Source organism: Carcharodon carcharias, chromosome 12, assembly GCF_017639515.1.
Source record: "Carcharodon carcharias isolate sCarCar2 chromosome 12, sCarCar2.pri, whole genome shotgun sequence".
In the NCBI taxonomy this organism is placed as follows: domain Eukaryota; kingdom Metazoa; phylum Chordata; class Chondrichthyes; order Lamniformes; family Lamnidae; genus Carcharodon; species Carcharodon carcharias.
Window position 1 is genome coordinate 10,120,092 of NC_054478.1, and position 288,358 is coordinate 10,408,449.

The window sequence follows — 288,358 nt, forward strand, 5'->3', positions numbered from 1 at the left end:
CACACTGCACTACTACACAATGACAAAACAACACACTGATGCAACTACATACTGAGGCAAATACACACTGACACAAGAACACACTTTTGTAACTACACGTTCACGCAACTACACACTGATGCAACTAATCACTGATGTAACTGCACACTGACACAACAACACACTGATGTAACTACACACTGATTCAACTACACATTGACACAACTGCACACTGACGCAACAACACACTGACGTAACTACACACTGACACAATGACACACTGACGTAAATAAACAGTGACACAAATCGACACTGTCGCAACATTATAGTGATGCAACAACAGAGTGTTGCAACCACACAGAGTCGCAACTACACATTGATGCAACTACACACTGACAGCACTACACACTGACGCAAATAATCACTGACGGAACTACACACTGATGCAACAACACACTGACGCAACAACACACAGTCGCAACTACGCACTGACACAACTACACAAGAATGTAACTAAACAATGACACAACTACAAACTGGCACATCTACACACTGATGCAACTACACACTGATGCAACTACACACTGATGTAACTAAGCATTGATGCAACTACACTCTGACGCAACAACACTCTGACACAAGTACACACAGACGCAGCTGTACAGTGACACAACTACACACTGATGCAAATACACACTGATACAACTACAGACTGACGTAATTAAACATTGACACAACTAAACACTGACACACCTACACACTGGTTTAATTAGCGACTGATGTAACTAAACACTGACACAACTAAACACTACTTAACTACAGACTAATGTAACTGCACACGGACGAAATAACACACTGACACAACTACACACTGATACAACTACACTCTGATGCAACAACACATTGATGTAACTAAACACTGGCACAATATACACTGACATAACTACAGACTAATGTAACTACACACTGTGCAACTACACAATGGCACAACTACACACTGATGCAACAACAAAGTGATGCAACTACACACTGATGCAACAACACACAGACGCAACAACGCACTGACGCAACCACACACTGCTGCAACTACACACTGATACAACTACAGACTGATGTAATTAAACATTGACACAACTAAACACTGACACAACTACACACCGACGTACCTAAACACTGACACAACTACACACTGGCATAATTAGAGACTGACGTAACTAAACACTGACACTTCTACACACTACGTAACTACAGACTAATGTAACTACACACGGACAAAACAACACACTGACACAACTACACACTGACACAACCACACACTGACGCAACTACACACTGACGTAAATAAACACTGGCACAACTACACACTGACATAACAACAGACTAATGTAACTACACACTGCTCAACTACACACTCACACAACTACACACTAATGCAACTACACACTGATGCAACAACACACTGACGCCACTACAAACTGATGCAACTAAACACTGATGTAACTACACACTGTCGCAACAACACACTGATGCAACTACATACTGACACAACTACACACTGACACAGGAACACACTGATGCAACTACACAGTTACGCAACTACACACTGATGCAACTACTCACTGATGTAACTACACACTGACACACCTACACACTGATGCAACAACACACGACGCAACTACACACTGAAGCAACAACACACTGACACAACTACACACTTTCGTAACTACACACTGATGCAACTACACACTGACGCGACAACACACTGACGCCACTACACACAGTCTCAACTACACACTGACACAACTATTCACCGATGTAACTAAACACTGACACAACTACACACTTACAGAACTACACGCTGAAGAAACTACACACATATGCAACTACACACTGATGTAACTAAGCACTGACGCAACTACACACTGACGCAACAACACACTGACGCAATTACACACAGACGCAACTATACAGTGACACAACAACACACTGATGCAACTACACACTGATGCAAAAACACACTGACGCAACAACACACTGTCGCAATTACACACTGAAACAACTACACACTGACGTAACTAAACACTGAAACAACTACACACTAACACAAATACATACTGATGCAACAAGACACTGATGCAACTACACACTGATACAACTACAGACTGACGTAACTAAACATTGACACAACTAAACACTGGCGCAACCACACACTGTTGTACCTAAACACTGACACAACTACACACTGTTATAATTAGAGGCTGACAGAACTACACACTGACACAACCACACACTGACGCAACAACACACTGACGTAACTAAACACTGGCACAACTACACACTGACATAACTACAGACTAATGTAACTACACACTGCGCATCTAGACACTGACACAACTAGACAGTGACCCAACTACACACTGATGCAACAACACACTGACGCCACTACACACAGTCTCAACTACACACTGACACAACTATGCACCAATGTAACTAAACACTGACACAACTACACACTTACACAACTACACAATGAAGAAACTACACACGACCCAACTACACACTGAAGCAACAACGCACTGACACAACTACACACTTTCGTAACTACACACTGATGAAACTACACACTGACGCGACAACACACTGACGCCACTACACACAGTCTCAACTACACACTGACACAATTATTCACCGATGTAACTAAACACTGACACAACTACACACTTACAGAACTACACGCTGAAGAAACTAAACACAGATGCAACGACACACTGATGCAACTAAGCACTGACACAACTACACACTGGTTTAATTAGCGACTGATGTAACTAAACATTGACACAACTAAACACTACTTAACTACAGACTAATGTAACTGCACACGGACGAAATAACACACTGACACAACTACACACTGATACAACTACACTCTGATGCAACAACACATTGATGTAACTAAACTCTGGCACAAATACACACTGACATAACTACAGACTAATGTAACTACACACTGTGCAACTACACACTGGCACAACTACACACTGATGCAACAACAAAGTGATGCAACTACACACTGATGCAACAACACACAGATGCAACAACGCACTGACGCAACCACACACTGCTGCAACTACACACTGATGCAACTACAGACTGACGTAATTAAACATTGACACAACTAAACACTGACACAACTACACACCAACGTACCTAAACACTGACACAACTACACACTGGTATAATTAGAGACTGACGTAACTAAACACTGACACTTCTACACACTACGTAACTACAGACTAATGTAACTACACACAGACAAAACAACACACTGACACAACTACAAACTGACACAACCACACACTGATGCAACTACACACTGACGTAACTAAACACTGGCACAACTACACACTGACATAACAACAGACTAATGTAACTACACACTGCGCAACTACACACTCACACAACTACACACTAATGCAACTACACACTGATGCAACAACACACTGACGCCACTACAAACTGATGCAACTAAACACTGATGTAACAACACACTGTCGCAACAACACACTGATGCAACTACATACTGACACAACTACACACTGACACAGGAACACACTGATGCAACTACACAGTTACGCAACTACACACTGATGCAACTACTCACTGATGTAACTACACACTGACACACCTACACACTGATGCAACAACACACGACGCAACTACACACTGAAGCAACAACACACTGACACAACTACACACTTTCGTAACTACACACTGATGCAACTACACACTGACGCGACAACACACTGACGCCACTACACACAGTCTCAACTACACACTGACACAACTATTCACCGATGTAACTAAACACTGACACAACTACACACTTACACAACTACACGCTGAAGAAACTACACACATATGCAACTACACACTGATGTAACTAAACACTGACGCAACTACACACTGACGCAACAACACACTGACGCAATTACACACAGACGCAACTATACAGTGACACAACAACACACTGATGCAACTACACACTGATGCAAAAACACACTGATGCAACAACACACTGTCGCAATTACACACTGACACAACTACACACTGACGTAACTGAACACTGAAACAACTACACACTAACACAAATACATACTGATGCAACAAGACACTGATGCAACTACACACAGATACAACTACAGACTGACGTAACTAAACATTGACACAACTAAACACTGGCGCAACCACACACTGTTATAATTAGAGGCTGACAGAACTACACACTGACACAACCACACACTGACGCAACAACACACTGACGTAACTAAACACTGGCACAACTACACACTGACATAACTACAGACTAATGTAACTACACACTGCGCAACTAGACACTGACACAACTAGACAGTGACGCAACTACACACTGATGCAACAACACACTGACGCCACTACACACAGTCTCAACTACACACTGACACAACTATGCACCAATGTAACTAAACACTGACACAACTAAACAATTACACAACTACACACTGAAGAAACTACACACGACACAATTACACACTGAAGCAACAACGCACTGACACAACTACACACTTTCGTAACTACACACTGATGAAACTACACACTGACGCGACAACACACTGACGCCACTACACACAGTCTCAACTACACACTGACACAATTATTCACCGATGTAACTAAACACTGACACAACTACACACTTACAGAACTACATGCTGAAGAAACTGCACACAGATGCAACGACACACTGATGTAACTAAGCACTGACACAACTACACACTGGTTTAATTAGCGACTGATGTAACTAAACACTGACACAACTAAACACTACTTAACTACAGACTAATGTAACTGCACACGGACGAAATAATACACTGACCCAACTACACACTGATACAAATACACTCTGATGCAACAACACATTGATGTAACTAAACACTGGCACAACTACACACTGACATAACTACAGACTAATGTAACTAGACACTGTGCAACTACACACTGGCACAACTACACACTGATGCAACAACAAAGTGATGCAACTACACACTGATGCAACAACACTCAGACGCAACAATGCACTGACGCAACCACACACTGCTGCAACTACACACTGATACAACTACAGACTGACGTAACTAAACATTGACACAACTAAACACTGACGCAACTACACACCGACGTACCTAAACACTGACACAACTACACACTGGTATAATTAGAGACTGACGTAACTAAACACTGATACTTCTACACACTACGTAACTACAGACTAATGTAACTATACACGGACAAAACAACATACTGACACAACTACACATTGACACAACCACACACTGACGCAACTACACACTGACGTAACTAAACACTGGCACAACTACACACTGACATAACAACAGACTAATGTAACTACAAACTGCGCAACTACACACTCACACAACTACACACTAATGCAACTACACACTGATGTAACAACACACTGATGCCACTAAAAACTGATGCAACTAAACACTGATGTAACTACACACTGTCGCAACAACACACTGATGCAACTACATACTGACACAACTACACACTGACACAGGAACACACTGATGCAACTACACGGTTACGCAACTACACACTGATGCAACTACTCACTGATGTAACTACACACTGACACAACTACACACTGATGTTACTACACACTGATTCAGCTACATACTGACACACCTGCACACTGATGCAACAACACACGACGCAACTACACACTGAAAAAACAACACACTGACACAACTACACACTTTCGTAATTACACACTGATGCAAGTACACACTGACGCGACAACACACTGACGCCACTACACACAGTCTCAACTACACACTGACACAACTATTCACCGATGTAACTAAACACTGACACAACTACACACTTACAGAACTACACGCTGAAGAAACTACACACAGATGCAACTACACACTGATGTAACTAAGCACTGACGCAACTACACACTGACGCAACAACACACTGACGCAATTACACACAGACGCAACTATACAGTGACACAACAACACACTGATGCAACTGCACACTGATGCAAAAACAGACTGACGCAACAAAACACTGTCACAATTACACACTGACACAACTACACACTGACGTAACTAAACACTGAAACAACTACACACTGACGCAAATACATACTGATGCAACAAGACACTGATGCAACTACACACTGATACAACTACAGACTGACGTAACTAAACATTGACACAACTAAACACTGACGCAACCACACACTGTTGTACCTAAACACTGACACAACTACACACTGTTATAATTAGAGACTGACACAACTACACACTGACACAACTACACACTGACACAACCACAAACTGACGCAACAACACACTGACGTAACTAAACACTGGCACAACTACACACTGACATAACTACAGACTAATGTAACTACGCACTGCGCAACTAGACACTGACACAACAAGACAGTGACACAACTACACACTGATGCAACAACACACTGACACCACTACACACAGTCTCAACTACACACTGACACAACTATGCACCGATGTAACTAAACACTGACACAACTACACACTTACACAACTACACGCTGAAGAAACTACACACGACGCAACTACACACTGAAGAAACAACGCACTGACACAACTACACACTTTCGTAACTACACACTGATGCAAATACACACTGACGCGACAACACACTGACGCCACTACACACAGTCTCAACTACAAACTGACACAACTATTCACCGATGTAACTAAACACTGACACAACTACACACTTACAGAACTACACGCTGAAGAAACTACACACAGATGCAACTACACACTGATGCAACTATACACTGAAGCAACAAAACACTGATGCAACTACACACTGACTCAACTACACACCGACACAACTACACACTGATGCAACAACACTTTGGCACCAAAACACATTGACACAACTACACACTGATGAAACAACAAACTGACGTAACTAAACACTGACACAACTAAACACTGACACAACTACACACTACGTAACTACAGACTAATGTAACTACACACGGACAAAACAACATACTGACACAACTACACATGAAACACCTACACACTGACGCAGCAACACAATGATGTAACTAAACACTGACACAACTACACACTGACATCACTACAGACTAATGTAACTACACACTGCACTATTACACAATGACACAACAACACACTGATGCAACTAAACTCTGATGCAACAACACACTGACGCCACTACACACTGATCCAAATAAACACTGATGTAACTACACACTGATGCAATTACATACTGAGGCAATACACACTGACACAAGAACACATTTTTGTAACTACACGTTCACGCAACTACACACTGATGCAACTACTCACTGATGTAACTACGCACTGACACAACAACACACCGACACAACTACACACTAATGCAACAACACTTTGGCTCAAAAACACATTGACACAACTACACACTGATGAAACAACAAACTGACGTAACTAAACACTGACACAACTAAACACTGACGCAACTACACACTGGCATAATTACAGACTGACGTAACTAATCACTGACACAACTACGCACTACGTAACTACAGACTAATGTAACTGCACACGGACGAAACAACATACTGACACAACTACACATGAAACACCTACACACTGATGAGGCAACACAATGATGTAACTAAACACTGACACAACTACACACTGACATCACTACAGACTAATGTAACTACACACTGCACTACTACACAATGACACAACAACACACTGATGCAACTACATACTGAGGCAAATACACACTGACACAAGAACACACTTTTGTAACTACACGTTCACGCAACTACACACTGATGCAACTAATCACTGATGTAACTACACACTGACACAACAACACACTGATGTAACTACACACTGATTCAACTACACATTGACACAACTGCACACTGATGCAACAACACACTGATGTAACTACACACTGACACATTGACACACTGACGTAAATAAACAGTGACACAAATCGACACTGACGCAACATTATAGTGATACAACAACACAGTGTTGCAACCACACAGAGTCGCAACTACACATTGATGCAACTACACACTGACAGCACTACACACTGACGCAAATAATCACTGACGGAACTACACACTGATGCAACAACACACTGACGCAAATACACACAGTCGCAACTACACACTGACACAACTACACAAGAATGTAACTAAACAATGACACAACTACAAACTGGCACATCTACACACTGATGCAACTACACACTGATGCAACTACACACTGATGTAACTAAGCATTGATGCAACTACACTCTGACGCAACAACACTCTGACACAAGTACACACAGACGCAGCTATACAGTGACACAACAACACACTGATGCAACTACACACTGACGCAACAACACACTGATGCAACAACGCACTGACGCAACTACACACTGACGCAAATACACACTGATACAACTACAGACTGACGTAATTAAACATTGACACAACTAAACACTGACACAACTACACACTGACATAACTAAACACTGACACACCTACACACTGGTTTAATTAGCGACTGATGTAACTAAACACTGACACAACTAAACACTACTTAACTACAGACTAATGTAACTGCACACGGACGAAATAACACACTGACGCAACAACACACTGATGCAAGCACACACAGACGCAACTATACAGTGACACAACAACACACGGATGCAACTACACAATGATGCAAAAACAGACTGACGCAAAAACACTCTGTCGCAATTACACACTGACACAACTACACACTGACGTAACTAAACACTGAAACAACTACACACTAACACAAATACATACTGATGCAACAAGACACTGATGCAACTACACACTGATACAACTACAGACTGACGTAACTAAACATTGACACAACTAAACACTGACGCAACCACACACTGTTGTACCTAAACACTGACACAACTACACACTGTTATAATTAGAGACTGACACAACTACACACTGACACAACCACACACTGACGCAACAACACACTGACGTAACTAAACACTGGCACAACTACACACTGACATAACTACAGACTAATGTAACTACACACTGCGCAACTAGACACTGACACAACTAGACAGTGACGCAACTACACACTGATGCAACAACACACTGACGCCACTACACAGTCTCAACTACACACTGACACAACTATGCACCGATATAACTAAACACTGACACAACTACACACTTACACAACTACACGCTGAACAAACTACACACGACGCAACTACACACTGAAGCAACAACGCACTGACACAACTACACACTGACATAACTGAACACTGAAACAACTACACACTAACACAAATACATACTGATGCAACAAGACACTGATGCAACTACACACAGATACAACTACAGACTGACGTAACTAAACATTGACACAACTAAACACTGGCGCAACCACACACTGTTATAATTAGAGGCTGACAGAACTACACACTGACACAACCACACACTGACGCAACAACACACTGACGTAACTAAACACTGGCACAACTACACACTGACATAACTACAGACTAATGTAACTACACACTGCGCAACTAGACACTGACACAACTAGACAGTGACGCAACTACACACTGATGCAACAACACACTGACGCCACTACACACAGTCTCAACTACACACTGACACAACTATGCACCAATGTAACTAAACACTGACACAACTAAACAATTACACAACTACACACTGAAGAAACTACACACGACACAACTACACACTGAAGCAACAACGCACTGACACAACTACACACTTTCGTAACTACACACTGATGAAACTACACACTGACGCGACAACACACTGACGCCACTACACACAGTCTCAACTACACACTGACACAATTATTCACCGATGTAACTAAACACTGACACAACTACACACTTACAGAACTACATGCTGAAGAAACTGCACACAGATGCAACGACACACTGATGTAACTAAGCACTGACACAACTACACACTGGTTTAATTAGCGACTGATGTAACTAAACACTGACACAACTAAACACTACTTAACTACAGACTAATGTAACTGCACACGGACGAAATAATACACTGACCCAACTACACACTGATACAACTACACTCTGATGCAACAACACATTGATGTAACTAAACACTGGCACAACTACACACTGACATAACTACAGACTAATGTAACTAGACACTGTGCAACTACACACTGGCACAACTACACACTGATGCAACAACAAAGTGATGCAACTACACACTGATGCAACAACACTCAGACGCAACAATGCACTGACGCAACCACACACTGCTGCAACTACACACTGATACAACTACAGACTGACGTAACTAAACATTGACACAACTAAACACTGACGCAACTACACACCGACGTACCTAAACACTGACACAACTACACACTGGTATAATTAGAGACTGACGTAACTAAACACTGATACTTCTACACACTACGTAACTACAGACTAATGTAACTACACACGGACAAAACAACATACTGACACAACTACACATTGACAAAACCACACACTGACGCAACTACACACTGACGTAACTAAACACTGGCACAACTACACACTGACATAACAACAGACTAATGTAACTACAAACTGCGCAACTACACACTCACACAATTACACACTAATGCAACTACACACTGATGCAACAACACACTGATGCCACTAAAAACTGATGCAACTAAACACTGATGTAACTACACACTGTCGCAACAACACACTGATGCAACTACATACTGACACAACTACACACTGACACAGGAACACACTGATGCAACTACACGGTTACGCAACTACACACTGATGCAACTACTCACTGATGTAACTACACACTGACACAACTACACACTGATGTTACTACACACTGATTCAGCTACATACTGACACACCTGCACACTGATGCAACAACACACGACGCAACTACACACTGAAGAAACAACACACTGACACATCTACACACTTTCGTAATTACACACTGATGCAAGTACACACTGACGCGACAACACACTGACGCCACTACACACAGTCTCAACTACACACTGACACAACTATTCACCGATGTAACTAAACACTGACACAACTACACACTTACAGAACTACACGCTGAAGAAACTACACACAGATGCAACTACACACTGATGTAACTAAGCACTGACGCAACTACACACTGACTCAACAACACACTGACGCAATTACACACAGACGCAACTATACAGTGACACAACAACACACTGATGCAACTGCACACTGATGCAAAAACAGACTGACGCAACAAAACACTGTCGCAATTACACACTGACACAACTACACACTGACGTAACTAAACACTGAAACAACTACACACTGACGCAAATACATACTGATGCAACAAGACACTGATGCAACTACACACTGATACAACTACAGACTGACGTAACTAAACATTGACACAACTAAACACTGACGCAACCACACACTGTTGTACCTAAACACTGACACAACTACACACTGTTATAATTAGAGACTGACACAACTACACACTGACACAACTACACACTGACACAACCACACACTGACGCAACAACACACTGACGTAACTAAACACTGGCACAACTACACACTGACATAACTACAGACTAATGTAACTACACACTGCGCAACTAGACACTGACACAACTAGACAGTGACGCAACTACACACTGATGCAACAACACACTGACGCCACTACACAGTCTCAACTACACACTGACACAACTATGCACCGATATAACTAAACACTGACACAACTACACACTTACACAACTACACGCTGAACAAACTACACACGACGCAACTACACACTGAAGCAACAACGCACTGACACAACTACACACTTTCGTAACTACACACTGATGCAACTACACACTGACGAGACAACACACTGACGCCACTACACACAGTCTCAACTACACACTGACACAACTATTCACCGATGTAACTAAACACTGACACAACTACACACTTACAGAACTACACGCTGAAGAAACTACACACAGATGCAACTACACACTGATGCAACTATACACTGAAGCAACAAAACACTGATGCAACTACACACTGACTCAACTACACACCGACACAACTACACACTGATGCAACAACACTTTGGCACCAAAACACATTGACACAACTACACACTGATGAAACAACAAACTGACGTAACTAAACACTGACACAACTAAACACTGACACAACTACACACTACGTAACTACAGACTAATGTAACTACACACGGACAAAACAACATACTGACACAACTACACATGAAACACCTACACACTGACGCAGCAACACAATGATGTAACTAAACACTGACACAACTACACACTGACATCACTACAGACTAATGTAACTACACACTGCACTACTACACAATGACACAACAACACACTGATGCAACTAAACTCTGATGCAACAACACACTGACGCCACTACACACTGATCCAAATAAACACTGATGTAACTACACACTGATGCAATTACATACTGAGGCAATACACACTGACACAAGAACACATTTTTGTAACTACACGTTCACGCAACTACACACTGATGCAACTACTCACTGATGTAACTACGCACTGACACAACAACACACCGACACAACTACACACTAATGCAACAACACTTTGGCGCAAAAACACATTGACACAACTACACACTGATGAAACAACAAACTGACGTAACTAAACACTGACACAACTAAACACTGACGCAACTACACACTGGCATAATTACAGACTGACGTAACTAAACACTGACACAACTACGCACTACGTAACTACAGACTAATGTAACTACACACGGACGAAACAACATACTGACACAACTACACATGAAACACCTACACACTGATGCAGCAACACAATGATGTAACTAAACACTGACAAAACTACACACTGACATCACTACAGACTAATGTAACTACACACTGCACTACTACACAATGACAAAACAACACACTGATGCAACTACATACTGAGGCAAATACACACTGACACAAGAACACACTTTTGTAACTACACGTTCACGCAACTACACACTGATGCAACTAATCACTGATGTAACTGCACACTGACACAACAACACACTGATGTAACTACACACTGATTCAACTACACATTGACACAACTGCACACTGACGCAACAACACACTGACGTAACTACACACTGACACAATGACACACTGACGTAAATAAACAGTGACACAAATCGACACTGACGCAACATTATAGTGATGCAACAACAGAGTGTTGCAACCACACAGAGTCGCAACTACACATTGATGCAACTACACACTGACAGCACTACACACTGACGCAAATAATCACTGACGGAACTACACACTGATGCAACAACACACTGACGCAACAACACACAGTCGCAACTACGCACTGACACAACTACACAAGAATGTAACTAAACAATGACACAACTACAAACTGGCACATCTACACACTGATGCAACTACACACTGATGCAACTACACACTGATGTAACTAAGCATTGATGCAACTACACTCTGACGCAACAACACTCTGACACAAGTACACACAGACGCAGCTGTACAGTGACACAACTACACACTGATGCAAATACACACTGATACAACTACAGACTGACGTAATTAAACATTGACACAACTAAACACTGACACAACTACACACTGACATAACTAAACACTGACAAACCTACACACTGGTTTAATTAGCGACTGATGTAACTAAACACTGACACAACTAAACACTACTTAACTACAGACTAATGTAACTGCACACGGACGAAATAACACACTGACACAACTACACACTGATACAACTACACTCTGATGCAACAACACATTGATGTAACTAAACACTGGCACAATATACACTGACATAACTACAGACTAATGTAACTACACACTGTGCAACTACACACTGGCACAACTACACACTGATGCAACAACAAAGTGATGCAACTACACACTGATGCAACAACACACAGACGCAACAACGCACTGACGCAACCACACACTGCTGCAACTACACACTGATACAACTACAGACTGATGTAATTAAACATTGACACAACTAAACACTGACACAACTACACACCGACGTACCTAAACACTGACACAACTACACACTGGTATAATTAGAGACTGACGTAACTAAACACTGACACTTCTACACACTACGTAACTACAGACTAATGTAACTACACACGGACAAAACAACACACTGACACAACTACACACTGACACAACCACACACTGACGCAACTACACACTGACGTAACTAAACACTGGCACAACTACACACTGACATAACAACAGACTAATGTAACTACACACTGCGCAACTACACACTCACACAACTACACACTAATGCAACTACACACTGATGCAACAACACACTGACGCCACTACAAACTGATGCAACTAAACACTGATGTAACTACACACTGTCGCAACAACACACTGATGCAACTACATACTGACACAACTACACACTGACACAGGAACACACTGATGCAACTACACAGTTACGCAACTACACACTGATGCAACTACTCACTGATGTAACTACACACTGACACACCTACACACTGATGCAACAACACACGACGCAACTACACACTGAAGCAACAACACACTGACACAACTACACACTTTCGTAACTACACACTGATGCAACTACACACTGACGCGACAACACACTGACGCCACTACACACAGTCTCAACTACACACTGACACAACTATTCACCGATGTAACTAAACACTGACACAACTACACACTTACAGAACTACACGCTGAAGAAACTACACACATATGCAACTACACACTGATGTAACTAAGCACTGACGCAACTACACACTGACGCAACAACACACTGACGCAATTACACACAGACGCAACTATACAGTGACACAACAACACACTGATGCAACTACACACTGATGCAAAAACACACTGACGCAACAACACACTGTCGCAATTACACACTGACACAAATACACACTGACGTAACTGAACACTGAAACAACTACACACTAACACAAATACATACTGATGCAACAAGACACTGATGCAACTACACACAGATACAACTACAGACTGACGTAACTAAACATTGACACAACTAAACACTGGCGCAACCACACACTGTTATAATTAGAGGCTGACAGAACTACACACTGACACAACCACACACTGACGCAACAACACACTGACGTAACTAAACACTGGCACAACTACACACTGACATAACTACAGACTAATGTAACTACACACTGCGCAACTAGACACTGACACAACTAGACAGTGACGCAACTACACACTGATGCAACAACACACTGACGCCACTACACACAGTCTCAACTACACACTGACACAACTATGCACCAATGTAACTAAACACTGACACAACTAAACAATTACACAACTACACACTGAAGAAACTACACACGACACAACTACACACTGAAGCAACAACGCACTGACACAACTACACACTTTCGTAACTACACACTGATGAAACTACACACTGACGCGACAACACACTGACGCCACTACACACAGTCTCAACTACACACTGACACAATTATTCACCGATGTAACTAAACACTGACACAACTACACACTTACAGAACTACATGCTGAAGAAACTGCACACAGATGCAACGACACACTGATGTAACTAAGCACTGACACAACTACACACTGGTTTAATTAGCGACTGATGTAACTAAACACTGACACAACTAAACACTACTTAACTACAGACTAATGTAACTGCACACGGACGAAATAATACACTGACCCAACTACACACTGATACAACTACACTCTGATGCAACAACACATTGATGTAACTAAACACTGGCACAACTACACACTGAAATAACTACAGACTAATGTAACTAGACACTGTGCAACTACACACCGGCACAACTACACACTGATGCAACAACAAAGTGATGCAACTACACACTGATGCAACAACACTCAGACGCAACAATGCACTGACGCAACCACACACTGCTGCAACTACACACTGATACAACTACAGACTGACGTAACTAAACATTGACACAACTAAACACTGACGCAACTACACACCGACGTACCTAAACACTGACACAACTACACACTGGTATAATTAGAGACTGACGTAACTAAACACTGATACTTCTACACACTACGTAACTACAGACTAATGTAACTACACACGGACAAAACAACATACTGACACAACTACACATTGACACAACCACACACTGACGCAACTACACACTGACGTAACTAAACACTGGCACAACTACACACTGACATAACAACAGACTAATGTAACTACAAACTGCGCAACTACACACTCACACAACTACACACTAATGCAACTACACACTGATGCAACAACACACTGATGCCACTAAAAACTGATGCAACTAAACACTGATGTAACTACACACTGTCGCAACAACACACTGATGCAACTACATACTGACACAACTACACACTGACACAGGAACACACTGATGCAACTACACGGTTACGCAACTACACACTGATGCAACTACTCACTGATGTAACTACACAATGACACAACTACACACTGATGTTACTACACACTGATTCAGCTACATACTGACACACCTGCACACTGATGCAACAACACACGACGCAACTACACACTGAAGAAACAACACACTGACACAACTACACACTTTCGTAATTACACACTGATGCAAGTACACACTGACGCGACAACACACTGACGCCACTACACACAGTCTCAACTACACACTGACACAACTATTCACCGATGTAACTAAACACTGACACAACTACACACTTACAGAACTACACGCTGAAGAAACTACACACAGATGCAACTACACACTGATGTAACTAAGCACTGACGCAACTACACACTGACGCAACAACACACTGACGCAATTACACACAGACGCAACTATACAGTGACACAACAACACACTGATGCAACTGCACACTGATGCAAAAACAGACTGACGCAACAAAACACTGTCGCAATTACACACTGACACAACTACACACTGACGTAACTAAACACTGAAACAACTACACACTGACGCAAATACATACTGATGCAACAAGACACTGATGCAACTACACACTGATACAACTACAGACTGACGTAACTAAACATTGACACAACTAAACACTGACGCAACCACACACTGTTGTACCTAAACACTGACACAACTACACACTGTTATAATTAGAGACTGACACAACTACACACTGACACAACTACACACTGACACAACCACAAACTGACGCAACAACACACTGACGTAACTAAACACTGGCACAACTACACACTGACATAACTACAGACTAATGTAACTACGCACTGCGCAACTAGACACTGACACAACAAGACAGTGACACAACTACACACTGATGCAACAACACACTGACACCACTACACACAGTCTCAACTACACACTGACACAACTATGCACCGATGTAACTAAACACTGACACAACTACACACTTACACAACTACACGCTGAAGAAACTACACACGACGCAACTACACACTGAAGAAACAACGCACTGACACAACTACACACTTTCGTAACTACACACTGATGCAACTACACACTGACGCGACAACACACTGACGCCACTACACACAGTCTCAACTACACACTGACACAACTATTCACCGATGTAACTAAACACTGACACAACTACACACTTACAGAACTACACGCTGAAGAAACTACACACATATGCAACTACACACTGATGTAACTAAGCACTGACGCAACTACACACTGACGCAACAACACACTGACGCAATTACACACAGACGCAACTATACAGTGACACAACAACACACTGATGCAACTACACACTGATGCAAAAAGACACTGACACAACAACACACTGTCGCAATTACACACTGACACAACTACACACTTACAGAACTACACGCTGAAGAAACTACACACAGATGCAACGACACACTGATGTAACTAAGCACTGACACAACTACACACTGGTTTAATTAGCGACTGATGTAACTAAACACTGACACAACTAAACACTACTTAACTACAGACTAATGTAACTGCACACGGACGAAATTACACACTGACACAACTACACACTGATACAACTACACTCTGATGCAACAACACATTGATGTAACTAAACACTGGTACAACTACACAATGACATAACAACAGACTAATGTAACTACACACTGCGCAACTACACACTCACACAACTACACACTAATGCAACTACACACTGATGCAACAACACACTGACGCCACTACAAACTGATGCAACTAAACACTGATGTAACTACACACTGTCGCAGCAACACACTGATGCAGCTACATACTGACGCAACTACACACTGACACAGGAACACACTGATGCAACTACACGGTTACGCAACTACACACTGATGCAACTACTCACTGATGTAAATACACACTGACACAACTACACACTGATGTTACTACACACTGATTCAACTACATACTGACACACCTACACACTGATGCAACAACATACGACGCAACTACACACTGAAGCAACAACACACTGACACAACTACACACTTTCGTAACTACACACTGATGCAACTACACACTGACGCGACAACACACTGACGCCACTACACACAGTCTCAACTACACACTGACACAACTATTCACCGATGTAACTAAACACTGACACAACTACACACTTACAGAACAACACGCTCAAGAAACTGCACACAGATGCAACTACACACTGATGTATTTAAGCACTGACGCAACTACACACTGACGCAACAACACACTGACGCAAGCACACACAGACGCAACTATACAGTGAAACAACTACACACTGATGCAACTACACACTGATGCAAAAACACACTGACGCAACAACACACTGTCGCAATTACACACTGACACAACTACACACTGACCTAACTAAACCTGAAATAACTACACACTAACACAAATACATACTGATGCAACAAGACACTGATGCAACTACACACTGATACAACTACAGACTGACGTAACTAAACATTGACACAGCTAAACACTGATGCAACCACACACTGTTGTACCTAAACACTGACACAACTACACACTGTTATAATTAGAGGCTGACACAACTACACACTGATACATCCACACACTGATGCAACAACACACTGACGTAACTAAACACTGGCACAACTACACACTGACATAACTACAGACTAATGTAACTACACACTGCGCAACTAGACACTGACACAACTAGACAGTGACGCAACTACACACTGATACAACTACAGACTGACGTAATTAAACATTGACACAACTAAACACTGACACAACTACACACCGACGTACCTAAACACTGACACAACTACACACTGGTATAATTAGAGACTGACGTAACTAAACACTGACACTTCTACACACTACGTAACTACAGACTATTGTAACTACACACGGACAAAACAACACACTGACACAACTACACACTGACACAACCACACACTGACGCAACTACACACTGACGTAACTAAACACTGGCACAACTACACACTGACATAACAACAGACTAATGTAACTACACACTGCGCAACTACACACTCACACAACTACACACTAATGCAACTACACACTGATGCAACAACACACTGACGCCACTACAAACTGATGCAACTAAACACTGATGTAACTACACACTGTCGCAACAACACACTGATGCAACTACATACTGACACAACTACACACTGACACAGGAACACACTGATGCAAATACACAGTTACGCAACTACACACTGATGCAACTACTCACTGATGTAACTACACACTGACACACCTACACACTGATGCAACAACACACGACGCAACTACACACTGAAGCAACAACACACTGACACAACTACACACTTTCGTAACTACAAACTGATGCAACTACACACTGACGCGACAACACACTGACGCCACTACACACAGTCTCAACTACACACTGACACAACTATTCACCGATGTAACTAAACACTGACACAACTACACACTTACAGAACTACACGCTGAAGAAACTACACACATATGCAACTACACACTGATGTAACTAAGCACTGACGCAACTACACACTGACGCAACAACACACTGACGCAATTACACACAGACGCAACTATACAGTGACACAACAACACACTGATGCAACTACACACTGATGCAAAAACACACTGACGCAACAACACACTCGCAATTACACACTGAAACAACTACACACTAACACAAATACATACTGATGCAAAAAGACACTGATGCAACTACACACTGATACAACTACAGACTGACGTAACTTAACATTGACACAACTAAACACTGGCACAACCACACACTGTTGTACCTAAACACTGACACAACTACACACTGTTATAATTAGAGACTGACACAACTACACACTGACACAACTACACACTGACACAACCACAAACTGACGCAACAACACACTGACGTAACTAAACACTGGCACAACTACACACTGACATAACTACAGACTAATGTAACTACGCACTGCGCAACTAGACACTGACACAACAAGACAGTGACACAACTACACACTGATGCAACAACACACTGACACCACTACACTCAGTCTCAACTACACACTGACACAACTATGCACCGATGTAACTAAACACTGACACAACTACACACTTACACAACTACACGCTGAAGAAACTACACACGACGCAACTACACACTGAAGAAACAACGCACTGACACAACTACACACTTTCGTAACTACACACTGATGCAACTACACACTGACGCGACAACACACTGACGCCACTACACACAGTCTCAACTACACACTGACACAATTATTCACCGATGTAACTAAACACTGACACAACTACACACTTACAGAACTACATGCTGAAGAAACTGCACACAGATGCAACGACACACTGATGTAACTAAGCACTGACACAACTACACACTGGTTTAATTAGCGACTGATGTAACTAAACACTGACACAACTAAACACTACTTAACTACAGACTAATGTAACTGCACACGGACGAAATAATACACTGACCCAACTACACACTGATACAACTACACTCTGATGCAACAACACATTGATGTAACTAAACACTGGCACAACTACACACTGACATAACTACAGACTAATGTAACTAGACACTGTGCAACTACACACTGGCACAACTACACACTGATGCAACAACAAAGTGATGCAACTACACACTGATGCAACAACACTCAGACGCAACAACGCACTGACGCAACCACACACTGCTGCAACTACACACTGATACAACTACAGACTGACGTAACTAAACATTGACACAACTAAACACTGACGCAACTACACACCGACGTACCTAAACACTGACACAACTACACACTGGTATAATTAGAGACTGACGTAACTAAACACTGATACTTCTACACACTACGTAACTACAGACTAATGTAACTACACACAGACAAAACAACACACTGACACAACTACAAACTGACACAACCACACACTGATGCAACTACACACTGACGTAACTAAACACTGGCACAACTATACACTGACATAACAACAGACTAATGTAACTACACACTGCGCAACTACACACTCACACAACTACACACTAATGCAACTACACACTGATGCAACAACACACTGACGCCACTACAAACTGATGCAACTAAACACTGATGTAACTACACACTGTCGCAACAACACACTGATGCAACTACATACTGACACAACTACACACTGACACAGGAACACACTGATGCAACTACACAGTTACGCAACTACACACTGATGCAACTACTCACTGATGTAACTACACACTGACACACCTACACACTGATGCAACAACACACGACGCAACTACACACTGAAGCAACAACACACTGACAGAACTACACACTTTCGTAACTACACACTGACACAACTATTCACCGATGTAACTAAACACTGACAGAACTACACACTTACAGAACTACACGCTGAAGAAACTACACACATATGCAACTACACACTGATGTAACTAAACACTGACGCAACTACACACTGACGCAACAACACACTGACGCAATTACACACAGACGCAACTATACAGTGACACAACAACACACTGATGCAACTACACACTGATGCAAAAACACACTGACGCAACAACACACTGTCGCAATTACACACTGACACAACTACACACTGACGTAACTGAACACTGAAACAACTACACACTAACACAAATACATACTGATGCAACAAGACACTGATGCAACTACACACAGATACAACTACAGACTGACGTAACTAAACATTGACACAACTAAACACTGGCGCAACCACACACTGTTATAATTAGAGGCTGACAGAACTACACACTGACACAACCACACACTGACGCAACAACACACTGACGTAACTAAACACTGGCACAACTACACACTGACATAACTACAGACTAATGTAACTACACACTGCGCAACTAGACACTGACACAACTAGACAGTGACGCAACTACACACTGATGCAACAACACACTGACGCCACTACACACAGTCTCAACTACACACTGACACAACTATGCACCAATGTAACTAAACACTGACACAACTAAACAATTACACAACTACACACTGAAGAAACTACACACGACACAACTACACACTGAAGCAACAACGCACTGACACAACTACACACTTTCGTAACTACACACTGATGAAACTACACACTGACGCGACAACACACTGACGCCACTACACACAGTCTCAACTACACACTGACACAATTATTGACCGATGTAACTAAACACTGACACAACTACACACTTACAGAACTACATGCTGAAGAAACTGCACACAGATGCAACGACACACTGATGTAACTAAGCACTGACACAACTACACACTGGTTTAATTAGCGACTGATGTAACTAAACACTGACACAACTAAACACTACTTAACTACAGACTAATGTAACTGCACACGGACGAAATAATACACTGACCCAACTACACACTGATACAACTACACTCTGATGCAACAACACATTGATGTAACTAAACACTGGCACAACTACACACTGACATAACTACAGACTAATGTAACTAGACACTGTGCAACTACACACTGGCACAACTACACACTGATGCAACAACAAAGTGATGCAACTACACACTGATGCAACAACACTCAGACGCAACAACGCACTGACGCAACCACACACTGCTGCAACTACACACTGATACAACTACAGACTGACGTAACTAAACATTGACACAACTAAACACTGACGCAACTACACACCGACGTAGCTAAACACTGACACAACTACACACTGGTATAATTAGAGACTGACGTAACTAAACACTGATACTTCTACACACTACGTAACTACAGACTAATGTAACTACACACGGACAAAACAACATACTGACACAACTACACATTGACACAACCACACACTGACGCAACTACACACTGACGTAACTAAACACTGGCACAACTACACACTGACATAACAACAGACTAATGTAACTACAAACTGCGCAACTACACACTCACACAACTACACACTAATGCAACTACACACTGATGCAACAACACACTGATGCCACTAAAAACTGATGCAACTAAACACTGATGTAACTACACACTGTCGCAACAACACACTGATGCAACTACATACTGACACAACTACACACTGACACAGGAACACACTGATGCAACTACACGGTTACGCAACTACACACTGATGCAACTACTCACTGATGTAACTACACACTGACACAACTACACACTGATGTTACTACACACTGATTCAGCTACATACTGACACACCTGCACACTGATGCAACAACACACGACGCAACTACACACTGAAGAAACAACACACTGACACAACTACACACTTTCGTAATTACACACTGATGCAAGTACACACTGACGCGACAACACACTGACGCCACTACACACAGTCTCAACTACACACTGACACAACTATTCACCGATGTAACTAAACACTGACACAACTACACACTTACAGAACTACACGCTGAAGAAACTACACACAGATGCAACTACACACTGATGTAACTAAGCACTGACGCAACTACACACTGACGCAACAACACACTGACGCAATTACACACAGACGCAACTATACAGTGACACAACAACACACTGATGCAACTACACACTGATGCAAAAACACACTGACGCAACAAAACACTGTCGCAATTACACACTGACACAACTACACACTGACGCAACTAAACACTGAAACAACTACACACTGACGCAAATACATTCTGATGCAACAAGACACTGATGCAACTACACACTGATACAACTACAGACTGACGTAACTAAACATTGACACAACTAAACACTGGAGCAACCACACACTGTTGTACCTAAACACTGACACAACTACACACTGTTATAATTAGAACTGACACAACTACACACTGACACAACTACACACTGACACAAACACAAACTGACGCAACAACACACTGACGTAACTAAACACTGGCACAACTACACACTGACATAACTACAGACTAATGTAACTACGCACTGCGCAACTAGACACTGACACAACAAGACAGTGACACAACTACACACTGATGCAACAACACACTGACACCACTACACACAGTCTCAACTACACACTGACACAACTATGCACCGATGTAACTAAACACTGACACAACTACACACTTACACAACTACACGCTGAAGAAACTACACACGACGCAACTACACACTGAAGAAACAACGCACTGACACAACTACACACTTTCGTAACTACACACTGATGCAACTACACACTGACGCGACAACACACTGACGCCACTACACACAGTCTCAACTACACACTGACACAACTATTCACCGATGTAACTAAACACTGACACAACTACACACTTACAGAACTACACGCTGAAGAAACTACACACAGATGCAACGACACACTGATGTAACTAAGCACTGACACTACTACACACTGGTTTAATTAGCGACTGATGTAACTAAACACTGACACAACTAAACACTACTTAACTACAGACTAATGTAACTGCACACGGACAAAATAACACACTGACACAACTACACACTGATACAACTACACTCTGATGCAACAACACATTGATGTAACTAAACACTGGTACAACTACACAATGACATAACAACAGACTAATGTAACTACACACTGCGCAACTACACACTCACACAACTACACACTAATGCAACTACACACTGATGCAACAACACACTGACGCCACTACAAACTGATGCAACTAAACACTGATGTAACTACACACTGTCGCAGCAACACACTGATGCAACTACATACTGACGCAACTACACACTGACACAGGAACACACTGATGCAACTACACGGTTACGCAACTACACACTGATGCAACTACTCACTGATGTAAATACACACTGACACAACTACACACTGATGTTATTACACACTGATTCAACTACATACTGACACACCTACACACTGATGCAACAACATACGACGCAACTACACACTGAAGCAACAACACACTGACACAACTACACACTTTCGTAACTACACACTGATGCAACTACACACTGACGCGACAACACACTGACGCCACTACACACAGTCTCAACTACACACTGACACAACTATTCACCGATGTAACTAAACACTGACACAACTACACACTTACAGAACTACACGCTGAAGAAACTGCACACAGATGCAACTACACACTGATGTATTTAAGCACTGACGCAACTACCCACTGACGCAACAACACACTGACGCAAGCACACACAGACGCAACTATACTGTGACACAACTACACACTGATGCAACTACACACTGATGCAAAAACACACTGATGCAACAACACACTGTCGCAATTACACACTGACACAACTACACACTGACCTAACTAAACCTGAAATAACTACACACTAACACAAATACATACTGATGCAACAAGACACTGATGCAACTACACACTGATACAACTACAGACTGACGTAACTAAACATTGACACAACTAAACACTGATGCAACCACACACTGTTGTACCTAAACACTGACACAACTACACACTGTTATAATTAGAGGCTGACACAACTACACACTGATACATCCACACACTGACGCAACAACACACTGACGTAACTAAACACTGGCACAACTACACACTGACATAACTACAGACTAATGTAACTACACACTGCGCAACTAGACACTGACACAACTAGACAGTGACGCAACTACACACTGATACAACTACAGACTGACGTAATTAAACTTTGACACAACTAGACACTGACACAACTACACACCGACGTACCTAAACACTGACACAACTACACACTGGTATAATTAGAGACTGACGTAACTAAACACTGACACTTCTACACACTACGTAACTACAGACTAATGTAACTACACACGGACAAAACAACACACTGACACAACTACACACTGACACAACCACACACTGACGCAACTACACACTGACGTAACTAAACACTGGCACAACTACACACTGACATAACAACAGACTAATGTAACTACACACTGCGCAACTACACACTCACACAACTACACACTAATGCAACTACACACTGATGCAACAACACACTGACGCCACTACAAACTGATGCAACTAAACACTGATGTAACTACACACTGTCGCAACAACACACTGATGCAACTACATACTGACGTAATTAAACATTGACACAACTAGACACTGACACAACTACACACCGACGTACCTAAACACTGACACAACTACACACTGGTATAATTAGAGACTGACGTAACTAAACACTGACACTTCTACACACTACGTAACTACAGACTAATGTAACTACACACGGACAAAACAACACACTGACACAACTACACACTGACACAACCACACACTGACGCAACTACACACTGACGTAACTAAACACTGGCACAACTACACACTGACATAACAACAGACTAATGTAACTACACACTGCGCAACTACACACTCACACAACTACACACTAATGCAACTACACACTGATGCAACAACACACTGACGCCACTACAAACTGATGCAACTAAACACTGATGTAACTACACACTGTCGCAACAACACACTGATGCAACTACATACTGACACAACTACACACTGACACAGGAACACACTGATGCAACTACACAGTTACGCAACTACACACTGATGCAACTACTCACTGATGTAACTACACACTGACACACCTACACACTGATGCAACAACACACGACGCAACTACACACTGAAGCAACAACACACTGACACAACTACACACTTTCGTAACTACACACTGATGCAACTACACACTGACGCGACAACACACTGACGCCACTACACACAGTCTCAACTACACACTGACACAACTATTCACCGATGTAACTAAACACTGACACAACTACACACTTACAGAACTACACGCTGAAGAAACTACACACATATGCAACTACACACTGATGTAACTAAGCACTGACGCAACTACACACTGACGCAACAACACACTGATGCAATTACACACAGACGCAACTATACAGTGACACAACAACACACTGATGCAACTACACACTGATGCAAAAACACACTGACGCAACAACACACTGTCGCAATTACACACTGAAACAACTACACACTAACACAAATACATACTGATGCATCAAGACACTGATGCAACTACACACTGATACAACTACAGACTGACGTAACTTAACATTGACACAACTAAACACTGGCACAACCACACACTGTTGTGCCTAAACACTGACACAATTAGAGGCTGACAGAACTACACACTGACACAACCACACACTGACGCAACAACACACTGACGTAACTAAACACTGGCACAACTACACACTGACATAACTAGAGACTAATGTAACTACACACTGCGCAACTAGACACTGACACAACTAGACAGTGACGCAACTACACACTGATGCAACAACACACTGACGCCACTACACACAGTCTCAACTACACACTGACACAACTATGCACCAATGTAACTAAACACTGACACAACTACACACTTACAGAACTACACACTGAAGAAACTACACACGACGCAACTACACACTGAAGCAACAACGCACTGACACAACTACACACTTTCTTAACTACACACTGATGAAACTACACACTGACGCGACAACACACTGACGCCACTACACACAGTCTCAACTACACACTGACACAATTATTCACCGATGTAACTAAACACTGACACAACTACACACTTACAGAACTACACGCTGAAGAAACTACACACAGATGCAACGATACACTGATGTAACTAAGCACTGACACAACTACACACTGGTTTAATTAGCGACTGATGTAACTAAACACTGACACAACTAAACACTACTTAACTACAGACTAATGTAACTGCACACGGACGAAATAACACACTGACACAACTACACACTGATACAACTACACTCTGATGCAACAACACATTGATGTAACTAAACACTGGCACAAATACACACTGACATAACTACAGACTAATGTAACTACACACTGTGCAACTACACACTGGCACAACTACACACTGATGCAACAACAAAGTGATGCAACTACACACTGATGCAACAACACACAGACGCAACAATGCACTGACGCAACCACACACTGCTGCAACTACACACTGATACAACTACAGACTGACGTAATTAAACGTTGACACAACTAAACACTGACACAACTACACACCAACGTACCTAAACACTGACACAACTACACACTGGTATAATTAGAGACTGACGTAACTAAACACTGACACTTCTACACACTACGTAACTACAGACTAATGTAACTACACACAGACAAAACAACACACTGACACAACTACACACTGACACAACCACACACTGATGCAACTACACACTGACATAACTAAACACTGGCACAACTACACACTGACATAACAACAGACTAATGTAACTACACACTGCGCAACTACACACTCACACAAATACACACTAATGCAACTACACACTGATGCAACAACACACTGACGCCACTACAAACTGATGCAACTAAACACTGATGTAACTACACACTGTCGCAACAACACACTGATGCAACTACATACTGACACAACTACACACTGACACAGGAACACACTGATGCAACTACACAGTTACGCAACTACACACTGATGCAACTACTCACTGATGTAACTACACACTGACACACCTACACACTGATGCAACAACACACGACGCAACTACACACTGAAGCAACAACACACTGACACAACTACACACTTTCGTAACTACACACTGATGCAACTACACACTGACGCGACAACACACTGACGCCACTACACACAGTCTCAACTACACACTGACACAACTATTCACCGATGTAACTAAACACTGACACAACTACACACTTACAGAACTACACGCTGAAGAAACTACACACATATGCAACTACACACTGATGTAACTAAGCACTGACGCAACTACACACTGACGCAACAACACACTGACGCAATTACACACAGACGCAACTATACAGTGACACAACAACACACTGATGCAACTACACACTGATGCAAAAACACACTGACACAACAACACACTGTCGCAATTACACACTGACACAACTACACACTGACGTAACTAAACACTGAAACAACTACACACTAACACAAATACATACTGATGCAACAAGACACTGATGCAACTACACACAGATACAACTACAGACTGACGTAACTAAACATTGACACAGCTAAACACTGGCGCAACCACACACTGTTATAATTAGATGCTGACAGAACTACACACTGACACAACCACAAACTGACGCAACAACACACTGACGTAACTAAACACTGGCACAACTACACACTGACATAACTACAGACTAATGTAACTACACACTGCGCAACTAGACACTGACACAACTAGACAGTGACGCAACTACACACTGATGCAACAACACACTGACGCCACTACACACAGTCTCAACTACACACTGACACAACTATGCACCAATGTAACAAAACACTGACACAACTACACAATTACACAACTACACACTGAAGAAACTACACACGACGCAACTACACACTGAAGCAACAACGCACTGACACAACTACACACTTTCGTAACTACACACTGATGAAACAACACACTGACGCGACAACACACTGACGCCACTACAAACTGATGCAACTAAACACTGATGTAACTACACACTGTCGCAGCAACACACTGATGCAACTACATACTGACGCAACTACACACTGACACAGGAACACACTGATGCAACTACACGGTTACGCAACTACACACTGATGCAACTACTCACTGATGTAAATACACACTGACACAACTACACACTGATGTTACTACACACTGATTCAACTACATACTGACACACCTACACACTGATGCAACAACATACGACGCAACTACACACTGAAGCAACAACACACTGACACAACTACACACTTTCGTAACTACACACTGATGCAACTACACACTGACGCGACAACACACTGACGCCACTACACACAGTCTCAACTACACACTGACACAACTATTCACCGATGTAACTAAACACTGACACAACTACACACTTACAGAACTACACGCTGAAGAAACTGCACACAGATGCAACTACACACTGATGTATTTAAGCACTGACGCAACTACCCACTGACGCAACAACACACTGACGCAAGCACACACAGACGCAACTATACTGTGACACAACTACACACTGATGCAACTACACACTGATGCAAAAACACACTGATGCAACAACACACTGTCGCAATTACACACTGACACAACTACACACTGACCTAACTAAACCTGAAATAACTACACACTAACACAAATACATACTGATGCAACAAGACACTGATGCAACTACACACTGATACAACTACAGACTGACGTAACTAAACATTGACACAACTAAACACTGATGCAACCACACACTGTTGTACCTAAACACTGACACAACTACACACTGTTATAATTAGAGGCTGACACAACTACACACTGATACATCCACACACTGACGCAACAACACACTGACGTAACTAAACACTGGCACAACTACACACTGACATAACTACAGACTAATGTAACTACACACTGCGCAACTAGACACTGACACAACTAGACAGTGACGCAACTACACACTGATACAACTACAGACTGACGTAATTAAACATTGACACAACTAGACACTGACACAACTACACACCGACGTACCTAAACACTGACACAACTACACACTGGTATAATTAGAGACTGACGTAACTAAACACTGACACTTCTACACACTACGTAACTACAGACTAATGTAACTACACACGGACAAAACAACACACTGACACAACTACACACTGACACAACCACACACTGACGCAACTACACACTGACGTAACTAAACACTGGCACAACTACACACTGACATAACAACAGACTAATGTAACTACACACTGCGCAACTACACACTCACACAACTACACACTAATGCAACTACACACTGATGCAACAACACACTGACGCCACTACAAACTGATGCAACTAAACACTGATGTAACTACACACTGTCGCAACAACACACTGATGCAACTACATACTGACGTAATTAAACATTGACACAACTAGACACTGACACAACTACACACCGACGTACCTAAACACTGACACAACTACACACTGGTATAATTAGAGACTGACGTAACTAAACACTGACACTTCTACACACTACGTAACTACAGACTAATGTAACTACACACGGACAAAACAACACACTGACACAACTACACACTGACACAACCACACACTGACGCAACTACACACTGACGTAACTAAACACTGGCACAACTACACACTGACATAACAACAGACTAATGTAACTACACACTGCGCAACTACACACTCACACAACTACACACTAATGCAACTACACACTGATGCAACAACACACTGACGCCACTACAAACTGATGCAACTAAACACTGATGTAACTACACACTGTCGCAACAACACACTGATGCAACTACATACTGACACAACTACACACTGACACAGGAACACACTGATGCAACTACACGGTTACGCAACTACACACTGATGCAACTACTCACTGATGTAACTACACACTGACACACCTACACACTGATGCAACAACACACGACGCAACTACACACTGAAGCAACAACACACTGACACAACTACACACTTTCGTAACTACACACTGATGCAACTACACACTGACGCGACAACACACTGACGCCACTACACACAGTCTCAACTACACACTGACACAACTATTCACCGATGTAACTAAACACTGACACAACTACACACTTACAGAACTACACGCTGAAGAAACTACACACATATGCAACTACACACTGATGTAACTAAGCACTGACGCAACTACACACTGACGCAACAACACACTGATGCAATTACACACAGACGCAACTATACAGTGACACAACAACACACTGATGCAACTACACACTGATGCAAAAACACACTGACGCAACAACACACTGTCGCAATTACACACTGAAACAACTACACACTAACACAAATACATACTGATGCATCAAGACACTGATGCAACTACACACTGATACAACTACAGACTGACGTAACTTAACATTGACACAACTAAACACTGGCACAACCACACACTGTTGTACCTAAACACTGACACAATTAGAGGCTGACAGAACTACACACTGACACAACCACACACTGACGCAACAACACACTGACGTAACTAAACACTGGCACAACTACACACTGACATAACTAGAGACTAATGTAACTACACACTGCGCAACTAGACACTGACACAACTAGACAGTGACGCAACTACACACTGATGCAACAACACACTGACGCCACTACACACAGTCTCAACTACACACTGACACAACTATGCACCAATGTAACTAAACACTGACACAACTACACACTTACAGAACTACACACTGAAGAAACTACACACGACGCAACTACACACTGAAGCAACAACGCACTGACACAACTACACACTTTCTTAACTACACACTGATGAAACTACACACTGACGCGACAACACACTGACGCCACTACACACAGTCTCAACTACACACTGACACAATTATTCACCGATGTAACTAAACACTGACACAACTACACACTTACAGAACTACACGCTGAAGAAACTACACACAGATGCAACGATACACTGATGTAACTAAGCACTGACACAACTACACACTGGTTTAATTAGCGACTGATGTAACTAAACACTGACACAACTAAACACTACTTAACTACAGACTAATGTAACTGCACACGGACGAAATAACACACTGACACAACTACACACTGATACAACTACACTCTGATGCAACAACACATTGATGTAACTAAACACTGGCACAAATACACACTGACATAACTACAGACTAATGTAACTACACACTGTGCAACTACACACTGGCACAACTACACACTGATGCAACAACAAAGTGATGCAACTACACACTGATGCAACAACACACAGACGCAACAATGCACTGACGCAACCACACACTGCTGCAACTACACACTGATACAACTACAGACTGACGTAATTAAACGTTGACACAACTAAACACTGACACAACTACACACCAACGTACCTAAACACTGACACAACTACACACTGGTATAATTAGAGACTGACGTAACTAAACACTGACACTTCTACACACTACGTAACTACAGACTAATGTAACTACACACAGACAAAACAACACACTGACACAACTACACACTGACACAACCACACACTGATGCAACTACACACTGACATAACTAAACACTGGCACAACTACACACTGACATAACAACAGACTAATGTAACTACACACTGCGCAACTACACACTCACACAAATACACACTAATGCAACTACACACTGATGCAACAACACACTGACGCCACTACAAACTGATGCAACTAAACACTGATGTAACTACACACTGTCGCAACAACACACTGATGCAACTACATACTGACACAACTACACACTGACACAGGAACACACTGATGCAACTACACAGTTACGCAACTACACACTGATGCAACTACTCACTGATGTAACTACACACTGACACACCTACACACTGATGCAACAACACACGACACAACTACACACTGAAGCAACAACACACTGACACAACTACACACTTTCGTAACTACACACTGATGCAACTACACACTGACGCGACAACACACTGACGCCACTACACACAGTCTCAACTACACACTGACACAACTATTCACCGATGTAACTAAACACTGACACAACTACACACTTACAGAACTACACGCTGAAGAAACTACACACATATGCAACTACACACTGATGTAACTAAGCACTGACGCAACTACACACTGACGCAACAACACACTGACGCAATTACACACAGACGCAACTATACAGTGACACAACAACACACTGATGCAACTACACACTGATGCAAAAACACACTGACACAACAACACACTGTCGCAATTACACACTGACACAACTACACACTGACGTAACTAAACACTGAAACAACTACACACTAACACAAATACATACTGATGCAACAAGACACTGATGCAACTACACACAGATACAACTACAGACTGACGTAACTAAACATTGACACAGCTAAACACTGGCGCAACCACACACTGTTATAATTAGATGCTGACAGAACTACACACTGACACAACCACAAACTGACGCAACAACACACTGACGTAACTAAACACTGGCACAACTACACACTGACATAACTACAGACTAATGTAACTACACACTGCGCAACTAGACACTGACACAACTAGACAGTGACGCAACTACACACTGATGCAACAACACACTGACGCCACTACACACAGTCTCAACTACACACTGACACAACTATGCACCAATGTAACAAAACACTGACACAACTACACAATTACACAACTACACACTGAAGAAACTACACACGACGCAACTACACACTGAAGCAACAACGCACTGACACAACTACACACTTTCGTAACTACACACTGATGAAACAACACACTGACGCGACAACACACTGACGCCACTACACACAGTCTCAACTACACACTGACACAATTATTCACCGATGTAACTAAACACTGACACAACTACACACTTACAGAACTACACGCTGAAGAAACTACACACAGATGCAACGACACACTGATGTAACTAAGCACTGACACAACTACACACTGGTTTAATTAGCGACTGATCTAACTAAACACTGACACAACTAAACACTACTTAACTACAGACTAATGTAACTGCACACGGACGAAATAATACACTGACACAACTACACACTGATACAACTACACTCTGATGCAACAACACATTGATGTAACTAAACACTGGCACAAATACACACTGACATAACTACAGACTAATGTAACTAGACACTGTGCAACTACACACTGGCACAACTACACACTGATGCAACAACAAAGTGATTCAACTACACACTGATGCAACAACACTCAGACGCAACAACGCACTGACGCAACCACACACTGCTGCAACTACACACTGATACAACTACAGACTGACGTAACTAAACATTGACACAACTAAACACTGACGCAACTACACACCGACGTACCTAAACACTGACACAACTACACACTGGTATAATTAGAGACTGACGAAACTAAACACTGACACTTCTACACACTACGTAACTACAGACTAATGTAACTACACACGGACAAAACAACATACTGACACAACTACACATTGACACAACCACACACTGACGCAACTACACACTGACGTAACTAAACACTGGGACAACTACACACTGACATAACAACAGACTAATGTAACTACAAACTGCGCAACTACACACTCACACAACTACACACTAATGCAACTACACACTGATGCAACACCACACTGACGCCACTACAAACTGATGCAACTAAACACTGATGTAACTACACACTGTGGCAACAACACACTGATGCAACTACATACTGACATAACTACACACTGACACAGGAACACAATGATGCAACTACACGGTTACGCAACTACACACTGATGCAACTACTCACTGATGTAACTACACACTGACACAACTACACACTGATGTTACTACACACTGATTCAGCTACATACTGACACACCTGCACACTGATGCAACAACACACGACGCAACTACACACTGAAGAAACAACACACTGACACAACTACACACTTTCGTAATTACACACTGATGCAAGTACACACTGACGCGACAACACACTGACGCCACTACACACAGTCTCAACTACACACTGACACAACTATTCACCGATGTAACTAAACACTGACACAACTACACACTTACAGAACTACACGCTGAAGAAACTACACACAGATGCAACTACACACTGATGTAACTAAGCACTGACGCAACTACACACTGACGCAACAACACACTGACACAATTACACACAGACGCAACTATACAGTGACACAACAACACACTGATGCAACTACACACTGATGCAAAAACACACTGACGCAACAACACACTGTCGCAATTACACACTGACACAACTACACACTGACGTAACTAAACACTGAAACAACTACACACTGACGCAAATACATACTGATGCAACAAGACACTGATGCAACTACACACTGATACAACTACAGACTGACGTAACTAAACATTGACACAACTAAACACTGGCACAACCACACACTGTTGTACCTAAACACTGACACAATTAGAGGCTGACAGAACTACACACTGACACAACCACACACTGACGCAACAACACACTGACGTAACTAAACACTGGCACAACTACACACTGACATAACTAGAGACTAATGTAACTACACACTGCGCAACTAGACACTGACACAACTAGACAGTGACGCAACTACACACTGATGCAACAACACACTGACGCCACTACACACAGTCTCAACTACACACTGACACAACTATGCACCAATGTAACTAAACACTGACACAACTACACACTTACAGAACTACACACTGAAGAAACTACACACGACGCAACTACACACTGAAGCAACAACGCACTGACACAACTACACACTTTCTTAACTACACACTGATGAAACTACACACTGACGCGACAACACACTGACGCCACTACACACAGTCTCAACTACACACTGACACAATTATTCACCGATGTAACTAAACACTGACACAACTACACACTTACAGAACTACACGCTGAAGAAACTACACACAGATGCAACGATACACTGATGTAACTAAGCACTGACACAACTACACACTGGTTTAATTAGCGACTGATGTAACTAAACACTGACACAACTAAACACTACTTAACTACAGACTAATGTAACTGCACACGGACGAAATAACACACTGACACAACTACACACTGATACAACTACACTCTGATGCAACAACACATTGATGTAACTAAACACTGGCACAAATACACACTGACATAACTACAGACTAATGTAACTACACACTGTGCAACTACACACTGGCACAACTACACACTGATGCAACAACAAAGTGATGCAACTACACACTGATGCAACAACACACAGACGCAACAATGCACTGACGCAACCACACACTGCTGCAACTACACACTGATACAACTACAGACTGACGTAATTAAACGTTGACACAACTAAACACTGACACAACTACACACCAACGTACCTAAACACTGACACAACTACACACTGGTATAATTAGAGACTGACGTAACTAAACACTGACACTTCTACACACTACGTAACTACAGACTAATGTAACTACACACAGACAAAACAACACACTGACACAACTACACACTGACACAACCACACACTGATGCAACTACACACTGACATAACTAAACACTGGCACAACTACACACTGACATAACAACAGACTAATGTAACTACACACTGCGCAACTACACACTCACACAAATACACACTAATGCAACTACACACTGATGCAACAACACACTGACGCCACTACAAACTGATGCAACTAAACACTGATGTAACTACACACTGTCGCAACAACACACTGATGCAACTACATACTGACACAACTACACACTGACACAGGAACACACTGATGCAACTACACAGTTACGCAACTACACACTGATGCAACTACTCACTGATGTAACTACACACTGACACACCTACACACTGATGCAACAACACACGACGCAACTACACACTGAAGCAACAACACACTGACACAACTACACACTTTCGTAACTACACACTGATGCAACTACACACTGACGCGACAACACACTGACGCCACTACACACAGTCTCAACTACACACTGACACAACTATTCACCGATGTAACTAAACACTGACACAACTACACACTTACAGAACTACACGCTGAAGAAACTACACACATATGCAACTACACACTGATGTAACTAAGCACTGACGCAACTACACACTGACGCAACAACACACTGACGCAATTACACACAGACGCAACTATACAGTGACACAACAACACACTGATGCAACTACACACTGATGCAAAAACACACTGACACAACAACACACTGTCGCAATTACACACTGACACAACTACACACTGACGTAACTAAACACTGAAACAACTACACACTAACACAAATACATACTGATGCAACAAGACACTGATGCAACTACACACAGATACAACTACAGACTGACGTAACTAAACATTGACACAGCTAAACACTGGCGCAACCACACACTGTTATAATTAGATGCTGACAGAACTACACACTGACACAACCACAAACTGACGCAACAACACACTGACGTAACTAAACACTGGCACAACTACACACTGACATAACTACAGACTAATGTAACTACACACTGCGCAACTAGACACTGACACAACTAGACAGTGACGCAACTACACACTGATGCAACAACACACTGACGCCACTACACACAGTCTCAACTACACACTGACACAACTATGCACCAATGTAACAAAACACTGACACAACTACACAATTACACAACTACACACTGAAGAAACTACACACGACGCAACTACACACTGAAGCAACAACGCACTGACACAACTACACACTTTCGTAACTACACACTGATGAAACAACACACTGACGCGACAACACACTGACGCCACTACACACAGTCTCAACTACACACTGACACAATTATTCACCGATGTAACTAAACACTGACACAACTACACACTTACAGAACTACACGCTGAAGAAACTACACACAGATGCAACGACACACTGATGTAACTAAGCACTGACACAACTACACACTGGTTTAATTAGCGACTGATCTAACTAAACACTGACACAACTAAACACTACTTAACTACAGACTAATGTAACTGCACACGGACGAAATAATACACTGACACAACTACACACTGATACAACTACACTCTGATGCAACAACACATTGATGTAACTAAACACTGGCACAAATACACACTGACATAACTACAGACTAATGTAACTAGACACTGTGCAACTACACACTGGCACAACTACACACTGATGCAACAACAAAGTGATTCAACTACACACTGATGCAACAACACTCAGACGCAACAACGCACTGACGCAACCACACACTGCTGCAACTACACACTGATACAACTACAGACTGACGTAACTAAACATTGACACAACTAAACACTGACGCAACTACACACCGACGTACCTAAACACTGACACAACTACACACTGGTATAATTAGAGACTGACGAAACTAAACACTGACACTTCTACACACTACGTAACTACAGACTAATGTAACTACACACGGACAAAACAACATACTGACACAACTACACATTGACACAACCACACACTGACGCAACTACACACTGACGTAACTAAACACTGGGACAACTACACACTGACATAACAACAGACTAATGTAACTACAAACTGCGCAACTACACACTCACACAACTACACACTAATGCAACTACACACTGATGCAACACCACACTGACGCCACTACAAACTGATGCAACTAAACACTGATGTAACTACACACTGTGGCAACAACACACTGATGCAACTACATACTGACATAACTACACACTGACACAGGAACACAATGATGCAACTACACGGTTACGCAACTACACACTGATGCAACTACTCACTGATGTAACTACACACTGACACAACTACACACTGATGTTACTACACACTGATTCAGCTACATACTGACACACCTGCACACTGATGCAACAACACACGACGCAACTACACACTGAAGAAACAACACACTGACACAACTACACACTTTCGTAATTACACACTGATGCAAGTACACACTGACGCGACAACACACTGACGCCACTACACACAGTCTCAACTACACACTGACACAACTATTCACCGATGTAACTAAACACTGACACAACTACACACTTACAGAACTACACGCTGAAGAAACTACACACAGATGCAACTACACACTGATGTAACTAAGCACTGACGCAACTACACACTGACGCAACAACACACTGACACAATTACACACAGACGCAACTATACAGTGACACAACAACACACTGATGCAACTACACACTGATGCAAAAACACACTGACGCAACAACACACTGTCGCAATTACACACTGACACAACTACACACTGACGTAACTAAACACTGAAACAACTACACACTGACGCAAATACATACTGATGCAACAAGACACTGATGCAACTACACACTGATACAACTACAGACTGACGTAACTAAACATTGACACAACTAAACACTGATGCAACCACACACTGTTGTACCTAAACACTGACACAACTACACACTGTTATAATTAGAGGCTGACACAACTACACACTGACACAACCACACACTGACGCAACAACACACTGACGTAACTAAACACTGGCACAACTACACACTGACATAACTACAGACTAATGTAACTACACACTGCGCAACTAGACACTGACACAACTAGACAGTGACGCAACTACACACTGATGCAACAACACACTGACACCACTACACACAGTCTCAACTACACACTGACACAACTATGCACCGATGTAACTAAACACTGACACAACTACACACTTACACAACTACACGCTGAAGAAACTACACACGAGGCAACTACACACTGAAGCAACAACGCAATGACACAACTACACACTTTCATAACTACACACTGATGCAACTACACACTGATGCCACAACACACTGACGCCACTACACACACTCTCAACTACACACTGACACAACTATTCACCGATGTATCTAAACACTGACACAACTACACACTTACAGAACTACACGCTGAAGAAACTACACACAGATGCAACGACACACTGATGTAACTAAGCTCTGACACAACAACACACTGATGTAACTACACACTGACTCAACTACACACCGACACAACTATACACTGATGCAACAACACTTTGGCGCAAAAACACATTGACACAACTACACACTGATGAAACAACAAACTGACGTAACTAAACACTGACACAACTAAACACTGATGCAACTACACACTGGCATAATTACAGACTGACGTAACTAAACACTGACACAACTACACACTACGTAACTACAGACTAATGTGACTACACACGGACGAAACAACATACTGACACAACTACACATGAAACACCTACACACTTACGCAGCAACACAATGATGTAACTAAACACTGACACAACTACACACTGACATCACTACAGACTAATGCAACTACACACTGCACTACTACACAATGACACAACACACTGATGCAACTAAACACTGATGCCACAACACACTGACGCCACTACACACTGATCCAAATAAACACTGATGTAACTACACACTGATGCAATTACATACTGAGGCAATACACACTGACACAAGAACACATTTTTGTAACTAGACATTCACGCAACTACACACTGATGCAACTACTCACTGATGTAACTACGCACTGACACAACAACACACCGACACAACTACACACTAATGCAACAACACTTTGGCGCAAAAACACATTGACACAACTACACACTGATGAAACATCAAACTGGCGTAACTAAACACTGACACAACTAAACACTGACGCAACTACACACTGGCATAATTACAGACTGACGTAACTAAACACTGACACAACTACGCACTACGTAACTACAGACTAATGTAACTACACACGGACGAAACAACATACTGACACAACTACACATGAAACACCTACACACTGATGCAGCAACACAATGATGTAACTAAACACTGACATAACTACACACTGACATCACTACAGACTAATGTAACTACACACTGCACTACTACACAATGACACAACAACACACTGATGCAACTACATACTGAGGCAAATACACACTGACACAAGAACACACTTTTGTAACTACACGTTCACGCAACTACACACTGATGCAACTAATCACTGATGTAACTACACACTGACACAACAACACACTGATGTAACTACACACTGATTCAACTACACATTGACACAACTGCACACTGACGCAACAACACACTGAGGTAACTACACACTGACACAATGACACACTGACGTAAATAAACAGTGACACAAATCGACACTGACGCAACATTATAGTGATGCAACAACACAGTGTTGCAACCACACCGACACAACTACACACTGATGCATCAACACTATGACGCAAAAACACATTGACACAACTACACACTGAATAAACAACAAACTGACGTAACTAAACACTGACACAACTAAACACTGATGCAACTACACACTGGCATAATTACAGACTGACGTAACTAAACACTGACACAATTACACACTGACATAACTACAGACTAATGTAACTACACACTGCACTACTACACACTGACACAACAACACACTGATGCAACTAAACACTGATGCAACAACACACTGACGCCACTACACACTGATCCAACTAAACACTGATGTAACTACACACTGAAGCAACTACATACTGAGGCAAATACACACTGACACAAGAACACACTTTTGTTACTACACGTTCACGCAACTACACACTGATGCAACTACTTACTGATATAACTGCACACTGACACAACTACACACTGATGTAACTACACACTGATTCAAGTACATACTGACACACCTACACACTGATGCAACAACACACAACGCAACTACACACTGACGCAACAACGTACTGACACAACTACACACTTTCGTAACTACACACTGTTGCAGCTACACACTGACGCAACAACACACTGACGCCACTACACACAGTCTCAACTACACACTGACACAACTATGCACCGATGTAACTAAACACTGACACAACTACACACTTACACAACTACACGCTGAAGAAACTACACACAGATGCAACTTCACACTGATGTAACTAAGCACTGACGCAACTACACACTGACGCAACAACACACTGACGCAAGTACACACAGACGCAACTATACAGTGACACAACAACACACTGATGCAACTACACACTGATGCAAAAACACACTGACGCAACAACACACTGTCGCAATTACACACTGACACAACTACACACTGACGTAACTAAACATTGACACAACTAAACACTGACGCAACCACACACTGTTGTACCTAAACACTGACACATCTACACACTGTTATAATTAGAGACTGACACAACTACACACTGGCACAACCACACACTGACGCAACAACATACTGATGTAACTAAACAATGGCACAACTACACACTGACATAACTACAGACTAATGTAACTACACACTGCGCAACTACACACTGACACAACTACACAGTGACGCAACTACACACGGACTCGACAACTCACTGAAACAAAAACACACTAACACAGCTACACACATTAATAACAACACACTGACACAACAACATACTGCAGCAATAACTAACTAATGCAACTACACACTGACGTAAGTAAACACTCACGTAACAACCCACTGACTCAACTACACACGGACACAACAGCACACTGATGTCACTACACACTGACACAAAAAGACACTGACACAACTAAACACCGACACAACTAAACACTCAAACAACTACACACTAACACAACTTCACACTGTCGTAACTACACACTGATGCAACAACACACTGATGCAACTATACACTGATGCAACTACACACTGACACAAGAACACACTGATGTAACTAAACAGTGACATGACTACACACTGATGCAACTACACACCGACGCAACTACACACTGATATAACTACACACTGAGGCAACTACACACTGACACAAATACATACTGATGCAACAAGACACTGACGCAACTACACACTGATACAACTACAGACTGACGTAACTAAACATTGACAAAACTAAACACTGACGCAACCACACACTGTTGTACCTAAACACTGACACAACTACACACTGTTATAATTAGAGACTGACACAACTACACACTGACACAACCACACACTGACACAACAACACACTGATGTAACTAAACACTGGCACAACTACACACTGACATAACTACAGACAAATGTAACTACACACTGCACAACTACACACTGACACAACTACACAGTGACGCAACTACACACTGATGCAACTACACACGACACAACTACACACTGAAGCAACAACACACTGACACAACAACATACTGCAGCAATAACTAACTGATGCAACTACACACTGACGTAAGTAAACACTCACGTAACAACCCACTGACTCAACTACACACGGACACAACAGCACACTGATGTCACTACACACTGACACAAAAAGACACTGACACAACTAAACACCGACGCAACTAAACACTCAAACAACTACACACTAACACAGCTTCACACTGTCGTAACTACACACTGATGCAACAACACACTGATGCAACTATACACTGATGCAACTACACACTGACACAAGAACACACTGATGTAACTAAACAGTGACATGACTACACACTGATGCAACTACACACCGACGCAACTACACACTGATATAACTACACACTGAGGCAACTACACACTGACACAAATACATACTGATGCAACAAGACACTGACGCAACTACACACTGATACAACTACAGACTGACGTAACTAAACATTGACAAAACTAAACACTGACGCAACCACACACTGTTGTACCTAAACACTGACACAACTACACACTGTTATAATTAGAGACTGACACAACTACACACTGACACAACCACACACTGACACAACAACACACTGATGTAACTAAACACTGGCACAACTACACACTGACATAACTACAGACAAATGTAACTACACACTGCGCAACTACACACTGACACAACTACACAGTGACGCAACTACACACTGATGCAACAACACACTGACGCCACTACACACAGTCTTAACTACACACTGACACAACTATGTACCGATTTAACTAAACACTGACACAACTACACGCTCACACGACTACACGCTGAAGAAACTACACACTGATGCAACTACACACTGATGTAACTAAGCACTGACGCAACTACACACTGACATAACAACACACTGACGCAAGTACACACAGACGCAACTATACAGTGACACAACAACACACTGAAGCAACTACACACTGAGGCAAAAACACACTGATGCAACAACACACTGTCGCAATTGCACACTGACACAACTACACACTGACGTAACTAAACACTGAAACAACTACACACTAACACAACTAAACACTGTTGTAACTACACACTGATGCAACAACACACTTCTGCATCTAAACACTGATGCAACTACAAACTTACACAAGAACACACTGATGTAACTACACAGTGACACATCTACACACTGATGCAACTACACACTGACGCAACTACACACTGATGTAACTACACACTGAGGCAACTACACACTGACACAACTACATACTGATGAAACAACACACGACACAACTACGCATTGACACAACTGCACACTGACGCAACAACACACTGATGTAACTACACACTGACACAACGAAACTCTGATGTAAATAAACAGTGATACAAATCAACACTGACGCAACAACACCGTGTTGCAATCACACAGAGTCACAACTACACACTGACGCAACTACACACTGACAGCACTACACAATGACGCAAATAAACACTGACAGAACTACACACTGATGCAACAGCACACTGACGCAACTACACATAGTCGCAACTACACACTGACGCAACTACACACCGATGTAACTAAACAATGACACAACTACACACTGGCACAACTACACACTGATGCAACTACACACTGACGCAACTACACACTGATGTAACTAAGCATTGACGCAACTACACTCTGACGCAACAACACACTGACGCAAGTACGCACAGACGCAACTATGCAGTGACACAGCAACACACTGATGCAACTAAACACTGATGCAACAACACACTGATGCAACAATGCACTGATGCAACTACACACTGATGCAACTATACACTGATAAAACTACAGACTGACGTAATTAAACATTGACACAACTAAACACTGACACAACTACACACTGACGTAACTAAACACTGACAGAACTACACACTGGTTGCATTAGAGACTGATGTAACTAAACACTGACACAACTACACACTGTTATAATTAGAGACTGACACAACTACACACGGACACAACCACACACTGACGCAACAACACACTGATGTAACTAAACACTGCACAAATACACACTGACATAACTACAGATTAATGTAACTACAAACTGCGCAACTAGACACTGACACAACTAGACAGTGACGCAACTACACACTGATGCAACAACACACTGACACCACTACACACAGTCTCAACTACACACTGACACAACTATGCACCGATGTAACTAAACACTGACACAACTACACACTTACACAACTACACGCTGAAGAAACTACACACTGATGCAACTACACACTGATGTAACTAAGCACTGACACAACTACACACTGACACAACAAAACACTGACGCAAGTATACAAAGACGCAACTATACAGTGACAGAAAAACACACTGATGCAACTACACACTGATGCAAAAACACACTGACGCAACACACTGTCGCATTTACACACTGACACAACTACACACTGACGTAACTAAACACTGAAACAACTACACACTAACACAACTAAACACTGTAGTAACTACACGCTGATGCAACAACACACTGATGCAACTACACACTGATGTAACTACACAGTGAGGCAACAACACACTGACACAACTACATACTGATGCAACAACACACGACACAACTACACATTGACACAACTGCACACTGACGCAACAACACACTGACGTAACTCCACACTGACACAATGACACACTGACGTAAATAAACAGTGACACAAATCGACACTGACGCAACATTATAGTGATGCAACAACACAGTGTTGCAACCACACAGAGTCGCAACTACACAATGATGCAACTACACACTGACAGCACTACACACTGACGCAAATAAACACTGACGGAACTACACACTGATGCAACAACACACTGATGTAACTAAACACTGGCACAACTACACACTGACTTAACTACAGACTAATGTAACTACACACTGCGCAACTACACACTGGCACAACTACACACTGATGCAACAACAAAGTGATGCAACTACACACTGATGCAACAACACAGTGCCGCAACAACGCACTGACGCAACCACACACTGATGCAACTACACACTGATACAACTACAGACTGACATAACTAAACATTGACACAACTAAACACTGACACAACTACACACCGACGTACCTAAACACTGACACAAATACACACTGGTATAATTAGAGACTGACGTAACTAAACACTGACACTTCTACACACTATGTAACTACAGACTAATGTAACTACACACGGACAAAACAACACACTGACACAACTACACACTGACACAACCACACACTGATGCAACTACACACTGACGTAACTAAACACTGGCACAACTACACACTGACATAACAACAGACTAATGTAACTACACACTGCGCAACTACACACTCACACAACTACACACTGATGCAACTACACACTGATGCAACAACACACTGATGCCACTACACACTGATGCAACTAGACACTGATGTAATTACACACTGTCGCAACAACACACTGATGCAACTACATACTCACGCAACTACACACTGTCACAGGAACACACTGATGTAACTACACCGTTACGCAACTACACACTGATGCAACTATACACTGAAGCAACAACACGCTGATGCAACTACACACTGACTCAACTACACACCGACACAACTACACACTGATGCATCAACACTATGACGCAAACACACATTGACACAACTACACACTGAATAAACAACAAACTGACGTAACTAAACACTGACACAACTAAACACTGATGCAACTACACACTGGCATAATTACAGACTGACGTAACTAAACACTGACACAACTACACACTATGTAACTACAGACTAATGTAACTACACACGGACGAAACAATATAGTGACACAACTGCACATGATGCACATACACACTGACGCAGCAACACAATGACGTAACTAAACACTGACACAACTACACACTGACATAACTACAGACTAATGTAACTACACACTGCACTACTACACACTGACACAACAACACACTGATGCAACTAAACACTGATGCAACAACACACTGACGCCACTACACACTGATCCAACTAAACACTGATGTAACTACACACTGATGCAACTACATACTGAGGCAAATACACACTGACACAAGAACACACTTTTGTTACTACACGTTCACGCAACTACACACTGATGCAACTACTTACTGATATAACTACACACTGACACAACTACACACTGATGTAACTACACACTGATTCAACTACATACTGACACACCTACACACTGATGCAACAACACACAACGCAACTACACACTGACGCAACAACGTACTGACACAACTACACACTTTCGTAACTACACACTGTTGCAGCTACACACTGACACAACAACACACTGACGCCACTACACACAGTCTCAACTACACACTGACACAACTATGCACCGATGTAACTAAACACTGACACAACTACACACTTACACAACTACACGCTGAAGAAACTACACACAGATGCAACTTCACACTGATGTAACTAAGCACTGACGCAACTACACACTGACGCAACAACACACTGACGCAAGTACACACAGACGCAACTATACAGTGACACAACAACACACTGATGCAACTACACACTGATGCAAAAACACACTGACGCAACAATACACTGTCGCAATTACACACTGACACAACTACACACTGACGTAACTAAACATTGACACAACTAAACACTGACGCAACCACACACTGTTGTACCTAAACACTGACACATCTACACATTGTTATAATTAGAGACTGACACAACTACACACTGGCACAACCACACACTGACGCAACAACATACTGACGTAACTAAACAATGGCACAACTACACACTGACATAACTACAGACTAATGTAACTACACACTGCGCAACTACACACTGACACAACTACACAGTGACGCAACTGCACACTGATGCAACAACACACTGACACAACTACACACTTTCCTAACTACACACTGATGCAAATACACACTGACGCGACAACACACTGACACAAAAACACACTAACACAGCTACACACTGATGTAACAACACACTGACACAACAACATACTGCAGCAATAACTAACTGATGCAACTACACACTGACATAAGTAAACACTCACGTAACAACCCACTGACTCAACTACACACGGACACAACATCACACTGATGTCACTACACACTGACACAAAAAGACACTGACACAACTAAAAGTCTACCTAACTAAACACTCAAACAACTACACACTAACGCAACTTAACACTGTCGTAACTACACACTGATGCAACAACACACTGATGCAACTATACACTGATGCAACTACACATTGACACAAGAACACACTGATGGAACTAAACAGTGACATGACTACACACTGATGCAACTACACACCGACGCAACTACACACTGATGTAACTACACACTGAGGCAACTACACACTGACACAAATACATACTGATGCAACAAGACACTGACGCAACTACACACTGATACAACTACACACTGACGTAACTAAACATTGACAAAACTAAACACTGACGCAACCACACACTGTTGTACCTAAACACTGACACAACTACACACTGTTATAATTAGAGACTGACACAACTACACACTGACACAACCACACACTGACACAACAGCACACTGACGTAACTAAACACTGGCACAACTACACACTGACATAACTACAGACAAATGTAACTACACACTGCGCAACTACACACTGACACAACTACACAGTGACGCAACTACACACTGATGCAACAACACACTGACGCCACTACACACAGTCTTAACTACACACTGACACAACTTTGCACCGATTTAACTAAACACTGACACAACTACACGCTCACACGACTATACGCTGAAGAAACTACACACTGATGCAACGACACACTGATGTAACTAAGCACTGACGCAACTACACACTGACGCAACAACACACTGACGCAAGTACACACAGACGCAACTATACAGTGACACAACAACACACTGAAGCAACTACACACTGATGCAAAAACACACTGATGCAACAACACACTGTCGCAATTACACACTGACACAACTACACACTGAAGTAACTAAACACTGAAACAACTACACACTAACACAACTAAACACTGTCGTAACTACACACTGATGCAACAACACACTGATGCATCTAAACACTGATGCAAGTACAAACTGACACAAGAACACCCTGATGTAACTACACAGTGACACATCTACACACTGATGCAACTACACACTGACGCAACTACACACTGATGTAACTACACACTGAGGCAACTACACACTGACACAATTACATACTGATGCAACAACACACGACACAACTACGCATTGACACAACTGCACACTGACGCAACAACACACTGATGTATCTACACACTGACACAACGAAACTCTGGTGTAAATAAACAGTGACACAAATCAACACTGACGTAACAACACAGTGATGCAACAACACAGTGTTGCAATCACACAGAGTCACAACTACACACTGACGCAACTACACACTGACAGCACTACACAATGACGCAAATAAACACTGACAGAACTACACACTGATGCAACAGCACACTGACGCAACTACACATAGTCGCAACTACACACTGACGCAACTACACACCGATGTAACTAAACAATGACACAACTACACACTGGCACAACTACACACTGATGCAACTACACACTGACGCAACTACACACTGATGTAACTAAGCATTGACGCAACTACACTCTGACGCAACAACACACTGACGCAAGTACACACAGATGCAACTATGCAGTGACACAGCAACACACTGATGCAACTAAACACTGATGCAACAACACACTGATGCAACAATGCACTGATGCAACTACACACTGACGCAACTACACACTGATAGAACTACAGACTGACGTAATTAAACATTGACACAACTAAACACTGACACAACTACACACTGACGTAACTAAACACTGACAGAACTACACACTGGTTTAATTAGAGACTGATGTAACTAAACACTGACACAACTACACACTACTTAACTACAGACTAATGTAACTGCACACGGACGAAACAACACACTGACACAACTACACACTGATACAACTACACTCTGATGCAACAACACACTGATGTAACTAAACACTGGCACAACTACACACTGACATAATTACAGACTAATGTAACTACACACTGCGCAACTACACACTGACACAACTACACACTGATGCATCTACACACTGATGCATATAAACACTGACATAACTACACACTATCGCAACAACACACTGATGTAACTAAACGGTTACGCAACTACACACTGATGCAAGTATACACTGAAGCAACTACACACTGATGTAACTACACACTGACTCAACTGACACCGACACAACTACACACTGATGCAACAACACATGATGCAACTACACATTGACGCAACTACACACTGATGCAGCAACAAACTGACGTAACTACACACAGACACAACTAAACACGGATGTAAATAAACAGTGACACAACTAAACACTGACACAACAACACACTGACGCAACTACACACTGATACAACTTTACACCAACACAACTACGCACTGACGCAACTACACAATGACACAACTACACACTGACGTAACTGCACTCTGACACAACTAGACACCGACACAACTACACACTGACACAACAACACAATGACACAACTACAGACTGACGGAACTAAACACTGACACAACTAAACACTGACACAACTACACACTGACGCAACTACAGACTAATGTAACTACATATTGACACAACTACACACTGATGCAACTACACAATGATGCAACTACATACTAAGGCAACTACACACTGACGTAACTAAACACTGACACAACTACACACTGACGTAACTACAGACTAATGTAACTACACATTGACACAACTACACACTGACACAACTACACACTGATGCAACTACACACTAATGCAACAACACACTGACGTAACTAAACACTGACACAACTGCACACTGACGTAACTACGGACTAATGTAACTACACACTGATGTAACTACACACTGACACAACCAAATAATGGCACATCTACACACTGACTCTACACCCAGAGCCAACTAGACATCATGTGATTGAGTCACATGTGGTGACATTTGTATATCAAAGGAAATGTTAATTGCTGCTTTCAAAATTCTTCAGCTCCCTGAGTCAGCTCTGTGCCCTTTGGGAGCTTTCTGTGCGCATCCCCCACCCCCAGCCCCCTTTCACCCCCACCCCACCCCCTCCCCACCCCTGCCACACACACACAAAGACTTCAGTGCTCGTGCTGCTCCCTCCCCCACCCCGGCAGCACTGAGGTTCTTAGAATGTATTTCATGCTGGCTGGCTGCTGATTGGCTGATCACAGGTTCCGGTTCCAGGACCGCCTGCTATGCCACCCCAGCGAGGGGAAAATCCAGCCCTTGATGTGGTGCAGCGCATCTGGGTCCAGTGCTGCAAGAGGTTGATCAGCCTGCTGCACTCAGGAAGGATGAGTACCGTGTTGGCATGGGTCAGTGTGGTGAGGTGTTAAGGTCTGGCCGTCCCCCTGTGGAGCTCAGGGGTGTTAGAGTCTGAGCACCAACTGTCAATCATGCTGGAGCTGGCCAAGGGGGTGAGCCCTGGCTGCTTGGCCTTAGTGCCTTGTAGCTAGAGGCCCACGACTCGGATGTGCCCTGCGAGGTGTTCCTCAGCTGGGGTTGGCCAGGCTGCAATGGGGCTGCAGGAGAGAGTGGACTCATCAATGCTCCTCTGTCCTTTCAGGAGAAGAGGAGCCATAACCAGGCAGAGGGGCCATGGACAGGTGGAGGCCCCATCCAACCTGCTCCTGCTCTCCTGGTTCGAGCAGGATGTCCTGGAGCTCGGGAGCCGGCACATTCCCCGGGCAACCGGGTGTGGCGAGGCGGGGGGGGCCAGGTGAAGGTAAGAGTACAGGGCACAGAGGTGAGAGTTTCGGATGGTGCAATCATTCTAGTGTAGTCTCCTCATTGATATGAGCCTCGAACCTGGAGCCCCCATTGATCACTGGAAGATGACGGCACCATGATGCAGATCCCCATTGTCTCACCAGGGTGCCTGGCATGCACAGTGACAGGGTGATGACTTTAATGACATGCCCTTGTTCTCCCTTAGAGTCACCACCACGCACCCAATTGCAGGACCTTGAAGACCCATCCTTCACGCCAGAGGACCACCAGGCTTCAGATGCACCTGCGTCACACCCGCTGTCTGAACCAGGCACCAGCGCAGATACCAGCAGCTCAGTGGGCATTAGATCGGTGGCTAGTATCTCGGTGCACATTGGTGAGGGCACCTCATACTCGCTGGAGTCGCAGGCAAGGCAGAGAGTGCCCAGGGCACCGGCAGTTGGAGGGCTGCTGAGACCAGGACGATGCTCAGTCAAAGGCAGAGGATGAGTCTCTGGAGTCATCCATTAGGCAGCAGATGCTGGATGTCCAGGGGGATGTGTGGGAGGATCTGGTGGAGATCCATGAGGGTCTGTGACCCTGGTCTCTGTTGTGGAGGAGTCCATGTGGAGCATGAACAATACAATGACCCTCATGACCATGTGCACTGCCTCCTCCATTGAAAGAATAACGACTCTCATGGAGAGGCAGCTCCAGAGACAGAATCAGAGGTTCCTGGGGTTGTGCTCGGACCTGCAGCTCTCACACAGGTAATGAGCTCAGGTGGTCAGTGTCAGTGTGGGAGATGGATGAGGCACCCAGTATCCCAGCTAGGTGCCCGTCCATCAATGGTGAGCAGGGAGGTCCAGAGTGACCTCACATTGGTGAACGAGCTGCCTGGCGTCTCTGTGGGCTTCTCTCAGGGCGCTCTGGATAAGGGCAGCAGCTCCTCCGCCCCTCTGCCAGTGACCGTGGCATCTGATGAAGCTGCGAGGGCTGGGGAGATGCCAGCCCTGGTGCTGGACACTCCCTCCCAGGCAGGGTCAGCACAGGCTCCACTGGCCAGAGGACGATGCCAAGGTCATCAAGGCCAACAGGACAGCAGAGTGAGTGGGATGTCTCCGACACCGGTGCCAGTGAGGGGGGTGGGGGGGGGGCACTAAGATGTAGCGCTCACAAATGTAAATTAAAGGCACCAGGAGCACAAGAGGGACTGGTCATGGTTGATCTTCTGTTCTGTAATGTTTGGTTTCTATGTTTACTGGTGTGGCCCTGAACACCAGAGCTGTCATGTTAATTTGTTTTGAGTGTGAAAATTATACAAGGTTTGCTCATTTGATATGAGTGTCAACATGTTATAAATTTTGTTTTTGTCATAATGGCCTGAATAGCTTCACTTATTTATTTTGGTGTGGGGTAGGCCAGTGTGTAATGCTGGACATCAGTGTCTCTAAGCTTTATTGCACAGGCACTGATTGGACTGTGGGGTCAAATGAAACGGTCATTTCAGACACCAGGGTTGGGGGTGGCAGTCCTGATATGAGGTGGAAGCAATCTTTGGCAGCCTAGCTGAAGGAGTGTTGGATCAAGGTGTCCCTGGTGTCCCTGACTCCCTGGAGGTTCCTGAGGTCTGTCTCCACACCCTCATTGTTCTCCTCACTGTGCTCCTCTTCTGACTCACTACTGGATTCATCCTCTGTGGCCTGTAGAGCTGCCTCAAGATCCTCTTCCTCCAGTGGGTCACCCCTTGTTAGTGTCAGATAGTGGAGAGCACAGCATGCAACCACTGTCAGTGACACCCACTCTGGTGGGTATTGTAGTGCATCCCCTGAATGGTCCAGGCACTGGAAGTGCATCTTCAGAAGGCCTATGGTTCTCTCTATCAGCACCCTTGTTGAGACATGACTCCTATTATAATGCTGCTCTGCCCCTGTTCCTGGATGATGGAGAGGCATCATGAGGGGTTAGCCCTTGTCACCCAGCAGCCATCCATCCAGCCGAACCGGAGATCTGAAGAGCCTCTGCACCTGAGAGTGTCTCAGGATGTAAATGTCATGGGAGCTGCCTGGGTACCTTGCACAGATTTGCAGAATCTGCATCCTGTGGTCACACACTATCTGCCCATTCATGGAGTGGAATCCCTTCTTGTTGATGAAGGCACTGGGCTCACCCCCTGACGCCTTGATGGCCACAAGTGTACAGTTTATAGCACCCTGGACATGGGGGAAGCCTCTGGCTCGCTCTGCCTGGCTGGCCTTGTCTATATGGAAATGGAAAAATCTGATTACCCCCCTGAACAGAGATGCTATCACCAGCTTGATGCAACTGCAGACAGCTGATTGGGAAACTCCACACAGATCCCCCGCTGACCCCTGCAGAGAGCCGGAGGCATAGAAGTTGACGGCCGCTGTGACCTTCAGCGCCACTGGCCTAGGCTGTTCACCCACACAGTCGGAGCTGATCTCAGGCCCGATCCTCTGACAGATGGAGGTCACTGTATCTCTTGAGAGGTGGGTCCTCCTTCGGTATTGCACCTCAGACATATTGAGGTAGCTGCATCACCGTTTGTTAACCCTGGTGGTGTCTTCTGTGGCCCCTTCCACCTTGGACTACCTGCTGGTCCTGTGCCACTTTTGCCTGCGCCTCTCCTCCCACAGGTCCCTCCTCTGGATGCCAGATAGGGAAACCTGGCCTCCTCTTCCTTCTGGCCCTCTCTTCCTCCTCAGAGGAGATGCCTCTATTGTAGACCACAATACCCATTACCAGGGTAAGGGGAGGCTGTCTGATACCTGGAAGGGTCCACACAGTCTGAATCCTCTGTGTTCCTTGGAACATCAATGAGCCTGAAATGAAGCCTGGAAATGCTAAGAATGAAGTCCCGAACAGAGATGAAGCTGTCAAGGTTAAATAACCAACCAACCAACTATGTCCAAAACTATCTCCAATGAAGAGTGCAGGAGGACATGTCAGGAGTAGCATCAGGTATACTAAAAATGAGGTGTCACTCTAGAGAAGCTATAACAGAGGACTACCTGCATGCCAAGCAGCATAAGCAGTAAGTGATAGACAGAGCTGAGTGATCCCATAACCAACGGATCAGATCTAAGCTCTGCAGTCCTGCCATGTTCAGTCGTGAATGCTGGTGGACAATTAAACAGCTCACTGGAGGAGGAGGCTCCACAAATATCCCCATCCTCAATGATGAAGGAGCCCAGCACATCAGAGCAAAAGATAAGGCTGATGCATTTGCAACAAACTTCATTCAGAAGTGCCGAGTGGATGATCCATCTCAGCCTCCTCCAGAGGTCCCCAGCATCACAGATGCCAGTCTTCAGCCAATTTGATTCACTCCATGTGATATCAAGAAACAGCTGAAGGCACTGGATACTGCAAAGACTATGCACCCTGACAATATTTCAGCAATAGTATTGAAGACTTGAGCTCCAGAACTTGCTGTGTCCCTAGCCAAGCTGTTCCAGTACAGCTACAACACTGGCATCTACCTGGCTATGTGGAAAATTGCCCAGGTATGTCCTGTACACATAAAGCAGGACAAATCCAACCTGACCAATTACTGCCCCATCAGTCTACTCTCCATCATCATTAAAGTAATGGAAGGAGTTATCAACAGTGCTATCAAGCGGCACTTGCTTAGCAATAACCTGCTCACTGATGCCCAGTTGGGTTCCGCCAGGGCCACTCAGCTCCTGATCTCATTGCAACCTTGGTTCAAACATGGACTAAAGAGCTGAACTCCTGAGGTGAGGTGAGAGTGACTGCCCTTGACATCAAGGCAGCATTTGACAGAGTATGGCATCAAGGATGTCCAGCAAAACTGGAGTCAATGGGAATCAGGGTGAAAACTCTCCAGTGGTTGGAGTCATACCTAGCACAAAGGAAGATGGTTGTGGCTGTTGGAGGTCAGTCATCTCAGCTCCAGGACATCACTGCAGGAGTTCCTCAGGGTAGTGTCCTAGACCCAACCATCTTCAGCTGCTTCATCAATGACCTTCCTTCCATCATAAGATCAGAAGTGGGGATGTTTGCTGATGATTGCACAATGTTCAGTACTATTCGTGAATCCTCAGATACTGAAGCATTCCATGTCCAAAAGCAGCAATATCTGGGCTTCAGCAGACAAGTTGCAAGTAACATTCATGCTACACAAGTGCCAAGCAATGAGTATCTCCAAGAGGAGAGAATCCAACCATTGCTCATTGATGTTGAATGGCATTGCCATCACTGAATCCCCCACCATCAACATCCTGGGTGTTACTGTTAACCAAAAGCTGAACTGGATTAGCCATGTAAATACTATAGCTAGAAGAGCAGGTTATAGGCTAGGAATTGTGCGACAAGTAACTCACATTCTGACTCCCCAAAGCCTGTCCACCACCTACAAGGCATAAGTCAGGAGTGTGATAGAATACTCCCCACTTTCCTGGATAAGTGCAGCTCCCACAACACTCAAGAAGCTGGACACCATCTAGGACCAAGCAGCCCCACTTGATTGGCACGACATTCACAAACATTCACTCCCTCCACCACCAGCACACAGTAGCAGCAGTGTGTGTACCATCTATAAAATGCACTGCAGGAACTCACCAAGGATCCTTAGACAGCACCTCCCAAACCCACGATCACTACCACCTAGAAGGACAAGGGCAGCAGATAGATGGGAACACCACCACCTGGAAGTTCCCCTCCAAGTCACTCACGATCCTAACTTGGAAATGTATCGCCGTTCCTTCACTGTCACTGGGTCAAAATCCTGGAACCCCTTTCCTAACAGCACTGTGGGTGGACCTGTTCAAGAAGGCAGCTCATGAGCACCTTCTCAAGGCAGTTAGGGATGGGCAATAAATACTGGTCCAGCCAGCGATGCCCACATCCTGTGAATGAATAAAAAAAGCTCCTCACTACTCACATTGGCAATTCTGCTGTCCCTTTTTATCCCGCCCGTAGATGAGGTGTTTGAGAATTTCAGCTGGTCGCCTGCCCATTTTGCCCGTGTGATTTTGCGCTCAGCACATGGGGAGGAATAAATAATCATTAATTGGGCTGATGAGGGCCTTAGGTGGCCTCTCACTTAAAGATGGGCACTGTTCCGGCACTCACGGGCACCCTGGTGAATCAATTGGCATCTGAATCACGGGGTCCATCTCTTTCAATGATAAATGAGCTCTCTAGGTTCGAGGCTCACATCAGTGAAGAGACTACACACAAAGGGTTGCACAATCTGACACTCTCACCTCTGTGCCCTGTACTCTCACCTTTGTCTGGCACCCCCGCCTCTCCATGCCCAGTTGCACATGGAGCTTGCAGATTCCCAAGCTCCAGGGCATCCTGCTCGTGTCTGGATAGGACCAGGAGGCTAGTGGGGCCTCCATCAGTCTGTGACCTTTCTATATTGTTGTGGACCGACTTGTCCTGAAAGGACAGAGGACCATTGATGAGTCCACTCTCTACCTGCAGCCCTATTTCAGCCTGGCCAACCCCAGCTGAGGAACATCCGAGTCGTGGCCCTCAGATACTCAGTCCCTGCAGCCAACATTCACCCTCTTGGCCAACTCCCGCGTGACTGGCAGTTGTGCTCAGACTCTAACACCCCTGAGCTCCATGGGGGGGGAATAACCAAACCTTAACACTTCACCACACTGACCCACGCCAACACAGTACTCACCCTATTGGAACGCAGCAGGTCAGTGAACCTCTTCTGGCCCTGAACCCATGCGTGCTGTTGAACATCATGGCTGCTCGCCATTGCTGCCACCTCCTCCCATGCCCTCTGGGTGAGGTGCGCTGGCCTCCTCCTCCCATCACTGGGGCAAGGGTGTCCCTCCTGGCAGCCACCTCTTCTAGGAGGACCGCGAGGCATTCATCCGAAAAGCAGGGGGCCAAGTGCCCAGCCAACCTGCCCTCCCACCCGGTGTGTCCAGCTGCACTCGGGCCCATAGTGTTGTCTCAGAAGAGGTCCCTCTGTGGCAGCCTTCCAGGGGCTCCCTGGGCCCAGTTTTAGCCAGGTCTCCTGGTCGCCATTGGACCCAGTGGCCAACAGGCCCCCACTCCCACTCAGCCCTTCTGGCGCGGAGACGCATTTCATGCTGGGCGGGCCTGAATTGGCTCAACAGTGTGAAATTGGAGTCGGGGCCTGATCACGTGGTGGATCATTTCCCAGCCACTCTTGGGCCCAAACACTGTGCCTGCCTGATGGCCTGAAAGTTCTGGCCAGGGAGTTGTCGTAGTTGTGTCAGTGCATAGCTGTTTCAGTGTCTAGTTGTTTCAGCGGGTAGCTGTTTCATTGTGTAGATGTGTCAGTCTGTAGTTGTTTGTGTGTAGATATGTCACTGTGTTGTTGTGTCAGTGTGTAGCTGTGTCAGTGTGTAGTTGTGTATGTGTGTTGTTTTTAGTGTGTAGTTGTGTCAATGTGTAGTTCTTTCAGTGTTTAATGTATTCATTGAGTAGTTGTTTCAGTGAGCTTTTGCTTCAGTGTGTAATAACATCAGTGTGTCATTGTTAAAGTGTGGAGTTTTTTCAGTGTGCAGTTGTTTCAGTGTGCAGTTGATCAGTGTGTAGTTGTGTGAGTGTGCGGTTGTGTTTGTGTGTAGTTGTTTCAGTGTGTACACAACTCAGTGTGCAATTGTATCAATGTGTAAATGCATCAGTGTGTAACTGTTTCTGTGTGTAGTGGTGTAAATGTGTAATTGTTTCTCTGTGTTGCTGTGTCACTGTGTTGTTGTTTCAGTCTGTAATTGCTTGTCTGTCGTTTCCATCTGTAGTTGCTACAATGTGTAGCTGTGTCAGGGTATAGATGCTTCAGTGTGTATTTGTTTCAGTGTCTCATTGATTCATTGCATAGTTGCCTATGTTTGCAGTTGTGTCAGAGAGTAGTTGCAACAGTGTGCATTTTTTTCAGTCTGTCATTGTGTGAATGTGCAGTTATATAAGTGTGTACTTGTTTCAGTGTATAGTTGTTTCTCTGTGTAGATGTTTCAGTATGTAGTTGTGTCAGTCTGTAGTTGTTTCAGTGTTTTGTTGTTTCAGTGTTTAGTTTGTCCTTGTGTAGTTGTTTAGTGTGTAGTTGTATCAATGTGTTGTCTTTTCAGTGTTTACTTGTGTCAGTGTATAGTTGTGTCAGTGTATAGTTGTGTCTGTGTGTAGCTATTTCAGTGTTTAGTTGTCTCAGTGTGTGGTTGCTTAATGTGTAGTTGTTTCAGTGTGTAGTTTTTTCAGCGTGTACTTGCATCACTGTGTCATTTTTTCAGTCTGTACCTGTGTCAGTGTGTAGTTGTTTCAGTGTGTATCATGATTCAATGTGCAGTTGCATCAGTGCATATTTGCATCAGTGTGTAATTGTTTCAGTCTGTATTTGTGTCAGTATGTTGTTGCTTCAGTCTGTAGTTCTATCGGTCTGTAGTTGCTACAATGTTTAGTTGTGTCAGTGTGTAGATTCTTCAGTGTGTATTTGTTTCAGTGTGTAGTTGTGTCAGCCTGTCGTTATTTCAAACTGTAGTTGTTTCAGTCTGTAGTTGTGTCAGTGTGCAGTAGGTTCAGAATGCCATTGAGTCAGTGTGTAATTGTTTCAGTGGCTCATTGATTCATTGTATAGTTGCCTCTGTTTGCAGTTGTGTCAGACAGTAGTTTCATCAGTGTGAATTTGCTTCAGTGTGTCATTGTGTGAGTGTGCAGTTGTTTCCGTGTGTAATTGTTTCAGGGTGTAGTAGTTTTAGTGTGTAGAAATTTCACTGTGTAGATGTTTTAGTGTATTGTTCTGTCATTGCCTAGTTTTTTTCAGTGGTTAGATGTGACAGTCTGTAGTTGTTTCATTGTGTAGTTGTTTCAGTGTTTAGTTGTGTCAGCGTGTAGTTGTGTCAGTGTGTAGTTGCTTAATGTATAGTTGTGTCAGTGTGTAGTTGTTTCAGTGTGTAGATGTTTCAGTGTTTAGTTGTGTCAGTGTGTAGCTGTGTCAGTGTGTAGATGTGTTAGAGTGTAGTTGTGTCAGTGTGTAGTTGTCTCAATGGGTAGTTGTTTCAGTGTTTAGTTGTGTCAGTGGGTAGTTGTTTCAATGTTTAGTTGTGTCAGTGTGTTGTTGCTTAATGCATAGTTGTGTCAGTGTGTAGTTGTTTCAGTGTGTAGTTGTTTCAGTGCATAGTTGTGTCAGTGTGTAGCTGTGTCAGTGTGTAGATGTGTTAGAGTGTAGTTGTGTCAGTGTGTAGTTGTCTCAATGGGTAGTTGTTTCAGTGTTTAGTTGTGTCAGTGGGTAGTTGTTTCAATGTTTAGTTGTGTCAGTGTGTAGTTGCTTAATGCATAGTTGTGTCAGTGTGTAGTTGTTTCAGTGCATAGTTGTTTCAGTGCATAGTTGTGTCCGTGTGTAGCTGTGTCAGTGTGAGGATGTGTCAGTGTGTAGATGTGTCAGTGTGTAGATGTGTCAGTGTGTAGTTGTGTCAGTGTGTAGTTGTATCAGTATGCAGTTGCTTAATGTATAGTTGTGTCAGTGTGTAGTTGTTTCTGTGTGTCGCTTTGTCAGTCTATATTTGTTTCAGTGTGTAGATATTTCAGTGTTTAGTTGTGTCAGTGTGTAGTTGTTCAGTGTGTAGTTGTTTCAGTGTGTAGTTGTTTCTGTGCATAGTTGTGTCAGTGTGCTTCAGTGTGTAATCACATCAGTGTGTCATTGTTTCAGTGTGGAGTTTTTTCAGTGTGTAGTTGTTGCTGTCTGTATTTGTTTAAGTCTGTATTTGTGTCACTGTGTTGTTGATTCAGTCTGTAGTTGCTTCTGTCTGTAGTTGTTTCCATCTGTAGTTGCTGCAATGTGTAGCTATGTCAGTGTGTAGATGCTTCAGTGTTTATTTATTTCAGTGTCTCCTTGATTCATTGTGTAGTTGTGTCAGTATGTAGTTGTGTCAGTGTGTAGTTGTTTCAGTGTGTAGTTGTGTCAGTGCGTAGTGGTGTCAGTGTGTAGTTGTGTTAGTCTGTAGTTGTTTCAGTGTGCAATTATTTCACTGTGTAGTTTTGCCAGTGTGTAGTTGTATCAGTGTATAGTTTTTTTCACTTTATAGTTGTTTCAGTATGTAGTTGTGACAATGGAGTGTTTTGCCAGTGTGGTGTTCTCTTAGTGTTTAGTTCTTACTGAGTGTTTTTTTTTTTCTGTCAGTGTGCAGTTCTTTCACTCTCCAGATGTTTCAGTGTGTACTTGTTCCAGTGTGTAGTTGTTTTAGTGTATAGTTTTTTTCACTGTGTAATTGTTTCAGTGTGTGGTTCTGTCATAGTGTAGCTGTTTCAGTATATAGTTGTCTCACTGTGTAGATGTGTCAGCATGAAGTTGTTTCCGTGTGTAGTTGATTCAGTGTGTAGTTGCATCAGTCTGCAGTTGTTTCCGTGTTTAGCTGTGTCAGTGTGTAATTGTGTCAGCATGTAGTTATTTCGCTGTGTAGTCAGATCAGTGTGTGGTTGTTTCAGTGTGCAGTTGTTTCACTGAGTAATTGTTTCAGTGTGTAGTTGTGTCAGTGTGTAGTTGTTTAGGTGAGTACATGTTTAAGTTTGTAGTTGTTGCAGTGTGAAGTTGTTTCAGTGTGCAGTTGTATCAGTGTGTAGTTGTGTCTGTGTGTAATTAATTCTGTGTGTAGCTGTGTCAGTGTGCTGTTGGTTCTGTCTGTAATTGTTTCAGTCTGCATTTGTGTCAGTGTGTACTTGTTTCAGTCTGTAGTTGCTTCTCTCTGTAGTTGTTTCAGTCTGTAGTTGCTACAATGTCTAGTTGCATCAGTGTGCAGTTGTTTCAGTATGCCACTGTGTCAGTGTGTAATTGTGTCAGCATGTAGTTATTTCGCTGTGTAGTCACATCAGTGTGTAGTTGTTTCAGTGTGCAGTTGTTTCACTGAGTAATTATTTCAGTGTGTAGTGTGTAATTGTTTCAGTGTCTCATTGATTCATCATGTAGTTGCCCCTGTTTGCATTTGTGTCAGAGAGTAGTTGCATCAGTGTGTATTTGTTTCATTGTCTTTGAGTTGGTGTGCAGTTGTATAGGTGTGTAGTTGTTACAGTGTGTAGCTATTTCACTGTGTGGTTGTTCTGGTGTGTAGTTGTGTCATCACCAAGTTGTTTCAGTGTGTAGATGTGTCAGTCGGCAGTTGTTTCAGTGTATAGTTGTTTCAGTGTTTTCTTGTGTCAGTGTGTAGTTGTGCCATTGCCTAGTTGTTTCAGTGTGCAGATGTGTCAGTCTGTTGTTTTTTTAGTGTGTGGTTGTTTCAGTGTTTAGTTGAATCAGTGTGTAGTTGTGTCAATATATAATGGTGTCAGTGTGTCATTGCTTCAGTGTGTAGTTGTTTAGTGTGTAGTTGTTTCACTGTTTAGTTGTGTCAGTGTGTAGTTGTGTCAGTGTGCAGTTGCGTCATTGTATAGTTGTGACAGTGTGTCATTGTTTCAGTGTTTAGTTGTGTCAGTGTGTAGATGATTCAGTGTTTATTTGTGTCAGCGTGTAGTTGTGTCAGTGTGTCGTTGTTTCAGTGTTTACTTGTGTCAGTGTGTAGCTGTTTAGTGTGTAGTTGTTTCAGTGTTTTGATGTTTCAGTTTGTATTTGTTTTACAGTGTATATATGTCAGTGTGTAGTTGTGTCAGTGTGTAACTGTGTCAGTGTGTAGATGTGTTGGTCTTTAGTTGTTTCAGTGTGTATTAGTTTCAGTGTCTTATTGATTCATTGTGTAGTTGCCTGTTTTCAGTTGTTTCAGAGAGTAGTTACATCAGTGTGCATTTGTTTAAGTGTGTCGCTGTGTGAGTGTATAAGTGTGTAGTTGTTTCATTGTGTAGCTATTTCATGGGGTAGTTGCTTTAGTGTATAGTTGCATCATTGCCTGGTTAATTCAGTGTGTATCTGTGCCAGTCTGTCGTTTGTTTCAGTGTACAGTTGTTTCAGAGTGTTCTTGTTTCAGTGTGTAGTTGTTTCAGCGTGTTGTTGTATCATTGCCTATTTAATTCAGTGTGTAGATGTGTCAGTCTGTTGTTGTTTCAGTGCATTGTTGTTTCAGTCTTTCGTTGTGTTGGTGTGTAGTTGTTTAGTGTGCCATTGTTTCAGTTGTGATTGTGCGAGTGCACAGTTGTTTAAGTGTGTAGTTGTTTCAGTGTGCTGCTATTTCACTGTGTAGTTGCTTTAGTGTGTAGTTGTGTCATCACCTAGTTGTTTCAGTGTGTAGATGTGTCAGTGTATAGTTGTGTCAGTGCGTCATTGTTTCAGTGTTTAGTTAGGTAAGTGTGTAGTTGCTGAGTGTGTAGTTGTTTAGTGTGTAGTTGTTTCATTGTGTAGTTGTTTCAGTGTGTAGTTGTTTCAGTGTGTAGTTGTTTCAGTGTTTAGTTATGTCATTGTGTAGTTGTTTAGTGTGTAGTTGTGTCAATGTATTGTTTTTCAGTGTGTGGTTGTTTTCAGTGTTTTGCTGTGTCAGTGTGGAGCTATTTAGTGTGTAGTTGTGTCAGTGTATAGTTGTTTCAGTGTGTAGCTGTATCAGTCTGAAGTTGTTTCAGTGTTTATTTGTGTTGGTGTGTAGTTGTTTACTCTGTAGTTGTTTTACTGTGTAGCTATTTCACTGTGAAGTTGCTTTAGTGTGTAGTTGCATCATTGCCTAGTTGTTTCAGTGCGTATCTGTTCCAGTCTGTAGTTTGTTTCAGTGTATAGTTGTTTAAGAGTGTATTTGTTTCAGTGTGTAGTTGTTTCAGTAAGCAGTTGTTTCGCTGTGTAGTTGAGTCAGTGTGTAGTGGTTTAATGTGCAGTTGTTTCAGTGTGTACTTGTTTCAGTGTTTAGTTGTGTCAGCGTGTAGCTGTTTAGTGTGTAGCTGTGTCAGAGTGTAGTTGTTTCAGAGTGTTGTTGTTTCAGTGTTTAGTTGTTTCAGTGTTTAGTTGTGTCAGTGTATATGTGTCAGTGTGTAGATGCGTCAGTGTGTAGACGTGTCAGTCCTTAGTTGTTTCAGTGTGTATGTATGTCAGTCTGTAGTTGTTTCAGTGTGTAGTTGTGTCAGTGTGTAGTTGTGTCAGTGTGTAACTGTGTCAGTGTGTAGATGTGTCGGTCTTTAGTTGTTTCAGTGTGTAGTTGTTTCAGTGTCTTATTGATTCATTGTGTAGTTGCCTGTTTTCAGTTGTTTCAGAGAGTAGTTGCATCAGTGTGCATTTGTTTCAGTGTGTCGTTGTGTGAGTGTGTAAGTGTGTAGTTGTTTCATTGTGTAGCTATTTCATGGTGTAGTTTCTTTAGTGTATAGTTGCATCATTGCCTGGTTAATTCAGTGTGTATCTGTGCCAGTCTGTAGTTTGTTTCAGTGTATAGTTGTTTCAGAGTGTTCTTGTTTCAGTGTGTGGTTGGTTCAGTGTGTTTTGTATCATTGCCTAGTTCAGTGTGTAGATGTGTCAGTCTGTTGTTGTTTCAGTGCATAGTTGTTTCAGTCTTTCATTGTGTTGGTGTGTAGTTGTTTAGTGTGCCGTTGTTTCAGCTGTGATTGTGTGAGTGTGCAGTTGTTTAAATGTGTAGTTGTTTCAGTGTGTTGCTATTTCACTGTGTAGTTGCTTTAGTGTGCAGTTGTGTCACCACCTAGTTGTTTCAGTGTGTAGTTGTTTCAGTGTGTTGTTGTTTCAGTGTGTAGTTGTTTCAGTGTGTAGTTGTTTCAGTGTTCAGTTATGTCAGCGTTTAGTTATTTATTGTGTATTTGTTTCAGCAATTGTGTCAATGTGAAGTTGTTTCAATGTGTATTTGTTTCAGTCTGTAGTTGTGTCATTGTGTAGTTGTTTCAGTGTGTATTTGTTTCAGTCTGCCATTGTGTCAGCGTGTAATCATTTCAGTGTCTCATTGATTCATTGTGCGGTTGCCTGTTTGCAGTTTTGTCAGAGAGCAGTTGCATCAGTTTGCATTTGTTTCAGTGTGTCATTGTGTGAGTGTGCAGTTGTATAAGTGTATAGTTGTTTCAGTGTGTAGTTATTTCACTGCGTAGTTGATTTAGTGTGTAGTTGTGTCATCGCCTAGTTGTTTCAGAGTTTAGTTGTGTCAGCGTGTAGTTGTTTAGTGTGTAATTGTTTCAGTGTTTACTTGTGTCAGTGTGTAGCTGTTTAGTATGTAGTTGTGTCATATTTAGCTGTTTCAGTTTGGATTTGTTTCAGTGTGTAGATATGTCAGTCTGTAGTTGTTTCAGTGTGCAGTTGTGTCAGTGTGTAGATGTATCAGTATGTAGTTGCGTCAGTGTATAGTTGTCTCAGTGTGTAGATATGTCAGTCTGCAGTTGTTTCAGTGTGCTGTTGTGTCACTGTGTAGATGTGTCAGTATGTAGTTGTGTCAGTGTGTAGACGTGTCAGAATGTAGTTGTGTCAGTGTGTAGATGTGTCAGTATTTGGTTGTGTCAGTGTGTAGATGTGTCATTATGTAGTTGTTTCATTGTGTAGCTTTTTCAGTGTCTCATTGATTCATCGTGTAGTTGCCTCTGTTTGCAGTTGTGTCAGAGAGTAGTTGCATCAGTGTGCATTTATTTCAGTGTGTCATTGTGTGAGTGTGCAGTTGTATAAGTGTGTAGTTGTTTCAGTGTGTAGCTATTTCACTGTGTAGTTCCTTTAGTGCGTACTTGCATCATTGCCTAGTTGTTTCAGTGTGTATCTGTGCCAGTCTGTAGTTTGTATTAATGTATAGTTGTTTCATTGTGTAGTTATTTCAGCGTTTAGTTGTTTCAATGCCTAGTTATTTCAGTATCTTGACGTGTCAGACTGTGGTTGTTTCAGTGTGCAGTTGTTTAAGTGTTTAGTTGAGTCACTGTGATGTTATTTAGTGTGTAGTAGTTTCAGTGTGTAATTGTTTCAGTGCTTACTTGTGTCAGGGTGTAGCTGTTTGGTGTCTAGCTGTGTCAGAGTTTAGTTGTGTCAGTGTGTAATGGTTTCATTGTGTAGTTGTGTCAGTGTGTAGTTCTTACATTCTGCCATTGTATCAGCGTGTAATTGTTTCAGTGTCTTATTTATTCACTGTGCAGTAATCGTTTCAGCGTGTATGTGTTTAAGCCTGTTTTTGGGTCAGCATGTACTTGTTTCAGCGTGCATTTGTTTCAGCGTAGAATTGTTTCAACGTGTAGCTGTTTCAGCATGTAATTGTTTCAGTGTCTATTTGTATCAGCGTGTAATTGTTTCAGCGTGTATTTGAATCAGCGTATAATAGTTTCAGCGTGTAATTGTTTACGCGTGTAATTGTTTCAGCGTGTAATTGTTTCGGCGTGTATTTGTTTCCGCGTGTATTTGTGTCAGTGTTTAATTGTTTCCACCTGTAATTGTTTCAGCGTCTAATTGATTCAGCGTGTATTTGTTTCAGCGTGTATTTGTTTCAGCATGTAGTTGTGTCAGCGTGTATTTGTGTCAGCGTGTAGTGGTTTCAGCGTGTATTTGTTTCAGCGTGTATTTGTTGCAGCGCCTATTTTTTCAGTGTGTAATTGTTTTAGCGTGTATTTGTCTCAGCGTGTAATTGTTTCAGCGTGTCGTTGTTTCAGCCTGTATTTGTGTCAGTGTGTAATTGTTTCAGCGTGTAGTTGTGTCAGCATGTATTTGTCTCTGCGTGTATTTGATCCAGCGTGTATTTGTTTCAGCGTGTAATTGTTTCAGCATGTAGTTGCATCAGTGTGCATTATTTTCAGTTTGTCGTTGTGTGAGTGTGCAGTTGTATAAGTGTGTACTTGTTTCAGTGTGTAGCTATTTCACTGTGTAGTTCCTTTAGTGCGTACTTGCATCATTGCCTAGCTGTTTAGGTGTGTATCTTTGCTAGTCTGTAGTTTGTATTAGTGTATAGTTGTTTCATTGTTTAGTTATTTCAGCGTTTAGTTGTTTCAATGCCTAGTTATTTCAGTGTCTTGACATGTCAGTCTGTGGTTGTTTCAGTGTGTAGTTGTTTCAGTGCTTAGTTGAGTCACTGTAGTAGTTTCAGTGTGTACTTGTTTCATTGCTTACTTGTGTCAGGGTGTAGCTGTTTGGTGTCTAGCTGTATCAGAGTTTATTTGTGTCAGTGTGCATTTGTTTAAGTGTGTAGTTGTTCAGTGTTTAATTGTGTCAAGTGTGTAATGGTTCCAGTGTGTAGTTCTTACAGACTGCCATTGTATCAGCGTGTAATTGTTTCAGTGTCTCATCTATTCACTGTGCAGTAATTGTTTCAGCATGTATTTGTTTGAGTGTTTTTGTGTCATCGTATAATTGTTTCAGCCTGTATTTGTTTCAGCATGGAATTGTTTCAAGTTTTAGCTGTTTCAGCATGTAATTGTTTCAGCGAGTATTTGTAACAGCGTGTAATTGTTGCAGCGTGTAATTGTTTCAGCGTGTATTTGTATCAGCGTATAATTGTTTCAGGGTGTATTTGTATCAGCATGTAATTGTGTCAGTGTGTATTTGTTTCAGCGTGTAAACGTTTCAGCACGTATTTGTTTCCACGTGTATTTGTTTCAGCGTGTAAATGTTTCTACGTGTAATTGTTTCAGCGTGTATTTTTTTAGCGTGCAATTGTTACAGCATGTATTTGTTTCAGCGTGTATATGTTACAGCATGTAATTGTTTCAGTGTGTATTTGTGACAGCGTCAAATTGTTTCAGCATGTATTTGTGTCGGCGTGTAATTCTTTCAGCATGTAATTGAGCGTGTATTTGTATCAGCGTATAATTGTTTCAGCGTATATTTTTTTCAGTGTCTATTTGTTTCTGCATGTATTTGTGTCAGTGTGTAATTGTTTCCGCGTGTAATTGTTTCAGCGTGTAATTGATTCAGCATGTATTTGTTTCAGCGTGTAATTGTTTCAGCGTGTATTTGTTTCAGCGTGTAATTGTTTCAGCGGGTAATTGTTTCAACGTCTATTGTTTCTGCGTGTAATTGTTTCAGCGTGTAATTGTTTCAGCGTGTATTTGTTTCAGCGTGTAATTGTTTCAGCGGGTAATTGTTTCAACGTCTATTGTTTCTGCGTGTAATTGTTTCAGCGTGTAATTGTTTCAGCATTTATTTGTTGCATCAAGTATTTGTTTCAGCATGTAATTGTTTCAGCATTTATTTGTTTCAGCATGAAATTGTTTCATCGCGTATTTGTGTCAGCGTGTATTTCTTTCAGCATGTAATTGTTTCAGCATGTATTTGTTGCAGCGCGTATTTGTTTCAGCATGTAATTGTTTCAGCGTGTATTTGTTTCAGCGTGGAATTGTTTCAGCATGTATTTGTTTCAGCGTGGAATTGTTTCAGCGTGTAACTGTTTCAGCGCGTATTTGTTTCAGCGTATAATTGTTCCAGTGGGTATTTGTTTAAGCGCGTATTTGTGTCAGCGTGTCTTTGTTTCAGCATGTAATTGTCTCCGCGTGTACTTTTTTCAGCATGTAATTGTTTCAGCGTGTAGTTGCATCAGTGTGCATTAATTTCAGTGTGTCATTGTGTGAGTGTGCAGTTGTATAACTGTGTAGTTGTTTCAGTGTTTAGCTATTTCACTATGTAGTTCCTTTAGTGCGTATTTGCATCATTGTTTAGTTGTCTCGTTGTTTATCTGTGCCAGTCTGTAATTTGTATTAGTGTATAGTTGCTTCATTGTGTAGTTATTTCAGCGTTTAGTTGTTTCAATGCCTAGTTATTTCAGTGTCTTGACGTGTCAGTCTGTGGTTGTTTCAGTGTGTAGTAGTTTCAGTGAGTACTTGTTTCAGTGCTTACTTGTGTCAGTGTGTAGCTGTTTGGTGTCTAGCTGTGTCAGAGTTTAGTTGTTTCAGTGTGCATTTGTTTAAGTGTGTAGTTGTTTAAGCGTGTTGTTGTGTCAGTGTGTAATTGTTTCAGCGTGTATTTGTTTCAGCGTGGAATAGTTTCAACGTGTAGCTGTTTCAGCATGTAATTGTTTCAGCGTGTTTTTGTAGCAGTGTGTAATTGTTTCAGCGTGTAATTGTTTCAGCGTGTATTTGTATCAGCGTATAATTGTTTAAGTGGGTATTTGTTTCAGCGTGTATTTGTATCTGCGTGTAATTGTTTCAGCGTGTAATTGTTATAGCGTGTAGTTGTTTCAGCATGTAATTGTGTCAGCGTGTATTTGTTTCTGCATGTAATTGTTTCAGCGTGTATTTGGTTCCGCGTGTATTTGTTTCAGCGTGTAAATGTTTCCATGTGCAGTTGTTTCAGCATGCAATTGTTTGTGTGCAATGGTTTCAGCGTGTATTTGTTTCATTGTGTATTTATGTCAGCATGTAAATGTTTCAGCGGGTAATTGTTTCAGTGCAAAATTGTTTCAGCGAGTATTTGTTTCAGCGTGTAATTGTTTCAGCGTGTATTTGTTACAGCATGTAATTGTTTCAGCGTTTATTAGTGTCAGCGTGTAATTGTTTCAGCTTGTAATTGTTTCAGCATGTATTTATATCAGCATTTAATTGTTTCAGCGTGTATTTGTTTCAGTGTATAATTGTTTCTGCTTGTATTTGTGTCAGCGTGCATTTGTTCCGCGTGTAATTGTTTCCACGTGTTATTGTTCCAGAGTGTAATTGAATCAGTGTGTATTTGTTTCAGCAAGTAATTGTTTCAGCATGTAATTGTTTCAGCGTGTAATTGTTGCAGCGCATTTTTGTTTCAACATGTATTTGTTTCAGCGTTTAATTGTTTCAGCTTATAATTGATTCAGTGCGTAGTTGGGCCAGCATGTATTTGTTTCATCGGTTAATTGTTTCAGCGGGTAATTGTTTCAGCGTGTAATTGTTTCCACGTCTAATTGTTTCAGCGCGTAATTGATTCAGCGAGTATTTGTTTCAGCATTTAATTGTTTCAGCGTGTAATTGTTTCAGTGTGTATTTTTTTTAGCGTGCATTTGTTACAGCATTTAATTGTTTCAGCATGTATTTGTGTCAGCGTGTAACTATTTCAGCGTGTAATTGTTTCAGCGTGTAATTGTTTCAGCATGTATTTGTGTCAGCATGTAATTATTTCAGCGTGTAATTGTTTCCGCGTATAATTGTTTCAGCGTGTATTTGTATCAGCATTTAATTGTTTCAGCGTGTATTTGTTTCAGTGTATAATTGTTTCTGCTTGTATTTGTGTCAGTGTGCAATTGGTTCCGCTTGTAATTGTTTCCGCGTGTATTTGTTCCAGTGTGTAATTGATTCAGTGTGCATTTGTTTCAGCGAGCAGTTGTTTCAGCGTGTATTTGTTTCAGCATGTAATTGTTTCAGCATGTAATTGTTTCAGCGGGTAATTGTTTCAGCATGTAATTGTTTCAGTGTGTATTTGTTTCAGCGTGTAATTGTGTCAGCGTGTATTTGTGTCAGCATGTAATTGTTTCATTGTGTAATTGTTTCAGCGTGTAGTTGTTTCAGCATGTATTTGTTTCAGCGGGTAATTGTTTGAGCATGTATTTGTTTCCGCGTGGATTTGTTTCAGCGTGCAATTGTTTCAGCGTGCAATTGTTTCAGCATATATTTCTTTCATTGTGTATTAGTGTCAGCGTGTAATTTTTTCAGCGTGTATTTGTTTCAGCGTGTAATTGTTTCAGTGTGTAATTGTTTCAGCGTGTATTTGTTTCAGCGTGTAATTCTTTCAGCGTGTAAATATTTCCGCGTGTACTTGTTTCAGCGTGTATTTGTTTCAGCGTGTAATTGTGTCAGCGTGTATTTGTTTCATTGTGTATTTGTGTCAGCGTGTAATTGTTTCATTGTGTAATTGTTTCTGCGTGAAGTTGTTTCAGTGTGTATTTGTTTCAGCGTGTAGTTGTTTCAGCGTATATTTGTTTCAGCGTGTATTTGTTTCCGCGTGGATTTGTTTCAGCATGCAATTGTTTCAGCGTGCAATTGTTTCAGCATGTATTTCTTTCATTGTGTATTTGTGTCAGCGTGCAAATTTTTCAGCGTGTATTTGCTTCAGCGTGTAATAGTTACAGCGTGTACTTGTTTCAGCATGTATTTGTTACAGCATGTAATTGCTTCAGCGTGTATTTGTGTCAGTGTGTAATTGATTCAGCGTGTAATTTTTTCAGCGTGGATTTGTATCAGCGTGTAATTGTTTCAGCATGTATTTGTTTCAGCGTGTATTTGCTTCCGTGTGTATTTGTGTCAGCGTGTAATTGTTTCCGCGTGTATTTGTTTCAGCGTGGAATAGTTTCAGCATGTAGCTGTTTCAGCATGTAATTGTTTCAGTGTGTTTTTGTAGCAACGTGAAATTGTTTCAGCGTGTATTTGTATCAATGTATAATTGTTTAAGTGGGTATTTGATTCAGCGTGTATTTGCATCAGCGTATAATTGGTTAAGTGGGTATTTGTTTCAGCATGTATTTGTGTCAGCGTGTAATTGTTTCCGCGTGTATTTGTTTCAGCGTGGAATAGTTTCAGCATGTAGCTGTTTCAGCGTGTAATTGTTTCAGCGTGTTTTTGTAGCAACGTGAAATTGTTTCAGCGTGTATTTGTATCAATGTATAATTGTTTAAGTGGGTATTTGATTCAGCGTGTATTTGCATCAGCGTATAATTGGTTAATGGGTATTTGTTTCAGCATGTATTTGTATCAGCGTGTAATTGTTTCCGCGTGTAATTGTTTCCACGTGTATTTGTTTCTGCTTGTGATTGTTTCCGAATGTAATTGTTTCAGCGTGTAATTGTTTCAGCGTGTATTTCTTTCAGCGTGTACATGTTTCCACGTGTATTTGTTTCATTGTGCATTTGTGTCAGTGTGTAATTGATACATTGTGTAATTGTTTCCACGTACAATTGTTTCAGCGTGTATTTGTATCAGCATTTAATTGTTTCAGCGTGTATTTGTTTCAGTGTACAATTGTTTCTGCTTGTATTTGTGTCAGTGTGCAATTGGTTCCGGTTGTAATTGTTTCCGCGTGTAATTGTTCCAGTGTGTAATTGATTCAGTGTGCATTTGTTTCAGCGAGTAATTGTTTCTGCGTGTATTTGTTTCAGCGTGTAATTGTTTCAGCAAGTAATTGTTTCAGCGGGTAATTGTTTCAGCGTGTAATTGTTTCAGTGTGTATTTGTTTCAGCGTGTAATTGTGTCAGCGTGTATTTGTGTCAGCGTGTAATTGTTTCATTGTGTAATTGTTTCAGCGTGTAGTTGTTTCAGCATGTATTTGTTTCAGCGGGCAATTGTTTGAGCATGTATTTGTTTCCGCGTGGATTTGTTTCAGCGTGCAATTGTTTCAGCGTGCAATTGTTTCAGCATATATTTCTTTCATTGTGTATTCGTGTCAGCGTGTAAATTTTTCAGCGTGTATTTGTTTCAGTGTGTAATTGTTTCAGCGTGTAATTGTTTCAGCGTGTATTTAGTTTCAGCGTGTATTTGTATCAGCGTGTAATTGTTTCCACATGTAATTGTTTCCACGTGTAATTGCTTCAGCGTCTAGTTGTTTCAGCGTGTATTTGTTTCAGCGTGTATTTTTTCAGTGTGTAAATGTTTCCGCGTGTACTTGTTTCAGCGTGTATTTGTTTCAGCGTGTAATTGTGTCAGCGTGTATTTGTTTCATTGTGTATTTGTGTCAGCGTGTAATTGTTTCATTGTGTAATTGTTTCTGCGTGAAGGTGTTTCAGTGTGTATTTGTTTCAGTGTGTAGTTGTTTCAGCGTATATTTGTTTCAGCGTGTATTTGTTTCCGCGTGGATTTGTTTCAGCATGCAATTGTTTCAGCGTGCAATTGTTTCAGCATGTATTTCTTTCATTGTGTATTTGTGTCCGCGTGCAAATTTTTCAGCGTGTATTTGCTTCAGCGTGTAATAGTTACAGCGTGTACTTGTTTCAGCATGTATTTGTTACAGCATGTAATTGTTTCAGTGTGTATTTGTGTCAGCGTGTATTTGTGTCAGCGTGTAATTGATTCAGCGTGTAATTTTTTCAGCGTGGATTTGTATCAGCGTGTAATTGTTTCAGCATGTATTTGTTTCAGCATGTATTTGCTTCCGTGTGTATTTGTGTCAGCGTGTAATTGTTTCCGCGTGTATTTGTTTCAGCGTGGATTAGTTTCAGCATGTAGATGTTTCAGCATGTAATTGTTTCAGCGTGTTCTTGTAGCAACGTGAAATTGTTTCAGCATGTATTTGTATCAACGTATAATTGTTTAAGTGGGTATTTGATTCAGCGTGTATTTGCATCAGCGTATAATTGTTTAAGTGGGTATTTGTTTCAGCATGTATTTATATCAGCGTGTAATCGTTTCCGCGTGTAATTGTTTCCGCGTGTAATTGTTTCCACGTGTAATTGTTTCCAAGTGTAATTGTTTCAGCGTGTAATTGTTTCAGCATGTATTTCTTTCAGCATGTAAATGTTTCCACGTGTATTTGTTTCATTGTGTATTTGTGTCTGTGTAATTGATACATTGTGTAATTGTTTCTGCGTGAAGTTGTTTCAGTGTGTATTTGTTTAAGCGTGTAATTATTTCAGCGGGTAATTGTTTCAGCGTGTAATTGTTTCAGCGGGTAATTGTTTCAGCGTGTAATTGTTTCAGTGTGTATTTGTTTCAGCGTGTAATTGTTTCCGCGTGTATTTGTTTCAGCGTGGAATAGTTTCAGCATGTAGCTGTTTCAGCGTGTAATTGTTTCAGCGTGTTTTTGTAGCAACGTGAAATTGTTTCAGCGTGTATTTGTATCAATGTATAATTGTTTAAGTGGGTATTTGATTCAGCGTGTATTTGCATCAGCGTATAATTGGTTAAGTGGGTATTTGTTTCAGCATGTATTTGTATCAGCGTGTAATTGTTTCCGCGTGTAATTGTTTCCACGTGTATTTGTTTCTGCTTGTGATTGTTTCCGAATGTAATTGTTTCAGCGTGTAATTGTTTCAGCGTGTATTTCTTTCAGCGTGTACATGTTTCCACGTGTATTTGTTTCATTGTGCATTTGTGTCAGTGTGTAATTGATACATTGTGTAATTGTTTCCACGTACAATTGTTTCAGCGTGTATTTGTATCAGCATTTAATTGTTTCAGCGTGTATTTGTTTCAGTGTACAATTGTTTCTGCTTGTATTTGTGTCAGTGTGCAATTGGTTCCGGTTGTAATTGTTTCCGCGTGTAATTGTTCCAGTGTGTAATTGATTCAGTGTGCATTTGTTTCAGCGAGTAATTGTTTCTGCGTGTATTTGTTTCAGCGTGTAATTGTTTCAGCAAGTAATTGTTTCAGCGGGTAATTGTTTCAGCGTGTAATTGTTTCAGTGTGTATTTGTTTCAGCGTGTAATTGTGTCAGCGTGTATTTGTGTCAGCGTGTAATTGTTTCATTGTGTAATTGTTTCAGCGTGTAGTTGTTTCAGCATGTATTTGTTTCAGCGGGCAATTGTTTGAGCATGTATTTGTTTCCGCGTGGATTTGTTTCAGCATGCAATTGTTTCAGCGTGCAATTGTTTCAGCATATATTTCTTTCATTGTGTATTCGTGTCAGCGTGTAAATTTTTCAGCGTGTATTTGTTTCAGTGTGTAATTGTTTCAGCGTGTAATTGTTTCAGCGTGTATTTAGTTTCAGCGTGTATTTGTATCAGCGTGTAATTGTTTCCACATGTAATTGTTTCCACGTGTAATTGCTTCAGCGTGTAGTTGTTTCAGCGTGTATTTGTTTCAGCGTGTATTTTTTCAGTGTGTAAATGTTTCCGCGTGTACTTGTTTCAGCGTGTATTTGTTTCAGCGTGTAATTGTGTCAGCGTGTATTTGTTTCATTGTGTATTTGTGTCAGCGTGTAATTGTTTCATTGTGTAATTGTTTCTGCGTGAAGGTGTTTCAGTGTGTATTTGTTTCAGTGTGTAGTTGTTTCAGCGTATATTTGTTTCAGCGTGTATTTGTTTCCGCGTGGATTTGTTTCAGCATGCAATTGTTTCAGCGTGCAATTGTTTCAGCATGTATTTCTTTCATTGTGTATTTGTGTCAGCGTGCAAATTTTTCAGCGTGTATTTGCTTCAGCGTGTAATAGTTACAGCGTGTACTTGTTTCAGCATGTATTTGTTACAGCATGTAATTGTTTCAGTGTGTATTTGTGTCAGCGTGTATTTGTGTCAGCGTGTAATTGATTCAGCGTGTAATTTTTTCAGCGTGGATTTGTATCAGCGTGTAATTGTTTCAGCATGTATTTGTTTCAGCATGTATTTGCTTCCGTGTGTATTTGTGTCAGCGTGTAATTGTTTCCGCGTGTATTTGTTTCAGCGTGGATTAGTTTCAGCATGTAGATGTTTCAGCATGTAATTGTTTCAGCGTGTTCTTGTAGCAACGTGAAATTGTTTCAGCATGTATTTGTATCAACGTATAATTGTTTAAGTGGGTATTTGATTCAGCGTGTATTTGCATCAGCGTATAATTGTTTAAGTGGGTATTTGTTTCAGCATGTATTTATATCAGCGTGTAATCGTTTCCGCGTGTAATTGTTTCCGCGTGTAATTGTTTCCACGTGTAATTGTTTCCAAGTGTAATTGTTTCAGCGTGTAATTGTTTCAGCATGTATTTCTTTCAGCATGTAAATGTTTCCACGTGTATTTGTTTCATTGTGTATTTGTGTCTGTGTAATTGATACATTGTGTAATTGTTTCTGCGTGAAGTTGTTTCAGTGTGTATTTGTTTAAGCGTGTAATTATTTCAGCGGGTAATTGTTTCAGCGTGTAATTGTTTCAGCGGGTAATTGTTTCAGCGTGTAATTGTTTCAGTGTGTATTTGTTTCAGCGTGTAATTGTGTCAGCGTTTATTTGTGTCAGCGTTTAATTGTTTCATTGTGTATTTGTTTCAGCGGGTAATTGTTTGAGCATGTATTTGTTTCCACATGGATTTGTTTCAGCGTGCAATTGTTTCAGCATGTATTTCTTTCATTGTGTATTTGTGTCAGCGTATATTTGTTTCAGCGTGTAATTGTTTCAGCGTGTAATTGTTTCAGCGTGTATTTGTTTCAGCGTGTAATTCAATCAGAGTGTATTTGTTTCAGCGTGTAATTGTGTCAGCATTTATTGGTTTCCGTGTGTAATTGTTTCAGCGTGTAATTGTTTTGGCGTGTATTTGTTTCAGCGCGTAATTGTTTCAGCGTGTAATTCTTTCAGCGTGTATTTGTTTCAGCGTGTATTTGTTTCAGCGTGTAATTGTTTCAGCGTGTTATTGTTTCAGCATGTAATTGTTTCAGCGTGTATTTGTTTCAGCGTGTATTTGTTTCAGCGTGTAATTGTGTCAGCGTGTATTGGTTTCAGTGTGTAATTGTTTCAGCGTGTATTTGTTTCAGCATGTATTATTTTCAGAGTGTAATTGTTTCAGCGTGTATTTGTTTCAGTGTGTAATTGTTTCATCATGTATTTGTGTCAGCGTGTAATTGTTTCAGCGTGTAATTGTTTCAGCGTGGATTTGTATCAGCGTGTAATTGTTTCAGAGTGTAATTGTTCCAGCGTGTATTCATTTCCGCATGTATTTGTGTCCGCGTGTAATTGTTTCAGTTTGTAATTGTTTCATCATGTATTTGTGTCAGCGTGTAATTGTTTCAGCGTGTAATTGTTTCAGCGTGTATTTATTTCCGCATGTATTTGTGTCAGCGTGTAATTGTTTCAGCGTGGAATTGTTTCTGAGTGTTGTTGCTTCAGTGTGTCATTGTTTCAGCGTGTATTTATTTCCGCATGTATTTGTGTCAGCGTGTAATTGTTTCAGTGTGTAATTGTTTCATCATGTATTTGTGTCAGCGTGTAATTGTTTCAGCGTGTAATTGTTTTAGCGTGTATTTATTTCCGCATGTATTTGTGTCAGCGTGTAATTGTTTCAGCATGAAATTGTTTCTGAATGTTGTTGTTTCAGCGTGTCATTGTTTCAGCGTGTATTTATTTCCGCATGTATTTGTGTCAGTGTGTAATTGTTTCAGTGTTTAATTGTTTCATCATGTATTTGTGTCAGCGTGTAATTGTTTCAGTGTGTAATTGTTTCAGCGTGTATTTATTTCCGCATGTATTTGTGTCAGCGTGTAATTGTTTCAGCGTGAAATTGTTTCCGCGTGGATTTGCTTCAGTGTGCAATTTTTTCAGCGTGCAATTGTTTCAGCATGTAATTGTGTCAGCGGGTAATTGATTCAGCATGTATTTGTTTCAGCATTTATTTGCTTCCGTGTGTATTTGTGTCAGCGTGTAATTTTTTCCGCGTGTATTTTTGTTAGCGCGTAATTGTTACAGCCTGTATTCGTTTAAGTGTTTATTTGTTACAGCATGTAATTGTTTCAGCGTGTATTTGTGTCAGCGTGTGATTATTTCAGCGTGTATTTGTTACAGCATGTAATTGTTTCAGCGTTTATTAGTGTCAGCGTTTAATTGTTTCAGTGTGTAATTGTTTCAGCGTGTATTTGTATCAGCATGTACTTGTTTCAGTGTGTATTTGTTTCAGTGTATAGTTGTTTCTGCTTGTATTTGTGTCAGTGTGCAATTGTTTCCACGTGTAATTGTTCCAGCATGTAATTGATTCATTGTGTATTTGTTTCAGCGAGTAAATGTTTCAGCGTGTAATTGTTACAGCGTGTATTTGTTGCAGCGCGTTTTTCTTTCAACATATATTTGTTTCCGTGTTTAATTGTTTCAGCGTGTAATTGATTCAGTGCATAGTTGTGCCAGCGTGTATTTGTTTCAGCGGTTAATTGTTTGAGCATGTATTTGTTTCCGTGTGGATTTGTTTCAGCGTGCAATTGTTTCAGCGTGCAATTGTTTCAGCATATATTTCTTTCATTGTGTATTCGTGTCAGCGTGTAAATTTTTCAGCGTGTATTTGTTTCAGTGTGTAATTGTTTCAGCGTGTAATTGTTTCAGCGTGTATTTAGTTTCAGCGTGTATTTGTATCAGCGTGTAATTGTTTCCACATGTAATTGTTTCCACGTGTAATTGCTTCAGCGTCTAGTTGTTTCAGCGTGTATTTGTTTCAGCGTGTATTTTTTCAGTGTGTAAATGTTTCCGCGTGTACTTGTTTCAGCGTGTATTTGTTTCAGCGTGTAATTGTGTCAGCGTGTATTTGTTTCATTGTGTATTTGTGTCAGCGTGTAATTGTTTCATTGTGTAATTGTTTCTGCGTGAAGTTGTTTCAGTGTGTATTTGTTTCAGTGTGTAGTTGTTTCAGCGTATATTTGTTTCAGCGTGTATTTGTTTCCGCGTGGATTTGTTTCAGCATGCAATTGTTTCAGCGTGCAATTGTTTCAGCATGTATTTCTTTCATTGTGTATTTGTGTCAGCGTGCAAATTTTTCAGCGTGTATTTGCTTCAGCGTGTAATAGTTACAGCGTGTACTTGTTTCAGCATGTATTTGTTACAGCATGTAATTGTTTCAGCGTGTATTTGTGTCAGCGTGTATTTGTGTCAGCGTGTAATTGATTCAGCGTGTAATTTTTTCAGCGTGGATTTGTATCAGCGTGTAATTGTTTCAGCATGTATTTGTTTCAGCATGTATTTGCTTCCGTGTGTATTTGTGTCAGCGTGTAATTGTTTCCGCGTGTATTTGTTTCAGCGTGGATTAGTTTCAGCATGTAGATGTTTCAGCATGTAATTGTTTCAGCGTGTTCTTGTAGCAACGTGAAATTGTTTCAGCATGTATTTGTATCAACGTATAATTGTTTAAGTGGGTATTTGATTCAGCGTGTATTTGCATCAGCGTATAATTGTTTAAGTGGGTATTTGTTTCAGCATGTATTTATATCAGCGTGTAATCGTTTCCGCGTGTAATTGTTTCCGCGTGTAATTGTTTCCACGTGTAATTGTTTCCAAGTGTAATTGTTTCAGCGTGTAATTGTTTCAGCATGTATTTCTTTCAGCATGTAAATGTTTCCACGTGTATTTGTTTCATTGTGTATTTGTGTCTGTGTAATTGATACATTGTGTAATTGTTTCTGCGTGAAGTTGTTTCAGTGTGTATTTGTTTAAGCGTGTAATTATTTCAGCGGGTAATTGTTTCAGCGTGTAATTGTTTCAGCGGGTAATTGTTTCAGCGTGTAATTGTTTCAGTGTGTATTTGTTTCAGCGTGTAATTGTGTCAGCGTTTATTTGTGTCAGCGTTTAATTGTTTCATTGTGTATTTGTTTCAGCGGGTAATTGTTTGAGCATGTATTTGTTTCCACATGGATTTGTTTCAGCGTGCAATTGTTTCAGCATGTATTTCTTTCATTGTGTATTTGTGTCAGCGTATATTTGTTTCAGCGTGTAATTGTTTCAGCGTGTAATTGTTTCAGCGTGTATTTGTTTCAGCGTGTAATTCTTTCAGAGTGTATTTGTTTCAGCGTGTAATTGTGTCAGCGTTTATTGGTTTCCGTGTGTAATTGTTTCAGCGTGTAATTGTTTTGGCGTGTATTTGTTTCAGCGCGTAATTGTTTCAGCGTATAATTCTTTCAGCGTGTATTTGTTTCAGCGTGTATTTGTTTCAGCGTGTAATTGTTTCAGCGTGTTATTGTTTCAGCATGTAATTGTTTCAGCGTGTATTTGTTTCAGCGTGTATTTGTTTCAGCGTGTAATTGTGTCAGCGTGTATTGGTTTCAGTGTGTAATTGTTTCAGCGTGTATTTGTTTCAGCATGTATTATTTTCAGAGTGTAATTGTTTCAGCGTGTATTTGTTTCAGTGTGTAATTGTTTCATCATGTATTTGTGTCAGCGTGTAATTGTTTCAGCGTGTAATTGTTTCAGCGTGGATTTGTATCAGCGTGTAATTGTTTCAGAGTGTAATTGTTCCAGCGTGTATTCATTTCCGCATGTATTTGTGTCCGCGTGTAATTGTTTCAGTTTGTAATTGTTTCATCATGTATTTGTGTCAGCGTGTAATTGTTTCAGCGTGTAATTGTTTCAGCGTGTATTTATTTCCGCATGTATTTGTGTCAGCGTGCAATTGTTTCAGCGTGGAATTGTTTCTGAGTGTTGTTGCTTCAGTGTGTCATTGTTTCAGCGTGTATTTATTTCCGCATGTATTTGTGTCAGCGTGTAATTGTTTCAGTGTGTAATTGTTTCATCATGTATTTGTGTCAGCGTGTAATTGTTTCAGCGTGTAATTGTTTCAGCGTGTATTTATTTCCGCATGTATTTGTGTCAGCGTGTAATTGTTTCAGCATGAAATTGTTTCTGAGTGTTGTTGTTTCAGCGTGTCATTGTTTCAGCGTGTATTTATTTCCGCATGTATTTGTGTCAGCGTGTAATTGTTTCAGTGTGTAATTGTTTCATCATGTATTTGTGTCAGCGTGTAATTGTTTCAGCGTGTAATTGTTTTAGCGTGTATTTATTTCCGCATGTATTTGTGTCAGCGTGTAATTGTTTCAGCATGAAATTGTTTCTGAGTGTTGTTGTTTCAGCGTGTCATTGTTTCAGCGTGTATTTATTTCCGCATGTATTTGTGTCAGTGTGTAATTGTTTCAGTGTTTAATTGTTTCATCATGTATTTGTGTCAGCGTGTAATTGTTTCAGCGTGTAATTGTTTCAGCGTGTATTTATTTCCGCATGTATTTGTGTCAGCGTGTAATTGTTTCAGCGTGAAATTGTTTCCGCGTGGATTTGCTTCAGTGTGCAATTTTTTCAGCGTGCAATTGTTTCAGCATGTAATTGTGTCAGCGGGTAATTGATTCAGCATGTATTTGTTTCAGCATTTATTTGCTTCCGTGTGTATTTGTGTCAGCGTGTAATTTTTTCCGCGTGTATTTTTGTTAGCGCGTAATTGTTACAGCCTGTATTCGTTTAAGTGTTTATTTGTTACAGCATGTAATTGTTTCAGCGTGTATTTGTGTCAGCGTGTGATTATTTCAGCGTGTATTTGTTACAGCATGTAATTGTTTCAGCGTTTATTAGTGTCAGCGTTTAATTGTTTCAGTGTGTAATTGTTTCAGCGTGTATTTGTATCAGCATGTACTTGTTTCAGTGTGTATTTGTTTCAGTGTATAGTTGTTTCTGCTTGTATTTGTGTCAGTGTGCAATTGTTTCCACGTGTAATTGTTCCAGCATGTAATTGATTCATTGTGTATTTGTTTCAGCGAGTAAATGTTTCAGCGTGTAATTGTTACAGCGTGTATTTGTTGCAGCGCGTTTTTCTTTCAACATATATTTGTTTCCGTGTTTAATTGTTTCAGCGTGTAATTGATTCAGTGCATAGTTGTGCCAGCGTGTATTTGTTTCAGCGGTTAATTGTTTGAGCATGTATTTGTTTCCGTGTGGATTTGTTTCAGCGTGCAATTGTTTCAGCGTGCAATTGTTTCAGCATATATTTCTTTCATTGTGTATTCGTGTCAGCGTGTAAATTTTTCAGCGTGTATTTGTTTCAGTGTGTAATTGTGTCAGCGTGTAATTGTTTCAGCGTGTATTTAGTTTCAGCGTGTATTTGTATCAGCGTGTAATTGTTTCCACATGTAATTGTTTCCACGTGTAATTGCTTCAGCGTCTAGTTGTTTCAGCGTGTATTTGTTTCAGCGTGTATTTTTTCAGTGTGTAAATGTTTCCGCGTGTACTTGTTTCAGCGTGTATTTGTTTCAGCGTGTAATTGTGTCAGCGTGTATTTGTTTCATTGTGTATTTGTGTCAGCGTGTAATTGTTTCATTGTGTAATTGTTTCTGCGTGAAGTTGTTTCAGTGTGTATTTGTTTCAGTGTGTAGTTGTTTCAGCGTATATTTGTTTCAGCGTGTATTTGTTTCCGCGTGGATTTGTTTCAGCATGCAATTGTTTCAGCGTGCAATTGTTTCAGCATGTATTTCTTTCATTGTGTATTTGTGTCAGCGTGCAAATTTTTCAGCGTGTATTTGCTTCAGCGTGTAATAGTTACAGCGTGTACTTGTTTCAGCATGTATTTGTTACAGCATGTAATTGTTTCAGCGTGTATTTGTGTCAGCGTGTATTTGTGTCAGCGTGTAATTGATTCAGCGTGTAATTTTTTCAGCGTGGATTTGTATCAGCGTGTAATTGTTTCAGCATGTATTTGTTTCAGCATGTATTTGCTTCCGTGTGTATTTGTGTCAGCGTGTAATTGTTTCCGCGTGTATTTGTTTCAGCGTGGATTAGTTTCAGCATGTAGATGTTTCAGCATGTAATTGTTTCAGCGTGTTCTTGTAGCAACGTGAAATTGTTTCAGCATGTATTTGTATCAACGTATAATTGTTTAAGTGGGTATTTGATTCAGCGTGTATTTGCATCAGCGTATAATTGTTTAAGTGGGTATTTGTTTCAGCATGTATTTATATCAGCGTGTAATCGTTTCCGCGTGTAATTGTTTCCGCGTGTAATTGTTTCCACGTGTAATTGTTTCCAAGTGTAATTGTTTCAGCGTGTAATTGTTTCAGCATGTATTTCTTTCAGCATGTAAATGTTTCCACGTGTATTTGTTTCATTGTGTATTTGTGTCTGTGTAATTGATACATTGTGTAATTGTTTCTGCGTGAAGTTGTTTCAGTGTGTATTTGTTTAAGCGTGTAATTATTTCAGCGGGTAATTGTTTCAGCGTGTAATTGTTTCAGCGGGTAATTGTTTCAGCGTGTAATTGTTTCAGTGTGTATTTGTTTCAGCGTGTAATTGTGTCAGCGTTTATTTGTGTCAGCGTTTAATTGTTTCATTGTGTATTTGTTTCAGCGGGTAATTGTTTGAGCATGTATTTGTTTCCACATGGATTTGTTTCAGCGTGCAATTGTTTCAGCATGTATTTCTTTCATTGTGTATTTGTGTCAGCGTATATTTGTTTCAGCGTGTAATTGTTTCAGCGTGTAATTGTTTCAGCGTGTATTTGTTTCAGCGTGTAATTCTTTCAGAGTGTATTTGTTTCAGCGTGTAATTGTGTCAGCGTTTATTGGTTTCCGTGTGTAATTGTTTCAGCGTGTAATTGTTTTGGCGTGTATTTGTTTCAGCGCGTAATTGTTTCAGCGTATAATTCTTTCAGCGTGTATTTGTTTCAGCGTGTATTTGTTTCAGCGTGTAATTGTTTCAGCGTGTTATTGTTTCAGCATGTAATTGTTTCAGCGTGTATTTGTTTCAGCGTGTATTTGTTTCAGCGTGTAATTGTGTCAGCGTGTATTGGTTTCAGTGTGTAATTGTTTCAGCGTGTATTTGTTTCAGCATGTATTATTTTCAGAGTGTAATTGTTTCAGCGTGTATTTGTTTCAGTGTGTAATTGTTTCATCATGTATTTGTGTCAGCGTGTAATTGTTTCAGCGTGTAATTGTTTCAGCGTGGATTTGTATCAGCGTGTAATTGTTTCAGAGTGTAATTGTTCCAGCGTGTATTCATTTCCGCATGTATTTGTGTCCGCGTGTAATTGTTTCAGTTTGTAATTGTTTCATCATGTATTTGTGTCAGCGTGTAATTGTTTCAGCGTGTAATTGTTTCAGCGTGTATTTATTTCCGCATGTATTTGTGTCAGCGTGCAATTGTTTCAGCGTGGAATTGTTTCTGAGTGTTGTTGCTTCAGTGTGTCATTGTTTCAGCGTGTATTTATTTCCGCATGTATTTGTGTCAGCGTGTAATTGTTTCAGTGTGTAATTGTTTCATCATGTATTTGTGTCAGCGTGTAATTGTTTCAGCGTGTAATTGTTTTAGCGTGTATTTATTTCCGCATGTATTTGTGTCAGCGTGTAATTGTTTCAGCATGAAATTGTTTCTGAGTGTTGTTGTTTCAGCGTGTCATTGTTTCAGCGTGTATTTATTTCCGCATGTATTTGTGTCAGCGTGTAATTGTTTCAGTGTGTAATTGTTTCATCATGTATTTGTGTCAGCGTGTAATTGTTTCAGCGTGTAATTGTTTCAGCGTGTAATTGTTTCAGCGTGTATTTATTTCCGCATGTATTTGTGTCAGCGTGTAATTGTTTCAGCGTGAAATTGTTTCCGCGTGGATTTGCTTCAGTGTGCAATTTTTTCAGCGTGCAATTGTTTCAGCATGTAATTGTGTCAGCGGGTAATTGATTCAGCATGTATTTGTTTCAGCATTTATTTGCTTCCGTGTGTATTTGTGTCAGCGTGTAATTTTTTCCGCGTGTATTTTTGTTAGCGCGTAATTGTTACAGCCTGTATTCGTTTAAGTGTTTATTTGTTACAGCATGTAATTGTTTCAGCGTGTATTTGTGTCAGCGTGTGATTATTTCAGCGTGTATTTGTTACAGCATGTAATTGTTTCAGCGTTTATTAGTGTCAGCGTTTAATTGTTTCAGTGTGTAATTGTTTCAGCGTGTATTTGTATCAGCATGTACTTGTTTCAGTGTGTATTTGTTTCAGTGTATAGTTGTTTCTGCTTGTATTTGTGTCAGTGTGCAATTGTTTCCGCGTGTAATTGTTCCAGCATGTAATTGATTCATTGTGTATTTGTTTCAGCGAGTAAATGTTTCAGCGTGTAATTGTTACAGCGTGTATTTGTTGCAGCGCGTTTTTGTTTCAACATATATTTGTTTCCGTGTTTAATTGTTTCAGCGTGTAATTGATTCAGTGCATAGTTGTGCCAGCGTGTATTTGTTTCAGCGGTTAATTGTTGCAGCTGGTAATTGTTTCTGCATGGCATTGTTTCAGCATGTAATTGTTTCAACGTGCATTTGTATCAGCGTGTAATTGTTTCAGCGTGTAATTGTTTAAGTGTTTATTTGTTTCAGCATGTAATTGTTTCAGTGTGTATTTGTGTCAGTGTTTAATTGTTTCTGCGTGTAATTGTTTCAGCGTGTAATTGATTCAGCGTGTTGTAGTTGTTTCAGCGTGGAATTGTTTCAACGTGTATTTGTTTCAGCATGTAATTGTTTCAGCTTGTAATTGTTCCTGTGTATATTTATTGCAGCATGTATTTGTTTCAGAGTGTAATTGTTTCATCGCGTATTTGTGTCAGTGTGTAATTGTTTCAGCGTGTAGTTGTGCCAGCATGTATTTGTATCTGCATCTATTTGTTTCAGCGTGTAGTTGTTTCAGCGTGTATTTGTTTCAGCGTGTATTTGTTTCTGCGTGGATTTGTTTCAGCGTGCAATTGTTTCAGCGTGCAATTGTTTCAGCGTGTATTTGTTTCTTCGTGGATTTGTTTCAGCGTGCAATTGTTTCAGCGTGCAATAGTTTCAGCATGTATTTCTTTGTGTATTTGTGTCAGCGTGTAAATTTTCAGCATGTATTTGTTTCAGCGTGTAATTGTTACAGCATGTATTTGTTTCAGCATGTATTTGTTACAGCATGTAATTGTTTCAGTGTTTTTTTTTGTTAGCATGTAATCGATTCAGCGTGTAATTGTTTCAGCGTGGATTTGTTTCAACATGTATTCGTTTCCGTGTGTATTTGTGTCAGCGTGGAATAGTTTCAGCGTGTAGCTGCTTCAGCATGTAATTGTTTCAGCATGTTTATGTAGCAGCGTGTAATTTTTTCAGCATGTATTTGTTTCAGCGTGTATTTGTATCAGCGTATAATTGTTTAAGTGGGAATTTGTTTCAGCGTGTATTTGTATCAGCATGTAATTGTTTCCGCGTGTAATTGTTTCAGCGTGTAATTGTGTCAGCGTGTATTTGTTTCTGCGTGTAATTGTTTCAGCGTGTATTTGCTTCCGCGTGTATTTGTTCTGGCATGTAAATGTTTCTGTGTGTAGTTTCAGCATGCAATTGTTTCAGCGTGTATTTGTTTCATGGTGTATTTGTGTCAGCATTTAAATGTTTCAGTGGGTAATTGTCTCAGCACAAAATTGTTACAGCGTGTATTTGTTTCAGCGTGTAATTGTTTCAGCGTGTATTTTTGTTAGCATGTAATTGTTACAGCCTGTATTCGTTTAAGTGTTTATTTGTAACAGCATGTAATTGTTTCAGCGAGTATTTGTGTCAGCCTGTAATTATTTCAGCATGTATTTGTTACAGCATGTAATTGTTTCATTGTTTATTAGCATCAGCATGTAATTGTTTCAGTGTGTAATTGTTTCAGCGTGTATTTGTTTCAGTGTATAGTTGTTTCTGCTTGTATTTGTGTCAGTGTGCAATTGTTTCCGTGTGTACTTGTTTCCGCATGTAATTGTTCCAGCGTGTAATTGATTGATTGTGTATTTGTTTCAGCGAGTAAATGTTTCAGCATGTATTTGTTTCAGCGTGTAATTGTTTCAGCATGTAATTGTTACAGCGTGTATTTGTTGCAGTGCGTTTTTGTTTCAACATGTATTTGTTTCAGTGTTTAATTGTTTCAGCACGTAATTGTTTCAGCGTGTATTTATTTCCGCATGTATTTGTGTCAGCGTGTAATTGTTTCAGCGTGAAATTGTTTCCGCGTGGATTTGCTTCAGTGTGCAATTGTTTCAGCGTGCAATTGTTTCAGCGTGTAATTGTGTCAGCGTGTAATTGATTCAGCATGTATTTGTTTCAGCATTTATTTGCTTCCGTGTGCAATTGTGTCAGCGTGTAATTTTTTCCGCGTGTATTTTTGTTAGCGTTTAATTGTTACAGCCTGTATTCGTTTAAGTGTTTATTTGTTACAGCATGTAATTGTTTCAGCGTGTATTTGTGTCAGCGTGTAATTATTTAAGCGTGTATTTGTTACAGCATGTAATTGTTTCAGCGTTTATTAGTGTCAGCGTTTAATTGTTTCAGTGTGTAATTGTTTCAGCGTGTATTTGTATCAGCACGTACTTGTTTCAGCGTGTATTTGTTTCAGTGTATAGTTGTTTCCGCTTGTATTTGTGTCAGTGTGCAATTGTTCCCGCGTCTATTTGTTTCAGCGTGTAATTGTTGAAGCGGGTATTTGTGTCAGCGGGTATTTGTTTCAGCGTGTATTTGTTTCAGCATGTAATTGTTTCAGCGTGGAATTGTTTCAGTGTGTATTTGTTTCAGCGTGTAATAGTTTCAGCATGTATTTGTGTCAGTGTGCAATTGTTTCCGCATGTAATTGTTTCTGCGTGTTATTGTTTCAGCGTGTAATTGATTCAGTGTGTATTTGTTTCAGCGAGTAATTGTTTCAGCGTGTATTTGTTTCAGCGTGTAATTGCTTCAACGTGTATTTGTTTCAGCGTGTAATTTTTCAGCTGGTATTTGTGTCAGCGTGTAATTGTTTCAGCGTGTAATTGATTCAGCGTGTAATTGTTTCATTGCGTATTTGTGTCAGTGTGTAATTGTTTCAGCGTGTAGTTGTGCCAGCATGTATTTGTATCTGCATCTATTTGTTTCAGCGTGTAGTTGTTTCAGCGTGTATTTGTTTCAGCGTGTAATTGTTTCAGCGTGTATTTGTTTCTGCATGGATTTGTTTCAGCGTGCAATTGTTTCAGCGTGCAATTGTTTCAGCGTGTATTTGTTTCTTCGTGGATTTGTTTCAGCGTGCAATTGTTTCAGCGTGCAATAGTTTCAGCATGTATTTCTTTGTGTATTTGTGTCAGCGTGTAAATTTTCAGCATGTATTTGTTTCAGCGTGTAATTGTTACAACGTGTATTTGTTTCAGCATGTATTTGTTACAGCATGTAATTGTTTCAGTGTTTTTTTTTGTTAGCATGTAATCGATTCAGCGTGTAATTGTTTCAGCATGGATTTGTTTCAACGTGTATTCGTTTCCGTGTGTATTTGTGTCAGCGTGGAATAGTTTCAGCGTGCAGCTGCTTCAGCATGTAATTGTTTCAGCGTGTTTATGTAGCAGCGTGTAATTTTTTCAGCGTGTAATTGTTTCAGCGTGTATTTGTATCAGTGTATAATTGTTGAAGTGGGTATTTGTTTCAGCGTGTATTTGTATCAGCGTATAATTGTTGAAGTGGGTATTTGTTTCAGCGTGTATTTGTATCAGCGTATAATTGTTTAAGTGGGAATTTGTTTCAGCGTGTATTTGTATCAGCGTGTAATTGTTTCCGCGTGTAATTGTTTCAGCGTGTAATTGTGTCAGCGTGTATTTGTTTCTGCGTGTAATTGTTTCAGCGTGTATTTGCTTCCGCGTGTATTTGTTCTGGCATGTAAATGTTTCTGTGTGTAGTTGTTTCAGCGTGCAATTGTTTCAGCGTGTATTTGTTTCATCGTGTATTTGTGTCAGCATTTAAATGTTTCAGTGGGTAATTGTCTCAGCACAAAATTGTTACAGCGTGTATTTGTTTCAGCGTGTAATTGTTTCAGCGTGTATTTTTGTTAGCATGTAATTGTTACAGCCTGTATTCGTTTAAGTGTTTATTTGTTACAGCATGTAATTGTTTCAGCGAGTATTTGTGTCAGCCTGTAATTATTTCAGCGTGTATTTGTTACAGCATGTAATTGTTTCATTGTTTATTAGCGTCAGCATGTAATTGTTTCAGTGTGTAATTGTTTCAGCGTGTATTTGTTTCAGTGTATAGTTGTTTCTGCTTGTATTTGTGTCAGTGTGCAATTGTTTCCGTGTGTACTTGTTTCCGCATGTAATTGTTCCAGCGTGTAATTGATTGATTGTGTATTTGTTTCAGCGAGTAAATGTTTCAGCGTGTATTTGTTTCAGCGTGTAATTGTTTCAGCGTGTAATTGTTTCAGTGTGTAATTGTTACAGCGTGTATTTGTTGCAGTGCGTTTTTGTTTCAACATGTATTTGTTTCAGTGTTTAAGTGTTTCAGCGTGTAATTGTTTCAGCGTGTATTTATTTCCGCAAGTATTTGTGTCAGCGTGTAATTGTTTCAGCGTGAAATTGTTTCCGCGTGGATTTGCTTCAGTGTGCAATTGTTTCAGCGTGCAATTGTTTCAGCGTGTAATTGTGTCAGCGTGTAATTGATTCAGCATGTATTTGTTTCAGCATTTATTTGCTTCCGTGTGTATTTGTGTCAGCGTGTAATTTTTTCCGCGTGTATTTTTGTTAGCGTGTAATTGTTACAGCCTGTATTCGTTTAAGTGTTTATTTGTTACAGCATGTAATTGTTTCAGCGTGTATTTGTGTCAGCGTGTAATTATTTAAGCGTGTATTTGTTACAGCATGTAATTGTTTCAGCGTTTATTAGTGTCAGCGTTTAATTGTTTCAGTGTGTAATTGTTTCAGCGTGTATTTGTATCAGCACGTACTTGTTTCAGCGTGTATTTGTTTCAGTGTATAGTTGTTTCCGCTTGTATTTGTGTCAGTGTGCAATTGTTCCCGCGTCTATTTGTTTCAGCGTGTAATTGTTGAAGCGGGTATTTGTGTCAGCGGGTATTTGTTTCAGCGTGTATTTGTTTCAGCATGTAATTGTTTCAGCGTGGAATTGTTTCAGTGTGTATTTGTTTCAGCGTGTAATAGTTTCAGCATGTATTTGTGTCAGTGTGCAATTGTTTCCGCATGTAATTGTTTCTGCGTGTTATTGTTTCAGCGTGTAATTGATTCAGTGTGTATTTGTTTCAGCGAGTAATTGTTTCAGCGTGTATTTGTTTCAGCGTGTAATTGCTTCAACGTGTATTTGTTTCAGCGTGTAATTTTTTCAGCTGGTATTTGTGTCAGCGTGTAATTGTTTCAGCGTGTAATTGATTCAGCATGTAATTGTTTCAGTGTGTATTTGTTGCAGCGCGTATTTGTTTCTGCGTGTAATTGTTTCAGCTGGTATTTGTATCAGCGTGTATTTGTTTCAGCATTTAATTGTTTCAGCATGTAATTGCTTCAGCGTGTATTTGTTTCAGCGTGGAATTGTTTCAGCGTGTATTTGTATCAGCTTGTATTTGTTTCAGCATGTAATTGTTTCAGCGTGTAATTGTTTCAGCGTGGAATTGTTTCAGCGTGGACTTGTTGCAGCGTGGAATTGTTTCCGCGTGTAGTTGTTTCAGCGTGTAATTATTTCAGCATGTAATTGTTTCAGTGCATAATTGTTTCTGTGTGTAATTGTTTCAGCATGTATTTGTTTCATTGTGCATTTGTCTAAGCATGTAATTGTTTCAGCGTATAATTGTTTCGGCGTGTAATTGTTTAAGCGTGTAATTATTTCAGTGTTTATTTGTTTCATTGAGTGTTTGCTTCAGCGACTATTTGTTTCAGCGTGTAATTGCCACAGCGTGTATTTGTCTCAGTGTGTTTTTGTATCAGTGTGTATTGTTTCAGCATGTATTTGTTTGAGCGTGTATTTGTTTCAGCGTGTCATTGTTTCATTGTGTAATTGTTCCAGCGTGTAATTGTTTCAGCTTGTAATTGTTTCAGCGTGTCATTGTTTCATCGTGTAATTGTTTCAGCGTGTAATTCTTTCAGCGTGTAATTGTTTCAGTGTGTATTTGTTTCCGCCTGTATTTGTTTTGGCCTGTATTTGTTTCAGTGTGTATTTGTTTCAGCGTGTAATTGTTTCAGCGTATAATTGTTTCAGCTTCATTGCATCAGCATGTAATTGTTTCAGTGATTAATTGTTTCAGCGTGTATTTGTTTCAGCTTTTCTTTGTTTTAGCGCATTATTGTTTCAGCGTCATTGTTTCAGTGTGTAATTGTTTCAGCGTGTATTTGTTTCAGCGTGTAATTGTTTCAGCGTGTAATTGTTTCAGCGTGCCATTGTTTGATTGTGTATTTATTTCAGCGTGTAGTTGTGTCAGCATGTATTTTTTTCAGCGTGTATTTGTTTCAGCGTGTAATTGTTTCAGCGTGTATTTTTGTTAGCATGTAATTGTTACAGCCTGTATTCGTTTAAGTGTTTATTTGTAACAGCATGTAATTGTTTCAGCGAGTATTTGTGTCAGCCTGTAATTATTTCAGCATGTATTTGTTACAGCATGTAATTGTTTCATTGTTTATTAGCATCAGCATGTAATTGTTTCAGTGTGTAATTGTTTCAGCGTGTATTTGTTTCAGTGTATAGTTGTTTCTGCTTGTATTTGTGTCAGTGTGCAATTGTTTCCGTGTGTACTTGTTTCCGCATGTAATTGTTCCAGCGTGTAATTGATTGATTGTGTATTTGTTTCAGCGAGTAAATGTTTCAGCATGTATTTGTTTCAGCGTGTAATTGTTTCAGCATGTAATTGTTACAGCGTGTATTTGTTGCAGTGCGTTTTTGTTTCAACATGTATTTGTTTCAGTGTTTAATTGTTTCAGCATGTAATTGTTTCAGCGTGTATTTATTTCCACATGTATTTGTGTCAGCGTGTAATTGTTTCAGCGTGAAATTGTTTCCGCGTGGATTTGCTTCAGTGTGCAATTGTTTCAGCGTGCAATTGTTTCAGCGTGTAATTGTGTCAGCGTGTAATTGATTCAGCATGTATTTGTTTCAGCATTTATTTGCTTCCGTGTGCAATTGTGTCAGCGTGTAATTTTTTCCGCGTGTATTTTTGTTAGCGTTTAATTGTTACAGCCTGTATTCGTTTAAGTGTTTATTTGTTACAGCATGTAATTGTTTCAGCGTGTATTTGTGTCAGCGTGTAATTATTTAAGCGTGTATTTGTTACAGCATGTAATTGTTTCAGCGTTTATTAGTGTCAGCGTTTAATTGTTTCAGTGTGTAATTGTTTCAGCGTGTATTTTTATCAGCACGTACTTGTTTCAGCGTGTATTTGTTTCAGTGTATAGTTGTTTCCGCTTGTATTTGTGTCAGTGTGCAATTGTTCCCGCGTCTATTTGTTTCAGCGTGTAATTGTTGAAGCGGGTATTTGTGTCAGCGGGTATTTGTTTCAGCTTGTATTTGTTTCAGCATGTAATTGTTTCAGCGTGGAATTGTTTCAGTGTGTATTTGTTTCAGCGTGTAATAGTTTCAGCATGTATTTGTGTCAGTGTGCAATTGTTTCCGCATGTAATTGTTTCTGCGTGTTATTGTTTCAGCGTGTAATTGATTCAGTGTGTATTTGTTTCAGCGAGTAATTGTTTCAGCGTGTATTTGTTTCAGCGTGTAATTGCTTCAACGTGTATTTGTTTCAGCGTGTAATTTTTCAGCTGGTATTTGTGTCAGCGTGTAATTGTTTCAGCGTGTAATTGATTCAGCGTGTAATTGTTTCATTGCGTATTTGTGTCAGTGTGTAATTGTTTCAGCGTGTAGTTGTGCCAGCATGTATTTGTATCTGCATCTATTTGTTTCAGCGTGTAGTTGTTTCAGCGTGTATTTGTTTCAGCGTGTAATTGTTTCAGCGTGTATTTGTTTCTGCATGGATTTGTTTCAGCGTGCAATTGTTTCAGCGTGCAATTGTTTCAGCGTGTATTTGTTTCTTCGTGGATTTGTTTCAGCGTGCAATTGTTTCAGCGTGCAATAGTTTCAGCATGTATTTCTTTGTGTATTTGTGTCAGCGTGTAAATTTTCAGCATGTATTTGTTTCAGCGTGTAATTGTTACAACGTGTATTTGTTTCAGCATGTATTTGTTACAGCATGTAATTGTTTCAGTGTTTTTTTTTGTTAGCATGTAATCGATTCAGCGTGTAATTGTTTCAGCATGGATTTGTTTCAACGTGTATTCGTTTCCGTGTGTATTTGTGTCAGCGTGGAATAGTTTCAGCGTGTAGCTGCTTCAGCATGTAATTGTTTCAGCGTGTTTATGTAGCAGCGTGTAATTTTTTCAGCGTGTAATTGTTTCAGCGTGTATTTGTATCAGTGTATAATTGTTGAAGTGGGTATTTGTTTCAGCGTGTATTTGTATCAGCGTATAATTGTTGAAGTGGGTATTTGTTTCAGCGTGTATTTGTATCAGCGTATAATTGTTTAAGTGGGAATTTGTTTCAGCGTGTATTTGTATCAGCGTGTAATTGTTTCCGCGTGTAATTGTTTCAGCGTGTAATTGTGTCAGCGTGTATTTGTTTCTGCGTGTAATTGTTTCAGCGTGTATTTGCTTCCGCGTGTATTTGTTCTGGCATGTAAATGTTTCTGTGTGTAGTTGTTTCAGCGTGCAATTGTTTCAGCGTGTATTTGTTTCATCGTGTATTTGTGTCAGCATTTAAATGTTTCAGTGGGTAATTGTCTCAGCACAAAATTGTTACAGCGTGTATTTGTTTCAGCGTGTAATTGTTTCAGCGTGTATTTTTGTTAGCATGTAATTGTTACAGCCTGTATTCGTTTAAGTGTTTATTTGTTACAGCATGTAATTGTTTCAGCGAGTATTTGTGTCAGCCTGTAATTATTTCAGCGTGTATTTGTTACAGCATGTAATTGTTTCATTGTTTATTAGCGTCAGCATGTAATTGTTTCAGTGTGTAATTGTTTCAGCGTGTATTTGTTTCAGTGTATAGTTGTTTCTGCTTGTATTTGTGTCAGTGTGCAATTGTTTCCGTGTGTACTTGTTTCCGCATGTAATTGTTCCAGCGTGTAATTGATTGATTGTGTATTTGTTTCAGCGAGTAAATGTTTCAGCGTGTATTTGTTTCAGCGTGTAATTGTTTCAGCGTGTAATTGTTTCAGCGTGTAATTGTTACAGCGTGTATTTGTTGCAGTGCGTTTTTGTTTCAACATGTATTTGTTTCAGTGTTTAAGTGTTTCAGCGTGTAATTGTTTCAGCGTGTATTTATTTCCGCAAGTATTTGTGTCAGCGTGTAATTGTTTCAGCGTGAAATTGTTTCCGCGTGGATTTGCTTCAGTGTGCAATTGTTTCAGCGTGCAATTGTTTCAGCGTGTAATTGTGTCAGCGTGTAATTGATTCAGCATGTATTTGTTTCAGCATTTATTTGCTTCCGTGTGTATTTGTGTCAGCGTGTAATTTTTTCCGCGTGTATTTTTGTTAGCGTGTAATTGTTACAGCCTGTATTCGTTTAAGTGTTTATTTGTTACAGCATGTAATTGTTTCAGCGTGTATTTGTGTCAGCGTGTAATTATTTAAGCGTGTATTTGTTACAGCATGTAATTGTTTCAGCGTTTATTAGTGTCAGCGTTTAATTGTTTCAGTGTGTAATTGTTTCAGCGTGTATTTGTATCAGCACGTACTTGTTTCAGCGTGTATTTGTTTCAGTGTATAGTTGTTTCCGCTTGTATTTGTGTCAGTGTGCAATTGTTCCCGCGTCTATTTGTTTCAGCGTGTAATTGTTGAAGCGGGTATTTGTGTCAGCGGGTATTTGTTTCAGCGTGTATTTGTTTCAGCATGTAATTGTTTCAGCGTGGAATTGTTTCAGTGTGTATTTGTTTCAGCGTGTAATAGTTTCAGCATGTATTTGTGTCAGTGTGCAATTGTTTCCGCATGTAATTGTTTCTGCGTGTTATTGTTTCAGCGTGTAATTGCTTCAACGTGTATTTGTTTCAGCGTGTAATTTTTTCAGCTGGTATTTGTGTCAGCGTGTAATTGTTTCAGCGTGTAATTGATTCAGCATGTAATTGTTTCAGTGTGTATTTGTTGCAGCGCGTATTTGTTTCTGCGTGTAATTGTTTCAGCTGGTATTTGTATCAGCGTGTATTTGTTTCAGCATTTAATTGTTTCAGCATGTAATTGCTTCAGCGTGTATTTGTTTCAGCGTGGAATTGTTTCAGCGTGTATTTGTATCAGCGTGTATTTGTTTCAGCATGTAATTGTTTCAGCGTGTAATTGTTTCAGCGTGGAATTGTTTCAGCGTGGACTTGTTGCAGCGTGGAATTGTTTCCGCGTGTAGTTGTTTCAGCGTGTAATTATTTCAGCATGTAATTGTTTCAGTGCATAATTGTTTCTGTGTGTAATTGTTTCAGCATGTATTTGTTTCATTGTGCATTTGTCTAAGCATGTAATTGTTTCAGCGTATAATTGTTTCGGCGTGTAATTGTTTAAGCGTGTAATTATTTCAGTGTTTATTTGTTTCATTGAGTGTTTGCTTCAGCGACTATTTGTTTCAGCGTGTAATTGCCACAGCGTGTATTTGTCTCAGTGTGTTTTTGTATCAGTGTGTATTGTTTCAGCATGTATTTGTTTGAGCGTGTATTTGTTTCAGCGTGTCATTGTTTCATTGTGTAATTGTTCCAGCGTGTAATTGTTTCAGCTTGTAATTGTTTCAGCGTGTCATTGTTTCATCGTGTAATTGTTTCAGCGTGTAATTCTTTCAGCGTGTAATTGTTTCAGTGTGTATTTGTTTCCGCCTGTATTTGTTTTGGCCTGTATTTGTTTCAGTGTGTATTTGTTTCAGCGTGTAATTGTTTCAGCGTATAATTGTTTCAGCTTCATTGCATCAGCATGTAATTGTTTCAGTGATTAATTGTTTCAGCGTGTATTTGTTTCATTGTTTAATTGTTTCAGCGTGTCATTGTTTCAGCGTTTAATTGTTTCAGCGTGTCATTGTTTCAGGGTTTAATTGTTTCAGCGTGTAATTGTTTCAACGTTTAATTGTTTCAGCGTGTAATTGTTTCAGCGTGTCATTGTTTCAGCGTTTAATTGTTTCAGCGTGTAATTGTTTCAGCGTTTAATTGTTTCAGCGTGTAATTTGTTTCAGCGTGTCATTGTTTCAGCGTGTCATTGTTTCAGCGTGTCATTGTTTCAGCGTGTAATTGTTTCAGCGTGTCATTGTTTAAGAATGTAATTGTTTCAGCGTCTAATTTTTTCAGCGTTTAATTGTTTCAGCGTGTAATTGTTTCATCGTTTAATTGTTTCAGCGTGTCATTGTTTCAGCGTTTAATTGTTTCAGCGTGTCATTGTTTCAGGGTTTAATTGTTTCAGCGTGTAATTGTTTCAGCGTTTAATTGTTTCAGCGTGTAATTGTTTCAGCGGTTCATTGTTTCAGCGTTTAATTGTTTCAGCATGTCATTGTTTCAGCGTTTAATTGTTTCAGCGTGTAATTGTTTCAGCGTGTCATTGTTTGAGCGTGTAATTGTTTCAGCGTGTATTTGTTTCAGCGTGTCATTGTTTCATCGTGTATTTGTTTCAGTGTGTAGTTGTTTCAACATGTATTTGTTTCAGTGTCTATTTGTTTCAGTGCGTAATTGTTTCAGCGTGTATTTGTTTCAGCGTATCATTGTATCAGCGTTTAATTGTTTCAGAATGTAATTGTTTCAGCGTGTCATTGTTTCAGCATTTAATTGTATCAGCTTGTAATTGGTTCAGCGTGTCATTGTTTCAGCGTTTAATTGTTTCAGCGTGTAATTGTTTCAGCGTGTCATTGTTTCATCGTGTATTTGTTTCAGTGTGTAGTTGTTTCAACATGTATTTGTTTCAACATGTATTTGTTTCAGTGCGTAATTGTTTCAGCGTGTTTTTTTAGTGTTTAATTGTTTTAGCGTGTATTTGTTTCAGCGTGTATTTGTTTCAGTGTGTATTTGTTTCAACTTGTTTTTGTTTCAGCGTGTAATTGTTTCAGCGTGTATTTGTTTCAGCTTTTCATTGTTTCAGCGTATTATTGTTTCAGCGTCATTGTTTCAGCGTGTGTTTCTTTTGGCATGTAATTGTTTCAGTGCATTTTTTTTTCAGTTTGTAATTGTTTCAGCAGGTAATTGTTTCAGCGTGTAATTGTTTCAGTGTGTCATAGTTTCAGCGTGTAATTTTTCAGCGGGTAATTGTTTCAGCGTGTAATTGTTTCAGCGTGTAATTGATTCAGCGTGTCATTGTTTCATCATGTATTTGTTTCAGTGTGTAGTTGTTTCAACATGTATTTGTTTCAACATGTATTTGTTTCAGTGCGTAATTGTTTCAGCGTGTTTTTTTCAGCGTGTAATTGTTTCAGCATGTATTTGTTTCAGCGTGTATTTGTTTCAGTGTGTATTTGTTTCAGATTGTTTTTGTTTCAGCGTGTAATTGTTTCAGCGTGTATTTGTTTCAGCATGTATTTGTTTCAGCTTTTCATTGTTTCAGCGTATTATTGATTCAGCATCATTGTTTCAGCGTGTATTTGTTTCAGCGTGTATTTGTTTCAGCGTGTATTTGTTTCAGCGTGTAATTGTTTCAGCATCATTGCTGCCACATGTAATTGTTTCAGTGTGTAATTGTTTCAGCATGTATTTGTTTCAGCGTGTAATTGTTTCAGTGTATAATTGTTTCGGCATCATTGTTTCAGCGTGTATTTGTTTCAGGGTGCATTTGTTTCAGCGTTTCATTGTTTCAAAGTAAAATATTTTTAGCGTCATTGTTTCAGAGTGCATTTCTTTCAGCATGTAATTGTTTCAGTGGGTTTTTGTTTCAGTTTGTAATTGTTTCAGCGGGTAATTGTTTCTGTTTGTCATTGTTTCAGCGTGTATTTGTTTCAGCGTGTATTTGTTTCAGCGTGTATTTGTTTCATTGTGTATTTGTTTCAGCTTGTTTTTGTTTCAGCGTGTAATTGTTTCAGCGTGTATTTGTTTCAGCTTTTCATTGTTTCAGCGTATTATTGTTGCAGCATCATTGTTTCAGCATGTATTTGTTTCAGCGTGTATTTGTTTCAGCGTGCATTTGTTTCAGCGTTTCATTGTTTCAACGTAAAATTTTTTCAGCGTCATTGTTTCAGAGTGCGTTCCTTTCAGCATGTAATTGTTTCAGTGGGTATTTGTTTCAGTTTGTAATTGTTTCAGTGGGTAATTGTTTCAGTGTGTGATTGTTTCAGCGTGTAATTGTTTCTGCGTGTAAGATTTTCAGCGGGTAATTGTTTCAGCGTGTAATTGTTTCAGCGTGTAATTGCTCCAGCGTCTAATTGTTCCAGTGTGTATTTGTTTCAATGTGTGTTTGTTTCAGCGTGTAATTGTTTCTGCATGTATTTGTTTCAGCATGTAATTGTGTCAGGGTTTAATTTTTCAGTTTGTAATTGTTTCAGCATGAATTTGTTTCAGCGTGTAGCTGTTTCAAAGTGTAATTGTTTCAGCATGTAATTGTTTCAGCGTGTATTTGTTTCAGTGGGTAATTGTTTCAGCGTGTATTTGTTTCAGTGTGTATTTGTTTCAGGGAGAATTTGTTTCAGCATGTATTTGTTTCAGCATGTAATTGTTTCAACGTGTATTTGGTTGAGGTTGTAATTGTTTCAGCGTGTATTTGTTTCAGCGTGTAATTGTTTCAACGTGTATTTGTTTCAGCGTGTATTTGTTTCAGCATGTAATTGTTTTGTCGTGTAATTGTTTCAGCGTGTATTTGTTTCACCGTGTATTGTTTCAGCGTGTAATTGTTTCAGCGTGTATTTGTTTCAGCGTGTCATTGTTTCAGCGTTCAATTGTTCCAGTGTGTAGTTGTTTCAGCATGTAATTGTTTCAGCGTGTCATTGTTTCATCGTGTAATTGTTTCAGCGTGTAATTCTTTCAGCGTGTAATTGTTTCAGCGTGTATTTGTTTCAGCGTGTATTTGTTTTGGCCTTTATTTGTTTCAGTGTGTATTTGTTTCAGTGTATATTGGTTTCAGTGCGTAATTGTTTCAGCGTGTATTTTTTTTAGCGTGTAATTGTTTCAGCATCTATTTGTTTCATTGTGTATTTGTTTCAGCGTGTATTTGTTTCAGCGTTTAATTGATTCAGCGTATAATTGTTTCAGCGTCATTGCATCAGCATGTAATTGTTTCAGTGATTAATTGTTTCAGCATGTATTTGTTTCAGCGTGTAATTGTTTCAGCGTGTATTTATTTCAGCGTATAATTGTTTCAGCGTGTATTTGTTCCAGCTTTTCTTTGTTTCAGCGTATTATTGTTTCAGCGTCATTGTTTCAGTGTGTAATTGTTTCAGCATGTAATTGTTTCAGCTTGTAAATTGTCTCATTGTGTAATTGTTTCATCGTGCCATTGTTTGATCGTGTATTTATTTCAGCGTGTAGTTGTGTCAGCATGTATTTTATTCAGCGCGTATTTGTTTCAGCGTGTCATTGTTTCAGCGTTTAATTGTTTCAGCATGTAATTATTTCAGCGTTTAATTGTTTCACCGTGTAATTGTTTCCGCGTTTAATTGTTTCAGCGTGTAATTGTTTCAGCGTTTAATTGTTTCAGCGTGTCATAGTTTCAGCGTGTAATGGTTTCAGCGTGTAATTGTTTCCGCGTTTAATTGTTTCAGCGTGTAATTGTTTCAGTGGGTAATTGTTTCAGCGTGTAATTGTTTCAGCGTGTAATTGTTTCAGCGTGTCATTGTTTCATCATGTATTTGTTTCAGTGTGTAGTTGTTTCAACATGTATTTGTTTCAACATGTATTTGTTTCAGTGCGTAATTGTTTCAGCGTGTTTTTTTCAGCGTGTAATTGTTTCAGCGTGTATTTGTTTCAGAGTGTATTTGTTTCAGTGTGTATTTGTTTCAGATTGTTTTTGTTTCAGCGTGTAAATGTTTCAGCGTGTATTTGTTTCAGCATGTATTTGTTTCAGCTTTTCATTGTTTCAGCGTATTATTGATTCAGCGTCATTGTTTCAGCGTGTATTTGTTTCAGCGTGTATTCGTTTCAGCGTGTATTTGTTTCAGCGTGTAATTGTTTCAGCATCATTTCTGCCGCATGTTATTGTTTCAGTGTGTAATTGTTTCAGCATGTATTTGTTTCAGTGTGTAATTGTTTCAGTTTATAATTGTTTCGGCATCATTGTTTCAGCGTGTATTTGAATCAGCGTGCATTTGTTTCAGCGTTTCATTGTTTCAACGTAAAATGTTTTCAGCGTCATTGTTTCAGAGTGCGTTTCTTTCAGCATGTAATTGTTTCAGTGGGTTTTTGTTTCAGTTTGTAATTGTTTCAGCGGGTAATTGTTTCAGTGTGTAATTGTTTCAGCGTGTAATTGTTTCAGCGTGTAAGTTTTTCAACGGGTAATTGTTTCAGCGTGTAATTGTTTCAGCGTGTAATTGCTTCAGCGTCTAATTGTTTCAGCGTGTATTTGTTTCAATGTGTGTTTGTTTCAGCGTGTAATTGTTTCTGCATGTATTTGTTTCAGCGTGTAATTGTGTCAGGGTTTAATTTTTCAGTTTGTAATTATTTCAGCATGAATTTGTTTCAGCGTGTAGCTGTTTCAATGTGTGATTGTTTCAGCATGTAATTGTTTCAGCGTGTATTTGTTTCAGCGGGTAATTGTTTCAGCGTTTATTTGTTTCAGTGTGTATTTGTTTCAGGGAGAATTTGTTTCAGCATGTATTTGTTTCAGCATGTAATTGTTTCAACGTGTATTTGGTTCAGGTTGTAATTTTTTCAGCGTGTATTTGTTTCAGCGTGTAATTGTTTCAGCGTGTATTTGTTTCAGCGTGTATTTGTTTCAGCATGTAATTGTTTTGTCGTGTAATTGTTTCAGCGTGTATTTGTTTCAGCGTTCAATTGTTCCACTGTGTAATTGTTTCAGCGTGTAATTGTTTCAGCTTGTAAATTGTTTCAGTGTGTAATTGTTTCAGCGTGCCATTGTTTGATCGTGTATTTATTTCAGCGTGTAGTTGTGTCAGCATGTATTTTTTTCAGCGCGTATTTGTTTCAGCGTGTCATTGTTTCAGCGTTTAATTTTTTCAGCATGTAATTGTTTCCGCGTTTAATTGTTTCAGCTTGTAATTGTTTCAGCGTTTAATTGATTCAGCGTGTCATAGTTTCAGCGTGTAAGTTTTTCAGCGGGTAATTGTTTAAGCGTGTAATTGTTTCAGCGTGTAATTGTTTCAGCGTGTCATTGTTTCATCATGTATTTGTTTCAGTGTGTAGTTGTTTCAACATGTATTTGTTTCAACATGTATTTGTTTCAGTGCGTAATTGTTTCAGCGTGTTTTTTTTAGCGTGTAATTGTTTCAGCGTGTATTTGTTTCAGCGTGTATTTGTTTCAGTGTGTATTTGTTTCAGCTTGTTTTTGTTTCAGCGTGTAATTGTTTCAGCGTGTATTTGTTTCAGCATGTATTTGTTTCAGCTTTTCATTGTTTCAGCGTATTATTGATTCAGCGTCATTGTTTCAGCGTGTATTTGTTTCAGCGTGTATTTGTTTCAGCATGTATTTGTTTCAGCGTGTAATTGTTTCAGCATCATTGCTGCCGCATGTAATTGTTTCAGTGTGTAATTGTTTCAGCATGTATTTGTTTCAGCGTGTAATTGTTTCAGTGTATAATTGTTTCGGCATCATTGTTTCAGCGTATATTTGAATCAGCGTGCATTTGTTTCAGCGTTTCATTGTTTCAACGTAAAATGTTTTCAGCGTCATTGTTTCAGAGTGCGTTTCTTTCAGCATGTAATTGTTTCAGTGGGTTTGTGTTTCAGTTTGTAATTGTTTCAGCGGGTAATTGTTTCAGCATGTAATTGTTTCAGCGTGTAATTGCTTCAGCGTGTAATTGTTTCAGCGTGTATTTGATTCAATGTGTGTTTGTTTCAGCGTGTAATTGTTTCTGCATGTATTTGTTTCAGCGTGTAATTGTGTCAGGGTTTAATTTTTCAGTTTGTAATTGTTTCAGCTGAATTTGTTTCAGCGGGTAATTGTTTCAGCGTGTATTTGTTTCAGTGTGTATTTGTTTCAGTGAGAATTTGTTTCAGCATGTATTTGTTTCAGCATGTAATTGTTTCAACGTGTATTTGGTTCAGCTTGTAATTGTTTCAGCGTGTATTTGTTTCAGCGTGTAATTGTTTCAACGTGTATTTGTTTCAGCGTGTATTTGTTTCAGCATGTAATTGTTTTGTCATGTAATTGTTTCAGCGTGTATTTGTTTCACCGAGTATTGTTTCAGCGTGTAATTGTTTCACGTGTATTTGTTTCAGCGTGTCATTGTTTCAGCGTTCAATTGTTCCAGTGTGTAATTGTTTCAGCGTGTAATTGTTTCAGCGTGTCATTGTTTCATCGTGTAATTGTTTCAGCGTGTAATTCTTTCAGCGTGTAATTGTTTCAGCGTGTATTTGTTTCAGCGTGTATTTGTTTTGGCCTTTATTTGTTTCAGTGTGTATTTGTTTCAGTGTATATTGGTTTCAGCGTGTAATTGTTTCAGCGTGTAATTGTTTCAGCGTGTCATTGTTTCATCATGTATTTGTTTCAGTGTGTAGTTGTTTCAACATGTATTTGTTTCAACATGTATTTGTTTCAGTGCGTAATTGTTTCAGCGTGTTTTTTTCAGCGTGTAATTGTTTCAGCGTGTACTTGTTTCAGCGTGTATTTTTTTCAGTGTGTATTTGTTTCAGCTTGTTTTTGTTTCAGCGTGTAATTGTTTCAGCGTGTATTTGTTTCAGCATGTATTTGTTTCAGCTTTTCATTGTTTCAGCGTATTATTGATTCAGCGTCATTGTTTCAGCGTGTATTTGTTTCAGCGTGTATTTGTTTCAGCATGTATTTGTTTCAGCGTGTAATTGTTTCAGCATCATTGCTGCCGCATGTAATTGTTTCAGTGTGTAATTGTTTCAGCATGTATTTGTTTCAGCGTGTAATTGTTTCAGTGTATAATTGTTTCGGCATCATTGTTTCAGCGTATATTTGAATCAGCGTGCATTTGTTTCAGCGTTTCATTGTTTCAACGTAAAATGTTTTCAGCGTCATTGTTTCAGAGTGCGTTTCTTTCAGCATGTAATTGTTTCAGTGGGTTTGTGTTTCAGTTTGTAATTGTTTCAGCGGGTAATTGTTTCAGCATGTAATTGTTTCAGCGTGTAATTGCTTCAGCGTGTAATTGTTTCAGCGTGTATTTGATTCAATGTGTGTTTGTTTCAGCGTGTAATTGTTTCTGCATGTATTTGTTTCAGCGTGTAATTGTGTCAGGGTTTAATTTTTCAGTTTGTAATTGTTTCAGCTGAATTTGTTTCAGCGGGTAATTGTTTCAGCGTGTATTTGTTTCAGTGTGTATTTGTTTCAGGGAGAATTTGTTTCAGCATGTATTTGTTTCAGCATGTAATTGTTTCAACGTGTATTTGGTTCAGCTTGTAATTGTTTCAGCGTGTATTTGTTTCAGCGTGTAATTGTTTCAACGTGTATTTGTTTCAGCGTGTATTTGTTTCAGCATGTAATTGTTTTGTCATGTAATTGTTTCAGCGTGTATTTGTTTCACCGAGTATTGTTTCAGCGTTCAATTGTTCCAGTGTGTAATTGTTTCAGCGTGTAATTGTTTCAGCGTGTCATTGTTTCATCGTGTAATTGTTTCAGCGTGTAATTCTTTCAGCGTGTAATTGTTTCAGCGTGTATTTGTTTCAGCGTGTATTTGTTTTGGCCTTTATTTGTTTCAGTGTGTATTTGTTTCAGTGTATATTGGTTTCAGCGTGTAATTGTTTCAGCGTGTATTTGTTTCAGCGTGTCATTGTTTCAGCGTTCAATTGTTCCAGTGTGTAATTGTTTCAGCGTGTAATTGTTTCAGCGTGTCATTGTTTCATCGTGTAATTGTTTCAGCGTGTAATTCTTTCAGCGTGTAATTGTTTCAGCGTGTATTTGTTTCAGCGTGTATTTGTTTTGGCCTTTATTTGTTTCAGTGTGTATTTGTTTCAGTGTATATTGGTTTCAGCATGTAATTGTTTCAGCGTGTATTTTTTTTAGCGTGTAATTGTTTCAGCATGTATTTGTTTCATTGTGTATTTGGTTCAGCGTGTATTTGTTTCAGCGTGTAATTGATTCAGCGTATAATTGTTTCAGCGTCATTGCATCAGCATGTAATTGTTTCAGTGATTAATTGTTTCAGCATGTATTTGTTTCAGCGTGTAATTGTTTCAGCGTGTATTTATTTCAGAGTATAATTGTTTCAGCGTGTATTTGTTCCAGCTTTTCTTTGTTTCAGCGTATTATTGTTTCAGCGTCATTGTTTCAGTGTGTAATTGTTTCAGCATGTAATTGTTTCAGCTTGTAAATTGTTTCAGTGTGTAATTGTTTCAGCGTGCCATTGTTTGATCGTCTATTTATTTCAGCGTGTAGTTGTGTCAGCATGTATTTTTTTCAGCGCGTATTTGTTTCAGCGTGTCATTGTTTCAGCGTTTAATTGTTTCAGCGTGTAATTGTTTCCGCATTTAATTGTTTCAGCGTGTAATTGTTTCAGCGTTTAATTGTTTCAGCGTGTCATTGTTTCAGCATTTAATTGTTTCAGCGTTTAATTTTTTCAGCGTGTAATTGTTTCAGCGTTTAATTGTTTCAGCGTGTAATTGTTTCAGCGTGTCATTGTTTCAGCGTTTAATTGTTTCGGCGTGTAATTGTTTCAGCGTTTAATTGTTTCGGCGTGTAATTGTTTCAGTGTGTCATTGTTTCAGTGTTTAATTTTTTCAGCGTGTAATTGTTTCAGCGTTTAATTGTTTCAGCTTGTAATTGTTTCAGCGTGTAATTGCTTCAGCGTGTATTTGTTTCAGCGTGTATTTGTTTCATCGTGTATTTGTTTCAGCGTGTATTTGTTTCAGCGTTTATTGGTTCAGCGTGTAATTGTTTCAGCGTGTATTTGCTCAGCGTGTAATTGTTTCAGCGTGTATTTGTTTGAGCGTGTATTTGTTCCAGCGTGTCATTGTTTCAGTGTGTAATTGTTCCAGCGTGTAATTGTTTCAGCTTGTAATTGTTTCAGCGTGTCATTGTTTCATCGTGTAATTGTTTCAGCGTGTAATACTTTCAGCGTGTAATTGTTACAGCATGTATTTGTTTCAGCCTGTATTTGTTTTGGCCTGTATTTGTTTCAGTGTGTATTTGTTTCAGCGTGTAATTGTTTCAGCGTATAATTGTTTCAGCTTCATTGCATCAGCATGTAATTGTTTCAGTGATTAATTGTTTCAGCCTGTATTTATTTCAGCATATATTTGTTTCAGCGTGTATTTGTTTCAGCTTTTCTTTGTTTTAGCGTATTATTGTTTCAGCGTCATTGTTTCAGTGTGTAATTGTTTCAGCGTGTAATTGTTTCAGCGTGTAATTATTTCAGCGTGTAGTTGTGTCAGCATGTATTTTTTTCAGCGTGTATTTGTTTCAGCGTGTAACTGTTTCAGCGTTTAATTGTTTCAGCGTGTAATTTTTTCAGTGTTTAATTGTTTCAGCGTGTCATTGTTTCATCGTTTAATTGTTTCAGCGTGTCATTGTTTCAGCGTTTAATTGTTTCAGCGTGTCATTTTTTCAGGGTTTAATTGTTTCAGCGTGTAATTGTTTCAGCGTTTAATTGTTTCAGCGTGTAATTGTTTCAGCGTGTCATTGTTTCAGCGTTTAATTGTTTCAGCGTGTAATTGTTTCAGCGTTTAATTGATTCAGAGTGTAATTTGTTTCAGCGTGTCATTGTTTCAGCGTGTCATTGTTTCAGCATTTAATTGTTTCAGCGTGTAATTGTTACAGCGTGTCATTGTTTCAGCGTGTAATTGTTTCAGCGTGTCATTGTTACAGCGTGTCATTGTTTCAGCGTGTCATTTTTTCAGCGTGTCATTTTTTCAGCCTGTATTTATTTCAGCGTATATTTGTTACAGCGTGTAATTGTTTCAGCGTGTATTTGTTTCAGCGTGTCATTGTTTCATCGTGTATTTGTTTCAGTGTGTAGTTGTTTCAACATGTATTTGTTTCATTGTCTATTTGTTTCAGTGCGTAATTGTTTCAGCGTGTATTTGTTTCAGCGTATCATTGTATCAGCGTTTAATTGTTTCAGTATGTAATTGTTTCAGCGTGTCATTGTTTCAGCATTTAATTGTTTCAGCGTGTAATTAGTTCAGCGTGTCATTGTTTCAGCGTTTAATTGTTTCAGCGTGTAATTGTTTCAGCGTGTCATTGTTTCATCGTGTATTTGTTTCAGCGTGTAGTTGTTTCAACATGTATTTGTTTCAACATGTATTTGTTTCAGCGTGTAATTGTTTCAGCATCATTGCTGCCGCATGTAATTGTTTCAGTGTGTAATTGTTTCAGCATGTATTTGTTTCAGCGTGTAATTGTTTCAGTGTATAATTGTTTTGGCATCATTGTTTCAGCGTGTATTTGTTTCAGCGTGCATTTGTTTCAGCGTTTCATTGTTTCAACGTAAATTTTTTTCAGCGTCATTGTTTCAGAGTGCGTTTCTTTCAGCATGTAATTGTTTCAGTGGGTTTTTGTTTCAGTTTGTAATTGTTTCAGCGTGTAATTGTTTCAGCGTTTAATTGTTTCAGCGTGTAATTGTTTCAGTGTGTCATTGTTTCAGTGTTTAATTTTTTCAGCGTGTAATTGTTTCAGCGTTTAATTGTTTCAGCTTGTAATTGTTTCAGTGTGTAATTGTTTCAATGTGTATTTTTTTCAGCGTGTAATTGTTTTGTCGTGTAATTGTTTCAGAGTGTATTTGTTTCAACGTGTTTTGTTTCAGCGTGTCATTGTTTGAGCGCGTAATTGCTTCAGCGTGTATTTGTTTCAGCGTGTATTTGTTTCATCGTGTATTTGTTTCAGCGTGTATTTGTTTCAGCGTTTATTGGTTCAGCGTGTAATTGTTTCAGCGTGTATTTGCTCAGCGTGTAATTGTTTCAGCGTGTATTTGTTTGAGCGTGTATTTGTTCCAGCGTGTCATTGTTTCAGTGTGTAATTGTTCCAGCGTGTAATTGTTTCAGCTTGTAATTGTTTCAGCATGTCATTGTTTCATCGTGTAATTGTTTCAGCGTGTAATACTTTCAGCGTGTAATTGTTACAGCATGTATTTGTTTCAGCCTGTATTTGTTTTGGCCTGTATTTGTTTCAGTGTGTATTTGTTTCAGCGTGTAATTGTTTCAGCGTATAATTGTTTCAGCTTCATTGCATCAGCATGTAATTGTTTCAGTGATTAATTGTTTCAGCGTGTATTTGTTTCAGCGTGTAATTTTTTCAGCGTGTATTTATTTCAGCATATATTTGTTTCAGCGTGTATTTGTTTCAGCTTTTCTTCGTTTTAGCGTATTATTGTTTCAGCGTCATTGTTTCAGTGTGTAATTGTTTCAGCGTGTAATTGTTTCAGCGTGTAATTATTTCAGCGTGCCATTGTTTGATCGTGTATTTATTTCAGCGTGTAGTTGTGTCAGCATGTATTTTTTTCAGCGTGTATTTGTTTCAGCGTGTAACTGTTTCAGCGTTTAATTGTTTCAGCGTGTAATTTTTTCAGTGTTTAATTGTTTCAGCGTGTCATTGTTTCATCGTTTAATTGTTTCAGCGTGTCATTGTTTCAGCGTTTAATTGTTTCAGCGTTTCATTTTTTCAGGGTTTAATTGTTTCAGCGTGTAATTGTTTCAGCGTTTAATTGTTTCAGCGTGTAATTGTTTCAGCTTGTCATTGTTTCAGCGTTTAATTGTTTCAGCGTGTAATTGTTTCAGCGTTTAATTGATTCAGAGTGTAATTTGTTTCAGTGTGTCATTGTTTCAGCGTGTCATTGTTTCAGCGTTTAATTGTTTCAGCGTGTAATTGTTACAGCGTGTCATTGTTTCAGCGTGTAGTTGTTTCAGCGTGTAATTGTTACAGCGTGTCATTGTTTCAGCGTGTCATTTTTTCAGCGTGTCATTTTTTCAGCCTGTATTTATTTCAGCGTATATTTGTTTCAGCGTGTATTTGTTTCAGCATCATTGCTGCCGCATGTAATTGTTTCAGTGTGTAATTGTTACAGCGTGTAATTGTTTCAGCGTGTATTTGTTTCAGCGTGTCATTGTTTCATCGTGTATTTGTTTCAGTGTGTAGTTGTTTCAACATGTATTTGTTTCAGTGTCTATTTGTTTCAGTGCGTAATTGTTTCAGCGTGTATTTGTTTCAGCGTATCATTGTATCAGCGTTTAATTGTTTCAGTATGTAATTGTTTCAGCGTGTCATTGTTTCAGCATTTAATTGTTTCAGCGTGTAATTAGTTCAGCGTGTCATTGTTTCAGCGTTTAATTGTTTCAGCGTGTAATTGTTTCAGCGTGTCATTGTTTCATCGTGTATTTGTATCAGTGTGTAGTTGTTTCAACATGTATTTGTTTCAACATGTATTTGTTTCAGCATGTAATTGTTTCAGCATCATTGCTGCCGCATGTAATTGTTTCAGTGTGTAATTGTTTCAGCATGTATTTGTTTCAGCGTGTAATTGTTTCAGTGTATAATTGTTTCGGCATCATTGTTTCAGCGTGTATTTGTTTCAGCGTGCATTTGTTTCAGCGTTTCATTGTTTCAACGTAAAATTTTTTCAGCGTCATTGTTTCAGAGTGCGTTTCTTTCAGCATGTAATTGTTTCAGTGGGTTTTTGTTTCAGTTTGTAATTGTTTCAGCGGGTAATTGTTTCAGTGTGTAATTGTTTCAGCGTGTAATTGTTTCAGCGTGTAAGTTTTTCAGCGGGTAATTGTTTCAGCGTGTAATTGTTTCAGTGTGTAATTGCTTCAGCGTCTAATTGTTTCAGCGTCTATTTGTTTCAATGTGTGTTTGTTTCAGTGTGTAATTGTTTCTGCATGTATTTGTTTCAGCGTGTAATTGTGTCAGGGTTTAATTTTTCAGTTTGTAATTGTTTCTGCATGAATTTGTTTCAGCGTGTAGCTGTTTCAATGTGTAATTGTTTCAGCATGTAATTGTTTCAGCGTGCAATTGTTTCAGCGTGTAATTGTGTCAGCGTGTAATTGATTCAGCATGTATTTGTTTCAGCATTTATTTGCTTCCGTGTGTATTTGTGTCAGCGTGTAATTTTTTCCGCGTGTATTTTTGTTAGCGTGTAATTGTTACAGCCTGTATTCGTTTAAGTGTTTATTTGTTACAGCATGTAATTGTTTCAGCGTGTATTTGTGTCAGCGTGTAATTATTTAAGCGTGTATTTGTTACAGCATGTAATTGTTTCAGCGTTTATTAGTGTCAGCGTTTAATTGTTTCAGTGTGTAATTGTTTCAGCGTGTATTTGTATCAGCACGTACTTGTTTCAGCGTGTATTTGTTTCAGTGTATAGTTGTTTCCGCTTGTATTTGTGTCAGTGTGCAATTGTTCCCGCGTCTATTTGTTTCAGCGTGTAATTGTTGAAGCGGGTATTTGTGTCAGCGGGTATTTGTTTCAGCGTGTATTTGTTTCAGCATGTAATTGTTTCAGCGTGGAATTGTTTCAGTGTGTATTTGTTTCAGCGTGTAATAGTTTCAGCATGTATTTGTGTCAGTGTGCAATTGTTTCCGCATGTAATTGTTTCTGCGTGTTATTGTTTCAGCGTGTAATTGATTCAGCGTGGAATTGTTTCAGTGTGTATTTGTTTCAGCGTGTAATAGTTTCAGCATGTATTTGTGTCAGTGTGCAATTGTTTCCGCATGTAATTGTTTCTGCGTGTTATTGTTTCAGCGTGTAATTGATTCAGTGTGTATTTGTTTCAGCGAGTAATTGTTTCAGCGTGTATTTGTTTCAGCGTGTAATTTTTTCAGCTGGTATTTGTGTCAGCGTGTAATTGTTTCAGCGTGTAATTGATTCAGCATGTAATTGTTTCAGTGTGTATTTGTTGCAGCGCGTATTTGTTTCTGCGTGTAATTGTTTCAGCTGGTATTTGTATCAGCATGTATTTGTTTCAGCATTTAATTGTTTCAGCATGTAATTGCTTCAGCGTGTATTTGTTTCAGCGTGGAATTGTTTCAGCGTGTATTTGTATCAGCGTGTATTTGTTTCAGCATGTAATTGTTTCAGCGTGGAATTGTTTCCGCGTGTAGTTGTTTCAGCGTGTAATTATTTCAGCATGTAATTGTTTCAGTGCATAATTGTTTCTGTGTGTAATTGTTTCAGCATGTATTTGTTTCATTGTGCATTTGTCTAAGCATGTAATTGTTTCAGCGTATAATTGTTTCGGCGTGTAATTGTTTAAGCGTGTAATTATTTCAGTGTTTATTTGTTTCATTGAGTGTTTGCTTCAGCGACTATTTGTTTCAGCGTGTAATTGCCACAGCGTGTATTTGTCTCAGTGTGTTTTTGTATCAGTGTGTATTGTTTCAGCATGTATTTGTTTGAGCGTGTATTTGTTTCAGCGTGTCATTGTTTCATTGTGTAATTGTTCCAGCGTGTAATTGTTTCAGCTTGTAATTGTTTCAGCGTGTCATTGTTTCATCGTGTAATTGTTTCAGCGTGTAATTCTTTCAGCGTGTAATTGTTTCAGTGTGTATTTGTTTCCGCCTGTATTTGTTTTGGCCTGTATTTGTTTCAGTGTGTATTTGTTTCAGCGTGTAATTGTTTCAGCGTATAATTGTTTCAGCTTCATTGCATCAGCATGTAATTGTTTCAGTGATTAATTGTTTCAGCGTGTATTTGTTTCAGCTTTTCTTTGTTTTAGCGTATTATTGTTTCAGCGTCATTGTTTCAGTGTGTAATTGTTTCAGCGTGTATTTGTTTCAGCGTGTAATTGTTTCAGCGTGTAGTTGTTTCAGCGTGCCATTGTTTGATTGTGTATTTATTTCAGCGTGTAGTTGTGTCAGCATGTATTTTTTTCAGCGTGTATTTGTTTCAGCGTGTAATTGTTTCAGCGTTTAATTGTTTCAGCGTGTAATTTTCTCAGAGTTTAATTGTTTCAGCGTGTAATTGTTTCATTGTTTAATTGTTTCAGCGTGTCATTGTTTCAGCGTTTAATTGATTCAGCGTGTCATTGTTTCAGGGTTTAATTGTTTCAGCGTGTAATTGTTTCAGCATTTAATTGTTTCAGCGTGTAATTGTTTCAGCGTGTCATTGTTTCAGCGTTTAATTGTTTCAGCGTGTAATTGTTTCAGCGTTTAATTGTTTCAGCGTGTAATTTGTTTCAGCGTGTCATTGTTTCAGCGTGTCATTGTTTCAGCGTGTCATTGTTTCAGCGTGTAATTGTTTCAGCGTGTCATTGTTTAAGAATGTAATTGTTTCAGCGTCTAATTTTTTCAGCGTTTAATTGTTTCAGCGTGTAATTGTTTCATCGTTTAATTGTTTCAGCGTGTCATTGTTTCAGCGTTTAATTGTTTCAGCGTGTCATTGTTTCAGGGTTTAATTGTTTCAGCGTGTAATTGTTTCAGCGTTTAATTGTTTCAGCGTGTAATTGTTTCAGCGGTTCATTGTTTCAGCGTTTAATTGTTTCAGCATGTCATTGTTTCAGCGTTTAATTGTTTCAGCGTGTAATTGTTTCAGCGTGTCATTGTTTGAGCGTGTAATTGTTTCAGCGTGTATTTGTTTCAGCGTGTCATTGTTTCATCGTGTATTTGTTTCAGTGTGTAGTTGTTTCAACATGTATTTGTTTCAGTGTCTATTTGTTTCAGTGCGTAATTGTTTCAGCGTGTATTTGTTTCAGCGTATCATTGTATCAGCGTTTAATTGTTTCAGAATGTAATTGTTTCAGCGTGTCATTGTTTCAGCATTTAATTGTATCAGCTTGTAATTGGTTCAGCGTGTCATTGTTTCAGCGTTTAATTGTTTCAGCGTGTAATTGTTTCAGCGTGTCATTGTTTCATCGTGTATTTGTTTCAGTGTGTAGTTGTTTCAACATGTATTTGTTTCAACATGTATTTGTTTCAGTGCGTAATTGTTTCAGCGTGTTTTTTTAGTGTTTAATTGTTTTAGCGTGTATTTGTTTCAGCGTGTATTTGTTTCAGTGTGTATTTGTTTCAACTTGTTTTTGTTTCAGCGTGTAATTGTTTCAGCGTGTATTTGTTTCAGCTTTTCATTGTTTCAGCGTATTATTGTTTCAGCGTCATTGTTTCAGCGTGTGTTTCTTTTGGCATGTAATTGTTTCAGTGCATTTTTTTTTCAGTTTGTAATTGTTTCAGCAGGTAATTGTTTCAGCGTGTAATTGTTTCAGTGTGTCATAGTTTCAGCGTGTAATTTTTCAGCGGGTAATTGTTTCAGCGTGTAATTGTTTCAGCGTGTAATTGTTTCAGCGTGTCATTGTTTCATCATGTATTTGTTTCAGTGTGTAGTTGTTTCAACATGTATTTGTTTCAACATGTATTTGTTTCAGTGCGTAATTGTTTCAGCGTGTTTTTTTCAGCGTGTAATTGTTTCAGCATGTATTTGTTTCAGCGTGTATTTGTTTCAGTGTGTATTTGTTTCAGATTGTTTTTGTTTCAGCGTGTAATTGTTTCAGCGTGTATTTGTTTCAGCATGTATTTGTTTCAGCTTTTCATTGTTTCAGCGTATTATTGATTCAGCATCATTGTTTCAGCGTGTATTTGTTTCAGCGTGTATTTGTTTCAGCGTGTATTTGTTTCAGCGTGTAATTGTTTCAGCATCATTGCTGCCACATGTAATTGTTTCAGTGTGTAATTGTTTCAGCATGTATTTGTTTCAGCGTGTAATTGTTTCAGTGTATAATTGTTTCGGCATCATTGTTTCAGCGTGTATTTGTTTCAGGGTGCATTTGTTTCAGCGTTTCATTGTTTCAAAGTAAAATATTTTTAGCGTCATTGTTTCAGAGTGCATTTCTTTCAGCATGTAATTGTTTCAGTGGGTTTTTGTTTCAGTTTGTAATTGTTTCAGCGGGTAATTGTTTCTGTTTGTCATTGTTTCAGCGTGTATTTGTTTCAGCGTGTATTTGTTTCATTGTGTATTTGTTTCAGCTTGTTTTTGTTTCAGCGTGTAATTGTTTCAGCGTGTATTTGTTTCAGCTTTTCATTGTTTCAGCGTATTATTGTTGCAGCATCATTGTTTCAGCATGTATTTGTTTCAGCGTGTATTTGTTTCAGCGTGCATTTGTTTCAGCGTTTCATTGTTTCAACGTAAAATTTTTTCAGCATCATTGTTTCAGAGTGCGTTCCTTTCAGCATGTAATTGTTTCAGTGGGTTTTTGTTTCAGTTTGTAATTGTTTCAGCGGGTAATTGTTTCAGTGTGTAATTGTTTCAGCGTGTAATTGTTTCAGCGTGTAAGTTTTTCAGCGGGTAATTGTTTCAGCGTGTAATTGTTTCAGCTTGTAATTGCTTCAGCGTCTAATTGTTTCAGCGTCTATTTGTTTCAATGTGTGTTTGTTTCAGTGTGTAATTGTTTCTGCATGTATTTGTTTCAGCGTGTAATTGTGTCAGGGTTTAATTTTTCAGTTTGTAATTGTTTCTGCATGAATTTGTTTCAGCGTGTAGCTGTTTCAATGTGTAATTGTTTCAGCATGTAATTGTTTCAGCGTGCAATTGTTTCAGCGTGTAATTGTGTCAGCGTGTAATTGATTCAGCATGTATTTGTTTCAGCATTTATTTGCTTCCGTGTGTATTTGTGTCAGCGTGTAATTTTTTCCGCGTGTATTTTTGTTAGCGTGTAATTGTTACAGCCTGTATTCGTTTAAGTGTTTATTTGTTACAGCATGTAATTGTTTCAGCGTGTATTTGTGTCAGCGTGTAATTATTTAAGCGTGTATTTGTTACAGCATGTAATTGTTTCAGCGTTTATTAGTGTCAGCGTTTAATTGTTTCAGTGTGTAATTGTTTCAGCGTGTATTTGTATCAGCACGTACTTGTTTCAGCGTGTATTTGTTTCAGTGTATAGTTGTTTCCGCTTGTATTTGTGTCAGTGTGCAATTGTTCCCGCGTCTATTTGTTTCAGCGTGTAATTGTTGAAGCGGGTATTTGTGTCAGCGGGTATTTGTTTCAGCGTGTATTTGTTTCAGCATGTAATTGTTTCAGCGTGGAATTGTTTCAGTGTGTATTTGTTTCAGCGTGTAATAGTTTCAGCATGTATTTGTGTCAGTGTGCAATTGTTTCCGCATGTAATTGTTTCTGCGTGTTATTGTTTCAGCGTGTAATTGATTCAGTGTGTATTTGTTTCAGCGAGTAATTGTTTCAGCGTGTATTTGTTTCAGCGTGTAATTGCTTCAACGTGTATTTGTTTCAGCGTGTAATTTTTTCAGCTGGTATTTGTGTCAGCGTGTAATTGTTTCAGCGTGTAATTGATTCAGCATGTAATTGTTTCAGTGTGTATTTGTTGCAGCGCGTATTTGTTTCTGCGTGTAATTGTTTCAGCTGGTATTTGTATCAGCGTGTATTTGTTTCAGCATTTAATTGTTTCAGCATGTAATTGCTTCAGCGTGTATTTGTTTCAGCGTGGAATTGTTTCAGCGTGTATTTGTATCAGCATGTATTTGTTTCAGCATGTAATTGTTTCAGCGTGTAATTGTTTCAGCGTGGAATTGTTTCAGCGTGGACTTGTTGCAGCGTGGAATTGTTTCCGCGTGTAGTTGTTTCAGCGTGTAATTATTTCAGCATGTAATTGTTTCAGTGCATAATTGTTTCTGTGTGTAATTGTTTCAGCATGTATTTGTTTCATTGTGCATTTGTCTAAGCATGTAATTGTTTCAGCGTATAATTGTTTCGGCGTGTAATTGTTTAAGCGTGTAATTATTTCAGTGTTTATTTGTTTCATTGAGTGTTTGCTTCAGCGACTATTTGTTTCAGCGTGTAATTGCCACAGCGTGTATTTGTCTCAGTGTGTTTTTGTATCAGTGTGTATTGTTTCAGCATGTATTTGTTTGAGCGTGTATTTGTTTCAGCGTGTCATTGTTTCATTGTGTAATTGTTCCAGCGTGTAATTGTTTCAGCTTGTAATTGTTTCAGCGTGTCATTGTTTCATCGTGTAATTGTTTCAGCGTGTAATTCTTTCAGCGTGTAATTGTTTCAGTGTGTATTTGTTTCCGCCTGTATTTGTTTTGGCCTGTATTTGTTTCAGTGTGTATTTGTTTCAGCGTGTAATTGTTTCAGCGTATAATTGTTTCAGCTTCATTGCATCAGCATGTAATTGTTTCAGTGATTAATTGTTTCAGCGTGTATTTGTTTCAGCTTTTCTTTGTTTTAGCGTATTATTGTTTCAGCGTCATTGTTTCAGTGTGTAATTGTTTCAGCGTGTATTTGTTTCAGCGTGTAATTGTTTCAGCGTGTAGTTGTTTCAGCGTGCCATTGTTTGATTGTGTATTTATTTCAGCGTGTAGTTGTGTCAGCATGTATTTTTTTCAGCGTGTATTTGTTTCAGCGTGTAATTGTTTCAGCGTTTAATTGTTTCAGCGTGTAATTTTCTCAGAGTTTAATTGTTTCAGCGTGTAATTGTTTCATTGTTTAATTGTTTCAGCGTGTCATTGTTTCAGCGTTTAATTGTTTCAGCGTGTCATTGTTTCAGGGTTTAATTGTTTCAGCGTGTAATTGTTTCAGCGTTTAATTGTTTCAGCGTGTAATTGTTTCAGCGTGTCATTGTTTCAGCGTTTAATTGTTTCAGCGTGTAATTGTTTCAGCGTTTAATTGTTTCAGCGTGTAATTTGTTTCAGCGTGTCATTGTTTCAGCGTGTCATTGTTTCAGCGTGTCATTGTTTCAGCGTGTAATTGTTTCAGCGTGTCATTGTTTAAGAATGTAATTGTTTCAGCGTCTAATTTTTTCAGCGTTTAATTGTTTCAGCGTGTAATTGTTTCATCGTTTAATTGTTTCAGCGTGTCATTGTTTCAGCGTTTAATTGTTTCAGCGTGTCATTGTTTCAGGGTTTAATTGTTTCAGCGTGTAATTGTTTCAGCGTTTAATTGTTTCAGCGTGTAATTGTTTCAGCGGTTCATTGTTTCAGCGTTTAATTGTTTCAGCATGTCATTGTTTCAGCGTTTAATTGTTTCAGCGTGTAATTGTTTCAGCGTGTCATTGTTTGAGCGTGTAATTGTTTCAGCGTGTATTTGTTTCAGCGTGTCATTGTTTCATCGTGTATTTGTTTCAGTGTGTAGTTGTTTCAACATGTATTTGTTTCAGTGTCTATTTGTTTCAGTGCGTAATTGTTTCAGCGTGTATTTGTTTCAGCGTATCATTGTATCAGCGTTTAATTGTTTCAGAATGTAATTGTTTCAGCGTGTCATTGTTTCAGCATTTAATTGTATCAGCTTGTAATTGGTTCAGCGTGTCATTGTTTCAGCGTTTAATTGTTTCAGCGTGTAATTGTTTCAGCGTGTCATTGTTTCATCGTGTATTTGTTTCAGTGTGTAGTTGTTTCAACATGTATTTGTTTCAACATGTATTTGTTTCAGTGCGTAATTGTTTCAGCGTGTTTTTTTAGTGTTTAATTGTTTTAGCGTGTATTTGTTTCAGCGTGTATTTGTTTCAGTGTGTATTTGTTTCAACTTGTTTTTGTTTCAGCGTGTAATTGTTTCAGCGTGTATTTGTTTCAGCTTTTCATTGTTTCAGCGTATTATTGTTTCAGCGTCATTGTTTCAGCGTGTGTTTCTTTTGGCATGTAATTGTTTCAGTGCATTTTTTTTTCAGTTTGTAATTGTTTCAGCAGGTAATTGTTTCAGCGTGTAATTGTTTCAGTGTGTCATAGTTTCAGCGTGTAATTTTTCAGCGGGTAATTGTTTCAGCGTGTAATTGTTTCAGCGTGTAATTGTTTCAGCGTGTCATTGTTTCATCATGTATTTGTTTCAGTGTGTAGTTGTTTCAACATGTATTTGTTTCAACATGTATTTGTTTCAGTGCGTAATTGTTTCAGCGTGTTTTTTTCAGCGTGTAATTGTTTCAGCATGTATTTGTTTCAGCGTGTATTTGTTTCAGTGTGTATTTGTTTCAGATTGTTTTTGTTTCAGCGTGTAATTGTTTCAGCGTGTATTTGTTTCAGCATGTATTTGTTTCAGCTTTTCATTGTTTCAGCGTATTATTGATTCAGCATCATTGTTTCAGCGTGTATTTGTTTCAGCGTGTATTTGTTTCAGCGTGTATTTGTTTCAGCGTGTAATTGTTTCAGCATCATTGCTGCCACATGTAATTGTTTCAGTGTGTAATTGTTTCAGCATGTATTTGTTTCAGCGTGTAATTGTTTCAGTGTATAATTGTTTCGGCATCATTGTTTCAGCGTGTATTTGTTTCAGGGTGCATTTGTTTCAGCGTTTCATTGTTTCAAAGTAAAATATTTTTAGCGTCATTGTTTCAGAGTGCATTTCTTTCAGCATGTAATTGTTTCAGTGGGTTTTTGTTTCAGTTTGTAATTGTTTCAGCGGGTAATTGTTTCTGTTTGTCATTGTTTCAGCGTGTATTTGTTTCAGCGTGTATTTGTTTCATTGTGTATTTGTTTCAGCTTGTTTTTGTTTCAGCGTGTAATTGTTTCAGCGTGTATTTGTTTCAGCTTTTCATTGTTTCAGCGTATTATTGTTGCAGCATCATTGTTTCAGCATGTATTTGTTTCAGCGTGTATTTGTTTCAGCGTGCATTTGTTTCAGCGTTTCATTGTTTCAACGTAAAATTTTTTCAGCGTCATTGTTTCAGAGTGCGTTCCTTTCAGCATGTAATTGTTTCAGTGGGTTTTTGTTTCAGTTTGTAATTGTTTCAGCGGGTAATTGTTTCAGTGTGTAATTGTTTCAGCGTGTAATTGTTTCAGCGTGTAAGTTTTTCAGCGGGTAATTGTTTCAGCGTGTAATTGTTTCAGCTTGTAATTGCTTCAGCGTCTAATTGTTTCAGCGTCTATTTGTTTCAATGTGTGTTTGTTTCAGTGTGTAATTGTTTCTGCATGTATTTGTTTCAGCGTGTAATTGTGTCAGGGTTTAATTTTTCAGTTTGTAATTGTTTCTGCATGAATTTGTTTCAGCGTGTAGCTGTTTCAATGTGTAATTGTTTCAGCATGTAATTGTTTCAGCGTGCAATTGTTTCAGCGTGTAATTGTGTCAGCGTGTAATTGATTCAGCATGTATTTGTTTCAGCATTTATTTGCTTCCGTGTGTATTTGTGTCAGCGTGTAATTTTTTCCGCGTGTATTTTTGTTAGCGTGTAATTGTTACAGCCTGTATTCGTTTAAGTGTTTATTTGTTACAGCATGTAATTGTTTCAGCGTGTATTTGTGTCAGCGTGTAATTATTTAAGCGTGTATTTGTTACAGCATGTAATTGTTTCAGCGTTTATTAGTGTCAGCGTTTAATTGTTTCAGTGTGTAATTGTTTCAGCGTGTATTTGTATCAGCACGTACTTGTTTCAGCGTGTATTTGTTTCAGTGTATAGTTGTTTCCGCTTGTATTTGTGTCAGTGTGCAATTGTTCCCGCGTCTATTTGTTTCAGCGTGTAATTGTTGAAGCGGGTATTTGTGTCAGCGGGTATTTGTTTCAGCGTGTATTTGTTTCAGCATGTAATTGTTTCAGCGTGGAATTGTTTCAGTGTGTATTTGTTTCAGCATGTAATAGTTTCAGCATGTATTTGTGTCAGTGTGCAATTGTTTCCGCATGTAATTGTTTCTGCGTGTTATTGTTTCAGCGTGTAATTGATTCAGTGTGTATTTGTTTCAGCGAGTAATTGTTTCAGCGTGTATTTGTTTCAGCGTGTAATTGCTTCAACGTGTATTTGTTTCAGCGTGTAATTTTTTCAGCTGGTATTTGTGTCAGCGTGTAATTGTTTCAGCGTGTAATTGATTCAGCATGTAATTGTTTCAGTGTGTATTTGTTGCAGCGCGTATTTGTTTCTGCGTGTAATTGTTTCAGCTGGTATTTGTATCAGCGTGTATTTGTTTCAGCATTTAATTGTTTCAGCATGTAATTGCTTCAGCGTGTATTTGTTTCAGCGTGGAATTGTTTCAGCGTGTATTTGTATCAGCATGTATTTGTTTCAGCATGTAATTGTTTCAGCGTGTAATTGTTTCAGCGTGGAATTGTTTCAGCGTGGACTTGTTGCAGCGTGGAATTGTTTCCGCGTGTAGTTGTTTCAGCGTGTAATTATTTCAGCATGTAATTGTTTCAGTGCATAATTGTTTCTGTGTGTAATTGTTTCAGCATGTATTTGTTTCATTGTGCATTTGTCTAAGCATGTAATTGTTTCAGCGTATAATTGTTTCGGCGTGTAATTGTTTAAGCGTATAATTATTTCAGTGTTTATTTGTTTCATTGAGTGTTTGCTTCAGCGACTATTTGTTTCAGCGTGTAATTGCCACAGCGTGTATTTGTCTCAGTGTGTTTTTGTATCAGTGTGTATTGTTTCAGCATGTATTTGTTTGAGCGTGTATTTGTTTCAGCGTGTCATTGTTTCATTGTGTAATTGTTCCAGCGTGTAATTGTTTCAGCTTGTAATTGTTTCAGCGTGTCATTGTTTCATCGTGTAATTGTTTCAGCGTGTAATTCTTTCAGCGTGTAATTGTTTCAGTGTGTATTTGTTTCCGCCTGTATTTGTTTTGGCCTGTATTTGTTTCAGTGTGTATTTGTTTCAGCGTGTAATTGTTTCAGCGTATAATTGTTTCAGCTTCATTGCATCAGCATGTAATTGTTTCAGTGATTAATTGTTTCAGCGTGTATTTGTTTCAGCTTTTCTTTGTTTTAGCGTATTATTGTTTCAGCGTCATTGTTTCAGTGTGTAATTGTTTCAGCGTGTATTTGTTTCAGCGTGTAATTGTTTCAGCGTGTAGTTGTTTCAGCGTGCCATTGTTTGATTGTGTATTTATTTCAGCGTGTAGTTGTGTCAGCATGTATTTTTTTCAGCGTGTATTTGTTTCAGCGTGTAATTGTTTCAGCGTTTAATTGTTTCAGCGTGTAATTTTCTCAGAGTTTAATTGTTTCAGCGTGTAATTGTTTCATTGTTTAATTGTTTCAGCGTGTCATTGTTTCAGCGTTTAATTGTTTCAGCGTGTCATTGTTTCAGGGTTTAATTGTTTCAGCGTGTAATTGTTTCAGCGTTTAATTGTTTCAGCGTGTAATTGTTTCAGCGTGTCATTGTTTCAGCGTTTAATTGTTTCAGCGTGTAATTGTTTCAGCGTTTAATTGTTTCAGCGTGTAATTTGTTTCAGCGTGTCATTGTTTCAGCGTGTCATTGTTTCAGCGTGTCATTGTTTCAGCGTGTAATTGTTTCAGCGTGTCATTGTTTAAGAATGTAATTGTTTCAGCGTCTAATTTTTTCAGCGTTTAATTGTTTCAGCGTGTAATTGTTTCATCGTTTAATTGTTTCAGCGTGTCATTGTTTCAGCGTTTAATTGTTTCAGCGTGTCATTGTTTCAGGGTTTAATTGTTTCAGCGTGTAATTGTTTCAGCGTTTAATTGTTTCAGCGTGTAATTGTTTCAGCGGTTCATTGTTTCAGCGTTTAATTGTTTCAGCATGTCATTGTTTCAGCGTTTAATTGTTTCAGCGTGTAATTGTTTCAGCGTGTCATTGTTTGAGCGTGTAATTGTTTCAGCGTGTATTTGTTTCAGCGTGTCATTGTTTCATCGTGTATTTGTTTCAGTGTGTAGTTGTTTCAACATGTATTTGTTTCAGTGTCTATTTGTTTCAGTGCGTAATTGTTTCAGCGTGTATTTGTTTCAGCGTATCATTGTATCAGCGTTTAATTGTTTCAGAATGTAATTGTTTCAGCGTGTCATTGTTTCAGCATTTAATTGTATCAGCTTGTAATTGGTTCAGCGTGTCATTGTTTCAGCGTTTAATTGTTTCAGCGTGTAATTGTTTCAGCGTGTCATTGTTTCATCGTGTATTTGTTTCAGTGTGTAGTTGTTTCAACATGTATTTGTTTCAACATGTATTTGTTTCAGTGCGTAATTGTTTCAGCGTGTTTTTTAGTGTTTAATTGTTTTAGCGTGTATTTGTTTCAGCGTGTATTTGTTTCAGTGTGTATTTGTTTCAACTTGTTTTTGTTTCAGCGTGTAATTGTTTCAGCGTGTATTTGTTTCAGCTTTTCATTGTTTCAGCGTATTATTGTTTCAGCGTCATTGTTTCAGCGTGTGTTTCTTTTGGCATGTAATTGTTTCAGTGCATTTTTTTTTCAGTTTGTAATTGTTTCAGCAGGTAATTGTTTCAGCGTGTAATTGTTTCAGTGTGTCATAGTTTCAGCGTGTAATTTTTCAGCGGGTAATTGTTTCAGCGTGTAATTGTTTCAGCGTGTCATTGTTTCAGCGTGTCATTGTTTCATCATGTATTTGTTTCAGTGTGTAGTTGTTTCAACATGTATTTGTTTCAACATGTATTTGTTTCAGTGCGTAATTGTTTCAGCGTGTTTTTTTCAGCGTGTAATTGTTTCAGCATGTATTTGTTTCAGCGTGTATTTGTTTCAGTGTGTATTTGTTTCAGATTGTTTTTGTTTCAGCGTGTAATTGTTTCAGCGTGTATTTGTTTCAGCATGTATTTGTTTCAGCTTTTCATTGTTTCAGCGTATTATTGATTCAGCATCATTGTTTCAGCGTGTATTTGTTTCAGCGTGTATTTGTTTCAGCGTGTATTTGTTTCAGCGTGTAATTGTTTCAGCATCATTGCTGCCACATGTAATTGTTTCAGTGTGTAATTGTTTCAGCATGTATTTGTTTCAGCGTGTAATTGTTTCAGTGTATAATTGTTTCGGCATCATTGTTTCAGCGTGTATTTGTTTCAGGGTGCATTTGTTTCAGCGTTTCATTGTTTCAAAGTAAAATATTTTTAGCGTCATTGTTTCAGAGTGCATTTCTTTCAGCATGTAATTGTTTCAGTGGGTTTTTGTTTCAGTTTGTAATTGTTTCAGCGGGTAATTGTTTCTGTTTGTCATTGTTTCAGCGTGTATTTGTTTCAGCGTGTATTTGTTTCATTATGTATTTGTTTCAGCTTGTTTTTGTTTCAGCGTGTAATTGTTTCAGCGTGTATTTGTTTCAGCTTTTCATTGTTTCAGCGTATTATTGTTGCAGCATCATTGTTTCAGCATGTATTTGTTTCAGCGTGTATTTGTTTCAGCGTGCATTTGTTTCAGCGTTTCATTGTTTCAACGTAAAATTTTTTCAGCGTCATTGTTTCAGAGTGCGTTCCTTTCAGCATGTAATTGTTTCAGTGGGTTTTTTTTTCAGTTTGTAATTGTTTCAGCGGGTAATTGTTTCAGTGTGTGATTGTTTCAGCGTGTAATTGTTTCTGCGTGTAAGATTTTCAGCGGGTAATTGTTTCAGCGTGTAATTGTTTCAGCGTGTAATTGCTCCAGCGTCTAATTGTTCCAGTGTGTATTTGTTTCAATGTGTGTTTGTTTCAGCGTGTAATTGTTTCTGCATGTATTTGTTTCAGCATGTAATTGTGTCAGGGTTTAATTTTTCAGTTTGTAATTGTTTCAGCATGAATTTGTTTCAGCGTGTAGCTGTTTCAAAGTGTAATTGTTTCAGCATGTAATTGTTTCAGCGTGTATTTGTTTCAGTGGGTAATTGTTTCAGCGTGTATTTGTTTCAGTGTGTATTTGTTTCAGGGAGAATTTGTTTCAGCATGTATTTGTTTCAGCATGTAATTGTTTCAACGTGTATTTGGTTGAGGTTGTAATTGTTTCAGCGTGTATTTGTTTCAGCGTGTAATTGTTTCAACGTGTATTTGTTTCAGCGTGTATTTGTTTCAGCATGTAATTGTTTTGTCGTGTAATTGTTTCAGCGTGTATTTGTTTCACCGTGTATTGTTTCAGCGTGTAATTGTTTCAGCGTGTATTTGTTTCAGCGTGTCATTGTTTCAGCGTTCAATTGTTCCAGTGTGTAGTTGTTTCAGCGTGTAATTGTTTCAGCGTGTCATTGTTTCATCGTGTAATTCTTTCAGCGTGTAATTGTTTCAGCGTGTATTTGTTTCAGCGTGTATTTGTTTTGGCCTTTATTTGTTTCAGTGTGTATTTGTTTCAGTGTATATTGGTTTCAGTGCGTAATTGTTTCAGCGTGTATTTTTTTTAGCGTGTAATTGTTTCAGCATCTATTTGTTTCATTGTGTATTTGTTTCAGCGTGTATTTGTTTCAGCGTTTAATTGATTCAGCGTATAATTGTTTCAGCGTCATTGCATCAGCATGTAATTGTTTCAGTGATTAATTGTTTCAGCATGTATTTGTTTCAGCGTGTAATTGTTTCAGCGTGTATTTATTTCAGCGTATAATTGTTTCAGCGTGTATTTGTTCCAGCTTTTCTTTGTTTCAGCGTATTATTGTTTCAGCGTCATTGTTTCAGTGTGTAATTGTTTCAGCATGTAATTGTTTCAGCTTGTAAATTGTCTCATTGTGTAATTGTTTCATCGTGCCATTGTTTGATCGTGTATTTATTTCAGCGTGTAGTTGTGTCAGCATGTATTTTATTCAGCGCGTATTTGTTTCAGCGTGTCATTGTTTCAGCGTTTAATTGTTTCAGCATGTAATTATTTCAGCGTTTAATTGTTTCACCGTGTAATTGTTTCCGCGTTTAATTGTTTCAGCGTGTAATTGTTTCAGCGTTTAATTGTTTCAGCGTGTCATAGTTTCAGCGTGTAATGGTTTCAGCGTGTAATTGTTTCCGCGTTTAATTGTTTCAGCGTGTAATTGTTTCAGTGGGTAATTGTTTCAGCATGTAATTGTTTCAGCGTGTAATTGTTTCAGCGTGTCATTGTTTCATCATGTATTTGTTTCAGTGTGTAGTTGTTTCAACATGTATTTGTTTCAACATGTATTTGTTTCAGTGCGTAATTGTTTCAGCGTGTTTTTTTCAGCGTGTAATTGTTTCAGCGTGTATTTGTTTGAGTGTATTTGTTTCAGTGTGTATTTGTTTCAGATTGTTTTTGTTTCAGCGTGTAAATGTTTCAGCGTGTATTTGTTTCAGCATGTATTTGTTTCAGCTTTTCATTGTTTCAGCGTATTATTGATTCAGCGTCATTGTTTCAGCGTGTATTTGTTTCAGCGTGTATTTGTTTCAGCGTGTATTTGTTTCAGCGTGTAATTGTTTCAGCATCATTTCTGCCGCATGTTATTGTTTCAGTGTGTAATTGTTTCAGCATGTATTTGTTTCAGTGTGTAATTGTTTCAGTTTATAATTGTTTCGGCATCATTGTTTCAGCGTGTATTTGAATCAGCGTGCATTTGTTTCAGCGTTTCATTGTTTCAACGTAAAATGTTTTCAGCGTCATTGTTTCAGAGTGCGTTTCTTTCAGCATGTAATTGTTTCAGTGGGTTTTTGTTTCAGTTTGTAATTGTTTCAGCGGGTAATTGTTTCAGTGTGTAATTGTTTCAGCGTGTAATTGTTTCAGCGTGTAAGTTTTTCAACGGGTAATTGTTTCAGCGTGTAATTGTTTCAGCGTGTAATTGCTTCAGCGTCTAATTGTTTCAGCGTGTATTTGTTTCAATGTGTGTTTGTTTCAGCGTGTAATTGTTTCTGCATGTATTTGTTTCAGCGTGTAATTGTGTCAGGGTTTAATTTTTCAGTTTGTAATTATTTCAGCATGAATTTGTTTCAGCGTGTAGCTGTTTCAATGTGTGATTGTTTCAGCATGTAATTGTTTCAGCGTGTATTTGTTTCAGCGGGTAATTGTTTCAGCGTTTATTTGTTTCAGTGTGTATTTGTTTCAGGGAGAATTTGTTTCAGCATGTATTTGTTTCAGCATGTAATTGTTTCAACGTGTATTTGGTTCAGGTTGTAATTTTTTCAGCGTGTATTTGTTTCAGCGTGTAATTGTTTCAGCGTGTATTTGTTTCAGCGTGTATTTGTTTCAGCATGTAATTGTTTTGTCGTGTAATTGTTTCAGCGTGTATTTGTTTCAGCGTTCAATTGTTCCACTGTGTAATTGTTTCAGCGTGTAATTGTTTCAGCTTGTAAATTGTTTCAGTGTGTAATTGTTTCAGCGTGCCATTGTTTGATCGTGTATTTATTTCAGCGTGTAGTTGTGTCAGCATGTATTTTTTTCAGCGCGTATTTGTTTCAGCGTGTCATTGTTTCAGCGTTTAATTTTTTCAGCATGTAATTGTTTCCGCGTTTAATTGTTTCAGCTTGTAATTGTTTCAGCGTTTAATTGATTCAGCCTGTCATAGTTTCAGCGTGTAATTGTTTCAGTGGGTAATTGTTTAAGCGTGTAATTGTTTCAGCGTGTAATTGTTTCAGCGTGTCATTGTTTCATCATGTATTTGTTTCAGTGTGTAGTTGTTTCAACATGTATTTGTTTCAACATGTATTTGTTTCAGTGCGTAATTGTTTCAGCGTGTTTTTTTCAGCGTGTAATTGTTTCAGCGTGTATTTGTTTCAGCGTGTATTTGTTTCAGTGTGTATTTGTTTCAGCTTGTTTTTGTTTCAGCGTGTAATTGTTTCAGCGTGTATTTGTTTCAGCATGTATTTGTTTCAGCTTTTCATTGTTTCAGCGTATTATTGATTCAGCGTCATTGTTTCAGCGTGTATTTGTTTCAGCGTGTATTTGTTTCAGCATGTATTTGTTTCAGCGTGTAATTGTTTCAGCATCATTGCTGCCGCATGTAATTGTTTCAGTGTGTAATTGTTTCAGCATGTATTTGTTTCAGCGTGTAATTGTTTCAGTGTATAATTGTTTCGGCATCATTGTTTCAGCGTATATTTGAATCAGCGTGCATTTGTTTCAGCGTTTCATTGTTTCAACGTAAAATGTTTTCAGCGTCATTGTTTCAGAGTGCGTTTCTTTCAGCATGTAATTGTTTCAGTGGGTTTGTGTTTCAGTTTGTAATTGTTTCAGCGGGTAATTGTTTCAGCATGTAATTGTTTCAGCGTGTAATTGCTTCAGCGTGTAATTGTTTCAGCGTGTATTTGATTCAATGTGTGTTTGTTTCAGCGTGTAATTGTTTCTGCATGTATTTGTTTCAGCGTGTAATTGTGTCAGGGTTTAATTTTTCAGTTTGTAATTGTTTCAGCTGAATTTGTTTCAGCGGGTAATTGTTTCAGCGTGTATTTGTTTCAGTGTGTATTTGTTTCAGTGAGAATTTGTTTCAGCATGTATTTGTTTCAGCATGTAATTGTTTCAACGTGTATTTGGTTCAGCTTGTAATTGTTTCAGCGTGTATTTGTTTCAGCGTGTAATTGTTTCAACGTGTATTTGTTTCAGCGTGTATTTGTTTCAGCATGTAATTGTTTTGTCATGTAATTGTTTCAGCGTGTATTTGTTTCACCGAGTATTGTTTCAGCGTGTAATTGTTTCAGCGTGTATTTGTTTCAGCGTGTCATTGTTTCAGCGTTCAATTGTTCCAGTGTGTAATTGTTTCAGCGTGTAATTGTTTCAGCGTGTCATTGTTTCATCGTGTAATTGTTTCAGCGTGTAATTCATTCAGCGTGTAATTGTTTCAGCGTGTATTTGTTTCAGCGTGTATTTGTTTTGGCCTTTATTTGTTTCAGTGTGTATTTGTTTCAGTGTATATTGGTTTCAGCGTGTAATTGTTTCAGCGTGTATTTGTTTCAGCGTGTCATTGTTTCAGCGTTCAATTGTTCCAGTGTGTAATTGTTTCAGCGTGTAATTGTTTCAGCGTGTCATTGTTTCATCGTGTAATTGTTTCAGCGTGTAATTCTTTCAGCGTGTAATTGTTTCAGCGTGTATTTGTTTCAGCGTGTATTTGTTTTGGCCTTTATTTGTTTCAGTGTGTATTTGTTTCAGTGTATATTGGTTTCAGCATGTAATTGTTTCAGCGTGTATTTTTTTTAGCGTGTAATTGTTTCAGCATGTATTTGTTTCATTGTGTATTTGGTTCAGCGTGTATTTGTTTCAGCGTGTAATTGATTCAGCGTATAATTGTTTCAGCGTCATTGCATCAGCATGTAATTGTTTCAGTGATTAATTGTTTCAGCATGTATTTGTTTCAGCGTGTAATTGTTTCAGCGTGTATTTATTTCAGCGTATAATTGTTTCAGCGTGTATTTGTTCCAGCTTTTCTTTGTTTCAGCGTATTATTGTTTCAGCGTCATTGTTTCAGTGTGTAATTGTTTCAGCATGTAATTGTTTCAGCTTGTAAATTGTTTCAGTGTGTAATTGTTTCAGCGTGCCATTGTTTGATCGTCTATTTATTTCAGCGTGTAGTTGTGTCAGCATGTATTTTTTTCAGCGCGTATTTGTTTCAGCGTGTCATTGTTTCAGCGTTTAATTGTTTCAGCGTGTAATTGTTTCCGCATTTAATTGTTTCAGCGTGTAATTGTTTCAGCGTTTAATTGTTTCAGCGTGTCATTGTTTCAGCATTTAATTGTTTCAGCGTGTCATTGTTTCAGCGTTTAATTTTTTCAGCGTGTAATTGTTTCAGCGTTTAATTGTTTCAGCGTGTAATTGTTTCAGCGTGTCATTGTTTCAGCGTTTAATTGTTTCGGCGTGTAATTGTTTCAGCGTTTAATTGTTTCGGCGTGTAATTGTTTCAGTGTGTCATTGTTTCAGTGTTTAATTTTTTCAGAGTGTAATTGTTTCAGCGTTTAATTGTTTCAGCTTGTAATTGTTTCAGCGTGTAATTGTTTCAATGTGTATTTGTTTCAGCGTGTAATTGTTTTGTCTTGTAATTGTTTCAGCGTGTATTTGTTTCAACGTGTATTGTTTCAGCGTGTCATTGTTTGAGCGCGTAATTGCTTCAGCGTGTATTTGTTTCAGCGTGTATTTGTTTCATCGTGTATTTGTTTCAGCGTGTATTTGTTTCAGCGTTTATTGGTTCAGCGTGTAATTGTTTCAGCGTGTATTTGCTCAGCGTGTAATTGTTTCAGCGTGTATTTGTTTGAGCGTGTATTTGTTCCAGCGTGTCATTGTTTCAGTGTGTAATTGTTCCAGCGTGTAATTGTTTCAGCTTGTAATTGTTTCAGCGTGTCATTGTTTCATCGTGTAATTGTTTCAGCGTGTAATACTTTCAGCGTGTAATTGTTACAGCATGTATTTGTTTCAGCCTGTATTTGTTTTGGCCTGTATTTGTTTCAGTGTGTATTTGTTTCAGCGTGTAATTGTTTCAGCGTATAATTGTTTCAGCTTCATTGCATCAGCATGTAATTGTTTCAGTGATTAATTGTTTCAGCGTGTATTTATTTCAGCATATATTTGTTTCAGCGTGTATTTGTTTCAGCTTTTCTTTGTTTTAGCGTATTATTGTTTCAGCGTCATTGTTTCAGTGTGTAATTGTTTCAGCGTGTAATTGTTTCAGCGTGTAATTATTTCAGCGTGCCATTGTTTGATCGTGTATTTATTTCAGCGTGTAGTTGTGTCAGCATGTATTTTTTTCAGCGTGTATTTGTTTCAGCGTGTAACTGTTTCAGCGTTTAATTGTTTCAGCGTGTAATTTTTTCAGTGTTTAATTGTTTCAGCGTGTCATTGTTTCATCGTTTAATTGTTTCAGCGTGTCATTGTTTCAGCGTTTAATTGTTTCAGCGTGTCATTTTTTCAGAGTTTAATTGTTTCAGCGTGTAATTGTTTCAGCGTTTAATTGTTTCAGCGTGTAATTGTTTCAGCGTGTCATTGTTTCAGCGTTTAATTGTTTCAGCGTGTAATTGTTTCAGCGTTTAATTGATTCAGAGTGTAATTTGTTTCAGCGTGTCATTGTTTCAGCGTGTCATTGTTTCAGCATTTAATTGTTTCAGCGTGTAATTGTTACAGCGTGTCATTGTTTCAGCGTGTAATTGTTTCAGCGTGTAATTGTTACAGCGTGTCATTGTTTCAGCGTGTCATTTTTTCAGCGTGTCATTTTTTCAGCCTGTATTTATTTCAGCGTATATTTGTTACAGCGTGTAATTGTTTCAGCGTGTATTTGTTTCAGCGTGTCATTGTTTCATCGTGTATTTGTTTCAGTGTGTAGTTGTATCAACATGTATTTGTTTCATTGTCTATTTGTTTCAGTGCGTAATTGTTTCAGCGTGTATTTGTTTCAGCGTATCATTGTATCAGCGTTTAATTGTTTCAGTATGTAATTGTTTCAGCGTGTCATTGTTTCAGCATTTAATTGTTTCAGCGTGTAATTAGTTCAGCGTGTCATTGTTTCAGCGTTTAATTGTTTCAGCGTGTAATTGTTTCAGCGTGTCATTGTTTCATCGTGTATTTGTTTCAGTGTGTAGTTGTTTCAACATGTATTTGTTTCAACATGTATTTGTTTCAGCGTGTAATTGTTTCAGCATCATTGCTGCCGCATGTAATTGTTTCAGTGTGTAATTGTTTCAGCATGTATTTGTTTCATTGTCTATTTGTTTCAGTGCGTAATTGTTTCAGCGTGTATTTGTTTCAGCGTATCATTGTATCAGCGTTTAATTGTTTCAGTATGTAATTGTTTCAGCGTGTCATTGTTTCAGCATTTAATTGTTTCAGCGTGTAATTAGTTCAGCGTGTCATTGTTTCAGCGTTTAATTGTTTCAGCGTGTAATTGTTTCAGCGTGTCATTGTTTCATCGTGTATTTGTTTCAGCGTGTAGTTGTTTCAACATGTATTTGTTTCAACATGTATTTGTTTCAGCGTGTAATTGTTTCAGCATCATTGCTGCCGCATGTAATTGTTTCAGTGTGTAATTGTTTCAGCATGTATTTGTTTCAGCGTGTAATTGTTTCAGTGTATAATTGTTTTGGCATCATTGTTTCAGCGTGTATTTGTTTCAGCGTGCATTTGTTTCAGCGTTTCATTGTTTCAACGTAAATTTTTTTCAGCGTCATTGTTTCAGAGTGCGTTTCTTTCAGCATGTAATTGTTTCAGTGGGTTTTTGTTTCAGTTTGTAATTGTTTCAGCGTGTAATTGTTTCAGCGTTTAATTGTTTTAGCGTGTAATTGTTTCAGTGTGTCATTGTTTCAGTGTTTAATTTTTTCAGCGTGTAATTGTTTCAGCGTTTAATTGTTTCAGCTTGTAATTGTTTCAGTGTGTAATTGTTTCAATGTGTATTTTTTTCAGCGTGTAATTGTTTTGTCGTGTAATTGTTTCAGAGTGTATTTGTTTCAACGTGTTTTGTTTCAGCGTGTCATTGTTTGAGCGCGTAATTGCTTCAGCGTGTATTTGTTTCAGCGTGTATTTGTTTCATCGTGTATTTGTTTCAGCGTGTATTTGTTTCAGCGTTTATTGGTTCAGCGTGTAATTGTTTCAGCGTGTATTTGCTCAGCGTGTAATTGTTTCAGCGTGTATTTGTTTGAGCGTGTATTTGTTCCAGCGTGTCATTGTTTCAGTGTGTAATTGTTCCAGCGTGTAATTGTTTCAGCTTGTAATTGTTTCAGCGTGTCATTGTTTCATCGTGTAATTGTTTCAGCGTGTAATACTTTCAGCGTGTAATTGTTACAGCATGTATTTGTTTCAGCCTGTATTTGTTTTGGCCTGTATTTGTTTCAGTGTGTATTTGTTTCAGCGTGTAATTGTTTCAGCGTATAATTGTTTCAGCTTCATTGCATCAGCATGTAATTGTTTCAGTGATTAATTGTTTCAGCGTGTATTTGTTTCAGCGTGTAATTTTTTCAGCGTGTATTTATTTCAGCATATATTTGTTTCAGCGTGTATTTGTTTCAGCTTTTCTTCGTTTTAGCGTATTATTGTTTCAGCGTCATTGTTTCAGTGTGTAATTGTTTCAGCGTGTAATTGTTTCAGCGTGTAATTATTTCAGCGTGCCATTGTTTGATCGTGTATTTATTTCAGCGTGTAGTTGTGTCAGCATGTATTTTTTTCAGCGTGTATTTGTTTCAGCGTGTAACTGTTTCAGCGTTTAATTGTTTCAGCGTGTAATTTTTTCAGTGTTTAATTGTTTCAGCGTGTCATTGTTTCATCATTTAATTGTTTCAGCGTGTCATTGTTTCAGCGTTTAATTGTTTCAGCGTTTCATTTTTTCAGGGTTTAATTGTTTCAGCGTGTAATTGTTTCAGCGTTTAATTGTTTCAGCGTGTAATTGTTTCAGCTTGTCATTGTTTCAGCGTTTAATTGTTTCAGCGTGTAATTGTTTCAGCGTTTAATTGATTCAGAGTGTAATTTGTTTCAGTGTGTCATTGTTTCAGCGTGTCATTGTTTCAGCGTTTAATTGTTTCAGCGTGTAATTGTTACAGCGTGTCATTGTTTCAGCGTGTAGTTGTTTCAGCGTGTAATTGTTACAGCGTGTCATTGTTTCAGCGTGTCATTTTTTCAGCGTGTCATTTTTTCAGCCTGTATTTATTTCAGCGTATATTTGTTTCAGCGTGTATTTGTTTCAGCATCATTGCTGCCGCATGTAATTGTTTCAGTGTGTAATTGTTACAGCGTGTAATTGTTTCAGCGTGTATTTGTTTCAGCGTGTCATTGTTTCATCGTGTATTTGTTTCAGTGTGTAGTTGTTTCAACATGTATTTGTTTCAGTGTCTATTTGTTTCAGTGCGTAATTGTTTCAGCGTGTATTTGTTTCAGCGTATCATTGTATCAGCGTTTAATTGTTTCAGTATGTAATTGTTTCAGCGTGTCATTGTTTCAGCATTTAATTGTTTCAGCGTGTAATTAGTTCAGCGTGTCATTGTTTCAGCGTTTAATTGTTTCAGCGTGTAATTGTTTCAGCGTGTCATTGTTTCATCGTGTATTTGTTTCAGTGTGTAGTTGTTTCAACATGTATTTGTTTCAACATGTATTTGTTTCAGCATGTAATTGTTTCAGCATCATTGCTGCCGCATGTAATTGTTTCAGTGTGTAATTGTTTCAGCATGTATTTGTTTCAGCGTGTAATTGTTTCAGTGTATAATTGTTTCGGCATCATTGTTTCAGCGTGTATTTGTTTCAGCGTGCATTTGTTTCAGCGTTTCATTGTTTCAACGTAAAATTTTTTCAGCGTCATTGTTTCAGAGTGCGTTTCTTTCAGCATGTAATTGTTTCAGTGGGTTTTTGTTTCAGTTTGTAAGTTTTTCAGCGGGTAATTGTTTCAGCGTGTAATTGTTTCAGTGTGTAATTGCTTCAGCGTCTAATTGTTTCAGCGTCTATTTGTTTCAATGTGTGTTTGTTTCAGTGTGTAATTGTTTCTGCATGTATTTGTTTCAGCGTGTAATTGTGTCAGGGTTTAATTTTTCAGTTTGTAATTGTTTCTGCATGAATTTGTTTCAGCGTGTAGCTGTTTCAGTGTGTAATTGTTTCAGCATGTAATTGTTTCAGCGTGTATTTGTTTCAGCGGGTAATTGTTTCAGCGTGTATTTCTTTCAGTGTGTATATGTTTCAGGGAGAATTTGTTTCAGCATGTATTTGTTTCAGCATGTAATTGTTTCAATGTGTTTTTGGTTGAGGTTGTAATTGTTTCAGCGTGTATTTCTTTCAGCGTGTAATTGTTTCAACGTGTATTTGTTTCAGCGTGTAATTGTTTCAGCATGTAATTGTTTTGTCGTGTAATTGTTTCAGCGTGTATTTGTTTCAACGTGTATTGTTTCAGCGTGTAATTGTTTCAGCATGTATTTGTTTCAGCGTGTCATTGTTTCAGCGTTCAATTGTTCCAGTGTGTAATTGTTTCAGCGTGTCATTGTTTCATCGTGTAATTGTTTCAGCGTGTAATTCTTTCAGCGTGTAACTGTTTCAGCGTGTATTTGTTTTGGCCTTTATTTGTTTCAGTGTGTATTTGTTTCAGTGTATATTGGTTTCAGTGCGTAATTGTTTCAGCGTGTATTTGTTTCATTGTGTATTTGTTTCAGCGTGTATTTGTTTCAGCGTGTAAATGATTCAGCGTATAATTGTTTCAGCGTCATTGCATCAGCATGTAATTGTTTCAGTGATTAATTGTTTCAGCATGTATTTGTTTCAGCGTGTAATTGTTTCAGCGTGTATTTATTTCAGCGTATAATTGTTTCAGCGTGTATTTGTTCCAGCTTTTCTTTGTTTCAGCGTATTATTGTTTCAGCGTCATTGTTTCAGTGTGTAATTGTTTCAGCATGTAATTTTTTCAGCTTGTAAATTGTTTCAGTGTGTAATTGTTTCAGCATGCCATTGTTTGATCGTGTACTTATTTCAGCATGTAGTTGTGTCAGCATGTATTTTTTTCAGCGCGTATTTGTTTCAGCGTGTCATTGTTTCAGCGATTAATTGTTTCAGCATGTAATTGTTTCAGCGTTTAATTGTTTCAGCGTGTAATTGTTTCCGCGTTTAATTGTTTCACCGTGTAATTGTTTCAGCGTTTAATTGTTTCAGTGTGTCATTGTTTCAGCATTTAATTGTTTCAGCGTTTAATGGTTTCGGCGTGTAAATGTTTCAGCGTTTAATTGTTTCAGCGTGTAATTGTTTCAGTGTGTCATTGTTTCAGTGTTTAATTTTTTCAGCGTGTAATTGTTTCAGCGTGTAATTGTTTCAATGTGTATTTGTTTCAGCGTGTAATTGTTTTGTCGTGTAATTGTTTCAGCGTGTATTTGTTTCAACATGTATTGTTTCAGCGTGTTATTGTTTGAGCGTGTAATTGCTTCAGCGTGTATTTGTTTCAGCGTGTATTTGTCTCATCGTGTATTTGTTTCAGCGTGTATTTGTTTCAGCGTTTATTGGTTCAGCGTGTAATTGTTTTAGCGTGTATTTGCTCAGCGTGTAATTGTTTCAGCGTGTATTTGTTTGAGCGTGTAATTGTTCCAGCGTGTAATTGTTTCAGCTTGTAATTGTTTCAGCGTGTCATTGTTTCATCGTGTAATTGTTTCAGCGTGTAATTGTTACAGCGTGTATTTGTTTCAGGCTGTATTTGTTTTGGCCTGTATTTGTTTCAGTGTGTATTTGTTTCAGCGTGTAATTGTTTCAGCGTATAATTGTTTCAGCTTCATTGCATCAGCATGTAATTGTTTCAGTGATTAATTGTTTCAGCATGTATTTGTTTCAGCGTGTAATTGTTTCAGCGTGTATTTATTTCAGCGTATATTTGTTTCAGCGTGTATTTGTTTCAGCGTGTATTTGTTTCAGCTTTTCTTTGTTTTAGCGTATTATTGTTTCAGCGTCATTGTTTCAGTGTGTAATTGTTTCAGCGTGCCATTGTTTGATCGTGTATTTATTCCAGCGTGTAGTTGTGTCAGCATGTATTTTTTCAGAGTGTATTTGTTTTGGCGTGTAATTTTTTCAGCGTTTAATTGTTTCAGCGTGTAATTTTTTCAGCGTTTAATTGTTTCAGCGTGTAATTGTTTCAGCGTTTAATTGTTTCAACGTGTAATTGTTTCAGCGTGTCATTGTTTGAGCGTGTAATTGTTTCAGCGTGTATTTGTTTCAACGTGTCATTGTTTCATTGTGTATTTGTTTCAGTGTGTAGTTGTTTCAACATGTATTTGTTTCAGTGTCTATTTGTTTCAGTGCGTAATTGTTTCAGCGTGTATTTGTTTCAGCGTATCATTGTATCAGCGTTTAATTGTTTCAGTATGTAATTGTTTCAGCGTGTCATTGTTTCAGCATTTAATTGTTTCAGCGTGTAATTGGTTCAGCGTGTCATTGTTTCAGCGTGTAATTGTTTCAGCGTGTCAATGTTTCATCGTGTATTTGTTTCAGTGTGTAGTTGTTTCAACATGTATTTGTTTCAACATGTATTTGTTTCAGTGCGTAATTGTTTCAGCGTGTTTTTTTTAGTGTGTAATTTTTTCAGCGTGTATTTGTTTCAGCGTGTATTTGTTTCAGTGTGTATTTGTTTCAGCTTGTTTTTGTTTCAGCGTGTAATTGTTTCAGCGTGTATTCGTTTCAGCTTTTCATTGTTTCAGCGTATTATTGTTTCATCGTCATTGTTTCAGCGTGTATTTGTTTCAGCGTGTATTTGTTTCAGCGTGTATTTGTTTCAGTGTGTAATTGTTTCAACATCATTGCTGCCGCGTGTAATTGTTTCAGCATTTATTTGTTTCAGCGTTTCATTGTTTCAGCGTAAAATTTTTTCAGCGTCATTGTTTCAGCGTGTGTTTCTTTCGGCATGTAATTGTTTCAGTGCATTTTTGTTTCAGTTTGTAATTCTTTCAGCAGGTAATTGTTTCAGCGTGTCATAGTTTCAGCGTGTAAGTTATTCAGCGTGTAATTGTTTCAGCGTGTAATTGTTTCAGCGTGTAATTGTTTCAGCGTGTCATTGTTTCATCATGTATTTGTTTCAGTGTGTCGTTGTTTCAACATGTATTTGTTTCAACATGTATTTGTTTCAGTGAGTAATTGTTTCAGCGTGTTTTTTTCAGCGTGTAATTGTTTCAGCGTGTATTTGTTTCAGCGTGTATTTGTTTCAGTGTGTATTTGTTTCAGATTGTTTTTGTTTCAGCGTGTAGTTGTTTCAGTGTGTATTTGTTGCAGCATGTATTTGTTTCAGCTTTTCATTGTTTCAGCGTATTATTGATTCAGCGTCATTGTTTCAGCGTGTATTTGTTTCAGCGTGTATTTGTTTCAGCATGTACTTGTTTCAGCATGTAATTCTTTCAGCATCATTGCTGCCGCATGTAATTGTTTCAGTGTGTAATTGTTTCAGCATGTATTTGTTTCAGCGTGTAATTGTTTCAGTGTATAATTGTTTCGGCATCATTGTTTCAGCGTGTATTTGTTTCAGCGTGCATTTGTTTCAGCGTTTCATTGTTTCAACGTAAAATTTTTTCAGCGTCATTGTTTCAGAGTGCGTTTCCTTCAGCATGTAATTGATTCAGTGGGTGTTTGTTTCAGTTTGTAATTGTTTCAGCGTGTAATTGTTTCAGGGTGTATTTTTTTCAGCGTGTGCTTCTTTCAGCATGTAATTGTTTCAGCGCGGTTTTGTTTCAGTTTGTAATTGTTTCAGCGTGTAATTGTTTCAGCCTGTAATTGTTTCAGCGTGTAATTGTTTCAGTGTGTAATTGTTTCAGCATGTAATTGCTTCAGCGTGTAATTGTTTCAGCATGTAATTGTTTCAGCGTATCATTGTTTCAGCATCATTGTTTCAGCGTCATTGTTTCAGCGTGTATTGCTTCAGCGTGTAATTGTTTCAATGTGTAATTGTTTCAGCGTGTAATTGTTTCAGCGTGTAATTGTTTCAGAATGTAATTTTTTTCAGCGGGTAATTGTTTCAGCGTGTAATTGTTTCAGCGTGTAATTGTTTCAGCGTGTAATTGTTTCAGAATGTAATTTTTTTTAGCGGGTAATTGTTTCAGCATGTAATTGTTTCAGCGTGCAATTGTTTCACCGTGTATTTGCTTCAGTGTGTAATTGTTACGGCGTGTATTTGTTTCAGCGTGTATTTGTTTCAGCGTGTATTTGTTTCAGTATTTCATTTTTTCAGCGTAAAATTGTTTCAGCGTCATTGTTTCAGCGTGTAATTGTTTCAGCGTGTTTTTTTTTCAGCGTGTGTTTCTTTCAGCATGTAATTGTTTCAGCGCATTTTTGTTTCAGTTTGGAATTGTTTCAGGGGGTAATTGTTTCAGCTTGTAATTGCTTCAGCGTGTAATTGTTTCAGCGTGTATTTGTTTCAGCTTTTCATTGTTTCAGCGTATAATTGTTTCAGCGTGTAATTGTTTCAACATTTCATTGTTTTTGCGTCATTGCTTCAGCGCTTAATTGTTTCAGCGTGTAGTTGTTTCAGCGTGTATTTGTTTCAGTGTGTAATTGTTTCAATCCGTAATTGTTCAGCGTGTATTTGTTTCAGCATGTAATTGTTTCAGCGTGTATTTGTTTCAGCGTGTTTTTGTTTCTGCGTGTATTTTATTCAGCGTGTAATTGTTTCAGCCTATAATTGTTTCAGCATCATTGCCACAGTGTGTTATTGTTTCAGTGTGTAATTGATTCAGGATGTATTTGTTTCAGCGTGTATTTGTTTCAGTCTGTATTTGTTTCAGCGTGTATTTGTTTCAGCATGTATTTTTTTCAGCGTGTAATTGTTTCAGCCTATAATTGTTTCAGCTTCATTGCCACAGCGTGTAATTGTTTCAGTGTATAATTGATTCAGGATGTATTTGTTTCAGCGTGTATTTGTTTCAGCGTGTATTTGTTTCAGTGTGTATTTGTTTCAGCGTTTCATTGTTTCAGCGTAAAATTGTTTCAGCGTCATTGTTTCAGCATCTAATTGTTTCAGGATGTATTTTTTTCAGCGTGTGTTTCTTTCTGAATGTAATTGTTTCAGCGCGTTTTTGTTTCAGTTTCTAATTGTTTCAGCGGGTAATTGTTTCAGCGTGTAATTGTTTCAGCGTCTAATTGTTTCAGTGTGTAATTGTTTCAGCGTGTAATTGTTTCAGCGTGTAATTGTTTCAGTGTGTAATTGTTTCAACATGTAATTGTTTCAGCGTGTAATTTTTTCAGCTGGTAATTGTTTCAGCGTGCAATTGTTTCAGCCTGTAATTGTTTCAGCGTGTAATTGCTTCAGCATGTAATTGTTTCAGCGTGTATTTGTTTCAGCTTTTCATTGTTTCAGCGTATAATTTTTTCAGCTTCATTGTTTCAGCGTGTAATTGTTTCAGCATTTCATTGTTTCTGCGTCATTGCTTCAGCGCTTAATTGTTTCAGTGTGTAGTTGTTTCAGCGTGTATTTGTTTCAGTGTGTAATTGTTTCAATCCGTATTTGTTCAGCGTGTATTTGTTCCAGCGTGTAATTGTTTCAGCGTGTATTTGTTTCAGCGTGTATTTGTTTCTGCGTGTATTTTTTTCAGCGTGTAATTTTTTCAGCCTATAATTGTTTCAGCATCATTGCCACAGCGTGTAATTGTTTCAGTGTGTAATTGATTCAGGATGTATTTGTTTCAGCGTGTATTTGTTTCAGCGTGTATTTGTTTCAGCGTGTATTTGTTTCAGCGTTTCATTGTTTCAGCGTAAAATTGTTTCAGCGACATTGTTTCAGCGTGTAATTGTTTCAGCGTGTATTTTTTTCAGCGTGTGTTTCTTTCAGCATGTAATTGTTTCAGCGCGGTTTTGTTTCAGTTTGTAATTGTTTCAGCGTGTAATTGTTTCACTGTGTAATTGTTTCAGCATGTAATTGCTTCAGCGTGTAATTGTTTCAGCATGTAATTGTTTCAGAGTATCATTGTTTCAGCATCATTTTTTCAGCGTCATTGTTTCAGCGTGTAATTGCTTCAGCGAGTAATTTTTTCAGCGTGCAATTGTTTCAGCATGTAATTGCTTCAGCATGTAATTGTTTCAGCATCATTGTTTCAGTATGCATTTGGTTCAGCATTTCATTGTTTCAGCATCATTGTTTCAGCGTGTACTTGCTTCAGCGTGTAATTGTTTCGGCGTGTATTTGTTTCAGCGTGTATTTGTTTCAGCTTTTATTTGTTTCAGCATTTCATTTTTTCAGCGTAAAATTGTTTCAGTGTCATTGTTTCAGCATGTAATTGTTTCAGCGTGTATTTTTTTCAGCGTGTGTTTCTTTCAGCATGTAATTGTTTCAGCGCACTTTTGTTTCAGTTTGGAATTGTTTCAGCGGGTAATTGTTTCAGCTTGTAATTGTTTCAGCGTGTAATTGTTTCAGTGTGTAATTGTTTCAACGTCTAATTGTTTCAGCGTGTAATTGTTTCAGCGTGTAATTGTTTCAGCGTGTAATTGTTTCAGTGTGTAATTGTTTCAACGTGTAATTGTTTCAGCGTGTAATTTTTTAAGCTGGTAATTGTTTCAGCGTGTAATTGTTTCAGCCTGTAATTGTTTCAGCGTGTAATTGTTTCAGTGTGTAATTGTTTCAGCATGTAATTGCTTCAGCGTGTAATTGTTTCAGCGTGTATTTGTTTCAGCTTTTCATTGTTTCAGCGTATAATTGTTTCAGCGTCATTGTTTCTGTGTGTAATTGTTTCAACATTTCTTTGTTTCTGCGTCATTGCTTCAGCGCTTAATTGTTTCAGCGTGTAGTTGTTTCAGCGTGTATTTGTTTCAGTGTGTAATTGTTTCAATCCGTAATTGTTCAGCGTGTATTTGTTTCAGCGTGTATTTGTTTCAGTGTGTATTTGTTTCAGCGTGTAATTGTTTCAGCGTCTATTTTTTTCAGCGTGTAATTGTTTCAGCCTATAATTGTTTCAGCATCATTGCCACAGCGTGTAATTGTTTCAGTGTATAATTGATTCAGGATTTATTTGTTTCAGCGTGTATTTGTTTCAGCGTGTATTTGTTTCAGTGTGTATTTGTTTCAGCGTTTCATTGTTTCAGCGTAAAATTGTTTCAGCGTCATTGTTTCAGCATCTAATTGTTTCAGGATGTATTTTTTTCAGCGTGTGTTTCTTTCAGAAAGTAATTGTTTCAGCGCGTTTTTGTTTCAGTGTGTAATTGTTTCAACGTGTAATTGTTTCAGCATGTAATTTTTTCAGCTGGTAATTGTTTCAGCGTGCAATTGTTTCAGCCTGTAATTGTTTCAGCGTGTAATTGCTTCAGCGTGTAATTGTTTCAGCGTGTATTTGTTTCAGCTTTTCATTGTTTCAGCGTATAATTTTTTCAGCTTCATTGTTTCAGCGTGTAATTGATTCAGCGTATTTTTGGTTCAGTGTGTAATTGTTTCAGTCCGTAATTGTTCAGCGTGTATTTGTTTCAGCGTGTAATTGTTTCAGCGTGTATTTGTTTCAGCGTGTATTTGTTTCTGCGTGTATTTTTTTCAGGGTGTAATTGTTTCAGCCTATAATTGTTTCAGCATCATTGCCACAGCGTGTAATTGTTTCAGTGTGTAATTGATTCAGGATGTATTTGTTTCAGCATGTATTTGTTTCAGCGTGTATTTGTTTCAGCGTTTCATTGTTTCAGCGTAAAATTGTTTCAGCGTCATTGTTTCAGCGTGTAATTGTTTCAGCGTGTATTTTGTCAGCGTGTGTTTCTTTCAGCATGTAATTGTTTCAGCGCGGTTTTGTTTCAGTTTGTAATTGTTTCAGCGTGTAATTGTTTCAGCCTGTAATTGTTTCAGCGTGTAATTGGTTCAGTGTGTAATTGTTTCAGCATGTAATTGCTTCAGCATGTAATTGTTTCAGCATGTAATTGTTTCAGCGTATCATTGTTTCAGCATCATTGTTTCAGCGTCATTGTTTCAGCGTGTAATTGCTTCAGCGTGTAATTTTTTCAGCGTGCAATTGTTTCAGCATGTAATTGCTTCAGCATGTAATTGTTTCAGCATCATTGTTTCAGTGTGCATTTGGTTCAGCATTTCATTGTTTCAGCATCATTGTTTCAGCGTGTACTTGCTTCAGCATGTAATTGTTTCGGCGTGTATTTGTTTCAGCGTGTATTTGTTTCAGCTTTTATTTGTTTCAGCATTTCATTTTTTCAGCGTAAAATTGTTTCAGTGTCATTGTTTCAGCATGTAATTGTTTCAGCGTGTATTTTTTTCAGCGTGTGTTTCTTTCAGCATGTAATTGTTTCAGCGCACTTTTGTTTCAGTTTGGAATTGTTTCAGCGGGTAATTGTTTCAGCTTGTAATTGTTTCAGCGTGTAATTGTTTCAGTGTGTAATTGTTTCAACGTCTAATTGTTTCAGCGTGTAATTGTTTCAGCGTGTAATTGTTTCAGCGTGTAATTGTTTCAGCGTGTAATTGTTTCAGTGTGTAATTGTTTCAGCATGTAATTGCTTCAGCCTGTAATTGTTTCAGCGTGTATTTGTTTCAGCTTTTCATTGTTTCAGCGTATAATTGTTTCAGCTTCATTGTTTCAACGTGCAATTGTTTCATCATTTCATGTTTTCTGCTTTATTGCTTCAGCGCTTAATTGTTTCAGCGTGTAGTTGTTTCAGCGTGTAATTGTTTCAGCGTGTATTTGTTTCAGCGTGTATTTGTTTCTGCGTGTAATTGTTTCAGCCTATAATTGTTTCAGCATCATTGCCACAGAGTGTAATTGTTTCAGTGTGTAATTGATTCAGGATGTATTTGTTTCAGCGTGTATTTGTTTCAGCGTGTATTTGTTTCAGCGTGTATTTGTTTCAGCGTTTCATTGTATCAGCGTAAAATTGTTTCAGCGTCATTGTTTCAGCATGTAATTGTTTCAGCGTGTATTTTTTTCAGCGTGTGTTTCTTTCAGCATGTAATTGTTTCAGCGCACTTTTGTTTCAGTTTGTAATTGTTTCAGCGTGTAATTGTTTCAGCTTGTAATTGTTTCAGCGTGTAATTGTTTCAGTGTGTAATTGTTTCAACGTCTAATTGTTTCAGCATGTAATTGCTTCAGCCTGTAATTGTTTCAGCGTGTATTTGTTTCAGCTTTTCATTGTTTCAGCGTATAATTGCTTCAGTGTGTAATTGTTTCAATGTGTAATTGTTTCAGCGTGTAATTGTTTCAGCGTGTAATTGTTTCAGAATGTAATTTTTTTCAGCGGGTAATTGTTTCAGCATGTAATTGTTTCAGCGTGCAATTGTTTCAGCATGTAATTGCTTCAGTGTGTAATTGTTTCAGCGTGTAATTGTTTCAATGTGTAATTGTTTCAGCGTCATTGTTTCAGCGTGTAATTATTTCAGAGTGTATTTTTTTCAGTGTGTAATTGTTTCAGTGTGTAATTGTTTCAGTTTGTAATTGTTTCAGCCTGTAATTGTTTCAGCGTGTAATTGTTTCAGTGTGTAATTGTTTCAGCATGTAATTGTTTCAGCGTGTAATTGTTTCAGCATGTAATTGTTTCAGCGTATCATTGTTTCAGCGTCATTGTTTCAGCGTCATTGTTTCAGCATGTAATTGCTTCAGTGTGTAATTGTTTCAATGTGTAATTGTTTCAGCGTGTAATTGTTTCAGTGTGTAATTGTTTCAGAATGTAATTTTTTTCAGCGGGTAATTGTTTCAGCGTGTAATTGTTTCAGCGTGCAATTGTTTCAGCATGTAATTGCTTCAGCGTGTAATTGTTTCAGCGTGTATTTGTTTCAGCGTGTAATTGTTTCAGCGTGTATTTTTTTCAGCTTTTCATTGTTAGAGCGTATAATTGTTTCAGCATCATTGTTTCAGCGTGTATTTGCTTCAGCGTGTAATTGTTTCGGCGTGTATTTGTTTCAGCGTGTATTTGTTTCAGCTTGTATTTGTTTCAGCTTTTCATTGTTTCAGCGCATAATTGTTTCAGCGTCATTGTTTCAGCAGGTAATTATTTCAGCGTGTATTTGTTTCAGCGTGTATTTGTTTCTGCGTGTAATTGTTTCAGCCTATAATTGTTTCAGCATCATTGCCACAGCGTGTAATTGTTTCAGTGTGTAATTGATTCAGGATGTATTTGTTTCAGCGTGTATTTGTTTCAGCGTGTATTTGTTTCAGCGTGTATTTGTTTCAGCGTGTAATTTTTTCAGCGTGTAATTGTTTCAGCCTATAATTGTTTCAGCATCATTGCCACAGCGTGTAATTGTTTCAGTGTGTAATTGATTCAGGATGTATTTGTTTCAGCGTGTATTTGTTTCAGCGTGTATTTGTTTCAGTGTGTATTTGTTTCAGCGTTTCATTGTTTCAGCGTAAAATCGTTTCAGCGTCATTGTTTCAGCGTGTAATTGTTTCAGGATGTATTTGTTTCAGCGTGTAATTGTTTCAGCCTATAATTGTTTCAGCATCATTTCCACAGCGTGTAATTGTTTCATTGTATAATTGATTCAGGATGTATTTGTTTCAGCGTGTATTTGTTTCAGCGTGTATTTGTTTCAGCGTGTATTTGTTTCAGCGTTTCATTGTTTCAGCGTAAAATTGTCTCAGCGTGTATTTGTTTCAGCTTTTCATTGTTTCAGCGTATAATTGTTTCAACGTCATTGTTTCAGCGTGCATTTGCTTCAGCGTGTAATTGTTTCAGCATTTCATTGTTTCTGCGTCATTGCTTCAGCGCTTAATTGTTTCAGCATGTAGTTGTTTCAGCGTGTATTTGTTTCAGTGTGTAATTGTTTCAGACCGTAATTGTTCAGCGTGTATTTGTTTCAACGTGTAATTTTTTCAGCGTGTATTTATTTCAGCGTGTATTTGTTTCTACGTGTATTTTTTTCAGCGTGTAATTGTTTCAGCGTATAATTGTTTCAGCATAATGGCCACAGAGTGTAATTGTTTCAGTGTGTAATTGATTCAGGATGTATTTGTTTCAGTGTGTATTTGTTTCAGCGTGTATTTGTTTCAGCGTGTATTTGTTTCAGCGCTTCATTGTATCAGCGTAAAATTGTTTCAGCGTCATTGTTTCAGCGTGTAATTATTTCAGCGTGTATTTTTTTCAGCGTGTGTTTCTTTCAGCATGTAATTGTTTCAGCGAGTTTTTGTTTCAGTTTGTAATTGTTTCAGCGTGTAATTGTTTCAGCCTGTAATTGTTTCAGCGTGTAATTGTTTCAGTGTGTATTTGTTTCAGCGTTTCATTGTTTCAGCGTAAAATCGTTTCAGCGTCATTGTTTCAGCGTGTAATTGTTTCAGGATGTATTTTTTTCAGCGTGTAATTGTTTCAGCCTATAATTGTTTCAGTATCATTTCCACAGCGTGTAATTGTTTCAGTGTGTAATTGATTCAGGATGTATTTGTTTCAGCGTGTATTTGTTTCAGCGTGTATTTGTTTCAGCGTGTATTTGTTTTAGCGTTTCATTGTTTCAGCGTAAAATTGTTTCAGCGTGTATTTGTTTCAGCTTTTCATTGTTTCAGCGTATAATTGTTTCAGCGTCATTGTTTCAGTGTGTATTTGTTTCAGCATTTCATTGTTTCTGCGTCATTGTTTCAGCGCTTAATTGTTTCAGCGTTTAGTTGTTTCAGCGTGTATTTGTTTCAGCGTGTATTTGTTTCTGCGTGTAATTGTTTCAGCCTATAATTGTTTCAGCATCATTGCCACAGAGTGTAATTGTTTCAGTGTGTAATTGATTCAGGATGTATTTGTTTCAGCGTGTATTTGTTTCAGCGTGTATTTGTTTCAGCGTGTATTTGTTTCAGCGTTTCATTGTATCAGCGTAAAATTCTTTCAGCGTCATTGTTTCAGCGTGTAATTATTTCAGCGTGTATTTTTTTCAGCGTGTAATTGTTTCAGTTTGTAATTGTTTCAGCGTGTAATTGTTTCAGCCTGTAATTGTTTCAGCGTGTAATTGTTTCAGTGTGTAATTGTTTCAGCATGTAATTGCTTCAGCGTGTAATTGTTTCAGCATGTATTTGTTTCAGCGTATCATTGTTTCAGCGTCATTATTTCAGTGTCATTGTTTCAGCGTGTAATTGCTTCAGCGTGTAATTGTTTCAATGTGTAATTGTTTCAGTGTGTAATTGTTTCAGCGTGTAATTGTTTCAGAATGTAATTTTTTTCAGCGGGTAATTGTTTCAGCGTGTAATTGTTTCAGCGTGCAATTGTGTCAGCATGTAATTGCTTCAGCATGTAATTGTTTCAGCGTGTATTTGTTTCAGCGTGTAATTGTTTCAGCGTGTAATTTTTTCAGCTTTTCATTGTTAGAGCGTATAATTATTTCAGCATCATTGTTTCAGTGTGCATTTGGTTCAGCATTTCATTGTTTCAGCATCATTGTTTCAGCGTGTATTTGCTTCAGCGTGTAATTGTTTCGCCGTGTATTTGTTTCAGCGTGTATTTGTTTCAGTGTGTAATTGTTTCAATCCGTAATTGTTCAGCGTGTATTTGTTTCAACGTGTAATTTTTTCAGCGTGTATTTATTTCAGCGTGTATTTGTTTCTACGTGTATTTTTTTCAGCGTGTAATTGTTTCAGCGTATAATTGTTTCAGCATAATGGCCACAGAGTGTAATTGTTTCAGTGTGTAATTGATTCAGGATGTATTTGTTTCAGTGTGTATTTGTTTCAGCGTGTATTTGTTTCAGCGTGTATTTGTTTCAGCGCTTCATTGTATCAGCGTAAAATTGTTTCAGCGTCATTGTTTCAGCGTGTAATTATTTCAGCGTGTATTTTTTTCAGCGTGTGTTTCTTTCAGCATGTAATTGTTTCAGCGAGTTTTTGTTTCAGTTTGTAATTGTTTCAGCGTGTAATTGTTTCAGCCTGTAATTGTTTCAGCGTGTAATTGTTTCAGTGTGTATTTGTTTCAGCGTTTCATTGTTTCAGCGTAAAATCGTTTCAGCGTCATTGTTTCAGCGTGTAATTGTTTCAGGATGTATTTTTTTCAGCGTGTAATTGTTTCAGCCTATAATTGTTTCAGTATCATTTCCACAGCGTGTAATTGTTTCAGTGTGTAATTGATTCAGGATGTATTTGTTTCAGCGTGTATTTGTTTCAGCGTGTATTTGTTTCAGCGTGTATTTGTTTTAGCGTTTCATTGTTTCAGCGTAAAATTGTTTCAGCGTGTATTTGTTTCAGCTTTTCATTGTTTCAGCGTATAATTGTTTCAGCGTCATTGTTTCAGTGTGTATTTGTTTCAGCATTTCATTGTTTCTGCGTCATTGTTTCAGCGCTTAATTGTTTCAGCGTTTAGTTGTTTCAGCGTGTATTTGTTTCAGCGTGTATTTGTTTCTGCGTGTAATTGTTTCAGCCTATAATTGTTTCAGCATCATTGCCACAGAGTGTAATTGTTTCAGTGTGTAATTGATTCAGGATGTATTTGTTTCAGCGTGTATTTGTTTCAGCGTGTATTTGTTTCAGCGTGTATTTGTTTCAGCGTTTCATTGTATCAGCGTAAAATTCTTTCAGCGTCATTGTTTCAGCGTGTAATTATTTCAGCGTGTATTTTTTTCAGCGTGTAATTGTTTCAGTTTGTAATTGTTTCAGCGTGTAATTGTTTCAGCCTGTAATTGTTTCAGCGTGTAATTGTTTCAGTGTGTAATTGTTTCAGCATGTAATTGCTTCAGCGTGTAATTGTTTCAGCATGTATTTGTTTCAGCGTATCATTGTTTCAGCGTCATTATTTCAGTGTCATTGTTTCAGCGTGTAATTGCTTCAGCGTGTAATTGTTTCAATGTGTAATTGTTTCAGTGTGTAATTGTTTCAGCGTGTAATTGTTTCAGAATGTAATTTTTTTCAGCGGGTAATTGTTTCAGCGTGTAATTGTTTCAGCGTGCAATTGTGTCAGCATGTAATTGCTTCAGCATGTAATTGTTTCAGCGTGTATTTGTTTCAGCGTGTAATTGTTTCAGCGTGTAATTTTTTCAGCTTTTCATTGTTAGAGCGTATAATTATTTCAGCATCATTGTTTCAGTGTGCATTTGGTTCAGCATTTCATTGTTTCAGCATCATTGTTTCAGCGTGTATTTGCTTCAGCGTGTAATTGTTTCGCCGTGTATTTGTTTCAGCGTGTATTTGTTTCAGTGTGTAATTGTTTCAATCCGTAATTGTTCAGCGTGTATTTGTTTCAGCATTTCATTTTTTCAGCGTAAAATTGTTCCAGTGTCATTGTTTCAGCATGTAATTGTTTCAGCGTGTATTTTTTTCAGCGTGTATTTGTTTCTGCGTGTAATTGTTTCAGCATGTAATTGTTTCAGCATCATTGCCACAGCATGTAATTGTTTCAGTGTGTAATTGATTCAGGATGTATTTGTTTCAGCGTGTATTTGTTTCAGCGTGTATTTGTTTCAGCGTGTATTTGTTTCAGCGTGTAATTTTTTCAGCGTGTAATTGTTTCAGCCTATAATTGTTTCAGCATCATTGCCACAGCGGGTAATTGTTTCAGTGTGTAATTGATTCAGGATGTATTTGTTTCAGCGTGTATTTGTTTCAGCGTGTATTTGTTTCAGTGTGTATTTGTTTCAGCGTTTCATTGTTTCAGCGTAAAATCGTTTCAGCGTCATTGTTTCAGCGTGTAATTGTTTCAGGATGTATTTGTTTCAGCGTGTAATTGTTTCAGCCTATAATTGTTTCAGCATCATTTCCACAGCGTGTAATTGTTTCATTGTGTAATTGATTCAGGATGTATTTGTTTCAGCGTGTATTTGTTTCAGCGTGTATTTGTTTCAGCGTGTATTAGTTTCAGCGTTTCATTGTTTCAGCCTAAAATTGTCTCAGCGTGTATTTGTTTCAGCTTTTCATTGTTTCAGCGTATAATTGTTTCAACGTCATTGTTTCAGCGTGCATTTGTTTCAGCGTGTAATTGTTTCAGCATTTCAATGTTTCTGCGTCATTGCTTCAGCGCTTAATTGTTTCAGCATGTAGTTGTTTCAGCGTGTATTTGTTTCAGTGTGTAATTGTTTCAGTCCGTAATTGTTCAGCGTGTATTTGTTTCAGCGTGTAATTGTTTCAGCGTGTATTTATTTCAGCGTGTATTTGTTTCTGCGTGTATTTTTTTCAGCGTGTAATTCTTTCAGCGTATAATTGTTTCAGCATCATTGCCACAGCATGTAATTGTTTGTGCGTAATTGATTCAGGATGTATTTGTTTCAGCGTGTATTTGTTTCAGCGTGTATTTGTTTCAGCGTGTATTTGTTTCAGCGTATCATTGTTTCAGCGTAAAATTGTTTCAGTGTCATTGTTTCAGCGTGTAATTGTTTCAGCGTGTATTTGTTTCAGCGTGTGTTTCTTTCAGCATGTAATTGTTTCAGCGCGTTTTTGTTTCAGTTTGTAATTGTTTCAGCGTGTAATTGTTTCAGCCTGTAATTGTTTCAGCGTGTAATTGTTTCAGTGTGCAATTGTTTCAGCATGTAATTGCTTCAGCGTGTAATTGTTTCAGCGTGTATTTGTTTCAGCCTGTAATTGTTTCAGTGTGTATTTGTTTCAGCTTTTCATTGTTAGAGCGTATAATTGTTTCAGCATCATTGTTTCAGTGTGCATTTGGTTCAGCATTTCATTGTTTCAGCATCATTGTTTCAGCGTGTATTTGCTTCAGCGTGTAATTGTTTCGTAGTGTATTTGTTTCAGCGTGTATTTGTTTCAGCGTGTATTTGTTTCAGCATTTCATTTTTTCAGCGTAAAATTGTTTCAGCGTCATTGTTTCAGCATGTAATTGTTTCAGCGTGTATTTTTTTCAGCGTGTGTTTCTTTCAGCATGTAATTGTTTCAGCGCCTTTTTGTTTCTGTTTGGAATTGTTTCAGCGGGTAATTGTTTCAGCTTGTAATTGTTTCAGTGTGTAATTGTTTCAGTGTGTCATTGTTTCAACGTCTAATTGTTCCAGCGTGTAATTGTTTCGGCGTGTAATTGTTTCAGCGTGTAATTGTTTCAGTGTGTCATTGTTTCAGCTTGTATTTGTTTCAGTGTGTAATTGTTTCAGCCTATAATTGGTTCAGCAACATTGCCACAGAGTGTAATTGTTTCAGTGTGTAATTGATTCAGGATGTATTTGTTTCGGCGTGTATTTGTTTCAGCGTGTATTTGTTTCAGCGTTTCATTGTTTCAGCGCAAAATTGTTTCAGCGTCATTGTTTCAGCGTGTAATTGTTTCAGCGTGTATTTGTTTCAGCATGTGTTTCTTTCAGCATGTAATTGTTTCAGAGCGGTTTTGTTTCAGTTTGTAGTTGTTTCAGCGTGTAATTGTTTCAGCCTGTAATTGTTTCAGCGTGTAATTGTTTCAGTGTGTAATTGTTTCAGCATGTAATTGCTTCAGCGTGTAATTGTTTCAGCCTGTAATTGTTTCAGCGTGTAATTGGTTCAGTGTGTAATTGTTTCAGCATGTAATTGCTTCAGCATGTAATTGTTTCAGCATGTAATTGTTTCAGCGTATCATTGTTTCAGCATCATTGTTTCAGCGTCATTGTTTCAGCGTGTAATTGCTTCAGCGTGTAATTTTTTCAGCGTGCAATTGTTTCAGCATGTAATTGCTTCAGCATGTAATTGTTTCAGCATCATTGTTTCAGTGTGCATTTGGTTCAGCATTTCATTGTTTCAGCATCATTGTTTCAGCGTGTACTTGCTTCAGCATGTAATTGTTTCGGCGTGTATTTGTTTCAGCGTGTATTTGTTTCAGCTTTTATTTGTTTCAGCATTTCATTTTTTCAGCGTAAAATTGTTTCAGTGTCATTGTTTCAGCATGTAATTGTTTCAGCGTGTATTTTTTTCAGCGTGTGTTTCTTTCAGCATGTAATTGTTTCAGCGCACTTTTGTTTCAGTTTGGAATTGTTTCAGCGGGTAATTGTTTCAGCTTGTAATTGTTTCAGCGTGTAATTGTTTCAGTGTGTAATTGTTTCAACGTCTAATTGTTTCAGCGTGTAATTGTTTCAGCGTGTAATTGTTTCAGCGTGTAATTGTTTCAGCGTGTAATTGTTTCAGTGTGTAATTGTTTCAGCATGTAATTGCTTCAGCCTGTAATTGTTTCAGCGTGTATTTGTTTCAGCTTTTCATTGTTTCAGCGTATAATTGTTTCAGCTTCATTGTTTCAACGTGCAATTGTTTCATCATTTCATGTTTTCTGCTTTATTGCTTCAGCGCTTAATTGTTTCAGCGTGTAGTTGTTTCAGCGTGTAATTGTTTCAGCGTGTATTTGTTTCAGCGTGTATTTGTTTCTGCGTGTAATTGTTTCAGCCTATAATTGTTTCAGCATCATTGCCACAGAGTGTAATTGTTTCAGTGTGTAATTGATTCAGGATGTATTTGTTTCAGCGTGTATTTGTTTCAGCGTGTATTTGTTTCAGCGTGTATTTGTTTCAGCGTTTCATTGTATCAGCGTAAAATTGTTTCAGCGTCATTGTTTCAGCATGTAATTGTTTCAGCGTGTATTTTTTTCAGCGTGTGTTTCTTTCAGCATGTAATTGTTTCAGCGCACTTTTGTTTCAGTTTGTAATTGTTTCAGCGTGTAATTGTTTCAGCTTGTAATTGTTTCAGCGTGTAATTGTTTCAGTGTGTAATTGTTTCAACGTCTAATTGTTTCAGCATGTAATTGCTTCAGCCTGTAATTGTTTCAGCGTGTATTTGTTTCAGCTTTTCATTGTTTCAGCGTATAATTGCTTCAGTGTGTAATTGTTTCAATGTGTAATTGTTTCAGCGTGTAATTGTTTCAGCGTGTAATTGTTTCAGAATGTAATTTTTTTCAGCGGGTAATTGTTTCAGCATGTAATTGTTTCAGCGTGCAATTGTTTCAGCATGTAATTGCTTCAGTGTGTAATTGTTTCAGCGTGTAATTGTTTCAATGTGTAATTGTTTCAGCGTCATTGTTTCAGCGTGTAATTATTTCAGAGTGTATTTTTTTCAGTGTGTAATTGTTTCAGTGTGTAATTGTTTCAGTTTGTAATTGTTTCAGCCTGTAATTGTTTCAGCGTGTAATTGTTTCAGTGTGTAATTGTTTCAGCATGTAATTGTTTCAGCGTGTAATTGTTTCAGCATGTAATTGTTTCAGCGTATCATTGTTTCAGCGTCATTGTTTCAGCGTCATTGTTTCAGCATGTAATTGCTTCAGTGTGTAATTGTTTCAATGTGTAATTGTTTCAGCGTGTAATTGTTTCAGTGTGTAATTGTTTCAGAATGTAATTTTTTTCAGCGGGTAATTGTTTCAGCGTGTAATTGTTTCAGCGTGCAATTGTTTCAGCATGTAATTGCTTCAGCGTGTAATTGTTTCAGCGTGTATTTGTTTCAGCGTGTAATTGTTTCAGCGTGTATTTTTTTCAGCTTTTCATTGTTAGAGCGTATAATTGTTTCAGCATCATTGTTTCAGCGTGTATTTGCTTCAGCGTGTAATTGTTTCGGCGTGTATTTGTTTCAGCGTGTATTTGTTTCAGCTTGTATTTGTTTCAGCTTTTCATTGTTTCAGCGCATAATTGTTTCAGCGTCATTGTTTCAGCAGGTAATTATTTCAGCGTGTATTTGTTTCAGCGTGTATTTGTTTCTGCGTGTAATTGTTTCAGCCTATAATTGTTTCAGCATCATTGCCACAGCGTGTAATTGTTTCAGTGTGTAATTGATTCAGGATGTATTTGTTTCAGCGTGTATTTGTTTCAGCGTGTATTTGTTTCAGCGTGTATTTGTTTCAGCGTGTAATTTTTTCAGCGTGTAATTGTTTCAGCCTATAATTGTTTCAGCATCATTGCCACAGCGTGTAATTGTTTCAGTGTGTAATTGATTCAGGATGTATTTGTTTCAGCGTGTATTTGTTTCAGCGTGTATTTGTTTCAGTGTGTATTTGTTTCAGCGTTTCATTGTTTCAGCGTAAAATCGTTTCAGCGTCATTGTTTCAGCGTGTAATTGTTTCAGGATGTATTTGTTTCAGCGTGTAATTGTTTCAGCCTATAATTGTTTCAGCATCATTTCCACAGCGTGTAATTGTTTCATTGTATAATTGATTCAGGATGTATTTGTTTCAGCGTGTATTTGTTTCAGCGTGTATTTGTTTCAGCGTGTATTTGTTTCAGCGTTTCATTGTTTCAGCGTAAAATTGTCTCAGCGTGTATTTGTTTCAGCTTTTCATTGTTTCAGCGTATAATTGTTTCAACGTCATTGTTTCAGCGTGCATTTGCTTCAGCGTGTAATTGTTTCAGCATTTCATTGTTTCTGCGTCATTGCTTCAGCGCTTAATTGTTTCAGCATGTAGTTGTTTCAGCGTGTATTTGTTTCAGTGTGTAATTGTTTCAGACCGTAATTGTTCAGCGTGTATTTGTTTCAACGTGTAATTTTTTCAGCGTGTATTTATTTCAGCGTGTATTTGTTTCTACGTGTATTTTTTTCAGCGTGTAATTGTTTCAGCGTATAATTGTTTCAGCATAATGGCCACAGAGTGTAATTGTTTCAGTGTGTAATTGATTCAGGATGTATTTGTTTCAGTGTGTATTTGTTTCAGCGTGTATTTGTTTCAGCGTGTATTTGTTTCAGCGCTTCATTGTATCAGCGTAAAATTGTTTCAGCGTCATTGTTTCAGCGTGTAATTATTTCAGCGTGTATTTTTTTCAGCGTGTGTTTCTTTCAGCATGTAATTGTTTCAGCGAGTTTTTGTTTCAGTTTGTAATTGTTTCAGCGTGTAATTGTTTCAGCCTGTAATTGTTTCAGCGTGTAATTGTTTCAGTGTGTATTTGTTTCAGCGTTTCATTGTTTCAGCGTAAAATCGTTTCAGCGTCATTGTTTCAGCGTGTAATTGTTTCAGGATGTATTTTTTTCAGCGTGTAATTGTTTCAGCCTATAATTGTTTCAGTATCATTTCCACAGCGTGTAATTGTTTCAGTGTGTAATTGATTCAGGATGTATTTGTTTCAGCGTGTATTTGTTTCAGCGTGTATTTGTTTCAGCGTGTATTTGTTTTAGCGTTTCATTGTTTCAGCGTAAAATTGTTTCAGCGTGTATTTGTTTCAGCTTTTCATTGTTTCAGCGTATAATTGTTTCAGCGTCATTGTTTCAGTGTGTATTTGTTTCAGCATTTCATTGTTTCTGCGTCATTGTTTCAGCGCTTAATTGTTTCAGCGTTTAGTTGTTTCAGCGTGTATTTGTTTCAGCGTGTATTTGTTTCTGCGTGTAATTGTTTCAGCCTATAATTGTTTCAGCATCATTGCCACAGAGTGTAATTGTTTCAGTGTGTAATTGATTCAGGATGTATTTGTTTCAGCGTGTATTTGTTTCAGCGTGTATTTGTTTCAGCGTGTATTTGTTTCAGCGTTTCATTGTATCAGCGTAAAATTCTTTCAGCGTCATTGTTTCAGCGTGTAATTATTTCAGCGTGTATTTTTTTCAGCGTGTAATTGTTTCAGTTTGTAATTGTTTCAGCGTGTAATTGTTTCAGCCTGTAATTGTTTCAGCGTGTAATTGTTTCAGTGTGTAATTGTTTCAGCATGTAATTGCTTCAGCGTGTAATTGTTTCAGCATGTATTTGTTTCAGCGTATCATTGTTTCAGCGTCATTATTTCAGTGTCATTGTTTCAGCGTGTAATTGCTTCAGCGTGTAATTGTTTCAATGTGTAATTGTTTCAGTGTGTAATTGTTTCAGCGTGTAATTGTTTCAGAATGTAATTTTTTTCAGCGGGTAATTGTTTCAGCGTGTAATTGTTTCAGCGTGCAATTGTGTCAGCATGTAATTGCTTCAGCATGTAATTGTTTCAGCGTGTATTTGTTTCAGCGTGTAATTGTTTCAGCGTGTAATTTTTTCAGCTTTTCATTGTTAGAGCGTATAATTATTTCAGCATCATTGTTTCAGTGTGCATTTGGTTCAGCATTTCATTGTTTCAGCATCATTGTTTCAGCGTGTATTTGCTTCAGCGTGTAATTGTTTCGCCGTGTATTTGTTTCAGCGTGTATTTGTTTCAGTGTGTAATTGTTTCAATCCGTAATTGTTCAGCGTGTATTTGTTTCAACGTGTAATTTTTTCAGCGTGTATTTATTTCAGCGTGTATTTGTTTCTACGTGTATTTTTTTCAGCGTGTAATTGTTTCAGCGTATAATTGTTTCAGCATAATGGCCACAGAGTGTAATTGTTTCAGTGTGTAATTGATTCAGGATGTATTTGTTTCAGTGTGTATTTGTTTCAGCGTGTATTTGTTTCAGCGTGTATTTGTTTCAGCGCTTCATTGTATCAGCGTAAAATTGTTTCAGCGTCATTGTTTCAGCGTGTAATTATTTCAGCGTGTATTTTTTTCAGCGTGTGTTTCTTTCAGCATGTAATTGTTTCAGCGAGTTTTTGTTTCAGTTTGTAATTGTTTCAGCGTGTAATTGTTTCAGCCTGTAATTGTTTCAGCGTGTAATTGTTTCAGTGTGTATTTGTTTCAGCGTTTCATTGTTTCAGCGTAAAATCGTTTCAGCGTCATTGTTTCAGCGTGTAATTGTTTCAGGATGTATTTTTTTCAGCGTGTAATTGTTTCAGCCTATAATTGTTTCAGTATCATTTCCACAGCGTGTAATTGTTTCAGTGTGTAATTGATTCAGGATGTATTTGTTTCAGCGTGTATTTGTTTCAGCGTGTATTTGTTTCAGCGTGTATTTGTTTTAGCGTTTCATTGTTTCAGCGTAAAATTGTTTCAGCGTGTATTTGTTTCAGCTTTTCATTGTTTCAGCGTATAATTGTTTCAGCGTCATTGTTTCAGTGTGTATTTGTTTCAGCATTTCATTGTTTCTGCGTCATTGTTTCAGCGCTTAATTGTTTCAGCGTTTAGTTGTTTCAGCGTGTATTTGTTTCAGCGTGTATTTGTTTCTGCGTGTAATTGTTTCAGCCTATAATTGTTTCAGCATCATTGCCACAGAGTGTAATTGTTTCAGTGTGTAATTGATTCAGGATGTATTTGTTTCAGCGTGTATTTGTTTCAGCGTGTATTTGTTTCAGCGTGTATTTGTTTCAGCGTTTCATTGTATCAGCGTAAAATTCTTTCAGCGTCATTGTTTCAGCGTGTAATTATTTCAGCGTGTATTTTTTTCAGCGTGTAATTGTTTCAGTTTGTAATTGTTTCAGCGTGTAATTGTTTCAGCCTGTAATTGTTTCAGCGTGTAATTGTTTCAGTGTGTAATTGTTTCAGCATGTAATTGCTTCAGCGTGTAATTGTTTCAGCATGTATTTGTTTCAGCGTATCATTGTTTCAGCGTCATTATTTCAGTGTCATTGTTTCAGCGTGTAATTGCTTCAGCGTGTAATTGTTTCAATGTGTAATTGTTTCAGTGTGTAATTGTTTCAGCGTGTAATTGTTTCAGAATGTAATTTTTTTCAGCGGGTAATTGTTTCAGCGTGTAATTGTTTCAGCGTGCAATTGTGTCAGCATGTAATTGCTTCAGCATGTAATTGTTTCAGCGTGTATTTGTTTCAGCGTGTAATTGTTTCAGCGTGTAATTTTTTCAGCTTTTCATTGTTAGAGCGTATAATTATTTCAGCATCATTGTTTCAGTGTGCATTTGGTTCAGCATTTCATTGTTTCAGCATCATTGTTTCAGCGTGTATTTGCTTCAGCGTGTAATTGTTTCGCCGTGTATTTGTTTCAGCGTGTATTTGTTTCAGTGTGTAATTGTTTCAATCCGTAATTGTTCAGCGTGTATTTGTTTCAGCATTTCATTTTTTCAGCGTAAAATTGTTCCAGTGTCATTGTTTCAGCATGTAATTGTTTCAGCGTGTATTTTTTTCAGCGTGTATTTGTTTCTGCGTGTAATTGTTTCAGCATGTAATTGTTTCAGCATCATTGCCACAGCATGTAATTGTTTCAGTGTGTAATTGATTCAGGATGTATTTGTTTCAGCGTGTATTTGTTTCAGCGTGTATTTGTTTCAGCGTGTATTTGTTTCAGCGTGTAATTTTTTCAGCGTGTAATTGTTTCAGCCTATAATTGTTTCAGCATCATTGCCACAGCGGGTAATTGTTTCAGTGTGTAATTGATTCAGGATGTATTTGTTTCAGCGTGTATTTGTTTCAGCGTGTATTTGTTTCAGTGTGTATTTGTTTCAGCGTTTCATTGTTTCAGCGTAAAATCGTTTCAGCGTCATTGTTTCAGCGTGTAATTGTTTCAGGATGTATTTGTTTCAGCGTGTAATTGTTTCAGCCTATAATTGTTTCAGCATCATTTCCACAGCGTGTAATTGTTTCATTGTGTAATTGATTCAGGATGTATTTGTTTCAGCGTGTATTTGTTTCAGCGTGTATTTGTTTCAGCGTGTATTAGTTTCAGCGTTTCATTGTTTCAGCCTAAAATTGTCTCAGCGTGTATTTGTTTCAGCTTTTCATTGTTTCAGCGTATAATTGTTTCAACGTCATTGTTTCAGCGTGCATTTGTTTCAGCGTGTAATTGTTTCAGCATTTCAATGTTTCTGCGTCATTGCTTCAGCGCTTAATTGTTTCAGCATGTAGTTGTTTCAGCGTGTATTTGTTTCAGTGTGTAATTGTTTCAGTCCGTAATTGTTCAGCGTGTATTTGTTTCAGCGTGTAATTGTTTCAGCGTGTATTTATTTCAGCGTGTATTTGTTTCTGCGTGTATTTTTTTCAGCGTGTAATTCTTTCAGCGTATAATTGTTTCAGCATCATTGCCACAGCATGTAATTGTTTGTGCGTAATTGATTCAGGATGTATTTGTTTCAGCGTGTATTTGTTTCAGCGTGTATTTGTTTCAGCGTGTATTTGTTTCAGCGTATCATTGTTTCAGCGTAAAATTGTTTCAGTGTCATTGTTTCAGCGTGTAATTGTTTCAGCGTGTATTTGTTTCAGCGTGTGTTTCTTTCAGCATGTAATTGTTTCAGCGCGTTTTTGTTTCAGTTTGTAATTGTTTCAGCGTGTAATTGTTTCAGCCTGTAATTGTTTCAGCGTGTAATTGTTTCAGTGTGCAATTGTTTCAGCATGTAATTGCTTCAGCGTGTAATTGTTTCAGCGTGTATTTGTTTCAGCCTGTAATTGTTTCAGTGTGTATTTGTTTCAGCTTTTCATTGTTAGAGCGTATAATTGTTTCAGCATCATTGTTTCAGTGTGCATTTGGTTCAGCATTTCATTGTTTCAGCATCATTGTTTCAGCGTGTATTTGCTTCAGCGTGTAATTGTTTCGTAGTGTATTTGTTTCAGCGTGTATTTGTTTCAGCGTGTATTTGTTTCAGCATTTCATTTTTTCAGCGTAAAATTGTTTCAGCGTCATTGTTTCAGCATGTAATTGTTTCAGCGTGTATTTTTTTCAGCGTGTGTTTCTTTCAGCATGTAATTGTTTCAGCGCCTTTTTGTTTCTGTTTGGAATTGTTTCAGCGGGTAATTGTTTCAGCTTGTAATTGTTTCAGTGTGTAATTGTTTCAGTGTGTCATTGTTTCAACGTCTAATTGTTCCAGCGTGTAATTGTTTCGGCGTGTAATTGTTTCAGCGTGTAATTGTTTCAGTGTGTCATTGTTTCAGCTTGTATTTGTTTCAGTGTGTAATTGTTTCAGCCTATAATTGGTTCAGCAACATTGCCACAGAGTGTAATTGTTTCAGTGTGTAATTGATTCAGGATGTATTTGTTTCGGCGTGTATTTGTTTCAGCGTGTATTTGTTTCAGCGTTTCATTGTTTCAGCGCAAAATTGTTTCAGCGTCATTGTTTCAGCGTGTAATTGTTTCAGCGTGTATTTGTTTCAGCATGTGTTTCTTTCAGCATGTAATTGTTTCAGAGCGGTTTTGTTTCAGTTTGTAGTTGTTTCAGCGTGTAATTGTTTCAGCCTGTAATTGTTTCAGCGTGTAATTGTTTCAGTGTGTAATTGTTTCAGCATGTAATTGCTTCAGCGTGTAATTGTTTCAGCATGTAATTGTTTCAGCGTATCATTGTTTCAGCGTCATTGTTTCAGCGTCATTGTTTCAGCGTGTAATTGCCTCCGCGTCTAATTGTTTCAATGTGTAATTGTTTCAGCGTGTAATTGTTTCAGCGTGTAATTGTTTCAGAATGTGATTTTTCAGAGGGTAATTGTTTCAGCGTGTAATTGTTTCAGCATGCAATTGTTTCAGCATGTAATTGCTTCAGCGTCTAATTGTTTCAGCGTGTTTTTGTTTCAGCGTGTAATTGTTTCAGCGTGTATTTGTTTCAGCTTTTCATTGTTAGAGCGTATAATTGTTTAAGCATCATTGTTTCAGTGTGCATTTGGTTCAGCATTTCATTGTTTCAGCATCATTGTCTCAGCGTGTATTTGTTTCAGCGTGTATTTGTTTCAGCGTGTATTTGTTTCAGCATGTATTTGTTTCAGCGTTTCATTGTTTCAGCGTGTAATTGTTTCAGCGTGTATTTGTTTCAGTGTGTGTTTCTTTCAGCATGTAATTGTTTCAGCGCGGTTTTGTTTCAGTTTGTAATTGTTTCAGCGTGTAATTGTTTCAGCCTGTAATTGTTTCAGCGTGTAATTGTTTCAGTGTGTAATTGTTTCAGCCTGTAATTGCTTCAGCGTGTAATTGTTTCAGCATGTAATTGTTTCAGCGTATCATTGTTTCAGCGTCATTGTTTCAGCGTCATTGTTTCAGCGTGTAATTGCTTCAGCGTGTAATTGTTTCAATGTGTAATTGTTTCAGTGTGTAATTGTTTCAGCGTGTAATTGTTTCAGAATGTAATTTTTCAGAGGGTAATTGTTTCAGCGTGTAATTGTTTCAGCTTGCAATTGTTTCAGCATGTAATTGCTTCAGCGTGTAATTGTTTCAGCGTGTATTTGTTTCAGCGTATAATTGTTTCAGCGTGTATTTGTTTCAGCTTTTCATTGTTAGAGCGTATAATTGTTTCAGCATCATTGTTTCAGTGTGCATTTGGTTCAGCATTTCATTGTTTCAGCATCATTGTTTCAGCGTGTATTTGCTTCAGCGTGTAATTGTTTCAGCGTGTATTTGTTTCAGCTTTTCATTGTTTCAGCGTATAATTGTTTCAGCGTCATTGTTTCAGCGTGTAATTGTTTCAGCATTTCATTGTTTCTGCGTCATTGCTTCAGCGCTTAATTTTTTCAGCGTGTATTTGTTTCAGTGTGTAATTATTTCAGCATGTAATTGCTTCAGCGTGTAATTGTTTCAGCGTGTATTTGTTTCAGCTTTTCATTGTTTCAGCGTATAATTGTTTCAGCGTCATTGTTTCAGCGTGTAATTGTTTCAGCATTTCATTGTTTCTGCGTCATTGCTTCAGCGCTTAATTGTTTCAGCGTGTAGTTGTTTCAGCGTGTATTTGTTTCAGTGAGTAATTGTTTCAATCTGTAATTGTTCAGCATGTATTTGTTTCAGCGTGTAATTGTTTCAGTGTGTAATTGATTCAGGATGTATTTGTTTCAGCGTGTATTTGTTTCAGCGTGTATTTGTTTCAGTGTGTATTTGTTTCAGCGTTTCATTGTTTCAGCGTAAAATCGTTTCAGCGTCATTGTTTCAGCGTGTAATTGTTTCAGGATGTATTTCTTTCAGCGTGTAATTGTTTCAGCGTTTCATTGTTTCAGCATCATTTCCACAGCGTGTAAATGTTTCATTGTGTAATTGATTCAGGATGTAATTGTTTCAGCTTGTATTTGTTTCAGCGTAAAATTGTTTCAGCGTGTATTTGTTTCAGCTTTTCATTGTTTCAGCGTATAATTGTTTCAGCGTCATTGTTTCAGCGTGCATTTGTTTCAGCGTGTAATTGTTTCAGCATTTCATTGTTTCTGCGTCATTGCTTCAGAGCTTAATTGTTTCAGCGTGTAGTTTTTTCAGCGTGTAATTGTTTCAGCATGTAATTGTTTCAGCCTGTAATTGTTTCAGCGTGTAATTGTTTCAGTGTGTAATTGCTTCAGCGTGTAATTGTTTCAGCATGTAATTGTTTCAGCGTATCATTGTTTCAGCATCATTGTTTCAGCGTCATTGCTTCAGCGTGTAATTGCCTCAGCGTGTAATTGTTTCAATGTGTAATTGTTTCAGCGTGTAATTGTTTCAGCGTGTAATTGTTTCAGAATGTAATTTTTCAGAGGGTAATTGTTTCAGCGTGTAATTGTTTCAGCGTGCAATTGTTTCAGCATGTAATTGCTTCAGCGTGTAATTGTTTCAGCGTGTATTTGTTTCAGCGTGTAATTGTTTCAGCATGTATTTGTTTCAGCTTTTCATTGTTAGAGCGTATAATTGTTTCAGCATCATTGTTTCAGTGTGCATTTGGTTCAGCATTTCATTGTTTCAGCATCATTGTCTCAGCGTGTATTTGTTTCAGCGTGTATTTGTTTCAGCGTGTATTTGTTTCAGCGTGTATTTGTTTCAGCGTTTCATTGTTTCAGCGTAAAATTGTTTCAGCGTCATTGTTTCAGCGTGTGTTTCTTTCAGCATGTAATTGTTTCAGCGCGGTTTTGTTTCAGTTTGTAATTGTTTCAGCGTGTAATTGCTTCAGCGTTTAATTGTTTCAGCATGTAATTGTTTCAGCGTATCATTGTTTCAGCGTCATTGTTTCAGCGTCATTGATTCAGCGTGTAATTGCTTCAGCGTGTAATTGTTTCAATGTGTAATTGTTTCAGCATGTAATTGTTTCAGCGTGTAATTGTATCAGAATGTAATTTTTCAGAGGGCAATTGTTTCAGCGTGTAATTGTTTCAGCTTGCAATTGTTTCAGCATGTAATTGCTTCAGCGTGTAATTGTTTCAGCGTGTATTTGTTTCAGCTTTTCATTGTTAGAGCGTATAATTGTTTCAGCATCATTGTTTCAGTGTGCATTTGGTTCAGCATTTCATTGTTTCAGCATCATTGTTTCAGCGTGTATTTGCTTCAGCGTGTAATTGTTTCAGTGTGTATTTGTTTCAGCGTGCATTTGTTTCAGCGTTTATTTGTTTCAGCATTTCATTTTTTCAGCGTAAAATTGTTTCAGCGTCATTGTTTCAGCATGTAATTGTTTCAGCGTGTATTTTTTTCAGCGTGTGTTTCTTTCAGCATGTAATTGTTTCAGCGCGGTTTTGTTTCAGTTTGTAATTGTTTCAGCGTGTAATTGTTTCAGCCTGTAATTGTTTCAGCGTGTAATTGTTTCAGTGGGTAATTGTTTCAGCGTATCATTGTTTCAGCATCATTGTTTCAGCGTCATTGTTTCAGCGTCTATTGCTTCAGTGTGTAATTGTTTCAGCGTGTAATTGTTTCAGCGTGTAATTGTTTCAGAATGTAATTTTTTTTAGCGGGTAATTGTTTCAGCGTGTAATTGTTTCAGCGTGCAATTGTTTCAGCGTGTACTTGCTTCAGCGTGTACTTGTTTCGGCGTGTATTTGTTTCAGCGTGTATTTGTTTCAGCGTGTATTTGTTTCAGTATTTCATTTTTTCAGCGTAAAATTGTTTCAGCGTCATTGTTTCAGCGTGTAATTGTTTCAACGTGTTTTTTTTCAGCGTGTGTTTCTTTCAGCATGTAATTGTTTCAGCGCATTTTTGTTTCAGTTTGGAATTGTTTCAGCGGGTAATTGTTTCAGCTTGTAATTGATTCAGCGTGTAATTGTTTCAGCATTTCATTGTTTCTGCGTCATTGCTTCAGCGCTTAATTGTTTCAGCGTGTAGTTGTTTCAGCGTGTATTTGTTTCAGTGAGTAATTGTTTCAATCTGTAATTGTTCAGCATGTATTTGTTTCAGCGTGTAATTGTTTCAGTGTGTAATTGATTCAGGATGTATTTGTTTCAGCGTGTATTTGTTTCAGCGTGTATTTGTTTCAGTGTGTATTTGTTTCAGCGTTTCATTGTTTCAGCGTAAAATCATTTCAGCGTCATTATTTCAGCGTGTAATTGTTTCAGGATGTATTTCTTTCAGCGTGTAATTGTTTCAGCGTTTCATTGTTTCAGCATCATTTCCACAGCGTGTAAATGTTTCATTGTGTAATTGATTCAGGATGTAATTGTTTCAGCTTGTATTTGTTTCAGCGTAAAATTGTTTCAGCGTGTATTTGTTTCAGCTTTTCATTGTTTCAGCGTATAATTGTTTCAGCGTCATTGTTTCAGCGTGCATTTGTTTCAGCGTGTAATTGTTTCAGCATTTCATTGTTTCTGCGTCATTGCTTCAGAGCTTAATTGTTTCAGCGTGTAGTTTTTTCAGCGTGTAATTGTTTCAGCATGTAATTGTTTCAGCCTGTAATTGTTTCAGCGTGTAATTGTTTCAGTGTGTAATTGCTTCAGCGTGTAATTGTTTCAGCATGTAATTGTTTCAGCGTATCATTGTTTCAGCATCATTGTTTCAGCGTCATTGCTTCAGCGTGTAATTGCCTCAGCGTGTAATTGTTTCAATGTGTAATTGTTTCAGCGTGTAATTGTTTCAGCGTGTAATTGTTTCAGAATGTAATTTTTCAGAGGGTAATTGTTTCAGCGTGTAATTGTTTCAGCGTGCAATTGTTTCAGCATGTAATTGCTTCAGCGTGTAATTGTTTCAGCGTGTATTTGTTTCAGCGTGTAATTGTTTCAGCATGTATTTGTTTCAGCTTTTCATTGTTAGAGCGTATAATTGTTTCAGCATCATTGTTTCAGTGTGCATTTGGTTCAGCATTTCATTGTTTCAGCATCATTGTCTCAGCGTGTATTTGTTTCAGCGTGTATTTGTTTCAGCGTGTATTTGTTTCAGCGTGTATTTGTTTCAGCATTTCATTGTTTCAGCGTAAAATTGTTTCAGCGTCATTGTTTCAGCGTGTGTTTCTTTCAGCATGTAATTGTTTCAGCGCGGTTTTGTTTCAGTTTGTAATTGTTTCAGCGTGTAATTGCTTCAGCGTTTAATTGTTTCAGCATGTAATTGTTTCAGCGTATCATTGTTTCAGCGTCATTGTTTCAGCGTCATTGATTCAGCGTGTAATTGCTTCAGCGTGTAATTGTTTCAATGTGTAATTGTTTCAGCATGTAATTGTTTCAGCGTGTAATTGTATCAGAATGTAATTTTTCAGAGGGCAATTGTTTCAGCGTGTAATTGTTTCAGCTTGCAATTGTTTCAGCATGTAATTGCTTCAGCGTGTAATTGTTTCAGCGTGTATTTGTTTCAGCTTTTCATTGTTAGAGCGTATAATTGTTTCAGCATCATTGTTTCAGTGTGCATTTGGTTCAGCATTTCATTGTTTCAGCATCATTGTTTCAGCGTGTATTTGCTTCAGCGTGTAATTGTTTCAGTGTGTATTTGTTTCAGCGTGTATTTGTTTCAGCGTTTATTTGTTTCAGCATTTCATTTTTTCAGCGTAAAATTGTTTCAGCGTCATTGTTTCAGCATGTAATTGTTTCAGCGTGTATTTTTTTCAGCGTGTGTTTCTTTCAGCATGTAATTGTTTCAGCGCGGTTTTGTTTCAGTTTGTAATTGTTTCAGCGTGTAATTGTTTCAGCCTGTAATTGTTTCAGCGTGTAATGGTTTCAGTGGGTAATTGTTTCAGCGTATCATTGTTTCAGCATCATTGTTTCAGCGTCATTGTTTCAGCGTCTATTGCTTCAGTGTGTAATTGTTTCAGCGTGTAATTGTTTCAGCGTGTAATTGTTTCAGAATGTAATTTTTTTTAGCGGGTAATTGTTTCAGCGTGTAATTGTTTCAGCGTGCAATTGTTTCAGCGTGTACTTGCTTCAGCGTGTACTTGTTTCGGCGTGTATTTGTTTCAGCGTGTATTTGTTTCAGCGTGTATTTGTTTCAGTATTTCATTTTTTCAGCGTAAAATTGTTTCAGCGTCATTGTTTCAGCGTGTAATTGTTTCAACGTGTTTTTTTTCAGCGTGTGTTTCTTTCAGCATGTAATTGTTTCAGCGCATTTTTGTTTCAGTTTGGAATTGTTTCAGCGGGTAATTGTTTCAGCTTGTAATTGATTCAGCGTGTAATTGTTTCAGTGTGTAATTGTTTCAACGTGTAATTGTTTCAGCGTGTAATTTTTTCAGCTGGTAATTGTTTCAGTGTGTAATTGTTTCAGCCTGTAATTGTTTCAGCGTGTAATTGTTTCAGCGTGTATTTGTTTCAGCTTTTCATTGTTTCAGCGTATAATTGTTTCAGCGTCATTGTTTCAGCGTGTAATTGTTTCAGCATTTCATTGTTTCTGCGTCATTGCTTCAGCGCTTAATTGTTTCAGCGTGTAGTTTTTTCAGTGTGTATTTGTTTCAACGTGTAATTGTTTCAATCCGTAATTGTTCAGCGTGTATTTGTTTCAGCGTGTAATTGTTTCAGCGTGTATTTGTTTCAGAGTGAATTTATTTCTGCGTGTATTTTTTTCAGCGTGTAATTGTTTCAGCCTATAATTGTTTCAGCATCATTGCCACAGTGTGTAATTGTTTCAGTGTGTAATTGATTCAGGATGTATTTGTTTCAGCATGTATTTGTTTCAGCGTGTATTTGTTTCAGCGTGTATTTGTTTCAGCGTGTATTTTTTTCAGCGTGTAATTGTTTCAGCCTATAATTATTTCAGCATCATTGCCACAGCGTGTAATTGTTTCAGTGTGTAATTGATTCAGGATGTATTTGTTTCAGCGTGTATTTGTTTCAGTGTGTATTTGTTTCAGTGTGTATTTGTTTCAGCGTTTCATTGTTTCAGCGTAAAATTGCTTCAGCGTCATTGTTTCAGCGTCATTGTTTCAGCGTGCATTTGTTTCAGCGTGTAATTTTTTCAGCATTTCATTGTTTCTGCGTTTTTGCTTCAGCGCTTAATTGTTTCAGCGTGTAGTTGTTTCAGCGTGTAATTGTTTCAGTGTGTAATTGTTTCAGTCCGTAATTGTTCAGCGTGTATTTGTTACAGCGTAAAATTGTTTCAGCGTGTATTTGTTTCAGCGTGTATTTGTTTCTGCGTGTATTTTTTTCAGCATGTAATTGTTTCAGCCTATAATTGTTTTAGCATCATTGCCACAGCGTGTAATTGTTTCAGTGTGTAATTGATTCAGGATGTATTTGTTTCAGCATGTATTTGTTTCAGTGTGTATTTGTTTCAGTGTGTATTTGTTTCAGCGTTTCATTGTTTCAGCGTAAAATTGCTTCAGCGTCATTGTTTCAGCGTCTAATTGTTTCAGGATGTATTTTTTTCAGCGTGTGTTTCTTTCAGAATGTAATTGTTTCAGAGCGTTTTTGTTTCAGTTTGTAATTGTTTCAGCGGGTAATTGTTTCAGTGTGTAATTGTTTCAGCGTCTAATTGTTTCAGCGTGTAATTGTTTCAGTGTGTAATTGTTTCAGCGTGTAATTGTTTCAGTGTGTAATTGTTTCAATGTGTAATTGTTTCAGCGTGTAATTTTTTGAGCTGGTAATTGTTTCAGCATGTAATTGCTTCAGCGTGTACTTGTTTCAGCGTGTATTTGTTTCAGCTTTTCATTGTTTCAGCGTATAATTGTTTCAGCTTCATTGTTTCAGCGTGTAATTGTTTCAGCATTTCATTGTTTCTGCATCTTTGCTTCAGCGCTTATTTGTTTCAGTGTGTAGTTGTTTCAGCGTGTATTTGTTTCAGTGTGTAATTGTTTCAATCCGTAATTGTTCAGCGTGTATTTGTTTCAGCGTGTAATTGTTTCAGCGTGTATTTGTTTCAGCGTGTATTTGTTTCTGAGTGTATTTTTTTCAGCGTGTAATTGTTTCAGCCTATAATTGTTTCAGCATCATTGCCACAGCGTTTAATTGTTTCAGTGTGTAATTGATTCAGGATGTATTTGTTTCAGCTTGTATGTGTTTCAGCGTGTATTTGTTTCAGCGTGTATTTGTTTCAGCGTTTCATTGTTTCGGCGTATAATTGTTTCAGCGTCATTGTTTCAGCGTCATTGTTTCAGCGTGCATTTGTTTCAGCATTTCATTGTTTCTGCGTAATTGTTTCAGTGTCTAATTGATTCAGGATGTATTTGTTTCAGCATGTAATTTTTTCAGCGCACTTTTGTTTCAGTATGGAATTGTTTCAGCGAGTAATTGTTTCAGCTTGTAATTGTTTCATCGTGTAATTGTTTCAGTGTGTAATTGTTTCAACGTCTAATTGTTTCAGCGTGTAATTGTTTCAGCTGGTAATTGTTTCAGCGTGTAATTGTTTCAGCGTGTAATTGTTTCAGTGTGTAATTGTTTCAGCGTGTAATTGCTTCAGCCTGTAATTGCTTCAGCGTGTATTTGTTTCAGCTTTTCATTGCTTCAGCGTATAATTGCTTCTGCATTTCATTGTTTCTGCTTCATTGCTTCAGCGCTTAATTGTTTCAGCGTGTAGTTGTTTCAGCGTGTATTTGTTTCAGTCTGTAATTGTTTCAATCCGTAATTGTTCAGCGTGTATTTGTTTCAGTGTGTAATTGTTTCAGCGTGTATTTGTTTCAGCGTGTATTTGTTTCTGCGTGTAATTGTTTCAGCCTATAATTGTTTCAGCATCATTGCCACAGCGTGTAATTGTTTCAGTGTGTAATTGATTCAGGATGTATTTGTTTCAGCGTGTATTTGTTTCAGTGTTTATTTGTTTCAGCGTGTATTTGTTTCAGCGTGTATTTTTTTCAGCGTGTAATTGTTTCAGCCTATAATTGTTTCAGCATCATTGCCACAGTGTGTAATTGTTTCAGTGTGTAATTGATTCAAGATGTATTTGTTTCAGCGTGTATTTGTTTCAGGATGTATTTTTTTCTGCGTGTAATTGTTTCAAACTATAATTGTTTCAGTATCATTTCCACAGCGTGTAATTGTTTCAGAGTGTAATTGATTCAGGATGTTTTTGTTTCAGCTTGTATTTGTTTCAGCGTTTCATTGCTTCAGCGTAAAATCGTTTCAGCTTCATTGTTTCAGCGTGTAATTGTTTCAGGATGTATTTTTTTCTGCGTGTAATTGTTTCAGCCTATAATTGTTTCAGTATCATTTCCACAGCGTGTAATTGTTTCAGTGTGTAATTGATTCAGGATGTATTTGTTTCAGCTTGTATTTGTTTCAGCGTGTATTTGTTTCAGCGTGTATTTGTTTCAGCGTAAAATTGTTTCAGCGTAAAATTGTTTCAGCTTGTATTTGTTTCAGCTTTTCATTGTTTCAGCGTATAATTGTTTCAGCGTGCATTTGTTTCAGCGTGTAATTGTTTCAGCATTTCATTGTTTCTGCGTCATTGCTTCAGCGCTTAATTGTTTCAGCGTGTAGTTGTTTCAGCGTGTATTTGTTTCAGTGTGTAATTGTTTCAGTCCGTAATTGTTCAGCGTGTATTTGTTTCAGCGTGTAATTGTTTCAGCGTGTATTTATTTCAGCGTGTATTTGTTTCTGCGTGTATTTTTTTCAGCGTGTAATTGTTTCAACGTATAATTGTTTCAGCATCATTGCCACAGAGTGTAATTGTTTCAGTGTGTAATTGATTCAGGATGTATTTGTTTCAGCGTGTATTTGTTTCAGCGTGTATTTGTTTCAGCGTGTATTTGTTTCAGCGTTTCATTGTATCAGCGTAAAATTGTTTCAGCGTCATTGTTTCAGCGTGTAATTGTTTCAGCGTGTATTTTTTTCAGCGTGTGTTTCTTTCAGCATGTAATTGTTTCAGCGCGGTTTTGTTTCAGTTTGTAATTGTTTCAGCCTGTAATTGTTTCAGCCTGTAATTGTTTCAGCGTGTAATTGTTTCAGTGTGTAATTGTTTCAGCATGTAATTGCTTCAGCGTGTAATTGTTTCAGCATGTAATTGTTTCAGCGTATCATTGTTTCAGCGTCATTGTTTCAGCGTCATTGTTTCAGCGTGTAATTTCTTCAGCGTGTAATTGTTTCAATGTGTAATTGTTTCAGCGTGTAATTGTTTCAGCGTGTAATTGTTTCAGAATGTAATTTTTTTCAGCGGGTAATTGTTTCAGCGTGTAATTGTTTCAGCGTGCAATTGTTTCAGCATGTAATTGCTTCAGCGTGTAATTGTTTCAGCGTGTATTTGTTTCAGCGTGTAATTGTTTCAGCGTGTATTTGTTTCAGCTTTTCATTGTTAGAGCGTATATTTGTTTCAGCATCATTGTTTCAGTGTGCATTTGGTTCAGCATTTCATTGTTTCAGCACCATTGTTTCAGCGTGTATTTGCTTCAGCGTGTAATTGTTTCGGCGTGTATTTGTTTCAGCGTGTATTTGTTTCAGCTTGTATTTGTTTCAGCATTTCATTTTTTCAGCGTAAAATTGTTTCAGTGTCATTGTTTCAGCATGTAATTGTTTCAGCGTGTATTTTTTTCAGCGTGTGTTTCTTTCAGCATGTAATTGTTTCAGCGCACTTTTGTTTCAGTTTGGAATTGTTTCACCGGGTAATTGTTTCAGCTTGTAATTGTTTCAGTGTGTAATTGTTTCAGTGTGTAATTGTTTCAACGTCTAATTGTTTCAGCGTGTAATTGTTTAAGAATCATTGCCACAGCGTGTAATTGTTTCAGTGTGTAATTGATTCAGGATGTATTTGTTTCAGCGTGTATTTGTTTCAGCTTGTATTTGTTTAAGCGTGTATTTTTTTCAGCGTTTCATTGTTTCAGCGTAAAATTGTTTCAGCGTGTATTTGTTTCAGCTTTTCATTGTTAGAGCGTATAATTGTTTCAGCATCATTGTTTCAGTGTGCATTTGGTTCAGCATTTCATTGTTTCAGCATCATTGTTTCAGCGTGTATTTGCTTCAGCGTGTAATTGTTTCGGCGTGTATTTGTTTCAGCGTGTATTTGTTTCAGCATTTCATTTTTTCAGTGTAAAATTGTTTCAGCGCCATTGTTTCAGCATGTAATTGTTTCAGCGTGTATTTTTTTCAGCGTGTATTTCTTTCAGCATGTAATTGTTTCAGCGCACTTTTGTTTCAGTTTGGAATTGTTTCAGCGGGTAATTGTTTCACCTTGTTATTGTTTCAGCGTATATTTTTTTCAGCTGGTAATTGTTTCAGCGTGTCATTGTTTCAGCGTGTAATTTTTTCAGCTGGTAATTGTTTCAGCGTATAATTGTTTCAGCATGTATTTTTTTCAGCGTGTAATTGTTTCAGCGTGTATTTGTTTCAGCATGTATTTGTTTCTGCGTGTATTTTTTTCAGCGTGTAATTGTTTCAGCCTATAATTGTTTCAGCATCATTGCCACAGCGTGTAATTGTTTCAGTGTGTAATTGATTCAGGATGTATTTGTTTCAGCGTGTATTTGTTTCAGCGTGTATTTGTTTCAGCGTTTCATTGTTTCAGCGTAAAATTGTTTCAGCGTGCATTTGTTTCAGCTTTTCATTGTTTCAGCATATAATTGTTTCAGCATGTAATTGTTTCAGCGTGCATTTGTTTCAGCGTGTAATTGTTTCAGCATTTCATTGTTTCTTCTTCAATGCTTCAGTGCTTAATTGTTTCAGCGTGTAGTTGTTTCAGCATGTATTTGTTTCAGTGTGTAATTTTTTCAGTCCGTAATTGTTCAGCGTGTATTTGTTTCAGCGTGTAATTGTTTCAGCGTGTATTTGTTTCAGCGTGTATTTGTTTCTGCGTGTATTTTTTTCAGCGTGTAATTGTTTCAGCCTATAATTGTTTCAGCATCATTGCCACGGCGTGTAAATGTTTCAGGTTGTAATTGATTCAGGATGTATTTGTTTCAGCGTGTATTTGTTTCAGCGATTATTTGTTTCAGCATGTATTTGTTTCAGCGTTTCATTGTTTCAGCGTAAAATTGTTTCAGCGTCATTGTTTCAGCGTGTAATTGTTTCGGCGTGTATTTGTTTCAGCTTTTCATTGTTAGAGCGTATAGTTGTTTCAGCATCATTGTTTCAGTGTGCATTTGGTTCAGCATTTCATTGTTTCAGCATCATTGTTTCAGCGTGTATTTGCTTCAGCGTGTACTTGTTTCGGCGATTATTTCTTTCAGCGTGTATTTGTTTCAACTTGTATTTGTTTCAGAGTTTCATTGTTTCAGCGTAAAATTGTTTCAGCGTCATTGTTTCAACGTGTAATTGTTTCAGCGTGTATTTTTTTCAGCGTTTGTTTCTTTCAGCATGTAATTGTTTCAGCGCACTTTTGTTTCAGTTTGGAATTGGTTCAGCGGGTAATTGTTTCAGCTTGTAATTGTTTCAGCGTGTAATTGTTTCAGCGTGTCATTGTTTCAGCGTGTAATTTTTTCAGCTGGTAATTGTTTCAGCGTATAATTGTTTCAGCATGTAATTGTTTCAGTGTGTAATTGTTTCAGCATGTAATTGCTTCAGCGTGTAATTGTTTCAGCGTGTATTTGTTTCAGCTTTTCATTGTTTCATCGTATAATTGTTTCAGCGTCATTGTTTCAGCCTGTAATTGTTTCAGCATTTCATTGTTTCTGCGTCATTGCTTCAGCGCTTAATTGTTTCATCGTGTAGTTGTTTCAGCGTGTATTTGTTTCTGCGTGTATTTTTTTCAAGGTGTAATTGTTTCAGCCTATAATTGTTTCAGCATCATTGCCACAGCGTGTAATTGTTTCAGTGTGTAATTGATTCAGGATGTATTTGTTTCAGCGTGTATTGTTCCTGCGTCATTGCTTCAGCGCTTAATTGTTTCAGCGTGTGTAATTGTTTCAGTCCGTAATTGTTCAGCGTGTATTTGTTTCAGCGTGTAATTGTTTCAGCGTGTATTTGTTTCAGCGTGTATTTGTTTCTGCATGTATTTTTTTCAGCGTGTAATTGTTTCAGCCTATAATTGTTCCAGCATCATTGCCACAGCGTGTAAATGTTTCAGTGTGTAATTGATTCAGGATGTATTTGTTTCAGCGTGTATTTGTTTCAGCGTGTATTTTTTTCCGCGTGTGTTTCTTTCAGCATGTAATTGTTTCAGCGCGGTTTTGTTTCAGTTTGTAATTGTTTCAGCGTGTAATTGTTTCAGCCTGTAATTGTTTCAGCGTGTAATTGTTTCAGTGTGTAATTGTTTCAGCATGTAATTGCTTCAGCGTGTAATTGATTCAGCACGTAATGTTTTCAGCGTATCATTGTTTCAGCATCATTGTTTCAGCGTCATTGTTTCAGCGTGTAATTGCTTCAGCATGTAATTGTTTCAATGTGTAATTGTTTCAGCGTGTAATTGTTTCAGCGTGTAATTGTTTCAGAATGAAATTTTTTTCAGCGGGTAATTGTTTCAGCGTGTAATTGTTTCAGCGTGCAATTGTTTCAGCATGTAATTGCTTCAGCGTGTAATTGTTTCAGCGTGTATTTGTTTCAGCGTGTAATTTTTTCAGCGTATATTTGTTACAGCTTTTCATTGTTAGAGCGTATAATTGTTTCAGCCTCATTGTTTCTTTGAGCATTTGGTTCAGCATTTCATTGTTTCAGCATCATTGTTTCAGCGTGTATTTGCTTCAGTGTGTAATTGTTTCGGCGTGTATTTGTTTCAGCATGTATTTGTTTCAGCTTGCATTTGTTTCAGCTTTTCATTGTTTCAGCGTATAATTGTTTCAGCGTCATTGTTTCAGTGTGTAATTGTTTCAGCATTTCATTGTTTCTGCGTCATTGATTCAGCGCTTAATTGTTTCCGCGTGTAGTTGTTTCAGCGTGTATTTGTTTCAGTGTGTAATTGTTTCAATCCGTAATTGTTCAGCGTGTATTTGTTTCAGCGTGTAATTGTTTCAGCGTGTATTTGTTTCAGCGTGTATTTGTTTCTGCGTGTATTTTTTTCAGCGTGTAATTGTTTCAGCCTATAATTGTTTCAGCATCATTGCCACAGCGTGTAATTGTTTCAGTGTTTAATTGATTCAAGATGTATTTGTTTCAGCGTGTATTTGTTTCATCGTGTATTTGTTTCAGTGTGTATTTGTTTCAGCATGTAATTGCTTCAGCGTATAATTGTTTCAGCGTCATTGTTTCAGCGCTTAATTGTTTCAGCGTGTAGTTGTTTCAGCGTGTAATTGTTTCAGTGTGTAATTGTTTCAATCCGAAATTGTTTCAGCGTGTATTTGTTTCAGCTTTTCATTGTTTCAGCGTATAATTTTTTCAGCGTCATTGTTTCAGCGTGAATTTGTTTCAGCTTGAAATTGTTTCAGCATTTCATTGTTTCTGCGTCATTGCTTCAGCGCTTAATTGTTTCAGCGTGTAGTTGTTTCAGCATGTATTTGTTTCAGTTTGTAATTGTTTCAGTCCATAATTGTTCAGCGTGTATTTGTTTCAGTGTGTAATTGTTTCAGCGTGTATTTGTTTCAGCGTGTATTTGTTTCTGCGTGTATTTTTTTTTAAGCGTGTAGTTGTTTCAGCCTATAATTGTTTCAGCATCATTGCCACAGCGTGTAATTGTTTCAGTGTGTAATTGATTCAGGATGTATTTGTTTCAGCGTGTATTTGTTTCAGCGTGTATTTGTTTCAGCGTGTATTTGTTTCAGCGTTTCATTGTTTCAGCGTAAAATTGTTTCAGCGTCAGTGTTTCAGCGTGTAATTGTTTCAGCGTGTATTTTCTTCAGCGTGTGTTTCTTTCAGCATGTAATTGTTTCAGCGCGTTTTTGTTTCAGTTTGTAATTGTTTCAGCGTGTAATTGTTTCAGCCTGTAATTGTTTCAGCGTGTAATTGTTTCAGTGTGTAATTGTTTCAGCATGTAATTGCTTCAGCGTGTAATTGTTTCAGCATGTAATTGTTTCAGCGTATCATTGTTTCAGCATTATTGTTTCAGCGTCATTGTTTCAGCCTGTAATTGCTTCAGCATGTAATTGTTTCAATGTGTAATTGTTTCAGCGTGTAATTGTTTCAGCGTGTAAGTGTTTCAGAATGTAATTTTTTTCAGCGGGTAATTGTTTCAGCGTGCAATTGATTCAGCATGTAATTGCTTCAGCGTGTAATTCTTTCAGCGTGTATTTGTCTCAGCGTGTAATTGTGTCAGCGTGTATTTGTTTCAGCTTTTCATTGTTAGAGCGTATAATTGTTTCAGCCTCTTTGTTTCAGTGTGCATTTGGTTCAGCATTTCATTGTTTCAGCATCATTGTTTCAGCGTGTATTTGCTTCAGCGTGTAATTGTTTCGGCGTGTATTTGTTTCAGCGTGTATTTGTATCAGCTTGTATTTGTTTCAGCATTTCATTTTTTCAGCGTAAAATTGTTTCAGCGTCATTGTTTCAGCATTTAATTGTTTCAGCGTGTAATTTTTCAGCGTGTGTTTCTTTCAGCATGTAATTGTTTCAGCGCACTTTTGTTTCAGTTTTGAATTGTTTCAGCGGGTAATTGTTTCAGCTTGTAATTGTATCAGCTTGTAATTGTTTCAGTGTGTAATTGTTTCAACGTCTAATTGTTTCAGCGTGTATTTGCTTCAGCGTGTAATTGTTTCGGCGTGTATTTGTTTCAGCGTGTATTTGTTTCAGCTTGTATTTGTTTCAGCATTTCATTGTTTCAGCGTAAAATTGTTTCAGCGTCATTGTTTCAACGTGTAATTGTTTCAGCGTGTAATTTTTCAGCGTGTGTTTCTTTCAGCATGTAATTGTTTCAGCGCACTTTTGTTTCAGTTTTGAATTGTTTCAGCGGGTAATTGTTTCAGCTTGTAATTGTATCAGCTTGTAATTGTTTCAGTGTGTAATTGTTTCAACGTCTAATTGTTTCAGCGTGTATTTGCTTCAGCGTGTAATTGTTTCGGCGTGTATTTGTTTCAGCGTGTATTTGTTTCAGCTTGTATTTGTTTCAGCATTTCATTTTTTCAGCGTAAAATTGTTTCAGCGTCATTGTTTCAGCATTTAATTGTTTCAGCGTGTAATTTTTCAGCGTGTGTTTCTTTCAGCATGTAATTGTTTCAGCGCACTTTTGTTTCAGTTTTGAATTGTTTCAGCGGGTAATTGTTTCAGCTTGTAATTGTATCAGCTTGTAATTGTTTCAGTGTGTAATTGTTTCAACGTCTAATTGTTTCAGCGTGTAATTGTTTCAGCGTGTAATTGTTTCAGCGTGTAATTGTTTCAGTGTGTATTTGTTTCAGCATGTAATTGCTTCAGCGTATAATTGTTTCAGCGTCATTGTTTCAGCGCTTAATTGTTTCAGCGTGTAGTTTTTTCAGCGTGTAATTGTTTCAGTGTGTAATTGTTTCAATCCGTAATTGTTCAGCGTGTATTTGTTTCAGCGTGTAATTGTTTCAGCGTGTATTTGTTTCAGCGTGTATTTGTTTCTGCGTGTATTTTTTTCAGCGTGTAATTGTTTCAGCCTATAATTGTTTAAGAATCATTGCCACAGCGTGTAATTGTTTCAGTGTGTAATTGATTCAGGATGTATTTGTTTCAGCGTGTATTTGTTTCAGCTTGTATTTGTTTAAGCGTGTATTTTTTTCAGCGTTTCATTGTTTCAGCGTGTAATTGTTTCAGCGTGTATTTGTTTCAGCTTTTCATTGTTAGAGCGTATAATTGTTTCAGCATCATTGTTTCAGTGTGCATTTGGTTCAGCATTTCATTGTTTCAGCATCATTGTTTCAGCGTGTATTTGCTTCAGCGTGTAATTGTTTCGGCGTGTATTTGTTTCAGCGTGTATTTGTTTCAGCATTTCATTTTTTCAGTGTAAAATTGTTTCAGCGCCATTGTTTCAGCATGTAATTGTTTCAGCGTGTATTTTTTTCAGCGTGTATTTCTTTCAGCATGTAATTGTTTCAGCGCACTTTTGTTTCAGTTTGGAATTGTTTCAGCGGGTAATTGTTTCACCTTGTTATTGTTTCAGCGTATATTTTTTTCAGCTGGTAATTGTTTCAGCGTGTCATTGTTTCAGCGTGTAATTTTTTCAGCTGGTAATTGTTTCAGCGTATAATTGTTTCAGCGTGTAATTGTTTCAGTGTGTAATTGTTTCAGCATGTAATTGCTTCAGCGTGTATTTGTTTCAGCGTGTATTTGTTTCAGCGTTTCATTGTTTCAGCGTAAAATTGTTTCAGCGTGTATTTGTTTCAGCTTTTCATTGTTTCAGCGTATAATTGTTTCAGCGCCATTGTTTCAGCGTGCATTTGTTTCAGCGTGTAATTTTTTCAGCATTTCATTGTTTCTGCGTCATTGCTTCAGCGCTTAATTGTTTCAGCGTGTAGTTGTTTCAGCGTGTATTTGTTTCAGTGTGTAATTGTTTCAGTCCGTAATTGTTCAGCGTGTATTTATTTCAGCGTGTAATTGTTTCAGCGTGTATTTTTTTCAGTGTGTATTTGTTTCAGCGTGTATTTGCTTCAGTGTGTAATTGTTTCAGCGTGTAATTGTTTCAGCATTTCATTGTTTCTGCGTCATTGCTTCAGCGCTTAATTGTTTCAGCGTGTAGTTGTTTCAGCGTGTATTTGTTTCAGTGTGTAATTGTTTCAGTCCGTAATTGTTCAGCGTGTATTTGTTTCAGCGTGTAATTGTTTCAGCGTGTATTTGTTTCAGCGTGTATTTGTTTCTGCGTGTATTTTTTTCAGCGTGTAATTGTTTCAGCCTATAATTGTTTAAGAATCATTGCCACAGCGTGTAATTGTTTCAGTGTGTAATTGATTCAGGATGTATTTGTTTCAGCGTGTATTTGTTTCAGCTTGTATTTGTTTAAGCGTGTATTTTTTTCAGCGTTTCATTGTTTCAGCGTAAAATTGTTTCAGCGTGTATTTGTTTCAGCTTTTCATTGTTAGAGCGTATAATTGTTTCAGCATCATTGTTTCAGTGTGCATTTGGTTCAGCATTTCATTGTTTCAGCATCATTGTTTCAGCGTGTACTTGCTTCAGCGTGTAATTGTTTCGGAGTGTATTTGTTTCAGCGTGTATTTGTTTCAGCATTTCATTTTTTCAGTGTAAAATTGTTTCAGCGCCATTGTTTCAGCATGTAATTGTTTCAGCGTGTATTTTTTTCAGCGTGTATTTCTTTCAGCATGTAATTGTTTCAGCGCACTTTTGTTTCAGTTTGGAATTGTTTCAGCGGGTAATTGTTTCACCTTGTTATTGTTTCAGCGTATATTTTTTTCAGCTGGTAATTGTTTCAGCGTGTCATTGTTTCAGCGTGTAATTTTTTCAGCTGGTAATTGTTTCAGCGTATAATTGTTTCAGCGTGTAATTGTTTCAGTGTGTAATTGTTTCAGCATGTAATTGCTTCAGCGTGTATTTGTTTCAGCGTGAATTTGTTTCAGCGTTTCATTGTTTCAGCGTAAAATTGTTTCAGCGTGTATTTGTTTCAGCTTTTCATTGTTTCAGCGTATAATTGTTTCAGCGCCATTGTTTCAGCGTGCATTTGTTTCAGCGTGTAATTTTTTCAGCATTTCATTGTTTCTGCGTCATTGCTTCAGCGCTTAATTGTTTCAGCGTGTAGTTGTTTCAGCGTGTATTTGTTTCAGTGTGTAATTGTTTCAGTCCGTAATTGTTCAGCGTGTATTTATTTCAGCGTGTAATTGTTTCAGCGTGTATTTTTTTCAGTGTGTATTTGTTTCAGCGTGTATTTGCTTCAGTGTGTAATTGTTTCTGCGTGTATTTTTTTCAGCGTGTAATTGTTTCAGCCTATAATTGTTTAAGAATCATTGCCACAGCGTGTAATTGTTTCAGTGTGTAATTGATTCAGGATGTATTTGTTTCAGCGTGTATTTGTTTCAGCTTGTATTTGTTTAAGCGTGTATTTTTTTCAGCGTTTCATTGTTTCAGCGTAAAATTGTTTCAGCGTGTATTTGTTTCAGCTTTTCATTGTTAGAGCGTATAATTGTTTCAGCATCATTGTTTCAGTGTGCATTTGGTTCAGCATTTCATTGTTTCAGCATCATTGTTTCAGCGTGTATTTGCTTCAGCGTGTAATTGTTTCGGCGTGTATTTGTTTCAGCGTGTATTTGTTTCAGCATTTCATTTTTTCAGTGTAAAATTGTTTCAGCGCCATTGTTTCAGCATGTAATTGTTTCAGCGTGTATTTTTTTCAGCGTGTATTTCTTTCAGCATGTAAATGTTTCAGCGCACTTTTGTTTCAGTTTGGAATTGTTTCAGCGGGTAATTGTTTCACCTTGTTATTGTTTCAGCGTATATATTTTTCAGCTGGTAATTGTTTCAGCGTGTCATTGTTTCAGCGTGTAATTTTTTCAGCTGGTAATTGTTTCAGCGTATAATTGTTTCAGCGTGTAATTGTTTCAGTGTGTAATTGCTTCAGCATGTAATTGCTTCAGCGTGTATTTGTTTCAGCGTGTATTTGTTTCAGCGTTTCATTGTTTCAGCGTAAAATTGTTTCAGCGTGTATTTGTTTCAGCTTTTCATTGTTTCAGCGTATAATTGTTTCAGCGCCATTGTTTCAGCGTGCATTTGTTTCAGCGTGTAATTTTTTCAGCATTTCATTGTTTCTGCGTCATTGCTTCAGCGCTTAATTGTTTCAGCGTGTAGTTGTTTCAGCGTGTATTTGTTTCAGTGTGTAATTGTTTCAGTCCGTAATTGTTCAGCGTGTATTTATTTCAGCGTGTAATTGTTTCAGCGTGTATTTTTTTCAGTGTGTATTTGTTTCAGCGTGTATTTGCTTCAGTGTGTAATTGTTTCAGCGTGTAATTGTTTCAGCATTTCATTGTTTCTGCGTCATTGCTTCAGCGCTTAATTGTTTCAGCGTGTAGTTGTTTCAGCGTGTATTTGTTTCAGTGTGTAATTGTTTCAGTCCGTAATTGTTCAGCGTGTATTTGTTTCAGCGTGTAATTGTTTCAGCGTGTATTTGTTTCAGCGTGTATTTGTTTCTGTGTGTATTTTTTTCAGCGTGTAATTGTTTCAGCCTATAATTGTTTCAGCATCATTGCACAGCGTGTAATTGTTTCAGTGTGTAATTGATTCAAGATGTATTTGTTTCAGCGTGTATTTGTTTCAGCGTAAAATTGTTTCAGCGTGTATTTGTTTCAGCTTTTCATTTTTTCAGCGTATAATTGTTTCAACGTCATTGTTTCAGCGTGCATTTGTTTCAGCGTGTAATTGTTTCAGCATTTCATTGTTTCTGCGTCATTGCTTCCGCGCTTAATTGTTTCAGCGTGTAGTTGTTTCAGCATGCATTTGTTTCAGTGTGTAATTGTTTCAGTCTGTAATTGTTCAGCGTTTATTTGTTTCAGCGTGTAATTGTTTCAGCGTGTACTTGTTTCAGCGTGTATTTGTTTCGGCGTGTATTTGTTTCAGCGTGTATTTGTTTCAGCTTGTATTTGTTTCAGCATTTCATTGTTTCAGCGTAAAATTGTTTCAGCGTCATTGTTTCAACGTGTAATTGTTTCAGCGTGTAATTTTTAAGCGTGTGTTTCTTTCAGCATGTAATTGTTTCAGCGCACTTTTGTTTCAGTTTTGAATTGTTTCAGCGGGTAATTGTTTCAGCTTGTAATTGTATCAGCTTGTAATTGTTTCAGTGTGTAATTGTTTCAACGTCTAATTGTTTCAGCGTGTATTTGCTTCAGCGTGTAATTGTTTCGGCGTGTATTTGTTTCAGCGTGTATTTGTTTCAGCTTGTATTTGTTTCAGCATTTCATTTTTTCAGCGTAAAATTGTTTCAGCGTCATTGTTTCAGCATTTAATTGTTTCAGCGTGTAATTTTTCAGCGTGTTTTTCTTTCAGCATGTAATTGTTTCAGCGCACTTTTGTTTCAGTTTTGAATTGTTTCAGCGGGTAATTGTTTCAGCTTGTAATTGTATCAGCTTGTAATTGTTTCAGTGTGTAATTGTTTCAACGTCTAATTGTTTCAGCGTGTAATTGTTTCAGCGTGTAATTGTTTCAGCGTGTAATTGTTTCAGTGTGTATTTGTTTCAGCATGTAATTGCTTCAGCGTATAATTGTTTCAGCGTCATTGTTTCAGCGCTTAATTGTTTCAGCGTGTAGTTTTTTCAGCGTGTAATTGTTTCAGTGTGTAATTGTTTCAATCCGTAATTGTTCAGCGTGTATTTGTTTCAGCGTGTAATTGTTTCAGCGTGTATTTGTTTCAGCGTGTATTTGTTTCTGCGTGTATTTTTTTCAGCGTTTCATTGTTTCAGCGTAAAATTGTTTCAGCGTGTATTTGTTTCAGCTTTTCATTGTTAGAGCGTATAATTGTTTCAGCATCATTGTTTCAGTGTGCATTTGGTTCAGCATTTCATTGTTTCAGCATCATTGTTTCAGCGTGTATTTGCTTCAGCGTGTAATTGTTTCGGCGTGTATTTGTTTCAGCGTGTATTTGTTTCAGCATTTCATTTTTTCAGTGTAAAATTGTTTCAGCGCCATTGTTTCAGCATGTAATTGTTTCAGCGTGTATTTTTTTCAGCGTGTATTTCTTTCAGCATGTAATTGTTTCAGCGCACTTTTGTTTCAGTTTGGAATTGTTTCAGCGGGTAATTGTTTCACCTTGTTATTGTTTCAGCGTATATTTTTTTCAGCTGGTAATTGTTTCAGCGTGTCATTGTTTCAGCGTGTAATTTTTTCAGCTGGTAATTGTTTCAGCGTATAATTGTTTCAGCATGTATTTTTTTCAGCGTGTAATTGTTTCAGCGTGTATTTGTTTCAGCATGTATTTGTTTCTGCGTGTATTTTTTTCAGCGTGTAATTGTTTCAGCCTATAATTGTTTCAGCATCATTGCCACAGCGTGTAATTGTTTCAGTGTGTAATTGATTCAAGATGTATTTGTTTCAGCGTGTATTTGTTTCAGCGTGTATTTGTTTCAGCGTTTCATTGTTTCAGCGTAAAATTGTTTCAGCGTGCATTTGTTTCAGCTTTTCATTGTTTCAGCATATAATTGTTTCAGCGTCATTGTTTCAGCGTGCATTTGTTTCAGCGTGTAATTGTTTCAGCATTTCATTGTTTCTTCTTCAATGCTTCAGTGCTTAATTGTTTCAGCGTGTAGTTGTTTCAGCATGTATTTGTTTCAGTGTGTAATTTTTTCAGTCCGTAATTGTTCAGCGTGTATTTGTTTCAGCGTGTAATTGTTTCAGCGTGTATTTGTTTCAGCGTGTATTTGTTTCTGCGTGTATTTTTTTCAGCGTGTAATTGTTTCAGCCTATAATTGTTTCAGCATCATTGCCACGGCGTGTAAATGTTTCAGGTTGTAATTGATTCAGGATGTATTTGTTTCAGCGTGTATTTGTTTCAGCGATTATTTGTTTCAGCATGTATTTGTTTCAGCGTTTCATTGTTTCAGCGTAAAATTGTTTCAGCGTCATTGTTTCAGCGTGTAATTGTTTCGGCGTGTATTTGTTTCAGCTTTTCATTGTTAGAGCGTATAGTTGTTTCAGCATCATTGTTTCAGTGTGCATTTGGTTCAGCATTTCATTGTTTCAGCATCATTGTTTCAGCGTGTATTTGCTTCAGCGTGTACTTGTTTCGGCGATTATTTCTTTCAGCGTGTATTTGTTTCAACTTGTATTTGTTTCAGAGTTTCATTGTTTCAGCGTAAAATTGTTTCAGCGTCATTGTTTCAACGTGTAATTGTTTCAGCGTGTATTTTTTTCAGCGTTTGTTTCTTTCAGCATGTAATTGTTTCAGCGCACTTTTGTTTCAGTTTGGAATTGGTTCAGCGGGTAATTGTTTCAGCTTGTAATTGTTTCAGCGTGTAATTGTTTCAGCGTGTCATTGTTTCAGCGTGTAATTTTTTCAGCTGGTAATTGTTTCAGCGTATAATTGTTTCAGCATGTAATTGTTTCAGTGTGTAATTGTTTCAGCATGTAATTGCTTCAGCGTGTAATTGTTTCAGCGTGTATTTGTTTCAGCTTTTCATTGTTTCATCGTATAATTGTTTCAGCGTCATTGTTTCAGCCTGTAATTGTTTCAGCATTTCATTGTTTCTGCGTCATTGCTTCAGCGCTTAATTGTTTCATCGTGTAGTTGTTTCAGCGTGTATTTGTTTCTGCGTGTATTTTTTTCAAGGTGTAATTGTTTCAGCCTATAATTGTTTCAGCATCATTGCCACAGCGTGTAATTGTTTCAGTGTGTAATTGATTCAGGATGTATTTGTTTCAGCGTGTATTGTTCCTGCGTCATTGCTTCAGCGCTTAATTGTTTCAGCGTGTGTAATTGTTTCAGTCCGTAATTGTTCAGCGTGTATTTGTTTCAGCGTGTAATTGTTTCAGCGTGTATTTGTTTCAGCGTGTATTTGTTTCTGCATGTATTTTTTTCAGCGTGTAATTGTTTCAGCCTATAATTGTTCCAGCATCATTGCCACAGCGTGTAAATGTTTCAGTGTGTAATTGATTCAGGATGTATTTGTTTCAGCGTGTATTTGTTTCAGCGTGTATTTTTTTCCGCGTGTGTTTCTTTCAGCATGTAATTGTTTCAGCGCGGTTTTGTTTCAGTTTGTAATTGTTTCAGCGTGTAATTGTTTCAGCCTGTAATTGTTTCAGCGTGTAATTGTTTCAGAGTGTAATTGTTTCAGCATGTAATTGCTTCAGCGTGTAATTGATTCAGCACGTAATGTTTTCAGCGTATCATTGTTTCAGCATCATTGTTTCAGCGTCATTGTTTCAGCGTGTAATTGCTTCAGCATGTAATTGTTTCAATGTGTAATTGTTTCAGCGTGTAATTGTTTCAGCGTGTAATTGTTTCAGAATGAAATTTTTTTCAGCGGGTAATTGTTTCAGCGTGTAATTGTTTCAGCGTGCAATTGTTTCAGCATGTAATTGCTTCAGCGTGTAATTGTTTCAGCGTGTATTTGTTTCAGCGTGTAATTTTTTCAGCGTATATTTGTTACAGCTTTTCATTGTTAGAGCGTATAATTGTTTCAGCCTCATTGTTTCTTTGAGCATTTGGTTCAGCATTTCATTGTTTCAGCATCATTGTTTCAGCGTGTATTTGCTTCAGTGTGTAATTGTTTCGGCGTGTATTTGTTTCAGCATGTATTTGTTTCAGCTTGCATTTGTTTCAGCTTTTCATTGTTTCAGCGTCATTGATTCAGCGCTTAATTGTTTCCGCGTGTAGTTGTTTCAGCGTGTATTTGTTTCAGTGTGTAATTGTTTCAATCCGTAATTGTTCAGCGTGTATTTGTTTCAGCGTGTAATTGTTTCAGCGTGTATTTGTTTCAGCGTGTATTTGTTTCTGCGTGTATTTTTTTCAGCGTGTAATTGTTTCAGCCTATAATTGTTTCAGCATCATTGCCACAGCGTGTAATTGTTTCAGTGTTTAATTGATTCAAGATGTATTTGTTTCAGCGTGTATTTGTTTCATCGTGTATTTGTTTCAGTGTGTATTTGTTTCAGCATGTAATTGCTTCAGCGTATAATTGTTTCAGCGTCATTGTTTCAGCGCTTAATTGTTTCAGCGTGTAGTTGTTTCAGCGTGTAATTGTTTCAGTGTGTAATTGTTTCAATCCGAAATTGTTTCAGCGTGTATTTGTTTCAGCTTTTCATTGTTTCAGCGTATATTTTTTTCAGCGTCATTGTTTCAGCGTGAATTTGTTTCAGCTTGAAATTGTTTCAGCATTTCATTGTTTCTGCGTCATTGCTTCAGCGCTTAATTGTTTCAGCGTGTAGTTGTTTCAGCATGTATTTGTTTCAGTTTGTAATTGTTTCAGTCCATAATTGTTCAGCGTGTATTTGTTTCAGTGTGTAATTGTTTCAGCGTGTATTTGTTTCAGCGTGTATTTGTTTCTGCGTGTATTTTTTTTTAAGCGTGTAGTTGTTTCAGCCTATAATTGTTTCAGCATCATTGCCACAGCGTGTAATTGTTTCAGTGTGTAATTGATTCAGGATGTATTTGTTTCAGCGTGTATTTGTTTCAGCGTGTATTTGTTTCAGCGTGTATTTGTTTCAGCGTTTCATTGTTTCAGCGTAAAATTGTTTCAGCGTCAGTGTTTCAGCGTGTAATTGTTTCAGCGTGTATTTTCTTCAGCGTGTGTTTCTTTCAGCATGTAATTGTTTCAGCGCGTTTTTGTTTCAGTTTGTAATTGTTTCAGCGTGTAATTGTTTCAGCCTGTAATTGTTTCAGCGTGTAATTGTTTCAGTGTGTAATTGTTTCAGCATGTAATTGCTTCAGCGTGTAATTGTTTCAGAATGTAATTTTTTTCAGCGGGTAATTGTTTCAGCGTGCAATTGATTCAGCATGTAATTGCTTCAGCGTGTAATTGTTTCAGCGTGTATTTGTTTCAGCGTGTAATTGTGTCAGCGTGTATTTGTTTCAGCTTTTCATTGTTAGAGCGTATAATTGTTTCAGCCTCTTTGTTTCAGTGTGCATTTGGTTCAGCATTTCATTGTTTCAGCATCATTGTTTCAGCGTGTATTTGCTTCAGCGTGTAATTGTTTCGGCGTGTATTTGTTTCAGCGTGTATTTGTATCAGCTTGTATTTGTTTCAGCATTTCATTTTTTCAGCGTAAAATTGTTTCAGCGTCATTGTTTCAGCATTTAATTGTTTCAGCGTGTAATTTTTCAGCGTGTGTTTCTTTCAGCATGTAATTGTTTCAGCGCACTTTTGTTTCAGTTTTGAATTGTTTCAGCGGGTAATTGTTTCAGCTTGTAATTGTATCAGCTTGTAATTGTTTCAGTGTGTAATTGTTTCAACGTCTAATTGTTTCAGCGTGTATTTGCTTCAGCGTGTAATTGTTTCGGCGTGTATTTGTTTCAGCGTGTATTTGTTTCAGCTTGTATTTGTTTCAGCATTTCATTGTTTCAGCGTAAAATTGTTTCAGCGTCATTGTTTCAACGTGTAATTGTTTCAGCGTGTAATTTTTCAGCGTGTGTTTCTTTCAGCATGTAATTGTTTCAGCGCACTTTTGTTTCAGTTTTGAATTGTTTCAGCGGGTAATTGTTTCAGCTTGTAATTGTATCAGCTTGTAATTGTTTCAGTGTGTAATTGTTTCAACGTCTAATTGTTTCAGCGTGTATTTGCTTCAGCGTGTAATTGTTTCGGCGTGTATTTGTTTCAGCGTGTATTTGTTTCAGCTTGTATTTGTTTCAGCATTTCATTTTTTCAGCGTAAAATTGTTTCAGCGTCATTGTTTCAGCATTTAATTGTTTCAGCGTGTAATTTTTCAGCGTGTGTTTCTTTCAGCATGTAATTGTTTCAGCGCACTTTTGTTTCAGTTTTGAATTGTTTCAGCGGGTAATTGTTTCAGCTTGTAATTGTATCAGCTTGTAATTGTTTCAGTGTGTAATTGTTTCAACGTCTAATTGTTTCAGCGTGTAATTGTTTCAGCGTGTAATTGTTTCAGCGTGTAATTGTTTCAGTGTGTATTTGTTTCAGCATGTAATTGCTTCAGCGTATAATTGTTTCAGCGTCATTGTTTCAGCGCTTAATTGTTTCAGCGTGTAGTTTTTTCAGCGTGTAATTGTTTCAGTGTGTAATTGTTTCAATCCGTAATTGTTCAGCGTGTATTTGTTTCAGCGTGTAATTGTTTCAGCGTGTATTTGTTTCAGCGTGTATTTGTTTCTGCGTGTATTTTTTTCAGCGTGTAATTGTTTCAGCCTATAATTGTTTAAGAATCATTGCCACAGCGTGTAATTGTTTCAGTGTGTAATTGATTCAGGATGTATTTGTTTCAGCGTGTATTTGTTTCAGCTTGTATTTGTTTAAGCGTGTATTTTTTTCAGCGTTTCATTGTTTCAGCGTAAAATTGTTTCAGCGTGTATTTGTTTCAGCTTTTCATTGTTAGAGCGTATAATTGTTTCAGCATCATTGTTTCAGTGTGCATTTGGTTCAGCATTTCATTGTTTCAGCATCATTGTTTCAGCGTGTATTTGCTTCAGCGTGTAATTGTTTCGGCGTGTATTTGTTTCAGCGTGTATTTGTTTCAGCATTTCATTTTTTCAGTGTAAAATTGTTTCAGCGCCATTGTTTCAGCATGTAATTGTTTCAGCGTGTATTTTTTTCAGCGTGTATTTCTTTCAGCATGTAATTGTTTCAGCGCACTTTTGTTTCAGTTTGGAATTGTTTCAGCGGGTAATTGTTTCACCTTGTTATTGTTTCAGCGTATATTTTTTTCAGCTGGTAATTGTTTCAGCGTGTCATTGTTTCAGCGTGTAATTTTTTCAGCTGGTAATTGTTTCAGCGTATAATTGTTTCAGCGTGTAATTGTTTCAGTGTGTAATTGTTTCAGCATGTAATTGCTTCAGCGTGTATTTGTTTCAGCGTGTATTTGTTTCAGCGTTTCATTGTTTCAGCGTAAAATTGTTTCAGCGTGTATTTGTTTCAGCTTTTCATTGTTTCAGCGTATAATTGTTTCAGCGCCATTGTTTCAGCGTGCATTTGTTTCAGCGTGTAATTTTTTCAGCATTTCATTGTTTCTGCGTCATTGCTTCAGCGCTTAATTGTTTCAGCGTGTAGTTGTTTCAGCGTGTATTTGTTTCAGTGTGTAATTGTTTCAGTCCGTAATTGTTCAGCGTGTATTTATTTCAGCGTGTAATTGTTTCAGCGTGTATTTTTTTCAGTGTGTATTTGTTTCAGCGTGTATTTGCTTCAGTGTGTAATTGTTTCAGCGTGTAATTGTTTCAGCATTTCATTGTTTCTGCGTCATTGCTTCAGCGCTTAATTGTTTCAGCGTGTAGTTGTTTCAGCGTGTATTTGTTTCAGTGTGTAATTGTTTCAGTCCGTAATTGTTCAGCGTGTATTTGTTTCAGCGTGTAATTGTTTCAGCGTGTATTTGTTTCAGCGTGTATTTGTTTCTGTGTGTATTTTTTTCAGCGTGTAATTGTTTCAGCCTATAATTGTTTCAGCATCATTGCACAGCGTGTAATTGTTTCAGTGTGTAATTGATTCAAGATGTATTTGTTTCAGCGTGTATTTGTTTCAGCGTAAAATTGTTTCAGCGTGTATTTGTTTCAGCTTTTCATTTTTTCAGCGTATAATTGTTTCAACGTCATTGTTTCAGCGTGCATTTGTTTCAGCGTGTAATTGTTTCAGCATTTCATTGTTTCTGCGTCATTGCTTCCGCGCTTAATTGTTTCAGCGTGTAGTTGTTTCAGCATGCATTTGTTTCAGTGTGTAATTGTTTCAGTCTGTAATTGTTCAGCGTTTATTTGTTTCAGCGTGTAATTGTTTCAGCGTGTACTTGTTTCAGCGTGTATTTGTTTCGGCGTGTATTTGTTTCAGCGTGTATTTGTTTCAGCTTGTATTTGTTTCAGCATTTCATTGTTTCAGCGTAAAATTGTTTCAGCGTCATTGTTTCAACGTGTAATTGTTTCAGCGTGTAATTTTTCAGCGTGTGTTTCTTTCAGCATGTAATTGTTTCAGCGCACTTTTGTTTCAGTTTTGAATTGTTTCAGCGGGTAATTGTTTCAGCTTGTAATTGTATCAGCTTGTAATTGTTTCAGTGTGTAATTGTTTCAACGTCTAATTGTTTCAGCGTGTATTTGCTTCAGCGTGTAATTGTTTCGGCGTGTATTTGTTTCAGCGTGTATTTGTTTCAGCTTGTATTTGTTTCAGCATTTCATTTTTTCAGCGTAAAATTGTTTCAGCGTCATTGTTTCAGCATTTAATTGTTTCAGCGTGTAATTTTTCAGCGTGTGTTTCTTTCAGCATGTAATTGTTTCAGCGCACTTTTGTTTCAGTTTTGAATTGTTTCAGCGGGTAATTGTTTCAGCTTGTAATTGTATCAGCTTGTAATTGTTTCAGTGTGTAATTGTTTCAACGTCTAATTGTTTCAGCGTGTAATTGTTTCAGCGTGTAATTGTTTCAGCGTGTAATTGTTTCAGTGTGTATTTGTTTCAGCATGTAATTGCTTCAGCGTATAATTGTTTCAGCGTCATTGTTTCAGCGCTTAATTGTTTCAGCGTGTAGTTTTTTCAGCGTGTAATTGTTTCAGTGTGTAATTGTTTCAATCCGTAATTGTTCAGCGTGTATTTGTTTCAGCGTGTAATTGTTTCAGCGTGTATTTGTTTCAGCGTGTATTTGTTTCTGCGTGTATTTTTTTCAGCGTGTAATTGTTTCAGCCTATAATTGTTTAAGAATCATTGCCACAGCGTGTAATTGTTTCAGTGTGTAATTGATTCAGGATGTATTTGTTTCAGCGTGTATTTGTTTCAGCTTGTATTTGTTTAAGCGTGTATTTTTTTCAGCGTTTCATTGTTTCAGCGTAAAATTGTTTCAGCGTGTATTTGTTTCAGCTTTTCATTGTTAGAGCGTATAATTGTTTCAGCATCATTGTTTCAGTGTGCATTTGGTTCAGCATTTCATTGTTTCAGCATCATTGTTTCAGCGTGTATTTGCTTCAGCGTGTAATTGTTTCGGCGTGTATTTGTTTCAGCGTGTATTTGTTTCAGCATTTCATTTTTTCAGTGTAAAATTGTTTCAGCGCCATTGTTTCAGCATGTAATTGTTTCAGCGTGTATTTTTTTCAGCGTGTATTTCTTTCAGCATGTAATTGTTTCAGCGCACTTTTGTTTCAGTTTGGAATTGTTTCAGCGGGTAATTGTTTCACCTTGTTATTGTTTCAGCGTATATTTTTTTCAGCTGGTAATTGTTTCAGCGTGTCATTGTTTCAGCGTGTAATTTTTTCAGCTGGTAATTGTTTCAGCGTATAATTGTTTCAGCGTGTAATTGTTTCAGTGTGTAATTGCTTCAGCATGTAATTGCTTCAGCGTGTATTTGTTTCAGCGTGTATTTGTTTCAGCGTTTCATTGTTTCAGCGTAAAATTGTTTCAGCGTGTATTTGTTTCAGCTTTTCATTGTTTCAGCGTATAATTGTTTCAGCGCCATTGTTTCAGCGTGCATTTGTTTCAGCGTGTAATTTTTTCAGCATTTCATTGTTTCTGCGTCATTGCTTCAGCGCTTAATTGTTTCAGCGTGTAGTTGTTTCAGCGTGTATTTGTTTCAGTGTGTAATTGTTTCAGTCCGTAATTGTTCAGCGTGTATTTATTTCAGCGTGTAATTGTTTCAGCGTGTATTTTTTTCAGTGTGTATTTGTTTCAGCGTGTATTTGCTTCAGTGTGTAATTGTTTCAGTCCGTAATTGTTCAGCGTGTATTTGTTTCAGCGTGTAATTGTTTCAGCGTGTATTTGTTTCAGCGTGTATTTGTTTCTGTGTGTATTTTTTTCAGCGTGTAATTGTTTCAGCCTATAATTGTTTCAGCATCATTGCACAGCGTGTAATTGTTTCAGTGTGTAATTGATTCAAGATGTATTTGTTTCAGCGTGTATTTGTTTCAGCGTAAAATTGTTTCAGCGTGTATTTGTTTCAGCTTTTCATTTTTTCAGCGTATAATTGTTTCAACGTCATTGTTTCAGCGTGCATTTGTTTCAGCGTGTAATTGTTTCAGCATTTCATTGTTTCTGCGTCATTGCTTCCGCGCTTAATTGTTTCAGCGTGTAGTTGTTTCAGCATGCATTTGTTTCAGTGTGTAATTGTTTCAGTCTGTAATTGTTCAGCGTTTATTTGTTTCAGCGTGTAATTGTTTCAGCATGTACTTGTTTCAGCGTGTATTTGTTTCGGCGTGTATTTGTTTCAGCGTGTATTTGTTTCAGCTTGTATTTGTTTCAGCATTTCATTGTTTCAGCGTAAAATTGTTTCAGCGTCATTGTTTCAACGTGTAATTGTTTCAGCGTGTAATTTTTCAGCGTGTGTTTCTTTCAGCATGTAATTGTTTCAGCGTGTATTTGTTTCAGTGTGTAATTGTTTCAGTCCGTAATTGTTCAGCGTGTATTTTTTTCAGCGTGTAATTGTTTCAGCATGTATTTGTTTCAGCATCTAATTGTTTCAGCGTGTATTTATTTCAGCGTGTAATTGTTTTAGCGTATAATTGTTTCAGCGTGTATTTGAATCTGCGTGTATTTGTTTCAGCTTTTCATTGTTTCAGCATATAATTGTTTCAGCGTCATTGTTTCAGCGTGTAATTGTTTCAGCATTTCATTGTTTCTGCGTCATTGCTTCAGCGCTTTATTGTTTCAGCGTGTAGTTGTTTCAGCGTCTAATTGTTTCAGTGTGTAATTGTTTCACTCCGTAATTGTTCAGCGTGTATTTGTTTCAGCGTGTAATTGTTTCAGCGTGTATTTGTTTCAGCGTGTATTTGTTTCAGCGTGTATTTGTTTCAGCGTGTATTTGTTTCAGCGTGTATTTTTTTCAGTGTGTAATTGTTTCAGCCTATAATTGTTTCAGCATCATTGCCACAGCGTGTAATTGTTTCAGTGTATAATTGATTCAGGATGTATTTGTTTAAGCGTGTATTTTTTTCAGCGTGTATTTGTTTCAGTGTGTATTTGTTTCAGCGTTTCATTGTTTCAGCGTAAAATTGTTTCAGTGTCATTGTTTCAGCGTCTAATTGTTTCAGGATGTATTTTTTTCAGCGTGTGTTTCTTTCAGTATGTAATTGTTTCAGCGCGTTTTTGTTTCAGTTTGTAATTGTTTCAGCGGGTAATTGTTTCAGCGTGTAATTGTTTCAGGATCTAATTGTTTCAGCATGTAATTGTTTCAGCGTGTAATTGTTTCAACGTGTAATTGTTTCAGCGTGTAAATTTTTCAGCTGGTAATTGTTTCAGCGTTTAATTGTTTCAGTGTGTAATTGTTTCAGCGTGTAATTGTTTCAACGTGTAATTGTTTAAGCGTGTAATTTTTTCAGCTGGTAATTGTTTCAGCGTGTAATTGTTTCAGCCTGTAATTGTTTCAGCGTGTAATTGTTTCAGTGTGTAATTGTTTCAGCATGTAATTGCTTCAGCGTGTAATTGATTCAGCACGTAATTGTTTCAGCGTATCATTGTTTCAGCATCATTGTTTCAGCGTCATTGTTTCAGCGTGTAATTGCTTCAGCATGTAATTGTTTCAATGTGTAATTGTTTCAGCGTGTAATTGTTTCAGCGTGTATTTGTTTCAGAATGTAATTTTTTTCAGCGGGTAATTGTTTCAGCGGGTAATTGTTTCAGCGTGCAATTGTTTCAGCATGTAATTGCTTCAGCGTGTAATTGTTTCAGCGTGTATTTGTTTCAACGTGTAATTGTTTCAGCGTATAGTTGTTTCAGCTTTTCATTGTTAGAGCGTATACTTGTTTCAGCATCATTGTTTCAGTGTGCATTTGGTTCAGCATTTCATTGTTTCAGCATCATTGTTTCAGCGTGTATTTGCTTCAGCATGTATTTGTTTCGGCGTGTATTTGTTTCAGCGTGTATTTGTTTCAGCTTGTATTTGTTTCAGCTTTTCATTGTTTCAGCGCATAATTGTTTCAGCGTCATTGTTTCAGCGTGTAATTGTTTCAGCATTTCATTGTTTCTGCGTCATTGCTTCAGCGCTTAATTGTTTCAGCGTGTAGTTGTTTCAGCGTGTATGTGTTTCAGTGTGTAATTGTTTCAGTGTGTAATTGATTCAGGATGTATTTGTTTCAGCGTGTATTTGTTTCAGCGTGTATTTGTTTCAGCGTTTCATTGTTTCAGCGTAAAATTGTTTCAGCGTGTATTTGTTTCAGCTTTTCATTGTTTCAGCGTATAATTGTTTCAGCGCCATTGTTTCAGCGTGCATTTGTTTCAGCGTGTAATTGTTTCAGCATTTCATTGTTTCTGCGTCATTGCTTCAGCGCTTAATTGTTTCAGTGTGTAGTTGTTTCAGCGTGTATTTGTTTCAGTGTGTAATTGTTTCAGTCCGTAATTGTTCAGCGTGTATTCGTTTCAGCGTGTAATTGTTTCAGCGTGTATTTGTTTCAGCGTGTATTTGTTTCTGTGTGTATTTTTTTCAGCGTGTAATTGTTTCAGCCTATAATTGTTTCAGCATCATTGCACAGCGTGTAATTGTTTCAGTGTGTAATTGATTCAAGATGTATTTGTTTCAGCGTGTATTTGTTTCAGCGTAAAATTGTTTCAGCGTGTATTTGTTTCAGCTTTTCATTTTTTCAGCGTATAATTGTTTCAACGTCATTGTTTCAGCGTGCATTTGTTTCAGCGTGTAATTGTTTCAGCATTTCATTGTTTCTGCGTCATTGCTTCCGCGCTTAATTGTTTCAGCGTGTAGTTGTTTCAGCATGCATTTGTTTCAGTGTGTAATTGTTTCAGTCTGTAATTGTTCAGCGTTTATTTGTTTCAGCGTGTAATTGTTTCAGCGTGTACTTGTTTCAGCGTGTATTTGTTTCTGCGTGTATTTTTTTCAGCGTGTAATTGTTTCAGCCTATAATTGTTTCAGCATCATTGCCACAGCGTGTAAATGTTTCAGTGTCTAATTGATTCAGGATTTATTTGTTTCAGCGTGTATTTGTTTCAGTGTGTATTTGTTTCAGCGTGCATTTGTTTCAGCATTTCATTGTTTCAGCGTAAAATTGTTTCAGCGTCATTGTTTCAGCGTCTAATTGTTTCAGCGTGTATTTTCTTCAGCGTGTGTTTCTTTCCGCATGTAATTGTTTCAGCGCGGTTTTGTTTCAGTTTGTAATTGTTTCAGCGTGTAATTGTTTCAGCCTGTAATTGTTTCAGCATGTAATTGTTTCAGCGTGTAATTGTTTCAGCCTGTAATTGTTTCAGCGTGTAATTGTTTCAGTGTGTAATTGTTTCAGCATGTAATTGCTTCAGCGTGTAATTGTTTCAGCATGTAAATGTTTCAGCGTATCATTGTTTCAGCATCATTGTTTCAGCGTCATTGTTTCAGCGTGTAATTGCTTCAGCATGTAATTGTTTCAATGTGTAATTGTTTCAGCGTGTAATTGTTTCAGCGTGTAATTGTTTCAGAATGTAATTTTTTTCAGCGGGTAATTGTTTCAGCGGGTAATTGTTTCAGCGTGCAATTGTTTCAGCATGTAATTGCTTCAGCGTGTAATTGTTTCAGCGTGTATTTGTTTCAGCGTGTAATTGTTTCAGCGTATATTTGTTTCAGCTTTTCATTGTTAGAGTGTATAATTGTTTCAGCATCATTGTTTCAGTGTGCATTTGGTTCAGCATTTCATTGTTTCAGCATCATTGTTTCAGCGTGTATTTGCTTCAGCGTGTCATTGTTTCGGCGTGTATTTGTTTCAGCGTGTATTTGTTTCAGCTTGTATTTGTTTCAGCTTTTCATTGTTTCAGCGTATAATTGTTTCAGCGTCATTGTTTCAGCGTGTAATTGTTTCAGCATTTCATTGTTTCTGCGTCATTGCTTCAGCGCTTAATTGTTTCAGCGTGTAGTTGTTTCAGCGTGTATTTGTTTCAGTGTGTAATTGTTTCAAACCGTAATTGTTCAGCGTGTATTTGTTTCAGCGTGTAATTGTTTCAGCTTGTATTTGTTTCAGCGTGTATTTGTTTCTGCGTGTATTTTTTTCAGCGTGTAATTGTTTCAGCCTATAATTGTTTCAGCATCATTGCCACAGCGTGTAATTGTTTCAGTGTGTAATTGATTCAGGACGTATTTGTTTCAGCGTGTATTTGTTTCAGCGTGTATTTGTTTCAGCGTTTCATTGTTTCAGCGTATAGTTGTTTCAGCGTGCATTTGTTTCAGCGTGTAATTGTTTCAGCATTTCATTGTTTCTGCGTCATTGCTTCAGCGCTTAATTGTTTCAGCGTGTAGTTGTTTCAGCATGTATTTGTTTCAGTTTGTATTTGTTTCAGTCCATAATTTTTCAGCGTGTATTTGTTTCAGTTTGTAATTGTTTCAGCGTGTATTTGTTTCAGCGTGTATTTGTTTCTGCGTGTATTTTTTTCAGCGTGTAATTGTTTCAGTGTGTAATTGATTCAGGATGTATTTGTTTCAGCGTGTATTTGTTTCAGCGTGTATTTGTTTCAGCGTGTATTTGTTTCAGCTTATCATTGTTTCAGCGTATAATTGTTTCAACGTCATTGTTTCAGCGTGCATTTGTTTCAGCGTGTAATTTTTTCAGCATTTCATTGTTTCTGTGTCATTTCTTCATCGTGTAATTGTTTCAGCGTGTATTTTCTTCAGCATGTGTTTCTTTCAGCATGTAATTGTTTCAGCGCAGTTTTGTTTCAGTTTGTAATTGTTTCAGCGTGTAATTGTTTCAGCCTGTAATTGTTTCAGCGTGTAATTGTTTCAGTGTGTAATAGTTTCAGCATGTAATTGCTTCAGCGTGTAATTGTTTCAGCATGTAATTGTTTCAGCGTATCATTGTTTCAGCATCATTGTTTCAGCGTCATTGTTTCAGCGTGTAATTGCTTCAGCATGTAATTGTTTCAATGTGTAATTGTTTCAGCGTGTAATTGTTTCAGCGGGTAATTGTTTCAGAATGTATTTTTTTTCACCGGTAATTGTTTCAGCGTGTAATTGTTTCAGCATGTAATTGCTTCAGCGTGTAATTGTTTCAGCGTGTATTTGTTTCAGTGTGTAATTGTTTCTGCGTGTATTTGTTTCAGCTTTTCATTGTTAGAGCGTATAATTGTTTCAGCTTCATTGTTTCAGTGTGCATTTGGTTCAGCATTTCATTGTTTCAGCATCATTATTTCAGCGTGTATTTGCTTCAGTGTGTAATTGTTTCGGCGTGTATTTGTTTCAGCGTGTATTTGTTTCAGCTTGTACTTGTTTCAGCATTTCATTGTTTCAGCGTAAAATTGTTTCAGCGTCATTGTTTCAGCCTGTAATTGTTTCAGCGTGTAATTGTTTCAGTGTGTAATTGTTTCAGCATGTAATTGCTTCAGCGTGTAATTGTTTCAGCACGTAATTGTTTCAGCGTATCATTGTTTCAGCATCATTGTTTCAGCGTCATTGTTTCAGCGTGTAATTGCTTCAGCATGTAATTGTTTCAATGTGTAATTGTTGCAGGGTGTAATGGTTTCAGCGTGTAATTGTTTCAGAATGTAATTTTTTTCAGCGGGTAATTGTTTCAGCTTGTAATTGTTTCAGCGTGCAATTGTTTCAGCGTGTATTTGTTTCAGCGTGTAATTGTTTCAGCGTACATTTGTTTCAGCTTTTCATTGTTAGAGCGTATAATTGTTTCAGCATCATTGTTTCAGTGTGCATTTGGTTCAGCATTTCATTGTTTCAGCATCATTGTTTCAGCGTGTATTTCCTTCAGGTGTATTTGTTTCGGCGTGTATTTGTTTCAGCGTGTATTTGTTTCAGCTTGTATTTGTTTCAGCTTTTCATTGTTTCAGCGTATAATTGTTTCAGCGTCATTGTTTCAGCGTGTAATTGTTTCAGCATTTCATTGTTTCTGCGTCATTGCTTCAGCGCTTAATTGTTTCAGCGTGTAGTTGTTTCAGCATGTATTTGTTTCAGTGTGTAATTGTTTCAGTCCGTAATTGTTCAGCGTGTATTTTTTTCAGCGTGTAATTGTTTCAGCGTGTATTTGTTTCAGCGTGTATTTGTTTCTGCGTGTATTTTTTTCAGCGTGTAATTGTTTCAGCCTATAATTGTTTCAGCATCATTGCCACAGCGTGTAATTGTTTCAGTGTGTAATTGATTCAGGAGTTGTTTGTTTCAGCGTGTATTTGTTTCAGCGTGTATTTGTTTCAGCGTTTCATTGTTTCAGTGTAAAATTGTTTCAGCGTGTATTTGTTTCAGCTTTTCATTGTTTCAGCGTATAATTGTTTCAGCGTCATTGCTTCAGCGCTTAATTATTTCAGCGTGTAGTTGTTTCAGCGTGTATTTGTTTCAGTGTGTAATTGTTTCAGCATGTAATTGTTTCAGCATATCATTGTTTCAGCATCATTGTTTCAGCGTCATTGTTTCAGCGTGTAATTGCTTCAGCATGTAATTGTTTCAATGTGTAATTGTTTCAGCGTGTAATTGTTTCAGCGTGTAATTGTTTCAGAATGTAATTTTTTTCAGCGGGTAATTGTTTCAGCTTGTAATTGTTTCAGCGTGCAATTGTTTCAGCATGTAATTGCTTCAGCGTGTAATTGTTTCAGCGTGTATTTGTTTCAGCGTGTAATTGTTTCAGCGTATATTTGTTTCAGCTTTTCATTGTTAGAGCGTATAATTGTTTCAGCATCATTGTTTCAGTGTGCATTTGGTTCAGCATTTCATTGTTTCAGCATCATTGTTTCAGCGTGTATTTGCTTCAGCGTGTATTTTTTTCGGCATGTATTTGTTTCAGCGTGTATTTGTTTCAGCTTTTATTTGTTTCAGCTTTTCATTGTTTCAGCGTATAATTGTTTCAGCGTCACTGTTTCAGCGTGTAATTGTTTCAGCATTTCATTGTTTCTGCGTCATTGCTTCAGCGCTTAATTGTTTCAGCGTGTAGTTGTTTCAGCGTGTATTTGTTTCAGTGTGTAATTGTTTCAGTCCGTAATTGTTCAGCGTGTATTTGTTTCAGCGTGTAATTGTTTCAGCGTGTATTTGTTTCAGCGTGTATTTGTTTCTGCGTGTATTTTTTTCAGCGTGTAATTGTTTCAGCCTATAATTGTTTCAGCAGCATTGACACAGCTTGTAATTGTTTCAGTGTGTAATTGATTCAGGATGTATTTGTTTCAGCGTGTATTTGTTTCAGCGTGTATTTGTTTCAGCGTGTATTTGTTTCAGCGTTTCATTGTTTCAGCGTAAAATTGTTTCAGCGTCATTGTTTCAGCGTGTAATTGTTTCAGCGTGTATTTTTTTTAGCGTGTGTTTCTTTCAGCATGTAATTGTTTCAGCGCGGTTTTGTTTCAGTTTGTAATTGTTTCAGCATGTAATTGTTTCAGCCTGTAATTGTTTCAGCGTGTAATTGTTTCAGTGTGTAATTGTTTCAGCATGTAATTTCTTCAGCGTGTAATTGTTTCAGCACGTAATTGTTTCAGCGTATCATTGTTTCAGCATCATTGTTTCAGAGTCATTATTTCAGCGTGTAATTGCTTCAGCATGTAATTGTTTCAATGTGTAATTGTTTCAGCGTGTAATTTTTTCAGAATGTAATTTTATTCAGCGGGTAATTGTTTCAGCGTGTAATTGCTTCAGCGTGTAATTGTTTCAGCGTGTATTTGTTTCAGCGTGTAATTGTTTCAGCGTATATTTGTTTCAGCTTTTCATTGTTAGAGCGTATAATTGTTTCAGCATCATTGTTTCAGTGTGCATTTGGTTCAGCATTTCATTGTTTCAGCATCATTGTTTCAGCGTGTATTTGCTTCAGCGTGTATTTGTTTTGGCGTGTATTTGTTTCAGCGTGTATTTGTTTCAGCTTGTATTTGTTTCAGCTTTTCATTGTTTCAGCGTATAATTGCTTCAGCGTCATTGTTTCAGCGTGTAATTGTTTCAGCATTTCATTGTTTCTGCGTCAATGCTTCAGCGCTTAATTGTTTCAGCGTGTAGTTGTTTCAGCGTGTATTTGTTTCAGTGTGTAATTGTTTCAGTCCGTAATTGTTCAGCGTGTATTTGTTTCAGCGTGTATTTGTTTCAGCGTGCATTTGTTTCAGCGTGCATTTGTTTCAGCGTGTAATTGTTTCAGCATTTCATTGTTTCTGCCTCATTGCTTCCGCGCTTAATTGTTTCAGCGTGTAGTTGTTTCAGCATGTATTTGTTTCAGTGTGTAATTGTTTCAGTCCGTAATTGTTCAGCGTGTATTTTTTTCAGCGTGTAATTGTTTCAGCCTATAATTGTTTCAGCATCATTGCCACAGCGTGTAAATGTTTCAGTGTGTAATTGATTCAGGATGTATTTGTTTCAGCGTGTATTTGTTTCAGCGTGTATTTGTTTCAGCGTGTATTTGTTTCAGCGTTTCATTGTTTCAGCGTAATATTGTTTCAGCGTCATTTTTTCAGCGTGTAATTGTTTCAGCGTGTATTTTCTTCAGCGTGTGTTACTTTCAGCATGTAATTGTTTCAGCGCGGTTTTGTTTCAGTTTGTAATTTTTTCAGCGTGTAATTGTTTCAGCCTGTAATTGTTTCAGCATGTAATTGCTTCAGCGTGTAATTGTTTCAGCATGTAATTGTTTCAGTGTATCATTGTTTCAGCATCATTGTTTCAGCGTCATTGTTTCAGCATGTAATTGCTTCAGTGTATCATTGTTTCAGCATCATTGTTTCAGCGTCATTGTTTCAGCATGTAATTGCTTCAGCATGTAATTGTTTCAATGTGTAATTGTTTCAGCTTGTAATTGTTTCAGCGTGTAATTGTTTCAGCGTGTAGTTGTTTCAGCGTGTAATTGTTTCAGTGTGTAATTGTTTCAATCCGTAATTGTTCAGCGTGTATTTGTTTCAGCGTGTAATTGTTTCAGCGTGTATTTGTTTCAGCGTGTATTTGTTTCTGCGTGTATTTTTTTCAGCGTGTAATTGTTTCAGCCTATAATTGTTTCTGAATCATTGCCACAGCGTGTAATTGTTTCAGTGTGTAATTGATTCAGGATGTATTTGTTTCAGCGTGTATTTGTTTCAGCGTGTATTTGTTTAAGCGTGTATTTTTTTCAGCGTTTCATTGTTTCAGCGTAAAATTGTTTCAGCGTGCATTTGTTTCAGCTTTTCATTGTTAGAGCGTATAATTGTTTCAGCATCATTGTTTCAGTGTGCATTTTGTTCAGCATTTCATTTTTTCAGCATCATTGTTTCAGCGTGTATTTGCTTCAGCGTGTAATTGTTTCGGCGTGTATTTGTTTCAGCGTGTATTTGTTTCAGCTTGTATTTGTTTCAGCATTTCATTTTTTCAGTGTAAAATTGTTTCAGCGCCATTGTTTCAGCATGTAATTGTTTCAGCGTGTATTTTTTTCAGCGTGTGTTTCTTTCAGCATGTACTTGTTTCAGTGCACTTTTGTTTCAGTTTGGAATTGTTTCAGCGGGTAATTGTTTCAGCTTGTAATTGTTTCAGCGTGTAACTGTTTCAGCGTGTCATTGTTTCAGCGTGTAATTTTTTCAGCGTGTAATTGTTTCAGCGTATAATTGTTTCAGTGTGTAATTATTTCAGCATGTAATTGCTTCAGCGTGTAATTGTTTCAGGTGTATTTGTTTCAGCTTTTCAATGTTTCAGCGTATAATTGTTTCAGCGTCATTGTTTCAGCGTGTAATTGTTTCAGCATTTCATTGTTTCTGCGTCATTGCTTCAGCGCATAATTGCTTCAGCGTGTAGTTGTTTCAGCGTGTATTTGTTTCAGTGTGTAATTGTTTCAATCCGTAATTGTTCAGCGTGTATTTGTTTCAGCGTGTAATTGTTTCAGCATGTAGTTGTTTCAGCGTGTATTTGTTTCTGCGTGTATTTTTTTCAGGGTGTAATTGTTTCAGCCTATAATTGTTTCAGCATCATTGCCACAGCGTGTCATTGTTTCAGTGTGTAATTGATTCAGGATGTATTTGTTTCAGCGTGTATTTGTTTCAGCGTGTATTTGTTTCAGCGTTTCATTGTTTCAGCGTAAAATTGTTTCAGCGTGTATTTGTTTCAGCTTTTCATTGTTTCAGAGTATAATTGTTTCAGCGCCATTGTTTCAGCGTGCATTTGTTTCAGCGTGTAATTGTTTCAGCATTTCATTGTTTCTGCGTCATTGCTTTAGCGGTTAATTGTTTCAGCGTGTAGTTGTTTCAGCGTGTATTTATTTCAGTGTGTAATTGTTTCAGTCCGTAATTGTTCAGCGTGTATTTGTTTCAGCGTGTAATTGTTTCAGCGTGTACTTGTTTCAGCGTGTATTTGTTTCTGCGTGTATTTTTTTCAGCGCTTAATTGTTTCAGCCTATAATTGTTTCAGCATCATTGCCACAGCGTGTAATTGTTTCAGTGTGTCATTGATTCAGGATGTACATGTTTCAGCGTGTATTTGTTTCAGCGTGTATTTGTTTCAGCGTGTATTTGTTTCAGCGTTTCATTGTATCAGCGTAAAATTGTTACAGCGTGTATTTGTTTCACCTTTTCATTGTTTCAGCGTATAATTGTTTCAACGTCATTGTTTCAGCGTGCATTTGTTTCAGCGTGTAATTGTTTCAGCATTTCATTTTTTCTGCGTCATTGCTTCCGCGCTTAATTGTTTCAGCGTGTAGTTGTTTCAGCATGTATTTGTTTCAGCGTGTAATTGTTTCAGTGTGTAATTGTTTCGGCGTGTATTTGTTTCAGCGTGTATTTGTTTCAGCTTGTATTTGTTTCAGCTTTTCATTGTTTCAGCGTATAATTGTTTCAGCGTCATTGTTTCAGCGTGTAATTGTTTCAGCATTTCATTGTTTCTGCGTCATTGCTTCAGCGCTTAATTGTTTCAGCGTGTAGTTGTTTCAGCGTGTATTTGTTTCAGTGTGTAATTGTATCAATCCGTAATTGTTCAGCGTGTATTTTTTTCAGCATGTAATTGTTTCAGCGTGTATTTGTTTCAGCGTGTATTTGTTTCTGCGTGTATTTTTTTCAGCGTGCAATTGTTTCAGCCTATAATTGTTTCAGCATCATTGCCACAGCGTGTAATTGTTTCAGTGTGTAATTGATTCAGGAGGTATTTGTTTCAGCGTGTATTTGTTTCAGCGTGTATTTGTTTCAGCGTGTAATTGTTTCAGCATTTCATTGTTTCTGCGTCATTGCTTCAGCGCTTAATTGTTTCAGCATGTAGTTGTTTCAGCGTATATTTGTTTCAGTGTGTAATTGTTTCAGTCCGTAATTGTTCAGCGTGTATTTGTTTCAGCATGTAATTGTTTCAGCGTGTATTTGTTTCAGCGTGTATTTGTTTCTGCGTGTATTTTTTTCAGCGTGTAATTGTTTCAGCCTATAATTGTTTCAGCATCATTGCCACAGCGTGTAATTGTTTCAGTGTGTAATTGATTCAGGATGTATTTGTTTCAGCGTGTATTTGTTTCAGCGTATATTTGGTTCAGCGTGTATTTGTTTCAGCGTTTCATTGTTTCAGCGTAAAATTGTTTCAGCGTGTATTTGTTACAGCTTTTCATTGTTTCAGAGTATAATTGTTTCAACGTCATTTTTTCAGAGTGCATTTGTTTCAGCGTGTAATTGTTTCAGCATTTCATTGTTTCTGCGTCATTGCTTCCGCGCTTAATTGTTTCAGCGTGTAGTTGTTTCAGCATGTATTTGTTTCAGTGTGTAATTGTTTCAGTCCGTAATTGTTCAGCGTGTATTTGTTTCAGCGTGTAATTGTTTCAGCGTGTATTTGTTTCAGCGTGTATTTGTTTCTGCGTGTATTTTTTTCAGCGTGTAATTGTTTCAGCCTATAATTGTTTCAGCATCATTGCCACAGCGTGTAAATGTTTCAATGTGTAATTGATTCAGGATGTATTTGTTTCAGCGTGTATTTGTTTCAGCATGTATTTGTTTCAGCGTTTCATTGTTTCAGCGTAAAATTGTTTCAGCGTCATTGTTTCAGCGTGTAATTGTTTCAGCGTGTATTTTTTTCAGCGCGTGTTTCTTTCAGCATGTGATTGTTTCAGCGCAGTTTTGTTTCAGTTTGTAATTGTTTCAGCGTGTAATTGTTTCAGCGTGTATTTGTTTCAGCATGTAATTGTTTCAGCGTATCATTGTTTCAGCATCATTGTTTCAGCGTCATTGTTTCAGCGTGTAATTGCTTCAGCATGTAATTGTTTCAATGTGTAATTGTTTCAGCGTGTAATTGTTTCAGCGTGTAATTGTTTCAGAATGTATTTTTTTTCAGCGGGTAATTGTTTCAGCGGGTAATTGTTTCAGCGTGCAATTGTTTCAGCATGTAATTGCTTCAGCGTGTAATTGTTTCAGCGTGTATTTGTTTCAGCGTGTAATTGTTTCAGCGTATATTTGTTTCAGCTTTTCATTGTTAGAGCATATAATTGTTTCAGCATCATTGTTTCAGTGTGCATTTGGTTCAGCATTTCATTGTTTCAGCATGATTGTTTCAGCGTGTATTTCCTTCAGCGTGTAATTGTTTCGGCGTGTCTTTGTTTCAGCGTGTATTTGTTTCAGCGTGTATTTGTTTCAGCTTTTCATTGTTTCAGCGTATAATTGTTTCAGCGTCATTGTTTCAGCGTGTAATTGTTTCAGCATTTCATTGTTTCTGCGTCATTGCTTCAGCGCTTAATTGTTTCAGCGTGTAGTTTTTTCAGCGTGTATTTGTTTCAGTGTGTAATTGTTTCAATCCGTAATTGTTCAGCGTGTATTTGTTTCAGCGTGTAATTGTTTCAGCGTGTATTTGTTTCAGCGTGTATTTGTTTCTGCGTGTATTTTTTTCAGCGTGTAATTGTTTCAGCCAATAATTGTTTCAGCATCATTGCCACAGCGTGTAATTGTTTCAGTGTGTAATTGATTCAGGACGTATTTGTTTCAGCGTGTATTTGTTTCAGCGTGTATTTGTTTCAGCGTTTCATTGTTTCAGTGCAAAATTGTTTCCGCGTGTATTTGTTTCAGCTTTTCATTGTTTCAGCGTATAATTGTTTCAGCCTATAATTGTTTCAGCATCATTGCCACAGCGTGTAATTGTTTCAGTGTGTAATTGATTCAGGAGGTATTTGTTTCAGCGTGTATTTGTTTCAGCGTGTATTTGTTTCAGCGTGTAATTGTTTCAGCATTTCATTGTTTCTGCGTCATTGCTTCAGCGCTTAATTGTTTCAGCATGTAGTTGTTTCAGCGTGTATTTGTTTCAGTGTGTAATTGTTTCAGTCCGTAATTGTTCAGCGTGTATTTGTTTCAGCGTGTAATTGTTTCAGCGTGTATTTGTTTCAGCGTGTATTTGTTTCTGCGTGTATTTTTTTCAGCGTGTAATTGTTTCAGCCTATAATTGTTTCAGCATCATTGCCACAGCGTGTAATTGTTTCAGTGTGTAATTGATTCAGGATGTATTTGTTTCAGCGTGTATTTGTTTCAGCGTGTATTTGTTTCATTGTGTATTTGTTTTAGCGTTTCATTGTTTCAGCGTAAAATTGTTTCAGCGTGTATTTATTACAGCTTATCATTGTTTCAGAGTATAATTGTTTCAACGTCATTGTTTCAGCGTGTATTTGTTTCTGCGTGTATTTTTTTCAGCGTGTAATTGTTTCAGCATTTCATTTTTTCTGCGTCATTGCTTCCGCGCTTAATTGTTTCAGCGTGTAGTTGTTTCAGCATGTATTAGTTTCAGTGTGTAATTGTTTCAGACCGTAATTGTTCAGCGTGTATTTGTTTCAGCGTGTAATTGTTTCAGCGTGTATTTGTTTCAGCGTGTATTTGTTTCTGCGTGTATTTTTTTCAGCGTGCAATTGTTTCAGCCTATAATTGTTTCAGCATCATTGCCACAGCGTTTAATTGTTTCAGTGTGTAATTGATTCAGGAGGTATTTGTTTCAGCGTGTATTTGTTTCAGCGTGTATTTGTTTCAGCGTGTAATTGATTCAGCATTTCATTGTTTCTGCGTCATTGCTTCAGCGCTTAATTGTTTCAGCATGTAGTTGTTTCAGCGTGTATTTGTTTCAGTTTGTAATTGTTTCAGTCCGTAATTGTTCAGCATGTATTTGTTTCAGCGTGTAATTGTTTCAGCGTGTATTTGTTTCAGCGTGTATTTGTTTCTGCGTGTATTTTTTTCAGCGTGTAATTGTTTCAGCCTATAATTGTTTCAGCATCATTGCCACAGCGTGTAATTGTTTCAGTGTGTAATTGATTCAGGATGTATTTGTTTCAGCGTGTATTTGTTTCAGCGTGTATTTGGTTCAGCGTGTATTTCTTTCAGCGTTTCATTGTTTCAGCGTAAAATTGTTTCAGCGTGTATTTGTTACAGCTTTTCATTGTTTCAGAGTATAATTGTTTCAACGTCATTGTTTCAGCGTGCATTTGTTTCAGCGTGTAATTTTTTCAGCATTTCATTGTTTCTGCGTCATTGCTTCCACGCTTAATTGTTTCAGCGTGTAGTTGTTTCAGCATGTATTTGTTTCAGTGTGTAATTGTTTCAGTCCGTAATTGTTCAGCGTGTATTTGTTTCAGCGTGTAATTGTTTCAGCGTGTATTTTTTTCAGCGTGTATTTGTTTCTGCGTGTATTTTTTTCAGCGTGTAATTGTTTCAGCCTATAATTGTTTCAGCATCATTGCCACAGCGTGTAAATGTTTCAGTGTGTAATTGATTCAGGATGTATTTGTTTCAGCGTGTATTTGTTTCAGCGTGTATTTGTTTCAGCGTTTCATTGTTTCAGCGTTTCATTGTTTCAGCGTCATTGTTTCAGCGTGTAATTGTTTCAGCGTGTATTTTTTTCAGCGCGTGTTTCTTTCAGCATGTAATTGTTTCAGCGCGGTTTTGTTTCAGTTTGTAATTGTTTCAGCGTGTAATTGTTTCAGCGTGTATTTGTTTCTGCGTGTATTTTTTTCAGCGTGTAATTGTTTCAGCCTATAATTGTTTCAGCATCATTGCCACAGCGTGTAAATGTTTCAGTGTGTAATTGATTCAGGATGTATTTGTTTCAGCGTGTATTTGTTTCAGCGTGTATTTGTTTCAGTGTTTCATTGTTTCAGCGTAAAATTGTTTCAGTGTCATTGTTTCAGCGTGTAATTGTTTCAGCGTGTATTTTTTTCAGCGCGTGTTTCAGCATGTAATTGTTTCAGCGCGGTTTTGTATCAGTTTGTAATTGTTTCAGCGTGTAATTGTTTCAGCCTGTAATTGTTTCAGCGTGTAATTGTTTCAGTGTGTAATTGTTTCAGCGTGTAATTGTTTCAGCATGTAATTGTTTCAGTGTATCATTGTTTCAGCATCATTATTTCAGCGTCATTGTTTCAGCGTGTAATTGCTTCAGCATGTAATTGTTTCAATGTGTAATTGTTTCAGCGTGTAATTGTTTCAGCGTGTAATTGTTTCAGAGTGTAATTTTTTTCAGCGGGTAATTGTTTCAGCGGGTAATTGTTTCAGCGTGCAATTGTTTCAGCATGTAATTGCTTCAGTGTGTAATTGTTTCAGCGTGTATTTGTTTCAGCGTGTAATTGTTTCAGCATATATTTGTTTCAGCTTTTCATTGTTAGAGCGTATAATTGTTTCAGCATCATTGTTTCAGTGTGCATTTGGTTCAGCATTTCATTGTTTCAGCATCATTGTTTCAGCGTGTATTTGCTTCAGCGTGTAATTGTTTCGGCGTGTCTTTGTTTCAGTGTGTATTTGTTTCAGCTTGTATTTGTTTCAGCTTTTCATTGTTTCAGCGTATAATTGTTTCAGCGTCATTGTTTCAGCGTGTAATTGTTTCAGCATTTCATTGTTTCTGCGTCATTGCTTCAGCACTTATTTGTTTCAGCGCGTAGTTGTTTCAGCGTGTATTTGTTTCAGTGTGTAATTGTTTCAATCCGTAATTGTTCAGCGTGTATTTGTTTCAGCGTGTAATTGTTTCAGCGTGTATTTGTTTCAGCGTGTATTTGTTTCTGCGTGTATTTTTTTCAGCGTGTAATTGTTTCAGCCTATAATTGTTTCAGCATCATTGCCACAGCGTGTAATTGTTTCAGTGTGTAATTGATTCAGGACGTATTTTTTTCAGCGTGTATTTGTTTCAGCATGTATTTGTTTCAGCGTTTCATTGTTTCAGTGCAAAATTGTTTCCGCGTGTATTTGTTTCAGCTTTTCATTGTTTCTGCGTCATTGCTTCAGCGCTTAATTGTTTCAGCATGTAGTTGTTTCAGCGTGTATTTGTTTCAGTGTGTAATTGTTTCAGTCCGTAATTGTTCAGCGTGTATTTGTTTCAGCGTGTAATTGTTTCAGTGTGTAATTGTTTCAGCATGTAATTGCTTCAGCGTGTAATTGTTTCAGCATGTAATTGTTTCAGTGTATCATTGTTTCAGCATCATTATTTCAGCGTCATTGTTTCAGCGTGTAATTGCTTCAGCATGTAATTGTTTCAATGTGTAATTGTTTCAGCGTGTAATTGTTTCAGCGTGTAATTGTTTCAGAGTGTAATTTTTTTCAGCGGGTAATTGTTTCAGCGGGTAATTGTTTCAGCGTGCAATTGTTTCAGCATGTAATTGCTTCAGTGTGTAATTGTTTCAGCGTGTATTTGTTTCAGCGTGTAATTGTTTCAGCGTATATTTATTTCAGCTTTTCATTGTTAGAGCGTATAATTGTTTCAGCATCATTGTTTCAGTGTGCATTTGGTTCAGCATTTCATTGTTTCAGCATCATTGTTTCAGCGTGTATTTGCTTCAGCGTGTAATTGTTTCGGCGTGTCTTTGTTTCAGTGTGTATTTGTTTCAGCTTGTATTTGTTTCAGCTTTTCATTGTTTCAGCGTATAATTGTTTCAGCGTCATTGTTTCAGCGTGTAATTGTTTCAGCATTTCATTGTTTCTGCGTCATTGCTTCAGCGCTTATTTGTTTCAGCGCGTAGTTGTTTCAGCGTGTATTTGTTTCAGTGTGTAATTGTTTCAATCCGTAATTGTTCAGCGTGTATTTGTTTCAGCGTGTAATTGTTTCAGCGTGTATTTGTTTCAGCGTGTATTTGTTTCTGCGTGTATTTTTTTCAGCGTGTAATTGTTTCAGCCTATAATTGTTTCAGCATCATTGCCACAGCGTGTAATTGTTTCAGTGTGTAATTGATTCAGGACGTATTTTTTTCAGCGTGTATTTGTTTCAGCATGTATTTGTTTCAGCGTTTCATTGTTTCAGTGCAAAATTGTTTCCGCGTGTATTTGTTTCAGCTTTTCATTGTTTCAGCGTATAATTGTTTCAGCCTATAATTGTTTCAGCATCATTGCCACAGCGTGTAATTGTTTCAGTGTGTAATTGATTCAGGAGGTGTTTGTTTCAGTGTGTATTTGTTTCAGCGTGTATTTGTTTCAGCGTGTAATTGTTTCAGCATTTCATTGTTTCTGCGTCATTGCTTCAGCGCTTAATTGTTTCAGCATGTAGTTGTTTCAGCGTGTATTTGTTTCAGTTTGTAATTGTTTCAGTCCGTAATTGTTCAGCGTGTATTTGTTTCAGCGTGTAATTGTTTCAGCGTGTATTTGTTTCAGCGTGTATTTGTTTCTGCGTGTATTTATTTCAGCGTGTAATTGTTTCAGCCTATAATTGTTTCAGCATCATTGCCACAGCGTGTAATTGTTTCAGTGTGCAATTGATTCAGGATGTATTTTTTTCAGCGTGTATTTGTTTCAGCGTGTATTTGTTTCAGCGTGTATTTGTTTCAGCGTTTCATTGTTTCAGCGTAAAATTGTTTCAGCGTGTATTTATTACAGATTATCATTGTTTCAGAGTATAATGGTTTCAACGTCATTGTTTCAGCGTGCATTTGTTTCAGCGTGTAATTGTTTCAGCATTTCATTGTTTCTGCGTCATTGCTTCCGCGCTTAATTGTTTCAGCGTGTAGTTGTTTCAGCATGTATTTGTTTCAGTGTGTAATTGTTTCAGTCCGTAATTGTTCAGCGTGTATTTGTTTCAGCGTTTCATTGTTTCAGCGTGTATTTGTTTCAGCGTGTATTTGTTTCTGCGTGTATTTTTTTCAGCGTGTAATTGTTTCAGCATTTCATTTTTTCTGCGTCATTGCTTCCGCACTTAATTGTTTCAGCGTGTAGTTGTTTCAGCATGTATTAGTTTCAGTGTGTAATTGTTTCAGTCCGTAATTGTTCAGCGTGTATTTGTTTCAGCGTGTAATTGTTTCAGCGTGTATTTGTTTCAGCGTGTATTTGTTTCTGCGTGTATTTTTTTCAGCGTGTAATTGTTTCAGCCTATAATTGTTTCAGCATCATTGCCAAAGCGTGTAAATGTTTCAGTGTGTAATTGATTCAGGATGTATTTGTTTCAGCGTGTATTTGTTTCAGCGTGTATTTGTTTCAGCGTGTATTTGTTTCAGCGTTTCATTGTTACAGCGTAAAATTGTTTCAGCGTGTATTTGTTTCAGCTTTTCATTGTTTCAGCGTATAATTGTTTCAACGTCATTGTTTCAGCGTGCATTTGTTTCAGCGTGTAATTGTTTCAGCATTTCATTTTTTCTGCGTCATTGCTTCCGCGCTTAATTGTTTCAGCGTGTATTTGTTTCAGCTTTTCATTGTTTCAGCGTATAATTGTTTCAACGTCATTGTTTCAGCGTGCATTTGTTTCAGCGTGTAATTGTTTCAGCATTTCATTTTTTCTGCGTCATTGCTTCCGCGCTTAATTGTTTCAGCGTGTAGTTGTTTCAGCATGTATTTGTTTGAGTGTGTAATTGTTTCCGTCCGTAATTGTTCAGCGTGTATTTGTTTCAGCGTGTAATTGTTTCAGCGTGTATTTGTTTCAGCATATATTTGTTTCTGCGTGTATTTTTTTCAGCGTGTAATTGTTTCAGCCTATAATTGTTTCAGCATCATTGCCAAAGCGTGTAAATGTTTCAGTGTGTAATTGATTCAGGATGTATTTGTTTCAGCGTGTATTAGTTTCAGCGTGTATTTGTTTCAGCGTGTATTTGTTTCAGCGTTTCATTTTTTCAGTGTAAAATTGTTTCAGCGTCATTGTTTCAGAGTGTAATTGTTTCAGCGTGTAGTTTTTTCAGCGTGTGTTTCTTTCAGCATGTAATTGTTTCAGCGCATTTTTGTTTCAGTTTGTAATTGCTTCAGCGTGTAATTGTTTCAGCACGTAATTGTTTCAGCGTATCATTGTTTCAGCATCATTGTTTCAGCGTCATTGTTTCAGCGTGTAATTGCTTCAGCATGTAATTGTTTCAATGTGTAATTGTTTCAGCGTGTAATTGTTTCAGCGTCTAATTGTTTCAGAATGTAAATTTTTTCAGCGGGTAATTGTTTCAGCGGGTAATTGTTTCAGCGTGCAATTGTTTCAGCATGTAATTGCTTCAGCGTGTAATTGTTTCAGCGTGTATTTGTTTCAGCGTGTAATTGTTTCAGTGTATATTTGTTTCAGCTTTTCATTGTTAGAGCGTATAATTGTTTCAGCATCATTGTTTCAGTGTGCATTTGGTTCAGCATTTCATTGTTTCAGCATCATTGTTTCAGCGTGTATTTGCTTCAGCGTGTAATTGTTTCGGCGTGTATTTGTTTCAGCGTGTATTTGTTTCAGCTTGTATTTGTTTCAGCTTTTCATTGTTTCAGCGTATAATTCTTTCAGCGTCATTGTTTCAGCGTGTAATTGCTTCAGCATTTCATTCTTTCTGCGTCATTGCTTCAGCGCTTAATTGTTTCAGCGTGTAGTTGTTTCAGCGTGTATTTTTTTCAGTGTGTAATTGTTTCAATCCGTAATTGTTCAGCGTGTATTTTTTTCAGCGTGTAATTGTTTCAGCGTGTATTTGTTTCAGCGTGTATATGTTTCTGCGTGTATTTTTTTCAGCGTGTAATTGTTTCAGCCTATAATTGTTTCAGCATCATTGCCACAGGGTGTAATTGTTTCAGTGTGTAATTGATTCAGGAGGTATTTGTTTCAGCGTGTATTTGTTTCAGCGTGTATTTGTTTCAGCGTGTAATTGTTTCAGCATTTCATTGTTTCTGCGTCATTGCTTCAGCGCTTAATTGTTTCAGCATGTAGTTGTTTCAGCGTGTATTTGTTTCAGTGTGTAATTGTTTCAGTCCGTAATTGTTCAGCGTGTATTTGTTTCAGCGTGTAATTGTTTCAGCGCGTATTTGTTTCAGCGTGTATTTGTTTCTGCGTGTATTTTTTTCAGCGTGTAATTGTTTCAGCCTATAATTGTTTCAGCATCATTGCCACAGCGTGTAATTGTTTCAGTGTGTAATTGATTCAGGATGTATTTGTTTCAGCGTGTATTTGTTTCAGCGTGTATTTGTTTCAGCGTGTATTTGTTTCAGCGTTTCATTTTTTCAGCGTAAAATTGTTTCAGCGTGTATTTGTTTCAGCTTTTCATTGTTTCAGCGTATAATTGATTCAACGTCATTGTTTCAGCATGCATTTGTTTCAGCGTGTAATTGTTTCAGCATTTCATTGTTTCTGCGTCATTGCTTCATCGTGTAATTGTTTCAGCGTGTATTTTCTTCAGCGTGTGTTTCTTTCAGCATGTAATTGTTTCAGCGCGGTTTTTTTTTCAGTTTGTAATTGTTTCAGTGTGTAATTGTTTCAGCCTGTAATTGTTTAAGCGTGTAATTGTTTCAGTGTGTAATTGTTTCAGCATGTAATTGTTTCAATGTGTAATTGTTTCAGCGTGTAATTGTTTCAGCGTGTAATTGTATCAGAATATAATTTTTTTCAGCGGGAAATTGTTTCAGCGGGTAATTGTTTCAGCGTGCAATTGTTTCAGCGTGTATTTGTTTCAGCTTTTCATTGTTAGAGCGTATAATTGTTTCAGCATCATTGTTTCAGTGTGCATTTGGTTCAGCATTTCATTGTTTCAGCATCATTGTTTCAGCGTGTACTTGCTTCAGCGTGTAATTGTTTCGGAGTGTATTTGTTTCAGCGTGTATTTGTTTCAGCTTGTATTTGTTTCAGCTTTTCATTGTTTCAGCGTATAATTGTTTCAGCGTCATTGTTTCAGCGTGTAATTGTTTCAGCATTTCATTGTTTCTGCGTCATTGCTTCAGCGCTTAATTGTTTCAGCGTGTAGTTGTTTCAGCGTGTATTTGTTTCAGTGTGTAATTGTTTCAATCCGTAATTGTTCAGCGTGTATTTGTTTCAGCGTGTAATTGTTTCAGCGTGTATTTGTTTCAGCGTGTATTTGTTTCTGCGTGTATTTTTTTCAGCGTGTAATTGTTTCATCCTATAATTGTTTCAGCATCATTGCCACAGCGTGTAATTGTTTCAGTGTGTAATTGATTCAGGATGTATTTGTTTCAGCGTGTATTTGTTTCAGCGTGTATTTGTTTCAGCGTGTATTTGTTTCAGCGTTTCATTGTTTCAGCGTAAAATTGTTTCAGCGTTTATTTGTTTCAGCTTTTCATTGTTTCAGCGTATAATTGTTTCAGCGTCATTCATTCAGCGTGCATTTGTTTCAGCGTGTAATTGTTTCAGCATTTCATTGTTTCTGCGTCATTGCTTCAGCGCTTAATTGTTTCAGCGTGTAGTTGTTTCAGCATGTATTTGTTTCAGTGTGTAATTGGTTCAGTCCGTAATTGTTTCAGCGTGTATTTGTTTCAGCGTGTAATTGTTTCAGCGTGTATTTGTTTCAGCGTGTATTTGTTTCTGCGTGTATTTTTTTCAGCGTGTAATTGTTTCAGCCTATAATTGTTTCAGCATCATTGCCACAGCGTGTAATTGTTTCAGTGTGTAATTGATTCAGGATGTATTTGCTTCAGCGTGTATTTGTTTCAGCATGTATTTGTTTCAGCGTTTCATTGTTTCAGCGTAAAATTCTTTCAGCGTCATTGTTTCAGCGTGTAATTGTTTCAGTGTGTATTTTTTTCAGCGTTTGTATCTTTCACCATGTATTTGTTTCAGCGCGGTTTTGTTTCAGTTTGTAATTGTTTCAGCGTGTAATTGTTTCAGCCTGTAATTGTTTCAGCGTGTAATTGTTTCAGTGTGTAATTGTTTCAGCATGTAATTGCTTCAGCGTGTAATTGTTTCAGCATGTAAATGTTTCAGCGTATCATTGTTTCAGCATCAATGTTTCAGCGTCATTGTTTCACCATGTAATTGCTTCAGCATGTAATTGTTTCAATGTGTAATTGTTTCAGCGTTTAATTGTTTCAGCGTGTAATTGTTTCAGAATGTAATTTTTTGCAGCGTGTAGTTGTTTCAGCGTGTAATTGTTTCAGCGTGCAATGGTTTCAGCATGTAATTGCTTCAGCGTGTAATTGTTTCAGCGTGTATTTGTTTCAGCGTGTAATTGTTTCAGCGTGTATTTGTTTCAGCTTTTCATTGTTAGAGCGTATAATTGTTTCAGCGTCATTGTTTCAGTGTGCATTTGGTTCAGCATTTCATTGTTTCAGCATCATTGTTTCAGCGTGTATTTGCTTCAGCATGTAATTGTTTCGGCGTGTATTTGTTTCAGCGTGTATTTGTTTCAGCTTGTATTTGTTTCAGCATTTCATTTTTTCAGCGTAAAATTGTTTCAGCGTCATTGTTTCAGCATGTAATTGTTTCAGCGTGTATATTTTTCAGCGTGTGTTTCTTTCAGCATGTAATTGTTTCAGCGCACTTTTGTTTCAGTTTGGAATTGTTTCAGCGTGTAATTGTTTCAGTGTGTAATTGTTTCAACGTCTAATTGTTTCAGCGTGTAATTGTTTCAGCGTGTAATTGTTTCAGCGTGTAATTGTTTCAGCGTGTAATTTTTTCAGCTGGTAATTGTTTCAGCGTGTAATTGTTTCAGCCTGTAAATGTTTCAGCGTGTAATTGTTTCAGTGTGTAATTGTTTCAGCATGTAATTGCTTCAGTGTGTAATTGTTTCAGCGTATATTTGTTTCAGCTTTTCATTGTTTCAGCATATAATTGTTTCAGCGTCATTGTTTCAGCGTGTAATTGTTTCAGCATTTCATTGTTTCTGCGTCATTGCTTCAGCGCTTTATTGTTTCAGCGTGTAGTTGTTTCAGCGTGTAATTGTTTCAGTGTGTAATTGTTTCAATCCGTAATTGTTCAGCGTGTATTTGTTTCAGCGTGTAATTGTTTCAGCGTGTATTTGTTTCAGCGTGTATTTGTTTCTGCGTGTATTTTTTTCAGCGTGTAATTGTTTCAGCCTATAATTGTTTCAGCATCATTGCCACAGCGTGTAATTGTTTCAGTGTGTAATTGATTCAGGATGTATTTGTTTCATCGTGTATTTGTTTCAGCGTGTATTTGTTTCAGCGTGTATTTGTTTCAGCGTGTATTTTTTTCAGTGTGTAATTGTTTCAGCCTATAATTGTTTCAGCATCATTGCCACAGCGTGTAATTGTTTCAGTGTATAATTGATTCAGGATGTATTTGTTTAAGCGTGTATTTGTTTCAGCGTGTATTTGTTTCAGTGTGTATTTGTTTCAGCGTTTCATTGTTTCAGCGTAAAATTGTTTCAGTGTGTATTTGTTACAGCTTTTCATTGTTTCAGAGTATAATTGTTTCAACGTCATTGTTTCAGCGTGCATTTGTTACAGCTTTTCATTGTTTCAGAGTATAATTGTTTCAACGTCATTGTTTCAGCGTGCATTTGTTTCAGCGTGTAATTGTTTCAGCATTTCATTGTTTCTGCGTCATTGCTTCCACGCTTAATTGTTTCAGCGTGTAGTTGTTTCAGCATGTATTTGTTTCAGTGTGTAATTGTTTCAGTCCGTAATTGTTCAGCGTGTATTTGTTTCAGCGTGTAATTGTTTCAGCGTGTATTTGTTTCAGCGTGTATTTGTTTCTGCGTGTATTTTTTTCAGCGTGTAATTGTTTCAGCCTATAATTGTTTCAGCATCATTGCCACAGCGTGTAAATGTTTCAGTGTGTAATTGATTCAGGATGTATTTGTTTCAGCGTGTATTTGTTTCAGCGTGTATTTGTTTCAGCGTTTCATTGTTTCAGCGTTTCATTGTTTCAGCGTCATTGTTTCAGCGTGTAATTGTTTCAGCGTGTATTTTTTTCAGCGCGTGTTTCTTTCAGCATGTAATTGTTTCAGCGCGGTTTTGTTTCAGTTTGTAATTGTTTCAGCGTGTAATTGTTTCAGCGTGTATTTGTTTCTGCGTGTATTTTTTTCAGCGTGTAATTGTTTCAGCCTATAATTGTTTCAGCATCATTGCCACAGCGTGTAAATGTTTCAGTGTGTAATTGATTCAGGATGTATTTGTTTCAGCGTGTATTTGTTTCAGCGTGTATTTGTTTCAGCGTTTCATTGTTTCAGCGTAAAATTGTTTCAGCGTCATTGTTTCAGCGTGTAATTGTTTCAGCGTGTATTTTTTTCAGCGCGTGTTTCTTTCAGCATGTAATTGTTTCAGCGCGGTTTTGTTTCAGTTTGTAATTGTTTCAGCGTGTAATTGTTTCAGCCTGTAATTGTTTCAGCGTGTAATTGTTTCAGTGTGTAATTGTTTCAGCATGTAATTGCTTCAGCGTGTAATTGTTTCAGCATGTAATTGTTTCAGTGTATCATTGTTTCAGCATCATTATTTCAGCGTCATTGTTTCAGCGTGTAATTGCTTCAGCATGTAATTGTTTCAATGTGTAATTGTTTCAGCGTGTAATTGTTTCAGCGTGTAATTGTTTCAGAGTGTAATTTTTTTCAGCGGGTAATTGTTTCAGCGGGTAATTGTTTCAGCGTGCAATTGTTTCAGCATGTAATTGCTTCAGTGTGTAATTGTTTCAGCGTGTATTTGTTTCAGCGTGTAATTGTTTCAGCGTATATTTGTTTCAGCTTTTCATTGTTAGAGCGTATAATTGTTTCAGCATCATTGTTTCAGTGTGCATTTGGTTCAGCATTTCATTGTTTCAGCATCATTGTTTCAGCGTGTATTTGCTTCAGCGTGTAATTGTTTCGGCGTGTCTTTGTTTCAGTGTGTATTTGTTTCAGCTTGTATTTGTTTCAGCTTTTCATTGTTTCAGCGTATAATTGTTTCAGCGTCATTGTTTCAGCGTGTAATTGTTTCAGCATTTCATTGTTTCTGCGTCATTGCTTCAGCGCTTATTTGTTTCAGCGCGTAGTTGTTTCAGCGTGTATTTGTTTCAGTGTGTAATTGTTTCAATCCGTAATTGTTCAGCGTGTATTTGTTTCAGCGTGTAATTGTTTCAGCCTATAATTGTTTCAGCATCATTGCCAAAGCGTGTAAATGTTTCAGTGTGTAATTGATTCAGGATGTATTTGTTTCAGCGTGTATTTGTTTCAGCGTGTATTTGTTTCAGCGTGTATTTGTTTCAGCGTTTCATTGTTACAGCGTAAAATTGTTTCAGCGTGTATTTGTTTCAGCTTTTCATTGTTTCAGCGTATAATTGTTTCAACGTCATTGTTTCAGCGTGCATTTGTTTCAGCGTGTAATTGTTTCAGCATTTCATTTTTTCTGCGTCATTGCTTCCGCGCTTAATTGTTTCAGCGTGTAGTTGTTTCAGCATGTATTTGTTTGAGTGTGTAATTGTTTCCGTCCGTAATTGTTCAGCGTGTATTTGTTTCAGCGTGTAATTGTTTCAGCGTGTATTTGTTTCAGCATATATTTGTTTCTGCGTGTATTTTTTTCAGCGTGTAATTGTTTCCGCCTATAATTGTTTCAGCATCATTGCCAAAGCGTGTAAATGTTTCAGTGTGTAATTGATTCAGGATGTATTTGTTTCAGCGTGTATTAGTTTCAGCGTGTATTTGTTTCAGCGTGTATTTGTTTCAGCGTTTCATTTTTTCAGTGTAAAATTGTTTCAGCGTCATTGTTTCAGAGTGTAATTGTTTCAGCGTGTATTTTTTTCAGCGTGTGTTTCTTTCAGCATGTAATTGTTTCAGCGCATTTTTGTTTCAGTTTGTAATTGCTTCAGCGTGTAATTGTTTCAGCACGTAATTGTTTCAGCGTATCATTGTTTCAGCATCATTGTTTCAGCGTCATTGTTTCAGCGTGTAATTGCTTCAGCATGTAATTGTTTCAATGTGTAATTGTTTCAGCGTGTAATTGTTTCAGCGTCTAATTGTTTCAGAATGTAAATTTTTTCAGCGGGTAATTGTTTCAGCGGGTAATTGTTTCAGCGTGCAATTGTTTCAGCATGTAATTGCTTCAGCGTGTAATTGTTTCAGCGTGTATTTGTTTCAGCGTGTAATTGTTTCAGTGTATATTTGTTTCAGCTTTTCATTGTTAGAGCGTATAATTGTTTCAGCATCATTGTTTCAGTGTGCATTTGGTTCAGCATTTCATTGTTTCAGCATCATTGTTTCAGCGTGTATTTGCTTCAGCGTGTAATTGTTTCGGCGTGTATTTGTTTCAGCGTGTATTTGTTTCAGCTTGTATTTGTTTCAGCTTTTCATTGTTTCAGCGTATAATTCTTTCAGCGTCATTGTTTCAGCGTGTAATTGTTTCAGCATTTCATTCTTTCTGCGTCATTGCTTCAGCGCTTAATTGTTTCAGCGTGTAGTTGTTTCAGCGTGTATTTTTTTCAGTGTGTAATTGTTTCAATCCGTAATTGTTCAGCGTGTATTTTTTTCAGCGTGTAATTGTTTCAGCGTGTATTTGTTTCAGCGTGTATATGTTTCTGCGTGTATTTTTTTCAGCGTGTAATTGTTTCAGCCTATAATTGTTTCAGCATCATTGCCACAGGGTGTAATTGTTTCAGTGTGTAATTGATTCAGGAGGTATTTGTTTCAGCGTGTATTTGTTTCAGCGTGTATTTGTTTCAGCGTGTAATTGTTTCAGCATTTCATTGTTTCTGCGTCATTGCTTCAGCGCTTAATTGTTTCAGCATGTAGTTGTTTCAGCGTGTATTTGTTTCAGTGTGTAATTGTTTCAGTCCGTAATTGTTCAGCGTGTATTTGTTTCAGCGTGTAATTGTTTCAGCGCGTATTTGTTTCAGCGTGTATTTGTTTCTGCGTGTATTTTTTTCAGCGTGTAATTGTTTCAGCCTATAATTGTTTCAGCATCATTGCCACAGCGTGTAATTGTTTCAGTGTGTAATTGATTCAGGATGTATTTGTTTCAGCATGTATTTGTTTCAGCGTGTATTTGTTTCAGCGTGTATTTGTTTCAGCGTTTCATTTTTTCAGCGTAAAATTGTTTCAGCGTGTATTTGTTTCAGCTTTTCATTGTTTCAGCGTATAATTGATTCAACGTCATTGTTTCAGCATGCATTTGTTTCAGCGTGTAATTGTTTCAGCATTTCATTGTTTCTGCGTCATTGCTTCATCGTGTAATTGTTTCAGCGTGTATTTTCTTCAGCGTGTGTTTCTTTCAGCATGTAATTGTTTCAGCGCGGTTTTTTTTTCAGTTTGTAATTGTTTCAGCGTGTAATTGTTTCAGCCTGTAATTGTTTAAGCGTGTAATTGTTTCAGTGTGTAATTGTTTCAGCATGTAATTGTTTCAATGTGTAATTGTTTCAGCGTGTAATTGTTTCAGCGTGTAATTGTATCAGAATATAATTTTTTTCAGCGGGAAATTGTTTCAGCGGGTAATTGTTTCAGCGTGCAATTGTTTCAGCGTGTATTTGTTTCAGCTTTTCATTGTTAGAGCGTATAATTGTTTCAGCATCATTGTTTCAGTGTGCATTTGGTTCAGCATTTCATTGTTTCAGCATCATTGTTTCAGCGTGTACTTGCTTCAGCGTGTAATTGTTTCGGAGTGTATTTGTTTCAGCGTGTATTTGTTTCAGCTTGTATTTGTTTCAGCTTTTCATTGTTTCAGCGTATAATTGTTTCAGCGTCATTGTTTCAGCGTGTAATTGTTTCAGCATTTCATTGTTTCTGCGTCATTGCTTCAGCGCTTAATTGTTTCAGCGTGTAGTTGTTTCAGCGTGTATTTGTTTCAGTGTGTAATTGTTTCAATCCGTAATTGTTCAGCGTGTATTTGTTTCAGCGTGTAATTGTTTCAGCGTGTATTTGTTTCAGCGTGTATTTGTTTCTGCGTGTATTTTTTTCAGCGTGTAATTGTTTCATCCTATAATTGTTTCAGCATCATTGCCACAGCGTGTAATTGTTTCAGTGTGTAATTGATTCAGGATGTATTTGTTTCAGCGTGTATTTGTTTCAGCGTGTATTTGTTTCAGCGTTTCATTGTTTCAGCGTAAAATTGTTTCAGCGTTTATTTGTTTCAGCTTTTCATTGTTTCAGCGTATAATTGTTTCAGCGTCATTCATTCAGCGTGCATTTGTTTCAGCGTGTAATTGTTTCAGCATTTCATTGTTTCTGCGTCATTGCTTCAGCGCTTAATTGTTTCAGCGTGTAGTTGTTTCAGCATGTATTTGTTTCAGTGTGTAATTGGTTCAGTCCGTAATTGTTTCAGCGTGTATTTTTTTCAGCGTGTAATTGTTTCAGCGTGTATTTGTTTCAGCGTGTATTTGTTTCTGCGTGTATTTTTTTCAGCGTGTAATTGTTTCAGCCTATAATTGTTTCAGCATCATTGCCACAGCGTGTAATTGTTTCAGTGTGTAATTGATTCAGGATGTATTTGCTTCAGCGTGTATTTGTTTCAGCATTTATTTGTTTCAGCGTTTCATTGTTTCAGCGTAAAATTCTTTCAGCGTCATTGTTTCAGCGTGTAATTGTTTCAGTGTGTATTTTTTTCAGCGTTTGTATCTTTCACCATGTATTTGTTTCAGCGCGGTTTTGTTTCAGTTTGTAATTGTTTCAGCGTGTAATTGTTTCAGCCTGTAATTGTTTCAGCGTGCAATTGTTTCAGCATGTAATTGCTTCAGCGTGTAATTGTTTCAGCGTGTATTTGTTTCAGCGTGTATTTGTTTCAGCTTGTATTTGTTTCAGCTTTTCATTGTTTCAGCGTATAATTCTTTCAGCGTCATTGTTTCAGCGTGTAATTGTTTCAGCATTTCATTCTTTCTGCGTCATTGCTTCAGCGCTTAATTGTTTCAGCGTGTAGTTGTTTCAGCGTGTATTTTTTTCAGTGTGTAATTGTTTCAATCCGTAATTGTTCAGCGTGTATTTTTTTCAGCGTGTAATTGTTTCAGCGTGTATTTGTTTCAGCGTGTATATGTTTCTGCGTGTATTTTTTTCAGCGTGTAATTGTTTCAGCCTATAATTGTTTCAGCATCATTGCCACAGGGTGTAATTGTTTCAGTGTGTAATTGATTCAGGAGGTATTTGTTTCAGCGTGTATTTGTTTCAGCGTGTAATTGTTTCAGCATTTCATTGTTTCTGCGTCATTGCTTCAGCGCTTAATTGTTTCAGCATGTAGTTGTTTCAGCGTGTATTTGTTTCAGTGTGTAATTGTTTCAGTCCGTAATTGTTCAGCGTGTATTTGTTTCAGCGTGTAATTGTTTCAGCGCGTATTTGTTTCAGCGTGTATTTGTTTCTGCGTGTATTTTTTTCAGCGTGTAATTGTTTCAGCCTATAATTGTTTCAGCATCATTGCCACAGCGAGTAATTGTTTCAGTGTGTAATTGATTCAGGATGTATTTGTTTCAGCGTGTATTTGTTTCAGCGTGTATTTGTTTCAGCGTGTATTTGTTTCAGCGTTTCATTTTTTCAGCGTAAAATTGTTTCAGCGTGTATTTGTTTCAGCTTTTCATTGTTTCAGCGTATAATTGATTCAACGTCATTGTTTCAGCATGCATTTGTTTCAGCGTGTAATTGTTTCAGCATTTCATTGTTTCTGCGTCATTGCTTCATCGTGTAATTGTTTCAGCGTGTATTTTCTTCAGCGTGTGTTTCTTTCAGCATGTAATTGTTTCAGCGCGGTTTTTTTTCAGTTTGTAATTGTTTCAGCGTGTAATTGTTTCAGCCTGTAATTGTTTAAGCGTGTAATTGTTTCAGTGTGTAATTGTTTCAGCATGTAATTGTTTCAATGTGTAATTGTTTCAGCGTGTAATTGTTTCAGCGTGTAATTGTATCAGAATATAATTTTTTTCAGCGGGAAATTGTTTCAGCGGGTAATTGTTTCAGCGTGCAATTGTTTCAGCGTGTATTTGTTTCAGCTTTTCATTGTTAGAGCGTATAATTGTTTCAGCATCATTGTTTCAGTGTGCATTTGGTTCAGCATTTCATTGTTTCAGCATCATTGTTTCAGCGTGTACTTGCTTCAGCGTGTAATTGTTTCGGAGTGTATTTGTTTCAGCGTGTATTTGTTTCAGCTTGTATTTGTTTCAGCTTTTCATTGTTTCAGCGTATAATTGTTTCAGCGTCATTGTTTCAGCGTGTAATTGTTTCAGCATTTCATTGTTTCTGCGTCATTGCTTCAGCGCTTAATTGTTTCAGCGTGTAGTTGTTTCAGCGTGTATTTGTTTCAGTGTGTAATTGTTTCAATCCGTAATTGTTCAGCGTGTATTTGTTTCAGCGTGTAATTGTTTCAGCGTGTATTTGTTTCAGCGTGTATTTGTTTCTGCGTGTATTTTTTTCAGCGTGTAATTGTTTCATCCTATAATTGTTTCAGCATCATTGCCACAGCGTGTAATTGTTTCAGTGTGTAATTGATTCAGGATGTATTTGTTTCAGCGTGTATTTGTTTCAGCGTGTATTTGTTTCAGCGTTTCATTGTTTCAGCGTAAAATTGTTTCAGCGTTTATTTGTTTCAGCTTTTCATTGTTTCAGCGTATAATTGTTTCAGCGTCATTCATTCAGCGTGCATTTGTTTCAGCGTGTAATTGTTTCAGCATTTCATTGTTTCTGCGTCATTGCTTCAGCGCTTAATTGTTTCAGCGTGTAGTTGTTTCAGCATGTATTTGTTTCAGTGTGTAATTGGTTCAGTCCGTAATTGTTTCAGCGTGTATTTTTTTCAGCGTGTAATTGTTTCAGCGTGTATTTGTTTCAGCGTGTATTTGTTTCTGCGTGTATTTTTTTCAGCGTGTAATTGTTTCAGCCTATAATTGTTTCAGCATCATTGCCACAGCGTGTAATTGTTTCAGTGTGTAATTGATTCAGGATGTATTTGCTTCAGCGTGTATTTGTTTCAGCATTTATTTGTTTCAGCGTTTCATTGTTTCAGCGTAAAATTCTTTCAGCGTCATTGTTTCAGCGTGTAATTGTTTCAGTGTGTATTTTTTTCAGCGTTTGTATCTTTCACCATGTATTTGTTTCAGCGAGGTTTTGTTTCAGTTTGTAATTGTTTCAGCGTGTAATTGTTTCAGCCTGTAATTGTTTCAGCGTGTAATTGTTTCCGTGTGTAATTGTTTCAGCATGTAATTGCTTCAGCGTGTAATTGTTTCAGCATGTAAATGTTTCAGCGTATCATTGTTTCAGCATCAATGTTTCAGCGTCATTGTTTCACCATGTAATTGCTTCAGCATGTAATTGTTTCAATGTGTAATTGTTTCAGCGTTTAATTGTTTCAGCGTGTAATTGTTTCAGAATGTAATTTTTTTCAGCGTGTAGTTGTTTCAGCGTGTAATTGTTTCAGCGTGCAATGGTTTCAGCATGTAATTGCTTCAGCGTGTAATTGTTTCAGCGTGTATTTGTTTCAGCGTGTAATTGTTTCAGCGTGTATTTGTTTCAGCTTTTCATTGTTAGAGCGTATAATTGTTTCAGCGTCATTGTTTCAGTGTGCATTTGGTTCAGCATTTCATTGTTTCAGCATCATTGTTTCAGCGTGTATTTGCTTCAGCATGTAATTGTTTCGGCGTGTATTTGTTTCAGCGTGTATTTGTTTCAGCTTGTATTTGTTTCAGCATTTCATTTTTTCAGCGTAAAATTGTTTCAGCGTCATTGTTTCAGCATGTAATTGTTTCAGCGTGTATTTTTTTCAGCGTGTGTTTCTTTCAGCATGTAATTGTTTCAGCGCACTTTTGTTTCAGTTTGGAATTGTTTCAGCGTGTACTTGTTTCAGTGTGTAATTGTTTCAACGTCTAATTGTTTCAGCGTGTAATTGTTTCAGCGTGTAATTGTTTCAGCGTGTAATTGTTTCAGCGTGTAATTTTTTCAGCTGGTAATTGTTTCAGCGTGTAATTGTTTCAGCCTGTAAATGTTTCAGCGTGTAATTGTTTCAGTGTGTAATTGTTTCAGCATGTAATTGCTTCAGTGTGTAATTGTTTCAGCGTATATTTGTTTCAGCTTTTCATTGTTTCAGCATATAATTGTTTCAGCGTCATTGTTTCAGCGTGTAATTGTTTCAGCATTTCATTGTTTCTGCGTCATTGCTTCAGCGCTTTATTGTTTCAGCGTGTAGTTGTTTCAGCGTGTAATTGTTTCAGTGTGTAATTGCTTCAATCCGTAATTGTTCAGCGTGTATTTGTTTCAGCGTGTAATTGTTTCAGCGTGTATTTGTTTCAGCGTGTATTTGTTTCTGCGTGTATTTTTTTCAGCGTGTAATTGTTTCAGCCTATAATTGTTTCAGCATCATTGCCACAGCGTGTAATTGTTTCAGTGTGTAATTGATTCAGGATGTATTTGTTTCATCGTGTATTTGTTTCAGCGTGTATTTGTTTCAGCGTGTATTTGTTTCAGCGGGTATTTTTTTCAGTGTGTAATTGTTTCAGCCTATAATTGTTTCAGCATCATTGCCACAGCGTGTAATTGTTTCAGTGTATAATTGATTCAGGATGTATTTGTTTAAGCGTGTATTTGTTTCAGCGTGTATTTGTTTCAGTGTGTATTTGTTTCAGCGTTTCATTGTTTCAGCGTAAAATTGTTTCAGTGTGTATTTGTTACAGCTTTTCATTGTTTCAGAGTATAATTGTTTCAACGTCATTGTTTCAGCGTGCATTTGTTACAGCTTTTCATTGTTTCAGAGTATAATTGTTTCAACGTCATTGTTTCAGCGTGCATTTGTTTCAGCGTGTAATTGTTTCAGCATTTCATTGTTTCTGCGTCATTGCTTCCACGCTTAATTGTTTCAGCGTGTAGTTGTTTCAGCATGTATTTGTTTCAGTGTGTAATTGTTTCAGTCCGTAATTGTTCAGCGTGTATTTGTTTCAGCGTGTAATTGTTTCAGCGTGTATTTGTTTCAGCGTGTATTTGTTTCTGCGTGTATTTTTTTCAGCGTGTAATTGTTTCAGCCTATAATTGTTTCAGCATCATTGCCACAGCGTGTAAATGTTTCAGTGTGTAATTGATTCAGGATGTATTTGTTTCAGCGTGTATTTGTTTCAGCGTGTATTTGTTTCAGCGTTTCATTGTTTCAGCGTTTCATTGTTTCAGCGTCATTGTTTCAGCGTGTAATTGTTTCAGCGTGTATTTTTTTCAGCGCGTGTTTCTTTCAGCATGTAATTGTTTCAGCGCGGTTTTGTTTCAGTTTGTAATTGTTTCAGCGTGTAATTGTTTCAGCGTGTATTTGTTTCTGCGTGTATTTTTTTCAGCGTGTAATTGTTTCAGCCTATAATTGTTTCAGCATCATTGCCACAGCGTGTAAATGTTTCAGTGTGTAATTGATTCAGGATGTATTTGTTTCAGCGTGTATTTGTTTCAGCGTGTATTTGTTTCAGCGTTTCATTGTTTCAGCGTAAAATTGTTTCAGCGTCATTGTTTCAGCGTGTAATTGTTTCAGCGTGTATTTTTTTCAGCGCGTGTTTCTTTCAGCATGTAATTGTTTCAGCGCGGTTTTGTTTCAGTTTGTAATTGTTTCAGCGTGTAATTGTATCAGCCTGTAATTGTTTCAGCGTGTAATTGTTTCAGTGTGTAATTGTTTCAGCATGTAATTGCTTCAGCGTGTAATTGTTTCAGCATGTAATTGTTTCAGTGTATCATTGTTTCAGCATCATTATTTCAGCGTCATTGTTTCAGCGTGTAATTGCTTCAGCATGTAATTGTTTCAATGTGTAATTGTTTCAGCGTGTAATTGTTTCAGCGTGTAATTGTTTCAGAGTGTAATTTTTTTCAGCGGGTAATTGTTTCAGCGGGTAATTGTTTCAGCGTGCAATTGTTTCAGCATGTAATTGCTTCAGTGTGTAATTGTTTCAGCGTGTATTTGTTTCAGCGTGTAATTGTTTCAGCGTATATTTGTTTCAGCTTTTCATTGTTAGAGCGTATAATTGTTTAAGCATCATTGTTTCAGTGTGCATTTGGTTCAGCATTTCATTGTTTCAGCATCATTGTTTCAGCGTGTATTTGCTTCAGCGTGTAATTGTTTCGGCGTGTCTTTGTTTCAGTGTGTATTTGTTTCAGCTTGTATTTGTTTCAGCTTTTCATTGTTTCAGCGTATAATTGTTTCAGCGTCATTGTTTCAGCGTGTAATTGTTTCTGCATTTCATTGTTTCTGCGTCATTGCTTCAGCGCTTATTTGTTTCAGCGCGTAGTTGTTTCAGCGTGTATTTGTTTCAGTGTGTAATTGTTTCAATCCGTAATTGATTCAGGACGTATTTTTTTCAGCGTGTATTTGTTTCAGCATGTATTTGTTTCAGTGTTTCATTGTTTCAGTGCAAAATTGTTTCCGCGTGTATTTGTTTCAGCTTTTCATTGTTTCAGCGTATAATTGTTTCAGCCTATAATTGTTTCAGCATCATTGCCACAGCGTGTAATTGTTTCAGTGTGTAATTGATTCAGGAGGTGTTTGTTTCAGTGTGTATTTGTTTCAGCGTGTATTTGTTTCAGCGTGTAATTGTTTCAGCATTTCATTGTTTCTGCGTCATTGCTTCAGCGCTTAATTGTTTCAGCATGTAGTTGTTTCAGCGTGTATTTGTTTCAGTTTGTAATTGTTTCAGTCCGTAATTGTTCAGCGTGTATTTGTTTCAGCGTGTAATTGTTTCAGCGTGTATTTGTTTCAGCGTGTATTTGTTTCTGCGTGTATTTATTTCAGCGTGTAATTGTTTCAGCCTATAATTGTTTCAGCATCATTGCCACAGCGTGTAATTGTTTCAGTGTGCAATTGATTCAGGATGTATTTTTTTCAGCGTGTATTTGTTTCAGCGTGTATTTGTTTCAGCGTGTATTTGTTTCAGCGTTTCATTGTTTCAGCGTAAAATTGTTTCAGCGTGTATTTATTACAGATTATCATTGTTTCAGAGTATAATTGTTTCAACGTCATTGTTTCAGCGTGCATTTGTTTCAGCGTGTAATTGTTTCAGCATTTCATTGTTTCTGCGTCATTGCTTCCGCGCTTAATTGTTTCAGCGTGTAGTTGTTTCAGCATGTATTTGTTTCAGTGTGTAATTGTTTCAGTCCGTAATTGTTCAGCGTGTATTTGTTTCAGCGTTTCATTGTTTCAGCGTGTATTTGTTTCAGCGTGTATTTGTTTCTGCGTGTATTTTTTTCAGCGTGTAATTGTTTCAGCATTTCATTTTTTCTGCGTCATTGCTTCCGCACTTAATTGTTTCAGCGTGTAGTTGTTTCAGCATGTATTAGTTTCAGTGTGTAATTGTTTCAGTGTGTATTTGTTTCAGCGTGTAAGTGTTTCAGCGTGTATTTGTTTCAGCGTGTATTTGTTTCTGCGTGTATTTTTTTCAGCGTGTAATTGTTTCAGCCTATAATTGTTTCAGCATCATTGCCAAAGCGTGTAAATGTTTCAGTGTGTAATTGATTCAGGATGTATTTGTTTCAGCGTGTATTTGTTTCAGCGTGTATTTGTTTCAGCGTGTATTTGTTTCAGCGTTTCATTGTTACAGCGTAAAATTGTTTCAGCGTGTATTTGTTTCAGCTTTTCATTGTTTCAGCGTATAATTGTTTCAACGTCATTGTTTCAGCGTGCATTTGTTTCAGCGTGTAATTGTTTCAGCATTTCATTTTTTCTGCGTCATTGCTTCCGCGCTTAATTGTTTCAGCGTGTAGTTGTTTCAGCATGTATTTGTTTGAGTGTGTAATTGTTTCCGTCCGTAATTGTTCAGCGTGTATTTGTTTCAGCGTGTAATTGTTTCAGCGTGTATTTGTTTCAGCATATATTTGTTTCTGCGTGTATTTTTTTCAGCGTGTAATTGTTTCCGCCTATAATTGTTTCAGCATCATTGCCAAAGCGTGTAAATGTTTCAGTGTGTAATTGATTCAGGATGTATTTGTTTCAGCGTGTATTAGTTTCAGCGTGTATTTGTTTCAGCGTGTATTTGTTTCAGCGTTTCAATTTTTCAGTGTAAAATTGTTTCAGCGTCATTGTTTCAGAGTGTAATTGTTTCAGCGTGTATTTTTTTCAGCGTGTGTTTCTTTCAGCATGTAATTGTTTCAGCGCATTTTTGTTTCAGTTTGTAATTGCTTCAGCGTGTAATTGTTTCAGCACGTAATTGTTTCAGCGTATCATTGTTTCAGCATCATTGTTTCAGCGTCATTGTTTCAGCGTGTAATTGCTTCAGCATGTAATTGTTTCAATGTGTAATTGTTTCAGCGTGTAATTGTTTCAGCGTCTAATTGTTTCAGAATGTAAATTTTTTCAGCGGGTAATTGTTTCAGCGGGTAATTGTTTCAGCGTGCAATTGTTTCAGCATGTAATTGCTTCAGCGTGTAATTGTTTCAGCGTGTATTTGTTTCAGCGTGTAATTGTTTCAGTGTATATTTGTTTCAGCTTTTCATTGTTAGAGCGTATAATTGTTTCAGCATCATTGTTTCAGTGTGCATTTGGTTCAGCATTTCATTGTTTCAGCATCATTGTTTCAGCGTGTATTTGCTTCAGCGTGTAATTGTTTCGGCGTGTATTTGTTTCAGCGTGTATTTGTTTCAGCTTGTATTTGTTTCAGCTTTTCATTGTTTCAGCGTATAATTCTTTCAGCGTCATTGTTTCAGCGTGTAATTGTTTCAGCATTTCATTGTTTCTGCGTCATTGCTTCAGCGCTTAATTGTTTCAGCGTGTAGTTGTTTCAGCGTGTATTTTTTTCAGTGTGTAATTGTTTCAATCCGTAATTGTTCAGCGTGTATTTTTTTCAGCGTGTAATTGTTTCAGCGTGTATTTGTTTCAGCGTGTATATGTTTCTGCGTGTATTTTTTTCAGCGTGTAATTGTTTCAGCCTATAATTGTTTCAGCATCATTGCCACAGGGTGTAATTGTTTCAGTGTGTAATTGATTCAGGAGGTATTTGTTTCAGCGTGTATTTGTTTCAGCGTGTATTTGTTTCAGCGTGTAATTGTTTCAGCATTTCATTGTTTCTGCGTCATTGCTTCAGCGCTTAATTGTTTCAGCATGTAGTTGTTTCAGCGTGTATTTGTTTCAGTGTGTAATTGTTTCAGTCCGTAATTGTTCAGCGTGTATTTGTTTCAGCGTGTAATTGTTTCAGCGCGTATTTGTTTCAGCGTGTATTTGTTTCTGCGTGTATTTTTTTCAGCGTGTAATTGTTTCAGCCTATAATTGTTTCAGCATCATTGCCACAGCGTGTAATTGTTTCAGTGTCTAATTGATTCAGGATGTATTTGTTTCAGCGTGTATTTGTTTCAGCGTGTATTTGTTTCAGCGTGTATTTGTTTCAGCGTTTCATTTTTTCAGCGTAAAATTGTTTCAGCGTGTATTTGTTTCAGCTTTTCATTGTTTCAGCGTATAATTGATTCAACGTCATTGTTTCAGCATGCATTTGTTTCAGCGTGTAATTGTTTCAGCATTTCATTGTTTCTGCGTCATTGCTTCATCGTGTAATTGTTTCAGCGTGTATTTTCTTCAGCGTGTGTTTCTTTCAGCATGTAATTGTTTCAGCGCGGTTTTTTTTCAGTTTGTAATTGTTTCAGCGTGTAATTGTTTCAGCCTGTAATTGTTTAAGCGTGTAATTGTTTCAGTGTGTAATTGTTTCAGCATGTAATTGTTTCAATGTGTAATTGTTTCAGCGTGTAATTGTTTCAGCGTGTAATTGTATCAGAATATAATTTTTTTCAGCGGGAAATTGTTTCAGCGGGTAATTGTTTCAGCGTGCAATTGTTTCAGCGTGTATTTGTTTCAGCTTTTCATTGTTAGAGCGTATAATTGTTTCAGCATCATTGTTTCAGTGTGCATTTGGTTCAGCATTTCATTGTTTCAGCATCATTGTTTCAGCGTGTACTTGCTTCAGCGTGTAATTGTTTCGGAGTGTATTTGTTTCAGCGTGTATTTGTTTCAGCTTGTATTTGTTTCAGCTTTTCATTGTTTCAGCGTATAATTGTTTCAGAGTCATTGTTTCAGCGTGTAATTGTTTCAGCATTTCATTGTTTCTGCGTCATTGCTTCAGCGCTTAATTGTTTCAGCGTGTAGTTGTTTCAGCGTGTATTTGTTTCAGTGTGTAATTGTTTCAATCCGTAATTGTTCAGCGTGTATTTGTTTCAGCGTGTAATTGTTTCAGCGTGTATTTGTTTCAGCGTGTATTTGTTTCTGCGTGTATTTTTTTCAGCGTGTAATTGTTTCATCCTATAATTGTTTCAGCATCATTGCCACAGCGTGTAATTGTTTCAGTGTGTAATTGATTCAGGATGTATTTGTTTCAGCGTGTATTTGTTTCAGCGTGTATTTGTTTCAGCGTTTCATTGTTTCAGCGTAAAATTGTTTCAGCGTTTATTTGTTTCAGCTTTTCATTGTTTCAGCGTATAATTGTTTCAGCGTCATTCATTCAGCGTGCATTTGTTTCAGCGTGTAATTGTTTCAGCATTTCATTGTTTCTGCGTCATTGCTTCAGCGCTTAATTGTTTCAGCGTGTAGTTGTTTCAGCATGTATTTGTTTCAGTGTGTAATTGGTTCAGTCCGTAATTGTTTCAGCGTGTATTTGTTTCAGCGTGTAATTGTTTCAGCGTGTATTTGTTTCAGCGTGTATTTGTTTCTGCGTGTATTTTTTTCAGCGTGTAATTGTTTCAGCCTATAATTGTTTCAGCATCATTGCCACAGCGTGTAATTGTTTCAGTGTGTAATTGATTCAGGATGTATTTGCTTCAGCGTGTATTTGTTTCAGCATGTATTTGTTTCAGCGTTTCATTGTTTCAGCGTAAAATTCTTTCAGCGTCATTGTTTCAGCGTGTAATTGTTTCAGTGTGTATTTTTTTCAGCGTTTGTATCTTTCACCATGTATTTGTTTCAGCGCGGTTTTGTTTCAGTTTGTAATTGTTTCAGCGTGTAATTGTTTCAGCCTGTAATTGTTTAAGCGTGTAATTGTTTCAGTGTGTAATTGTTTCAGCATGTAATTGTTTCAATGTGTAATTGTTTCAACGTGTAATTGTTTCAGCGTGTAATTGTATCAGAATATAATTTTTTTCAGCGGGAAATTGTTTCAGCGGGTAATTGTTTCAGCGTGCAATTGTTTCAGCGTGTATTTGTTTCAGCTTTTCATTGTTAGAGCGTATAATTGTTTCAGCATCATTGTTTCAGTGTGCATTTGGTTCAGCATTTCATTGTTTCAGCATCATTGTTTCAGCGTGTACTTGCTTCAGCGTGTAATTGTTTCGGAGTGTATTTGTTTCAGCGTGTATTTGTTTCAGCTTGTATTTGTTTCAGCTTTTCATTGTTTCAGCGTATAATTGTTTCAGCGTCATTGTTTCAGCGTGTAATTGTTTCAGCATTTCATTGTTTCTGCGTCATTGCTTCAGCGCTTAATTGTTTCAGCGTGTAGTTGTTTCAGCGTGTATTTGTTTCAGTGTGTAATTGTTTCAATCCGTAATTGTTCAGCGTGTATTTGTTTCAGCGTGTAATTGTTTCAGCGTGTATTTGTTTCAGCGTGTATTTGTTTCTGCGTGTATTTTTTTCAGCGTGTAATTGTTTCATCCTATAATTGTTTCAGCATCATTGCCACAGCGTGTAATTGTTTCAGTGTGTAATTGATTCAGGATGTATTTGTTTCAGCGTGTATTTGTTTCAGCGTGTATTTGTTTCAGCGTTTCATTGTTTCAGCGTAAAATTGTTTCAGCGTTTATTTGTTTCAGCTTTTCATTGTTTCAGCGTATAATTGTTTCAGCGTCATTCATTCAGCGTGCATTTGTTTCAGCGTGTAATTGTTTCAGCATTTCATTGTTTCTGCGTCATTGCTTCAGCGCTTAATTGTTTCAGCGTGTAGTTGTTTCAGCATGTATTTGTTTCAGTGTGTAATTGGTTCAGTCCGTAATTGTTTCAGCGTGTATTTTTTTCAGCGTGTAATTGTTTCAGCGTGTATTTGTTTCAGCGTGTATTTGTTTCTGCGTGTATTTTTTTCAGCGTGTAATTGTTTCAGCCTATAATTGTTTCAGCATCATTGCCACAGCGTGTAATTGTTTCAGTGTGTAATTGATTCAGGATGTATTTGCTTCAGCGTGTATTTGTTTCAGCATTTATTTGTTTCAGCGTTTCATTGTTTCAGCGTAAAATTCTTTCAGCGTCATTGTTTCAGCGTGTAATTGTTTCAGTGTGTATTTTTTTCAGCGTTTGTATCTTTCACCATGTATTTGTTTCAGCGCGGTTTTGTTTCAGTTTGTAATTGTTTCAGCGTGTAATTGTTTCAGCCTGTAATTGTTTCAGCGTGCAATTGTTTCAGCATGTAATTGCTTCAGCGTGTAATTGTTTCAGCGTGTATTTGTTTCAGCGTGTATTTGTTTCAGCTTGTATTTGTTTCAGCTTTTCATTGTTTCAGCGTATAATTCTTTCAGCGTCATTGTTTCAGCGTGTAATTGTTTCAGCATTTCATTCTTTCTGCGTCATTGCTTCAGCGCTTAATTGTTTCAGCGTGTAGTTGTTTCAGCGTGTATTTTTTTCAGTGTGTAATTGTTTCAATCCGTAATTGTTCAGCGTGTATTTTTTTCAGCGTGTAATTGTTTCAGCGTGTATTTGTTTCAGCGTGTATATGTTTCTGCGTGTATTTTTTTCAGCGTGTAATTGTTTCAGCCTATAATTGTTTCAGCATCATTGCCACAGGGTGTAATTGTTTCAGTGTGTAATTGATTCAGGAGGTATTTGTTTCAGCGTGTATTTGTTTCAGCGTGTAATTGTTTCAGCATTTCATTGTTTCTGCGTCATTGCTTCAGCGCTTAATTGTTTCAGCATGTAGTTGTTTCAGCGTGTATTTGTTTCAGTGTGTAATTGTTTCAGTCCGTAATTGTTCAGCGTGTATTTGTTTCAGCGTGTAATTGTTTCAGCGCGTATTTGTTTCAGCGTGTATTTGTTTCTGCGTGTATTTTTTTCAGCGTGTAATTGTTTCAGCCTATAATTGTTTCAGCATCATTGCCACAGCGTGTAATTGTTTCAGTGTGTAATTGATTCAGGATGTATTTGTTTCAGCGTGTATTTGTTTCAGCGTGTATTTGTTTCAGCGTGTATTTGTTTCAGCGTTTCATTTTTTCAGCGTAAAATTGTTTCAGCGTGTATTTGTTTCAGCTTTTCATTGTTTCAGCGTATAATTGATTCAACGTCATTGTTTCAGCATGCATTTGTTTCAGCGTGTAATTGTTTCAGCATTTCATTGTTTCTGCGTCATTGCTTCATCGTGTAATTGTTTCAGCGTGTATTTTCTTCAGCGTGTGTTTCTTTCAGCATGTAATTGTTTCAGCGCGGTTTTTTTTTCAGTTTGTAATTGTTTCAGCGTGTAATTGTTTCAGCCTGTAATTGTTTAAGCGTGTAATTGTTTCAGTGTGTAATTGTTTCAGCATGTAATTGTTTCAATGTGTAATTGTTTCAGCGTGTAATTGTTTCAGCGTGTAATTGTATCAGAATATAATTTTTTTCAGCGGGAAATTGTTTCAGCGGGTAATTGTTTCAGCGTGCAATTGTTTCAGCGTGTATTTGTTTCAGCTTTTCATTGTTAGAGCGTATAATTGTTTCAGCATCATTGTTTCAGTGTGCATTTGGTTCAGCATTTCATTGTTTCAGCATCATTGTTTCAGCGTGTACTTGCTTCAGCGTGTAATTGTTTCGGAGTGTATTTGTTTCAGCGTGTATTTGTTTCAGCTTGTATTTGTTTCAGCTTTTCATTGTTTCAGCGTATAATTGTTTCAGCGTCATTGTTTCAGCGTGTAATTGTTTCAGCATTTCATTGTTTCTGCGTCATTGCTTCAGCGCTTAATTGTTTCAGCGTGTAGTTGTTTCAGCGTGTATTTGTTTCAGTGTGTAATTGTTTCAATCCGTAATTGTTCAGCGTGTATTTGTTTCAGCGTGTAATTGTTTCAGCGTGTATTTGTTTCAGCGTGTATTTGTTTCTGCGTGTATTTTTTTCAGCGTGTAATTGTTTCATCCTATAATTGTTTCAGCATCATTGCCACAGCGTGTAATTGTTTCAGTGTGTAATTGATTCAGGATGTATTTGTTTCAGCGTGTATTTGTTTCAGCGTGTATTTGTTTCAGCGTTTCATTGTTTCAGCGTAAAATTGTTTCAGCGTTTATTTGTTTCAGCTTTTCATTGTTTCAGCGTATAATTGTTTCAGCGTCATTCATTCAGCGTGCATTTGTTTCAGCGTGTAATTGTTTCAGCATTTCATTGTTTCTGCGTCATTGCTTCAGCGCTTAATTGTTTCAGCGTGTAGTTGTTTCAGCATGTATTTGTTTCAGTGTGTAATTGGTTCAGTCCGTAATTGTTTCAGCGTGTATTTTTTTCAGCGTGTAATTGTTTCAGCGTGTATTTGTTTCAGCGTGTATTTGTTTCTGCGTGTATTTTTTTCAGCGTGTAATTGTTTCAGCCTATAATTGTTTCAGCATCATTGCCACAGCGTGTAATTGTTTCAGTGTGTAATTGATTCAGGATGTATTTGCTTCAGCGTGTATTTGTTTCAGCATTTATTTGTTTCAGCGTTTCATTGTTTCAGCGTAAAATTCTTTCAGCGTCATTGTTTCAGCGTGTAATTGTTTCAGTGTGTATTTTTTTCAGCGTTTGTATCTTTCACCATGTATTTGTTTCAGCGAGGTTTTGTTTCAGTTTGTAATTGTTTCAGCGTGTAATTGTTTCAGCCTGTAATTGTTTCAGCGTGTAATTGTTTCCGTGTGTAATTGTTTCAGCATGTAATTGCTTCAGCGTGTAATTGTTTCAGCATGTAAATGTTTCAGCGTATCATTGTTTCAGCATCAATGTTTCAGCGTCATTGTTTCACCATGTAATTGCTTCAGCATGTAATTGTTTCAATGTGTAATTGTTTCAGCGTTTAATTGTTTCAGCGTGTAATTGTTTCAGAATGTAATTTTTTTCAGCGTGTAGTTGTTTCAGCGTGTAATTGTTTCAGCGTGCAATGGTTTCAGCATGTAATTGCTTCAGCGTGTAATTGTTTCAGCGTGTATTTGTTTCAGCGTGTAATTGTTTCAGCGTGTATTTGTTTCAGCTTTTCATTGTTAGAGCGTATAATTGTTTCAGCGTCATTGTTTCAGTGTGCATTTGGTTCAGCATTTCATTGTTTCAGCATCATTGTTTCAGCGTGTATTTGCTTCAGCATGTAATTGTTTCGGCGTGTATTTGTTTCAGCGTGTATTTGTTTCAGCTTGTATTTGTTTCAGCATTTCATTTTTTCAGCGTAAAATTGTTTCAGCGTCATTGTTTCAGCATGTAATTGTTTCAGCGTGTATTTTTTTCAGCGTGTGTTTCTTTCAGCATGTAATTGTTTCAGCGCACTTTTGTTTCAGTTTGGAATTGTTTCAGCGTGTAATTGTTTCAGTGTGTAATTGTTTCAACGTCTAATTGTTTCAGCGTGTAATTGTTTCAGCGTGTAATTGTTTCAGCGTGTAATTGTTTCAGCGTGTAATTTTTTCAGCTGGTAATTGTTTCAGCGTGTAATTGTTTCAGCCTGTAAATGTTTCAGCGTGTAATTGTTTCAGTGTGTAATTGTTTCAGCATGTAATTGCTTCAGTGTGTAATTGTTTCAGCGTATATTTGTTTCAGCTTTTCATTGTTTCAGCATATAATTGTTTCAGCGTCATTGTTTCAGCGTGTAATTGTTTCAGCATTTCATTGTTTCTGCGTCATTGCTTCAGCGCTTTATTGTTTCAGCGTGTAGTTGTTTCAGCGTGTAATTGTTTCAGTGTGTAATTGTTTCAATCCGTAATTGTTCAGCGTGTATTTGTTTCAGCGTGTAATTGTTTCAGCGTGTATTTGTTTCAGCGTGTATTTGTTTCTGCGTGTATTTTTTTCAGCGTGTAATTGTTTCAGCCTATAATTGTTTCAGCATCATTGCCACAGCGTGTAATTGTTTCAGTGTGTAATTGATTCAGGATGTATTTGTTTCATCGTGTATTTGTTTCAGCGTGTATTTGTTTCAGCGTGTATTTGTTTCAGCGGGTATTTTTTTCAGTGTGTAATTGTTTCAGCCTATAATTGTTTCAGCATCATTGCCACAGCGTGTAATTGTTTCAGTGTATAATTGATTCAGGATGTATTTGTTTAAGCGTGTATTTGTTTCAGCGTGTATTTGTTTCAGTGTGTATTTGTTTCAGCGTTTCATTGTTTCAGCGTAAAATTGTTTCAGTGTGTATTTGTTACAGCTTTTCATTGTTTCAGAGTATAATTGTTTCAACGTCATTGTTTCAGCGTGCATTTGTTACAGCTTTTCATTGTTTCAGAGTATAATTGTTTCAACGTCATTGTTTCAGCGTGCATTTGTTTCAGCGTGTAATTGTTTCAGCATTTCATTGTTTCTGCGTCATTGCTTCCACGCTTAATTGTTTCAGCGTGTAGTTGTTTCAGCATGTATTTGTTTCAGTGTGTAATTGTTTCAGTCCGTAATTGTTCAGCGTGTATTTGTTTCAGCGTGTAATTGTTTCAGCGTGTATTTGTTTCAGCGTGTATTTGTTTCTGCGTGTATTTTTTTCAGCGTGTAATTGTTTCAGCCTATAATTGTTTCAGCATCATTGCCACAGCGTGTAAATGTTTCAGTGTGTAATTGATTCAGGATGTATTTGTTTCAGCGTGTATTTGTTTCAGCGTGTATTTGTTTCAGCGTTTCATTGTTTCAGCGTTTCATTGTTTCAGCGTCATTGTTTCAGCGTGTAATTGTTTCAGCGTGTATTTTTTTCAGCGCGTGTTTCTTTCAGCATGTAATTGTTTCAGCGCGGTTTTGTTTCAGTTTGTAATTGTTTCAGCGTGTAATTGTTTCAGCGTGTATTTGTTTCTGCGTGTATTTTTTTCAGCGTGTAATTGTTTCAGCCTATAATTGTTTCAGCATCATTGCCACAGCGTGTAAATGTTTCAGTGTGTAATTGATTCAGGATGTATTTGTTTCAGCGTGTATTTGTTTCAGCGTGTATTTGTTTCAGCGTTTCATTGTTTCAGCGTAAAATTGTTTCAGCGTCATTGTTTCAGCGTGTAATTGTTTCAGCGTGTATTTTTTTCAGCGCGTGTTTCTTTCAGCATGTAATTGTTTCAGCGCGGTTTTGTTTCAGTTTGTAATTGTTTCAGCGTGTAATTGTTTCAGCCTGTAATTGTTTCAGCGTGTAATTGTTTCAGTGTGTAATTGTTTCAGCATGTAATTGCTTCAGCGTGTAATTGTTTCAGCATGTAATTGTTTCAGTGTATCATTGTTTCAGCATCATTATTTCAGCGTCATTGTTTCAGCGTGTAATTGCTTCAGCATGTAATTGTTTCAATGTGTAATTGTTTCAGCGTGTAATTGTTTCAGCGTGTAATTGTTTCAGAGTGTAATTTTTTTCAGCGGGTAATTGTTTCAGCGGGTAATTGTTTCAGCGTGCAATTGTTTCAGCATGTAATTGCTTCAGTGTGTAATTGTTTCAGCGTGTATTTGTTTCAGCGTGTAATTGTTTCAGCGTATATTTGTTTCAGCTTTTCATTGTTAGAGCGTATAATTGTTTCAGCATCATTGTTTCAGTGTGCATTTGGTTCAGCATTTCATTGTTTCAGCATCATTGTTTCAGCGTGTATTTGCTTCAGCGTGTAATTGTTTCGGCGTGTCTTTGTTTCAGTGTGTATTTGTTTCAGCTTGTATTTGTTTCAGCTTTTCATTGTTTCAGCGTATAATTGTTTCAGCGTCATTGTTTCAGCGTGTAATTGTTTCAGCATTTCATTGTTTCTGCGTCATTGCTTCAGCGCTTATTTGTTTCAGCGCGTAGTTGTTTCAGCGTGTATTTGTTTCAGTGTGTAATTGTTTCAATCCGTAATTGTTCAGCGTGTATTTGTTTCAGCGTGTAATTGTTTCAGCGTGTATTTGTTTCAGCGTGTATTTGTTTCTGCGTGTATTTTTTTCAGCGTGTAATTGTTTCAGCCTATAATTGTTTCAGCATCATTGCCACAGCGTGTAATTGTTTCAGTGTGTAATTGATTCAGGACGTATTTTTTTCAGCGTGTATTTGTTTCAGCATGTATTTGTTTCAGTGTTTCATTGTTTCAGTGCAAAATTGTTTCCGCGTGTATTTGTTTCAGCTTTTCATTGTTTCAGCGTATAATTGTTTCAGCCTATAATTGTTTCAGCATCATTGCCACAGCGTGTAATTGTTTCAGTGTGTAATTGATTCAGGAGGTGTTTGTTTCAGTGTGTATTTGTTTCAGCGTGTATTTGTTTCAGCGTGTAATTGTTTCAGCATTTCATTGTTTCTGCGTCATTGCTTCAGCGCTTAATTGTTTCAGCATGTAGTTGTTTCAGCGTGTATTTGTTTCAGTTTGTAATTGTTTCAGTCCGTAATTGTTCAGCGTGTATTTGTTTCAGCGTGTAATTGTTTCAGCGTGTATTTGTTTCAGCGTGTATTTGTTTCTGCGTGTATTTATTTCAGCGTGTAATTGTTTCAGCCTATAATTGTTTCAGCATCATTGCCACAGCGTGTAATTGTTTCAGTGTGCAATTGATTCAGGATGTATTTTTTTCAGCGTGTATTTGTTTCAGCGTGTATTTGTTTCAGCGTGTATTTGTTTCAGCGTTTCATTGTTTCAGCGTAAAATTGTTTCAGCGTGTATTTATTACAGATTATCATTGTTTCAGAGTATAATTGTTTCAACGTCATTGTTTCAGCGTGCATTTGTTTCAGCGTGTAATTGTTTCAGCATTTCATTGTTTCTGCGTCATTGCTTCCGCGCTTAATTGTTTCAGCGTGTAGTTGTTTCAGCATGTATTTGTTTCAGTGTGTAATTGTTTCAGTCCGTAATTGTTCAGCGTGTATTTGTTTCAGCGTTTCATTGTTTCAGCGTGTATTTGTTTCAGCGTGTATTTGTTTCTGCGTGTATTTTTTTCAGCGTGTAATTGTTTCAGCATTTCATTTTTTCTGCGTCATTGCTTCCGCACTTAATTGTTTCAGCGTGTAGTTGTTTCAGCATGTATTAGTTTCAGTGTGTAATTGTTTCAGTGTGTATTTGTTTCAGCGTGTAAGTGTTTCAGCGTGTATTTGTTTCAGCGTGTATTTGTTTCTGCGTGTATTTTTTTCAGCGTGTAATTGTTTCAGCCTATAATTGTTTCAGCATCATTGCCAAAGCGTGTAAATGTTTCAGTGTGTAATTGATTCAGGATGTATTTGTTTCAGCGTGTATTTGTTTCAGCGTGTATTTGTTTCAGCGTGTATTTGTTTCAGCGTTTCATTGTTACAGCGTAAAATTGTTTCAGCGTGTATTTGTTTCAGCTTTTCATTGTTTCAGCGTATAATTGTTTCAACGTCATTGTTTCAGCGTGCATTTGTTTCAGCGTGTAATTGTTTCAGCATTTCATTTTTTCTGCGTCATTGCTTCCGCGCTTAATTGTTTCAGCGTGTAGTTGTTTCAGCATGTATTTGTTTGAGTGTGTAATTGTTTCCGTCCGTAATTGTTCAGCGTGTATTTGTTTCAGCGTGTAATTGTTTCAGCGTGTATTTGTTTCAGCATATATTTGTTTCTGCGTGTATTTTTTTCAGCGTGTAATTGTTTCCGCCTATAATTGTTTCAGCATCATTGCCAAAGCGTGTAAATGTTTCAGTGTGTAATTGATTCAGGATGTATTTGTTTCAGCGTGTATTAGTTTCAGCGTGTATTTGTTTCAGCGTGTATTTGTTTCAGCGTTTCAATTTTTCAGTGTAAAATTGTTTCAGCGTCATTGTTTCAGAGTGTAATTGTTTCAGCGTGTATTTTTTTCAGCGTGTGTTTCTTTCAGCATGTAATTGTTTCAGCGCATTTTTGTTTCAGTTTGTAATTGCTTCAGCGTGTAATTGTTTCAGCACGTAATTGTTTCAGCGTATCATTGTTTCAGCATCATTGTTTCAGCGTCATTGTTTCAGCGTGTAATTGCTTCAGCATGTAATTGTTTCAATGTGTAATTGTTTCAGCGTGTAATTGTTTCAGCGTCTAATTGTTTCAGAATGTAAATTTTTTCAGCGGGTAATTGTTTCAGCGGGTAATTGTTTCAGCGTGCAATTGTTTCAGCATGTAATTGCTTCAGCGTGTAATTGTTTCAGCGTGTATTTGTTTCAGCGTGTAATTGTTTCAGTGTATATTTGTTTCAGCTTTTCATTGTTAGAGCGTATAATTGTTTCAGCATCATTGTTTCAGTGTGCATTTGGTTCAGCATTTCATTGTTTCAGCATCATTGTTTCAGCGTGTATTTGCTTCAGCGTGTAATTGTTTCGGCGTGTATTTGTTTCAGCGTGTATTTGTTTCAGCTTGTATTTGTTTCAGCTTTTCATTGTTTCAGCGTATAATTCTTTCAGCGTCATTGTTTCAGCGTGTAATTGTTTCAGCATTTCATTGTTTCTGCGTCATTGCTTCAGCGCTTAATTGTTTCAGCGTGTAGTTGTTTCAGCGTGTATTTTTTTCAGTGTGTAATTGTTTCAATCCGTAATTGTTCAGCGTGTATTTTTTTCAGCGTGTAATTGTTTCAGCGTGTATTTGTTTCAGCGTGTATATGTTTCTGCGTGTATTTTTTTCAGCGTGTAATTGTTTCAGCCTATAATTGTTTCAGCATCATTGCCACAGGGTGTAATTGTTTCAGTGTGTAATTGATTCAGGAGGTATTTGTTTCAGCGTGTATTTGTTTCAGCGTGTATTTGTTTCAGCGTGTAATTGTTTCAGCATTTCATTGTTTCTGCGTCATTGCTTCAGCGCTTAATTGTTTCAGCATGTAGTTGTTTCAGCGTGTATTTGTTTCAGTGTGTAATTGTTTCAGTCCGTAATTGTTCAGCGTGTATTTGTTTCAGCGTGTAATTGTTTCAGCGCGTATTTGTTTCAGCGTGTATTTGTTTCTGCGTGTATTTTTTTCAGCGTGTAATTGTTTCAGCCTATAATTGTTTCAGCATCATTGCCACAGCGTGTAATTGTTTCAGTGTCTAATTGATTCAGGATGTATTTGTTTCAGCGTGTATTTGTTTCAGCGTGTATTTGTTTCAGCGTGTATTTGTTTCAGCGTTTCATTTTTTCAGCGTAAAATTGTTTCAGCGTGTATTTGTTTCAGCTTTTCATTGTTTCAGCGTATAATTGATTCAACGTCATTGTTTCAGCATGCATTTGTTTCAGCGTGTAATTGTTTCAGCATTTCATTGTTTCTGCGTCATTGCTTCATCGTGTAATTGTTTCAGCGTGTATTTTCTTCAGCGTGTGTTTCTTTCAGCATGTAATTGTTTCAGCGCGGTTTTTTTTCAGTTTGTAATTGTTTCAGCGTGTAATTGTTTCAGCCTGTAATTGTTTAAGCGTGTAATTGTTTCAGTGTGTAATTGTTTCAGCATGTAATTGTTTCAATGTGTAATTGTTTCAGCGTGTAATTGTTTCAGCGTGTAATTGTATCAGAATATAATTTTTTTCAGCGGGAAATTGTTTCAGCGGGTAATTGTTTCAGCGTGCAATTGTTTCAGCGTGTATTTGTTTCAGCTTTTCATTGTTAGAGCGTATAATTGTTTCAGCATCATTGTTTCAGTGTGCATTTGGTTCAGCATTTCATTGTTTCAGCATCATTGTTTCAGCGTGTACTTGCTTCAGCGTGTAATTGTTTCGGAGTGTATTTGTTTCAGCGTGTATTTGTTTCAGCTTGTATTTGTTTCAGCTTTTCATTGTTTCAGCGTATAATTGTTTCAGAGTCATTGTTTCAGCGTGTAATTGTTTCAGCATTTCATTGTTTCTGCGTCATTGCTTCAGCGCTTAATTGTTTCAGCGTGTAGTTGTTTCAGCGTGTATTTGTTTCAGTGTGTAATTGTTTCAATCCGTAATTGTTCAGCGTGTATTTGTTTCAGCGTGTAATTGTTTCAGCGTGTATTTGTTTCAGCGTGTATTTGTTTCTGCGTGTATTTTTTTCAGCGTGTAATTGTTTCATCCTATAATTGTTTCAGCATCATTGCCACAGCGTGTAATTGTTTCAGTGTGTAATTGATTCAGGATGTATTTGTTTCAGCGTGTATTTGTTTCAGCGTGTATTTGTTTCAGCGTTTCATTGTTTCAGCGTAAAATTGTTTCAGCGTTTATTTGTTTCAGCTTTTCATTGTTTCAGCGTATAATTGTTTCAGCGTCATTCATTCAGCGTGCATTTGTTTCAGCGTGTAATTGTTTCAGCATTTCATTGTTTCTGCGTCATTGCTTCAGCGCTTAATTGTTTCAGCGTGTAGTTGTTTCAGCATGTATTTGTTTCAGTGTGTAATTGGTTCAGTCCGTAATTGTTTCAGCGTGTATTTGTTTCAGCGTGTAATTGTTTCAGCGTGTATTTGTTTCAGCGTGTATTTGTTTCTGCGTGTATTTTTTTCAGCGTGTAATTGTTTCAGCCTATAATTGTTTCAGCATCATTGCCACAGCGTGTAATTGTTTCAGTGTGTAATTGATTCAGGATGTATTTGCTTCAGCGTGTATTTGTTTCAGCATGTATTTGTTTCAGCGTTTCATTGTTTCAGCGTAAAATTCTTTCAGCGTCATTGTTTCAGCGTGTAATTGTTTCAGTGTGTATTTTTTTCAGCGTTTGTATCTTTCACCATGTATTTGTTTCAGCGCGGTTTTGTTTCAGTTTGTAATTGTTTCAGCGTGTAATTGTTTCAGCCTGTAATTGTTTCAGCGTGTAATTGTTTCAGTGTGTAATTGTTTCAGCATGTAATTGCTTCAGCGTGTAATTGTTTCAGCATGTAAATGTTTCAGCGTATCATTGTTTCAGCATCAATGTTTCAGCGTCATTGTTTCACCATGTAATTGCTTCAGCATGTAATTGTTTCAATGTGTAATTGTTTCAGCGTTTAATTGTTTCAGCGTGTAATTGTTTCAGAATGTAATTTTTTTCAGCGTGTAGTTGTTTCAGCGTGTAATTGTTTCAGCGTGCAATGGTTTCAGCATGTAATTGCTTCAGCGTGTAATTGTTTCAGCGTGTATTTGTTTCAGCGTGTAATTGTTTCAGCGTGTATTTGTTTCAGCTTTTCATTGTTAGAGCGTATAATTGTTTCAGCGTCATTGTTTCAGTGTGCATTTGGTTCAGCATTTCATTGTTTCAGCATCATTGTTTCAGCGTGTATTTGCTTCAGCATGTAATTGTTTCGGCGTGTATTTGTTTCAGCGTGTATTTTTTTCAGCGTGTGTTTCTTTCAGCATGTAATTGTTTCAGCGCACTTTTGTTTCAGTTTGGAATTGTTTCAGCGTGTATTTGTTTCAGCGTGTAATTTTTTCAGCGTGTAATTTTTTCAGCTGGTAATTGTTTCAGCGTGTAATTGTTTCAGCCTGTTAATGTTTCAGCGTGTAATTGTTTCAGTGTGTAATTGTTTCAGCATTTAATTGCTTCAGCGTATAATTGTTTCAGCGTATATTTGTTTCAGCTTTTCATTGTTTCAGCATATAATTGTTTCAGCGTCATTTTTTCAGCGTGTAATTGTTTCAGCATTTCATTGTTTCTGCGTCATTGCTTCAGCGCTTAATTGTTTCAGCGTGTAGTTGTTTCTGCGTGTATTTGTTTCAGTGTGTAATTGTTTCAATCCGCAATTGTTCAGCGTGTATTTGTTTCAGCGTGTAATTGTTTCAGCGTCATTGTTTCAGCGTGCATTTGTTTCAGCGTGTAATTTTTGCAGCATTTCATTGTTTCTGCGTTTTTGCTTCAGCGCTTAATTGTTTCAGCGTGTAGTTGTTTCAGCGTGTAATTGTTTCAGTGTGTAATTGTTTCAGTCCGTAATTGTTCAGCGTGTATTTGTTACAGCGTGTAATTGTTTCAGCGTGTATTTGTTTCAGCGTGTATTTGTTTCTGCGTGTATTTTTTTCAGCGTGTAATTGTTTCAGCCTATAATTGTTTTAGCATCATTGCCACAGCGTGTAATTGTTTCAGTGTGTAATTGATTCAGGATGTATTTGTTTCAGCGTGTATTTGTTTCAGTGTGTATTTGTTGCAGCGTGTATTTGTTTCAGCATTTCATTGTTTCAGCGTAAAATTGTTTCAGCGTCATTGTTTCAGCGTGTAATTGTTTCAGCGTGTATTTTTTTCAGCGTGTGTTTCTTTCAGCATGTAATTGTTTCAGCGCGGTTTTGTTTCAGTTTGTAATTGTTTCAGCGTGTAATTGTTTCAATGTGTAATTGTTTCAGCATGTAATTGCTCAGCATGTAATTGTTTCAGCGTGCATTTGTTTCAGCGTGTAATTGTTGCAGCATGTATTTGTTTCAGCTTTTCATTGTTAGAGCGTATAATTGTTTCAGCGTCATTGTTTCAGTGTGCATTTGGTTCAGCATTTCATTGTTTCAGCATCATTGTTTCAGCGTGTATTTGCTTCAGCATGTAATTGTTTCGGCGTGTATTTGTTTCAGCGTGTATTTGTTTCAGCTTGTATTTGTTTCAGCATTTCATTTTTTCAGCGTAAAATTGTTTCAGCGTCATTGTTTCAGCATGTAATTGTTTCAGCGTGTATTTTTTTCAGCGTGTGTTTCTTTCAGCATGTAATTGTTTCAGCGCACTTTTGTTTCAGTTTGGAATTGTTTCAGCGTGTAATTGTTTCAGTGTGTAATTGTTTCAACGTCTAATTGTTTCAGCGTGTAATTGTTTCAGCGTGTAATTGTTTCAGCGTGTAATTGTTTCAGCGTGTAATTTTTTCAGCTGGTAATTGTTTCAGCGTGTAATTGTTTCAGCCTGTAAATGTTTCAGCGTGTAATTGTTTCAGTGTTTAATTGTTTCAGCATGTAATTGCTTCAGTGTGTAATTGTTTCAGCGTATATTTGTTTCAGCTTTTCATTGTTTCAGCATATAATTGTTTCAGCATCATTGTTTCAGCGTGTAATTGTTTCAGCATTTCATTGTTTCTGCGTCATTGCTTCAGCGCTTTATTGTTTCAGCGTGTAGTTGTTTCAGCGTGTAATTGTTTCAGTGTGTAATTGTTTCAATCCGTAATTGTTCAGCGTGTATTTGTTTCAGCGTGTAATTGTTTCAGCGTGTATTTGTTTCAGCGTGTATTTGTTTCTGCGTGTATTTTTTTCAGCGTGTAATTGTTTCAGCCTATAATTGTTTCAGCATCATTGCCACAGCGTGTAATTGTTTCAGTGTGTAATTGATTCAGGATGTATTTGTTTCATCGTGTATTTGTTTCAGCGTGTATTTGTTTCAGCGTGTATTTGTTTCAGCGGGTATTTTTTTCAGTGTGTAATTGTTTCAGCCTATAATTGTTTCAGCATCATTGCCACAGCGTGTAATTGTTTCAGTGTATAATTGATTCAGGATGTATTTGTTTAAGCGTGTATTTGTTTCAGCGTGTATTTGTTTCAGTGTGTATTTGTTTCAGCGTTTCATTGTTTCAGCGTAAAATTGTTTCAGTGTCATTGTTTCAGCGTCTAATTGTTTCAGGATGTATTTTTTTCAGCGTGTGTTTCTTTCAGAATGTAATTGTTTCAGCGCGTTTTTGTTTCAGTTTGTAATTGTTTCAGCGGGTAATTGTTTCAGCGTGTAATTGTTTCAGGATCTAATTGTTTCGGCGTGTAATTGTTTCAGCGTGTAATTGTTTCAACGTGTAATTGTTTCAGCGTGTAAATTTTTCAGCTGGTAATTGTTTCAGCGTTTAATTGTTTCAGTGTGTAATTGTTTCAGCGTGTAATTGTTTCAACGTGTAATTGTTTAAGCGTGTAATTTTTTCAGCTGGTAATTGTTTCAGCGTGTAATTGTTTCAGCCTGTAATTGTTTCAGCGTGTAATTGTTTCAGTGTGTAATTGTTTCAGCCTATAATTGTTTCAGCATCATTGCCACAGTGTGTAATTGTTTCAGTGTGTAATTGATTCAGGATGTATTTGTTTCAGCATGTATTTGTTTCAGCGTGTATTGTTTCAGCGTGTATTTGTTTCAGCGTTTCATTGTTTCAGCGTAAAATTGTTTCAGCGTGTATTTGTTTCAGCTTTTCATTGTTTCAGCGTATAATTGTTTCAGCGCATTGTTTCAGCGTGCATTTGTTTCAGCGTGTAATTGTTTCAGCATTTCATTGTTTCTGCGTCATTGCTTCAGCGCTTAATTATTTCAGCGTGTAGTTGTTTCAGCGTGTATTTGTTTCAGCGTGTAATTTTTTCAGCGTGTAATTTTTTCAGCTGGTAATTGTTTCAGCGTGTAATTGTTTCAGCCTGTAAATGTTTCAGCATGTAATTGTTTCAGTGTGTAATTGTTTCAGCATTTAATTGCTTCAGCGTATAATTGTTTCAGCGTATATTTGTTTCAGCTTTTCATTGTTTCAGCATATAATTGTTTCAGCGTCATTTTTTCAGCGTGTAATTGTTTCAGCATTTCATTGTTTCTGCGTCATTGCTTCAGCGCTTAATTGTTTCAGCGTGTAGTTGTTTCAGCGTGTAATTGTTTCAGCGTCATTGTTTCAGCGTGCATTTTTGTTTCAGCGTGTAATTTTTTCAGCATTTCATTGTTTCTGCGTTTTTGCTTCAGCGCTTAATTGTTTCAGCGTGTAGTTGTTTCAGCGTGTAATTGTTTCAGTGTGTAATTGTTTCAGTCCGTAATTGTTCAGCGTGTATTTGTTACAGCGTGTAATTGTTTCAGCGTGTATTTGTTTCAGCGTGTATTTGTTTCTGCGTGTATTTTTTTCAGAGTGTAATTGTTTCAGCCTATAATTGTTTTAGCATCATTGCCACAGCGTGTAATTGTTTCAGTGTGTAATTGATTCAGGATGTATTTGTTTCAGCGTGTAATTGTTTCAGTGTGTAATTGTTTCAACGTGTAATTGTTTCAGCGTGTAATGTTTTCAGCTGGTAATTGTTTCAGCGTGTAATTGTTTCATCCTGTAATTGTTTCAGCGTGTAATTGCTTCAGTGTGTAATTGTTTCAGCATGTAATTGCTTCAGCGTGTAATTGTTTCAGCGTGTAATTGTTTCAGCGTGTATTTGTTTCAGCATGTATTAGTTTCAGCGTGTATTTGTTTCAGCGTGTATTTGTTTAGCGTTTCATTGTTTCAGCGTAAATTTGTTTCAGCGTCATTGTTTCAGCATGTAATTGTTTCAGCGTTTATTTTTTTCAGCGTTTGTTTCTTTCAGCATGTAATTGTTTCAGCGCGTTTTTGTTTCAGTTTGTAATTGTTTCAGCGTGTAATTGTTTCAGCGTCTAATTGTTTCAGCGTCTAATTGTTTCATTGTGTTATTGTTTCAGCGTGTAATTGTTTCAGTGTGTAATTGTTTCAACGTGTAATTGTTTCAGCGTGTAATTTTTTCAGCTGGTAATTGTTTCAGCGTGTAATTGTTTCATCCTGTAATTGTTTCAGCGTGTAATTGCTTCAGTGTGTAATTGTTTCAGCATGTAATTGCTTCAGCGTGTAATTGTTTCAGCGTGTAATTGTTTCAGCAATTCATTGTTTCTGCGTCATTGTTTCAGCGCTTAAGTGTTTCAGCATGTAATTGTTCAGCGTGTATTTGTTTCAGCGTGTAATTGTTTCAGCGTGTATTTGTTTCAGCGTGTATTTGTTTCTGCGTGTATTTTTTTCAGCGTGTAATTGTTTCAGCCTATAATTGTTTCAGCATCATTGCCAAAGCGTGTAAATGTTTCAGTGTGTAATTGATTCAGGATGTATTTGTTTCAGCGTGTATTTGTTGCAGCGTGTATTTGTTTCAGCATTTCATTGTTTCAGCGTAAAATTGTTTCAGCGTCATTGTTTCAGCGTGTAATTGTTTCAGCGTGTATTTTTTTCAGCGTGTGTTTCTTTCAGCATGTAATTGTTTCAGCGCGGTTTTGTTTCAGTTTGTAATTGTTTCAGCGTGTAATTGTTTCAATGTGTAATTGTTTCAGCATGTAATTGCTCAGCATGTAATTGTTTCAGCGTGCATTTGTTTCAGCGTGTAATTGTTGCAGCATGTATTTGTTTCAGCTTTTCATTGTTAGAGCGTATAATTGTTTCAGCGTCATTGTTTCAGTGTGCATTTGGTTCAGCATTTCATTGTTTCAGCATCATTGTTTCAGCGTGTATTTGCTTCAGCATGTAATTGTTTCGGCGTGTATTTGTTTCAGCGTGTATTTGTTTCAGCTTGTATTTGTTTCAGCATTTCATTTTTTCAGCGTAAAATTGTTTCAGCGTCATTGTTTCAGCATGTAATTGTTTCAGCGTGTATTTTTGTCAGCATGTGTTTCTTTCAGCATGTAATTGTTTCAGCGCACTTTTGTTTCAGTTTGGAATTGTTTCAGCGTGTAATTGTTTCAGTGTGTAATTGTTTCAACGTCTAATTGTTTCAGCGTGTAATTGTTTCAGCGTGTAATTGTTTCAGCGTGTAATTGTTTCAGCGTGTAATTTTTTCAGCTGGTAATTGTTTCAGCGTGTAATTGTTTCAGCCTGTAAATGTTTCAGCGTGTAATTGTTTCAGTGTGTAATTGTTTCAGCATGTAATTGCTTCAGTGTGTAATTGTTTCAGCGTATATTTGTTTCAGCTTTTCATTGTTTCAGCATATAATTGTTTCAGCGTCATTGTTTCAGCGTGTAATTGTTTCAGCATTTCATTGTTTCTGCGTCATTGCTTCAGCGCTTTATTGTTTCAGCGTGTAGTTGTTTCAGCGTGTAATTGTTTCAGTGTGTAATTGTTTCAATCCGTAATTGTTCAGCGTGTATTTGTTTCAGCGTGTAATTGTTTCAGCGTGTAATTGTTTCAGCGTGTATTTGTTTCTGCGTGTATTTTTTTCAGCGTGTAATTGTTTCAGCCTATAATTGTTTCAGCATCATTGCCACAGCGTGTAATTGTTTCAGTGTGTAATTGATTCAGGATGTATTTGTTTCATCGTGTATTTGTTTCAGCGTGTATTTGTTTCAGCGTGTATTTGTTTCAGCGGGTATTTTTTTCAGTGTGTAATTGTTTCAGCCTATAATTGTTTCAGCATCATTGCCACAGCGTGTAATTGTTTCAGTGTATAATTGATTCAGGATGTATTTGTTTAAGCGTGTATTTGTTTCAGCGTGTATTTGTTTCAGTGTGTATTTGTTTCAGCGTTTCATTGTTTCAGCGTAAAATTGTTTCAGTGTCATTGTTTCAGCGTCTAATTGTTTCAGGATGTATTTTTTTCAGCGTGTGTTTCTTTCAGAATGTAATTGTTTCAGCGCGTTTTTGTTTCAGTTTGTAATTGTTTCAGCGGGTAATTGTTTCAGCGTGTAATTGTTTCAGGATCTAATTGTTTCGGCGTGTAATTGTTTCAGCGTGTAATTGTTTCAACGTGTAATTGTTTCAGCGTGTAAATTTTTCAGCTGGTAATTGTTTCAGCGTTTAATTGTTTCAGTGTGTAATTGTTTCAGCGTGTAATTGTTTCAACGTGTAATTGTTTAAGCGTGTAATTTTTTCAGCTGGTAATTGTTTCAGCGTGTAATTGTTTCAGCCTGTAATTGTTTCAGCGTGTAATTGTTTCAGTGTGTAATTGTTTCAGCCTATAATTGTTTCAGCATCATTGCCACAGTGTGTAATTGTTTCAGTGTGTAATTGATTCAGGATGTATTTGTTTCAGCATGTATTTGTTTCAGCGTGTATTGTTTCAGCGTGTATTTGTTTCAGCGTTTCATTGTTTCAGCGTAAAATTGTTTCAGCGTGTATTTGTTTCAGCTTTTCATTGTTTCAGCGTATAATTGTTTCAGCGCATTGTTTCAGCGTGCATTTGTTTCAGCGTGTAATTGTTTCAGCATTTCATTGTTTCTGCGTCATTGCTTCAGCGCTTAATTATTTCAGCGTGTAGTTGTTTCAGCGTGTATTTGTTTCAGCGTGTAATTTTTTCAGCGTGTAATTTTTTCAGCTGGTAATTGTTTCAGCGTGTAATTGTTTCAGCCTGTAAATGTTTCAGCATGTAATTGTTTCAGTGTGTAATTGTTTCAGCATTTAATTGCTTCAGCGTATAATTGTTTCAGCGTATATTTGTTTCAGCTTTTCATTGTTTCAGCATATAATTGTTTCAGCGTCATTTTTTCAGCGTGTAATTGTTTCAGCATTTCATTGTTTCTGCGTCATTGCTTCAGCGCTTAATTGTTTCAGCGTGTAGTTGTTTCAGCGTGTAATTGTTTCAGCGTCATTGTTTCAGCGTGCATTTTTGTTTCAGCGTGTAATTTTTTCAGCATTTCATTGTTTCTGCGTTTTTGCTTCAGCGCTTAATTGTTTCAGCGTGTAGTTGTTTCAGCGTGTAATTGTTTCAGTGTGTAATTGTTTCAGTCCGTAATTGTTCAGCGTGTATTTGTTACAGCGTGTAATTGTTTCAGCGTGTATTTGTTTCAGCGTGTATTTGTTTCTGCGTGTATTTTTTTCAGAGTGTAATTGTTTCAGCCTATAATTGTTTTAGCATCATTGCCACAGCGTGTAATTGTTTCAGTGTGTAATTGATTCAGGATGTATTTGTTTCAGCGTGTAATTGTTTCAGTGTGTAATTGTTTCAACGTGTAATTGTTTCAGCGTGTAATGTTTTCAGCTGGTAATTGTTTCAGCGTGTAATTGTTTCATCCTGTAATTGTTTCAGCGTGTAATTGCTTCAGTGTGTAATTGTTTCAGCATGTAATTGCTTCAGCGTGTAATTGTTTCAGCGTGTAATTGTTTCAGCGTGTATTTGTTTCAGCATGTATTAGTTTCAGCGTGTATTTGTTTCAGCGTGTATTTGTTTAGCGTTTCATTGTTTCAGCGTAAATTTGTTTCAGCGTCATTGTTTCAGCATGTAATTGTTTCAGCGTTTATTTTTTTCAGCGTTTGTTTCTTTCAGCATGTAATTGTTTCAGCGCGTTTTTGTTTCAGTTTGTAATTGTTTCAGCGTGTAATTGTTTCAGCGTCTAATTGTTTCAGCGTCTAATTGTTTCATTGTGTTATTGTTTCAGCGTGTAATTGTTTCAGTGTGTAATTGTTTCAACGTGTAATTGTTTCAGCGTGTAATTTTTTCAGCTGGTAATTGTTTCAGCGTGTAATTGTTTCATCCTGTAATTGTTTCAGCGTGTAATTGCTTCAGTGTGTAATTGTTTCAGCATGTAATTGCTTCAGCGTGTAATTGTTTCAGCGTGTAATTGTTTCAGCAATTCATTGTTTCTGCGTCATTGTTTCAGCGCTTAAGTGTTTCAGCATGTAATTGTTCAGCGTGTATTTGTTTCAGCGTGTAATTGTTTCAGCGTGTATTTGTTTCAGCGTGTATTTGTTTCTGCGTGTATTTTTTTCAGCGTGTAATTGTTTCAGCCTATAATTGTTTCAGCATCATTGCCAAAGCGTGTAAATGTTTCAGTGTGTAATTGATTCAGGATGTATTTGTTTCAGCGTGTATTTGTTGCAGCGTGTATTTGTTTCAGCATTTCATTGTTTCAGCGTAAAATTGTTTCAGCGTCATTGTTTCAGCGTGTAATTGTTTCAGCGTGTATTTTTTTCAGCGTGTGTTTCTTTCAGCATGTAATTGTTTCAGCGCGGTTTTGTTTCAGTTTGTAATTGTTTCAGCGTGTAATTGTTTCAATGTGTAATTGTTTCAGCATGTAATTGCTCAGCATGTAATTGTTTCAGCGTGCATTTGTTTCAGCGTGTAATTGTTGCAGCATGTATTTGTTTCAGCTTTTCATTGTTAGAGCGTATAATTGTTTCAGCGTCATTGTTTCAGTGTGCATTTGGTTCAGCATTTCATTGTTTCAGCATCATTGTTTCAGCGTGTATTTGCTTCAGCATGTAATTGTTTCGGCGTGTATTTGTTTCAGCGTGTATTTGTTTCAGCTTGTATTTGTTTCAGCATTTCATTTTTTCAGCGTAAAATTGTTTCAGCGTCATTGTTTCAGCATGTAATTGTTTCAGCGTGTATTTTTGTCAGCATGTGTTTCTTTCAGCATGTAATTGTTTCAGCGCACTTTTGTTTCAGTTTGGAATTGTTTCAGCGTGTAATTGTTTCAGTGTGTAATTGTTTCAACGTCTAATTGTTTCAGCGTGTAATTGTTTCAGCGTGTAATTGTTTCAGCGTGTAATTGTTTCAGCGTGTAATTTTTTCAGCTGGTAATTGTTTCAGCGTGTAATTGTTTCAGCCTGTAAATGTTTCAGCGTGTAATTGTTTCAGTGTGTAATTGTTTCAGCATGTAATTGCTTCAGTGTGTAATTGTTTCAGCGTATATTTGTTTCAGCTTTTCATTGTTTCAGCATATAATTGTTTCAGCGTCATTGTTTCAGCGTGTAATTGTTTCAGCATTTCATTGTTTCTGCGTCATTGCTTCAGCGCTTTATTGTTTCAGCGTGTAGTTGTTTCAGCGTGTAATTGTTTCAGTGTGTAATTGTTTCAATCCGTAATTGTTCAGCGTGTATTTGTTTCAGCGTGTAATTGTTTCAGCGTGTAATTGTTTCAGCGTGTATTTGTTTCTGCGTGTATTTTTTTCAGCGTGTAATTGTTTCAGCCTATAATTGTTTCAGCATCATTGCCACAGCGTGTAATTGTTTCAGTGTGTAATTGATTCAGGATGTATTTGTTTCATCGTGTATTTGTTTCAGCGTGTATTTGTTTCAGCGTGTATTTGTTTCAGCGGGTATTTTTTTCAGTGTGTAATTGTTTCAGCCTATAATTGTTTCAGCATCATTGCCACAGCGTGTAATTGTTTCAGTGTATAATTGATTCAGGATGTATTTGTTTAAGCGTGTATTTGTTTCAGCGTGTATTTGTTTCAGTGTGTATTTGTTTCAGCGTTTCATTGTTTCAGCGTAAAATTGTTTCAGTGTCATTGTTTCAGCGTCTAATTGTTTCAGGATGTATTTTTTTCAGCGTGTGTTTCTTTCAGAATGTAATTGTTTCAGCGCGTTTTTGTTTCAGTTTGTAATTGTTTCAGCGGGTAATTGTTTCAGCGTGTAATTGTTTCAGGATCTAATTGTTTCGGCGTGTAATTGTTTCAGCGTGTAATTGTTTCAACGTGTAATTGTTTCAGCGTGTAAATTTTTCAGCTGGTAATTGTTTCAGCGTTTAATTGTTTCAGTGTGTAATTGTTTCAGCGTGTAATTGTTTCAACGTGTAATTGTTTAAGCGTGTAATTTTTTCAGCTGGTAATTGTTTCAGCGTGTAATTGTTTCAGCCTGTAATTGTTTCAGCGTGTAATTGTTTCAGTGTGTAATTGTTTCAGCCTATAATTGTTTCAGCATCATTGCCACAGTGTGTAATTGTTTCAGTGTGTAATTGATTCAGGATGTATTTGTTTCAGCATGTATTTGTTTCAGCGTGTATTGTTTCAGCGTGTATTTGTTTCAGCGTTTCATTGTTTCAGCGTAAAATTGTTTCAGAGTGTATTTGTTTCAGCTTTTCATTGTTTCAGCGTATAATTGTTTCAGCGCATTGTTTCAGCGTGCATTTGTTTCAGCGTGTAATTGTTTCAGCATTTCATTGTTTGTGCGTCATTGCTTCAGCGCTTAATTATTTCAGCGTGTAGTTGTTTCAGCGTGTATTTGTTTCAGCGTGTAATTTTTTCAGCGTGTAATTTTTTCAGCTGGTAATTGTTTCAGCGTGTAATTGTTTCAGCCTGTTAATGGTTCAGCGTGTAATTGTTTCAGTGTGTAATTGTTTCAGCATTTAATTGCTTCAGCGTATAATTGTTTCAGCGTATATTTGTTTCAGCTTTTCATTGTTTCAGCATATAATTGTTTCAGCGTCATTTTTTCAGCGTGTAATTGTTTCAGCATTTCATTGTTTCTGCGTCATTGCTTCAGCGCTTAATTGTTTCAGCGTGTAGTTGTTTCAGCGTGTAATTGTTTCAGCGTCATTGTTTCAGCGTGCATTTGTTTCAGCGTGTAATTTTTTCAGCATTTCATTGTTTCTGCGTTTTTGCTTCAGCGCTTAATTGTTTCAGCGTGTAGTTGTTTCAGCGTGTAATTGTTTCAGTGTGTAATTGTTTCAGTCCGTAATTGTTCAGCGTGTATTTGTTACAGCGTGTAATTGTTTCAGCGTGTATTTGTTTCAGCGTGTATTTGTTTCTGCGTGTATTTTTTTCAGCGTGTAATTGTTTCAGCCTATAATTGTTTTAGCATCATTGCCACAGCGTGTAATTGTTTCAGTGTGTAATTGATTCAGGATGTATTTGTTTCAGCGTGTATTTGTTTCAGTGTGTATTTGTTGCAGCGTGTATTTGTTTCAGCATTTCATTGTTTCAGCGTAAAATTGTTTCAGCGTCATTGTTTCAGCGTGTAATTGTTTCAGCGTGTATTTTTTTCAGCGTGTGTTTCTTTCAGCATGTAATTGTTTCAGCGCGGTTTTGTTTCAGTTTGTAATTGTTTCAGCGTGTAATTGTTTCAATGTGTAATTGTTTCAGCATGTAATTGCTCAGCATGTAATTGTTTCAGCGTGCATTTGTTTCAGCGTGTAATTGTTGCAGCATGTATTTGTTTCAGCTTTTCATTGTTAGAGCGTATAATTGTTTCAGCATCATTTTTTCAGTGTGCATTTGGTTCAGCATTTCATTGTTTCAGCATCATTGTTTCAGCGTGTATTTGCTTCAGCGTGTAATTGTTTCGGCGTGTATTTGTTTCAGCGTGTATTTGTTTCAGTGTGTAGTTCTTTCAGCGTGTACTTGTTTCAGCGTGTAATTGTTCCAAAGTGTATTTGTTTCAGCGTGTATTTGTTTCAGCGTGTATTTTTTTCAGCGTGTAATTGTTTCAGCCTATAATTGTTTCAGCATCATTGCCACAGCGTGTAATTGTTTCAGTGTGTAATTGATTCAGGATCTATTTGTTTCAGCATGTATAAGTTTCAGCGTGTATTTGTTTCAGCGTGTATTTGTTTAGCGTTTCATTGTTTCAGCGTAAATTTGTTTCAGCGTCATTGTTTCAGCATGTAATTGTTTCAGCGTGTATTTTTTTCAGCGTTTGTTTCTTTCAGCATGTAATTGTTTCAGCGCGTTTTTGTTTCAGTTTGTAATTGTTTCAGCGTGTAATTGTTTCAGCGTCTAATTGTTTCAGCGTCTAATTGTTTCATTGTGTTATTGTTTCAGCGTGTAATTGTTTCAGTGTGTAATTGTTTCAACGTGTAATTGTTTCAGCGTGTAATGTTTTCAGCTGGTAATTGTTTCAGCGTGTAATTGTTTCATCCTGTAATTGTTTCAGCGTGTAATTGCTTCAGTGTGTAATTGTTTCAGCATGTAATTGCTTCAGCGTGTAATTGTTTCAGCGTGTAATTGTTTCAGCGTGTATTTGTTTCAGCATGTATTAGTTTCAGCGTGTATTTGTTTCAGCGTGTATTTGTTTAGCGTTTCATTGTTTCAGCGTAAATTTGTTTCAGCGTCATTGTTTCAGCATGTAATTGTTTCAGCGTGTATTTTTTTCAGCGTTTGTTTCTTTCAGCATGTAATTGTTTCAGCGCGTTTTTGTTTCAGTTTGTAATTGTTTCAGCGTGTAATTGTTTCAGCGTCTAATTGTTTCAGCGTCTAATTGTTTCATTGTGTTATTGTTTCAGCGTGTAATTGTTTCAGTGTGTAATTGTTTCAACGTGTAATTGTTTCAGCGTGTAATTTTTTCAGCTGGTAATTGTTTCAGCGTGTAATTGTTTCATCCTGTAATTGTTTCAGCGTGTAATTGCTTCAGTGTGTAATTGTTTCAGCATGTAATTGCTTCAGCGTGTAATTGTTTCAGCGTGTAATTGTTTCAGCAATTCATTGTTTCTGCGTCATTGTTTCAGCGCTTAAGTGTTTCAGCATGTAATTGTTCAGCGTGTATTTGTTTCAGCGTGTAATTGTTTCAGCGTGTATTTGTTTCAGCGTGTATTTGTTTCTGCGTGTATTTTTTTCAGCGTGTAATTGTTTCAGCCTATAATTGTTTCAGCATCATAGCCAAAGCGTGTAAATGTTTCAGTGTGTAATTGATTCAGGATGTATTTGTTTCAGCGTGTATTTGTTACAGCGTGTATTTGTTTCAGCGTGTATTTGTTTCAGCGTAAAATTGTTTCAGCGTGTATTTGTTTCAGCTTTTCATTGTTTCAGCGTATTATTGTTTCAACGTCATTGTTTCACCGTGCATTTGTTTCAGCGTGTAATTGTTTCAGCATTTCATTTTTTCTGCGTCATTGCTTCCGCGCTTAATTGTTTCAGCGTGTAGTTGTTTCAGCATGTATTTGTTTGAGTGTGTAATTGTTTCCGTCCGTAATTGTTCAGCGTGTATTTGTTTCAGCATGTAATTGTTTCAGCGTGTATTTGTTTCAGCGTATATTTGTTTCTGCGTGTATTTTTTTCAGCGTGTAATTGTTTCAGCCTATAATTGTTTCAGCATCATTGCCAAAGCGTGTAAATGTTTCAGTGGGTAATTGATTCAGGATGTATTTGTTTCAGCGTGTATTTGTTTCAGCGTGTATTTGTTTCAGCGTGTATTTGTTTCAGCATTTCATTTTTTCAGTGTAAAATTGTTTCAGCGTCATTGTTTCAGAGTGTAATTGTTTCAGCGTGTATTTTTTTCAGCGTGTGTTTCTTTCAGCATGTAATTGTTTCAGCGCATTTTTGTTTCAGTTTGTAATTGTTTCAGCGTGTAATTGTTTCAGCCTGTAATTGTTTCAGCGTGTAATTGTTTCAGTGTTTAACTGTTTCAGCATGTAATTGCTTCAGCGTGTAATTGTTTCAGCACGTAATTGTTTCAGCGTATCATTGTTTCAGCATCATTGTTTCAGCGTCATTGTTTCAGCGTGTAATTGCTTCAGCATGTAATTGTTTCAATGTGTAATTGTTTCAGCGTGTAATTGTTTCAGCGTCTAATTGTTTCAGAATGTAAATTTTTTCAGCGGGTAATTGTTTCAGCGGGTAATTGTTTCAGCGTGCAATTGTTTCAGCATGTAATTGCTTCAGCGTGTAATTGTTTCAGCGTGTATTTGTTTCAGCGTGTAATTGTTTCAGTGTATTTTTGTTTCAGCTTTTCATTGTTAGAGCATATAATTGTTTCAGCATCATTGTTTCAGTGTGCATTTGGTTCAGCATTTCATTGTTTCAGCATCATTGTTTCAGCGTGTATTTGCTTCAGCGTGTAATTGTTTCGGCGTGTATTTGTTTCAGCGTGTATTTGTTTCAGCTTGTATTTGTTTCAGCTTTTCATTGTTTCAGCGTATAATTCTTTCAGCGTCATTGTTTCAGCGTGTAATTGTTTCAGCATTTCATTGTTTCTGCGTCGTTGCTTCAGCGCTTAAATGTTTCAGCGTGTAGTTGTTTCAGCGTGTATTTTTTTCAGTGTGTAATTGTTTCAATCCGTAATTGTTCAGCGTGTATTTTTTTCAGCGTGTAATTGTTTCAGCGTGTATTTGTTTCAGCGTGTATTTGTTTCTGCATGTATTTTTTTCAGCGTGTAATTGTTTCAGCCTATAATTGTTTCAGCATCATTGCCACAGGGTGTAATTGTTTCAGTGTGTAATTGATTCAGGAGGTATTTGTTTCAGCGTGTATTTGTTTCAGCGTGTATTTGTTTCAGCGTGTAATTGTTTCAGCATTTCATTGTTTCTGCGTCATTGCTTCAGCGCTTAATTGTTTCAGCATGTAGTTGTTTCAGCGTGTATTTGTTTCCGTGTATAATTGTTTCAGTCCGTAATTGTTCAGCGTGTATTTGTTTCAGCGTGTAATTGTTTCAGCGTGTATTTGTTTCAGCGTGTATTTGTTTCTGCGTGTATTTTTTTCAGCGTGTAATTGTTTCAGCCTATAATTGTTTCAGCATCATTGCCACAGCGTGTAATTGTTTCAGTGTGTAATTGATTCAGTATGTATTTGTTTCAGCGTGTATTTGTTTCAGCGTGTATTTGTTTCAGCGTGTATTTGTTTCAGCGTTTCATTTTTTCAGCGTAAAATTGTTTCAGCGTGTATTTGTTTCAGCTTTTCATTGTTTCAGCATATAATTGATTCAACGTCATTGTTTCAGCATGCATTTGTTTCAGCGTGTAATTGTTTCAGCATTTCATTGTTTCTGCGTCATTGCTTCATCGTGTAATTGTTTCAGCGTGTATTTTCTTCAGCGTGTGTTTCTTTCAGCATGTAATTGTTTCAGCGCGGTTTTTTTTCAGTTTGTAATTGTTTCAGTGTGTAATTGTTTCAGCCTGTAATTGTTTAAGCGTGTAATTGTTTCAGTGTGTAATTGTTTCAGCATGTAATTGTTTCAATGTGTAATTGTTTCAACGTGTAATTGTTTCAGCGTGTAATTGTATCAGAATATAATTTTTTTCAGCGGGAAATTGTTTCAGCGGGTAATTGTTTCAGCGTGCAATTGTTTCAGCGTGTATTTGTTTCAGCTTTTCATTGTTAGAGCGTATAATTGTTTCAGCATCATTGTTTCAGTGTGCATTTGGTTCAGCATTTCATTGTTTCAGCATCATTGTTTCAGCGTGTACTTGCTTCAGCGTGTAATTGTTTCGGAGTGTATTTGTTTCAGCGTGTATTTGTTTCAGCTTGTATTTGTTTCAGCTTTTCATTGTTTCAGCGTATAATTGTTTCAGCGTCATTGTTTCAGCGTGTAATTGTTTCAGCATTTCATTGTTTCTGCGTCATTGCTTCAGCGCTTAATTGTTTCAGCGTGTAGTTGTTTCAGCGTGTATTTGTTTCAGTGTGTAATTGTTTCAATCCATAATTGTTCAGCGTGTATTTGTTTCAGCGTGTAATTGTTTCAGCGTCTATTTGTTTCAGCGTGTATTTGTTTCTGCGTGTATTTTTTTCAGCGTGTAATTGTTTCAGCCTATAATTGTTTCAGCATCATTGACACAGCGTGTAATTGTTTCAGTGTGTAATTGATTCAGGATGTATTTGTTTCAGCGTGTATTTGTTTCAGCTTTTCATTGTTTCAGCGTATTATTGTTTCAACGTCATTGTTTCACCGTGCATTTGTTTCAGCGTGTAATTGTTTCAGCATTTCATTTTTTCTGCGTCATTGCTTCCGCGCTTAATTGTTTCAGCGTGTAGTTGTTTCAGCATGTATTTGTTTGAGTGTGTAATTGTTTCCGTCCGTAATTGTTCAGCGTGTATTTGTTTCAGCATGTAATTGTTTCAGCGTGTATTTGTTTCAGCGTATATTTGTTTCTGCGTGTATTTTTTTCAGCGTGTAATTGTTTCAGCCTATAATTGTTTCAGCATCATTGCCAAAGCGTGTAAATGTTTCAGTGGGTAATTGATTCAGGATGTATTTGTTTCAGCGTGTATTTGTTTCAGCGTGTATTTGTTTCAGCGTGTATTTGTTTCAGCATTTCATTTTTTCAGTGTAAAATTGTTTCAGCGTCATTGTTTCAGAGTGTAATTGTTTCAGCGTGTATTTTTTTCAGCGTGTGTTTCTTTCAGCATGTAATTGTTTCAGCGCATTTTTGTTTCAGTTTGTAATTGTTTCAGCGTGTAATTGTTTCAGCCTGTAATTGTTTCAGCGTGTAATTGTTTCAGTGTTTAACTGTTTCAGCATGTAATTGCTTCAGCGTGTAATTGTTTCAGCACGTAATTGTTTCAGCGTATCATTGTTTCAGCATCATTGTTTCAGCGTCATTGTTTCAGCGTGTAATTGCTTCAGCATGTAATTGTTTCAATGTGTAATTGTTTCAGCGTGTAATTGTTTCAGCGTCTAATTGTTTCAGAATGTAAATTTTTTCAGCGGGTAATTGTTTCAGCGGGTAATTGTTTCAGCGTGCAATTGTTTCAGCATGTAATTGCTTCAGCGTGTAATTGTTTCAGCGTGTATTTGTTTCAGCGTGTAATTGTTTCAGTGTATTTTTGTTTCAGCTTTTCATTGTTAGAGCATATAATTGTTTCAGCATCATTGTTTCAGTGTGCATTTGGTTCAGCATTTCATTGTTTCAGCATCATTGTTTCAGCGTGTATTTGCTTCAGCGTGTAATTGTTTCGGCGTGTATTTGTTTCAGCGTGTATTTGTTTCAGCTTGTATTTGTTTCAGCTTTTCATTGTTTCAGCGTATAATTCTTTCAGCGTCATTGTTTCAGCGTGTAATTGTTTCAGCATTTCATTGTTTCTGCGTCGTTGCTTCAGCGCTTAAATGTTTCAGCGTGTAGTTGTTTCAGCGTGTATTTTTTTCAGTGTGTAATTGTTTCAATCCGTAATTGTTCAGCGTGTATTTTTTTCAGCGTGTAATTGTTTCAGCGTGTATTTGTTTCAGCGTGTATTTGTTTCTGCATGTATTTTTTTCAGCGTGTAATTGTTTCAGCCTATAATTGTTTCAGCATCATTGCCACAGGGTGTAATTGTTTCAGTGTGTAATTGATTCAGGAGGTATTTGTTTCAGCGTGTATTTGTTTCAGCGTGTATTTGTTTCAGCGTGTAATTGTTTCAGCATTTCATTGTTTCTGCGTCATTGCTTCAGCGCTTAATTGTTTCAGCATGTAGTTGTTTCAGCGTGTATTTGTTTCCGTGTATAATTGTTTCAGTCCGTAATTGTTCAGCGTGTATTTGTTTCAGCGTGTAATTGTTTCAGCGTGTATTTGTTTCAGCGTGTATTTGTTTCTGCGTGTATTTTTTTCAGCGTGTAATTGTTTCAGCCTATAATTGTTTCAGCATCATTGCCACAGCGTGTAATTGTTTCAGTGTGTAATTGATTCAGTATGTATTTGTTTCAGCGTGTATTTGTTTCAGCGTGTATTTGTTTCAGCGTGTATTTGTTTCAGCGTTTCATTTTTTCAGCGTAAAATTGTTTCAGCGTGTATTTGTTTCAGCTTTTCATTGTTTCAGCATATAATTGATTCAACGTCATTGTTTCAGCATGCATTTGTTTCAGCGTGTAATTGTTTCAGCATTTCATTGTTTCTGCGTCATTGCTTCATCGTGTAATTGTTTCAGCGTGTATTTTCTTCAGCGTGTGTTTCTTTCAGCATGTAATTGTTTCAGCGCGGTTTTTTTTCAGTTTGTAATTGTTTCAGTGTGTAATTGTTTCAGCCTGTAATTGTTTAAGCGTGTAATTGTTTCAGTGTGTAATTGTTTCAGCATGTAATTGTTTCAATGTGTAATTGTTTCAACGTGTAATTGTTTCAGCGTGTAATTGTATCAGAATATAATTTTTTTCAGCGGGAAATTGTTTCAGCGGGTAATTGTTTCAGCGTGCAATTGTTTCAGCGTGTATTTGTTTCAGCTTTTCATTGTTAGAGCGTATAATTGTTTCAGCATCATTGTTTCAGTGTGCATTTGGTTCAGCATTTCATTGTTTCAGCATCATTGTTTCAGCGTGTACTTGCTTCAGCGTGTAATTGTTTCGGAGTGTATTTGTTTCAGCGTGTATTTGTTTCAGCTTGTATTTGTTTCAGCTTTTCATTGTTTCAGCGTATAATTGTTTCAGCGTCATTGTTTCAGCGTGTAATTGTTTCAGCATTTCATTGTTTCTGCGTCATTGCTTCAGCGCTTAATTGTTTCAGCGTGTAGTTGTTTCAGCGTGTATTTGTTTCAGTGTGTAATTGTTTCAATCCATAATTGTTCAGCGTGTATTTGTTTCAGCGTGTAATTGTTTCAGCGTCTATTTGTTTCAGCGTGTATTTGTTTCTGCGTGTATTTTTTTCAGCGTGTAATTGTTTCAGCCTATAATTGTTTCAGCATCATTGACACAGCGTGTAATTGTTTCAGTGTGTAATTGATTCAGGATGTATTTGTTTCAGCGTGTATTTGTTTCAGCGTGTATTTGTTTCAGCGTGTATTTGTTTCAGTGTTTCATTGTTTCAGCGTAAAATTGTTTCAGCGTTTATTTGTTTCAGCTTTTCATTGTTTCAGCGTATAATTGTTTCAGCGCATTGTTTCAGCGTGCATTTGTTTCAGCGTGTAATTGTTTCAGCATTTCATTGTTTCTGCGTCATTGCTTCAGCGCTTAATTATTTCAGCGTGTAGTTGTTTCAGCGTGTATTTGTTTCAGCGTGTAATTTTTTCAGCGTGTAATTTTTTCAGCTGGTAATTGTTTCAGCGTGTAATTGTTTCAGCCTGTAAATGTTTCAGCGTGTAATTGTTTCAGCATTTAATTGCTTCAGCGTATAATTGTTTCAGCGTATATTTGTTTCAGCGTGTAATTGTTTCAGCGTGTATTTGTTTCAGCGTGTATTTGTTTCTGCGTGTATTTTTTTCAGCGTGTAATTGTTTCAGCCTATAATTGTTTCAGCATCATTGCCACAGCGTGTAATTGTTTCAGTGTGTAATTGATTCAGTATGTATTTGTTTCAGCGTGTATTTGTTTCAGCGTGTATTTGTTTCAGCGTGTATTTGTTTCAGCGTTTCATTTTTTCAGCGTAAAATTGTTTCAGCGTGTATTTGTTTCAGCTTTTCATTGTTTCAGCGTATAATTGATTCAACGTCATTGTTTCAGCATGCATTTGTTTCAGCGTGTAATTGTTTCAGCATTTCATTGTTTCTGCGTCATTGCTTCATCGTGTAATTGTTTCAGCGTGTATTTTCTTCAGCGTGTGTTTCTTTCAGCATGTAATTGTTTCAGCGCGGTTTTTTTTCAGTTTGTAATTGTTTCAGTGTGTAATTGTTTCAGCCTGTAATTGTTTAAGCGTGTAATTGTTTCAGTGTGTAATTGTTTCAGCATGTAATTGTTTCAATGTGTAATTGTTTCAACGTGTAATTGTTTCAGCGTGTAATTGTATCAGAATATAATTTTTTTCAGCGGGAAATTGTTTCAGCGGGTAATTGTTTCAGCGTGCAATTGTTTCAGCGTGTATTTGTTTCAGCTTTTCATTGTTAGAGCGTATAATTGTTTCAGCATCATTGTTTCAGTGTGCATTTGGTTCAGCATTTCATTGTTTCAGCATCATTGTTTCAGCGTGTACTTGCTTCAGCGTGTAATTGTTTCGGAGTGTATTTGTTTCAGCGTGTATTTGTTTCAGCTTGTATTTGTTTCAGCTTTTCATTGTTTCAGCGTATAATTGTTTCAGCGTCATTGTTTCAGCGTGTAATTGTTTCAGCATTTCATTGTTTCTGCGTCATTGCTTCAGCGCTTAATTGTTTCAGCGTGTAGTTGTTTCAGCGTGTATTTGTTTCAGTGTGTAATTGTTTCAATCCGTAATTGTTCAGCGTGTATTTGTTTCAGCGTGTAATTGTTTCAGCGTCTATTTGTTTCAGCGTGTATTTGTTTCTGCGTGTATTTTTTTCAGCGTGTAATTGTTTCAGCCTATAATTGTTTCAGCATCATTGACACAGCGTGTAATTGTTTCAGTGTGTAATTGATTCAGGATGTATTTGTTTCAGCGTGTATTTGTTTCAGCGTGTATTTGTTTCAGCGTGTATTTGTTTCAGTGTTTCATTGTTTCAGCGTAAAATTGTTTCAGCGTTTATTTGTTTCAGCTTTTCATTGTTTCAGCGTATAATTGTTTCAGCGCATTGTTTCAGCGTGCATTTGTTTCAGCGTGTAATTGTTTCAGCATTTCATTGTTTCTGCGTCATTGCTTCAGCGCTTAATTATTTCAGCGTGTAGTTGTTTCAGCGTGTATTTGTTTCAGCGTGTAATTTTTTCAGCGTGTAATTTTTTCAGCTGGTAATTGTTTCAGCGTGTAATTGTTTCAGCCTGTAAATGTTTCAGCGTGTAATTGTTTCAGCATTTAATTGCTTCAGCGTATAATTGTTTCAGCGTATATTTGTTTCAGCTTTTCATTGTTTCAGCATATAATTGTTTCAGCGTCTTTTTTTCAGCGTGTAATTGTTTCAGCATTTCATTGTTTCTGCGTCATTGCTTCAGCGCTTAATTGTTTCAGCGTGTAGTTGTTTCAGCGTGTATTTGTTTCAGTGTGTAATTGTTTCAATCCGTAATTGTTCAGCGTGTATTTGTTTCAGCGTGTAATTGTTTCAGCGTCATTGTTTCAGCGTGCATTTGTTTCAGCGTGTAATTTTTTCAGCATTTCATTGTTTCTGCGTTTTTGCTTCAGCGCTTAATTGTTTCAGCGTGTAGTTGTTTCAGCATGTAATTGTTTCAGTGTGTAATTGTTTCAGTCCGTAATTATTCAGCGTGTATTTGTTACAGCGTGTAATTGTTTCAGCGTGTATTTGTTTCAGCGTGTATTTGTTTCTGCGTGTATTTTTTTCAGCGTGTAATTGTTTCAGCCTATAATTGTTTTAGCATCATTGCCACAGCGTGTAATTGTTTCAGTGTGTAATTGATTCAGGATGTATTTGTTTCAGCGTGTATTTGTTTCAGTGTGTATTTGTTGCAGCGTGTATTTGTTTCAGCATTTCATTGTTTCAGCGTAAAATTGTTTCAGCGTCATTGTTTCAGCGTGTAATTGTTTCAGCGTGTATTTTTTTCAGCGTGTGTTTCTTTCAGCATGTAATTGTTTCAGCGCGGTTTTGTTTCAGTTTGTAATTGTTTCAGCGTGTAATTGTTTCAATGTGTAATTGTTTCAGCATGTAATTGCTCAGCATGTAATTGTTTCAGCGTGCATTTGTTTCAGCGTGTAATTGTTGCAGCATGTATTTGTTTCAGCTTTTCATTGTTAGAGCGTATAATTGTTTCAGCATCATTTTTTCAGTGTGCATTTGGTTCAGCATTTCATTGTTTCAGCATCATTGTTTCAGCGTGTATTTGCTTCAGCGTGTAATTGTTTCGGCGTGTATTTGTTTCAGCGTGTATTTGTTTCAGTGTGTAGTTGTTTCAGTGTGTACTTGTTTCAGCGTGTAATTGTTCCAGTGTGTATTTGTTTCAGCGTGTATTTGTTTCAGCGTGTATTTTTTTCAGCGTGTAATTGTTTCAGCCTATAATTGTTTCAGCATCATTGCCACAGCGTGTAATTGTTTCAGTGTGTAATTGATTCAGGATCTATTTGTTTCAGCATGTATTAGTTTCAGCGTGTATTTGTTTCAGCGTGTATTTGTTTAGCGTTTCATTGTTTCAGCGTAAATTTGTTTCAGCGTCATTGTTTCAGCATGTAATTGTTTCAGCGTGTATTTTTTTCAGCGTTTGTTTCTTTCAGCATGTAATTGTTTCAGCGCATTTTTGTTTCAGTTTGTAATTGTTTCAGCGTGTAATTGTTTCAGCGTCTAATTGTTTCAGCGTCTAATTGTTTCATTGTGTTATTGTTTCAGCGTGTAATTGTTCCAGTGTGTATTTGTTTCAGCGTGTATTTGTTTCAGCGTGTATTTTTTTCAGCGTGTAATTGTTTCAGCCTATAATTGTTTCAGCATCATTGCCACAGCGTGTAATTGTTTCAGTGTGTAATTGATTCAGGATCTATTTGTTTCAGCATGTATTAGTTTCAGCGTGTATTTGTTTCAGCGTGTATTTGTTTAGCGTTTCATTGTTTCAGCGTAAATTTGTTTCAGCGTCATTGTTTCAGCATGTAATTGTTTCAGCGTGTATTTTTTTCAGCGTTTGTTTCTTTCAGCATGTAATTGTTTCAGCGCGTTTTTGTTTCAGTTTGTAATTGTTTCAGCGTGTAATTGTTTCAGCGTCTAATTGTTTCAGCGTCTAATTGTTTCATTGTGTTATTGTTTCAGCGTGTAATTGTTTCAGTGTGTAATTGTTTCAACGTGTAATTGTTTCAGCGTGTAATTTTTTCAGCTGGTAATTGTTTCAGCGTGTAATTGTTTCATCCTGTAATTGTTTCAGCGTGTAATTGCTTCAGTGTGTAATTGTTTCAGCATGTAATTGCTTCAGCGTGTAATTGTTTCAGCGTGTAATTGTTTCAGCAATTCATTGTTTCTGCGTCATTGTTTCAGCGCTTAAGTGTTTCAGCATGTAATTGTTCAGCGTGTATTTGTTTCAGCGTGTAATTGTTTCAGCGTGTATTTGTTTCAGCGTGTATTTGTTTCTGCGTGTATTTATTTCAGCGTGTAATTGTTTCAGCCTATAATTGTTTCAGCATCATTGCCACAGCGTGTAATTGTTTCAGTGCGCAATTGATTCAGGATGTATTTGTTTCAGCATGTATTTGTTTCAGCGTGTATTTGTTTCAGCGTGTATTTGTTTCAGCGTTTCATTGTTTCAGCGTAAAATTGTTTCAGCGTGTATTTATTACAGCTTATCATTGTTTCAGAGTATAATTGTTTCAACGTCATTGTTTCAGCGTGCATTTGTTTCAGCGTGTAATTGTTTCAGCATTTCATTGTTTCTGCGTCATTGCTTCCGCGCTTAATTGTTTCAGCGTGTAGTTGTTTCAGCATGTATTTGTTTCAGTGTGTAATTGTTTCAGTCTGTAATTGTTCAGCGTGTATTTGTTTCAGCGTGTAATTGTTTCAGCGTGTATTTGTTTCAGTGTGTATTTGTTTCTGCGTGTATTTTTTTCAGCGTGTAATTGTTTCAGCATTTCATTTTTTCTGCGTCATTGCTTCCGCGCTTAATTGTTTCAGCGTGTAGTTGTTTCAGCATGTATTAGTTTCAGTGTGTAATTGTTTCAGTCCGTAATTGTTCAGCGTGTATTTGTTTCAGCGTGTAATTGTTTCAGCGTGTATTTGTTTCAGCGTGTATTTGTTTCTGCGTGTATTTTTTTCAGCGTGTAATTGTTTCAGCCTATAATTGTTTCAGCATCATTGCCAAAGCGTGTAAATGTTTCAGTGTGTAATTGATTCAGGATGTATTTGTTTCAGCGTGTATTTGTTTCAGCGTGTATTTGTTTCAGCGTGTATTTGTTTCAGTGTGTAATTGATTCAGCGTAAAATTGTTTCAACGTCATTGTTTCAGCGTGCATTTGTTTCAGCGTGTAATTGTTTCAGCATTTCATTTTTTCTGCGTCATTGCTTCCGCGCTTAATTGTTTCAGCGTGTAGTTGTTTCAGCATGTATTTGTTTGAGTGTGTAATTGTTTCCGTCCGTAATTGTTCAGCGTGTGTTTGTTTCAGCGTGTAATTGTTTCAGCGCGTATTTGTTTCAGCGTATATTTGTTTCTGCGTGTATTTTTTTCAGCGTGTAATTGTTTCAGCCTATAATTGTTTCAGCATCATTGCCAAAGCGTGTAAATGTTTCAGTGTGTAATTGATTCAGGATGTATTTGTTTCAGCATGTATTTGTTTCAGCGTGTATTTGTTTCAGCGTGTATTTGTTTCAGCGTTTCATTTTTTCAGTGTAAAATTGTTTCAGCATCATTGTTTCAGAGTGTAATTGTTTCAGCGTGTATTTTTTTCAGCGTGTGTTTCTTTCAGCATGTAATTGTTTCAGCGCATTTTTGTTTCAGTTTGTAATTGATTCAGCGTGTAATTGTTTCAGCCTGTAATTGTTTCAGCGTGTAATTGTTTCAGTGTGTAACTGTTTCAGCATGTAATTGCTTCAGCGTGTAATTGTTTCAGCACGTAATTGTTTCAGCGTATCATTGTTTCAGCATCATTGTTTCAGCGTCATTGTTTCAGCGTTTAATTGCTTCAGCATGTAATTGTTTCAATGTGTAATTGTTTCAGCGTGTAATTGTTTCAGCGTCTAATTGTTTCAGAATGTAAATTTTTTCAGCGGGTAATTGTTTCAGCGGGTAATTGTTTCAGCGTGCAATTGTTTCAGCATGTAATTGCTTCAGCGTGTAATTGTTTCAGCGTGTATTTGTTTCAGCGTGTAATTGTTTCAGTGTATATTTGTTTCAGCTTTTCATTGTTAGAGCGTATAATTGTTTCAGCATCATTGTTTCAGTGTGCATTTGGTTCAGCATTTCATTGCTTCAGCATCATTGTTTCAGCGTGTATTTGCTTCAGCGTGTAATTGTTTCGGCGTGTATTTGTTTCAGCGTGTATTTGTTTCAGCTTGTATTTGTTTCAGCTTTTCATTGTTTCAGCGTATAATTCTTTCAGCGTCATTGTTTCAGCGTGTAATTGTTTCAGCATTTCATTGTTTCTGCGTCATTGCTTCAGCGCTTAATTGTTTCAGCGTGTAGTTGTTTCAGCGTGTATTTTTTTCAGTGTGTAATTGTTTCAATCCGTAATTGTTCAGCGTGTATTTTTTTCAGCGTGTAATTGTTTCAGCGTGTATTTGTTTCAGCGTGTATTTGTTTCTGAATGTATATTTTTCAGCGTGTAATTGTTTCAGCCTATAATTGTTTCAGCATCATTGCCACAGGGTGTAATTGTTTCAGTGTGTAATTGATTCAGGAGGTATTTGTTTCAGCGTGTATTTGTTTCAGCGTGTATTTGTTTCAGCGTGTAATTGTTTCAGCATTTCATTGTTTCTGCGTCATTGCTTCAGCGCTTAATTGTTTCAGCATGTAGTTGTTTCAGCGTGTATTTGTTTCCGTGTATAATTGTTTCAGTCCGTAATTGTTCAGCGTGTATTTGTTTCAGCGTGTAATTGTTTCAGCGTGTATTTGTTTCAGCGTGTATTTGTTTCTGCGTGTATTTTTTTCAGCGTGTAATTGTTTCAGCCTATAATTGTTTCAGCATCATTGCCACAGCGTGTAATTGTTTCAGTGTGTAATTGATTCAGTATGTATTTGTTTCAGCGTGTATTTGTTTCAGCGTGTATTTGTTTCAGCGTGTATTTGTTTCAGCGTTTCATTTTTTCAGCGTAAAATTGTTTCAGCGTGTATTTGTTTCAGCTTTTCATTGTTTCAGCGTATAATTGATTCAATGTCATTGTTTCAGCATGCATTTGTTTCAGCGTGTAATTGTTTCAGCATTTCATTGTTTCTGCGTCATTGCTTCATCGTGTAATTGTTTCAGCGTGTATTTTCTTCAGCGTGTGTTTCTTTCAGCATGTAATTGTTTCAGCGCGGTTTTTTTTCAGTTTGTAATTGTTTCAGTGTGTAATTGTTTCAGCCTGTAATTGTTTAAGCGTGTAATTGTTTCAGTGTGTAATTGTTTCAGCATGTAATTGTTTCAATGTGTAATTGTTTCAACGTGTAATTGTTTCAGCGTGTAATTGTATCAGAATATAATTTTTTTCAGCGGGAAATTGTTTCAGCGGGTAATTGTTTCAGCGTGCAATTGTTTCAGCGTGTATTTGTTTCAGCTTTTCATTGTTAGAGCGTATAATTGTTTCAGCATCATTGTTTCAGTGTGCATTTGGTTCAGCATTTCATTGTTTCAGCATCATTGTTTCAGCGTGTACTTGCTTCAGCGTGTAATTGTTTCGGAGTGTATTTGTTTCAGCGTGTATTTGTTTCAGCTTGTATTTGTTTCAGCTTTTCATTGTTTCAGCGTATAATTGTTTCAGCGTCATTGTTTCAGCGTGTAATTGTTTCAGCATTTCATTGTTTCTGCGTCATTGCTTCAGCGCTTAATTGTTTCAGCGTGTAGTTGTTTCAGCGTGTATTTGTTTCAGTGTGTAATTGTTTCAATCCGTAATTGTTCAGCGTGTATTTGTTTCAGCGTGTAATTGTTTCAGCGTCTATTTGTTTCAGCGTGTATTTGTTTCTGCGTGTATTTTTTTCAGCGTGTAATTGTTTCAGCCTATAATTGTTTCAGCATCATTGACACAGCGTGTAATTGTTTCAGTGTGTAATTGATTCAGGATGTATTTGTTTCAGCGTGTATTTGTTTCAGCGTGTATTTGTTTCAGCGTGTATTTGTTTCAGTGTTTCATTGTTTCAGCGTAAAATTGTTTCAGCGTTTATTTGTTTCAGCTTTTCATTGTTTCAGCGTATAATTGTTTCAGCGCATTGTTTCAGCGTGCATTTGTTTCAGCGTGTAATTGTTTCAGCATTTCATTGTTTCTGCGTCATTGCTTCAGCGCTTAATTATTTCAGCGTGTAGTTGTTTCAGCGTGTATTTGTTTCAGCGTGTAATTTTTTCAGCGTGTAATTTTTTCAGCTGGTAATTGTTTCAGCGTGTAATTGTTTCAGCCTGTAAATGTTTCAGCGTGTAATTGTTTCAGCATTTAATTGCTTCAGCGTATAATTGTTTCAGCGTATATTTGTTTCAGCTTTTCATTGTTTCAGCATATAATTGTTTCAGCGTCTTTTTTTCAGCGTGTAATTGTTTCAGCATTTCATTGTTTCTGCGTCATTGCTTCAGCGCTTAATTGTTTCAGCGTGTAGTTGTTTCAGCGTGTATTTGTTTCAGTGTGTAATTGTTTCAATCCGTAATTGTTCAGCGTGTATTTGTTTCAGCGTGTAATTGTTTCAGCGTCATTGTTTCAGCGTGCATTTGTTTCAGCGTGTAATTTTTTCAGCATTTCATTGTTTCTGCGTTTTTGCTTCAGCGCTTAATTGTTTCAGCGTGTAGTTGTTTCAGCATGTAATTGTTTCAGTGTGTAATTGTTTCAGTCCGTAATTATTCAGCGTGTATTTGTTACAGCGTGTAATTGTTTCAGCGTGTATTTGTTTCAGCGTGTATTTGTTTCTGCGTGTATTTTTTTCAGCGTGTAATTGTTTCAGCCTATAATTGTTTTAGCATCATTGCCACAGCGTGTAATTGTTTCAGTGTGTAATTGATTCAGGATGTATTTGTTTCAGCGTGTATTTGTTTCAGTGTGTATTTGTTGCAGCGTGTATTTGTTTCAGCATTTCATTGTTTCAGCGTAAAATTGTTTCAGCGTCATTGTTTCAGCGTGTAATTGTTTCAGCGTGTATTTTTTTCAGCGTGTGTTTCTTTCAGCATGTAATTGTTTCAGCGCGGTTTTGTTTCAGTTTGTAATTGTTTCAGCGTGTAATTGTTTCAATGTGTAATTGTTTCAGCATGTAATTGCTCAGCATGTAATTGTTTCAGCGTGCATTTGTTTCAGCGTGTAATTGTTGCAGCATGTATTTGTTTCAGCTTTTCATTGTTAGAGCGTATAATTGTTTCAGCATCATTTTTTCAGTGTGCATTTGGTTCAGCATTTCATTGTTTCAGCATCATTGTTTCAGCGTGTATTTGCTTCAGCGTGTAATTGTTTCGGCGTGTATTTGTTTCAGCGTGTATTTGTTTCAGTGTGTAGTTGTTTCAGTGTGTACTTGTTTCAGCGTGTAATTGTTCCAGTGTGTATTTGTTTCAGCGTGTATTTGTTTCAGCGTGTATTTTTTTCAGCGTGTAATTGTTTCAGCCTATAATTGTTTCAGCATCATTGCCACAGCGTGTAATTGTTTCAGTGTGTAATTGATTCAGGATCTATTTGTTTCAGCATGTATTAGTTTCAGCGTGTATTTGTTTCAGCGTGTATTTGTTTAGCGTTTCATTGTTTCAGCGTAAATTTGTTTCAGCGTCATTGTTTCAGCATGTAATTGTTTCAGCGTGTATTTTTTTCAGCGTTTGTTTCTTTCAGCATGTAATTGTTTCAGCGCATTTTTGTTTCAGTTTGTAATTGTTTCAGCGTGTAATTGTTTCAGCGTCTAATTGTTTCAGCGTCTAATTGTTTCATTGTGTTATTGTTTCAGCATGTAATTGTTCCAGTGTGTATTTGTTTCAGCGTGTATTTGTTTCAGCGTGTATTTTTTTCAGCGTGTAATTGTTTCAGCCTATAATTGTTTCAGCATCATTGCCACAGCGTGTAATTGTTTCAGTGTGTAATTGATTCAGGATCTATTTGTTTCAGCATGTATTAGTTTCAGCGTGTATTTGTTTCAGCGTGTATTTGTTTAGCGTTTCATTGTTTCAGCGTAAATTTGTTTCAGCGTCATTGTTTCAGCATGTAATTGTTTCAGCGTGTATTTTTTTCAGCGTTTGTTTCTTTCAGCATGTAATTGTTTCAGCGCGTTTTTGTTTCAGTTTGTAATTGTTTCAGCGTGTAATTGTTTCAGCGTCTAATTGTTTCAGCGTCTAATTGTTTCATTGTGTTATTGTTTCAGCGTGTAATTGTTTCAGTGTGTAATTGTTTCAACGTGTAATTGTTTCAGCGTGTAATTTTTTCAGCTGGTAATTGTTTCAGCGTGTAATTGTTTCATCCTGTAATTGTTTCAGCGTGTAATTGCTTCAGTGTGTAATTGTTTCAGCATGTAATTGCTTCAGCGTGTAATTGTTTCAGCGTGTAATTGTTTCAGCAATTCATTGTTTCTGCGTCATTGTTTCAGCGCTTAAGTGTTTCAGCATGTAATTGTTCAGCGTGTATTTGTTTCAGCGTGTAATTGTTTCAGCGTGTATTTGTTTCAGCGTGTATTTGTTTCTGCGTGTATTTATTTCAGCGTGTAATTGTTTCAGCCTATAATTGTTTCAGCATCATTGCCACAGCGTGTAATTGTTTCAGTGCGCAATTGATTCAGGATGTATTTGTTTCAGCATGTATTTGTTTCAGCGTGTATTTGTTTCAGCGTTTATTTGTTTCAGCGTTTCATTGTTTCAGCGTAAAATTGTTTCAGCGTGTATTTATTACAGCTTATCATTGTTTCAGAGTATAATTGTTTCAACGTCATTGTTTCAGCGTGCATTTGTTTCAGCGTGTAATTGTTTCAGCATTTCATTGTTTCTGCGTCATTGCTTCCGCGCTTAATTGTTTCAGCGTGTAGTTGTTTCAGCATGTATTTGTTTCAGTGTGTAATTGTTTCAGTCTGTAATTGTTCAGCGTGTATTTGTTTCAGCGTGTAATTGTTTCAGCGTGTATTTGTTTCAGTGTGTATTTGTTTCTGCGTGTATTTTTTTCAGCGTGTAATTGTTTCAGCATTTCATTTTTTCTGCGTCATTGCTTCCGCGCTTAATTGTTTCAGCGTGTAGTTGTTTCAGCATGTATTAGTTTCAGTGTGTAATTGTTTCAGTCCGTAATTGTTCAGCGTGTATTTGTTTCAGCGTGTAATTGTTTCAGCGTGTATTTGTTTCAGCGTGTATTTGTTTCTGCGTGTATTTTTTTCAGCGTGTAATTGTTTCAGCCTATAATTGTTTCAGCATCATTGCCAAAGCGTGTAAATGTTTCAGTGTGTAATTGATTCAGGATGTATTTGTTTCAGCGTGTATTTGTTTCAGCGTGTATTTGTTTCAGCGTGTATTTGTTTCAGTGTGTAATTGATTCAGCGTAAAATTGTTTCAACGTCATTGTTTCAGCGTGCATTTGTTTCAGCGTGTAATTGTTTCAGCATTTCATTTTTTCTGCGTCATTGCTTCCGCGCTTAATTGTTTCAGCGTGTAGTTGTTTCAGCATGTATTTGTTTGAGTGTGTAATTGTTTCCGTCCGTAATTGTTCAGCGTGTGTTTGTTTCAGCGTGTAATTGTTTCAGCGCGTATTTGTTTCAGCGTATATTTGTTTCTGCGTGTATTTTTTTCAGCGTGTAATTGTTTCAGCCTATAATTGTTTCAGCATCATTGCCAAAGCGTGTAAATGTTTCAGTGTGTAATTGATTCAGGATGTATTTGTTTCAGCATGTATTTGTTTCAGCGTGTATTTGTTTCAGCGTGTATTTGTTTCAGCGTTTCATTTTTTCAGTGTAAAATTGTTTCAGCATCATTGTTTCAGAGTGTAATTGTTTCAGCGTGTATTTTTTTCAGCGTGTGTTTCTTTCAGCATGTAATTGTTTCAGCGCATTTTTGTTTCAGTTTGTAATTGATTCAGCGTGTAATTGTTTCAGCCTGTAATTGTTTCAGCGTGTAATTGTTTCAGTGTGTAACTGTTTCAGCATGTAATTGCTTCAGCGTGTAATTGTTTCAGCACGTAATTGTTTCAGCGTATCATTGTTTCAGCATCATTGTTTCAGCGTCATTGTTTCAGCGTTTAATTGCTTCAGCATGTAATTGTTTCAATGTGTAATTGTTTCAGCGTGTAATTGTTTCAGCGTCTAATTGTTTCAGAATGTAAATTTTTTCAGCGGGTAATTGTTTCAGCGGGTAATTGTTTCAGCGTGCAATTGTTTCAGCATGTAATTGCTTCAGCGTGTAATTGTTTCAGCGTGTATTTGTTTCAGCGTGTAATTGTTTCAGTGTATATTTGTTTCAGCTTTTCATTGTTAGAGCGTATAATTGTTTCAGCATCATTGTTTCAGTGTGCATTTGGTTCAGCATTTCATTGCTTCAGCATCATTGTTTCAGCGTGTATTTGCTTCAGCGTGTAATTGTTTCGGCGTGTATTTGTTTCAGCGTGTATTTGTTTCAGCTTGTATTTGTTTCAGCTTTTCATTGTTTCAGCGTATAATTCTTTCAGCGTCATTGTTTCAGCGTGTAATTGTTTCAGCATTTCATTGTTTCTGCGTCATTGATTCAGCGCTTAATTGTTTCAGCGTGTAGTTGTTTCAGCGTGTATTTTTTTCAGTGTGCAATTGTTTCAATCCGTAATTGTTCAGCGTGTATTTTTTTCAGCGTGTAATTGTTTCAGCGTGTATTTGTTTCAGCGTGTATTTGTTTCTGAATGTATATTTTTCAGCGTGTAATTGTTTCAGCCTATAATTGTTTCAGCATCATTGCCACAGGGTGTAATTGTTTCAGTGTGTAATTGATTCAGGAGGTATTTGTTTCAGCGTGTATTTGTTTCAGCGTGTATTTGTTTCAGCGTGTAATTGTTTCAGCATTTCATTGTTTCTGCGTCATTGCTTCAGCGCTTAATTGTTTCAGCATGTAGTTGTTTCAGCGTGTATTTGTTTCAGCGTGTAATTGTTTCAGTGTGTAACTGTTTCAGCATGTAATTGCTTCAGCGTGTATTTGTTTCAGCGTGTAATTGTTTCAGCGTGTATTTGTTTCAGCGTGTCTTTGTTTCTGCGTGTATTTTTTTCAGCGTGTAATTGTTTCAGCCTATAATTGTTTCAGCATCATTGCCAAAGCGTGTAAATGTTTCAGTGTGTAATTGATTCAGGATGTATTTGTTTCAGCGTGTATTTGTTTCAGCGTGTATTTGTTTCAGCGTGTATTTGTTTCAGCGTTTCATTGTTTCAGCGTAAAATTGTTTCAACGTCATTGTTTCAGCGTGCATTTGTTTCAGCGTGTAATTGTTTCAGCATTTCATTTTTTCTGCGTCATTGCTTCCGCGCTTAATTGTTTCAGCGTGTAGTTGTTTCAGCATGTATTTGTTTGAGTGTGTAATTGTTTCCGTCCGTAATTGTTCAGCGTGTGTTTGTTTCAGCGTGTAATTGTTTCAGCGTGTATTTGTTTCAGCGTATATTTGTTTCTGCGTGTATTTTTTTCAGCGTGTAATTGTTTCAGCCTATAATTGTTTCAGCATCATTGCCAAAGCGTGTAAATGTTTCAGTGTGTAATTGATTCAGGATGTATTTGTTTCAGCGTGTATTTGTTTCAGCGTGTATTTGTTTCAGCGTGTATTTGTTTCAGCGTTTCATTTTTTCAGTGTAAAATTGTTTCAGCGTCATTGTTTCAGAGTGTAATTGTTTCAGCGTGTATTTTTTTCAGCGTGTGTTTCTTTCAGCATGTAATTGTTTCAGCGCATTTTTGTTTCAGTTTGTAATTGTTTCAGCGTGTAATTGTTTCAGCCTGTAATTGTTTCAGCCTGTAATTGCTTCAGCGTGTAATTGTTTCAGCACGTAATTGTTTCAGCGTATCATTGTTTCAGCATCATTGTTTCAGCGTCATTGTTTCAGCGTGTAATTGCTTCAGCATGTAATTGTTTCAATGTGTAATTGTTTCAGCGTGTAATTGTTTCAGCGTCTAATTGTTTCAGAATGTAAATTTTTTCAGCGGGTAATTGTTTCAGCGGGTAATTGTTTCAGCGTGCAATTGTTTCAGCATGTAATTGCTTCAGCGTGTAATTGTTTCAGCGTGTATTTGTTTCAGCGTGTAATTGTTTCAGTGTATATTTGTTTCAGCTTTTCATTGTTAGAGCGTATAATTGTTTCAGCATCATTGTTTCAGTGTGCATTTGGTTCAGCATTTCATTGTTTCAGCATCATTGTTTCAGCGTGTATTTGCTTCAGCGTGTAATTGTTTCGGCGTGTATTTGTTTCAGCGTGTATTTGTTTCAGCTTGTATTTGTTTCAGCTTTTCATTGTTTCAGCGTATAATTCTTTCAGCGTCATTGTTTCAGCATGTAATTGTTTCAGCATTTCATTGTTTCTGCGTCATTGCTTCAGCGCTTAATTGTTTCAGCGTGTAGTTGTTTCAGCGTGTATTTTTTTCAGTGTGTAATTGTTTCAATCCGTAATTGTTCAGCGTGTATTTTTTTCAGCGTGTAATTGTTTCAGCGTGTATTTGTTTCAGCGTGTATTTGTTTCTGCGTGTATTTTTTTCAGTGTGTAATTGTTTCAATCCGTAATTGTTCAGCGTGTATTTTTTTCAGCGTGTAATTGTTTCAGCGTGTATTTGTTTCAGCGTGTATTTGTTTCTGCGTGTATTTTTTTCAGCGTGTAATTGTTTCAGCCTATAATTGTTTCAGCATCATTGCCACAGGGTGTAATTGTTTCAGTGTGTAATTGATTCAGGAGGTATTTGTTTCAGCGTGTATTTGTTTCAGCGTGTATTTGTTTCAGCGTGTAATTGTTTCAGCATTTCATTGTTTCTGCGTCATTGCTTCAGCGCTTAATTGTTTCAGCATGTAGTTGTTTCAGCGTGTATTTGTTTCAGTGTGTAATTGTTTCAGTCCGTAATTGTTCAGCGTGTATTTGTTTCAGCGTGTATTTGTTTCAGCGTGTATTTTTTTCAGCGTGTAATTGTTTCAGCCTATAATTGTTTCAGCATCATTGCCACAGCGTGTAATTGTTTCAGTGTGTAATTGATTCAGGATGTATTTGTTTCAGCGTGTATTTGTTTCAGCGTGTATTTGTTTCAGCGTGTATTTGTTTCAGCGTTTCATTTTTTCAGCGTAAAATTGTTTCAGCGTGTATTTGTTTCAGCTTTTCATTGTTTCAGCGTATAATTGATTCAACGTCATTGTTTCAGCATGCATTTGTTTCAGCGTGTAATTGTTTCAGCATTTCATTGTTTCTGCGTCATTGCTTCATCGTGTAATTGTTTCAGCGTGTATTTTCTTCAGCGTGTGTTTCTTTCAGCATGTAATTGTTTCAGCGCGGTTTTTTTTCAGTTTGTAATTGTTTCAGCGTGTAATTGTTTCAGCCTGTAATTGTTTAAGCGTGTAATTGTTTCAGTGTGTAATTGTTTCAGCATGTAATTGTTTCAATGTGTAATTGTTTCAGCGTGTAATTGTTTCAGCGTGTAATTGTATCAGAATATAATTTTTTTCAGCGGGAAATTGTTTCAGCGGGTAATTGTTTCAGCATGCAATTGTTTCAGCGTGTATTTGTTTCAGCTTTTCATTGTTAGAGCGTATAATTGTCTCAGCATCATTGTTTCAGTGTGCATTTGGTTCAGCATTTCATTGTTTCAGCATCATTGTTTCAGCGTGTACTTGCTTCAGCGTGTAATTGTTTCGGAGTGTATTTGTTTCAGCGTGTATTTGTTTCAGCTTGTATTTGTTTCAGCTTTTCATTGTTTCAGCCTATAATTGTTTCAGCGTCATTGTTTCAGCGTGTAATTGTTTCAGCATTTCATTGTTTCTGCGTCATTGCTTCAGCGCTTAATTGTTTCAGCGTGTAGTTGTTTCAGCGTGTATTTGTTTCAGTGTGTAATTGTTTCAATCCGTAATTGTTCAGCGTGTATTTGTTTCAGCGTGTAATTGTTTCAGCGTCTATTTGTTTCAGCGTGTATTTGTTTCTGCGTGTATTTTTTTCAGCGTGTAATTGTTTCAGCCTATAATTGTTTCAGCATCATTGCCACAGCGTGTAATTGTTTCAGTGTGTAATTGATTCAGGATGTATTTGTTTCAGCGTGTATTTGTTTCAGCGTGTATTTGTTTCAGCGTGTATTTGTTTCAGCGTTTCATTGTTTCAGCGTAAAATTGTTTCAGCGTTTATTTGTTTCAGCTTTTCATTGTTTCAGCGTATAATTGTTTCAGCGTCATTCATTCAGCGTGCATTTGTTTCAGCGTGTAATTGTTTCAGCATTTCATTGTTTCTGCATCAGTGCTTCAGCGCTTAATTGTTTCAGCGTGTAGTTGTTTCAGCATGTATTTGTTTCAGTGTGTAATTGGTTCAGTCCGTAATTGTTTCAGCGTGTATTTGTTTCAGCGTGTATTTGTTTCTGCGTGTATTTTTTTCAGCGTGTAATTGTTTCAGCCTATAATTGTTTCAGCATCATTGCCACAGCGTGAAATTGTTTCAGTGTGTAATTGATTCAGGATGTATTTGCTTCAGCGTGTATTTGTTTCAGCGTGTATTTGTTTCAGCGTTTCATTGTTTCAGCGTAAAATTCTTTCAGCGTCATTGTTTCAACGTGTAATTGTTTCAGTGTGTATTTTTTTCAGCGTTTGTTTCTTTCAGCATGTATTTGTTTCAGCGCGGTTTTGTTTCAGTTTGTAATTGTTTCAGCGTGTAATTGTTTCAGCCTGTAATTGTTTCAGCGTGTAATTGTTTCCGTGTGTAATTGTTTCAGCATGTAATTGCTTCAGCGTGTAATTGTTTCAGCATGTAAATGTTTCAGCGTATCATTGTTTCAGCATCAATGTTTCAGCGTCATTGTTTCACCATGTAATTGCTTCAGCATGTAATTGTTTCAATGTGTAATTGTTTCAGCGTTTAATTGTTTCAGCGTTTAATTGTTTCAGAATGTAATTTTTTTCAGCGTGTAATTGTTTCAGCGTGTAATTGTTTCAGCGTGCAATGGTATCAGCATGTAATTGCTTCAGCGTGTAATTGTTTCAGCGTGTATATGTGTCAGCGTGTAATTGTTTCAGCGTGTATTTGTTTCACCTTTTCATTGTTAGAGCGTATAATTGTTTCAGCGTCATTGTTTCAGTGTGCATTTGGTTCAGCATTTCATTGTTTCAGCATCATTGTTTCAGCGTGTATTTGCTTCAGCATGTAATTGTTTCGGCGTGTATTTGTTTCAGCGTGTATTTGTTTCAGCTTGTATTTGTTTCAGCATTTCATTTTTTCAGCGTAAAATTGTTTCAGCGTCATTGTTTCAGCATGTAATTGTTTCAGCGTGTATTTTTTTCAGCGTGTGTTTCTTTCAGCATGTAATTGTTTCAGCGCACTTTTGTTTCAGTTTGGAATTGTTTCAGCGTGTAATTGTTTCAGTGTGTAATTGTTTCAACGTCTAATTGTTTCAGCGTGTAATTGTTTCAGCGTGTAATTGTTTCAACGTGTAATTGTTTCAGCGTGTAATTTTTTCAGCTGGTAATTGTTTCAGCGTGTAATTGTTTCAGCCTGTAAATGTTTCAGCGTGTAATTGTTTCAGTGTGTAATTGTTTCAGCATGTAATTGCTTCAGTGTGTAATTGTTTCAGCGTATATTTGTTTCAGCTTTTCATTGTTTCAGCATATAATTGTTTCAGCGTCATTGTTTCAGCGTGTAATTGTTTCAGCATTTCATTGTTTCTGCGTCATTGCTTCAGCGCTTTATTGTTTCAGCGTGTAGTTGTTTCAGCGTGTAATTGTTTCAGTGTGTAATTGTTTCAATCCGTAATTGTTCAGCGTGTATTTGTTTCAGCGTGTAATTGTTTCAGCGTGTTTTTGTTTCAGCGTGTATTTGTTTCTGCGTGTATTTTTTCAGCGTGTAATTGTTTCAGCCTATAATTGTTTCAGCATCATTGCCACAGCGTGTAATTGTTTCAGTGTGTAATTGATTCAGGATGTATTTGTTTCATCGTGTATTTGTTTCAGCGTGTATTTTTTTCAGCGTGTATTTGTTTCAGCGTGTATTTTTTTCAGTGTGTAATTGTTTCAGCCTATAATTGTTTCAGCATCATTGCCACAGCGTGTAATTGTTTCAGTGTATAATTGATTCAGGATGTATTTGTTTAAGCGTGTATTTGTTTCAGCGTGTATTTGTTTCAGTGTGTATTTGTTTCAGCGTTTCATTGTTTCAGCGTAAAATTGTTTCAGTGTCATTGTTTCAGCGTCTAATTGTTTCAGGATGTATTTTTTTCAGCGTGTGTTTCTTTCAGAATGTAATTGTTTCAGCGCGTTTTTGTTTCAGTTTGTAATTGTTTCAGCGGGTAATTGTTTCAGCGTGTAATTGTTTCAGGATCTAATTGTTTCAGCGTGTAATTGTTTCAGCGTGTAATTGTTTCAACGTGTAATTGTTTCAGCGTGTAAATTTTTCAGCTGGTAATTGTTTCAGCGTTTAATTGTTTCAGTGTGTAATTGTTTCAGCGTGTAATTGTTTCAACGTGTAATTGTTTAAGCGTGTAATTTTTTCAGCTGGTAATTGTTTCAGCGTGTAATTGTTTCAGCCTGTAATTGTTTCAGCGTGTAATTGTTTCAGTGTGTAATTGTTTCAGCATGTAATTGCTTCAGCGTGTAATTGTTTCAGTGTGTAATTGTTTCAGCCTATAATTGTTTCAGCATCATTGCCACAGTGTGTAATTGTTTCAGTGTGTAATTGATTCAGGATGTATTTGTTTCAGCATGTATTTGTTTCAGCGTGTATTGTTTCAGCGTGTATTTGTTTCAGCGTTTCATTGTTTCAGCGTAAAATTGTTTCAGCGTGTATTTGTTTCAGCTTTTCATTGTTTCAGCGTATAATTGTTTCAGCGCATTGTTTCAGCGTGCATTTGTTTCAGCGTGTAATTGTTTCAGCATTTCATTGTTTCTGCGTCATTGCTTCAGCGCTTAATTATTTCAGCGTGTAGTTGTTTCAGCGTGTAATTGTTTCAGCCTATAATTGTTTCTGCATCATTGCCACAGCGTGAAATTGTTTCAGTGTGTAATTGATTCAGGATGTATTTGCTTCAGCGTGTATTTGTTTCAGCGTGTATTTTTTTCAGCGTTTCATTGTTTCAGCGTAAAATTCTTTCAGCGTCATTGTTTCAACGTGTAATTGTTTCAGTGTGTATTTTTTTCAGCGTTTGTTTCTTTCAGCATGTATTTGTTTCAGCGCGGTTTTGTTTCAGTTTGTAATTGTTTCAGCGTGTAATTGTTTCAGCCTGTAATTGTTTCAGCGTGTAATTGTTTCCGTGTGTAATTGTTTCAGCATGTAATTGCTTCAGCGTGTAATTGTTTCAGCATGTAAATGTTTCAGCGTATCATTGTTTCAGCATCAATGTTTCAGCGTCATTGTTTCACCATGTAATTGCTTCAGCATGTAATTGTTTCAATGTGTAATTGTTTCAGCGTTTAATTGTTTCAGCGTTTAATTGTTTCAGAATGTAATTTTTTTCAGCGTGTAATTGTTTCAGCGTGTAATTGTTTCAGCGTGCAATGGTATCAGCATGTAATTGCTTCAGCGTGTAATTGTTTCAGCGTGTATATGTGTCAGCGTGTAATTGTTTCAGCGTGTATTTGTTTCAGCTTTTCATTGTTAGAGCGTATAATTGTTTCAGCGTCATTGTTTCAGTGTGCATTTGGTTCAGCATTTCATTGTTTCAGCATCATTGTTTCAGCGTGTATTTGCTTCAGCATGTAATTGTTTCGGCGTGTATTTGTTTCAGCGTGTATTTGTTTCAGCTTGTATTTGTTTCAGCATTTCATTTTTTCAGCGTAAAATTGTTTCAGCGTCATTGTTTCAGCATGTAATTGTTTCAGCGTGTATTTTTTTCAGCGTGTGTTTCTTTCAGCATGTAATTGTTTCAGCGCACTTTTGTTTCAGTTTGGAATTGTTTCAGCGTGTAATTGTTTCAGTGTGTAATTGTTTCAACGTCTAATTGTTTCAGCGTGTAATTGTTTCAGCGTGTAATTGTTTCAGCGTGTAATTGTTTCAGCGTGTAATTTTTTCAGCTGGTAATTGTTTCAGCGTGTAATTGTTTCAGCCTGTAAATGTTTCAGCGTGTAATTGTTTCAGTGTGTAATTGTTTCAGCATGTAATTGCTTCAGTGTGTAATTGTTTCAGCGTATATTTGTTTCAGCTTTTCATTGTTTCAGCATATAATTGTTTCAGCGTCATTGTTTCAGCGTGTAATTGTTTCAGCATTTCATTGTTTCTGCGTCATTGCTTCAGCGCTTTATTGTTTCAGCGTGTAGTTGTTTCAGCGTGTAATTGTTTCAGTGTGTAATTGTTTCAATCCGTAATTGTTCAGCGTGTATTTGTTTCAGCGTGTAATTGTTTCAGCGTGTTTTTGTTTCAGCGTGTATTTGTTTCTGCATGTATTTTTTTCAGCGTGTAATTGTTTCAGCCTATAATTGTTTCAGCATCATTGCCACAGCGTGTAATTGTTTCAGTGTGTAATTGATTCAGGATGTATTTGTTTCATCGTGTATTTGTTTCAGCGTGTATTTTTTTCAGCGTGTATTTGTTTCAGCGTGTATTTTTTTCAGTGTGTAATTGTTTCAGCCTATAATTGTTTCAGCATCATTGCCACAGCGTGTAATTGTTTCAGTGTATAATTGATTCAGGATGTATTTGTTTAAGCGTGTATTTGTTTCAGCGTGTATTTGTTTCAGTGTGTATTTGTTTCAGCGTTTCATTGTTTCAGCGTAAAATTGTTTCAGTGTCATTGTTTCAGCGTCTAATTGTTTCAGGATGTATTTTTTTCAGCGTGTGTTTCTTTCAGAATGTAATTGTTTCAGCGCGTTTTTGTTTCAGTTTGTAATTGTTTCAGCGGGTAATTGTTTCAGCGTGTAATTGTTTCAGGATCTAATTGTTTCAGCGTGTAATTGTTTCAGCGTGTAATTGTTTCAACGTGTAATTGTTTCAGCGTGTAAATTTTTCAGCTGGTAATTGTTTCAGCGTTTAATTGTTTCAGTGTGTAATTGTTTCAGCGTGTAATTGTTTCAACGTGTAATTGTTTAAGCGTGTAATTTTTTCAGCTGGTAATTGTTTCAGCGTGTAATTGTTTCAGCCTGTAATTGTTTCAGCGTGTAATTGTTTCAGTGTGTAATTGTTTCAGCATGTAATTGCTTCAGCGTGTAATTGTTTCAGTGTGTAATTGTTTCAGCCTATAATTGTTTCAGCATCATTGCCACAGTGTGTAATTGTTTCAGTGTGTAATTGATTCAGGATGTATTTGTTTCAGCATGTATTTGTTTCAGCGTGTATTGTTTCAGCGTGTATTTGTTTCAGCGTTTCATTGTTTCAGCGTAAAATTGTTTCAGCGTGTATTTGTTTCAGCTTTTCATTGTTTCAGCGTATAATTGTTTCAGCGCATTGTTTCAGCGTGCATTTGTTTCAGCGTGTAATTGTTTCAGCATTTCATTGTTTCTGCGTCATTGCTTCAGCGCTTAATTATTTCAGCGTGTAGTTGTTTCAGCGTGTATTTGTTTCAGCGTGTAATTTTTTCAGCGTGTAATTTTTTCAGCTGGTAATTGTTTCAGCGTGTAATTGTTTCAGCCTGTAAATGTTTCAGCGTGTAATTGTTTCAGTGTGTAATTGTTTCAGCATTTAATTGCTTCAGCGTATAATTGTTTCAGCGTATATTTGTTTCAGCTTTTCATTGTTTCAGCATATAATTGTTTCAGCGTCATTTTTTCAGCGTGTAATTGTTTCAGCATTTCATTGTTTCTGCGTCATTGCTTCAGCGCTTAATTGTTTCAGCGTGTAGTTGTTTCAGCGTGTATTTGTTTCAGTGTGTAATTGTTTCAATCCGTAATTGTTCAGCGTGTATTTGTTTCAGCGTGTAATTGTTTCAGCGTCATTGTTTCAGCGTGCATTTGTTTCAGCGTGTAATTTTTTCAGCATTTCATTGTTTCTGCGTTTTTGCTTCAGCGCTTAATTGTTTCAGCGTGTAGTTGTTTCAGCGTGTAATTGTTTCAGTGTGTAATTGTTTCAGTCCGTAATTGTTCAGCGTGTATTTGTTACAGCGTGTAATTGTTTCAGCGTGTATTTGTTTCAGCGTGTATTTGTTTCTGCGTGTATTTTTTTCAGCGTGTAATTGTTTCAGCCTATAATTGTTTTAGCATCATTGCCACAGCGTGGAATTGTTTCAGTGTGTAATTGATTCAGGATGTATTTGTTTCAGCGTGTATTTGTTTCAGTGTGTATTTGTTGCAGCGTGTATTTGTTTCAGCATTTCATTGTTTCAGCGTAAATTTGTTTCAGCGTCATTGTTTCAGCGTGTAATTGTTTCAGCGTGTATTTTTTTCAGCGTGTGTTTCTTTCAGCATGTAATTGTTTCAGCGCGGTTTTGTTTCAGTTTGTAATTGTTTCAGCGTGTAATTGTTTCAATGTGTAATTGTTTCAGCATGTAATTGCTCAGCATGTAATTGTTTCAGCGTGCATTTGTTTCAGCGTGTAATTGTTGCAGCATGTATTTGTTTCAGCTTTTCATTGTTAGAGCGTATAATTGTTTCAGCATCATTTTTTCAGTGTGCATTTGGTTCAGCATTTCATTGTTTCAGCATCATTGTTTCAGCGTGTATTTGCTTCAGCGTGTAATTGTTTCGGCGTGTATTTGTTTCAGCGTGTATTTGTTTCAGTGTGTAGTTGTTTCAGCGTGTACTTGTTTCAGCGTGTAATTGTTCCAGTGTGTATTTGTTTCAGCGTGTATTTGTTTCAGCGTGTATTTTTTTCAGCGTGTAATTGTTTCAGCCTATAATTGTTTCAGCATCATTGCCACAGCTTGTAATTGTTTCAGTGTGTAATTGATTCAGGATCTATTTGTTTCAGCATGTATAAGTTTCAGCGTGTATTTGTTTCAGCGTGTATTTGTTTAGCGTTTCATTGTTTCAGCGTAAATTTGTTTCAGCGTCATTGTTTCAGCATGTAATTGTTTCAGCGTGTATTTTTTTCAGCGTTTGTTTCTTTCAGCATGTAATTGTTTCAGCGCATTTTTGTTTCAGTTTGTAATTGTTTCAGCGTGTATTTGTTTCAGCGTGTATTTGTTTCAGCGTGTATTTTTTTCAGCGTGTAATTGTTTCAGCCTATAATTGTTTCAGCATCATTGCCACAGCGTGTAATTGTTTCAGTGTGTAATTGATTCAGGATGTATTTGTTTCAGCGTGTATTTGTTTCAGCGTGTATTTGTTTCAGCGTGTATTTGTTTCAGCGTTTCATTTTTTCAGCGTAAAATTGTTTCAGCGTGTATTTGTTTCAGCTTTTCATTGTTTCAGCGTATAATTGATTCAACGTCATTGTTTCAGCATGCATTTGTTTCAGCGTGTAATTGTTTCAGCATTTCATTGTTTCTGCGTCATTGCTTCATCGTGTAATTGTTTCAGCGTGTATTTTCTTCAGCGTGTGTTTCTTTCAGCATGTAATTGTTTCAGCGCGGTTTTTTTTTCAGTTTGTAATTGTTTCAGCGTGTAATTGTTTCAGCCTGTAATTGTTTAAGCGTGTAATTGTTTCAGTGTGTAATTGTTTCAGCATGTAATTGTTTCAATGTGTAATTGTTTCAGCGTGTAATTGTTTCAGCGTGTAATTGTATCAGAATATAATTTTTTTCAGCGGGAAATTGTTTCAGCGGGTAATTGTTTCAGCATGCAATTGTTTCAGCGTGTATTTGTTTCAGCTTTTCATTGTTAGAGCGTATAATTGTCTCAGCATCATTGTTTCAGTGTGCATTTGGTTCAGCATTTCATTGTTTCAGCATCATTGTTTCAGCGTGTACTTGCTTCAGCGTGTAATTGTTTCGGAGTGTATTTGTTTCAGCGTGTATTTGTTTCAGCTTGTATTTGTTTCAGCTTTTCATTGTTTCAGCCTATAATTGTTTCAGCGTCATTGTTTCAGCGTGTAATTGTTTCAGCATTTCATTGTTTCTGCGTCATTGCTTCAGCGCTTAATTGTTTCAGCGTGTAGTTGTTTCAGCGTGTATTTGTTTCAGTGTGTAATTGTTTCAATCCGTAATTGTTCAGCGTGTATTTGTTTCAGCGTGTAATTGTTTCAGCGTCTATTTGTTTCAGCGTGTATTTGTTTCTGCGTGTATTTTTTTCAGCGCGTAATTTTTTCAGCCTATAATTGTTTCAGCATCATTGCCACAGCGTGTAATTGTTTCAGTGTGTAATTGATTCAGGATGTATTTGTTTCAGCGTGTATTTGTTTCAGCGTGTATTTGTTTCAGCGTGTATTTGTTTCAGCGTTTCATTGTTTCAGCGTAAAATTGTTTCAGCGTTTATTTGTTTCAGCTTTTCATTGTTTCAGCGTATAATTGTTTCAGCGTCATTCATTCAGCGTGCATTTGTTTCAGCGTGTAATTGTTTCAGCATTTCATTGTTTCTGCGTCATTGCTTCAGCGCTTAATTGTTTCAGCGTGTAGTTGTTTCAGCATGTATTTGTTTCAGTGTGTAATTGGTTCAGTCCGTAATTGTTTCAGCGTGTATTTGTTTCAGCGTGTATTTGTTTCTGCGTGTATTTTTTTCAGCGTGTAATTGTTTCAGCCTATAATTGTTTCAGCATCATTGCCACAGCGTGAAATTGTTTCAGTGTGTAATTGATTCAGGATGTATTTGCTTCAGCGCGTATTTGTTTCAGCGTGTATTTGTTTCAGCGTTTCATTGTTTCAGCGTAAAATTCTTTCAGCGTCATTGTTTCAGCGTGTAATTGTTTCAGTGTGTATTTTTTTCAGCGTTTGTTTCTTTCAGCATGTATTTGTTTCAGCGCGGTTTTGTTTCAGTTTGTAATTGTTTCAGCGTGTAATTGTTTCAGCCTGTAATTGTTTCAGCGTGTAATTGTTTCAGTGTGTAATTGTTTCAGCATGTAATTGCTTCAGCGTGTAATTGTTTCAGCATGTAAATGTTTCAGCGTATCATTGTTTCAGCATCAATGTTTCAGCGTCATTGTTTCACCATGTAATTGCTTCAGCATGTAATTGTTTCAATGTGTAATTGTTTCAGCGTTTAATTGTTTCAGCGTTTAATTGTTTCAGAATGTAATTTTTTTCAGCGTGTAATTGTTTCAGCGTGTAATTGTTTCAGCGTGCAATGGTATCAGCATGTAATTGCTTCAGCGTGTAATTGCTTCAGCGTGTATTTGTGTCAGCGTGTAATTGTTTCAGCGTGTATTTGTTTCAGCTTTTCATTGTTAGAGCGTATAATTGTTTCAGCGTCATTGTTTCAGTGTGCATTTGGTTCAGCATTTCATTGTTTCAGCATCATTGTTTCAGCGTGTATTTGCTTCAGCATGTAATTGTTTCGGCGTGTATTTGTTTCAGCGTGTATTTGTTTCAGCTTGTATTTGTTTCAGCATTTCATTTTTTCAGCGTAAAATTGTTTCAGCGTCATTGTTTCAGCATGTAATTGTTTCAGCGTGTATTTTTTTCAGCGTGTGTTTCTTTCAGCATGTAATTGTTTCAGCGCACTTTTGTTTCAGTTTGGAATTGTTTCAGTGTGTAATTGTTTCAACGTCTAATTGTTTCAGCGTGTAATTTTTTCAGCTGGTAATTGTTTCAGCGTGTAATTGTTTCAGCGTGTAATTTTTTCAGCTGGTAATTGTTTCAGCGTGTAATTGTTTCAGCCTGTAAATGTTTCAGCGTGTAATTGTTTCAGTGTGTAATTGTTTCAGCATGTAATTGCTTCAGTGTGTAATTGTTTCAGCGTATATTTGTTTCAGCTTTTCATTGTTTCAGCATATAATTGTTTCAGCGTCATTGTTTCAGCGTGTAATTGTTTCAGCATTTCATTGTTTCTGCGTCATTGCTTCAGCGCTTTATTGTTTCAGCGTGTAGTTGTTTCAGCGTGTAATTGTTTCAGTGTGTAATTGTTTCAATCCGTAATTGTTCAGCGTGTATTTGTTTCAGCGTGTAATTGTTTCAGCGTGTATTTGTTTCAGTGTGTATTTGTTTCAGCGTTTCATTGTTTCAGCGTAAAATTGTTTCAGTGTCATTGTTTCAGCGTCTAAGTGTTTCAGGATGTATTTTTTTCAGCGTGTGTTTCTTTCAGAATGTAATTGTTTCAGCGCGTTTTTGTTTCAGTTTGTAATTGTTTCAGCGGGTAATTGTTTCAGCGTGTAATTGTTTCAGGATCTAATTGTTTCAGCGTGTAATTGTTTCAGCGTGTAATTGTTTCAACGTGTAATTGTTTCAGCGTGTAAATTTTTCAGCTGGTAATTGTTTCAGCGTTTAATTGTTTCAGTGTGTAATTGTTTCAGCGTGTAATTGTTTCAACGTGTAATTGTTTAAGCGTGTAATTTTTTCAGCTGGTAATTGTTTCAGCGTGTAATTGTTTCAGCCTGTAATTGTTTCAGCGTGTAATTGTTTCAGTGTGTAATTGTTTCAGCATGTAATTGCTTCAGCGTGTAATTGTTTCAGTGTGTAATTGTTTCAGCCTATAATTGTTTCAGCATCATTGCCACAGTGTGTAATTGTTTCAGTGTGTAATTGATTCAGGATGTATTTGTTTCAGCATGTATTTGTTTCAGCGTGTATTGTTTCAGCGTGTATTTGTTTCAGTGTTTCATTGTTTCAGCGTAAAATTGTTTCAGCGTGTATTTGTTTCAGCTTTTCATTGTTTCAGCGTATAATTGTTTCAGCGCATTGTTTCAGCGTGCATTTGTTTCAGCGTGTAATTGTTTCAGCATTTCATTGTTTCTGCGTCATTGCTTCAGCGCTTAATTATTTCAGCGTGTAGTTGTTTCAGCGTGTAATTGTTTCAGCGTCTATTTGTTTCAGCGTGTATTTGTTTCTGCGTGTATTTTTTTCAGCGTGTAATTGTTTCAGCCTATAATTGTTTCAGCATCATTGCCACAGCGTGTAATTGTTTCAGTGTGTAATTGATTCAGGATGTATTTGTTTCAGCGTGTATTTGTTTCAGCGTGTATTTGTTTCAGCGAGTATTTGTTTCAGCGTTTCATTGTTTCAGCGTAAAATTGTTTCAGCGTTTATTTGTTTCAGCTTTTCATTGTTTCAGCGTATAATTGTTTCAGCGTCATTCATTCAGCGTGCATTTGTTTCAGCGTGTAATTGTTTCAGCATTTCATTGTTTCTGCATCATTGCTTCAGCGCTTAATTGTTTCAGCGTGTAGTTGTTTCAGCATGTATTTGTTTCAGTGTGTAATTGGTTCAGTCCGTAATTGTTTCAGCGTGTATTTGTTTCAGCGTGTATTTGTTTCTGCGTGTATTTTTTTCAGCGTGTAATTGTTTCAGCCTATAATTGTTTCAGCATCATTGCCACAGCGTGAAATTGTTTCAGTGTGTAATTGATTCAGGATGTATTTGCTTCAGCGTGTATTTGTTTCAGCGTGTATTTGTTTCAGCGTTTCATTGTTTCAGCGTAAAATTCTTTCAGCGTCATTGTTTCAACGTGTAATTGTTTCAGTGTGTATTTTTTTCAGCGTTTGTTTCTTTCAGCATGTATTTGTTTCAGCGCGGTTTTGTTTCAGTTTGTAATTGTTTCAGCGTGTAATTGTTTCAGCCTGTAATTGTTTCAGCGTGTAATTGTTTCCGTGTGTAATTGTTTCAGCATGTAATTGCTTCAGCGTGTAATTGTTTCAGCATGTAAATGTTTCAGCGTATCATTGTTTCAGCATCAATGTTTCAGCGTCATTGTTTCACCATGTAATTGCTTCAGCATGTAATTGTTTCAATGTGTAATTGCTTCAGCGTTTAATTGTTTCAGCGTTTAATTGTTTCAGAATGTAATTTTTTTCAGCGTGTAATTGTTTCAGCGTGTAATTGTTTCAGCGTGCAATGGTATCAGCATGTAATTGCTTCAGCGTGTAATTGTTTCAGCGTGTATATGTGTCAGCGTGTAATTGTTTCAGCGTGTATTTGTTTCAGCTTTTCATTGTTAGAGCGTATAATTGTTTCAGCGTCATTGTTTCAGTGTGCATTTGGTTCAGCATTTCATTGTTTCAGCATCATTGTTTCAGCGTGTATTTGCTTCAGCATGTAATTGTTTCGGCGTGTATTTGTTTCAGCGTGTATTTGTTTCAGCTTGTATTTGTTTCAGCATTTCATTTTTTCAGCGTAAAATTGTTTCAGCGTCATTGTTTCAGCATGTAATTGTTTCAGTGTGTATTTTTTTCAGCGTGTGTTTCTTTCAGCATGTAATTGTTTCAGCGCACTTTTGTTTCAGTTTGGAATTGTTTCAGCGTGTAATTGTTTCAGTGTGTAATTGTTTCAACGTCTAATTGTTTCAGCGTGTAATTGTTTCAGCGTGTAATTGTTTCAGCGTGTAATTGTTTCAGCGTGTAATTTTTTCAGCTGGTAATTGTTTCAGCGTGTAATTGTTTCAGCCTGTAAATGTTTCAGCGTGTAATTGTTTCAGTGTGTAATTGTTTCAGCATGTAATTGCTTCAGTGTGTAATTGTTTCAGCGTATATTTGTTTCAGCTTTTCATTGTTTCAGCATATAATTGTTTCAGCGTCATTGTTTCAGCGTGTAATTGTTTCAGCATTTCATTGTTTCTGCGTCATTGCTTCAGCGCTTTATTGTTTCAGCGTGTAGTTGTTTCAGCGTGTAATTGTTTCAGTGTGTAATTGTTTCAATCCGTAATTGTTCAGCGTGTATTTGTTTCAGCGTGTAATTGTTTCAGCGTGTTTTTGTTTCAGCGTGTATTTGTTTCTGCATGTATTTTTTTCAGCGTGTAATTGTTTCAGCCTATAATTGTTTCAGTATCATTGCCACAGCGTGTAATTGTTTCAGTGTGTAATTGATTCAGGATGTATTTGTTTCATCGTGTATTTGTTTCAGCGTGTATTTTTTTCAGCGTGTATTTGTTTCAGCGTGTATTTTTTTCAGTGTGTAATTGTTTCAGCCTATAATTGTTTCAGCATCATTGCCACAGCGTGTAATTGTTTCAGTGTATAATTGATTCAGGATGTATTTGTTTAAGCGTGTATTTGTTTCAGCGTGTATTTGTTTCAGTGTGTATTTGTTTCAGCGTTTCATTGTTTCAGCGTAAAATTGTTTCAGTGTCATTGTTTCAGCGTCTAATTGTTTCAGGATGTATTTTTTTCAGCGTGTGTTTCTTTCAGAATGTAATTGTTTCAGCGCGTTTTTGTTTCAGTTTGTAATTGTTTCAGCGGGTAATTGTTTCAGCGTGTAATTGTTTCAGGATCTAATTGTTTCAGCGTGTAATTGTTTCAGCGTGTAATTGTTTCAACGTGTAATTGTTTCAGCGTGTAAATTTTTCAGCTGGTAATTGTTTCAGCGTTTAATTGTTTCAGTGTGTAATTGTTTCAGCGTGTAATTGTTTCAACGTGTAATTGTTTAAGCGTGTAATTTTTTCAGCTGGTAATTGTTTCAGCGTGTAATTGTTTCAGCCTGTAATTGTTTCAGCGTGTAATTGTTTCAGTGTGTAATTGTTTCAGCATGTAATTGCTTCAGCGTGTAATTGTTTCAGTGTGTAATTGTTTCAGCCTATAATTGTTTCAGCATCATTGCCACAGTGTGTAATTGTTTCAGTGTGTAATTGATTCAGGATGTATTTGTTTCAGCATGTATTTGTTTCAGCGTGTATTGTTTCAGCGTGTATTTGTTTCAGCGTTTCATTGTTTCAGCGTAAAATTGTTTCAGCGTGTATTTGTTTCAGCTTTTCATTGTTTCAGCGTATAATTGTTTCAGCGCATTGTTTCAGCGTGCATTTGTTTCAGCGTGTAATTGTTTCAGCATTTCATTGTTTCTGCGTCATTGCTTCAGCGCTTAATTATTTCAGCGTGTAGTTGTTTCAGCGTGTATTTGTTTCAGCGTGTAATTTTTTCAGCGTGTAATTTTTTCAGCTGGTAATTGTTTCAGCGTGTAATTGTTTCAGCCTGTAAATGTTTCAGCGTGTAATTGTTTCAGTGTGTAATTGTTTCAGCATTTAATTGCTTCAGCGTATAATTGTTTCAGCGTATATTTGTTTCAGCTTTTCATTGTTTCAGCATATAATTGTTTCAGCGTCATTTTTTCAGCGTGTAATTGTTTCAGCATTTCATTGTTTCTGCGTCATTGCTTCAGCGCTTAATTGTTTCAGCGTGTAGTTGTTTCAGCGTGTATTTGTTTCAGTGTGTAATTGTTTCAATCCGTAATTGTTCAGCGTGTATTTGTTTCAGCGTGTAATTGTTTCAGCGTCATTGTTTCAGCGTGCATTTGTTTCAGCGTGTAATTTTTTCAGCATTTCATTGTTTCTGCGTTTTTGCTTCAGCGCTTAATTGTTTCAGCGTGTAGTTGTTTCAGCGTGTAATTGTTTCAGTGTGTAATTGTTTCAGTCCGTAATTGTTCAGCGTGTATTTGTTACAGCGTGTAATTGTTTCAGCGTGTATTTGTTTCAGCGTGTATTTGTTTCTGCGTGTATTTTTTTCAGCGTGTAATTGTTTCAGCCTATAATTGTTTTAGCATCATTGCCACAGCGTGGAATTGTTTCAGTGTGTAATTGATTCAGGATGTATTTGTTTCAGCGTGTATTTGTTTCAGTGTGTATTTGTTGCAGCGTGTATTTGTTTCAGCATTTCATTGTTTCAGCGTAAATTTGTTTCAGCGTCATTGTTTCAGCGTGTAATTGTTTCAGCGTGTATTTTTTTCAGCGTGTGTTTCTTTCAGCATGTAATTGTTTCAGCGCGGTTTTGTTTCAGTTTGTAATTGTTTCAGCGTGTAATTGTTTCAATGTGTAATTGTTTCAGCATGTAATTGCTCAGCATGTAATTGTTTCAGCGTGCATTTGTTTCAGCGTGTAATTGTTGCAGCATGTATTTGTTTCAGCTTTTCATTGTTAGAGCGTATAATTGTTTCAGCATCATTTTTTCAGTGTGCATTTGGTTCAGCATTTCATTGTTTCAGCATCATTGTTTCAGCGTGTATTTGCTTCAGCGTGTAATTGTTTCGGCGTGTATTTGTTTCAGCGTGTATTTGTTTCAGTGTGTAGTTGTTTCAGCGTGTACTTGTTTCAGCGTGTAATTGTTCCAGTGTGTATTTGTTTCAGCGTGTATTTGTTTCAGCGTGTATTTTTTTCAGCGTGTAATTGTTTCAGCCTATAATTGTTTCAGCATCATTGCCACAGCTTGTAATTGTTTCAGTGTGTAATTGATTCAGGATCTATTTGTTTCAGCATGTATAAGTTTCAGCGTGTATTTGTTTCAGCGTGTATTTGTTTAGCGTTTCATTGTTTCAGCGTAAATTTGTTTCAGCGTCATTGTTTCAGCATGTAATTGTTTCAGCGTGTATTTTTTTCAGCGTTTGTTTCTTTCAGCATGTAATTGTTTCAGCGCATTTTTGTTTCAGTTTGTAATTGTTTCAGCGTGTATTTGTTTCAGCGTGTATTTGTTTCAGCGTGTATTTTTTTCAGCGTGTAATTGTTTCAGCCTATAATTGTTTCAGCATCATTGCCACAGCGTGTAATTGTTTCAGTGTGTAATTGATTCAGGATGTATTTGTTTCAGCGTGTATTTGTTTCAGCGTGTATTTGTTTCAGCGTGTATTTGTTTCAGCGTTTCATTTTTTCAGCGTAAAATTGTTTCAGCGTGTATTTGTTTCAGCTTTTCATTGTTTCAGCGTATAATTGATTCAACGTCATTGTTTCAGCATGCATTTGTTTCAGCGTGTAATTGTTTCAGCATTTCATTGTTTCTGCGTCATTGCTTCATCGTGTAATTGTTTCAGCGTGTATTTTCTTCAGCGTGTGTTTCTTTCAGCATGTAATTGTTTCAGCGCGGTTTTTTTTCAGTTTGTAATTGTTTCAGCGTGTAATTGTTTCAGCCTGTAATTGTTTAAGCGTGTAATTGTTTCAGTG